Raw genomic sequence first — 284,721 nt, forward strand, 5'->3', positions numbered from 1 at the left:
GCGGCGCAGCGCCGCCGCTTTCGATATATCTGCGAAAAACCGCAAGAGGGTTAACACCCAACCCCCGCCCGGCGCGGATTAATTTAAGGTTTTTTGTATGACTGAAGCTGATGTCCACATGGTTTTCAAAGGGTAATATCGCTGCTTTGAGCTTTCCATGTTTCTTTCATGAAGCTTCCAGGCAGTCATTTTTTTGAAAATGACTGCTACCAGTCAATGGGAAAAAAAGAAAACTTTATCAATTATGGAGATATAGAATAGCAATGAAACGCCAAAGAGGAAGATCACAAGATCGTAGAATATCAACGAAGATAACACGGAAGGGGTGGCGTTGCAAAGCAACACCCCGAGAAAAATCTGATCTGATCTGATGTTTTTCAAATCCTGAATCCAAGAATGATACTCATTGTGCAAGGAGTATCATGATAATCCATTGAGGGGAGGTCACCCAACCCTAACTCATCATACCCAACCCATCCTGGGCTTATGCAAAGGTAGGTGAGGTGTTAGGGTTTGGGTGGGTGTAGGGTTGGGTTGTCAGGCTTGGTCAGGGTAAGTTTGGTTAAGTTAGGTTAGGTTGGATTAGGCTGAGCTTACTCAGATTTGCTAGGCAAGGTCAGGTAACTTCACTTCAATGAATTATAATGATACCTATTTGCTGCCAGACATGTGCATGGATCCGAGAAAATGGATCTGGGATCTGATCCCCCGAATACTGATCTCGGATCCGTCGGGACCATAGATCCAGCTCTGTAATTTATCGAGAGATCCATGGGGATCACAGATCCGAGTCTCATTTTTTGCTTGAGATCCAGTGAGATCATAGATCCTCACTTATTTTTTTGTTAAAACATATATAAAAAACTTGTTTCAAGTTTCAACTCACAAACGTTCTGTTTTAGTGATTTTATGTGATCGCACGTCATAATCCACAGTTTTGTGTCACTTATTGGCATAGAAACCCATTAAAACATGGTTTCAAATGTGGTACATGGTGGGATCCACTCAGATCATAGATCCATGTTCTTAATTTATCGTCAGATCATATGTCATAGATTCAAGATGTATTTTTCACACCAAATCCGGTGGGATCATAGATCCCAACCTGTACTTTGCTTCGACATCCACTGAGATCATAGATCCATTACTCGGATACATGCACATGTCTGTTTGCTGCACTTATTAACATTATTTTTGGGATCCCAAGTATTGAAAAACATGGAAAAGAGCAAATTTAATCTTGGAAAAATCTGGTGCTTTAGTGTTACAGTAATTTTCATCTTAACCCCACCATTCATTGCATTTGATGTGTTGTGTTTCATTGCAAAATGTTTGCTTGTTTTACATAGCATTTAATAAAGAAATTAAATCAACACAAATGAGACATTTACAAGTTGCAAGATCAAGGACATGCTGACTGGAAAACGTAATCATGGGCTCTGTCAATGGGGGGGGGGAGGAGTTGCAGGGGTTAAAGCCACCCAATAATTTTGCTTCTGCAATGCCAACCAATAGGTAGTGATGCATTTACGGATCCAACCCCCCAATCCTGAGAATGTGTCAGAGCGCCCAAGTGGAATGAATATATGCTGCTCAAAATGAACTTTTCATAAACAACAGTTGATCATAAAACAGTGACTTTTAACAAATTTCAAGGCTTTTGGGTCAGAACTTTAAAATGGCTTAAGATATTTTGCTCAAATGCCAACCAATTAGGTACCTATGCTTTAGTGCAGGGTACATAATAAGTGCCTACTGCCTAAGCTGGAACCTGAGATATACCTAAGCCAAAAGCAAAGAAGCTCCGGGTGGGGTTACTTTCAGAAGTGCTCATGAATCAAAGTTACCTGGCCTGTCAATACCCCTGGTTTTAAAGCAGCCCTGTTTTACAGTACAAAGTTTAAATATGTAAATAACATGTTAATGTGTAATGCCTGACACAATTTGTATGATAAAATCCAGGATTTCTTTGGTTGGCATTAACAGCAAAATAGGTACCAATACCTATAAACATCTTTGAGCCATATAAGATCAGGGCCCTGTTTCACCGGTGATAGCAGCACGCTGCTATCAAATTGCGCGAGCTGACGTAATGTGATGACGTCGTACTGCTGACGTAAGGGGCAATTCTGGCGCACGATTGCCGCAATATTGTTTTACGTCATCAACTAAATGGTCGAAGTTTAAGTCCAAATTTTCCTTAAACCCAACTTCTTTTAAATACATCATATTAAAAAATATATGTTACAAATAAATATACTATCATGACTGTGTAAACTCTTACTTTTAAGCACACACGTCACTTAATGCCGTGGCCAAGGTCGCGGCATTCGTACGCCAGAACTGCCCATCACGTCAACAGTATGGCGTCATGACATGACGTCAGCCGTGCTGCTATCACCAGTGAAACAGGGCCCAGACGTAGCTATATTATCTATGTTGATTTGCACTTGCCAAACTGATGATGTAAAGCAAAAGATGAAACATGAAAATTTCAATTCTGAATGCAAAATGTATTTTGATGAAAAAATGTACCAATAAGAATACCAGCCAACACTTCTACAAAGGCCCTGTTTCACGGGCACTAGCAACGCGCTGCAAACGCTTTTCACGAGCTGACGTCATATGGTCACGTGACACTAAGGGCGGTTTGTGTCATCCGTCAGCTCCTTCATAGCTGCGAATGGAACAGAGTTGCCGATACATTTGCATTCAAGGCGACAGCAACTCTGTTCCATTCGCAGCTATGAAGAAGCTCACGGATGACACAACCCGTCCTTAGTGTCACCCACGTGACCATTGACGTCAGCTCGCAAAAAGCGCTGCTAGGGCCCATGAAACAGGGCCCAGAATGCACAAGACCTGGACTTAGCTGTTAAAGAATTACATTCTTTTCTAAATAAATAGCCACTGTGTAATACCTTATTGTTATGTAACAAAAGGAAACAAATATGAACGCCTTATGAAACGAGAGGAAACATAAATATGAACGATTTTCTTCCAATATATTTGCATTGAACTCAGTGAAATATAGGTAATAAAAATGAGGGTGCATCGGAGAGGATATTGATATTCACGGCTTGGTCTCACCTTTATTATGCTAACTATGAACATTAATAGGGCATTTCCAGGCAAGGTGGGTCGGTCAATGCCATACCTACCTGACCAACTAAATAAAAACGAATTTCACCGAACTGTGCTTCGATAATGCAAAAACATAATTATAAAACCAAATGAAAACAAAACCTTACGGAGTTTGTTACTCAGCCTTGGGTCTCCTAACGCACAAAATTAATTGGACGCTGAACGAGGACTGTGACGTTTGCGCCTCTATATTCAATAAAGATGTGAACTTTCCCACACTTGTGTCCGTTATTATAAATTTATAGGTAGTACTATTTGTAAATAATAGTTTCAATGCTTAAAACTTCTCGTTAAACATAACTATCTCAACCCAGTTTTGTCAAACGTCACTGAAATCAAGGCCATACTGAAATAAGCAGCGAGTGCCCACTCCAGGCTCTACCGGTATCCGAAGAGCCTGGCGGTCTTCTCAGCTCAGTGTACGTATTGGGCGAATACGCCCCGGAAACGGTAGAGCATTTTTCTACCAGGAGACTCCACTCAATGCTTGCACGTGATTGGCTGCCGCTATTCCAATCGAAGCAACGTGATTGGCTGGCGGCATCTCCACTCGAAGCAACACGATCCAGCGCCACGGAGCGCCAAAGCTGGGGAACATTAGTGTTGCCAGCGGGGGAACTCCAAACGGGAAAGAGGGAAGGAGAAAGAAAAGATTTTGTAATACATTTCGGCCCAATGTAAGGCACTCATTCTCAACTACGAGCATCCAAGAGCTCACTGAGTCAATATCGTCGCCCTCCCTTAATTCCGTCGGGAGATATTCCACGCGAAAGCCATGGTTCCTTTCTTGTGATCGGGAGGTATCAATTGAAGTCTTTGATGATAGTTTCCTATGCTGGGGAATGGGCGTTGCAGTCTCTCCCTCGACCAATCAGAGGGCGGAACCGATCGACGATCTACCGGTTCCGAGTCTGGTGGAGCAGTGGACCTCTTATGAGCTTTAGCAAAAGGTGCTGGAGATGCCGGAGATGCGTATGCTCTACTGAAGCAAGATTCAGTCGTATCGGTAGAATGCATCCCGGAGCCAGCAAATGTAAACAAACGTTGGACAAAGCACGTGAGTCTGGCGAACATACGGCGCCAAGTGTAGGTCATTAATTTTTTTACATTAATGGCATGCATGGGCAGTGTTATGCTGAATATATTTATGTTGAAAGTCTTGAAAGTGGGTAGAGAAGAAGGTACCTTGTCAGTATCGATTTCTGTTTCAGTTTTGCATCGACATTGTTAGAGGTTCCAACGTATTTGATTGGTATCACCGGAGTTGTCATAATGATAAGGTTTGCATGGAGGATGTCAAATAAAAGGACATTACATTTTAGTCAAAATAAATGCATTGTTCATAGGTTTATTAATATGATTTAATTTTATTGAGAGCAAGCATTTTTGAAATAATTACACTGTTTAAGCTTAAAACAGTAGACGCCTAAAACATGGAAATTTTATATGAAGGCCCTCTGAAGCACCGTACTACTGTTGACAGAAAACAATGGGGAAAAGTCACAAAGCCTTTGGACAAGCCATCTGGGCCCAGCGCCTGAAAAAATTCGCACAACAAAAATGCTGGACGCCGGACATGGGCAGCAGGCCCGGTCCGAGACAGCCAAGGGCTGTCCTTGACCTGTATAACAAGGTGAGTTGGAGACATATTGAGCTTAGATCGCCTACCATCAATTGTTAACTTTCCGAAAAATCTACATTTTCTTAGTCTCTTATCTTAGTCTTCTTAGTCAGAGGTATACAGAGGTCTATGGTAATTGGTATGTATTATCATTAACATAATATATGATTGTATTTGTGTTTCAGGTCCAAAGATGCCCACGGCAGTGCGGCAGCCAGCAGCCGCTGACCTTCCGGGGGGTGGCTGCGCTGCAAAGAGGCTGTAACTGACTGGACTGCACAGTGTAAGAGCAGACAATTCATGGAGAACTTCTTGATGCCTAGTTCCCATATACTTGTGGTTTTAAATGACTTCTTTTTGGTACAGGGATGCAAACATACACCATAGAGTATGAGAAAGCCCTTATGAACTCATGTTCACATGTGTTTGATTAAATTATTTTTTTTTAAGAGAATCCTGCTCAATACGCATACCATAACAGTGCAGCCATTTTTCAGTGAGTAACTAGGTCTCATTCTTTTTCAGAGCCCCAGTCATCATGCACCATTCTTGCATCCTCACTAGAATGTCAGCTGTGACTGGGTGGTCCTATTTGATGCTTCTAATCACTATTTCTGACTAATTTATTTGCTTGGTGTTGGACATGTCGCTGTTTTGCTGTTTTGCTGTTGTTTTTTTTTGGGGGTGGTGGATGGCTTGGACAATAGCACAGTATAGTATTTTGAGTACATCTGTGGTGTCCTGGGCTGAGAGTTGTACCTATTACTTATAAAGGTGTGCTGTGTTGTTGCACAGGTCCCCAGGCTTAGTGCTGGTGCTTGCGAGCTAACACAACAGTGCAATGGTGTGGTGGCTGGTTAACTTATGTTCACAAGTTTGTTTTATCCCATTTATTGTTAACCTCACTGCTTTTCATGACATTTTTATTTCCTTGGTTTTGCAAATGCTTTGCTTGGGCTGCATACTTAGAGCATGATGGTCATGATGGTGGCTGAATTCAGTACGCTGAGCTGCATCCAACCCATGCTCTAGGACCCCCATGACAGGGCTGGGATCCAGCGGATCCGGCAATATGTTGAGTCCGGCCGTCTGGCGGAGCTGAGGCAGCGCCCCAACATCCAGCCCAATCTGCAGCTTGAGCGGCATGCTGCAGGCCAGGTAATTATAAACATAATATGTCATTGCCACCCAAACTGGCTGTTCACTTGTGTTGTTTGCTCTTAGAGTACCTCATTGTGTGGGCATTTCTTGTTCTTTGCTGCCAAAACATGATTACGGAGCGAACGAAGCGAGCGGAGTCTTTCGTAGATTAACGGAAATTTATGGGTATGAGCGGCCGGCCGGCCGGCCGTGCGGACGCTTTTGCGAGGCTTACATATATCTCAGCAACCACTTGACCGATTTACCTGCGGTAATTTTTGTAGGGTAGCTTCATTCCTTCTTCCAAGCAGACATGGGCATGGATCCCAGACAACCAATCACGAAAATCGAGATGGTCATTAGATGCATGTGGATGATCCCTTATGTAGGTGCCACGTGCAAAAAGAAGAGGTGTCAGTTTTGTAATAGTTGCAATACCGTAGCTTCGTGCAACTTTGGCCCACTTTTTTCGTTGAGCCTCAATAATTAAGTCATCTTTTATGTACAATGTTAAGCAACATGGTCTGGATAGAGGTCACCCCTTTTCCAGGCATGGGCCAAAGTTGCCCTTGGTGGCCAAAGTTGCACGAAACTACGGTATCTCGGTAACTACTCGGCCGATTGCGCTAAAAGTTGGCATGTAGGTAGGCACCCACTATGCAATGCATATCCATGTGCCAGAGTTGGGGTGCTGCTGCACGTGCGCACGTGCAGGGGTCGATTCCAGATCTCGAGAACGGCTGGACCGATGGCGCTCAAATTTGGTACGTGGTTAGGGACCGGTTAGTAGGGTGCCGTGCAAAAGTCAGTTGGGACCCATTTTGCACGTGCGCACGTGCAGGGTGCCGCTTCCAGATCTCGAGAACGGCTGGGCCGATTGTGCTCAAATTTGGCACATCGCTAGAGACCGGTTAGTAGGGTGCCGTGCACAACTCAGTTGGAGGTACCCCCTCGCAATTTCGCACGTGCAAGGCTCACCCTCTCGCTCGCTCCGTTAGTCGCCCCAAAAGGCGTTATACTGGTTATCTAATATCGCTTGGCAATGACACAATAGAAACCTGAAGGGTGGTCGAAAGCCTTCTGGAATAGGGTTAAGCTAAGCACTTTATCCTGTATCTCATTAATACTTAATTCTATTCTTTTCCAGGGACTACAGCCAGCGACCTCCACTTCCAGGCCTTCCTGATCGATGGTCTGGTTAGATGGAACGCGGATCGTCACCTGGCGGCGATCGGACAGGACAGCGCCCGCGAGGTCCGGTGCTACGGACGAGTACAGGGTGCTACGACGGCCGGATACGGGCAGCCGTCATCGACCTGTCGCAGAGGGTGCTCAAGAGGGACCTAGTCACCAGAAGCGAGCCTCTTCGATACACGGGTAAAAAGTCGCATGCTACAGTCACACAAATTATACAGTACAAAAACTGCCAACTAATGCCAATGATCGAATGCAGTTAAGTCCGCTAGCCTCCATTGAATTTGAACTTATGAAAAGGTTGCCGCTGCCGCGACAACCGATCAGCTAAAATTATTTACTACCTAATACCTATATACATAAAACGAACTTACGTACCAAGAGTCCAAGACGTGTCAAGTTGTCACAAGTCGTGAAACATAATGTTTCACACATGCTTCTGTTTACATTCAGGTGAGCTCGTCGGGGTCGCCTACCTGTACGGACAGGGCCGTAGGCTCGACGAGTACAGGGTGGGTGACCCCGACACGCAGCACGGCGAGGATGACGATGTTGGCGATGACCTCGACGAGGGATTCGAGGACGTCGAGGACATCTTCGTGACCGACGCGTACGATGGTCTCGAAATGCCAGTAAGTTAATTAAAGAGTACCGGAGGGTGTGTCGACAGAGGTGTTTTTCTCACAGATTCGCGTTAGACAAAGATATAAAGTGGCGCGAGCATGCCAAAACATTAGCCCTGCAGTTGGTTTTGCGTAATAGTGCGATTTGACGAGGCTCGTGCGGGTCGAAGTTACAGCGAAAAAGTCGCAGTCGACGGTGCTGCCACCTACATTGCCAATAACGGACACTATCATATCGTGATAATTGGGGTAGTTTCAAATGAGAAATGACTTCTATTTTTGTTCAAACTGCTTTAGAAGAAATGAAACAATTCGGAAACATACATTTTTCCCAAATATCGCGTTCCATTTTTTCCTGTTGAGTTGTTAGGAAAGTGGTAAATTTCAAGGTTGACGGCTAAAAAACGAAACAGGAGGAACAGAGCAGGAATCACGAAGACGTGTGCCGCGCCGATGCTGTAGCCTGTAGATAAGGGGTGAGCAACAGAACCAGCATACCTAACGATTTTGATTAGTGATAGATATTTTTCTCTAAATGAAAGACTATTAGTAACTCAGGCAAGCCCTCTAATATAGGTATCGACAGGGTTGCGGTAAAAGGTACAATCGATGGCACATTACAATTATTCTGAGTTGGGAAACAACACTCTTCAGATACCTACCATCAACAACCTCACTATCTCCTATATGGGAGCTATATCATCTGATTCCAGCGCCCTGAAAACAAACAGGTTATCACCAAATATCTCTGTATTAGCGCCTACCGATATATGCTGAATGACGCTATCAATACCCGACATTTGTAAAAGGTGATTCGCCACACAGACCGCCGGCGTCTGAGGGGTTGAATCAGTGAGCCAGATTGCCAGCGACTCACCGCTGAACTACCGGGCATAACAAAACGGACGATGCGACATGACTCAGAGATCATCACAGACGCGACGGTAAGCCGCCAACAGCTCCTCTGATGTTTGCTTTAAAAATGTTGGCCAAAATTTAAGATCGATGTAATCTAGTGCTAATATTTGGGTTTTCGGTTTTCTAATTCCCTCTATTTCGCGTATTGCTTGAAAATAGCTAGAAGGTTTCTTTTCACCGATAGCAAGTGATTTAGTTCAAAAGATTGGTGGTGCTGCTACTGGCAACATTATTGGCGCAATATAACCGTTCTTTAGTCACCGTGTCAATAATATTGACACAGTGAATGACCACCGACTCTCACTGAATGTATCTTCCTGTTCCGCAGGAAGCTGAGCTGTGACTGACTGGCCATTACGTGTCATCAGTTCGGCCAGTAGCGGCGGAATACCTTCAATTAAGAGGGGCACTGCCGACTTTTGGTCCCATATTCTTTCTATGCAACGCCCATAGGGCTAATGTTAAAATGCCAAAATCAAAGGGGGCACGGTGCCGCGGTGCCCTCCCCGTTCCGTCGCCTATGAGTTCGGCTTGACAAGGGAACCGCGAGGTGGCAGATAGCGATATTACGTATCTGAACGAGGGTTCCGCACGAGATTAGATGGCCTTCGGTTACATTTGTCGTTGCGTCTGTGATGATCTCTGAGTCATGTCGCATCGTCCGTTTTGTTATGCCCGGTAGTTCAGCGGTGAGTCGCTGGCAATCTGGCTCACTGATTCAACCCCTCAGACGCCGGCGGTCTGTGTGGCGAATCACCTTTTACAAATGTCAGGTATTGATAGCGTCATTCAGCATATGTCGGTAGGCGCTAATACAGAGATTTTTGGTGATAACCTGTTTGTTTTCAGGGCGCTGGAATCAGATGATATAGCTCCCATATAGGAGATAGTGAGGTTGTTGATGGTAGGTATCTGAATAGTGTTGTTTCCCAACTCAGAATAATTGTATTGTGCCATCGATTGTACCTTTTACCGCAACCCTGTTGATACCTATATTAGAAGGCTTGCCTGAGTTACTAATAGTCTTTCATTTAGAGAAAAATATCTATCACTAATCAAAATCGTTAGGTATGCTGGTTCTGTTGCTCACCCCTTATCTACAGGCTACAACATCGGCGCGGCACACGTCTTGGTGATTCCTGCTCTGTTCCTCCTGTTTCGTTTTTTAGCCGTCAACCTTGAAATTTACCACTTTCCTAACAACTCAACAGGAAAAAATGGAACGCGATATTTGGGAAAAATGTATGTTTCCGAATTGTTTTATTTCTTCTCAAGCAGTTTGAACAAAAATAGAAGTCATTTCTCATTTGAAACTACCCCAATTATCACGATATGATAGTGCCCGTTATTGGCAATGTAGGTGGCAGCACCGTCCACTGCGACTTTTTCGCTGTAACTTCGACCTGCCCGAGCCTCGTCAAATCGCATTTACGCAAAACCAACGGCAGGGCTAGTGTTTTGGCATGCTCGCGCCACTTTTTATCTTTGTCTAACGCGAATCTGCGACTATCGACACACCCACTACCCAAAACATAACAATATGATTAAAAATTAAAGCTAAATGCAACTACTTCAATTTTGCGATATACTGCACCCTTTGATGGATGTTATTTACCCTATTACTTTCTGCATCCCAAATGAAGCAAGCATATAACTTATTTCATAGGTGTACAGGTAACTTAGGATCGCGAAACATACTGAGCTCATGACTACATCGCTTGTGTTTCAGCTTCAGACGCCTCTCCCGGCCGCTCCCGTCGGAGTCCCCAGCCTCGCCGCCGCCGGACCTCAGGGACCCGCTACCGCCCGAGTCCCCAGCTCCGCCGACGCTGGGCCTCAGAGTCCCGCCGACGCTGGGCCTCAGAATCCCGCCGCCGGACCTCAGAGTCCCGCCGCCGCTGCAGCTCCGGGCTCCGCCGCCGCTGCAGCCGCAGCCGCCGTCGCTGGAGCTCCGGGCCCGGCCGCCGCTGCAGCTCCGGGGCCCGCTGCTGCTGCAGCCGCCGCAGCTGCACCTTCAGGACCGGGCTCCGCTACCGCTGCCGCTGCAGCCCCGCGGCCTGCTGCCGCTGCAGCTCCGGGGCCCGCTGCCGCTGCGGCTCGGGGGCCCGCTGCTGCTGCAGCCGCCACAGCTGCTGCTCCGGGGCCCGCTGCAGCCGCAGCCGCCGCAGCTGCAGCCTCGTGGCCCGCCGCCGCTAGAGCTCACAACCTCTCACGGGTAGGTAGTCAGCCTCGTTTGATCTAAGGACGGGACTTCTCAGTCATTCAGACCGTTTTGAGTCCAATCAAATAAAACCATTAAGCTCCCCAGGATTGGAAGTGATCACCTGCGACCTCAAAAGTTTCCATAGTTACACTTCCAGTAGCGATATGCAAATCAGCGTTAATTCAGACAGCTAATTGCTCGCTTACATAGTCCCGTGTGTTCCACCTCAAACGGATGAATGGTCCATCAGTTAGCTATACACCGGGCGCAAGCACATATTAATCATGCCAATCACCCTGAGCGCTAAATTCGCCCGTTCTACTTTCAGCATGGTAACCAGCCTCCACCGGCTCCTCCTGCCGTCGACGCTGCCAGCTGGTCACCAGCTGACGCACAGCCGGACCTGGAGGGACGCAGCTCACCCGGCCCTGGTGCAGTAGTGGCCGCCGCTCAGTCGCCCGCCATCCCACTGACGCCAGACTGGGCAGCCGAGGGTCTTCCGGAGGTGCGGCTGCTTCGAGTTGCTTCGACCTTTCTGTTTCACTCGGGATCTTTTTTTCTTCTTAATTATGAAATTAGGTATCTCGGCTGACACGAGTGTAAATGCACCCCGGCCCGGTCACACCAGTCTGCTATAAAAGGATAAATCGTCTGTTCTCAGCACGGCGTTTAGCTGCTGTCGGCTCCTCCGACTACCGCCGGAGCCCCTGGCCCGGTCCCTGCCGGCGTCCCGGGCACAGCCACCGCGCCACCCACCGTCGCTGGCTCCGCCACCACCTCAAGTTTCGGGAACCGCGACCCGGCTCGCCAGGTATGTTGTAACTTGTCTCACAATCAAATTGCTTTAACTGTAAGTGCACAAAATGCATGTTCTGATGTGTTCATGAAGGTGACATGCTCTTGTCAGACACCCTCGTTTTCCATGTATGTTTTAAGGACGTGACCGGCCCCGACCACCAGCCGGGGTACGCCGAGTGCCACCGCCTGGCGCAGGTGCTCGTCGGCCTAGACTGCTCGCGGGGGTATGTCGCCGACGAAGAGGCCGAGTCCATCGTCCACCTGTGGCACCAGCTATCCGCCGGCGACAGAGCCAAGGTGGCGGCCTCCCCGCGGTACCAGCACCGGCTGACGACTGGCCGGTTTAAACAGCCGAAGACCAGTCGGCTGTCTGGTGTCGTGCCGGGCGTGCACAGCGCACGGAGGTAAGGATCCCGCATTTTAAAATAGGACTATCATTGTAAGCGTTGTTCTCAAATGAAACACCATCGGGCAGAATAATTGGGGTTTGCACGCATATTATTGGAACTATTAAATTATGTCATATTTATTAAAAGGCAATAAAAGTGAGATATTGTCCATGCTGGTAGGATTTTGTACGCATGTTAGTCACAACCTGGACATGCTGATGTGATGAAAAAGAAATACGAAACGCGTCCACGTCATCACATAATTTAATTATTGATTTTCACGAAACACAACTTGCATACTGCTTGCCAGGGACCTTCAATTTGGAAGGTATGTCCAACGTGTGCTCCGTAGAATTTCGTAGAACACATGTGAAAGTGAACTTAATGATGGATTTCTATTTGACAGAGTCTCACTCAAGCGAGGAGCGGTTCCCGCGCAACGACCCGACTTGAACCGGCTCGCTGAGACGGTCGTCCGCCTGCTCTGCGAGCGGTACCGAAACCCCAGGCGCAGCGGAGGGTCGGTCCAGTCGCGCTGGGCGCAGATCCTGGCCCACCACTCCAGCCTGCGGGACATTCTCCTCAAATGTCCCGCAATCACCCAGCGGACTGGAGTCAACCTGGCGGCTCTGAACCAGCACACGCTCACGTCCTGGTGAGTTATATGTTCGCTCGATCCTGCAGATGCAGAGACTTGATAGAATGTCCAGTGTCCATCCTCTCATTAATAATGGTGTAAGATATGTTATAAAAATACTACCATCATATTCGCCCGTGTGCGGCTTTACTGCTGGGGGGGGGGGGGGGGCGGACCCGTTCATTACCTGATTTTGCTAAATTTATCAGCGAGTGTTAAAGCCAGAACAATACACGCATTCAGTGTTGTAACAATTACGTTTCACAATACTTCTGAGTATCAGAAAATTAAAATTGTTCGCACTGGGAAACCGGCGCGCATCTACCGCATGGTCTTCCTACTGAGGACGCCAATGCTGACGGGATACATCCAGACTCTGTCCCTAAATGCGCTGAACCGAGTTGGGATGAGGCGGTGAGATGCAAGTCGACATCCTGAGAGATCGGAGCGTCAAAAGAGGAGCTCTGGAATACAAGGACCCCAACGAACATTTCAATCAACAGTATAAAGTAAACCCCTCAATTTTTGTTTTTGTTTCGCCGCCAGGTTCAACGAGCACCAGAAGGAGACGGAGCGGAGAGCTCTTCTCCAGGGCGTGCAGCTGCCGCCAGCCCGTCCGATCGCCGCAGTCGCCCTGCCAGCACCGGCGCCGCGGCTGATGCAGGTGCAGGTGGTGCGGGTGGACTGTCGCCGCCCACCGCACCACTTCGTCCTGCCTGCCGACACGGTCGGACAGGCGCAGACCCGCCGTCGCCCGGCCGAGGACACCGGCCACGACACCGCCGCCAAGAGGCCCTACACGCGCCGGCAGCCCACCAACACCTGCGGCCAGTGCAAAGGCGCTCTGACGGCGGACACGGGGCACAGACGGGGGAAGGGCGGCCCAAGCCGAAACAAGGTTTTCTGTCCCGTTGCCAACCCTGATCTAACATACGATCAGTGGTTGGCAAAGTTCAAGTGAGGAGTATGTCTTGTACCTATGTATGTATGTCTTGTCTATGTTTTGTGTCCTGTATGCCTGGCAAGTCCAACGCCAGACACCGGCGGAACTGCTTCAGGGCCGCTCTCTCCGGCCGCAGCTCAGGCGCTGCGGCCCCCCCCCCCCCATGATCGCCGCTGGCGCCACCTTTCGGCGCCCCGCCGCCGTCGATGGGGAGAAAAATAAACCAGATCTGACTTCGGATGCCGTCATGGTGTTTGTGTGGCGTAGAACAACGACGATAATAGCGAGTTAAAACCGCCTGACACTGTTTCAGGGTTTGGCGTTTTTGTTCGTGAATGTTTGCTTGTTCCTTTGATACTTAGGTTTACGATTCCCTTCCTTCGTTTGTTTGTTTGGTCGTTAAACATTAAATATACCAGTGTATAATGCAGGCGTACTTCGTCCGGGTGAGGCATCGTAGTCCCTTCGTCCTCGCACCTAAGGTTCACGCTATTCAGGCATGCCAAAAACTTGACCTGTGTGTCTTCCAGGTAGGTATCACACATTCGTGCGCGGGTGGGTGCGTTGAATGCTAGTTAGATTATGCGACAGTGCAGCTAACAGCGACTTCGGACAGCTTCCACGGTCGCAGAACACGGCAGGCAAACTCACTTAAGGCACCGGCCATTCGCTCGAAGCCCGGGCGCCGTCGATTTTGTCGGATTCCACTGTATACCCAACGCATTTATCCTAAGCAATACAATTAATGGTGCAAAGTAGCTGCAGCACGGCATGGGTAGCTTTCATATTCTGTCAATTAACCCGCGCCGGGCCGGTGCTCCGCGACTTCCACGCCGGGCCGGGAGGGGGGGTCTGAACTCTGAACCCCCCCCCCCCGTCTAACTCGGCTCCTGGGCCACGTAGCGAGACGCAGTAAGCGGCATTCGAAAGAACGCCAAAAATAACACTTCGGTCATTTTTAGATCAGGTCAAAGCTCGGGGCCCTGTTTCACCGGTGATAGCAGCACGCTGCTATCACACGTGTCAAATTGGGTTTCCATGGAAACATCAACAAACCATGACGCCGTCAATCTGTGTGATGTCATCAAATATTGCTGCTAACATCTTTACGGCCGTGCGATCAGACAAATGTTATCAAACGCATTCAACGAGACAGCAACTCTGTTCCAAACGCAGCTCACGGATTACACGAAACGTCAGTAGTGTGACCTCATCACATTACGTCAGCTCGCGCGAAACCATTACGTCACCGGCGAAACAGGGCCCAGGTCGCCAGAGGCCATCAAAGGTAACATTTTGTCCATTTCAACAATTTTGGAAACTGCCAGCGGCTAACTTGGGAACCGATAGAGCTACAGCGGCGCGGAAAAGCGCATTCGATAGCTCTTTTAATGCTATTTTGCCATAATGTCCCCAGATTTGACCTCGGAAAAGCGCATTCGATAGCTCTTTTAACGCGATTTCGCAATAATGTCCTCAGATTTGACCTCAGGTCAACGGTTTAGCCTCCAGAGGGCAAGAACTCCAAAAATGGCGGTTTTATGAAAAACATTTTTCTGCAATAACTTTTGACTCAGGGAAAAGACGACATTTAATTTGCCAGCGCATCGTGTTCCCCTCGTCGAGACGCGTCGAAAGAATTATAATTTAACCTTGTAAGGTCATTTTGAAAATGTGACCTCAGGTCAAAGTCATGGCCTGACCGGAAAAGGTCATGTTGCATATCAGTCGATCCGTATCGTCGAGCTTAACACATCTGAGGTGTTCTCATCGCTCTAGCTGTCTCTATCAAAAGTTATTGTCAGAGAAAACTCCTGGGGGCCTGATATGACCTGATATGACCTCTGGGTCAAAAGGAGGGGTCACAGGTGCCATTTTTCGGTTCAGCTTGTCGAGTTTACCGGTAACACGATGTTTGAGAATGTTTGGAATGACGTTCGTCCAAAAAAGGCGCCTTTCAATTATCTCCCATTAACTTACCTGAAATGGAGAGGTCGCAAAATTGGCCTGACCTTAGGTCACCAATATCAAAATTCCGAGATATGCATTTTGTATACACTGTTACTATTATCAATCGCTGAAAGTTTCAAGGTGATCGTTTGGTCGTTACAGATATGACGAGGATTCTAACTTTTCTGAGGTGCTTGAGTTACCTGGGTCTGAAATTTTCACATGTGCGGAAAAGATGCATGAACAGGTGTACCAAAAATGGCGGCGCAGCGCCGCCGCTTTCGATATATCTGCGAAAAACCGCAAGAGGGTAACACCCAACCCCCGGCCCGGCGCGGATTAATTTAAGGTTATTTTTGTATGACTGAAGCTGATGTCCACATGGTTTTCAAAGGGTAAATATCGCTGCTTTGAAGCTTTCCATGTTTCTTTCATGAAGCTTTCCAGGCAGTCATTTTTGAAAATGACTGCTACCAGTCAATGGAGGAAAAAAAGAACAACTTATATCAATTATGGAGATATAGAAATAGCAAATGAACGCCAAAGAGGAAGATCACAAGAATCGATAGAATATCAGACGAAGATAATACGGAAGGGGTGGCGTTGCAAAGGCAACACCCCGAGAAAAATCTGATCTGATCTGATGTTTTTCAATATCCTGAATCCAAGAATGATACTCATTAGTGCAAGGAGTATCATGATAATCCATTGAGGGGAGGTCACCCAACCCTAACTCATCAGACCCAACCCATCCTGGGCTTATGCAAAGGTAGGTGAGGTGTTAGGTTTTGGGTGGGTGTAGGGTTGGGTTGTCAGGCTTGGTCAGGGTAAGTTTGGTTAAGTTAGGTTAGGTTGGATTAGGCTGAGCTTACTCAGATTTGCTAGGCAAGGTCAGGTAACTTCACTTCAATGAATTATAATGATACCTATTTGCTGCCAGACATGTGCATGGATCCGAGAAAATGGATCTGGGATCTGATCCCCCGAATACTGATCTCGGATCCGTCGGGACCATAGATCCAGCTCTGTAATTTATCGAGAGATCCATGGGGATCACAGATCCGAGTCTCATTTTTTGCTTGAGATCCAGTGAGATCATAGATCCTCACTTATTTTTTTGTTAAAACATATATAAAAAACTTGTTTCAAGTTTCAACTCACAAACGTTCTGTTTTAGTGATTTTATGTGATCGCACGTCATAATCCACAGTTTTGTGTCACTTATTGGCATAGAAACCCATTAAAACATGGTTTCAAATGTGGTACATGGTGGGATCCACTCAGATCATAGATCCATGTTCTTAATTTATCGTCAGATCATATGTCATAGATTCAAGATGTATTTTTCACACCGGATCCGGTGGGATCATAGATCCCAACCTGTACTTTGCTTCGACATCCACTGAGATCATAGATCCATTACTCGGATACATGCACATGTCTGTTTGCTGCACTTATTAACATTATTTTTGGGATCCCAAGTATTGAAAAACATGGAAAAGAGCAAATTTAATCTTGGAAAAATCTGGTGCTTTAGTGTTACAGTAATTTTCATCTTAACCCCACCATTCATTGCATTTGATGTGTTGTGTTTCATTGCAAAATGTTTGCTTGTTTTACATAGCATTTAATAAAGAAATTAAATCAACACAAATGAGACATTTACAAGTTGCAAGATCAAGGACATGCTGACTGGAAAACGTAATCATGGGCTCTGTCAATGGGGGGGGGGGGAGGAGTTGCAGGGGTTAAAGCCACCCAATAATTTTGCTTCTGCAATGCCAACCAATAGGTAGTGATGCATTTACGGATCCAACCCCCCAATCCTGAGAATGTGTCAGAGCGCCCAAGTGGAATGAATATATGCTGCTCAAAATGAACTTTTCATAAACAACAGTTGATCATAAAACAGTGACTTTTAACAAATTTCAAGGCTTTTGGGTCAGAACTTTAAAATGGCTTAAGATATTTTGCTCAAATGCCAACCAATTAGGTACCTATGCTTTAGTGCAGGGTACATAATAAGTGCCTACTGCCTAAGCTGGAACCTGAGATATACCTAAGCCAAAAGCAAAGAAGCTCCGGGTGGGGTTACTTTCAGAAGTGCTCATGAATCAAAGTTATCCTGGCCTGTCAATACCCCTGGTTTTAAAGCAGCCCTGTTTTACAGTACAAAGTTTAAATATGTAAATAACATGTTAATGTGTAATGCCTGACACAATTTGTATGATAAAATCCAGGATTTCTTTGGTTGGCATTAACAGCAAAATAGGTACCAATACCTATAAACATCTTTGAGCCATATAAGATCAGGGCCCTGTTTCACCGGTGATAGCAGCACGCTGCTATCAAATTGCGCGAGCTGACGTAATGTGATGACGTCGTACTGCTGACGTAAGGGGCAATTCTGGCGCACGATTGCCGCAATATTGTTTTACGTCATCAACTAAATGGTCGAAGTTTAAGTCCAAATTTTCCTTAAACCCAACTTCTTTTAAATACATCATATTAAAAAATATATGTTACAAATAAATATACTATCATGACTGTGTAAACTCTTACTTTTAAGCACACACGTCACTTAATGCCGTGGCCAAGGTCGCGGCATTCGTACGCCAGAACTGCCCATCACGTCAACAGTATGGCGTCATGACATGACGTCAGCCGTGCTGCTATCACCAGTGAAACAGGGCCCAGACGTAGCTATATTATCTATGTTGATTTGCACTTGCCAAACTGATGATGTAAAGCAAAAGATGAAACATGAAAATTTCAATTCTGAATGCAAAATGTATTTTGATGAAAAAATGTACCAATAAGAATACCAGCCAACACTTCTACAAAGGCCCTGTTTCACGGGCGCTAGCAACGCGCTGCAAACGCTTTTCACGAGCTGACGTCATATGGTCACGTGACACTAAGGGCGGTTTGTGTCATCCGTCAGCTCCTTCATAGCTGCGAATGGAACAGAGTTGCCGATACATTTGCATTCAAGGCGACAGCAACTCTGTTCCATTCGCAGCTATGAAGAAGCTCACGGATGACACAACCCGTCCTTAGTGTCACCCACGTGACCATTTGACGTCAGCTCGCAAAAAGCGCTGCTAGGGCCCATGAAACAGGGCCCAGAATGCACAAGACCTGGACTTAGCTGTTAAAGAATTACATTCTTTTCTAAATAAATAGCCACTGTGTAATACCTTATTGTTATGTAACAAAAGGAAACAAATATGAACGCCTTATGAAACGAGAGGAAACATAAATATGAACGATTTTCTTCCAATATATTTGCATTGAACTCAGTGAAATATAGGTAATAAAAATGAGGGTGCATCGGAGAGGATATTGATATTCACGGCTTGGTCTCACCTTTATTATGCTAACTATGAACATTAATAGGGCATTTCCAGGCAAGGTGGGTCGGTCAATGCCATACCTACCTGACCAACTAAATAAAAACGAATTTCACCGAACTGTGCTTCGATAATGCAAAAAACATAATTATAAAACCAAATGAAAACAAAACCTTACGGAGTTTGTTACTCAGCCTTGGGTCTCCTAACGCACAAAATTAATTGGACGCTGAACGAGGACTGTGACGTTTGCGCCTCTATATTCAATAAAGATGTGAACTTTCCCACACTTGTGTCCGTTATTATAAATTTATAGGTATGTACTATTTGTAAATAATAGTTTCAATGCTTAAAACTTCTCGTTAAACATAACTATCTCAACCCAGTTTTGTCAAACGTCACTGAAATCAAGGCCATACTGAAATAAGCAGCGAGTGCCCACTCCAGGCTCTACCGGTATCCGAAGAGCCTGGCGGTCTTCTCAGCTCAGTGTACGTATTGGGCGAATACGCCCCGGAAACGGTAGAGCATTTTTTCTACCAGGAGACTCCACTCAATGCTTGCACGTGATTGGCTGCCGCTATTCCAATCGAAGCAACGTGATTGGCTGGCGGCATCTCCACTCGAAGCAACACGATCCAGCGCCACGGAGCGCCACAGGGACTACGGAACCGGCGTGGGCGCCATTTTCTATTTAATATAGCTGTTTCCTACATTCTCACTCGAATAGTGAAGTTCTACATACCTCAATCAATATCGATTTATGCCTCCGGGTCCCGTTGCATCCGCCATTTCGTCCTCAAATGCGCGCGGTTGTGTGACACTCCGGACTTGATTTTTTTACGAATCCGGCCGCTCTACTCACGCCTGTCGCCGGGGGCGCGCGGCACGCGGCGGCACCGCGCGCTATCGCCCGGCTCGCCGGGGCCGCCACTCGCCAGTCGCCGTCGGACTTGGTGGGGTGTGGGCCGCGTCGAACGCTGCGGCGCTCCGCTCGCTAAGTTCAGCAGCCAGTTGGTGGTCGGCGGACCGGACGTAACAGATACAGGTGAGTTGCTGCTCGTAAGTGTGCTGAATCGCTTGTGAAATGCTTGCTTGCTAAGCTTTCAGGATCAATCTCCTTGGTTTGGACTTTCGGAAGGCTTTCAAAGCCGTTATGGACCCGATCTCTTGGTTCCCGGGCTGATCAAAGGTCTTATACATTTGAACTTCAATCATTTGCTGCTATCGCTATGACCATCCAGGGGCTCCGCCACAGGGGGGTACGCGGGGTCCGGACCCCTCAATAATTTACCTGGGGGGTACAGTCCCCCCCCCCAATAGTCCGAATAGGGTGTAAGGTGCCTAATTAGCGACCCCCTTAATTTGAACCGTCTTTGCTCACGCTCTATGGGTGCCGCTGTACGTACTACTGGCTTGATTTTCGGAGAGATCGGTCGTTTTTTTATTAAAATCCATTCATTTTCTGCCCCAATATCCATTAATTTATTTGCACTGAGCCACAGCATTTGAGCAAACCCTTGCAAAAACCGCTAATAGGGAACTCGTCCCGATTAGCGACCGGGAAGGGTCGCTAATAAGTCTATGGGTTTTCCCATAATAAAAATGGCAAAAAATGCGACGCCTTTAAAGTTGAAATATGATTCCAAAAAGGCAACCTAGGTATACGCAAAACACTCAATCGTCGGAACAGGAGCGTTTATCCAACACCATTATGAAGGTGAAAACTGATCACGTGATGCACCAAAGGCAAAAATAAGGCGAAAACCCACATTTTGCGGGCATCTCGCATGATATTCGAGGCATGCTCGGCACACAGAGGGGTCACAGGTGCATTTTTCCGATTCAGTGTGTTATGTTTACCTATGAAACGATGTTTGAGAGGGTTTTGAACATCATTCGTCCAAAAGAGGCGCATTTCAATTTTCTCCCATTGACTTTTAAAGGTAGACTGCCACCTTTTTTCCACAAAACGGTTTTCACTAGAGCTGAGCCACCTATGTCCCAGACTGAAGTCGGTTTTCCGAAATTCGAACCCGTTTGCGAGAAATCGGAGACCAAAGTTCAGTTTGATGCCATTTTTTTAGTCCAAGAAAACCGACATCTCTACTGTTTATCGATAAATTTGAAACACGAATTTTCTTATCTTTTGGTAAATATATGTCAAAACTTTGATTGTTTCGAGATCAGAGAAGAATTTTGAAGTGTCAAAATAAAAGTTAAACCTATATATTCAGTAGTTCATTTTTTCCAAAAAAGTGTGGGAAATGGGGTTTAACATGGGCGGCAGACCCATTCCAAATGAGCCATGATTTTTAAATGTTTTACGAACTTAAATGCAAAATAAATTAAACATGGCCAATTTCTTATGAAATCATATAGTAGTAAATCATAAAATACCTTACTTTTTCAAATAAAATGTAATAATCTTATGACCTTGAAGTCTAGTGATGTGTAAACATTGTCGCTAGACATTAACCGATTGATAATTGTATGATAATCAACAATTTTTTTCGCGATTCACGTGATGATACTTTGTCAGGTGAATTCTAAAATTTTGTTTTGTCCAGGGAATAAATCATAGGCCAATCTGAGAAAACTTTTTGAAGGTGGCAGTCTTCCTTTAATGGAGACTGGAGAGGTCGCAAAATTGACCTGACCTTAGGTCACCGATATCAAAATTCCGAGATATACATTTTGTGCATACTGTTATTCTTATCAATCGCTGAAAGTTTCAAGTCGATCGTTCAGTCGGTGTAGCTATGACGAGGATTGAAACTTTCTGAGGTGAGGTCACTTGACCTGACCTGGTGACCTGACCTTGAGAGTCCTGGGTCTGAAATTTTCACAACATGTGCGGAAAAGATGCTGGCCGCCGTTTTTGAGATATCTGCGAAAAACCGCAGGGGGGGGGGCTGTTCAAAACACCCCTCGGCCCGCGGCGCGGGTTAAGATACCACATTTTAAGAATCTTTATAGATCTATCTATCTATATATATATAATCTTTATATAGGAACAGCGTTATAGGAACAGTTATAGGAATAGACAAAAGTAAAAGTAATATCTCAAAAGTCAAAAACTGCAGGCTAAAATTTTTGGTGAAATTTGGAAGATACTAATTTTTGCTCTTCCGGAACTACGGTACATCACTTTTATGCCGGGTCGTTAAGTTTTTTGAAGGTGGGAGGGTCCCAAGCGTGAGGGTTATGGCGTAAATCCCGTCTACGGTCCAATCTAGATTAACCCAACCATCATTGAACAAATTTTCACGACGTTTTTTGGTTAAAAAAAGAAATTTATCCACGCGTTGACGGCTTTATTCATCATCGCACAATATGACTATACCTACAAAAATGTAACTTGTACTCGCGTCACCCCCTGGCACCTGGCCCTGCCAACTGTTCACCGTCTCCACCAACCATACAACTCGAAAGCTGTGGACCGGTAGGGTCGCGACCCCGGCAGCCGGTCAATCCCCATCCGTATACCACAGTGAAAAGGTGGCCGGACGGGTGCACTTCCCAACCGGAACTGGCCGGTTGCCGATTGGTGGTTAATGAGAGAGCGGGCAACCCATTAAGTCCGGGTCTGTGCCGGTCCTGTGTCCATCTTTTCCAGTGCGGTGGTCTTACGGGTCTGACTGACTGCACGTATGTCCGTATGACCAACTAACATGATGACCACATGAAGATCCGATTAGATTGTCGGACAGTTCGATCAAATCCGCTATATCTCCTCATCTCCTATCTTTGGATCTTTGCGACCGTCGTACAGTCCGATCACTGCTGGGTCACGACATGACTCTCTTCACCATGTAAGATATCTGTGATCTCCACAGCCGTCAGGTCGTCTCCGAAGAGTAACTGCTCTCGCTAAGCTACACCCAACATCGCTGGTCATGTGACCGGATGTTGCTCTCCGCGTTCATTCAACATTGCCAGGGGGCGGGGCAAAGACACCGTGGTTATGGTCTTGTAGGGGGGGGGGGGGGGAGGGCAGATCGACGACATCACGACACACCGTGTGAACTTGTTTGTCTGGGTGTATGTACGCGACAGACGGCGACACCCCCACGGGTATCGAGTACAGTGATGGGCCGACTCCCCCACTCCGTGCCCAGATTTGTATGGCACCGGTCACGCAAACAATCGCCACAATCGATGGCGGGCTGCAGCGCGCCGGCGGCCGCCGCAGTGATGGATGACCCGTCGACGACAGTGGCGCGCGCGCGACGGTTCTGGCGCGCCGCCGCGCCGCATCCGTCTGACGAGCGTGCTGTACCGGTCAGCCGTCTGACGGCGGCGGGTTGAAGACGGTGACAGAGATAGAGGTGCCAGTGGTGTCCGGTGCTGGGCTGGTGTTGGCCGGATGTGTGCTGGATCGCTCACTGTGTGCGAACAGCAATGGGTAGGTAGGTATCGCGGCCTTCTGGTTCCTAAACATGTTTAGGCGTAATTATAAATAATGGATAGGCATGGAGATTTTAAAATGCAGTCCTTCATTCGGAAATGCTGATTTAAAGTGAGTGTGATAAAACACGCTGTAAGGTATATAACTTTATGGATTTTACATCAGAACCGCAGAGGCCAAAACGTAATCGATTTTCGACTCATGACCTTGTGTTGGAACATTTAGGTGATTTACGAGCGACACCTAACAATGTGCACCTTCTTACCGTTTTTCAATATATAAATTGAGGCATTAAATTCGCTTTTGTGTCTGGTGAAATTGTGCTTTAGGTGTCGTACGTAACAAGCTGAAAATTTTGTACCTACCTAACCTAACGCTTCAGCATATATGGCACATATAGATATATGGCATTTTCAGTTTTTTTTTTACGTACCTCATCTTTCACTGAATCTAGGTATGCAATACCTATCACATTGCAATGTGAAAGACATGCCTTTCATATAACTCAGAATATCTATCGTTGATTTTATCAGTATTTGACTTGGTACGAAAGAGTGTCACAGGCCTCGAATTATTTCTTATTTGATGGATGAAATACCACAGCAGTATAGGGCTGCAAAACACTGCAATTATTGAACATTAATTACTGTACCACCATTACGAATAGTCGCTCGATGTTTGTTTATGACCCCATGTAATATGTATAATCGATTTGCGGATATACGAATACCACAAAAACACAGGGATTGACATTCGATACATTTGGACAGGCCTGAGCCATTCCTGTGTCTCCCATACGCCGCCCATCCCCGTGCCGCCCCGGCCACCGTATGCCGCCCCTGTCTCCCTGAGCCATTTCCGTGCCACTGCCGCCCTGGGCCAGTCCTGTGTCTCCCATACGCCGCCCATCCCCGTGCCGCCCCGGCCACCATATGCCGCTCCTGCCGCCCTGAGCCATCCCCGTGCCGCCCCGGCCACCATATGCCGCCATGTGTGCCGTCCCGGGACGTTCGCCGGGCCGGAGTCGGCAGCCGCCCGGGGCCGGTTCAACAACCCTGGACCGCCTCTGCTGGTGGAGCGCCGTCGTCAGCCGGCTCCGGAACGCCCGGCCGGCCGGCGGAGACGCGGAGAGACTTGGGACGGCTACAGAGCCTGTTCTGACTTCTGCTGCCGCGTAGCTGGGCCAAGAGGCGTGGACCAATGCCCGGGGGTGATGGCCGTTTGGGTGTTCTTTTACGTATATGGATCGGGATGGTTGGTTTTGGTCGCGATGTGCTACGAAATTATCGCTTGAAGTGGCAGATGTGTATGCAGTTCAAAGTTTGACAGTGAGTTTTTGGAAGCCACACGTTTTCTTGTGTTCTTTAATGGATAACTAGCAATGCGGAAGAAAACAATGACATCAGATTTAATATCATAATCCAAGTGCTCGTGAATGTTACGTAATGCATGGAATGTGGTACCTACGTAAAATAATGCTAAAAAGCATACATAATTTATATGCAAATGAGTCACCTAAAAGAACACTTGTCTTTGCCAAACCCTCTCTCGCGAAGGTCACCGTCCCGGGTGCCCCTGCGCGGTCGGCAGCGCGCGCGCCTGGCGTGACCTTGACCCTGGCTGCGGCCCGGGTGCGGCGCGCGGCACCCGTCCGACCGGCACGGCCCGTGCACGGGCGCCGGCACTGCGGGCTGAGTGCCATGACCGGGAGTGCTGTGGGCGTCGGGCACCCAAACTGTATGGGCTGTGGGCTGAGGGAGCATGATGATTGATTGGTGTGGGAGATTGGCAGATTTTTTTTCATTTTTTCTCTTTTCTTTTTCTCTTTTTTTTTCTAGATTGGCATGAACTTGGTATTATTTTCAGAGAACAAAGCCATCGGTGTTGTCGATTATGCTCATTGCTCAGCACTGTCATTGCCAATAGAAACACCGACTAACCGATTGTACAAATCCTATAGACGAAATTGATTGCCTTGTCGGCTCTGGCTATTGATGGTAAGAAACAGATTACCGGCTGCAGAACATTGCTTTTTAGCACATTCGATCTCTTTGATCTCCTCACGTCTCTGTTCGATCTGTATACCAATAGAAAGCTATTTGTCTGCTTGCATCATTAACTTCAATAAAAAATAAAAGTATTTGATAATATTCAATCTTTTTTTTTTTTTTTGCTTGCATAACAAGTATAAGGCATTTATTAAAAGACGTGCAACTCTTTCGCATGATCTTGGGATCTTGGGTACACTACCAAACTCAATTTTACTGAATGCGGCTCGTAAGAAAAGATGACCTGTTGTGATGGCAACCCTTTCCCATTGATTGGCTCGCTTGATCGATGCTTTACAACATCCATAAATCACATTTGTGTATGACGCTGTGCCTGCTTTTTACGATAATCATTGATTTAATCAACAACACTTGACCGAACCGAAATTTTATAGCGCTTACCGGGAATAGCTAAACGGTAAAGACCTTTCGTCTAGCGTGCATCTGACGATCGTTCTCTTCGTCGTTCATTTCAGCTTATTCACATCGGCCTGCTTTCCGTGACGGCGTCAGCATCGTTCGACCAGCCTGCCAGCGGCACGGACCAACCTACCCTAGCACCGCCCGGGGCGCCGAGGGCCAGTGCGAGTGACTGCTGACTGGTGTGGAACCCAGTGACCCCCGTGGACCCCCGTGGACCCAGTGATGGCGGTGTGTCGGCGGCGCTCGTTCGTCACCAAGCTGCTGGTGGCCGTGCCGGTGGCCTGGGTGGTCGTGCTGCTGGTCCTCATGGTGGAGCGCCGGGACGCGCGGCTGGACGACTCTCCACCTGCCGCTGCCGCGGTGCACCACCCGCCGCCGATCCGCAGCGCCAGGGAAGAGATTGAGAGCGTGCTCGGCCCGTCGCGCCGTCTGGTCCGCAGCCGGGTGGCCGAAAACGTGCCCTGGAGGGCTGCGGAAGCGGCTGCTGCCCCTCCCCCGGCGTCCGACGGTCCACACGCCGGCGAGCAGCGCGGCTTCCTGCTACCTCCGCAGGCGCCCGACGGCCCCGGAGAGCAGGGCAAGCCGGTCGTGCTGCCCAAGAACCTGACGGCCGAGCAGCAGAAGCTGGTGGATAAGGGCTGGAAGGATAACGCCTTCAACCAGTACGTCAGCGACATGATCTCGCCACACCGCACGCTGCCCGACGTCCGCGACGACAAGTAAGTACTCGGGGAGGCGTGGGTGGGCCCTTCATCAGGGTAGGAACAGGTGTGAAATGCCCGAGGAATGTCTGCAGCTCATTTCACCGTATCCAACGCAAACACGCCCGCTCAGCATGCCTTGCGTCAGGCGAGCACGGGGCAAACGGTCATGTTTTGATGTGGAAACACAGCTTATTCCGCTTTGAGTTGACATTAACTTAGGCGTCGGCTGCTGGAATACGCCCGCTCGTTTGAAAGCTGCATGACAACAAATTCGAAACAAGTAATCACCGCCAGCGCTGTTGCAAGCGTGACCGGGGTGGCGGCCCGGTTGACCCGTGCCGGGCCGCTTCGACATTTGTCTTCACTTTCCCTCGTTGGCCGGAAACCAGTCAGCATAGTTCTCTCCTGCCGCGAGGTCCGTCGGGGTCTCGGCTTCCCGCCCGCGGCACGGTGTTGGGCGTCACCTTTGACCCCGCTCTCCCCGCGCCGCGCCCCGCCCCTCTCTGCCCCGCCCGCCCCGCCGAGCCGGTCTCAGGCCAGCCAAGGTCGGTTTGCTGGAGCGTGGCTCGCTGCTCTGTGCCCATACGGGCAGGCAGGCTGAGAGATTGACCGACCACAAACATGCAGTCTTATCTGATGATCGGTCCGCGCGGCGCGGCGCAACTGTGGGAGGTCAGATGCAGGTGCGGGAGCCCGCTGGCAGTGACTGTTGGTTTGCTCTTGGCCTAGTGCGGGTCATGTTAGCGATACAGTGAGGTATCACAAGTATTTTTAACTGGTTCAGTGGTTATTGTGGCAACAATTACAACGATCATTACTTTGGCTGGTAGATTAACAGATAATCGGTGATAATCCACCCCACTACATGACATGGTGATCAGGAACTTCCACGACAATAATGGGCTGTTATCCGGGTGTTTTTTCGTCTTTTCACACAGATAGGTTTTTTCGTGACAGGCATCTTATCTAGAGGAAAGATTAAATGGCACCAAATCCATTTTTGCGCTATGTGGCCCAGATATTAGATTTTTTAGGGTGAGTTTTTTTTTATAACATAAAATTTGTCTCAAGAGAGCGAATCTTCCTGTCTACTGCTCTGCGGAGCGAGTGCTTGCGTCTTGACCCTACGAACAGGGATGTTTAAGAAGGGTGTGCCCTCACCATCGGGTGACCTCACTGGCCCGGACGCGCTCTGCATAGGATAGCAGCTCGGCAGTTTTTGCCGGCAGATCTGGACTGCCATACAAGGACGTCAGGGTTAGGCACTCAGAGTCAGTATGAGACATTGTTAAGATAAGCGAGGTAGTTTTATCTCTCAAATCTCACTCGATGTTTCCGATTGAATGGTGAAGCCATTCAATAACGAAGAAGTCCTGTTAAGCGAAACGTTTATCGACAGCTCACTTTGGCTACAACATGGCGATGCAGGGATTACGTATTGCGCCCTAGATAGGTGGCATTCGTATGGCCGTTGGCGTGATTTGGTCGTGATGCCCCTTAGTCAGTTATTCACAACATTGGCGCCGCAAGTCGATTGTTACCCGGGCTGCACGCCACGACACCCCGGTGATCATCGGAAAATGCTCATTGTGAGCCTACCCCAACAGTGGAGTCCGTTGTTTCCTTGCGTCGCTACCGGAAAGTCAGTCACTCGTCCAGCCTGTGCCGTGTTCACTGAGCTGGTTTCCGCCCCTTCGAAATTGGACTGCCGCCTAACAAGGCGTGTCTCGGGCGCTGTTTTCAGTTGTGCAGAAAGCTGTAGTGATTGCTGGAAGCGGGCTGGGTGGTCCCTTTCCCAACAGTTGTTAAGACAACACAATTCAAAGAGTTATTCATGCATCCTGCATTCAGGAAAATTGCCAGACCTGGCATCGACCAGCGCTTATCATTGATCCGCTCTTGGATTCGTTCCTTTCTGCCCTTCCTGATCAAGCACATGCTTGCTCATTTGAAACTGCGCAGCATCATATTCCGACACGTACTTACATGATCAGTTCTAAGCACGCCAGTAAGGCACTGACTCCTGCCCAAACTCTCTTCCCATAGCTGTCACATACCTTTACGTCACTCCATGATTGACTGACACCCTGTCAGACAGCGTTGCTTTCCCCTCCCAGGCACACCCTCCTCGGGACGTGTCTGGCTCCCAGACAGTTCGAGGCTGTGTCCCAGACAGCTCAGTGAGCGGGTTGCGGCTGAGTGAATGTCACTCTTCCTAGACACCTCCTTCGCCCTTCACCCCCCGAGGCGTGACGCCAACTGAATGGAACCGATCCTCGACGATAGGAATCTGCACGAGTCAGAATCTCCCGAGTGACACTCATGCCACGACTATATATGCGGCTGTGTTCAGAAAAAATGGGATGACTAAGCTGATGCTGTAATCACAGTCAGGTCGGCTTTGGAAATCCCAAATTGGTTGGTACTTGGTTACCTTACTGAGAGGTTTCGAAATCTAAATATTTGCTGTAAACGTCCAGAATAAAAATTGGACGGCCAGCATAGCTGACTTCTACATTCGCCACATCTGTTGAGGAAGAGTCACACACAGAATCGCAGCTGGTGACCTTACAAGGGACACCTGCCTGCCCTGGGCACTCATCGATACCCGCTTGGCACATCTGACCGTCTCGCTCTGCTGCCAACGTCCATTGTCTGTCCGTGGTCGGTCAGAAGGACGGACGTCCATGTCGATCATGACGGCCGAACGTCCTGTCTGAGCCGCTCTTGTGTTCCGTCTCTTTGTCGTTACGGATGAGTGAATAGTTTCGGCCGATATGCTGATATACCCAACTGCGATTTGTATCCCACAGAAAACGTGGGATCGACCTGTTTTTGCGCCGTTTGAATCAGGCACCATGACATAGTTCCGTTTGTTCGTCTGAAAATCTCTGATAATTTTTTGCGCTATCTTTGTCTGTCCTCTCACTCCTCCCAGTATCTCCGTCATCATTCATCGTCCATCTCGTCATGCGTGTCTCAAAAATCCCACGAAATCACACTGAACTGTCAAGTAAATCCTCTGCGCGGCACGGTACCGCCCACAGTATGGCCGGGTACGCGTGACCCGTCCCATGTCGACGGCCCGTTACGTCTGTCAGCCGGGGTTCCTTCGCCGGTCGGTCACCACATGGTGCTGGTGGTTACCGGCAACCATCAGCCTGCCAATCAGGGCCACGGGAGCGAACAGACACCGGCTGGGTGCCTACCGGCCGCCGTCTGTTGGAAAAATGGGTGTACCCGTGGTCACCACTTAGCGAGTTGTATGTGGACTGTGTGAAAATGCTGGTATATGGGTCACTGGGGTCACTGAGAAAGCTGAATCCGGCTCGGATCAAAGTATCCCCCGCAGACGATGACCCGGCGGTTTTAGGGATTCACTGCGGCAAAATGAAAATTCGCTTTAATTTATCCTTGGGTTTGTGCTGAGTTCATGCTCGGTACCGGTTGTAGGCAATCCACGGCACTGGTTCGTTTCCAAGCATTAGGTACAATCTGGTGTCAACGCCCCCGGTTTGTTGTTCGGCATATTTTCGGTAGCTAAGCCAGGCTGGATATGAATCCGATTTATGTTAACCTGGCGGGAGCCGCTTCTAAAGAAGGGCTCACCCACAGCTGTGTGCTTGTATATGACTGAAAGACCGCTGCTGGGTGCACATTTGCAAGCATATAATGGATTTGTGGACATTTACCGGTCCGCATTTTTGCTTTTCCACTTTCTATTCTTATTTTTATGTTGAGCATCTCTTTCATCCGAACACATACCATGCCTAACAAATATGTGATGGTTGCATACCGGTAGCCCTTACTTAATTCTGAACCATGCTTTTGATGGCGCAGTTTTATCGTCTAAGATGGTTGTTATAGTGAAGATAGTCGTGTAAAAGTTGCAAATGGTAGGCATGGACTGTCTGAAAATAGTACTTTTTATTAAAATATGTTGCTAACAATGTAGTATACATTGTCAACGTCCAACTAACCATATTCATTCATTCATTCATTCATTCATTGATTCATTCATTCATTCATTCATTCATATTCACGACTCACTCACTCACTCACTCACTCACTCACTCACCCACTCACTCACTCACTCACTCACTCACTCACTCACTCACTCACTCACTCACTCACTCACTCTTATCATATTTTCTAACTTCCTCTCTCCTTCTTCATCTTCCCCTCCCTCCCTCGTTGATTTTGCACCGAAACCATGCAGCCTGTTGTAGCCGATAACGTTCCCATAGCAGTGCTCGACCGCCCCACGGTGCAATCGACTGTCACGGAAACAAGGCATACAAAACATCCATACTCGCATAATGATCGTGTATCACGACACTGTCGGAAATAACATCGATTGGTTGGGCCAACCGGGCCTGTAACGGCGTCTTGAGGTGCAAAGGAACAACACCGAGCTTGCAGTTTTATATTCGGTTTGTTTAATTATGTTCCTAATTTGGTCACTGGCTGTGGTGGTGTGTGTTAGGCTGGGAATGTCCGTTAGCGATATTAATTAGTATAAGACTGCTTTTGTTTCTTTTTTCACTCAATGCTTGCCGATTTATGTTTCGCTGCCACTCGTTTTTAGACCTGGTGTCTTCTGTTCGTTTTTTTTTTCGCGTTGTTCGCAGAAAGCTTAATGATATCCAGCGTTGCGTGTGTTTTTTTTTGTGATAAATATTTTAGTTCCCAGGAATGCGGTGGGCCTTTGAGTGAGGCACATTTTGCCACCACTTTCCATTGGCTTGACAACATTCATTCATTTGCCTTCTATGTAGACTGGTAAAAAAGCATTTAGTTATTAAAAGCGCCAACACAGACCATCATCTCTCTTGCCATCTGCTACTTGGCTGACCTGTGTATTGTGTAATGCTTCCAAACGGGTACTTGTGTCCGTAAAGTGCCGACTTTTATGTTCAGACAGCTAATCTGCAGCGAAATTTCGACGCCGGCAGCCGCTGAGCGGGCGTGCTGGAGTGATGGCCTGGAGAATGGACTGGCTTCATCGCCGTCTCGTGGCGTCGGATTGGGGGGCTTCTTCGCCAACTTCGCGCCGGATCAAATGGCTTCACGGCTGACTGACTGCAGACTTGTCGGCTTCTGTAGTTAATCTGGCATTGTGTTATTGAAACTTCTTCTGCATGAATTGTGCCGGGTAATGATGTTTGACCTTGTTGTACAAATGGGTCTCAGTACTTAAAGGTAAAGAAACTGCCAAGTAATTTACCTCGAGCTGCTCACCGATCTACAATAATTTGGTTTATCTGTAGAATATGAAAGCAGCGGATAATTAAGATGCTCAAGTCTTGCATTGTCTGCACTGGCCTCGCTTATGACCCAGCCCGGTCGTTACTGAACCTGTTTTCACCGACATCGCAGTGTGAACATAACGGGCTGTCGTGTGACGCCGGTGACCCGGCAAGGGCCGGAGGTCACAGGTCAGGGGTCGCGGGTCGGGGCCACCCGTCGCCGGGGTCGTGTAACGGTGCCCGGTGTACTGCCGGTCGCCGCGGTGGCTGCAGTGTTCGGTGCGGCAAATGACGCTGATTCCCCCGGGCGTGCCTGACCCTCCGTGTCGCCACCTAATCTGACGGACGGTGCCCGGGGGCTGTCGGCGCGACGAGAACGACGAGCGCCGCGCCGCAACGGCGAATCTCTGCGCTGGATCTCGGCGAATCTCGGCGCTGGATCTCGGCGGTGGATTGCGGTATTAGATCTTTAGGAGGATCTCAGGTGGATTGTGCGGCGGTGGATCTTGATGGGAGATCCTAGAGATGGATCATTTGTGGAGAAACTCAACATATCGTAGTTGATGGCAAAAACGGGGAGTGTCGGGGCTTAGCATGTTTGTCCTGGAATTTTAGTCGCGGCTAAACGTCTCGACCATTCGAAATCATGAAATCAAGAAAGATGGTAATGGAAAATCGTTATTGCTCACCTGGATGACTTGCTCATACAATGTGACTCATGGGGACTGTTTTTATTCGTTATCTTGTTCTTGAACACAAGATCTCGGAGTGAAGCGGGATAGGGCTCCGGGAAAGATCTGAAATATGTCCGAGATGTTTTGATGCGTGGAACGAACGCAAGATAAACGACGACAAAGGATGCATCATGCATGGCATGAAACAATAGCATGTTTTGATGGGCATGGTGACTTGAAAATATTTACCAAATTGTTTGTGCAGCCCACGTAGGATGGTTTGACATCGTAGAATGATAAATGGTGAGATACTGAATCTCGATGCTCATGACTGAAACGAAAAACTGGGATAAAATGGCAGACTATTGGGTAACTTTAGGGTGAGTTTCGTGAGATCGTATGCAATGCACAATGGTAAGTTGTTCATTACAAGGTAAAGGTTTCATAAACACTTCAATGAAAATTAATTTCCCGTATTATGCGCACAACATTGAGAATCAGTTATTGGTCTGCTTATCACAGCCTTTTATCAGGGTAAAAATCACCGATATACTTGCACGATATATGACGTGTCATGATTGCCATTTGGAGGCTATTGACACAGCCACTGGACGGTTGGCCCGGCTGGTGCGCCGGCCTGACATTTCGCCTAACTAGCCCCCTATTGGTGACATATTGCCTGCCATAAGACAACGTTATTAGCTCGCCTGCTAAATAATGCGCATGCATCTGCTTCATTAGGCATAGTGCCTGGCCGAAGGAAATTAGCCTCCAGCTGGATGGCCCTCAAACAGCCCAAGAGCGGCGTCGGTTTCATTTCTACCCGCCTCCTCGCAACACGAGTGCCGGAGGCGACTGGCATAGTTGCTCCTTTATCCCTCCCGGAAAGTTTTACCAGCGGGCGGTATTCTTTGAAAGTGAGCCGTTAAACTGGAAGAGCGCTGGCGTTTCACTGCATGAGATACCGTCCCGAGACGGCCTTTGGTCTTGGTGATGCCTTTCGGCAGCCGAAAAGTCCTGTATTATCGCAGCGCGCCGGGAAGTTATGATCCATATCTGGGGTCGACTGGGCGGACGCGGCGGTCCGGGCGGCGACCTGGAGCTCGTGCCTTTCTTTCCCAGCTCCGTCTCTCACTGGATGTCATCGTTCACGGACTACTTCCACCCAATGGACCTGCGGGTCGTTATCGGTCCGCGAGATGTCGCCGAAATGGTCACCGGAATTCGACGGGAATTATCCGACGCGACGGCAGATCGTCGGCTTCCGTCGGCGAGATATGACGAACGACGCGCGACCGTCGTCGTTGGCGATGATCCCTGACGGTCTTGGCCGACGGCGAGCGACAGCGACCCGTTGGGACGGACCGGCGAATGGATGGAGGCTGTGGGCGAAACGGAGTGAGGGTGATTGAAAGGTGTCTGCAGATCAGACTTATGAGCAGTTGGTGATAGATCAAACGAACAATCGAAGTAGCAAACTAGTAATCGACGCGGACGCTGCATCTTGCTCGACGGACCAGCAAACGTCAGCTGCCGAAGGAGCAATCCGCTGTTGCCTGAGACGCTGTGGCGCCTGAGGTCATGGCCCCGGTCATGACCCGCTCGACGTCAACTGCAGAGGTCGTTGTTCCAGGCGATTCAACTGGAATCATCGCTGCTCATCACCGATTGAGTTCAGATGGGAGGCAGTTTTAGGGCGAAGTGTTCGATGATTGGGTGACGTCTTGAGATGTAACTGCGCGACTTAGACCCGTTTAGCTGCTGCTGCTTCGGGGATCATGAATTGTTGGTCATGTCTTAGACATTTTAGTATTTATTATTTGTTCTTTCTCTCATAATTATATTTGTTTTTAGATATCAACTTTTCAATCATATTGTAGTAGCATGTACCTAAAGTAGTCATCCAATGGAGTGCCACTCAACCTTTTGATGTGTAAACTCTGGATTGCCATTCAAAGGTCCAGAATCAAAAAGTCCAGCGAGTCGGACCAGTTGCCACGGTACGGGTGGTCTGACCCTGAGTCTGACTCACCCCTGACTCAGAATCAGTCGGCCAGTGTGGGCTCACCGCCGACCGGCCAGTGTGGGTTCACCATCGACTCCTCGGCACGGCTGGCAGAGCGGTCTGTTCTCTGACCGGATACCCCCTCCCCCTCCCCGGGGCACTTCCGGCCCGGTGCCGATGGCTTGGCCTTCCTGGCTCACCGCTGCGCGACTATTAGGTGCGCCACGATCGACCATTGTCCGGACAATGCGACTCGTCAGTAGAGTAGAGCAGACCAGAGCAGATCAGTCAGCATCTGGGGCTTTGTATAGCCGAGTTCTCCTTACCGGCTATGGGAATGGTGAATGGTCAAAGACATTGTGAAACACTAGCTACCTATCGGCTGAGAATTCGTGGCAGATAATTCTCACAGCGGCCGGAGACTTTCACTGTTATCGTTAACTTCTATATGCTTCTATCGAGAAATGGATATTCTGATGAATATTGACCGTTGATCGCTTTACGGCCATCACAGGGCTACCAATGGTCCGTCGACGTCGACAGGCCCATCGTCGACGTCGGCAGAACGGGCGTTCCGCGGCGGTAGAGCGATTCATCTGTCACCGACGGCCGTTGTTTGAGCTGGAGTCTGTCGTGACAGTCCGACATGCACACTAATATGTCAGTGTACAGTGTGCACGGCTGCAGTGTGCATCGTTGCAAAGCGTCCCTTTTCCGGGAGTTAAGAATTGATTATGATTGCGGGTCGGTTGGGGTGTGAGGCATTGTTTGAAGCTTGAACCAGTGCGGGCTCAGTCATGGCGTGAGAATAATTTTCGTGTTTTATGTTTGTGATTCTCTCGTTGTTTTTGCTTGGTTATCAGCTTTTGCGAGATTACTTCGTGTGCATTTCTCAGAGCCAGGTCTTTGTCAGCTGTCTAGCACCAGGATATATTAGCACTATCATGTTATCACGACTGTGCATGGGTTATCTCGACCTCACGGGCACACCCTTCTAACCTTGTCGAGCCCACCACCTCCTGCAGTACCGGGTCGTGCCATGTGGCGCCCCTACCATCCATGATTGATGCGTCCCGCAGCTGACGATGCTACAGCGTCTGCTGGAGAGCATCTCACCCACTCACATAAATCACACTCCACTGGCGCGTCCATTTCTCGGTCAACCAGCTGCGATCGCTAGCATCGCCAGCAGGGCCGTTAACCGGATTGGCGCGACGGCGCTGTAGGAACGACGCGCCTTACGAGCCACTGAGGAAGTATGAATTGTCCAACAGTTCGCTTTTCGGGGTGCGAGAGGCTTCGGAATGTGCGCGTGATGCCGACGCGGCTGAGTGAGGGTGAATTATGAGTTTGACCCCGGAGCGTCGTTTGATGATGAGTGGCCAGGGACTCGGTCAAAGCTGTCAGCAGGAAACGGTCCATCTGTCGCGGTCGACTCTGTCCGCTGTCAGTCCGAGCGACCGACTTCAGACAGAGATCTGACGTGCGGCTGCTTTTACTGTCCGCACGGGATGTGGCTGCGGCGAGTTTGGGCCGTCTGTCTGTCCATGCCGGCGACTCGCCGCGGTCACCAGCTATCTGTGTCGATATGCGCGGTCGAAATCGGTGCGTCATCCCCCCCCCCCGGCCCAGCTCCGCCCCTATGTCGCACACCGCTCACGCCCGCGGGCATGGGAGGGGGAGGGGGAGGGGAGGGGGAGAGGAGCGAACGACCGTGACGTCGTGTCGCGTCGTTACGTGGTGGTCTGTGTCACGTGACCAGTGACCACACTGACTGCGTGTATAGCCACTGAGCCGTGAAGGGTACCGGTCACTGCTGACTGTGTCATTGTTGTGGTATTCGCATTCACTTGATGAGCGGCTCAGCTGTTGGGCAAGGGAATGGTTATGGTTATGGTTTGGGTTGTAAGTGGTGCGGCCTTGGGTTATATGAGATCGATTGTGCTTACTGACACATTTCTTTTATATAAACAATAACTGTGAGTGCTTACTGCTTATGGCAGGTCTTTTCAGGTCACTTGTGCTCCCCAATTTTCCTCACAGTATCTTGCCACCATGTCGCGTCTTCATTTGTCACAGCTTCTTGTTATTATTCAAGACCCGCTCTGAGGACGTTGGGACAACAGGGAAGGTAATATGAATGGTCAACATGAAGAAGAAACACCGAAGATCAAAGACCGTCTCGCCGAAACTTTTTGTTAACTTCTCGCCGTATGTGTTTAAGTTTGCGAAGCTGTTCGAATTCGCCAGAACAATATACTTCCGCTAATCAGCATGGCTGCAGCCTGCAAGAGAATCATTATGCACTACTGCTTAATTGAAAATTAATTTTATACATCCTGGCTATGAGAAATGCAGTATGCATTTTTACTGTGAGCGAAGGCTTGTGCTTTCTGCGGCCATCACATAATAATCCGACGCTGGGAGAAGAGAAACTGCGCCTCATTTCGGCCGGCTATGCTGCGGTCTGTGGCTGCCGCTGCACCTGAGACCCGAGGGCGGACCGCTCCCCCTCCCCCTCCTGCAGCGTCGGCAGAAAAGCCCAGCAACAGGTCAGCCAGCCCAACTCTGCCGGGGCCGGCGCGTGGCGCACGGGCACACAAAGTTGCGCCGTAAAGTGAGACAAACGCGGCGCTCACAGGCGCTGAATGCGCCGTGCCGCGTATAGTTTTACGACGGAGTTTGTCACTTGTAAGCGGCGACGGTTGAGCCGAAGCGGCATCCGTATTTTTGTTTGCGGGCCGGTTTTCTGTCGTGTCGACTAGAGTTGCAAAATTTCCCTACCGCACTACCGGCATGCCGGTAATTTTTCACTACCGCAGGTTTTTTCGTGGTATCTGGCATGTCTTGCCGGTAGCATGCCGGTATTTTTGATTTTGCACAAAAAATTATCAGCATATGATTCAAACTTTGGACACTAAGAGGCTATTGAATTGTAATAAGTTGGACAATGGGTGGCTGCTGGGTGGGGCGGTTACTGAAATTGCCAAAATGTGGCATCTCATGTAGGGGTAAGCCAGAATCAAGAATACATGTTTTTCAGTATGCCGGTAATTTGGCGGTTATTTTGCTTGGGGCGTGGTAGCATGCCGGTATCCCAGAAAATGTTTGTGGGGCGGGGCGGTGCCGGTAGCAGCCCATTGGGAAAACTTTGCAACTCTAGTGTCGACCTCACCACAGGCACGTGGGGGATGAACTGGTGCGAGTTTAGCCGGGTTAGTGTTATAGAGACGTCCCGGTAGAAGTAAGTTCCTGAAAACAGTCGTCAATTCTTGGTGAAATGTGTTTAACGGAGGCAGCCAGTCGCAGTTATCCCAATGCCTTCAGTGCTTGCATATTCTCATAAACGCAAAGGATAATCGTGAGACGTGAACCACATACTGATGTGCATTACCATTTGCATTGTGGGTAAGCACACACGAAGTTTCGCGGGTCAAGTGCGTCTTTTGACTTTTGATATGGCATGTGCCGAGCAATGTTGACCGCCCTTGGCAGGTCAGGTGACGGCATTCCGTGCCCGGTCGCTCGCGACCGTGAATGCGACACTCTAGGCCGGATTTTTCGGTGTTATATCGTCAAATGACGAACACGACACGGACAGGAAACACCAGCTCTAGTCGTGCTCAGAGCAGAGCGGCTTATGGGCGCGGCCCGGCAACTCCAAACTCTGTGCAGCTAATAACTCTGAACTCAGCAGCTAATGGCTCCAAACTCGCTGTGAGTAATAAAACATGTCTGTGCTGGACGAATGATAAAAGTTTGTTGTCAGTTGCTGAGATATAGGTGAACGAGCTCCTGCCGTCAGTGCAGCTCGGAAAACCGGCTCGGCAAAACGAACATATGTTTTTTAGCCGGTAGATATCACACTTTTGTACTTAATTATAGACGCGGACTCAGAAGTTATTATAAATTTGTTTCATTGCATTGTAACTGCATTGGATTCCGCTTGAACATTGGATTTGTTGCGGGTGGTGAAATGTTTTTAACCGCTATGAGATTAGTGCATTAATTCCGCTACTAATATTTTTAAACCCATTATTAATTGCAGATTGGCTCATGTAAGCTCTCCATCACGAACCGTCGCGAAATGTCTTATCCTCCGTTTACCTTCTCACGTGTGTCTCCTTTTCTCACACGTCTATCCCCTATTCTCACCATACCTCCCGGATATCCCAGTCTCCGTGGCAGCACCGTTTCGGAAACCTCACCTGCTCTGCATCACTGCTATGGGCCCACGGCTGGCGCCGGGTGTGTCCGATTCCGGTACCACGCTGCCATCACGGCGGGAGGCCTTGTGCCGCTATCTTATCTCGGTCCCGTGGCGCACGACGTATCCGACGGACAGGCTGTATGAACTGTGAAGGGCACTGCCGGCTTGGGAAGCCACGGAGGAACGCCACTTGGGGCGGGAGCTCTGTAGTCTTGTCGGTCAGACTCTCAGAGGATGAGAAATTGGAAACTGTCTTTGCAGCTGCAGGGCGGCGTCTAATACAACTGAACAAATATTTGTTTATAATATTTGATGATTAGGTCGCTGGACCCCACTTAATTCGGTAATACCTACTTGTTTTCGATATGTTTATATTGACCATTTCACTTCTTCCCAATTGCTTCATAAGCGGCTCTGTGTCGCTGTAGGCCTGGCATTTCCGCTAGGCTGGTTGTCAGCGTCGGCACTTCTCTTCGTCTGCAACGATCGCTATCTTGCAAATGTTCAATGTAAACATCAATTAGTGTGACGTGTTTTGATTGGCTATCGGAGCTGGATAGTAAATAGCATACCAGAAGAACCGTATCGGTCACTTCCTTTGCATGAAAGACCCATTCTCTTTTGAATCAGCTATGCAGGCGCCGGTCTCCCGTTGACCAGTGACTACTCAATGAGATAGCGGACAGTTGCACTTGCTGAGGAGTCGGTCGGGCCTGCGACCACAGCCGCGCATACTCGGAACTCTGTGACCATTTGTGTATCCGGTCCTGCACAGCAGGCCAGTCGGGCTTTGAATTCCATCCGTGCGACCGCCGCCGCAGGCTAAGTGACGTCACAGGTCGGCTATCAGCTGACGGTGCTGGTGTCAGCTGACTGTGGTTGTGGACACTGGAGCTGCCAGATTGGTGACCGGAACGGACCCGAGACACCGGACTCCGTCGCAGAGGGGAGGGGAAGGGGAGGGCGCTGGGCAGTGTGCAGGTCGGGGAGGGGAGCTGCATCTCATTGCTGCGGTCTGCGAATGTTGCGTGCAACAAGCCGTCTGGAAATGAACAGAAACCAATAATAAAAAATGAAAATGTTAATTGGGCGCACATCTCATGATGAGTCAGCGTGGGTCAAAAAACGTCACGTTTTTATTCCGTTTGATTCCCTCCGCCCAGTTCCAAAAATGTTTTACTGGTTGAACGCATGCACTTCACATCTTGCTTCACATGCGACGAAACTTATGTCATCCTCGCGTTTATTGATAATGTCCGTTCACATTACGTTTATTTACTACACGACTCGCTCTGCTCCAGCCAGGGTGACTAAACCACATGGGAAATGACATCACTTCTGACGCGATGAGATTATTTATGTTGCAGGCGTCATTCAACAACACTGAGTATAAACTCAAAACACATCTGATCTCAAAACAAGTGACCTGACGGGAGTGACCCCAGGGCTGTAACCAACCTCTGTCCATTCTACCGGCCTATCCATGGAATAACGCGAGACCGATACAGCGCACACCGCCCACACAGTGCGGGGGTGGGAGTTGGGGGAGGGGAGGGGGTGACGTTTACCCGGGCGGCGGCTGCGCTGTTTGGTCACGTGATGGATCGGGGCGTAACGCGACCAGGGCAAACACCGCTGGACCGTGGGTAGGTGGGGTGGGGAGGGGTGGGTGTGGGGCTCGGTGCGGGTGATCAGGCTTCAGGCTATGTGGGGCAGGTCACATAAGGAGGCGGGCATTCAGGAGGGGGGCTGCCTTAACCCTCGCCGGCCGAAGGGGGGGCGGGTGCCGCCCCCCCCCCCCATAGGGTTTTTTCGCGATAGCTCCGAACACGCTGGCGATAGAGAGCTGAAACTTGGCATACCTGACCTTTGATCCAAGCCGGATCTTATGACATCAACCGCATTTTTGGGTCAGGTCAGGTCACTGACCTATGACGTCATAAGTGAACCTTTGCACGGTCTTCAGATGTCGCAACTTCGCAACGCCCTCACTGCCAGAGGAGATGTCACAGGGAAATGAAACTTGCAGGATCTAGTATCCATTATGAGTCCCACAACTTGTATATCTCGGATTTTTTCTAAAGGTCATATGAGGTCAGGTCATTTTCGTGACCTCACCATTATAAGTCAATGGGGAAAAATGAAAACTGCTATTCTGGCGCCGGGAACGATCTCCAACTATATCAAGCACACAGAATCGTGATTTGATGCACTCCTTGCAAGGTTAGATGCGTCACTTTTGCAATGTTGACCTTGCGTGACGTCATTTATGACGTCATCAAGGTCATATTAGTTTTTCGTCAATAACTCATGATCAAATTGAGCTAGCGAGTCGGGAAAGCCACCAATGGACTCAGGAAGGTCTGCCGAATCGAATGATATGCGACATGACCTCTTTCGACCAACTTCGTGACCTGGGGGTGCTGACCTGACCTTGACCTGAGGTCAACACCCCAAGTTGACCTGACCCGGACAAAAAGTATACCATTCGATGCGCCTGAGCGAGGTGAACACGATGCTGCCAAAATCGGCGCTCTGCGGCCATTTTTTGCGAAGTTATTCACCAAAAACTGAACCGTACCTTGGGGCGCTTGACCTGACCTCAGAGGTCACCGGTTGACCTAGGACCTTAAAATCGGGTACCAATCTCTGCGTCTCGTAACGGCGCACACGCTCGTTTTTTCCGCGACGCGCTAGCTCCACCAGGGGCGAAACGGCGAGGGGGGGGTCGTACCCGCCCCCCCCCCTCGGCCGGCGCGTATGTAGAAAACCAATAGGTCCGGCGAGGGTTAACCCTATTAGTGGCAGGCTCCTGGCTACCCCATATTAGTGGCAGGGGGGGGGGGCTGTTTACGACCCCCCTTGATATCTCGAGATCTAACCGGCCGATTTTCAAAATTCAAACGGCATTCGATTTGGCTCAACGAGATCTACATTTCTAAAAAAAATATAATTAAAAATGTCAATAGGGGGGTAGAGGGGGGTAAAAACGGGCAAATTGCAGATACATTTTAGACTGTTTATCACGGCCAGGTTTCTGAACCAATCTTAACGCAACTTTTGCCGATCGATAGAGAATGAACCAGGAATTCACATGGATCCTAAAAATATGCATTTTCAAAAATCATAGGCGGATACAGATCATTGAGATTGGGGGTACACAAAAAGTATAGTAAATAAGGTTTTTGTTGGTACTGTTTCTAAAAAGGGTGGCAATGGTCTTGTTATGTTACAATTTTCTAATGAGAGAACGACTAAAATTGTATTGGTCATGCATAGGCGGTGTCAGGGCACCTATGTTGGGAGGTAAAAAATAACCCCCCTTTTTGGACGCCTGGATCCGCCTATTATAGCAAAAACGTGTCAAAAGAGGATGCACAATAACTTGTATATGTTATCACATGATACCTTTCATTCACTGTTCGTAAAACTGGTGCAGCATCGTGATCTTCGCCCAAATGACTCGCTTCACGAATAGGACCCCCCAATTCCCAGTGCTCTGGAGCCGCCCCTGGTAAAGTTATGAACTTGAAATTTTCAGGGAATGTGCCCAATTTAGTTTTAGGAAAAGTCAGAAAATTTCAGCATCGTAGCTTCAGCGGTTTCGGAGATATTCTCGAAAAACCTGAGAGGTGGATAAAAACAACCCCCCCCCCCCCTGCCACTAATAGGGTTAAAAAAGGTGTTTATTGGGTCACTTGTGTGGTACAATTTGTTCCAGGATGTCGTGGGTGATTTTTTTTTTTTTTTGCCGTGGCTATACGGGCGTTGGGTAGTGGAAGCCGTGCGCTTATTTTTGCTCATCCACATTGTAGTCAGGCATGAAGCAAACTCGATCAAAACTTAGCATTTTATTAACCAATTAATTTGGGCAGCTTTATATGAGCTGTAAGTAGTTATGCATCGTCAAAAAATTAACGCAATGCTCATAGCTCTGCATTCCGATTCCACGAACATGTCAAGCTGTCACGTTTAATAAGGCACGGGTTCAGGTCTATCGTTGTGATCCGTTCGTGTGCACGACAAACATGACGCCCATAAATGCGTCTCTGACTATCGCCCACACCACGATTTATACTCACGATAAGGCCCGTCCATTTACGATGGCACCATATTGCTTCGCTGAATGCCGCTAGTCGGTATAGTGATGGCGACAGGACTGAAGCCAAAATGAGAGCATCGCGATTACACCGCAGCGTGTTGCATTCGTGGTGTACAGCTGTTGGCTGCATTTTGCTGCACTGAATAACAGGATGTCGGTGTGGAAGTTCTCTGCGCCGTGCCGATGAAGATCGACATGCATTGCATAGCTATTAGTGAGTGGTAATTGTTGTTCATGCTCTTTTGCAACGCCACCAAAGCTGTATAGATGTCGGCGGTCGGCCCGCCTAGCATGGGTCAGTAAGGACCAAGCGCTTTGAGTTGCAAGTGGTTGGGTCTGATTGGTCATTTATATGATAGCATGAAGAGGAAAACTGCAGATATCCGCTATGCAGACACATGCTCAAAGGAGGGTGCACTTCGGCTGACGGGTGTCCCGCAACTTTGCATTTCTGTCAAAGTCATCCGTCAATCGCCTCGCGATCTACCATCATTCGTCTAGAAATCACCCACGCTTCACTGTTCTCTGTGCCCCATCGATCGTCCATGCTCCACAGAGGCCACTGGTACGACGACATAAGTCACCGTCCCCGTATTTGACCCTTGCCAGTTTCTCCCTTTCTTTCTTCGCAGCGTGCAAAAGCGTGCTGAAGCGGTACCTATGGTTGCATGCCGACATGAACTGTTATCCGGACGTTCGCAATTTGAGCTCGACCTACGTTCTTTTCCTTTATGAAATGTAAAATCTTAGTTCAAAGGCAGTTGGGCACAAAGCATGTGTTAGGCCCGAGTTATGACAGGTCCTTTGGTGTGCAGCTATAAACTAGCAAATGTTAATTTAAGTCTAGCCTGAACTAGAAACCTGGTCCGGCTCTTGGAATAGTTGGAACTTGGATTAGTTCATTTTAGTCTGCCCTGAGACTGGACCGTAGGTCCGTTTTTTTTTTTTTTTTTGAATAGTTTGTAATCCACGGTTCAAGGTCCCGGTTCGCTGTGGGACGGTCACCCCAATGCCGGGTGCGCTGTGGCGAGGAGCTGAGGGTCGCTGTCCCCAAACGTCCGTCGCTGGGGAGCGGTGCAGCCTCACGGGCGTGGGTGGACGTCCGCTCCGTGACCGTGAGCCATGCACCGTCTCTGCCGGCTTCACGGCGTTCGTGCACGCAGACCGGTGCATTGTGCTGGACCGAACGCCCGAGGGGACGGCAGAGCTTCCACAGCTGAAAATGACGGGACATCGGATCGGACGTCTGCTAGTCTTCCGCGCATCTTATTCTTGGCTTCCCAATGTCTGACTCGCGTCAGCTCCCTCTATTCCATTTTGTTTTTCTTTCCTGTCGCCTCTCTCACTCCTCTCCTTTCTCTCTTTCTTCCTTACCCTCTCCCTCCCTGACTCACTCCCGAGCTTCTTTTTTCTTTTCTCCTTTTCTTATCTCGCTCATTTTTTTCCTCTCTTCAGGTGCATCCTTCAAGCATTCCAAGATGTTATAGGAATGCGCGATCCATTGAACACTGGTCCATCTGCCAGACTTCCACGGACTCCCAAAGACGAGCGGGCTAGCCTTGGCCTTGGTGCCCAGCCATCCGAAGGCTCATTAACCTGTTATCAAACCGGAGTTACAGGCGCTGCAAGGTTGACGTCATTCCGAACAGCACACGTGAATGCATTTGTGGAGTGCTGCACACAGCTCTTCACATTGTGCACTTTCGACCGCCACAGTTGTGAGATGTTTTGAACAAGCTTGCGAGCTTGTAGAATGTGGTTGACTATAACGTGATGGCATGGAACTGTTGGTAGATAAAATGTTAACGCATGGGATCATGACACTAGTCAGATGGAGTTTCGGCGCCGCTCGTGACGCACAGACGGATATGCGGCAGTGATGGCGCGGCTGTGCGTCTGGAACGTCACCCGTCCGTTCGCGCGGCATTACATGCGGCGATTCTGACGCAGCTCAGCTCGGCTGGACTGGCGCTGCGCGACTCGGGCCGGCGCGGCTTCGAGCCCGAAGGCCGCCGCCGATTGTGCGCTCCCCGAGTGGCCTTGGTTCCGCGCGAGCAGAACCGCGCTCAGTGAAGACACCGGCCGCTGCACTGGTTTGGGGTAGGTACGGCGCAACCGGGGACCATCGTTGGGGATGAAGAGTGATTGGTGGGGGTCAGAGTGAAAAGGATGAGCCAAGCTGGGCTTTCAATGAGATCTATTGATAGTGGGCGAAGATGAAAGGATAAAACTTGGCATTGAAAACTCCATTGTCATTCTCGCACTAATCTGCAAGCTGCTCGAAGTACTCGTATTTATCGCTACCACCTACGTGATGCCAATGGCCAATCATCCAGCCGCCTACCGCATCATTGTGTTATTCTGAGGTCGAATCCGTTCCCTGTGAGCCGTTCCTGGCGCCAGGGTCGGTAATGGCCGGCGGGTATGGGTCGACGGGTGGGCTTGGAAGGTCGCTCGGCGTCGCCGTCGGCAGGGAGAGCGTCGGAGTGATTGCGACAGTCGTCGGTAGCGTCTGCCGACGGCGCCCCAGGGAGACGCACCCAGACGATGAGGTGTTACGTCACTGGCCCGTCGTTGGCCGCAGGCAGGTGCAGTTTGTATGCACTTTATGGACGGGAAGGTACTTTCACTTCCGGGGGGCCGCTGCATATGTTTATTGTCATTCAGATCACTGCATCATGCATATGATACTTGTCGTTGCATATAATTCATTCTTTGATGCTAGTGTGCTGGTTGGATTTGTACGATTCAAGCAAACTGGTTCTTTGTCAGATTGTCAATAGGTTTTATCAGAGGCAGAGCATTTGCTACATTTCAATAGAGCGCTGCATCCGGGATACTTATTATAGGTCAATGGTTTCCGCACTGCTTACCGATTATCTGCCCGTTTAGCCAGTCGCCGGCATTCCGGGTTCCGCAGTCCTCTCTCTTGCGAATTCCGATTGGGTATGGTAAGAGCGATCGTATGCACGTAAACATTTAAACGCTGGACATGTCATTTTGCAATATGCTCTCCATATCCATGGTGGCTCCTCGACAGTCGCGTCTGTTACCGATTTGCAACTTTTTAATGAGACGATATTGAGCAAGTCCCTAGTGATGTGTTTGGTTGTACGTCTTAACCTCAACCACCTGCTGTTTATAGATGTCAAAACATGCTGACATTTGGCAATTACCCGCAATGATCGCTCTAATTATCTGATGATTTTTTTCGGTAATGTTTGATGACATCAACGACGTAGAGTCTTTAGTTGTTTTTTTTTTGTGGCCAGTCCAAAGGTGCGATCGATATACGAGTACATGTTCCGGGAACGATGTCAATGTTGACGGTTGTTAAGCATGCGGGATATCATTATCAAAGATGTCATGTTGCGGTCTCAGCACGACAATCTGAACTCTGTTCCGCTAAATCTGAATATGTATTCATTTCGCCCGACTAAAGGCCGCCCCACACTGGAACTCGCATGCGGGTTGTGGGTTTGCGGGTTTTGAGTTTGCGGGCATATTACTAATTCATAGAGTGATTAGACCGTTCCCTTATGGTAACTTCATGAACGCAGTGAAGCCGGTACACCTTCAGAAACTTACATATAGTCGCAATACCAGCGCAACGAACCAAAATTCGACTCCAACGAAAAACCCACAAACCTCGCAGAACTCGCAGACCTCGCAGCGAGGAAAATCGAAAGTTGACTCAAAATCAACTTTTGGAATGCGATGCAAGATGGCTCGCTAGCTAAAAACATGCAGACTGGCTTGTTACATGGTATTGTAGGTCACTCAGCTTGGATTGTATTATTTGATTCTGAAGAAACCCGAAAACCCAAAAACTCGCAACCCGCATGCGAGTTCCAGTGTGGGGCGGCCTTTACATACACGTTTCAGCGCCGAGTCGTCCCTCGCCGTGTTACAATATTCACCCACTGTGGTGAAGCTACATGCTAGCACACCCCACCAAATGCTGAAACGTCTCCCCATAGGACTGTTTCCGCCGCTATCGAAACGGTGACCCTCGGCAGCACTCTGCGTCGATTGCCGTGTCCACACGACGTGCCGTCGGGGTCGTTAGTGACCCGCCACGTCGCCTGCGGGCATGTTTGACCGGGGCGAGAGGTCAGCCCTTGGCAGCGCCCGGGTCGTTAGCTGGTCAAACATGGAGAGTGTATGGAGGGGCGCCATCAGCCCGGGTTTGGGGTCACACAGATATGGGTCTTGATTGTGCCCGATGGAGCTCGATATATGCTGGTATAGGGGTGAGTGTGCTCGGGACGGCCATAAGGAGTTCGGCATGTGTTTCGGTTGTCGTTTGATTCAGAGAATATAACTTCGGTTGTGTTTGGCATTTGTTTGTCCCATGTCAGCATCAACTGCCTCGTGGATGTTGGCCACGTTCTTTTTTGTCGTGCATCGCCGGTGGTCTTCGAAACTACCGTTCAATCGATCCAACAATAAATGATGGGTTATGCATAGTTCACTCTGTCTAACCGGCATGATAATGTGCCTTATTGCCTGATAAACAACTTGCCCATGCAATATTTGTAATGGGAAGTTAGCTCGTTTGATATTATTGATTCGGATCGGACATTGCCAATGTTGTTTTCCTTGTTTAGTGGGTGGCGCGTTGAACAACATTTGGCAGAGCGCAATCTATGTTCCAGATTAATTGTAAATCATTGCGATTGAAAAAAATCAAGCAATTATTGAGTGTAAAGTACTGGGTCATGCTTGGGTCTATGTGTTTTGGCAGCATTGAAAGTGGTATCCATTTTGTCCTGTTCAAATTACGCATTGTCCATTTTTTCCATAATTACATGCCAACATCCAGGCTAAGTTTGTGCAATGCTATTCGCAGTTTTACCATTAGGGTAAAGTCCAATGTAGCTAATAAACTTTTCAGTCTTGACATTTTATTTGGGCTTCTCGAGCCCGTTGGAACTACTCATGATAATTAATGTTTGCCTTTATGAAGAGTAACTTCGCCTTGGGAGTGACAACAGCGGCTTTTATCTTCATGAGATTCCTCATAGCTACTGCCCAGACCAACATACTTCCCTGACACATACGTGTATGTTTTTTTTTTAATTGAAGAGGTTTCTGGACGATGTCGTGTGTTCATTGCTCAATTACTCAGGGTTATACGATATCAATAACACAGTTGAATTAAATGAGTTATATGAACTTTCCAGCATGTTCAGATTTCAGATTTCTTTGGCTGAAATGAAACGGGACGCAGTGTCGGGGTACGTAGAGCCGGGTGGGTAGTATGGTAGCATCTGAGTGAGTGAATGAGCAGCGTGTTTTTGTGTGTGTTTTTATGTCATGTCCGTGTAAAAATAAATTTTCGATAGTAACGCTGCCGCTCTCCTCGCCTTGAGATATAGACGTCGATACGAATCCCGATAGCGGGCTAAGTGAACTCGCTCTCCACATTAGAGATCATTGTCTCTTTTGTGGTCGCGTTCTTTCAGTTGGCTTCGTCCAAATCGCCAGAAGAGCGCTTTGGACCGAACTTTGAATGGCGAGCAACTTTTGCTGTCAATAACCAAGAGCCTATCAATGGAATCCCATTCTCATCCAGTTATTTTTCGGAGATGTAATGTTCTAAACTGTGGCGTTTCTGAAGCTGCAGTAGACTGTGGGAGCGAATTAATGCATCGTGTCTTTCAATAATTTTGAACAACTGGCACAGCTCTGCTGCAACCATCTGTTTTAGTATAATCGAAAATGATTAATGATGTGGGGATTCGGGTATTGCTTTCCAGCTGTGTTGGCCTATATGTGTCACGTACGATGCTCATGCGATATGCAGTTTTTTTTTTTTGCTATCGTAGCTTATATAACTAAAGTATCGACTGTTGCCCAGCAATCAAGTGAATTCCATTCTTTTCGTCATATCTTATATACGAATAACGACGTCTATCAGAGTTTGTGGTTGCAGGTGTTGCTCATTAAAATTAAGCGGACTGTCCTGGTCCTCTACTGGTGTCGCATTTGTCTTATGCATATTTAATTGGTTTGGGGATGTTGCCATTTCCTTTCCGGAATGTAGGATAAAACACATCCTAGCTGTCCGTCGCTGTCTAGCTACATTTTTTAACACTTGTTATTAGAAATGACATTTTAAATTGATACATAATTCCAAGTATGAGTCGATGTCACGCACACAGTTGACATTCCTTCATTTATAGACATACTGGCGTTCGTAGGAAGGTACTCTTGTAATTCACTCTTCTGATGGTTTCGACCTTCAAATTTAGTATCTTCTTGTCCTTGTGACTCATGCTAATTTGATGTGTGCGATTCTCCTGTAGGTAAATGACTCTAAATACTTGCGACTCTAATGTCTACGGTTCTGATGTCCTCCCATGCCAACCGTTAAGGAAGGGGACGATCACGGGCCGATGCCACCGTCCTGGCGTGTGCACACTGCACAAACGACCCAGACGCATCACTGGCCTTGGCTCTATATCGGAGGCTGCTCGTAAATTTGAACAGACGGCATGCACTTTCGCCGTGACGTGCCGTGATGTGGTTAGAGTGACGGACGATTGGCTGCCCGGCATCCTGTCACGGTCCGGTGAAGTTACTCCACTTGTTCTGATCTAGATACGAGTTTAGCGGTGTATTTGTGGGATAAGTGGCTAGGGACTAGACATGATACTGACGATAGGAACATTGTCGACGGTAGTAGTAAAGATGACAACTGATATGCGTCTGCTGCAATATATCACTGCCGGGTACACAGGTTGTGATGATGTGGCTTCTGAACCCATCGCGAATAACCACATTAGATGCAAAGAACCAGGACTGGACTTTCCTGTGCCTTCATTCATTTGCACTCAAGTCCAATAGAATGAAATCGCTGGCCTGGTTGGTCGTGACCTATAGAGCCTTGGTCGTGACTCTGATAACCTACCTTGACGTCACGCACATTTTTGTCACGCCTGGACCGGACGTCCGCTGTCAGTTCTGTGCGCCCCGGCCGCGCACGCTTATTCAACCCATTTCGTGCCTCCCGTGACCCACCCCCGCCCCTCCCCTCCAGTCACACTCACAGTCACAGGGCGTGACCGACTGTGCGTGGCGCCGATTTCACGCTCTGTTTTCTATCTCTGTGAATATGCGGTCACGGACTGTTGGCTCCCTCCAAGCGGGACGTGAGAGCCGCTCTGATCTGGGCAGTGTGCGCAGTTTTTGTCCGGAGAGCCTGCTAGGATATCCGCTCTCGTGCGCCGCCGGCTGCGATTTCCCTGTCGATAGGGCACGGAATTGTTGGTCGTCGTGTCAGATGAATAGGGGGTGAGATGAGGGGGGGGGGGGTGAGCGGACAGAGGGTAGGAGACAGAGGGGGCAGGGTCAGCACTGGAAGATGGTTCGGCTCTCCATTATTATTTTATTTCCGGATGGTCAAGGCTAGGGTTTTGTGGTTGTCCTATCCTTTATCCCAAGTCGTCATTCACTTGTCGTCTGTTTGATGGAAATGGTCGCGTTAGATCGCGCCGGTGGGAAGCGGGGTGCGATCGGACGTCCTTCCGAGTATCACTGACGGCACCGTGTGGAAAGACGATACTCCAGGTATACCTACGGTCTACCTCACGCGCCCCTCGGCCAATGGACATGAGGCCTCACCCTTTCTTTTTGCAGCGAATAATGCCTGCCGGCGCAATCATTTTCTATGTTTGGAGGTTTGTCTATGCGTTAGCTCAGACCGGAGATTTCTCTGAGGATGACTTCGGAACAACACGGAACATGCTCGATGCTCAATGACAGACCACTTAACATCGATAGTCGACTCGGATCGATACCTGTCGTTGCGGACGCTTTCCTTGCCCTGTATCTTGATTTGTCGAATTGTTCAGACATTCGATGTGAGGTCTAACCATACCAGTTCTAGATGACGTTCGCGGTCCATAAAAGCTGAACATGGACCCAGGGTTCAGTGACCCCTTGTCACTTCAGTTGGATGTTTGTCCCGAGTGATGCGCTTGGACGTGTTTTGTTTGCCTAGAGTTTTTATCGCGTGTTTTTGGCTGTTAATGAGCTATTTTATGTTACATTTATGAGTGGTTGAAGATACGGCTGGCTGGATCAGCTATTTGTGTGTTGTAAAGGTTCTCTTCTTTGGGTAATGGCGTACGGGCCTAAAAAAAAAAAAAATGTAAAGTATGCTTTACAAAGGTTATATTATTATTCTTTTCTGTTACGCTTTACGGCAGCTTCCATTTGATTTTGCCTCCAACGAGGCTTCGATTTCCCTCATTAATTGCCCATTTCATACCGATCACCATCACTCAGACACCCACCTTCCATCTGTCCATGGCTGCACAGTGCTCAGTTCCACCTGTCCTATCTACTCCAGCGTTCCTCCGTGCCTTATTCCACGAACGGCGGCCCGGCCTCGTCGCCAGATGGGCCGAGCCGGGCCCGGCTGTCTCTCGTGGGTGCACAAATGGACGCCAGGTGACTCGCGCCGGCAGACATTTATCTAGTAGCGCGTTTGTGGATCATCTCCCGAGTGTAATCGTCATTCGCCGGGCTACTACTAAGGGAGGGCGATGATGGATGGTGTTTCTCCGTCGGATCCGGGGCAGTGGCCTTCTGGTCATGCCAGCGAAGATGCGAGGCCGATAGGAATGGCTAGGGGGGGGGGGATCCGGATGTCATAGAAGTGTTTTCGACCGATTGTCGTTACTCGGAATAGCTTCTAAACTTCGCATTTCCATGCTATCTTGCGTTCAGTGCGATAAAAACCTATCGCAAATCTGAACTTGTTTCTTACCACGCCAGAGCCAAAGTATCAACATGTGCATGAATCCATACCTTACACGACTAAGCTTCAGTATCTCCGTCCCGAGCATCCCGCAGGAATCATTTCACGTCTGACTGGGGCCAACTCCCAAGTACCCACATTTCACCGGCAATGTTTGCGCCGGATTAACTCTGGCCCATCCAGAAGCGCGCTGGCACGTGCTAAAGTAACACAGCGCGCCTCTGGGCCGCTCTGACCTCGGCATCACGATGTGGACCGACCCGCCACCACCGCTGCCGGGAGGTCATCATTTTCAACTGCAGACCGGGCGGCGGACGGCGCGGCGGGAGGCTCACAGCCATGCATACCACCTTATGAGCGGACTCTCCAGCTATAAAGACGTGGCGCTCCGTCAAAACTGGAGCTACTTATTTCCCAGAGGAGCCGTGGCCACATTATCAACTTTTTCGGTGCGGCAAAGTTGGTGCCCTTCTCTCTGCGGCGGCCAACTTGGCGCTTTGAGATGCGCCGCACATTGAGAAAATGTTGGGATGTGGGTGGATTACGTGGGCGGATGTTACGTTACCGCGGAATATCACTGTCCGTTTTAATTATGTCGTTGGTAATTATGGTACCATATTCGGATCACTTTACAATGATAATTATGCACCAGAAATCAGTGTTTTCGTTGATTTCGGGCAGTCTTGACCTACGGTTACACGCGCCGCCTCGCAGGGCTTTTGTCATTCTTCACCAAATGTATGGGTCCGTTCGATGCCCACGTAATCAATGTGTCATTTTGTTAGCCTGTTTTTTTCCCCGAGGTTTAGCTAAACATCAATGGACTGTCTCTGGTCGGATATCGGAAATATTACCGCATTGGTTTGATGCATGTTTCTATGGACAAAATCTGAGCTAGGTTTACGTCTTGGTCTGCACAATCATTTTGTAAATGTTAAGTCCGCGCTTACTATGCATTGTCGATTTTGTTTAAACTTGAATGATATAGTTGAGTATACATATTTCAATGAATCAAATTAATCAATCAGACTTTTAAAACATGAAAAATGTGATACAGAGAAACGATTAATTTCATAAACTGAACGCTCCTGTTTTCAACCTTGTTGAGTTCAGTTCCTTCGTCTGCCTGTTATTCGTAGTTAACGAATACAGCCTAAATTAAATATTTCTTATGTGTTGGGACTTTAATAAAGCTGTCATTCCAGAAGGCGGCTGTCATTTATCTTTGCTAACTTGTGGACGAAGAGCGAGTGTTCTAAACTGGCTGAGTGATAGCGAAGTTTGTTTTGAAAGAGACATTAAATATGTAGCGGCCTACGATACGACACCACATTTTGCAAGATCCCCTCTGTGGTGTCTACTGACACGGATTTTTTCACCACCTTAGATTTATGTTTCCTGTAGTGTACACAAGCTACTCGTAAAAGTGTTAAAACTAAGCAGCTATCTGTTTCGTTATTGTCAACGTTTTTGTGTTATGGATCAAAAGTATGCGTATGCATTCCATTATTAGGCTGCGCACTTCAACGTCAGTCGTCATTTAAACAAGAACATTGAATATGTTACTTGTATCATGCTCCTATCTAGCTTTTTGCATCTTGCCATATCAACTCCACAGACGTTTGAGCACTGTCCAGTGTCTATAGGTACTACCAGCATAAACCCTTTTTATATCGTCACCGATCGACATCATATTTTCTGCACTAAAAAGGCTCCGCCATTCCGTGAGTTATTGTCTACCTGAAACGTAATTTCAAGTCATTTATCGACTTCACGACCTTTCAGTGCCAACGTATAATGTTCATGACCCCCACGACCCATCCACAGCCTTTTGACCTCGCATTGTCTCACATTCCTTCGCAGCCTGCATCCCACGACCCCTTCACCAAAGCGACCCCATATGACCGCTCCTGGCCGACCCCACACTGACCCATCACCCCTCTTCTCTTCAGATGTCGCGAGAACCAGTACAGCGCCAAGCTGCCGGATACCGCCGTCATCATCTGCTTCCACAACGAGGCGTGGTCGGTACTGCTGCGAACCGTCCACTCTGTGCTCGATCGATCGCCCGAACACCTTCTCAAGCAGATCATCCTCGTGGATGATTTCTCCGACATGGGTAAGTAGTAAGAACCTACATCGGTAGCGCTGTGCTCCCATGTGTCTTTCGGGTAATATCAAGGACTTTGACCGAAGGTCCTGGTGAAGTGGCATCGTGAGTGTGTCATGAACTTGTGGTGCTGTGAAGACTAAGCACTGTGGTTTGTAGTGGTTGCATGTACGACAAGTTACCTACGGAGCTGTTGGCTTCAATATCGACATGGTGTAAATAGAGTGAATACCTTATGCTCATGTTATATGTTGCAAATTGATATAATTAAAACTAAATTGATATATTTCGATATTGCACCGTCATCAGAATAAGAATTCTTATTCTGATGACGGTGCAATATCGAAATATATCAATTTAGTTTTAATTATATCAATTTGCAACATATAACATGAGCATAAGGTTATTCACTCTATTTACATTATGAATCATGCTCAGAAATACCATAGCTTACCTCCTAGATATCGACATGATTTTACATAAGAAGATTGCGCCTCAATGCCCACTCTGGGTTTACTCGCCTCAGTCGTTCAGCCCCAAAGCCGAACTGTCGACTTCGAGCGCCTGCCTCGACGGACAGACGGAGCAGACGCCAGACGGTCGCTCGTACCCGCCTCCGTCCGTCTCGAGGCCCGCCTGTCGACGGTCACGGTCGGCCGATTCCGCTCCTGTTGGTCATGCTGTGAAGGGACCGATGCTTCGTCGAAGGACGAACGTGTCTGATGGGTCATCACACTGACCGCTCCGGTCACTGACGGACCCGGCGGTGACCTCGAGGTCATTGAGCCCCGATCGCGTGACATCCGGATGGTCCCCAATGAAAGGAGGATGGGTGCGTAAACCGGTTGGCGCTTGCAGCAGGACACTTCCTGATTGACGTGAATGCAGAGAAGAATCGTCTTCGGAATAGTTCGACAATATCTATTTCGGAAACTGGTCTGTTGAATATGCTCATGACAGATTTCATAGCATATACACGTACGTGATCAGTTAACTTAATGTTAAGATTTCATATTGCATTCCTCCTGATTTCATATTGCATTCATCCTGAGTCCTAAATGCATTCATATGTAGTTTTTAGAAGTTTCCTAACCTTTCACCACTGACAAATCGTCCGTGACTGTCTTATATCGTCATCCCCAGTGTAACAGCGTCGATACCGTGCGGGGATAATACCGACAAACTGAACCATCACGACTATGGAAAATGCAGTGTTCCAAGGCCCAGCCTACATTCTGCCTTCCACGACGACACGACTCATGCTCACGAAGCCAAACACTCAGAAACATTTGCACACACATTTGTGTCACCAGTCACGAGCTTTCTTAGCTTCAAACCATTTTTCCTCCGCCTGCTCTTCGGACGCCTTAACATTGCCTGTTGCGAAGCGACATTTGGGTGTCCCTCAGCCGGTCTGGTTATGGGTCACCATTGGTGCTGGTTTTTGTCAGCTGACCTCGGCATATTTATAACGATGGAAGTGAACTTGTGACTTGATAGACGGTTATGACCTTGGTAGGGCGAGGAGGGCTAGTATGCATAATGGGATACTGTATAGTTTTTAGCAAATACTCAAACCCCAAGATGTTTATCATTCGATAAAACTTGTTGCACTAAACCGGGGGCACGACTTAATCCTGAATTGGGACATCGGCGAACGAGCAGCCTGCAAACTAATCAGAATCAGATATCTGCGACAAAATGGTGGAAAAACAACGACAAGAAGCTGTCATGCTGGCACTAGTTTGTGCAGTGTCTCGACTGAATAGTCGGTACTTTCGAAATAGATAGCGGCATAATGTCTGTTAACCGACGCCTGAGAAACTGATAACAGGTCGGAATTCAACTTCAAAAGCAGGTATTGTGTGCTGTATGCATTCTGAATGCCTAAACTAAACATGCCGTGCTAGTTATCAACGTTTTATCGTTGGTCCTCGTCGAGAAGAAAGGAAGCGTTGTGGAATCACCCCATCCATCGTCAATATCTGAACGCTTTGAAACTGGTTAAACAAATGCCATGCACATTGTGAAATGTTGAGCGATGTCAAGTTGGATATGCTTATCAAATCTCAAATAGCTTCAAATTTCTGCTTCGCATATCAACATGTCTTTAGTTTAAGCATTTTCATGGTGAACAAGCAAGGCTTCCGTTGACAAAAGAAGGTAAACGTATCCAGCACGTCTCTTTAAAGACCGCCATATGAGAGCGCTGTGCTGGTCTGCGTTAGTAATCGTCTTCTCTTCGTCCCTGAGCGCTGCTGCTATTGTTACGGACCGCCGGTCGTCTTTGTGCACTCTCTGGGTCCATCAATAACCGGCGGCTCGCCGTGAGAAGAAACCAGGATGACCGGGAGAGGCGAGCTCCCTCCCTGGTCCGACCGCGCCCAGGTGCGCCCAGCTATCTGTCACAGAGCCTCGCTACAGCGCAGCGGTGACAGTGTCGGACCCGAAATCCCCGCGTGCCTGTCCTAATCTCGCGACACAGGTCTGACTTAGGACGCTGATTTAAGCCGAAAGCGGCCCCAAAATACCCGGCCCGACTGGCGTGCGTGACACTCGCTGGGACGGACGGTCGCGTGCCGCCGGCTCCGGGCCGTCGGGAGGGCCGGGAGGGGTCAATATTTTGGGGGGCGGCCGGGAGCCGAAGCGGTGTGTCGTCTCGGGCTTAATTCGTTCGTATTAGTACCGGCGGGAGCCTGGTGCCTGTTGTCTGGTCGATGCTGGTCGATGACCCTGCCTGCGAGTACCCCGCGGCGACAGGCACGACGGGACAAGTGCCTCCGAGGTGTAGCCTGATTTAGCATCCCTGCGGGGCATGTTCTGCCACCACATTGGTTCGTGGGTTAATCGGCTTCCGTGGCCTGTCCCCTCCCCCTGATCGGTTTAGCGGTCGTGATTAGGGCTTACGACCCGGCGTGATCCAGTGTTGACGCTGGGACCACGGGTTCAATTAGGAATTGTGGCCGGGTGCCGATGGAGTGTAATCAATTTTCGCACCCGCCTTTCTATTGCTTTATTCGACATAGATTCATGCAAGAGATTGTCAGTTCGTGAATTTATCTTGATGGCAAATGGGGCCTTTCGAATCACGCTGTTTCTTTTAGAACTGTATTTTCCGTGATTTTATTAATTCCGTGACATATGTTGCTAGCGTTGAGGTCGCTGCCAGTGATCTAGTCGTGAGCTGGGGTTTATTTGGCGTTTCGAGTCCGGTTGTGACGACATTTCGCCTGAATGGTCGCCGATTAGAGCTGCGGTATATCGGACCGCGTGCCCGGCTTATGACCGCCCCGCGACTGCGGTCGGTCTTCATTAGTGGGTGGCGAGAAGCGTCCCCAGGAGGCCGGCGCCGAGCCGAATGGCGTATTAGCCGCGCTGGCCGGCTCTCGAGGGGACTCTGCGGCCACTCCAGCCGGCTAGATGGGCTTCCGCTGATCCCCTGGGATCCGCGACTCCGACGGAAGGGGGAGAGCGGAGGAAGGTCCGTATTGTTCTGTCTTTGGAAATATGACGTCAGTCACTGGTGATGAACCGGGACGTGGCGACTGGGTCCGAAGTTTCAGTGGACTGGTGATTAGTGTTATGGGAGCTGAAGGTTATTTTGAACTCAAGATGCCTCGATTTCGCTGACCCAGATGAGGCTTGGAGTTTTGGATTGCCGAATCGAGAACAATGCCGTTTTCTGCGATTGTTTGTGCCCTGCAGTCTATTGTGTAGTGCCGCTCACTTTGCGGCAAATTTGTCGCTTTGGCGCTTAGGTGTGACGCTGCGCAGTTGTGCACCATTCGTGGTTGCCGGCTCAGTGGGTCCTGCACGATGTTGTTTATAGCGGAACCGTGCACGAGGCTGCAACTATTGCAACTCCATGTGATGCCTGCACTCGCTGCATTGTTTGCTTGCAGTGTGGGGGATGTGACTTTTTTGCGGTAACCAATATTGGCGTGAGAATTTACTACTGCCAAGGATTATGTGTCGTGTATTTTTGCCAAACGTTACTAGTGGAAAAGTAGTACCTAATTCAGGAGTTCGAATGCTCTTTCATTGATGGTGCGGAGAGCTATATCGCGGCTTTCGCTAGAAGTGGCCTTGTGTGGTCTTAGTTCGTCTTTGGTTCAATATGGCGTCATGCCATAAACCGATTAAGATATGCATTTTCATAAGGGCAGTTAAGCATGCTGTACCTAAATATGATGATTGATGTGATTGCTGTCATTATGACCATACTTACATAACAATGACTAAGTACTAGCAATATGGACATGCGCTTTGGCTGTAAAAAAATATGTAATGTTTTGTACTGACATGAAACATTCAAGAAAAGGCAAAAGGCATTACGATAAGTACGTCGATAAAACGTTTGACATCCTGCATGTCAGTTCTACCTTCAGATCGGTGTTTATTGGGTGCCTCCTTAGTCCCAAAACCATACCTACGGGTGTCCATACGGCATACCTCCATAGTGACATCAGCAGGTTCGCCAATACACGGCCGCAAATCTAAAAACCTCAAGCGGACCCGATTTTTGTTATTCTATCAGCTGTCGCTTGAGGTCAGGTGTTGTGGCGACGTGTGCGTGCCGAGTTGGACCCTCCATCGGGACTCCATCGGGGCACCTGTTTGGCCCGCGGTATAATAGGTTCACCTGTCAACTCGTCCGTCGGGGGGTCGGCATTGGTTGGTCGGAGGGTAGGAAGGTCTCATTAGCGCCTCCAGATAGTGCAGCTGCCACCCTGCGGTGAACGATTGGCGCCCTGGGCTGTCGCGTGCCACGCCGCCAACTCCTCGGAAGCGGGGCTCAGGAGGCCGCACGCCAAGGTGTTGACACCGTCTGGCGCGTCGATTGTAGTGGTGATTCCGCGGACAGCGCGGCTTTGCTGGCCGGTTTGTGTCGACGGCCTTGCCAAAAATCTGTTTGATCATTGTGTCGGGATTGGATCATCACCTGCATGCGATGTTGTAATGGGAGCCGGGTGGTTGGCGGTGACCCGTGTGTCTCTCTGTTTGTTCACATAGTTTGTATTCTAGCCTTGTCGCGTAGGGTCGGCGTCGGGTCATAAGTGGTCATAAATGGAGGTCCATGTGCCACACATGTGCGCGGCAGCAGGGACACGCCGGCCCGTATATCGGGCGGCCCGGCTGGACAGTGGAGAGCAGGGCGGGAGAGAGAGAGGACGGGTCGGTGTGCGCGTTGAGATGTAGGAAGGGTGAAGAAATACAGTCTACGATAGACGCAAAGTTTGAATGCCACAAGCTATTTCGGCATTTTTCTGACAAGTGGTGAGAAGATGCCGAGTGTCGAGGAGGAGACCAGTGACGCCGCGGGAAGAGCGGTGATGGAGGTGACTCCGGCGTTCGACGCCAGGACTATTCCGGAGTTCGACGGAACTGGAAACGTAGTGGAGTGGCTGGAGCAGGCTGCTCTCCTGTGCGAGCTGCGATCAGTGTCCTTGATGGCTGTGTTGCCGACTCGCCTGCGCGGCGGTGCTTTCGCGGTGTGGTCCCGAATGCCCGCAGCGACTCGTCATCAGCTGCCCAGCGTGAAGGCTAAGCTGCTGAGGGCCTTCGCCATGGACCCGTTCACCGCGCAGGCGGAAATGGCACGGCGTCGCCTTCATCCCGGAGAGACGGCGGATGTGTACTTAGCGGCGCTGCAGCAGCTCGCTGAGTTGATGGGAGGTCTGCCGGAGAGAGCTATCGCCATCACCTTCGTCAATGGGCTGCCGGAGGCTGCGCAAGCTGCGGTTCGGGACGGGCTCGGAGACGAGTTCACTCTCGAGTACGTCCTGGACCGAGCGAGAGCCGTACTGTCCAGGACAGCAGTCACGGCAGCGCCACCGGCGGCGGCAGCGGCGGCGGCGGGGGCGGCGGCGGCGGCGGCGGCGAGTGGGCCATCACGTGACATTTCAAGGTCAAGTCGCCGGCCGGCTCCGATCAGATGCTGGATATGTGGTCGCCCAGGTCATATCGCCCGGATGTGCCCAAACGGCTGCGGCGGGGGAGCTGCATCAGCGCCAGCACCTCCTCCGCCGTCCACCGAGCCGGCAGCAGAGCGCCGGTAATCCAGATACTGCTCGACGGGCGACCGTGTCACGCGCTGGTGGACACGGGCTGCGAGGAGACCGTGGTGTTCGCGGGTTGTGTCGATAAATGGGATCGATGTGAGACAAACTTGACCGCGGTGAATGGGAGTGTCGTGCGATGCTGCGGGAGTGCAGAGGTGCTGCTGGAGGCACAAGGCCGGCGGGCGGTGGTCCGTGCTGTGGTAGTGGCTGAAAGGTTGTTGGGTGTTGACGTGCTGTTGGGCATGACCGGGTTAGAGGCGCTGGGTGGTGTGTTTGTTAGTGGTGGAGAGGTGCGTTTTGGTGGTAAAGTGGTGACGGGGGAGCGTTCGGGGTGCGCCGGTATAAAGGCAGAATCGAGTGGTATGTCGGCAGCGGTGTCTCAGGGGCGTGGTCCAGTGGACAGACAAATCGAGACGGCTGATTTTGTGGCTAAGTTCAGCGACGGAAAGTGGACAGTTTGGTGGAGGTGGGCCGACGGAAAGGAGCCAAAACAACTCAAGAATACTGTGCCGCAATATCGCGTGCCGGCAGAGTCGCAGGAGCGGTTCGACGCAGAGTTACGGCTGTGGATCGAGGAAGGGTGGCTGCAACCGTACAATGAGCAGGAACACGGGCCGGTGCGTGGCCTAATTCCGCTCATGGCGGTCACCCAGGAAGCCAAGGACAAGGTCAGGCCGGTGCTCGACTACCGTGAACTGAATGAGCACCTGGTGGCTCATACGGCTGAAGCTGATGTGTGCCGCGACCAGCTCCGCAAGTGGCGGCAACACGGCGACGATGTGGCCGTCATCGACCTGAAGAAGGCGTTTCTGCAGCTGCACGTGGCCCAGGAGCTGTGGCCGTTTCAGACGGTAATCGTGGACGGCCAGCGACATTGTCTGACAAGGGTCGGATTTGGTCTCAGCGTTGCGAGCGGCATCATGCGAGCGGTAGTGCGGGAAGTTTTGGATCAAAGTCCAGAGATCGCAAAAGCAGTGCTCCCGTACGCTGACGACCTGCTCGTCAACGAGACGCTCATCTCTGCTGAGCGGGTGGCCGAACATTTTGCCGCATACGGGCTCTCGTGTAAGCCACCGGAACGGGTAGCGGATGAGGCCGGAGCCCGGATGCTGGGGCTCCGAGTGAGACGGCAGTCTGGCGGTGACGGCACACTGAGATGGTCTCGGGACAGCGTGACACCAGCTGAGCCACCCGAGGTGCTGACCAGGCGGTCAATCTTCGCCTGGGCGGGTCAGCTAACCTCACACGTGCCCGTCGCCGGGTGGCTGCGGCCGGCCGCCGCCTGGCTAAAAAGGGCGGCGAACAAGGTCACCAAAGATTGGGACTCACCGATCACTGACGATGACCTGCGCAAACAAGTCAGTGATGTGGCCCGGCGGCTGGCAGAGTGTGACCCGGCACGAGGACAGTGGTGCGTCTCAGGAGACTCGGTGACGGTGTGGACTGATGCCAGCTCCATCGCCCGCGGCGTAGTGCTAAGTGACCCCACCACGGGTGAGGTTATCGAAGACGCCGCGTGGCTCCGATCTGACAGTGACTCAGACATGCACATAAACCTATCGGAGCTGGATGCCGCGCTGAACGGTATGAATATGGCGGTGGCGTGGGGATTCAAGCGTGTGATCCTCCGCACAGACTCTGTCACTGTTCAGCGCTGGCTGACCGACGCTCTGACAGGCCGTGCCCGACTGAGAACGAAGGCACAGTCGGAAATGCTGGTTCGGCGGCGGGTGGCCGTTTTCAAGCAGCTCTCCAGCGAGTACGACCTCGTCGTGACAGTGGAGCTCGTGCCGTCGGCTGCCAACCGTGCAGACGAACTCACGAGAGTACCAAAAGAGTGGATCAGAACCGGAAGCGAGCAGGCGACAGGTGTGGTGGCGGCCGTCAGGACAGCTCGACCGGAGGACATAATGGCGGTGCATGAAAGTGTGGGCCACCAGGGAGTGCGGCGGACGTGGTGGTATGCGCGCCGAGAGCTGGGAAAGAGCGTGACGAAGTCGGCCGTTCGTCAGATCGTTAGATCTTGCCAGGTGTGTGCGTCGATCGACCCAGCCCCGTCGCGCTGGAAGCATGGTGCCTTGGCGGTCGAGCGCAACTGGGAGCGGCTGGCAATGGACGTAACCCATTTCCGCGGAAAACACTATCTCACCGTGATTGACTGTGGACCGTCGCGATACGCCATGTGGCGTGAGATCCGCCGCTCTGACGGGAGCGAGATCGTCAGACAACTCGAGGCTCTGTTTTTGGAGCGAGGAGCACCGGCCGAGCTTCTAATGGATAATGCGACCGAATTCAAGGGTCGCGAGCTGAAGGCGTTCGCGGTGCGGTGGGACGTCGAGCTGAGGTATCGCGCGGCCTATGAACCTGGTGGGAATGGCATCATCGAGCGCCACCACCGCACCATCAAAGTGATGGCCGCCCGTCAGGGATGCACCGTACCAGAAGCCGTGCACCGCTATAATGTCACGCCTAAGGACGGGCGTGATATTACCACGGCCCCGATACATGGTGCCTACCGTCAGGCTGGCAGAGACTTGTGCGTGCAGTCACAGGGAAACACAGCTGCTCCTCCTCACTCAAAACTTTTTTACCATCTCCTGGAGGATTCATTTTCACCAAACCCGCAAGATAAGAGTATATTGAAAGGGTACCTCGCTGCTACCATTATGTGCATGGTAACGGTACGTGGTTCAATTGAAGTTATTCGCCAGCAAAGAGTGTTATTACCATGTAAATATCAATATTACTCTCGCAATCCTAGACATGACGAAAACTCTTTCCTCCTGGGTATCGTGCCTCGTGTGCAGGTGGTCGTTTCATGCGTGGATCTTGTTTACCCTCGTGAAGATAATATTTGAAAGAGTATCAATCAGCCAATCAAAAACGAGATCGGCCGTTTAAAGGTTTAAGGCCGCGCGCGCGCATCTGTCAGTTTTCCGTCGTTGGTCTCCGAGGGAGGGTGTGAGCAGTGTCGGTGCGGCGCCACGTGGCCGTTGGTGATTGTGCTTGTGTGCTGTTCATCGCCTATTGAGCCTCTGCGGACATTTTATTGTAAGTACCGATGTGATAGAGCATTGCGTGCTGTTGAGTGGTGCTTGTTTGATCTGGCTAACATAACCCCGTGCACGGCCACGTGGCAGAGTGTTGTAAGTAGGTACATACATTTTGTTGTGATGCATTTTGTTGGCGACTTAGAAAAAGCCATGCACTGTAGTGATGCAGTTTAATTATCCCACGTAGACGGGCGACAATCCAGGAACGCTGCCGTTCACTTCAAATGTTGTGCGCTGTGCCTTATCCAATTCGAGGGAGCTTTATCATTATTTATATTCAAGTACTCATTTTAAGTGTTCATATTCAAGTTGCATTCAAGTTGTATCGTAATGTTAATTTACCGCGTGTGCATCGCTGAACGCTTTGTTCACTGAAAACTTTTTTCATTTCCTGAAGGGTAAACCCGCCATAGCATGGTATGCTTGACACACAGACGTTTTTACCACCCTCCAGATGGTCAATTTTACTCTTTCATGAAGAGTAAACTCGTCAGTGAGGGGTAACGGTACACACAGACGTTTTTTACCATCTTCTGTATGGTAAACTCTTTTGATTTACTTTCGTCTAGAGGGTAACATTTTCGAAGTTACACGCCGTGGAAGGGTAACTCTTTAACTGACCCTTCTCTAAAGAGAAGCATGCCATATACTCTGTGATTTACCCTCTTGCAGAGAGTATACCCTTTTGGCTTACCCTCAGTCAAATGGTAATGCTTACTCTTCCCCAAAGAGTTTACCCCTCAGAGGATGGTAGCTTGACACACAGACGCTTTTTAGCACCTTCCAGATGGTAAATTTTACTCTCTCATGGAGAGTTAACTCGTCAGGGAGGGGTAACGTGACACACAGACGTTTTTTTACCATCTTCTGTATGGTAATTTCTTTTGATTTACTCTCGTCTAGAAGGTAACATTTTCGAAGTAACACGCTGTGGAAGGGTAACTCTTTAACGTGACCCACCTCTTAAGAGTAGCATGCCATCTACTCTGTGATTTACTCTCTTACATAGAGTATATCCTTCTGGCTTACCCTTAGTCACATGGTGATGTTTACTCTTTCCTTTAGTGTAAACCCCCCAGAGGATGGTAACGGACCCACAGACGCTTTCTTCAGAAGCTTCGCGAAGCTTCTGATAACCGGAGTTAATCAACATGCTTCAAGAGCAACACTATATATTTGGCATTCCGTACAAACAATACGAGGGGTTCACCAGCCATGAACATTGTGAGACTCTCCACTTATTCATACGGAGTTATAACTCCGTATGAACATCGAATGAGACTCTCCACTTATTCATACGGAGTTATAACTCCGTTTGATTAAAAGGAGAGTCTCACAATGTTCATGGCTGGTGAACCCCTCGTATTGTTTGTACGGCATGCCAAATATATTGTTGCTCTTGAATCATGTTTTTAGTTGATGAACTCCGGTTAACAGAAGCTTCGCGAAGCTTCTGAAGAAAGCGTATGTGGATCCGTTACCATCCTCTGGGGGATTTACACTAAAGGAAAGAGTAAACATTACCATGTGACTAAGGGTAAGCCAGAAGGATATACTCTATGTAAGAGGGTAAAGCACAGAGTAGATGGCATGCTACTCTTTAGAGGAGGGTCACGTTTAAGAGTTACCCTTCCACAGCGTGTAACTTCGAAAAATGTTACCCTCTAGACGAGAGTAAATCAAAAGAGTTTACCATACAGAAGAAGGTAAAAAACGTCTGTGTGTCACGTTACCCCTCCCTGACGAGTTTACTCTCCATGAGAGAGTAAAATTCACCATTTGGAAGGTGGTAAAAAACGTCTGTGTGTCAAGCTACCATCCTCTAGCCCTCGCCCGTAAACGGCGATCTGCCACCTTCGCCCATGCAGGGGGGGGGGTTGGTGCGACCCCCCCCCTTGGCGTTTGAAAACGGAGCGTCGTAGAGCTTAGCGGAAAAGACCAACGGATTGCTCTCGCCGAGATCTCGCGATTGGTGGTATATTTTTTGGTCCTAGGTCAACATTTGACCTACTTTTGACCGGTCAAAGGTCAAATTTTCGGAAAAATAGACTTTTTTCAACTTTCCGCGGCGATTGCGGCAAAACGGTGGGAGATATCGACTTGAAACCTTCACTATCGTGTTCCTTGATCAATTCTCTATCGTTTGGTATGTATTTCGTTTCCCTAGCTCTAAAAATGGCGCGTTGGGAGCGCCGGAAGTCGGCAAGGTCACAGTCGGCGGCAGAAATTCGAAAAATCAAAATTTAAATTTTTGAAATCTGATTGTATTTTTGGATTTGAGAGGTCCATTTGCTCCCTATAGAAGCTAATATTGCTGCATATTCCCATTGAGGTGACAAGAATTAGCAAAATAGTGGTTCGGGCGCTTTTCAAAAATAGTACCGGACGCTGTTCCTCTTGTGACGTCATAGCTCCGTGACCTGACCTGACCCGGTCAAGTTTCTTATACCATATGATAGCCAATACTTGCCCCAACATGCATGGGAAGTTTCATCACGATCCATCAACCGATGTCCGTACCACCGGCAGGAAACCTCGGGCGTTGGCACTCAGTTTGTGAAAATCCGGCCGGAGGCTGTTCCCTTTGTGACGTCATAACTCCGTGACCTGACATGACCCGGTCAAATTTTTTTTATCAAAAGATGCGCAAGGTTTGCCCTATAAGGTACCCAAAATTTGGCGGCGCTGCGCGCCGCCGTTTTTGCACTATTTCCGAAAAGCCTCAGGGGGGGGGGGGTTGCACCAACCCCCCCCCCTACATGGGCGAGGGTTAAAGGGTAAACTCTTTGGGGAAGAGTAAGCATTACCATTTGACTGAGGGTAAGCCAGAAGGGTATACTCTCTGTAAGAGGGTAAATCACAGAGTAAATGGCATGTTACTCTTTAGAGGAGGGTCACGTTAAAGAGATACCCTTCCACAGAGCGTAACTTCCGAAATTGTTACCCTCTAGACGAGAGTAAATCAAAAGAGTTTACCATACAGAAGATGGTAAAAAACGTCTGGGTGTCATGTTACCCCTCCCTGACGAGTTTACTCTCCATGAAAGAGTAAAATTTACCATCTGGAAAGTGGTAAAAAACGTCTGTGTGTCAAGCTACCATGCTATGGCGGGCTTACCCCCCAGGAAATGGTAAAAAAGTTTTCAGTGACGGCCGGCCAGCCTGGTGTGTATCAGCCCGGTGATGCGGCGTGGGTCCGAAAACGGGGCGATCGGTGCACCGCCGTGTCAAAGGAGGGCACTGTCACCAAAGTCGTATCCGCTCAGACGATTGAAGTGGATGGAGTCCCATGGCACGTGCGGAACATTCGTCATCGTCTTGCCAACAACGGTGACGACGCAATGGCTGCTTCGACGGATGATGAGCAGGAAGAGGAGATCGCCTGTCCGGTTCCGACCGCCCATGTGCCGGGACAGCTGGCCATTGAGGCGCCGGCGGCGGTGGAGCCGTCAGAGCTGACCCCAGCTGTCGCGCCGACCGAGCAGACCGAGCCGGTCCCTCGAGCAGCAGCTGAGGCGGATGGCGGTGCCGGAACAGAGGAGCGGATCCATACAGTGAAAGTTGTAAAAACAGAAACTGAGGGATTGTCAAACGACCGTGTGAACGAAGGTAGAGCGCCAGCGGAAAGTGTAGATAATATCGATAGTTATAGTGACGTGCTAAGAAGGGGTTTGCGCTGCAGGCGTGCGCCGCAACTCTTCGGCGCTCCCATCCCCCATTAGTTAAATTGTAGTTAGATGTGTTCTTTAGGAACAGGGGGGAATGTGTCTCTCTGTTTGTTCACATAGTTTGTATTCTAGCCTTGTCGCGTAGGGTCGGCGTCGGGTCATAAAGTGGTCATAAATGGAGGTCCATGTGCCACACATGTGCGCGGCAGCAGGGACACGCCGGCCCGTATATCGGGCGGGCTGGACAGTGGAGAGCAGGGCGGGAGAGAGAGAGGACGGGTTGGTGTGCGCGTTGAGATGTAGGAAGGGTGAAGAAATACAGTCTACGATAGACGCAAAGTTTGAATGCCACAACCCGAAATGGAAGAGTTCCTTACGAATGCAATGCAATGCTACACAAATCATTCACTTTTTAGTTTGCTGTTGTGCATTTTAAGATTATATTGTGTGCCCTTGCCAAATATTGCATACATTCCCTTTCTCTCTGATCAAATGCAAATCATATTTCAATTGCTAAAGTTGCCTCTGTCTTCATCCTGTCTACTCAGCATTTAAATCGCCTCGTTTATATTTTCCCGACCACCAATCGCTGCCTCTCTACCCGACCTTTCCCAATCGCCACCGCCGTGTCGTCGTCGTCGCCGTCGCGGCGTGTCTCGTTAGAGGCTATCGTGTCGTCGATGTCGACGACGTCGAGGCGGAACCGTCGGCGGTGGAAGTGTGGTATCCCGAGGGCCGCCGCCACCGACGGGCTCGACGACGGTCCAAATTGACTGCCGACCGACTGGGGTCAGTGTGAGGGCCTGGAGAGTCCCAGAGGAGCTAACTGCTGCCGGGGCTGTTAGGATAGACGGCGTCTATAGTGCCTGGGGTTACCGGTTGAAAACTGTAGCCAAATGGCCGAGTAAGGGTAACAGGGACTGGCGGCTTTGAAATACGAGTTTGTTTTCCTTTTCAGGGGTTGTATTAACCCGCGCGGGGCTGGGGTCTCCAGCCGAACGCGCGGGGCTGAGGGGTGTAAATTTTACCCCCCTGTTATCTCCCGAACTAATGGTCCAATTTGAAAAAATTCAAACGCCAATCGAAAGATCTCATCACAAACAGCTAAAAACATGTACTTAATTTCAAGTTTGAGGTCAAGGTCAAGGTCAGGTCTAGGGTACAAATTGAAAGTTTCTACAGTATCGGCCTTGCACCGTAGTTGCCGAAGAATGGAGTCATGGACTGAGACTGATTGCCCAAAACGTGTTCTTAGGCTACCAAGACAATATTCCTTGCATACAATATCATTCAGAGGTCAAGGTCAAGGTCAGGTCAGGTCAGGTCAAGTGAGGTCAAATTTTGAAGTTGGTTGTTAAGGCCTAAAAAGGTGTCTACCTAATGCAGCTTTTCACGGCGAATCGAATGGTGCTATTTTTGTTTCCGTACGAGGTCTAGAACTTCCAAAAAAAATCATTTTTCAAAAAATTTGCTTGTCGTGACGTCATAAAATTTTGAATAACTCCCACATTTTTGAACCAATTTTTCTAAAAGTTGGTATGTAGGTGCACATATGCCACTTCTCTGACATATAATCCGGTTTTTTCGATACACGCAAATGTTTTGATTTTATAATTATTTTCTTTAAAAAATTCAGTTCTTTGAAAAAAATTGGGCCAAAATCAAAAAGTTTCAAAAAACCGAGATAGCCATTTGATAGACAAAGTAGAATCACGTATAACCTTTTTTGTTACGTCTTGATTCACTTAAAAATGAAGACGTTAGCGGCGTTTGAAATTTTGTCGTTTTTTAGGCGAAAATGGCGAACATGACGTCACTAAAACGTCATTTTCTCAAAAACTTTCCGAGGGATTTCGCTCAAATTTTCAGGAAACGTGTCAAATTGATGTAAGAAAAGGTACTAAAAGTTTGGCGGCGCTGCGCGCCGCCGTTTTTGAGATATTGCAAAAATTCGCGAGGGGGGTAAAATTTACCCCCCAGCCCCGCGCGGGTTAAGGAAATTGATAAAAGTTATAGAAGACATAATTGAACACCAGCTTTTACTTTATTTAATGGGAGCTTTCGAAAGCTATGCAGCTTTCTTCGTCAGCCTTGGTACAAAACACTAAAACAGATCCATATAAAATTGAACAATTACATTAGACACCACAAAAAGCAAAAATGGCGCATCTGGATATTTTTTGAAAAAATTCTCGCTGTTTCTCTTTGATCGCGCTACCATCAAGCACGTCACACAATAACAATACACGCACATGACAAAATACCACACATTTCAGTCTAACACACGGTAGACATTTGCGACTGGAAATTGATAAAAGTTGTCCTTCACATACGCTAGCTATTATTTTAGACTAAATATTCTTGGTAATAGCTATGTTGTGGCTCATTGAACAATAACCGTGATGATTTCCCCTGACCTTCCAAGGTGCTTTTTGTATTTGGACGTGACACAGGAGATAACGAACATAATGCTCAGGAACAAAGTGTTTACGGAGCGAGCGAAGCGAGCGGAGTCTTACGTAGAATAACGGAAATTTCTGAGTATGAGCGGCCGGCCGGCCGGCCGGCCGGCCGGCCGTGGTCACGATTCTGCGACGCTTATATCTCAGCAACCACTTGACCGATTTACACGCGGTAATTTTTGTAGGGTAGCTTCATTCCTTCTACCAACTATTGGACTATTCCCGATGCATGTGGGTGACCCCTTATGCACGTGCCACGTGCAAAACGAAGAGGTGTCACTTTTGTAATTGTTGCAATATCTCGGTAACTACTTGGCCGATTGCGCTGAAAGTTGGCATGTAGGTAGGCACCCACTAGGCAATGCACATCCATGTGCCAGAGTTGGGGTGCTGCTGCACGTGCGCACGTGCAGGGGTCGATTCCAGATCTCGAGAACGGCTGGACCGATGACGCTCAAATTTGGTACATGGTTAGGGACCGGTTAGTAGGGTGCCGTGCACAAGTCAGTTGGGACCCATTTTGCACGTGCGCACGTGCAGGGCGCCGCTTCCAGATCTCGAGAACGGCTGGGCCGATTGTGCTCAAATTTGGCACATCGCTAGAGACCGGTTAGTAGGGTGCCGTGCACAAGTCAGCTGGAGGTACCCCCTCGAAATTTCGCACGTGCAAGCAGGGCTGCGGAGTCGGAGTCGGAGTCGGAGTCGGAGTCGGTCGGAGTCGACAGTTGTGACTGGAGTCGGAGTCGGAGTCGGAGTCGATTTTAGAAACCCGAGCCGGAGTCGGAGTCGGAGTCACCGAAAATCTGTCGACTCCGCAGCCCTGCTAGGTCTGCGGAGTCGGAGTCGGGAGTTGGAGTCGGTCGGAGTCGACAATTCTGCCCGGAGTCGGAGTCGGAGTCGGAGCTGGTTTTTGAAAGCCGGAGTCGGAGTCGGAGTCGGAGTCGCCGAAAATCCATCGACTCCGCAGCCCTGCGTGCAAGGGTCACCCTCTCGCTCGCTCCGTTAGTCGCCCCAAAAGGCGTTATACTGGTATTATCATCACGTTTGTTCTAGTTACGGAGCGAGCGAAGCGAGCGTAGTCTTTCCTTAGATTAACGGAAATTTCTGAGTATGAGCGGCCGGCCGGCCGTGCGGACGCTTTTGCGAGGCTTATATCTCAGCAACCACTTGACCGATTTACACGCGGTAATTTTGTAGGGTAGCTTCATTCCTTCTACCAAGTATTGGACTATTCCCGATACATGTGGGTGACCCCTTTTGCACGTGCCACGTGCAAAACGAAGAGGTGTCAGTTTTGTAATTGTTGCAATATCTCGGTAACTACTCGGCCGATTGCGCTGAACGTTGGCATGTAGGTAGGCACCCACTAGGCACTGCATATCCATGTGCCAGAGTTGGGGTGCTGCTGCACGTGCGCACGTGCAGGGGTCGTTTCCAGATCTCGAGAACGGCTGGACCGATGGCACTCAAATTTGGTACGCGGTTAGGGACCAGTTAGTAGGGTGCCGTGCAAAAGTCAGTTGGGACCCATTTTGCACGTGCGCACGTGCAGGATGCCGCTTCCAGATCTCGAGAACGGCTGGGCCGATTGTGCTCAAATTTGGCACATCGCTAGAGACCGCTTAGTTGGGTGCCACAAGTCAGTTGGAGGTACCCCCTCGCAATTTCGCACGTGCAAGGCCCACCCTCTCGCTCGCTCCGTTAGTCGCCCCAAAAGGCGTTATACTGGTTATTTCTGATCCAGAACTTCTCCGTTATTGCTATTCCACTTAAAAGACGAATGTCTTATCACGTTTAATAAGATTCCATCGGACTTCCAAAATAACAACGAAGCTCATTACTCGTATGTATGCCGTACAGTATGCAATGTAGTGCATGTCTCATTCTGGATTTGTTTTCCCCGGATAACTGTATCTCAGATGAATTGCTAGTATTCGGGTATTACTCTTATCTAACCACGAATTTACGAGATAAAAATGTCTACATAAAAGTTTAATCCTAATTATCGCTGTTGGCATCGCCATGTCCTTCAAAAGGCGTGCCAGAGGGTGCTTAGTGACTCAATACCAGCAATGCTGCTCTGTGGTCAACAAGCAGCCTTATTTAACGCCAATCTCTGAAACCATCGCCGGCAAAAGGGTTTCATCCATTGGATGCCACCTGGGCTGCCGTGTGGAGAGTTTGTTGTGGAGCACATTCCTACATCAGCATTTTACCGACCAAATAAGACACACTGGAAATTCTGCAGCCTCAGCCCGGGTGTTATGGTTTGGTAGGGCCTTCCAAGGCTGTTCTTCTGCTCAGAATTGTGTGTGCACCACTTGCACCAGACAGCTTGTAGGATGCTTAAATCCTTGATCCGAAATTATCCTTTCCATTTTATACGACTGCTCTCGTTGCCGACGTTTCAAGGTATTCCTTGTTTGGTGCATATGTTATGTTTTTCCAATATTATTTCTGGCAATGCTACCTACTGGTGCAATTCATGCTGAGTTCATTGCAAAACTGACATTCGCAAGGTAAAGCTGCTTTAATTTATCGTTAATTGCCACCAACACATTTCTGCAACTCCATTTCCTTTTGCAGTAAAGTACGATGTGGTTGTGACAAGTTCACTTCGGTTTAGCGTTGAAATTCGTTCGATCTCCACTTATTGCCTCATTGGTTCACGCTTCGTCTACGGTGACTGGTGGCTCATAGTGTCGCCGTAATTTACGATGCCAATACCATAGAGAAAGACCGGCTGCTAGCCAGTAATGAGCGGAACAGAGCCCTGTATTTCTGCCGTGACAGATGTCTGACGATAAATCAGAACGAATTCGCAATTAAGACGCCAACCGGAAGTGTATAACTCATCATCCCAGTCGTGGGTTTGTGACTTAAATGGAAAAATCTGTTCACTTTCCAAAAGGATATGTAATTGAAAAGTGACGCTATTTTATGTATGCTCCCTTACTCGTTCCTGGTGTGGATGAAATGCAAGGAAAGCATTTTTGACCAGTTGATCCGATGCTTCGACAAAATTGGTTGATGTGGGCATTTCATGTTGCTGGCAATAGCGCCAGTGCCAGCAACTGGCTGGAGTGCGGCACAAAAATAAAGTGATGGTGGGTTACGTCAATAAGTAGCGCGGCCTTATGTAGATGCAGGGGCCAGGAACTGTATTCACGCCATAACTCTCAACAAATAAAGTGATGGTGGGTTATGTCAATAAGTAGCGCGGACTTATGTAGATGCAGGGGCCAGGGACTGTATTCACGCCATAACTCTCAACTCTTGTGTCGTGTTTTAAGAGCTCCATTCAGGTTTCACCATTTTATTTTCCCTAATCAGGTCATGCCCTCATCAATTCCCCAGCTATGAACTAATCTTTCGTTCATTCTGTCATATCGAAACCACTCGTAAATAATCCTCAGATCTCTTCATTCCACAGCACCACTACTGACCCTAATGTGTAAAACTGGCTCTCGGCGGCAAATACATACTCCGTGGACCGTTAGGATGGACTCGTCGAACCGGCAGTCTGGACGGCCGGGTTTGCGGCAATGCCGTGCTCGATCAGATACGAAAACCTGCAGCACGGAAGCCGGACGTTACCTCCACGGCACCGGAGCCCAGCGAACGGACCACCGACTCGCCCGCTCACCGTGAAATGACGCCACCGAGGTGCAGCGTGCCCGACTGCGCGCGCGGCCGCCGCAATTTTCGCACATTTTGTACGAGAAAACGGCTTGCTCGCGCCGGTGCGACGCCTTCTTCCGGCCGCAGAGAGTCGTGGTTGAAGTGAGTGCGACCTGGAACTCCTTCCCATGGAGCAGGGAGCGGTGGGTGGGAGCGCTCGCTCGCTCGAGGTGGGACGTGTTCACGGCTCGGAGCGCGCCTTCGGTGCAGCGGTGACGGCCCATCCCATCTCTGAGATGCCGTGGAGGAGGCCGGCGCTGATGCGGAGCGGAGACGGAGCCGTAAATGGCCTCTGGATGTGTCGCCGGGTGGCGGAGCGGCGGCTCAGAGTTAGTAACGGGCCAGCGGACGGGCGACGGAGCGAGCAGAGCCGCCGCCGCGGTCAACAACCGACCGCTGAGAGCGGACGGAGGAGCAGGGAACGCCGAGACATCGGCACACCTCCTGCCGCCAGCGCACAGTGGGCGATCTGGCCGGTGTAGCCTCGCGAAACCTATCGGCATTCATAACATCCATGTTTTTGAAGCTAGAACCACAATATTTAGGAGCAACCTTCTTGAATATCCAATGAGCATATGTTTTAAATAAGGACTATCTCTTATAGGATTTGTGCTCTGTGGCGAGCTTGCAATTTGCCTAATTGCTGCTCGAATAACGCATGAACACTTTTGAGGGTAGGTCGAAATTTATGACGGTATGAGCTGGGTAGGACATTGAAATAGTGTGTACCTCCGTAGAAAATTGCTTCCAAACCAATTTTTTTATTCAAACGATTATACCCTACCAATTTATACATATCATGAAACAGCGTAAATCTCGCCCGGCAAGGCCCCATTTCATAACGTGACTCAAGCAGCGGGTTTGGTTTTTGGTAAATAACTTCGCAAAAAATGGCCGCAGAACCACGATTTTGACATCTTCGTGTTCTCCTTGCTCAGGCGCGTCGAATGGTATACTTTTGTTCAGGTGAGACCACTGTAAGGTCAACCTGACCTTGACCTCGAGTCAAGGTCAGGTCAGAGGTCTTCAAATCACGAAGTTGGTCGAAGGAGGTCATATCGCATATCATTCGATTCGGCAGGTCTCCCGGAGTCCATTGGTGACCTTGTCGACTCTCTAGCTCAATTTGATCAGGAGTTATTGACGAAAAACTCGTATGACCCTAGTGACGTCATAAATGACGTCATGAAAGGTCAACAATGCAAAAATGCAGCATCAGATCTTGCAAGGAGTGCATGAAGTAACGATTCCATGTACTTGAGACAATTGAATATCATTCCTGGCGCCAACATAACAGTTTTCATATTTCCCCATTGACTTATAGGTGAGGTCACGTGACCAACCTGACTTTATGTGACATTTAGGAAAAACCTGAGATATACAAGTTGTAAGACCTCTGAAGGACAATAAGTCCTGCAAGTCTCACCTCCCTGTGAAAGTTACTCTGGCACTGAGAGCGTTGCAAGGTTGCGACATCTGAGGATCGTGCAGAGGTGCATGTATGACGTCATAGGTCAGTGACCTGACCTGACTTGAAAGTGCGATTGGTGTCAAAAGATCCAGCGTGCATCAAAGGTCAGGTATGCCAGGTTGCAGCTCTCTATTGCCTGGGTGTTTTGAGCTATCTCGAAAACACCCTTTGGGGCATTTACCACTTGTGCTCAAGTGCACCAAGCCACGGCCAACCCTTAGAAGAAAAAAGTGTCTGGATGCCAGGGCTGCAAGTGGCTGCAAATTTTCACTGGCTCCCCTAAAAGATAGTGTCTTAGTGCATGCGATACAGCATTATTTACAGTTCATCCTCGTAAAACTTTTTTTGCTGGGCTTGGTTAATTCAGTGAACGTTATGTTCAGTGGTAGAAAAAAAAATATAAAAAGTTAACCTAATTATAAGACATTTTGAACTGATTTTGTCTACTTGCTTTCTATGGCGGAATCGTCTAAACATCTAAATTTCACTTTCCATGCAAAATGGATGCTCAACACCTAGCAATTTCATCGCTCCGCAAAATATTCAAAGAGCGTAAAAATCGGCTGTGATTATCCCCCTTATGAAGTGTTACGGAACGCTGTCTTTAACGATACTTTTGTCTACGAAAAAATGTCTCCTGAGCCATGCAAATGCACTAATCGTAATCTTTGATGAATTTTCTGTCGACTAGTATGCGTTGTTTTCAAATTTTCGGAAAAAAGTGTCTTTGAGGTTTCGCGAGGCTAGACCGGCCCGATCGCCTACCGTGCAGCGGGGATCGTACACAGTGCGGGAATACGGACTGAGGCGATCGTACACAGTCCAGGAATACGGACTTTGTGCGGGCTGCGGCCTCTGACAGTTCTTGAAAACGGACTACCGTGATAGCACGCAGTTCGTGAATGCGGAATTTGTAGGAACTTGATGCAAGTCACGCCGACAGAGCAGGACGGGAATGCGTGATGAGTCGTTCCTGTTTGTGTTGGGAGACTCGGCGCGGGTGGCTGAGTGCTCCAGAGGACATCAATCTTTGGATGCACACAAAGGCGGAGTTGCAGCTGTGATGGGTGTGCAGCGTGTACTATGCAGTGTGCTCTGTGGCCTGTGCACATGCAAGGTCCAGATGGTATTATGTGGTACGGTGGATGGGTATAGATGACCTTGTTTTTGTGATGCGCACAGGTACGCGAACTGTTAGGCGATTGCTCGACTAATGTATGTATACGGGGACTGCGGTGTTGGCGGAGGAGATTGTTTTTCCCTGTTAAGAAGAATTGTGCCTTATTTGATGGGTGTGCTAGCTTCATGTTGTTGGAAACGGCCTTCGCCTGTCTCGCGACTCGCAGCTTTAACTCACAACTACTCTGTGCTCCCCCTCTATAGCTTTTGCATCTTTTGCAATCAAAGTGACGAAAATTTCAAATCGCCACAAGTTGCTGGCTATTGCAGATGTTTTGTAGGAAGGTCTCGGCCCTTAGCTTCAGGTGCCTACAAACTACTTTTGATTTATTCCGTTTCCATATTGTCATCACTTGGCATATAGCATTTCATAACCAAAGTATTCTGTCGGCCGCTTCATGTAACTTTCATTCATATTATTTTAATGCCTACCGGTGCACGCTCGCTTTGCATGCAGCATCCTGCACCGCTCTGCCGCTGCCAACAAGATGCTTCCTGCAATTGGGCTCTGACATTGCAACACCCATATCCTTAGCGCTTCACATTCACCCCTTGCGCATACCATGTGTAGTGGAGCGGTTGTCCCCGAGGCGGGCCCTCTTCTTCCGTAGTTAGCGCTGCGTTTGACGCCTCCGATTTGAAAGTGCGCGATTGGCGCCACAGTCTGTACGTCATAAGACTTGCAGATGACGTGGTGTAAGTCCGCTGTGGGCAGGTGCCGTCCCTTCACTGTGGCCTGGACTCGTCGCATACTGATAAAGCTGTTACGTTCGTTCCTCGTAGAGCTATTGGTTGCAGCGGGAGCTGATTGTAGTGATGTGTCATGAAGGTGAACAGTTGAACACCAAACCCTTTGACCGTCTCTTTGAGTAACACGGTGTCCGTGTTACCCAATCTTTCCTTGGCGGGTACGATATCATACTCCAATATTTCCTCTAACTGATGAGCGCTGTATGACGGATGTTTTCCTTTTCTGGGCTAAAAACAGATCATTTTCCTGTGTTGTCCTCTAGGATGTGTAAGGCTGGTGAACGGTTTTCTTTCCTGACAATCACTTTCCGTGCGCCGTTTCCTCAACCTAAATCGGTACGACCGTGGCAAGCATCTTCAGATAAGAATGTGGCCGGTAGCGTGCAATAGTTTTTGTCGTTTTCCGCAGCGCGCCTGACTGCTCACTGTTTTCCGTGAGCGGGCCGTGTGCCAGTCACGGCATGTTGACTTGGGGAGGATATTGGAGGACAGAAAAACTACTGGTGCTTAGCGCAGCCACTCGAGAGACTAGAGAGGGGGTGGGGAGGAGAAAGGAAGCCAACCGATCTCGGCCGATCAGCGGGCCCGTACCGACCACGCGTCGATTTGGATCGCATCCAGAGTCGGATGCTGCGGCCCGCCTTCTCCTGATTGTGTCTTCCTCACCCTCCCGTCTCCCCTCTCCCTTTGTGTTCGCGACATCTTCATAGCGACTGCACCTCCAGAAGCGACTGAGCTCCTCGGAAAGGGTTCACGATCTCGGTCCAAGCTCACGGTGGTGATGAAGTCGTGTTCAACTCCGGAGGCGCCTGGCGCTCATCACCGGACACACGCCTGGAAAACCGCCACTGGTGTGTCACGCGCTGCTGAAGGAAGTAAAAAGGGCCCGGGCTGACCGAGCTGCACTGCCTGGGGCGGTTTTTGTCACTGGAGCCGCGCGTCCGGCCGGCTGCGGTGTGTCTGGAAGGCCGGCCACGAGAACGGTGGGGCGGGGCGCTGAGCGAGGATGCAGATATCTGGGGGTGCCGCTCTGAAGTTTTTGTGGTCTCTGGTGGTGGTGGAAATGCCAGCTCTGGTCCAACCAGATACATACACAGTCCGCGTTACCATGCACGTTGTGTCAGGAAAAAGGTTCCTTGAGGAGTTAGCTCCAGCAGATTTATATGATAGCACTTGCAACTTGACTCAGAACTTCGGTTCAGGGCAGCTGATCGTGCGCTGCGTCAGAGGCGTTGCTCCCAAACCAATCCAGCTGTTTGTGGTTAGAGCTTAATTCATGCGTCAAATATGAGATAAGAAAAGGAAAGATGCCTCTCTCTGTCGCTTCTGAACGTTTTGGTTGCCGATCTCACCGCACCGTGGGTCGCCTCTCTCAAATCTATTCTCACAGGTGTGGGCCGTCAATCGCATTTGCCCCGGCACAGATGTGAGGAACGATGACAGGAGACAAGTGTGTGAGGAATCGTGTTCGTTCATAGTGTGCACTGCACTGTCAGCAATATGTACTGACGATTGGTCCGCGTTTCATGGTTCGCTTGGCAAACTGTATACACGCTCACGGCTGAGGATATGCAGACAAGTGAACCGCATTTTGCAATGCGTTACTTTTTAGGACAAGAGATGCACGTTTTATGGATCAGCATTAGGAATGCGGCTATGCTCTTTTCGCGTAACTTTCGCGTAAACTTTTTTACTTCTTTTGCGTGTACTTTTTCGCATAAACTGCGCAGCCCTCATTTACCTATTATCAGTTTAATATATTGCATCATCGTTCAAACTCAGCTCGCTTTATTTCGGTAGGCTCTCAACCGTGTATCGTGGATTACAAACATTGCACCTAACCTTTTGTCTGTCACAATGTCAGTGTCGCGAACAATGCCGCTCGACCGCCTCCAGCCCCTGCCTACCCCCGGGGTGTGTGGTGGGCGTTAATTTCCGCCGAGCCGGCTGCGTCGTGAACAATTCAGCACCAATCGCGGCCACGATGGCACCCATCAGACTGGGACGACCACAGGGACATACAGCTGCACCCAGTGGGGAGGGGAAAGAGGGAGGAGAGTTCGTGGGGAGGTGCAGGATGAGAATTGAGAGGTGGGGTGAGAACATAGCCATTGAAACAGCTTGCAGTATCTTTCGGCTGCCTTTGAAGAATTATAGGAAAGTGGTATCTTGGGTATCTTGTTACAGTGCTTTAGGTCGTTCGCCTCCATTCGGAGCATTTTTAAATCAAACCCGTTCGTTCAGTGGCCTTCAGCTGATGAAGATCAGAGGCTGATTGGGTTTTTGCGTGTCGCTGATGTGCCACTAATGATTGTCACTTTGGTCCAAACGTAATGTGTGGTAGCTGACCGTGACGATTCAGCATCTGGCGATAATGACTCATCTGAGGCGGGTGATGTGATGTGCTGAAGAAATTACATGCTTGGTTTGGTAGTATATGGATGGGGATCGAAATTCTGCTGGTACTTTCGTCCGCTAGTGAGGGAAATGACACATCAGTTCATGTGAATTGAGTTGGCTGTCTAAAGGCCTGGCTACACTATGCGTTTTCTGCGTGCGTTTTTGCAGGTTTGCGTGTTTTGCGTGATATCGTTCTAGGAAAAAAGTTATAAACAATATAATTTTTACTTTGGTTATATACAGAAGCCAATTTAACTCTTATGTAACTAAAATTTAAGGTGAAAAACATCACAAAAACGTAATATCGTTCTTTTTTTCTAGAACGATATCACGCAAAACACGCAAACACGCAAAAACGCACGAAGAAAACGCATAGTGTAGCCAGGCCTTAACACTATCTTATTATTGTAGCTATAGGCGCTTTGGTTGTCTGATATTTATCTACCCCTATGGGCATGTGCTATGCCCGTTGCTGCGGCAGGATAATCTAGAAATGATGAACGCCACTTTAAGAGTTTTTTTAAGCATTGCCATTTGCAACCTCCTGTTCCTTTTTACGATAGTGACCGCTCACTGTCGCCGTTTCGTGTCCAACCGCGATCCTATTGACGTGGCCGCGTTTTGGTCTCGCTCCACGAATGCGGGTGTCCTATCATGAAGATTGACCGAGTGCTCGTGATTGAACCGTCCACGGCCACAAAACGCCGTCACGAAACGCTATCACGAAACGACTCTGAAACGGGCACAGTTCATAATGCGGTCGGCGGCGAATCGCGTGTCTGGCGGGGCAGCAGTAACCTGTCCTGGCTACAACTGGGCGTTACTAAAGGGACCACTTCGCTCATTGATCACGGAAGATATGGGAGTTATACGGTTTAGCGGTAATATATTGTGTTGTCTATTTGAAGATTATCAGTCCAGGCATATTTATTTCACTACCTGCTCCTAATCTCAACTCAATAAGCAAGTATTTTGAAGAAAATGTCGTATATTGATATCCTTCGACAACGCTTAAATGTTGCTTGATACCTATAGGAGTTCGCCCAGATCGGGCCATACATACAGGCGTCACAGCCTAAAAAAAAAATCCCGTTGCCGTAAGCCTCATTAATGTGGGACCAACGTTTAGACATTTACCGCATAGTATATGTTAACCGCCAAAATTCCCATAAACGTCTCGAGCAAATGCAAATGCATACAGGGTTGGGCAGATAAATTGGGACAAAATACATATTTAAATTCAGAACGCCGTAGCTTAGAAATTTGTAAACATAGGCATTTCAAATTTGGATCATATATTGTCACACCAATTTTACACATTTATCACCAAATATGGTCACCGTGGTGCACCTGCATCAGTCCTTATCGGTGTCTGGACTGGCCGCACGCGCGGCGAGATCTCCCGTCTGAAATGGCTCGTAATTGTTGCCAACTGGCACTGCTGAGGCTCACTACAGTCACATGGGGACGTTCGTTAGACTCACCCGCAAAAACGCCCCAGCAACCAGAACTTGTGTGGGCTGAGGTTTAATGAGGAAGGGGGCATTTTCCCTTGGGTACAGTTTGCGGGATCCTCCGTTTCAGGAGATTTTGTAGTTAAATTACTGTATGCCGGGGAGCTGACTCCTCGAAGAGCATCACTCCATTCAGGATGTTGCCTTCTTCCATCTTGTTGATTCAAACTGCCGGAATAATGGTTAGGTACGCTGTAATGGCGAACCCCCTCCCGATTCCGTAAAATAAGGGGGCCTCACGTGACCGTCAGAGGTCACCGAGTGGAATGCCATCACCGATGTCTGCTGCATGCTTTTTGGAACGAAGATTACGTCTTCTGGGCTGGTTGCGATGTTACATGGTGTTTGCGGTTGTTCATATGTTCGGTAATGGGGATACCATCATCGAAAAAGACCTGCACGTGCTTGCTCGCTTCTCCAAGCCCTTCAATAGGAAACAATCTTTTCAACGTCACAGCTGCTTCAACATCCATGTTAACAGGTTGATATGCATCAATGCCTAAGAGTGCATGATTGAGGTACTGGGATATCGCTTTCTGATGGCGCGGCTACCTTCGTTGTAAGCTCGCGCCACTGTTTTCGCGAGGATCCTCTGATTTAACTGAATTTTGCCTTTTAGCCCCCCTGGAAAGCCGGGGGAGCGGCCGGTGTCAATGCAATAGGTATGTAAGGATGAGTCAATATCTTCTCTTCCTCCAACGTTTACGTCTGTTCGATACACACTACTTTCAGCCATTTGATGGAGCATAATTAGAGTATTGGCATGCATGTGCGCGCGAACTAAGTTGATAGTGGCTTGCTTAAGCCCACGTTCTGTGACCAGCCGACTCAAAATTACAACGCAACCTGCATAACATAGAAAAGTATTCATTAGCCTATATTTATGTTAAAAAATTATCTTAATAACTCAAAAAATTGTCGTTTTAGAGGACGTTGAAATTTGTCCCAATTTATCTGCCCACCCCTGTAGATGCTCGTCTGCGCCCGGCCAAAACGTCAAAGCCTGGGGTGTCGACTGCCGGGTGTTGCCTGTCAGGACCTGGGCCTCGTTTCATAACAGGAATTACTTACGGCGTTCCGTCAATTATGCCAGATTTGGCGTATTTGATGCCAATTCGGTTTCATAAAGCCGGAGACCGGAGTAATTCACGCCATCGAAATTACGGAGCTTCATTTACGGCAAATGCTCGAATCCGGACCAATTGATGCCATTTGGGTTTCATAAAACGTCGTAATTAACGCCAACTATTTTATCAAGTTCTTGATATCAGTGGTGTAAACTACGCACAAAAATGTTGCGTGAATTTGAATTAATGTGAAGATTCGAAGCTAATTTTTAATATATTTTATAATGTTGAGCCCGGTGAGGAAGAAAGAACAGCCAAAATGAGAAAAAGAAACTGCAAATCTTCTGTACCAGTCGCTTTTTGTGGCAGCTATCGGAATTTTGTTTATTCGCCGCGCCGCGCCACTTTCGTAGTAAGGCACTTCTGCTTAGCTGGCTTTCTGCTGTTTTCAATATATTGATTTAATAAAGGATGGTCAGCAAAATCGATTTTGTTTTTTTCATAAATAATTTTTACGATTTAAATTCAACATAATTGTTTTATAATTTCTTGTAAAAAAATAAGTGTTGACATGAAATTGTAATTTGTAGGACGCTTGATAAATTACGGTAACTACGCAAATGTGCTTAGTTACGGTGGTGTAAACAATTCCAGTTGTGGCTTTGTGAAACCGCTTCATTTGCGCTCCGTAGTTTGAAAGGGTGTGAATTACGGAAAGGTGTAAGTTACGGCAGAGTTTTATGAAACGAGGCCCTGGTGACCCTGTTACACTGACGACTCAGTTCACCCTCCGGACGTCTCGGCCCGACACAGAGCTCCAATCTCACTGAGTGTATCCGGTGTCGTGACCGATCTGACCCGTGTCTGATACCGAACACCGAACAATGGCCTCGTCCGTCCGCCGGTGACCCCTCCCCTCCCCCAGCTGTCTCGCCCCCACCCCCACCCCCGACGCCTGGCTTCCTGACGCTGTCTAGCGTCGAGTGACCGACCTGCTTAGTGCCCTCTGACCGAGGCTTTACCCCGAATCGTGTGACGCGTCCGTGAACGATCGCGCTCACCACTTCTCGGCGTGTCGACAGCCTTTGAGCGCGTGTCACACCGTGGCGGGATCAATCATCACGCGATGAAAAGGCGTCCGTGGTAGCCAAAGGTCTGCATGGTCCGTGGCGGGGTGGACAGGGGTCACGATGGGGTCAGCCCGCCCCGCCGCGTGCCTCGGGGCGGCGCGGTGTCGATGGGGACGGGGGAGGGGGAGGGGTATCAGTGACAGGCGCTGATAGCTACCGCTCATTGCGTGCAATGCTTAGGTGTGATTTAGGGTGGTCATTCGGCAATTGAGTGGGGCTGTACTGACCTGGTCGATGGTCATGGCTGATATATGGTACCGGTGATTACAGCAATATTTCTGGGGAGTGGGAGTTCAAACAGTGTTTCATGGCAGTTATTGAATTGTATGCCTACCACGATGATTGCTTGCCGTCATATCAATAACGTTTTTAGGCATTTTAGTTGCCTGTAACCTAAGCATGTCTTTCGAGGATGTTCTAAACATGTATTACATGCCACGTTCCACTTCCTATAGACCTGAATCTGTGGCATTCGCAATAAAATGCATTTTGCTGCATGTAAATACATCCTCAATTATATATTGGCCTGCCAATCTTGAGCCATTGGTAGATCCATCAATGTGTCAGGTTTCCTGACTGGACGTGCGCCGATTTTGGCGCGCCTTTAAATCTTCTCCGAGTGAAATAACTAAGAGCGAGAGCGGAATCCAAACGATACTCAATTTTTCAATCACAATAAATCGGCCGGGCACATGCCGTGGCTTCCTGAAGGCGGACGTAATTCAGCCGACATAGGTGATCAATGTTGCACCGATCCGCCATTGGCTAGTTTTGGACAGAACTATAGCTCACCGGTCCTAATGTAGTCGTCTGAGTGGGGCTAAAGCAGATGAAGTTTCGGGACTGGGAAATAAAGCTAATCTGCATATCCAGAAATAGGAGGATATTACTAAGCTTTATTTGATAAATCTTTTGTTTTTTGTTTTTTTTCATGTTTTTATATCGACGTTGAGGAATTACCACAGGTGCGAACGCTCCCTATTCGTTTTTCTTTATATGTGTTTGGCTCAATGCATCCACGTGCTGGCTCTATTTAATCAACGCATTACATAAAGTGGGTGCTGGGTACACCATTCCCTTTGCCGCTGTTAGGTTGCCTTGGTCCCTTTGACAAGCAAATCAATCTCGTCGTATCGGACGCCAAATAGACGGCGAGTCGTATTCGACCCTGCAACGTCCGACGAATCGTCGCAAGGATTTTACCAATTGCGTGCCGTGAGTTTTATTCTGTTGCCATCGTCGACTCTTCAGGTCACCATGGAGGCTGATGTAAATACGGCATGCGGAAGCACTTCCTGATATTCACCCCCTCATTTCCTAGTTGCATTGTCAGTGAATGAATGTCGAGATACGCCGCTGTAGGCTGCTTCTTACATCCTAAACAAAATAGCCGTTAGCACGTGATTGTCTAAAATTATTAACGATAAATTGACTTTGATCGGTGCGGTAAAAAATCATGCACTTTTCAGCCTAGACAAGTGGGTCATTTAATTATAGGTATGTATAAAAGCTATTCGGCGAAGGCTGGGGTTGCGCTGCTTTTTCGGATATGGATTGGTCGGCGTGATAATTGTTGTGTCCTCGTCTTCATAACATGGTTTTGGCTGGTGAGCCACTCATGGTGACGAGCTTGGCTGACAAGCACGGTGACTAACTAGCTTCAGTACCCTTCTTGCTGTTCGACCAAAAGCGCCTTTTCTTTGAATAAAAAATGCCTCTTTAGACTTATTCGCCTTTGGTTTTTACTTATCATTGCTTCTGGACCTGGATCTGAATCAATGCGGTGATCTGGATCTATAGCTCCCACCTCTCCTCAGCATTATTCCTGGACATATATCTCGGGATCTGATTGTATCCGTATCTCCCCCTGGGTCCTGAGCCCCCTGCTCTGTAGGGGGGGGGGGCTGGCTCAGCGGTTCGACCGTGCCGACTCTGCACACAGGTCGAAATCCGTCCATTGTGCCCGCGGGGCAATAGGTCCCGCGCTGACAATAGCCTCCAAAGACGATGACTGTGACCATATAGGTCGACTGGCCATTAGCTGGGGCGGCTAGACTTTGGTAAAGTTTTATATCATTGACCAACTTTTGGTCCATTCCTAACTTTTAGTCCATAGGTTTCATTTTGAGACGAATAAATATGAAATTTGTTTGGTGGGTTTGATGGGCAGCTCGAGGATAAAATGCAAATATAAAAACTTTTTTTTTTCATTGTCACATCTAACTTTACAGAACAAATATTTATTGTTTTTCGGTACCAAAGGCCTGTGTTTTTCCAACGCGAGGAGATGTTTTGGAAAGGAAAGTCCCAAAACACCTGTGGGTTGAGGGTTCTGGCCAAATGGCGTTATCCGGGCGCGCTATTTCTGTCGGCGCGTGGCATTGTTGTGGCTGTGTGGACTGACGCTGTACTGAGAGTGATGACACTAATCACGTCAGTTGATCCGCCGGTAACGTTCAACAATCCGTGATGAACATGAATAATGAATTATCTGGCGCTGCGGCTGGAGCTTTGATCCAGGGATGCCGGCCGTCCACAGAATAGCTTAGCTTTGATGACTAACTGGAGCATCAACTGTATGCATTAGACCCACGCGATCCTGATAACGGACAATTAAACACGGTAATCCGCTCATCGATTCAGTTTGAGCCCGAATAGCGGGCGCGATTTCTGGTTCAACGTTTTCCAACGTTTTCCAACGTTTTAGTTTCACCGTACGGCGTGTCAAACGATTTCGGAACGGAATAAATCACCGAGACAAAGTCGAGTTTATTCAACCACGTATTTCGGTGCATTTAATTTAGCCAGTGACTTGCCTCCACTTTGTTGGGTCACTGCGTCGCCAGGTTTTGTCTGTTTCCGTGCCAACGGCATGCGAACTTGCATAAACGGCAGGATATCACGCGAGGTTATTCCATTGCATATTTAGGTCTTCCTGCATAGTTCCACTCAATTATATCCATCTTTCCATGATTATTTCCTAGATGAGTGTCGTGCCTTTTGCACCTGGATACCTTTTGCACCTGGATATACGCAGATATTATGTCAACAACTCATTGTCTCCTTTTCAGTGGAACCTTATGGTGCGTCGTAAAGCATTCGGCCAACCAGGTGTTCCTCTATTAATGATCACCCTAAGGGCCGTACATGGGGACTGGATGGCGCAGAGATCGGGTCAGTGCTGGTCGTCGGACTTAAATCACCCATCCCAGTGCAGCTGTCACCGACAGTCATAACGTGAACCGCGCCTTAGTTAATATAATGACTGACTGGAGGGGCATAACGTGAACCGCGCCTTAGTTAATATAATGACTGACTGGAGGGGCGTTGGTCACCAAATCACCACCTGGTTAATAATGCTGCCACGTGCTGGTGATCGTGGTGATCCTGGCTGGTATGGGGTGGGGGAGGCTTGGGTGGGGCTTGGTGCGGTCCAAGGGGAGGGGCGCTGTAAGGAAACGAGGGCGGGCCAGGGAGGGGCACTGGATGTCAGCCAATGGTCGCACCGCATGGGCATTCAGTTCCGGTAGTGGGAATTAACAATTTAGAGGCGGAGTGAAATGAAATTGGTGTGAGTGATGTGGGCAATATCAATTATTTGGTTTGTTCTAGGAAAAAGCTTGTGTGATGGACAATATGTTTTCATTCTAAGACAGCACCAGTGAGCATTGAGCATACATATGTACTTAGCTACGCATATTTCCTGGGCCATCGTCTGAATTTTTTAAACACTCACTTTGATTATGGAACCGGACGGATGTAATCCGAAGGCGTCGGAATGTTGCGCGTTCGGTGGCATCCATCGTCTACACTATTTTTCAGACGGATGACTCTTGCCGCATTGTTCTGAAGTCACGGTTTCAAATGGACAGGACACGAGTCAACCACTGGGGGTGGGTGTAGGGCTCATCGCTGTAAACTGCTAAAATTGCACAGCCGTCAATATTCACGGCAATGACAGTTTCATTTCGTGATGCCGGCTTCCTTTGTGATCGCAATCATGCAATGGCTACTAGCGTGTCATCGTCTACAGTGACTTCTTTTTAGCATTACATTACTGCTGTTGACAATGCTGCTTTCATGTTATCGAGACGTCGAACCCAGGGCCTTCCGATTTACCCAGTGGCTCGGTACAGCTAGACTAGATATTGTCTTACGACGTTCTTTCATGAACGTTTTGTTGATGTTGGATATTTAACCTGCTATATGTTTCTCCAAAGGTATAATTTATATATCAAGTATAAACCTCCCTGAATATTTGAGCCGCGGGGGAGTATTCTTCAATACCATTGCGGTGTTGTGGCATCCCTAACCCCAGTCCCCCCACCTCCCCATCCCCTCCCCATCCCCCGCCTGATGCGTCGCTCAGTCATTTACGCTTGGCTCGTACGTCTCGGCACGTCTCTCAATGTAAACAGTGGGTGACTGGCGGTCGGCCGGCATTCGCAATGATCGCGTCATCACTGCAGACAGACTGGAAAACGGCATTGGGATGGTCGGTGGTTGATTGACCTATGCTGCCCGGTCGCGGGGAAAGGGGACGAATGAGCTAACTGTGATACCGATGCCGTATGTGATGCTACCTTGTATTCGATTGTGTATGTTTACTGTATGATGATTATGTGACCATTTATCCCAAAAGGATCGTTCTGTCATGAAACTTAGTCGTCAAGGCAGCACAACAAAATTATGAACTTCAGTCATTTTATTCTTGCTTTACACACTTTGTACTCGTTAAGCTATGCAACTTTTCAGCCAGGCCACCGCTCTTCACTGTCCCTTGCTCTGACCTCTGCTCCTCCCTCTTCCAGAGCACATCGGGAAGCCGCTGGAGGACTACATGGCCCAGTACCCCAAGGTGAAGGTGGTGCGCGCTCAGAAGAGGGAGGGTCTGATCCGGGCCCGTCTGTTGGGGGCTCGCCACGCCACGGCGGATGTGCTGACCTACCTGGACAGTCACTGCGAGTGCACAGAAGGTATGTAAAAATGGAGCATCAGGATAGATGGTGCGTACTGTGCTTCACGAATACCGTGGGTTTGATATTTTAGCACTGAAAGATGCTATGCAAGAATTGGCACCAGATGATTTGTTCAGTCTATAACCAGCAATCACCCATGCATTCTCTTTAGACGTACGTTTTTTTCCCCCTCCCCCCCCCCCTCCACTGTCTGTCGACACCGTTAGCCTCGTTACGGCCTGGGCGGGCCTCCCGTCGCGTGTGTTATCCTCAATGAACGGTGCTGTACCTGGCCCAACCGAGCCCCCACTGAGGCGCGTCGTTCGAGCTAAAGACCCCGCATTGTCCCCCGTCGGTCTCGACCACACCCGCCGACCGACACGACGCCCCACTGAATGCTAATGAGGTGTTGGATATAATGAAGGATCAGTGCCGGGGCTAGTCGGGGTGTGAGGTAGTTTAGGGCTGCTTTGAAGCTTTTCTGTGGGTGGTTTGTGCTGAAGGGGCTATTGTGGGCCAAGAGTGGGCTAAAGTGGGCTAGTGGGCTATAGGTGTTTAGGTGAGAATATTAAGTTAAGATAACACATAATTTTCCTCCCATATTTCATGTTTGCAAACAAGTGGTCATTAGATGGTAGATGGTTGGACATTCGCTATGGAAGCGAATAATTAAATAACAACATTTTTAGCGTATTCATTCGTGAATTTCTGCATCACCACAACCATATCTCTTAGGCTTTGTTTGTCCCGAGGATGTGTATTTATCATTCATTGGCTCCCCATCTGTCCAGCAGTTGATCTTCCATCCCGAACTACTGTCAGCTCTTTGATGATGACTTCTGAAAAGTTCCGGCACGACTTTCTAAAATTTCCGCTATCTTCTCCTCACGGAAAGTCTCCGTTTTCAATCAGCAGTGTTCCCCGCTATCCACAGGAGCACCGGTCGCTGCTTTATCAAACGTCAAACTTTATTGTTTTTACGCCGTCCAACTTCTAAACGTTTGTTTTGAAAGCATTAGGTGGCGGCCGCGGTGGCACACTGCGCCGGAAATGGATGTGGCCGGCGAACTGCGTCACATCTGTCTCCGCCACCGCGCCCCTCCCGGTGGAATAAAACGGCGGACCCGCGGCAACGGACTGCCTCTCCCTTCAGTTGCTTTGAGCTTTGGTCTTAGCCTCGTATCAATGGCTGTCTTCATTTCATCCCGCTAAATTTAACTCTCATTTCCTTAATAATTTCCATTCATAATTTCATTTTACACCCACTCTCTATAGTCCCTCTCGCGCTCGAACTCTCATTCCCGGCGACACACAATGCTCGCTGTCATATTTTTTCGTCTCTCCCCTCGAAGAGCGGAGATAAATGAAGCGCGAAGAGCGGTGAATAGTATCGCGATTGGAATTCCGGGACTCGCCGCGTGGCGACTTGACGCCTGTTTGATGGAAAAGGTATAACCTATCTGCGGCGAGTTGGGTGGTTTCGGCGCCACATGTGTACCGTTTGATGCAGAAGAGAGGTGCCACGTCGCACGCTGGTGAATGGAGGAGTGGGATGGCGATTGAGGATCACATGCAGACGTTTCGGTATTGATTTGTGCTGATGATACAGGTTTGCACATAAAAGGTGTCTCCGCTCGGGTTAAACGGTTGTCTTGCCACAGGTGTTTCTTTAAGCGTACGGGACATCTGTAACACTTACATGCCGGTTTTGACGTGTCATAGTGCAGGTGAACAGGCGAACAGTCAAAAAGACTTGTTGTGCTGTGAGTTTCATTTACATCGCTCGCATATGTTATGCGGTACAGTATACCTTCAGGCGCATACTGCAAAGACATCTAGCGGCAGCGGTACAACATAGGTTCGGAGATTGCGGTACAGCATAGCTTCAGGCGCACACCGTAGTGACATCTAGCGACAGCTATGTGACTAGATTTTTGTAGCAGTAGCTAAGTATCTGTAGAACCAACAGGAAGGGTACCGAGTTAGGGTTATCTGCAACATCAACTGCGGTATTTTATTGTCCGGCCATCCAACCGGCTTCTACTGGCACTGGTCATGGCTGATTATTCAAGTAATCCACCATGCATCCGCACAGATGGTCCCACTTATCCTAAGAGCTTCGGCGATCTCGTGCTTGGATGACACAATGTTATCCGACACATGACTTTTGTTTGACGTTGCTGGGCCATCACGCCCGTCCCGTTACGCTGCGGGGAAGGGTCTCTGGCCTTCCGGGGATGATTTATGCAGTGGCGGCTGATGTCGGGGCATGTTGGAGCCGTAAAATGTGCTCGTGGGAGTGAAATGACGCCGCGACAGAGAGGGAGACGTCGACTCGGTTCGGTGTCTCAGATGCAGTTCAGAGGCTGTGTTTGGATGACGTTGATACATGCGGATAAAGACGAACTTAAACACCGTCCATGATGCAACGGCCAATTGTCGCCTGACTAAGGTCAATGCAATCATGTTGTTCTTATTCGGATTGCGAGCGAAGAAATTTCATTTCCTAAATCCTATGCGTTCCTGTAACCATACTGGAACTGGCCTCTAAACGGATGTCACATGCATGACATTAGCCGTCGTACAAATTGAGTAGGTAGTGCGAATGTGGTGTTTGGATCTCTCTATCTATTAGGGTAGTGTGGGGTAATTTGAACATATTTTTACGTCTTCTCCGTTGTACCAAATTCCAGTTCAACCCTGGATGAAGAAAAACTGCTTCAGTAGCGCAAGTGTCACTTGCTTTCACCATGCAAGCCTCATTTTTGGACGAGCCGAGCATACCTTGAATAGCATAGCCTCACTTCTCCACCAAGTCACGGTGTGTTCAAATTGCCCCACCGTGGGGTAATTTGAACATACTGCCTTTAACCGGTCATAAAAACGATAGTCTCGCCAGCACCGATGTTGTTTGACCCATAAACAAATAGGCAGAACAATTCTAAACATACCTTCACTTGAAAAATCAACACAACAGCAAAAATAACAGTTGCAGAGTATCAATATCTGCACGCTGCACACCGGTCAGTTGACAGAATTCGCCCCTCTTCAATTAACAGAACGTCTATCATTTTTGTTCGATAAAAACTCTCCCAACCGTACTACATCTGTTAAAGTGGTGCCAATCGAAACCTGGACATTTGGAGTTCTGATTTTGTCCAATGTCCAATTCGGAATTGGTTGGACAAAGGTAGCAGACTGGACAACATTGGACGATGGCTTGCTACACTTCAGCGCTTTTTATAAAGTAACTAGAGGTACAGGTTTACGCGATAACTGTATGTTTTGATATGTATGATTAACTGATGCATTAGTTTGGGTGTAGAAACTTGCATTTTTATTGGTATTATTTGTGTAGAACTGGGTAACTGCTTTTAATTGAACTATAAAGTATGATGGTGATGCATGCGAGTTGTTCGAGCCCTTTGTAAGTTAGGATGTTACTCAATTCAACCCTACCCTACCCTACCCCTACCCCTAACCTACCCTACCCTACCCCTACCCTACCCCTACCCTACCCTACCCTACCCCTACCCTATCCTACCCCTACACTACCCTACCCTACCCTACCCTACTCTACCCTTCCCTACAATCCCCTACCCTACCCTACCCTACCCTACAATCCCCTACCCTACCCTACCCCTACACTATACTACCCTACCATACCCTACCCTTACACTACCCTACCCTACGCTACCCTACCCTACCCTACCCTACCTTACCCTACACTACCCTACCCTACCCCTACCCTACCCCACCCTACCTTTACCCTACCCCTACCGTACCGCTACCCTACCCCTACACCATCCCTACACTACCCTACCCTACCCACCCTACCCCTACCCTACCCTACCCTACCCTACCCCTACACTACCCTACCCTACCTTACCCTACCCCTACACTACCCTATACCCTACCCTACCCTACCCCTAGGTACCCCTAAACTACCCTACCCTACCCTTCCCTACCCTACCCTACCCTACCCTACCCCTACACTACCACCGACAGTCCAAGTTTCAGCTAAATCGGCCCAGAAACGGCTGAGATATTGCAAAATAAATTCATTGTATTTACTGGCGAATCCCCTTGGCGAGCGGTGCCTTGTGTCGGCCTTCGTTGTCAAAGGTCAATGACCTGCCGGCTCTGATTATTTCCAGTCAGTTTTAAGCGAACAACTGAGCCTACAGCACGAGCGTTTTGCTCGGCGCCGGCCGCGGCCCCACCACGTGCACACCGCTGAACCCACACCGTCGAAAATTTAATACGACAAATGAGTGCACGCGCTCGACTTGTAGCGAAAATTTCAGCCCCGTAGCCCTTACCGTTCCCGAGCAATAGCCTGTTTTTGCCGTTTTTAATGTTAACCCTATGGCGCACATGAGCACGCGCCACGGGCGCACCCCCGGCCGCATCGTGCCCAAAATTTAATACGACCTGTTGAATGACGTGACCCACTAGTCGTGAAAATTCCACCCTCCTGCGTCAATCGACGGCGCCGTAATAAGCCTTTTAGGGAGTAACCCCGACGGCGTGGGCGGCGGACTTTTTAGGATTTATAATATAGATCGTGCATAGCATTGATTGGCGAATGGAAAGCTTGTTAAGCTCTTAATATAATGAACTCTTTTCGGCTGGTAAAATTACATGATAAGCAATAAAAATGACGGTTTTGAGTGTTGATAGCTGCATAATTTTCGGACATATTTGGACAAATACACCTTTTTGCACTCAAAATAGGCATCTTTTCATTCAATTTCGGCGAATTGCATTCAATTTTAGCGATCTCTCTATTCGAAGCAAATGAGAGATCGCTAAAATTGAATGCAATTCGCCGAAATTGAATGAAAAGATGCCTATTTTGAGTGCAAAAAGGTGTAGTTGACTTTAACATTTTTGGACGGAAAATCAACAACAATGCCGGACATAAGACGGATATTAGACGTAAATTTTCTAAAACTGGCATCACTTATCTGCTACTGCCTTGGGTCGAAAATATTGGCAAAAAAAAAACCGGGAGCGTTGTTTTTTCGGAGCTATCCCTGTCTTCATTCAAATTCTCACACTATGTTCAAATTACCCCACGCTAAAAGTTATTTTGCCATTTTAAAAAACAGGGTTCAAAAGCAAATTTCTTGGATTGAAGGCACTGATTAGGTCATTATACAACAAAAGCCGTTGCGTATTAGGCGCTAGCAATGCAAGATTTTGCGCTGCAATGAAGTTGCAATGACGTGTTGTTAGGCGTTTTTCCTTGCGAAATTGATTTTTTACACTGTGCGTCAACATCTTCATTCCCTGAAACTTTAAACCCCGTTCATATGATAGCCCTTTTAGTAACGATAATTTCTCTCATTGGTCTTATTGTCATGCCACTTATGGATTTTCCGTAATTTTCTGTTATTCACACTATGTTCAAATTGCCCCACATGTTCAAATTACCCCACCCTACCCTAGCTAACATATCAACCTTTCCGTCATTGCCAGGCTGGCTGGAGCCGCTGTTGGACGAGATTGCCAAAAACCGTACTACAGTGGTGTGTCCCGTGATTGACGTCATCGATGACACGACGCTGGAGTATCACTACCAGAAGGCCTCGGGAACCTCGGTGGGCGGCTTCGACTGGAACCTGCAGGTCAGTCTGACTGGTAATAGTACCTTACCTTTTCAGGGAAATTGGCTAGTGATATGTGTGCAATGTGCAGTGTGTGTTGGGTGCTGGGTGTTGGATGTTGGGTGTTGGATGTTGGCCGTTGGGGGAGTGGGGCTAAGAAGATGAATCTTACAAAAGCTTGAATTGTGATAAGCGCTCTTTTTAAGATCCTAAGAAAAACCAATCACGATGCGAAAAAAACAGCATACGTCTCTGAAATCGGTGACGTCAACGGCAACTTCACACTTCTACCGCCTCAGCCGCCCGTTGTCTATGTGTTCCATCAGTTGAGTTGCAGTTTCACATCCCCCAGGGAGCTCATATAGCAGCGGTTCTCGGCAGGATTAGTGGGAATCGTTTCTCGCCCCGGCCTCGCGGGCTCAGAATGTAAATGAAGCCTTCTTTTATCCATCGGCGCCGCGCGCTGGTTTCATCTCGCCGAATGAGAGGTATTTTTGTTCTCAGACAGTCAATGAATGCAGAAAGACGAGATTGAGTTAAGCCACGCGGCGGAAAAGTGAACTGGAATTGAATAGCACCGCTCTGAACTGTGTAATTGATTAAATGTAGTCTCCGTAGCTGGGCCCCAACCGGTGTTTTCCTGCGGCTTCGGCCGGTATTGCGTTCCCGCGCGGGCTGCCTATGTTTGACGGTCCGCTCGGAAGCATACGAAGGTGGCCTTGTGTTTGGCTGTGAGGCAATTTGTCGGTTTTGAGATATTGCGATCGATCTGACTTAAATGTTTGTTGCCTTAACTTGTTTTGACCGAACCTTCGCCAACCAAGTGTCCAGCTGGCTGTAATTATTCACACGCTACCTCAGATATAACTACATACTCACAAATAAGTACCTACCTACCTTAGAAATTGTGTCGCTTGTTCAACGCACGGATCAAAATTGTTCAGAAGTGGTTTTACCAAAAATGACAGAAACGGTTTATTTTTGTGTCGATGAAACCATGACCCCAAAAAGAACAGTGGCAGAGTGTGAACGGTTGCAACATACTCATAGGTAGGCGTATTGGCTCATATATGTTTCGATGCAATGAATCCGTCAATGATCATAAATATTGTGCTGCACCTCTCATAGCTTGCAGGTTGCATGTTTTCCTTATTTATTGCTTGCTGAAAGGCGTTCGTTCTAACAAATCGGTCATATTTTGTGTATACTGTATGGAAAATGAGTTTGCCCTTGCGAGTACACTTCCTTACTTTGGTCTATCTGGTATGGTCACTGCTTATTACCACGACTCAACTTAACTCAAACCCACCGCCTGTTTTAGCCCGTCCACCCAACAACCGCGGCTGATTGATTGCCCAGCGAATTTCACGGACGGCGACTCTGTCAGGGAACCAAGGCTATCCCCGGGAACGTCCCACCCGGCACCGTGCCCTACCCTCAGGCTCAGACCCACCTCGTCCTATACCCACTGCACTGACATACCCCTATTACCCTATTCTATTCATTGATTAGGTTCAAAGACCAAAGCAGTAATCGCCGTGGCGATTACAGAGCAGTAATCGCCACGCACTCTGTATGTGGATCGCTCTTAAATGTAATGGGTGTTCGCAAAAATATGTCATGATTTCGTTACGCCATTATCGCCAGCTCAAATAAGCAAGGATCAAATGTCTTGCTGAAATGTGTTGCCCGGATATTCAAGTTTTGTTATACACATGTATCAGTGCCTCATGTCAAACCGGGCGCACCCCACACGCCATGTTTTCAATATGAACCCCTTTTCGGCGGATGCACGTGTCACCTAGAGATTACACATAAGGGTTCATTCGCACGCACGTGTTAGAAGTGATAACACGGACGGCCTTTGCAATCACTATCATCAGCCGAGACAGATTATTGGCTGTCTTCCTGTAGTCCTTGGACTTCAGATATCCCACAGGTAACGGCCGATGGGGTTGACACCAAGTGAGCGGTCGACCAGGGGGTAAGGGTCCTCCTGCTCAAGAAACGGGCCCTAGCATTTCGTTTAGGCACCGGAGTGCAATTTTCGAAGTGTGGACTTGAACCCATCCTACCTGTGCGCATGTCTGCAGCGTTTTGACCATTGTCTTGCCCCGAGTTGCCCCACATTTCTCGCTTAAACTTCTAGAGCACTCCCACGCAGCAGTTTTCAGCGGCAATGTTGGTGTTCCAATTTGAAGTCTTAAGAAGAAGGCCTCGCGGCACCATGAGCGTCTATCGCAAATCGAGCAATGACCTTCGGACTGTGGAGCTGGTGTTCTTACCTAGCCTTTGAGGGTGGCATATCTACCCAAACCGTTTGTTCTGGCCGTCGGCGCCTCCATGAAGGTGGATATGTGCTTCACTGGTTGACCGGGCGTGGCCGGTGAGCGGTGCTCAGAATTGATTTGGGTTTTTTATCCTCGAAGCAAAGTAAATTCTTAGCCCTTTTCTACCCTAAATAGCACCTATTGATTCCTGACCTTGTAGGGTATAATCCCCATGTCATTATCAATAATATAATGAGACATGTTGTACCGCACCCTGCATCTTGCGCGAGCTCGCAGATGGTCAGGGAAGGCATCTCGTTGACCAAATGGGTGATCTCTTTGTAGTTTAAATGACTATAAAAAAAATCTTTTTCTCGGCCTTTCAAGGATTCATTCGATTTTTAACGATCACTTTGGTAGTAAGTTGCATGTGCAGTAAAAAAAGATCGCCTTGCAAGGGGTGCAGCGGAGGCATCAAAGCATGCACCGAACTGTTGTAGCATGGAAACTACGGGCATCGAATCCAAGTATTTTTGGCGATATTTGTTTTTCGCTCTGTGCAAGGCAATATTTTTAATATTATAAATTAAAATGCATATGAAAGAAAACTTGAAAATGTCCTCTGTCAAATGGGCATAAATACGTGCACGTGCGTTCAAGCAATTTTTCCTACAAAGCGATTAGAATCATGACATATTTTCGCGAACACCCTGTACAATACAATACAATACAAAGCCGTAGTCTTTTCATCGGGATATGAAGAAAAAACTCATAATTATTTTAGCAGCGACGAATCGCCGATTGTCGCTTTCTGCAGATTTTAGCACCCCCGTGTTTGCGTTTGTCATTTTGTATGTTATAGACTCGTGGGTAGCCGTTCGAGGCAGAGCGCTACTCAAACTTGGTTGGGCTGCTAGAGGCGATGTAGCATTGCTATATGAACGGTCTGCGCTGTCGGATTTGTTTTGGCCACTGCTGTGCGGAGTTGGCATTGAATTCGCTTGCCCATCGGCCGTTTTTTTTTTTAATGTTGTGGTCGCCGCTGAATGGTGTTGCTATGGGTCTAATGGAGTTTGTTTGGGACCCTAACTTCCAAATGTACGGTAATGACTTTGTGTTGATGGTAGGTATGGGGCTTAGCAAATGCACTCTGCATGCTGAAATCAGCGAAGTCGTGATCAAAATTTACGTTTAATGACGTGTTTATTCGTGTCAGTGACGAGGTAAATTAAACAGCTTGAAACTTCCTTTTAGTCGACCTTTTCATGCGGAATGAACATTTGTGTGGATCTGGATTTTATCGACTGTGCAGTTACGGGCGGATTAGCGTGCCCAGAATGGATTCGTCTTTAAACACCAGCTGACTTGCTGCATTTGCTTGCAGTTCGGCTCATTGCCGCTGTCATTTGGCTAAATGCGTGCTCGAGTCTCTTCATAGGCATTTCTGGGAAAGTCGCAGGGCTCGACTGGTGACTACCGGCTCATCTTTACATTTAGTCTTATATTCATCAAAGAGTGATTGATAATTACAAAAAATAACCTAAACATAGCGATTTACATGACGCTATTTACAGAAAGGCGCTTAGTAAGGCATGTGTCTTTGTGTCTATTTAAAAGCGTTCTTTCACACATTTATGGTCATGTATTCGTTGCGGCGGGCTAGAGTTATTAGTTCTATAATTTGTGTCCGTCATTCAATAAAGCTGTCCAACTGAAGCGCATCGTCCTGAAGGTCTCCTTGGTTGACGATGCGCGGTGAAGCCAGTGAAAATCCCACGACATCGGGCTCATACCCTGTGATAGGTTCTAGTAATCTTGCCCTGTGAATGTGTTGTAAGGTGTTGGTAATGGGAACGAGTTGTGCCATATTTTTACTGAACTCTGATTTGTTTCGTGTGATATGCTATCACCAGTAAAACGCCTTTTGGGGCGACTAACGGAGCGAGCGAGAGGGTGGGCCTTGCACGTGCGAAATTGCGAGGGGGTACCTCCAACTGACTTGTGCACGGCACCCTACTAACCGGTCTCTAGCGATGTGCCAAATTTGGGCACAATCAGCCCAGCCGTTCTCGAGATCTGGAAGCGGCACCCTGCACGTGCGCACGTGCAAAATGGGTCCCAACTGACTTGTGCACGGCACGCTACTAACCGGTCCCTAACCGTGTACCAAATTTGAGCGCAATCGGTCCAGCCGTTCCCGAGATCTGGAAACGACCCCTGCACGTGCGCACGTGCAGCAGCACCCCAACTCTGGCACATGTATATGCAGTGCCTAGTGGGTGCCTACCTACATGCCAACTTTCAGCGCAATCGGCCAAGTAGTTACCGAGATATTGCAACAATTACAAAAGTGACACCTCTTCGTTTTGCACGTGGCACGTGCATAAGGGGTCACCCACATGCATCGGGAATAGTCCAATACTTGGTAGAAGGAATGAAGCTACCCTACAAAAATTACCGCGTGTAAATCGGTCAAGTGGTTGCTGAGATATAAGCCTCGCAAAAGCGTGACCACGGCCGGCCGGCCGGCCGGCCGGCCGGCCGGCCGGCCGCTCATACTCAGAAATTTCCGTTAATCTAAGGAAAGACTACGCTCGCTTCGCTCGCTCCGTAATTAGACATTATTACGTTCAGTGATACAGCAAAAGGCAAGCGGCGTTACCAATAATTGTCGGCCCCTGACTCCTGAGAAGGAATCATGGACATTTGCTGTGTACAATTAACATTTTTAATGCTTTGTGACCGATGTTTAAAACTTAAGTTATGTAATAAACCAACGATTTTTCGTGGCCATTTGTATATGTATATCGCTTTTTAGAGCTTCGATATATGCTGTAAAGCCGGTGGGGTATATTTAAGCGTCAATCCAGGTTTTCTTTATTTGCTGCCTGGTTTGTTGTTTCGAGGTCACATTTTGTAATGTTATGACTTCCCGTCCGTTCGCTTTGATTTTGTTGGCTCGGAACAAACATGATGTCGCCGCCTTGTTTGAGTACCGCTAGACACGCAGTCTAGGATAAAATCGCTTCCGTGGAACGAAAAACAAGAGCAAGCACGCCGTCTGAAGGAGTGATGCTCTTAGGATGAACTTCATTAAACGGGCTCTGAGAGTAAACGTATGTTACTGAAAAGGGATTAGCGACACCTATCACCGATTGACTGACCACCCGCCCATCTCCGCCTGTTGCAGTTCAACTGGCATGCCATCCCGGACCGGGAGAAGCGGCTGCACTCGCATCCCTCGGAGCCGGTGGCGTCCCCGACCATGGCTGGAGGTCTGTTTGCCATCGACAGGAAGTGGTTCGAGACTCTGGGCACCTACGACGAGGGCTTCGACATCTGGGGAGGCGAGAATCTCGAGCTGAGCTTCAAGGTGAGAACCTGCGAGAAGAGTATAGGTGAGACGGTGGGCTCGAGTGCGATATGCGTAGGTGAGAAAGTGGGCTGGAGTGCGAGTATGGGTGAGACGGTTGGCTTCAGTGTGAGCACAGGTGAGAGGGTTGGCTCGAGTGCGAGGAGTTAGGTGGGGGATGGGCTCGTAGGGATATTCGGTGGCCGGTCGCCGGTGTGATATTAGATCCAGGCGACTTCTGGCGATGGCTGATAAGAGTGAAATCAGAAATGACTATACTGAAAACCAGGGCTGCGGAGTCGATGGATTTTCGGCGACTCCGACTCCGACTCCGACTCTGGCTTTCAAAAACCAGCTCCGACTCCGACTCCGACTCCGGGCAGAATTGTCGACTCCGACCGACTCCAACTCCCGACTCCGACTCCGCAGACCTAGCAGGGCTGCGGAGTCGACAGATTTTCGGTGACTCCGACTCCGACTCCGGCTCGGGTTTCTAAAATCGACTCCGACTCCGACTCCGACTCCGGTCACAACTGTCGACTCTGACCGACTCCGACTCCGACTCCGACTCCGACTCCGCAGCCCTGCTGAAAACAGCCAGCTTGCAGCTGAAGGGTTAGCAAAACTTCAGTGACAGGCAATTTACGTTTTAGACGGCAGGTGAAATTGATATTCTTTCTACTTTCTCGGATAGGTGTAGGTTTCTTTCGCAGGCCGTCTTGAATTATCTTTATAATTGATACTGGTTTGACGTTTCTACCAAAGCCTGGCAGTCATACTTAGCCAATAGCCATCAATATTCGATATGCTATACTCCAACCGCAGTGCTGTGAAATACGAGTACGTCCAGTCGGTGCCTCTGCAGAGGGTGGACTTCTGCACCCGAGCAGGCCCAATAGGACTCAAAACACAAAGACTCGACGTCGGAACACTGTCTATTTTACTCGATTGTAATATGTGTTTATGATAATTTCACGTTCAACTCTAAACGGCGCATCACATTTTCACCCAGCCTCATAGAGAGCAGATAAAATTTGTCCTTCCTACTCTCTTTACTTTCTCTTTTACTTGTTGCTTACTTGTTTACTCTTGCTTGTGCGGCCTCAGGTCCCTCTTACTCTCCCACTCCCTCTCCACTCCATTCCGTTCACCAACTGTCCACGGGGCGCCTGTTCAGCACTGGCCCCGCTGAGTTCCAGCTTATACCGCCCGTGTTTGGCTTGATCAGCATCATTGGGCACTGCTGTGCCGCCTGAGCCGCAACTTTGGCTGAGAAGGTGTTACGGTGGATGAGGGGAGGGAAACAGGGCTACTGCTGCAGTCAATGCTGCAGAGGCTTTGTGAGATGCAGCTGCTGCCTGCTTGTTTTAGTCAAAAGTTCATTTTAGCCGGTACGTGGCATGGTGTAGTAAATAGGGAGTGATTTGCTCTTTGATTTAGTGAAGCGGACATGAACAATAATTACACTTACCGCATCGTCTTTTCATGGCCCAATTACGGTCATTGGGTGGCTTCTTTATGGACCTGTATGACCATTGTCGCGGGCTGACTGCTTTGATTGATGCGGCGAATGAGCGGCACTTACCCATGTTTGGGTGGAGAACTGGCACTGGGCTGACTTATGACGGTGTAATGACGTATGGTACGTGGTAGTTGAGTGTGCTGTGCTGTAGGCACAGGATAGAGACGGGCTGCAATGCCCACCGTCATGGTTTGGTCATGTGTTGGATAAGTGGGATTACACATCAGATGGGAAAGGCACTCTATTGTCTATACTTATAGCATATTTGGCAGCCACCTGTAGTGTAATGTGGAGTAATATAATTATTACGTGACGAAAAAAATGGTGCACGTGTAATGAAACTCCATTTGGGGAAAATGTTGGCGCAAGCAATATGATGGATACGTGGATAAGTAACACGTTGCCTCAACGATGACTTCTTTTCTAATTTGTCAGGTTTACCTGATTGTTGACTGACCATAACCCTGTTTGACCCGTCTCTCTCCTGTCAGACCCGTCTGACCCCATCTGACCCCCATCTGACCGTATCTGACCCTATCTGACCCTATCTGACCCCTATCTGACCCCATCTGACCCTGTCTGACCCCATCTAACCCCTTTCTGTCCCCATTCTGACCCGTGCGCCCTCCGCTAGACGTGGATGTGCGGCGGCCGTCTGGAGATCGTTCCCTGTAGCCACGTGGGCCACATCTTCAGGAAGCGCTCGCCGTACAAGTGGCGCTCCGGAGTGAACGTGCTGCGCCGAAACAGCGTGCGGCTGGCCGAGGTGTGGATGGACGACTACAAAAAGTACTACTACCAGCGGATAGGATACGATACGGTGAGTACATGGTGAGGTTTATATGCTTACAAAATTGAAAATTGAGTGGCGTCCGTGCAGTGGCGGAAGTGTGATAAAAGGTGTTGTATGGCTAACCCGAGTGTGTTTTAAAGGATGTGAATGAAATTGAAGACGTCTCTTTCGACTCATCTCATCGAGTATTTTCATCGATATGAGATCTAGATAACGGGTTTGATATGGTTCTTACTCCTATGCTTTTGGCTAAGTTTGTTGTTGTTCCCTACTCGCCCTTTTCGCTTTTCCCGATCGCTATTGAATCCGTCTCTCCGTCTGTCCTGCCGTAACACACCCCAACCCTCTATCTCTGACGGCAGGGTAACTACGGCGACGTCACGTCCCGGAAGGCCATCAGGGACAGGCTGGGCTGCAAGTCGTTCCGCTGGTTCCTCGACACCGTCTACCCGGAGCTCTTCATACCCGGAGAGGCGGTGGCCAGCGGAGAGGTAGGCCTTCTGCACTGGAGGGCGGCGCTTCAGGCGTGTGCCTGGAAAGTTACATCGGCGAGATAATTGATGGATATGATGGCATTCGAGTTGCATCTACATAGAACTAAAATTTGCTATATTAGTAGCTTCGATAAAAGCGAACATTGCTTTGTTGCGTTTGGTATTGCGAGGTTATTTTGTCCATTTACCTTGAATGCTGTTGTCTTTTTTCTGCCGTAATAAGTCGCAAGTCACGTTTACTGTTATGCTCCTCACATAAGTTTTGCTGCTGCTGTTTCCCGGAAGTAGGTCATTTTGTGCCGGCCGCTGCACTTTGCAGGCTACTTGTTTTGCGACTGCTCCTCAAGTCCCCATATCCAGCAGTAAAGACTTAATTAGTTTGACGATGCATCAGGCTGCTAAGCTTAGTTTTCCGGAAATGTGGGATTAATTTATTATATGCACCAGTAGAGGACTGATTAGTGACGTCATTACAATCATCACCCCCTCTCCTCCCAAAAAGTGTATGGAAATGTGACTAGCAGTTGTCTGTGATGGCTTGGGCTTGACATGTTGCATGGGATATAAGTGAACTGTATTTTGATTTGAAAGGAACACTCCAATATGGCATATCAGAGACTTCAATCCGATTGCAACGCTGAATGATGCAAGTTTACTTCGAGCTCAAACAAAATATGTCATGTTTGCAATCCACATGGAACATGGGCCCAATCTTACCAATGCCGTGAATAGGATTTGGCAGCACTGGCCGGAGTTTACGGCACTGATATCAATGATATCTTTTTTATTTACATCCAGCTAATCTTGTCCAATGATTTTGATAGCGTGAATGATTATGAATGTTGTCTGAAAGAATGAATAAGTGAATGCGGAATAGTTCTGAATGTTACCAAAAGCCGTGAAATGCGCATTCACGGCATTGGTAAGATTGGGCCATGGATCATCTTCAGAGTCTTACAATTGGACGTGTTCCTTTTGAATCTGCTTGTGGGGTCGTTGGTGCTTTGTGTTGTGCTCTGTGACATGAATGATCCTTTTTGTCAGACAGCTCTGTATTTTTACTGGCTGATCGCTAGTATCGATCGTATTTTGAGAAGCCGTGTTGCTATTTTGAGACGTCTTGGTTGCCACCCTGGCTGGATGATCCGAGTTTGGCCCCGTTCGAAGGGACGCCGGAGGTCACGCTCTCCCCCTCCCTTCCTCCCCTGCACGGTCCACGCTTTCGCCCCTCATATACTGTGACGTCTTTATATGACGTCATCGGTCGCTGCATGAAGTCCACCCGGAGGAAGGTGGCATCCACCTGGCATACGCTTATGTCTTGAGTGACAACCCCTCGCAAAAAGGGTACTTGTCCAACGCTTTCTGTTCGGAAAAGAGCAAACTTATTCTGTCTACGCTCGGCAGATCTTTCATGCTGGGTGTGCTACTCAACAGGCTGTCCGCTTTTACATTGAGCCTATTTTCTTCGTTTATAAACCTTACCGCTTCTCACGCTAAGTTTCTCGTTCCATAATCCATTTACTAACCACCTCCAGTTTTCCCCGCATGGCTCGCGATAGCGACCGTTTGGCTCCGAATTTAGAACGCTATCGCTGATCAGCTAGCTTGTCTGCATGCACGGTATGCGGTGAATTTGTAAACATGACATCCTTCAGCCAGACTGGTGAACGGTGAATCCCTGGAACTGTTAAACTCGCGTGATGGGTGCGCCTACCTAACTTTCCAGCTCAGTTTCTACGGCAGAGCCTTGTAGGACTACATACTTACATACAACGAAACAGGATATCGAGCTGGGGGTTTATACTGCCTTTCTTTCAAATGGGTATCATATCACATAAATTTGAATATATAGATAAGAGTGGCCGTTGCTCGGCGCTTTGCACTTAACGTCCAATTAGCGTCTTTGACGTCTTTCTATAGTAACATCAGCAGCAATTGCAGCGCTTGCTGGGTGAAGGCACATTACTACCAACACGCCTCTTGTACATAAACTCTGAGAGCTGGCGGGCATGCTCCCGAGGTCAGCGGCACACCCGGACCCCTGTCCTGAGCAGCGTGACCTCTGGCGTCCCCAGGTCCGTAACCTGGCGCTGGGTGGCAGCACGTGCCTGGACTCCGCGGCGCGGCGCCAGGACCTTCACAAACCTGTCGGTCTGTTCCCCTGTCACAACCAGGGTGGCAACCAGGTACGAGACTGCAGAAAATGTTCCGGCAGCCACCGCGACGCCAGCGACATCTACACAGAGCTCGGAAACTCAGTCAATCACGAACTATTCGGTATAAATGTTGCAGCAGTCGCGGTGGCTGTACCGTAAGGAGTGTGTTCTTACGCGAGGCGTTCATGATGCTCTTGCTAGGTGCGAAACTTGGCTACGGGCATATGCGTGGACTCTCCATGCGACCCCAAGGATATGTATAAGGCGGTGGGGACGTATCCGTGCCACAAACAAGGTGGAAATCAGGTACGTTTGCCGTGAACTTCAAGGTGTGGCAGGTACTTACCTAACTGATCATGCGATGATAGAGGACAATAAAGTAAGAATTATTTTATTGCAATCATTTTTGCGTTAACTGGTATTGCTGTTGAATTAATCGGCACATTTATGTTTTGCTGCAGTGCGTCCATGATATTCTGATTTTATCAAGCGCAAAGGCTAATTTTATCGTTGTTTTACTACTCGGAATACCTTTGTATCATTCACTTCTGAATGTGGCCTTAGCTCGCAATGCTCAAGTATACCTTACGCCACACTGACGGCCCTCCGTATCTCTCCGCGCTCCAGTTCTGGATGTTGAGTAAGGAGGGTGAGATCCGCCGTGACGAGGCCTGTATGGACTACTCTGGGTCAGAGGTGGTCCTCTACCCCTGTCACGGCTCCAAGGGCAACCAGTTCTGGACTTACGATCCCAAGGTGCGGAAGAAGCGACATTCGCTGAGGAGCTGTGTTTGGGATTTCGGGGCAGGGTGCCTCTAACTCCCGGGATCCAACGGAGCCTCCAGCTCCCAGGCGACTTGGGAGACTACTCGGCGATTTTAAGACGTTTAGATGTTGGTTGCATTCATACAGAACGGTGAATGATGTATTAGAAAACGGGGACTGATCAGGAATATACTTGAGGTTCATGATTTGGTAAAAGTGATTTGCAATAACAACGATGGAGAAACACATTGTTGATAATTGAGTTCCACATGATTTTCTCTGACCGTGGTGAATTCATCATGACCCCTTCGTCGACACACTGTAAAAAAAGTTTAGCACCATAGAGGTACTTTTCAATTGACTAATTTTCAGTACCCTAGCGGTGCTAAGCTAAGCATTTTATTCATACTTAACTGAGATCTAGTTTAGTATCAAGGTGCTAATATAAGTACCCATATTTGTTTAGCACCCGTGTACTAAATGTAGTACCCTACACCTGCTAGACCAATTTTCAGTACCCTAGCGGTGCTAAACTTTAAAAGGTGCTAAGAATAGCATGCAGTTAGTACCTTCCGTACTCACATATGAACCGTTTTAGCGCTATTGTTACCCAACGACAAGTAGAATAATGCTAACGAAAGCATTGGGGCTGAAAGAAGAATATCTATACTAGTTAAAGCTGCTGCATGAAAAGTTCGCAAAAACTGCTTTCTTTAGCAGCACATACTTTCACTAGTTACTGCAAAAAGGACTAATCAATTACCAAAAAGGAAATTGTGTAAGGCCGAAAAGACGTGCAAAAAAGGTTATATCCTAGATAAGTGATAACTACAAGTCTCAATGATTGTGTTTTGCATTCTGCAATATTCCCGTGTAAGTGCATCTTTCAAGCATCCAACACATTATAAAATTAAAAAATAATAATGAACATTTATTAACACTTCATATCATCTGCATGAAAAACAAATGTAAATATATACACAAACAAACGCACGGGAAATAACGAGAGGTCGCTCATATACCTGCACACTCGCAGTGACCGACGATTAACGCGAGATCGACTGGGGGAGGCGGGGGGGGGGTCGTTGAACCGACGTTCCGTTCATGGCCATAAGTTCGACCTCATCCACGACCAGACGGCGTTTAGTGATAGACGGAACCGGAGACCCCGTGTTGTTGTCGTAGTTGTCCTCCATTGTAAGTGGTAGTCGATGGAAGAACTGACCAGGCCCCATGCCTGGAGCAAAAAAAAAACTGGATCAGTTCCAAGATTTTTTTTCTGTTGGGAGCTATTTTCGCAAACAACACAACTTTCCTTCAGACCAAGAAGCGCGATTTGCCAAAGTCGGAATATGAAGCACTTACACAATATAAGATAATGTCAAAAGATACAACGTGTCAGACTCACCAAAGTCGATCAACGTCGGTGTCGGTGGCATGTGTCGGTGGCAAGTGCTCATGTACCACCCGGCCCCGGAGCACTTCACTTCACTTCACTGCACTGCTGCACTGCACTTCCCTCCACCTCACTGCCCCCCGGAGCAGGGGCACGCACTCCCATGCCACACACGACGGATTCCACCGATAATAGCTGATTTAAGCTATCATTCCAGAGCTATCACTCGGTGGCATGTGCCCGGAGCACTTCACTTCACTTCATTTCACTTAATATACCGGAGCACGTGCACACACTCCCACCACGACCAACGGACTCCACTAAAATGGCGCAACACGTGGCCGGAAACAGCTGGCACGCGCATGCGCATATCGCTCTGCGCCGTCAAAACGTGCTAAAAGGGCTGGTGATAAGATTCCCAGAGATTTGTAAAGCAGGGCTTAGCTACTTTCTTTGGCGCCAATTTCAAATTTGTTTCCTCTGTAAGCATGTCCGGTTCTATTGTGATACTAACGTAAGCACCATATTCAGCATTACCAACTTCTAAAACACTTAAAATGGTTCTAATTAGAAATCCAGCTTGAAAGAGCACTCACTGATGGACTGGGTACTAGCAGAAGTAGACGTTAAGCTCAGTAGAAGAATAGGTGATCTAAACTTATAATATTTGATGGGAATGTTAGCTATCATTAGCACAGTATTAGCACCATGCTTCTTTGTAAATACGTCGTAGGGTTCTTTTGACGCTAAAAGGTGCTACGAATAGCAGCCGTTAGTACCCCAAATGCTAAACTTTTTTTACAGTGCATGTTCCCATATCTCAACTATAACTAGCTGCATTACACTTTTGTCCCCAGACGCACTACATCCAGCACGGCTCGAGTAAGCGCTGTCTGGGCATCAGCGAAGACAAGAAGAAGCTCACCATGCAGGAGTGCTCGCCGCTCGACCAGCGGATACGCTGGACTTTCCAGAACTACGACCAGTCGAAACTGTCGTAACGTAACGGTCAGTGCACAGGTGTACTTTATTGCTGCCGTTGACTGCAAATCAGCTCTTACATGTGGCAGGCTGAACAGAACATTATGCATTAGTTTTCATATCAATGAAGATATCTAACCGCATTAACGTTTGTTATCAATCTTGGCTGATTTTTTTCAGATTCTGTCTTTCATCATTCCATGAGGCTTTGGTTCAAGCAGTGCCCTAGATATACCTTGTACCTTGTATATCTTGAGCTTTGCATTTACGAGATCATTTGCTCTTTTCCCACTATTCGTGCTATGCATCGTCGTTATTCGTGTTGCTTTTCCCATTGTATGTTTACCTTTTCCTTCTTCTCCGTTTTCAGTGTATTCACTATTTATTGGCGGAGTGGGGTACCAGTGGCTCCATGGCCACTTAAACTCAGCGAAGGACAGTATGGGCTCCGGCTTGCCCCGCGCCGGCCCCTGTGAGTGTGTGTGCGAGTGTATGGACGAGTATGCGTATGTGTCCTGTGTTACCAGTCATCTTCGAAGCCAGTCGCCAGTCTACGGGAAATGTGACAGCGTGGGGCCGACCAGTTCAGGAAGACTACGGTGAGTTACTCACACTTTTGTGTTATGCAGAGGGAAGTTTAGCTTGTAGCCTTAATCTATGAGAGGTACGCCCAATAAAACGATTATTTACTCGTGGTTATGCGTCATATCTTCACAGACGCTGGAAGCTGTTGCTTCAAAATAAGCATCGTCAATGCCTTTCGGCTACCTCCAATCTAAGGTCATTGTGTTTCACAGAGAAGCCTACTGATTCGTTCCTCTCCCTACAGATGGCACTGATGTGGCCACTCGCCTCGTGAGGCCTGTCCCCGACTACTGAAGCCAGCGCTGCCTCAGAAGACACCAGCGAGTGACGCTTTCACTACACAGTGACACTCGTTTCGGTGGCTGCACTGTTGTGCCCTAGAGCTGGTCGGAAGCTGTGGCCGTCTGAGACCCAGACTTGTTACCATAAAGCCTGGACTCTATGAGGATTGGACTCTGCCGGGCATGCAGTTATTCCGGACTCGGTGCGTTCGAAGGACTCATAGGTGATCAGGACGCAGAAAAGGTGCTTGCGTATTCGTGTGTTTGTGTGTTTGTGTTTGCGGGGCTGTTGGGAAGAAGTGTACTGTTTGTCATTCACTCAGCTGGCCTGAGGTTTGTTTGGCTTGGGTTTGTTGGTCGCGTTTTGGTAAACCGATCCAGCTGGGTCAGAAGGGATAGTTTGGGGTTTTCTGGGGTGACCTGAGGGTATGTCCAGTTGTCGCGAAGATGGTGTTGAGTGTTGGGACCTACAGAAGGCCAGCATATAGATATGGGTGAGCTCGTGCTGCCTCAGGGTAGAGTATGGGTCGGGGCTCAGCGGGAGGGTAGGAGAGAGGGACGGAGGGGCCGTTGGTCCGTGGACCGCGCGCTGTCTTTCATCACGGTATGTGTATGCAAGTCTGCGTGTGTGTGGCTGAGGACAAGACGGCGCGGTCACCACCTTTGACCGGGTCAAACCGGATCGAGCCGGTCGGAACCGGACCGCGCCCGTCAGGGGGCTCTGTCTCAGCTGTGATAGAAGGTTTCGGGCCCTCCGCATGGGCTCTCCGCTAGCAGCTGCGTCCGCTGCAGGGCGGCTCAACTCAGCTGCCGACCGTCAGGATCTATGAAATTATATCGCAAAGAGAGCGACTCGAAGTATTAGTTTTGTTTGTATTAGACAATTCGAGTAGGTTTCTACTCTTTCATTGTTACAAAAGAACTTTGTAAGGTATTGAAGTCATTTTTTTGTTGTTTTCTGTCTCATTTTCGATGCATGAATTGCTCTGTATTTGTAGCTACTCTATTGAGATTTGTCTGAAGACTATAAGAGACCGATGTCGGCTGTTTGAATATATCTGCATTCAGTACCTATCATATCGCAGTTAACGCAGGAGCCGTCAAATGCGAACATACCAAACCCCATATCAAGCGGTGCACGCATAGGATCCTCTGAGAGCATTCCATCGAAATGTGGTTTTGTAATTAGGGTTTTCTGAAATGTTCCCGAGTCGTGTACCTCGTCAACTTTAGAGACAATGCATTGTGTTTATTGTGCGTATCTGTAGGCCTGTTTAGAATACCGGAGCATATCTCAGTTGTGTAACCTCGCTGGTGGCTTGTTGAGCTGCCTTTTGGGGCGTGCTTTGTCCGAGCACCTGCATAGTTAGAGCTGGTGTTCTGCCTCGCCCGTGTTGTGGTTTGCGTTGGTCGTGACGCCTTTTATGATGCGTATAAACTGTGGAGATTTCTCCAGCTCATTATTGTGTTTCTCTTTTGGACAACGGGGTATCACTGTGGGGATGAATGACGGAGAATAAGAAGTAAAGAAAAAACAGCTTCTGAAATGCAGTTGGATCTGGTCTTATTGGTTACATAATCCAGTTATAAATAGCAACAAGATAACAGAGGTGTCTAATTAACGAACGTTTCACTTTTTCAGTAGTACGATGAAAATGTAAGCAGTTCTTTATGGGAAAGTTGCGAAACGTTGCAGAGCGGGGGCCTCCAGTTCAGAGTCACCGCTTAGACTGTACAAATAATATATTTCCCGCGTATGCGATACGTACTCTGGCGTCACCGCGGTTGGTGACCTGTGACGTCACCACTCGGTGACCAGTGACGTCACCGCCGGCGATGAGGTCGCTGAGAGGACGTCAGCGCCGGCGGTGACAGGTGACACGGCCCCTGACGGTGGCTGGACGACTGAGCGACCTCGGGCCAGAGGTACGTCTGGTAGCCACTCACGAGTCAACATACGGTGAAATGCGCAGGTTTGGCAACCGGCAGCACGGCAGAGAATGATACACACGAGCACAGCAATGAATAACTTCTAGCAAACGCACCCGCAAATGTCCGTGAAGCTGCGCGAGGCAGCAAGCCGAGGTCATACACTGTCTCTCGGTTGAGCGACGATCCGCATAGATGGCAGCACAGGTTTGTCTGCTCACTGGCGCTGCGGTTTGGCAAGTGGCACGCCGTCAGCTTGCTCAATGTCTCGCAACGTCCGGCGTTGCGAGGTCACGGCGCGACATGTACTTGTCGGGGCTTGGTCCCTCAGTGATCCGGATGATGGACGCGCCAGCGTGCATCATTGCTTGCTCACAGAGACAGCTTCACTCGAGGTCGCGACTGAACAGGCTCACACAAAGCGATCAGAGTGAGCAGCGAGCGACAACACATCATAACATCAGGGCTAGTGCCCGAGCCGCGCTGTGCCACGCCTTGTTGACCACCTGGTGAGGTCGGTCGGGTGACACTGGCGCCATCTGCAGCGCCCGTCCCTGTAAAGGGGGCGCCACCGGCGCGTTGCGGCGGGCCGCTCGAATCCGGCGGCTGACTAGCTCTCGGTTGCTGGTAGTCTAGCTATCCGGGGCTGTGTTATTTCACTCCGCCGCGGTGGCCGCGCGGCCGGCGAGGGCTACTCGTCTCGTCGTCGCTCACGTAACCGGTATTGTTATACATCTCTAGCAGCGAGAGCGGCGCCGACTTCGTGCGATGCGCGCGTCGGCCGCCGCTGGCCGACGCTGCGCTCTTGGAGGCACCCTTGGAGAGGCTGCTCTCGATGCTGTCCTCACCAGAGGTGCCCAGACCGAGGTCCTTGTCGAGCGCAGTCTGATCCACCTTAGGCAGCGAGGGCGGCGACTCCTCAGCTACGGTGAAGGCCCCGGTGGTAAGCCGGACCGACGAGTCCGTACGCGACGTTCGGCTGGACTGAGGCCGCGGGATGCGCAGAGGCGGCATTTCGCCAGCCTTGCCGTGCAGGGTGACAATCTGGCCGCCGCCGTTGACGTAGAACGTGCCGTCGGCGGTCGGCAGCGCCGCCAGCGAGCTCGGCTTCACCTCCGTGGGCTCGACGTGGATGTGGCCGCCGCCGCAGCAGTGGGAGCCGGGCCCGAAGAGCGAGAGCAGCACAGGCAGCAGGAAGATGCCGTGCACCATGCCGAAGAAGATCACCAGGAAGTTCGTCTTGAAAAACGTCACGAAGATGTAGGACGGCGCGAAGTACAGCGTGGCCACGCCGAGGATGGTAGAGAAGCCGCCCTGAAGGATCGGCAGGCCAAGAGCATGCAGGCACAGACGAACTCTCTCATCGGCCGTCTTCCCGTGCGCCGCCATGTATGCGTAGCTGATGTGGGCGGAAAAATCCACCGAGAAGCCGATGCACATGATGAGATTGATCATGGAGATGCTGTCCAGGTTGACGCCCCAGAGGGTCATGTAGCCGATGACGCCGATCTCGATGCTGAGGATGCTGAAGGCCACCCACAGCGAGCAGACGGGGTTCGGGATGAAGATGAGGGAGACGACGCACATGATGCCGGCGGCGATCGAGATGGACTGGATGGAGACGGTGCGCACCAGCACAAACTGTGGAGACAGAGAAGAAGAACGTTATGGCGGGCGGTGCAGATTACAGATGGAACCAGCTAGGCAGGGTTTCTGTTTAGAACCCGACAAGACTGAAGATTTGTCGAAACAGAAAGCTGGCAAAAGCTCTTCCAACTTCTGGGTGAACATAAATAACCGATCTCGACCTCGCCTCGGATCAGCACCATGAAGTTCCGATGTTGGAGCACCATTTACTGTTATTTTCTTCAACCTCCAGGCGCACCGTATGCATGAAGACGGTTCTGACGTTAAGCTTTTTAGACTTGAACTCAGCGCGTTGTCTATACCTACACCGGACATTTCCCGGGGTCCTGACCTGGTCGAAGAAGACGAAGAGCGGATGGAAGATGGAGCACTCGAGCTCGGATTCCTCGCAGATGCGGCGCAGCTCCAGCATCATGTCCTTGTCCTCGAGCGTGTTGTTGATGTGCCGCGTCTGGATGATGAAGCGACTGGCGACAATCTCTCCCTTCTCGTTGAAAGCCGTGTCGAGTGTGATGGGGCTGGAGCCGCCGAGGAACGCCTGCCGAACAGCAAACACTCTCGGTTAGCTGCGGATAAGACGGTGAATGATGGACGAAACGTCGTTGTGCATGCACGATTCGTCAATTTATGCGAGTTGTGGCATGATGACTTCAAGGCTCACCGATCGTCTCATCGCTTGCTTGCTTCATTCAAATTCAGAAGAGAATCAGGAAATGGCGCGCTTTGGGACCGCGCCTGACAGACTGGATGAGTAATGTGCCTTGTTTATGTGGCTCGTGAGAGTTTAGATGGAGATAAGCATGCCGGTAAGTTAGAGATAAGTCCGCTACAATACGACCCATCGCTGCGAGTGATCCTTAAAATGTCTGTCTACACGCGGGACAGTCTGGCCACGTGTCACGTGCCACCCACGACGGCTCGTGGCACGAATTCGGGATGTGTTGGGGGTCGGCTGATGGCAGGAGTTTCGGGATTTCCGCGGGCCACCGGCGAACATGCTAATGAGGTAGCTGGAGACGAGGACATCCAAGGACCGAGATGCCGTGCGAGATTGAGGGCACTTTAGAATGGCAAGGGGAACGGTAGTCGGTGCCAGGGCTCATTTAAGATAGAAGACGGTTTTATCTTTGCAAGAATGCTTATCAAGCGATTTTTTTACTTCAAAACTGCGCCTAAAATGCATGTAATCTGACGCGGCGCACGCACCACCACGTACCGTCTTGTATCCCTCCAGCCACAGCTCAGGCGTGCTGACGTTCATGTTGAGGATGGGCGCGCTCGTCTCCACGAAGCTGACCCAGTCCCGGAGCCACGACTCGGTGTAGAAGCGGCCCTCGATGTAGGTCGAGTTCTCGAATGTCTGCAACAGGTTCTCCACCTGACGCTGCACCTCCGGGTCGGAGTAGTCCATCTTGCCCTGCACGATCACCTGAAGGGAGAGACAAAAAAGCGGGGTTAGAGACTAGAATGCAGATGTCTAACTTCACGTTTGACTGGTCCCACTGGCAGTGATGCGTATTGCCTGGCCTATGGATGCTTTCTTCGAGTGCGATGCATCACGAACGAGCGAATATGTTACTTATCTGGCAGGGCGTACGGCAGAGTTTCCAAAGCAGGGAAGCACACATTTTCATACAGTACCGGATTGACCAGACGGCGAGATCCGGTCTCTCGCGGTGCCGTAAACGGACGAAGAAGTTGCACCGTAAAGGAATGTCTGACGTGATGTTTATTCTGGTAATTCACACCTCTATGCCAAAAGCTTCCTCATGCTAGACGCGGGACAAGACGTGCCCAGAAAACCAATATGCTTTGACTGGGAGATTCCCGCAAAACCTGATGCAAATTCGCACTAGCGAAGACTGTCGAACTCCATAGTAGGAGCGCGAGTGCCGTGACCTTTTCGATTCGTTGACAGGTGAATGAGGGCCGCGAGTTTTCTGAATGACGGGTCTCGCATGCCTGGTCTCTGGCTCTGTCTTTGGTCATTGCGAGGACATCTATGAAAAGTGAAACTGAGCAGCGAGTCCTGAATTTATTTCTGGCGTGCCGATAGCAACATGGGAGGCACTTTGGGGCCTATATACGGTCAGTTTCATGGAGACGAGTGGCGGTTATGAATAATGATGTGACTTTTAATAAGATGCTCAATATTGCACAATGCACATATGTTTATGCATATGCACACTTTCAATTTCAATTGTCATTGTTGCATGCGCTAATAAGTAATAGATAATACCAATAGGTAACTACCTAAGCGGTATCTAAACAAAAAAAAAAAAAACTAGTAAAAATGGACTGTTTAATTTGGTGTCTTGTCTAGGTGTACCGCCATGTTTATTGCTTATAGGCAACACTAACCTAGCAATTAGCATGTAACGCATATTAGCATGCTCATCTCATCTGGTCAGTTTTATCCTTCAATAAAGCTTACCATACCCTCGGACATGTATCCCTAACTATATGGATATTAAACCCCAGCCATTTTCACGCATTAGCGCGTCGGAACGTTACGAGCCGCGCCCTCAGAGCTGACAGCTATGGATGCCTACATCCGCGCCGACAAGGATGACCCAGACACACCACCCGTGCAGACGGTGGCGTGGCGGGGTACAACGTGAGCTGCATGACCCGTCTGGCCGGCCAGTGTCATCAATGACGCCCCTCGTTGAACGTCGCCGGTGCGGTCATCATACCCCTCCCCTTCACCGCACTCTACCGCTATCATGACAGCAACTGCATACGCTTAGGGCTCGGTCACAGGCGGGATTTTCCAGTCCGCTGACAGGCCGTCGCTATGCCCCGGGGCTCGGAGGAGCGTTAATGGCGCAGACAGTCCCTGGACGGCGCACCTGGCTGTTTGAATGGCAGGTGTGTCCAGGGAGTGCCACCGTGCGTATATTGATCGGTACTGTGACAGTCGAGCCAGCTGGGTTCAAACGACGGCGTGAGCAGTCTACATGACAGCTTTGTAAGTGGACTATTGACTGATAGATGAGGCAGTTTTCTTTACACCACACGACGCTAGGTTGCTAGGGTACTTCATCCGATTTGTTGTCTTCAACAGACTTCAAACAGTGCTCGAGGGACCGGCAGCACGATAGGTTATCCACCACCACTGATGGAGTGAGATGGGCTCAAACTACGGCACCTACTCACCTGGACTCTGTACGGATGCTCTCGGAAGTACAAGTCCTCGACGTCGTAGAACTGGACCGAGTAGGAGTCGTCCTTGGAGAGTCTGCGTCGCTCCAGACCCTCTCTGACCATGGTGCAGCCCCAGATGGCCACACCGAGGTACACCAGGAACACCATGATGACGAACGCTGTGGGGGACGGCAGGGTCAGTGACGGCAACGGCCGGATGAAGTGAAGTGCAGGGAATCGGTCAAAGAAGCTTGGAAGATGCTGACGTGCATAGGTCGATTTATAACGGTGATAAATACAGCCACTGGGTTGGGGGATTGGCTGTGGAAACATTGAATCAAGAGCGGCTGTTTGGATAATTTAAAAATAAAATAAAATATTTACGGCAACCAGTCGGAAGCTTTCACAAGTTTGTGTCACGAGTGCATCCAGCAAATGCATTCCGTTATTTTGTATGCAAAGGAAACCAGATCTACAGGTGTTGCATTGATGGCACGTCAGAGGACTTGTAAGATATTTTTCGTGTATTCAGGTGATTTTAAATTCAGATGTGCTTACTGAAACACCTGTAGCCACTATATACCGATAGACAAGGTCATCGGAGACGTTTTGAGCCTATATTTTTCGGAACTCGTCGGTTTATTCTAAGATGATCGGAAGCCTCGGCCCTCGTGCATCAAACAAAAATGACATTTACTGAGGACGAGCGCTGTGTTTTAATTTCTTCGATCAATTTTCAGCAATAATATTGCTCTTCACTGTACTTGGCTGAACATATGCATGTGTGAAGTGATCATGATCCTTTTGGTAAGCCAGTTAGGACGCGTACCTTTGATGGCCGGGATATTGAGGAGTTGAGCCACGCCGTCCCGGAAGAAGACCATGATGATGTGATCCTTATTGTCCTTCTCGTTCCATGGGTCTGACTTGGAGATTCCTCCGGAGCAGCAGAGCTGATACCAGCACCCTCTGTCCTCTGTAAATCGGATAAATGTAGACTGTTAATTGCGACATACAAGGACAGGTCACAGGTCGAGAAATACGTGACTACAACGTACCGTCAGTGTATTGCCTTCCCGAGTCAACAGGCGGGAAGACAGGAATTCAATTAACCTGTCTGAGCCAGTCGCTATGCTCGTATTCTCCGCCCCGTTGCACAACATCGACCACAACGGTGCACCCACACAGGCGAATGAACATGGTCGAGCAGTCCATGCAAAACGCCTGCACAACTTTCCATTGGTACATTGGTACCATTACCATCCCATTGGCACCCGGCTGGCCAGGTGACCCAATCCACCCACCCGGACACCGGGCTCATCGGCACGTGCCAGGATCGCGGCGACACTAAGGTCTCTCGGTGACGCGGCCGGACGTCCCGGGTGCCAGTTTTTGCGCTCACAGCTGCAAGAACCGGCGCTCGGTCGGCCGGCCACAGTGCAGCGGCGCAGCGCCCGTGACCTCGACTGCCACGGGCCAGGGTCGGCGAGCCGGGTCACCGGGCCGCCACCAGACACCTATCAGCCGAATCGCCCCTCCGTGCCCGATGGTAGCTCGTTTACGTGCGAGCAGACGACGCTGCGGGAATGCCGATCAAGAAACGGGTGCATGGAGTACAGGAATCGAGCAAGGGCGTGTGTGAAATATCCCGGAAACGAGGCTGAGAGTAGGAGTTTGGATGAATGAAGTACTTAAGTGGTTCTTATGAGCGTATGATCTTCTAAGGGTGTATGCAAAAGGCCGTAAGGGATAATTAGCGGAGATATGGTTAGAAAGTGTAGGTAGTGCCAGGAATCGACAGCTCTTTCGTTTCTTCCAAACGCTTAACGTTCATCCTATTACGAAACAATTGCTCGAATTGCATGTGCATAATGAATTAAATGAATGGTTTCCGGAACTTGCTCGAACTGAATAGAAATGGATCATTACCCGACTTCCTGTACGAAGAGATAGCTCAAGGATCTTTACCAATGTACGATCTCGTCGGATAGGCACTGCCTCGGGGGATGAGAGGGGAACATCATACCTACCGGAATTTATAACCACTTGTACAGGGTGGTCTTTGGCAGTCGCCCGTACGCACATCAAGGCCCTCATTTCTTAATATGCGTAGGCTTCGGTATCAATTCGTTATTTAAAGGTGGTACTTAATTATGTGGAAGGTGTCTCGCCATTATTCTGTGAACAATTACACGAGTGGGTATGTTCGGAGGGGCAGTCCATCATATGAAGGGATCCCTTTGTGCTTTGCACGTCCTGACGGGAGAAGCTGCAGCTAAATGATGCTGATGTATCACAGCGCTCACTTTGCATAGATTTATATTTGACAGTGGGTGCGGGTAAGTGGCATAATGGTGGGGCTGGGGAGGACGAACATGGAAAACGATGTAAGCTTTTCGCCAGCCTCCATCGTCCATCTATTGCGAGATGAACATAATCCCACAACAGCTTAATGGCTCTTTATTGTATAGCCAACATCGTGACGGCAAAAACTCGAGTCAGGTAAGCCGAGTAGAAGGAGGGTCACGGAGAATGAGAGAGCTCTGTACATTGGAGGATGACGGGTAGAACACATGCATGCTTCGGGGAAAAAGAATAGAAAAAGCAGAGGAATCAAAACTCAAATGATATGAAAATGCAACATAATTCTCGAGGTAAAAAGCGGGCATAACTATCATACCCGTCCCAAACTATCTAGCCCGTCCCGTTGCGACATATCCCTGCCTTTTGCCTGTCTCGGTGGTCCCTCCCTTCCCTTCTTCGCCCTGCCCCGTCCCCATCACCATCCCCGTGTCCCTTGGACCCTCACCTGACTGGGAGACGGGCAGCACGGGACGACAGGTCACTCCATGACGACCCTGTTCCTCCAGATAGCCGAACACGGCCATACAGCCGCCGAAGAACGTCACGTGCCACAGGTAGGTGAACACCACTGACATGCCTGTAACGGAACAGAGGGGGTTGCCATGGTTACCTGAGGTGTTTAACAGACGATTTCGTAATTTATTGACGTTATGATGGGTCAAAACGTCCGGATATTCGTAAGGTGATGCATGAGGATTTCTTGCCACGGACTTATTTGGCCGGCCGGGACTTCGCAGCAATGTTATCCAAATTGAGTTTTGCTGGCAAGTTGGCAGTCGCATTTACTACAAGCTGGCTTTTAACGGTAGCCTAAAATATCAAAGGATTGCCAAGGCGTGTTTTATTGACAACAAAATGCCTGCATATATGAGAGTTCCCGCTAATGGGCTATGACGTCAACTGGAAATCAATACTGCAACGGCGTGCAACGTACGAACAGCTGTTCATAATTTATTAAGCACACCCGGGCGGGCTTCTTCGTGCAGACAAACACGTCGGAACGACCAGCGTTCGTCCTGCCGTAGCAGCGATCCCTGAGGGTTCGAAGGCCTGTTGACAGCCGTATGTACCCCACGGCATCGTGTCAAGCCACAGTATCGATCGCCCTTGAGCGACGGCGAGCATTGAATGTGACATCAGAGACCGGAGAGGATATGACAGTCTGAGTCTGAGCGGCAAGCGACGGGCAAAGAAGCCGTGTCCCAGAGCGTCATTGCGTTACTCGGTGATCCACGGGTGTCCACGCGTCTGTCCACGGCTGTCCACGGCCCTCACACGGCCGACATATGGTCAGTGAACGCCTGTCCACAGCACAGACCTCCCTTCTCAGTTTCGCCACCCATGTGGTGCAAGCGCCGGCGGTGTTACCTCGAACGCCACTTCTTCGGACAGCTGCGCCTAATAAGACACTCCACAGGCGAGAATACACACATAATGACCGTCACTAATGTAGCCATTCATCAGGCTTCTGGCCACCGGAGGACCGCGCTGCAACTTGGGCTCGTGTTCTGTCGCCTATCAATTCTAGAGAGTGTGCGCGGGGACCACCGTCATGGCCACACTGCGATCGCGGTCGTTTCGATTCCAGAGCCAGCTGTCGCACTAGACCGGCCATCCGTCAGGTCCGTCCGCCGGTGGTCTGGTCAGGGACAGGACCGTCAGTTTGGTCCGAGAACTGGTCTGAGCGCCGCCGGTGAGGTCAGGCGGACTGGTGGGGGAGGGGGGTGAAGGTTTTCCAAGGATTGATGTAACTGTAATTTGGCTCCTGGTCGCCTTTATCTCTCAGCTGTTTGACGTCCACGGCCGAATGCTTAGTGTTTGGTCATTCAGTCCCGGTGTCCTTTGACTACTTTTTTTGTGTTATCAGTTGATCGTTTACTGTTCACCGTCTCCGTCTACTTTCGTCGTCTAGCGCCAACTGTCCATTAATCCGAAACGAATTAATTGTCTGCTGTCCGGTCCCAATAGGCTGAAAAACTTTATAACAACCTCTCACAACTAGCATGCCACATGGCGACATGATTGTCTGCAATGTTGGGTCGCCACCGCACCCTGTCATAAAAGGCGTCTTTAGCAGTGGGAACTGAACCTGAAACATTTCTAGCCATTCCTTGCGGTGCGGACGAATTTCTCTTTTAAAATAGATACTCTCCCACAAATCGGCCGTGACCTAGACAATAGCCGTTTTTACGACGGCCATCTGGTACACATTTGGTGCACATCTGGTACAGATTAGTGCAGATTTGGTCCAATCGGGTTCAGTGTGTCTCTTAGCAGCTATCAGCTAGGGGTGCACTAATTGCTTATATGCCTGCTTTGTCATATTATCAGAGAGCATCATCGATTAAAACACTGAAATGAATTCATAAAATGAAGATATTTGCTGTAAAAGAAATTAGGTGCAGATTTGGTCAAAGCAGGTGCATTCGCCGGATAGGCCGTCGTGAAAACGGCTAATACCAATCAACCATGTAGGCATTCAGGTTCAACCATGCCATGTGGGTTCATCCATCCAGGTAGCCCAATCTATGAAATGTCTCGGTTACACCCTGCCCCTTCCCGCGGCCTCCTGCGTTTGTCTCCCTAAGCCAGTCCTGTACTCGCTCCTGGCGCTCCCTCCCCGTTGCCAGGCGCGCTGCAATGACCCCAATCTGACCCCGTGCTGACCTCGCGCTGACCCGGCCCCTCCCGTTAGTAAGCGGGCCACCCCCAGGGGTCATGACCCGCCTGCCATTCATTCATGGGGACCCGAGCGCTGGCCTGAACTGTAGTGCCCCAAGCTGCGCGAGCTAAATCGAACGCCCTCTTACGCAATCCCACGGCGGTTGGACTCGATCTCAAGTGACCTTGACCTTCAGACAGGCCTGGGAATGGAGGGGGTCCGGGGAGGGGTACCCGGGAGGGGTGGGGTCAGACGGCCGGGCAATTTCGTGCAGAAGTGCTGCCCCACCCCACTGTCTGTGGCCGAGTGCTCGGACGAGCGATGGACAGCCCAGTCAAGGGCAGACACGTCGCAAGGGCCGACCGGTGCTCGGTCAAGCGTGGCAGACCTCAGCCCCGGTGGCATGATCGCCCTCCTAGTGGCGGACATGCAGGACTTCATTCTGAGGGAGTGACGAGCTATGGAACGTGGAAGCAGGGTGGCCAGAGCATTGTAACAGTTAGCGATGATATGCGAGAATTTTCAGGATAGCTCGAGACTGAATTTAGGTATCATGGGCCGACAAAAGAACTTTTTTCATCAAAGCAGTAAGTCGTGAAGCGTCGATCGAAGCAAGAAACGGCGGTAAACAAAACCCAAATTATGTTTAAGCAGCGCTGTTGCGTAAGCTTTCGACCAAAAAAGATACGAAGACGATACTACGGCGTTTGGTAGCGGTTTAACGTAAAAAAAAACCGCCGCATACTGGATTCCTTGCTCGCTTCGTGCACGTAGGTACCTACGTCGTGCAATTACGAGTACATCATCGGACAACGCAGCTCCTCGTACCGGTACGAAAAGCCGGAAAGCAGCAATGCCACTCAGAAACACAGTCTCGGCTGATGGATTTACGAAGATCAGTGCTCTGGCTTAGTCGGTCTAAGCTCCGAAGACGGGTTACGTTGGGGGCAATGTTCCTTCCTTGACCCGGTGGCAGACAGGGAGCCAAATCCTAACAGAGCGACGTCCGACTAACATCCTCGCTTGCATGATTCTGCGCTAGCCGTGACAGCCAGATTGGCTCACGAAGCGGTTTAGAGACGAAAACAGCCCACCGGGCCGTTCTCTGGACCCATCGCGGGAACTCCGGACTCCTGCCGACCAGGCTCAGAGGGACGGGGTAGGATGGGGAGGGAAGGAGGTTGAACCCTGCATTGCTGAGGTGAAGGATACAGGAAAGACGAAACGCTACGTCTCAGCCCCATCTGGCTTTCAGAGGTCATTGCCTACAGTATGATGACAGTATTGTTGTCGAGTTGGATTCAAGGCTTTTCTGTTTAATGTCAGTCAGACGATGACGAAACAGCGCGCGGCTCGTACACAATAAATGGAGAGGATTGACGCAGGAGGCGTGCCGGATGAATCCGGATGAAGGAAAGGGTCCTCCAGCGCTGGGCGCACCTCAAAACAAACGCTTAACGCCACTTCAGCAGCGATGACACAACATATCGGCGCGCTACTCGGATGATCCTCCCTGTTTCCAGGCTAGCACGACGCGTATTCGTCGAAAACAAAGCGGTTTTGTGACGTCAGGAGAGCAAAAAGTCGGTTTTCCCGCCGCTCACGGATCTCAAACGGCTGCATATGCAGCCGAGCACCACTCGTCATCTGCTCAAACATCGCTGATCGCCCCCGGCACCGCCATGCCCTCTGCGACCAGCACGGGGTGGTGGGAAGGAGACCCTCAGTGCTGGTCACGGCGGGGGAGGGAGCCAGCTCAGCACGGGCGACTGACCGCTACTGCCCTTGGAAATGCCCTCTGCAGGCTCACAGACCTCATAGGCGGACTGCACTCTGCTCTATACCGTTTTACTGCCCGGTTGATGAATGGGCTTTGAGCAGCGCAATAGAAGAGCAAGGAGATATTTGGGGTGATCCTTTTTGAAGAAACCGACGGAGAAATGTATCACCATTACCTTCATTTTGCCGAAGGTTGATTGGTTTTGGATCTTGCTCTAGCGTGTGATGACAGTAACCCGGTTGTGACATATGGTACCAGATGGTATTTCGTTCAAGTGACATCATAGACGGCAGGAACACTTACGTCATTCACTACGTTACACAGACGCCATCGGTGCCATTAAAGGAAAGATTTCATGCTCGCAAAGAGGGATTAACACCTGCAGCACTTGCCTCCCATGTGCTAAAAAGTCAGCTGTGTACATGCGTTATCGGCATCACCGTATAGATATCACTGATGCTCAGGAACGCTCCACGATTTGGCTATCTAACGTAACAAATCACGGTTGTCACTGAGAAGGACGACCAGAAATGGTTCTGATAATGGGACGGGAAGCTGCCCATGCCTGGTTGATGTAGTGCGGGAGATACGATCTTCTAAAGCAGGTCATCTAAAGCTTTTAAACTGGTTCCGAAGCAAAACATATCAAAATGTGTCGATAGAATATTGACCTGGTAATGAAACAGTCCTTCAATTAACTTTGAGGTTTCAAACTAAGTAACGTAAAATTAGTTCGAAGTCAATCGAAACCGTTTTAAGTGCAAGCATGGAATCCGACACCAAATGAGCCCAGAGCTACGGACGGAACGGAATGACTGAGGCTCTTATGAAACTCTCAGTTTCTTCGCTACAAAAAGTCTGAAACGCTTCGTTCCTTCGCACCAAGAGGTCTGAAACTCTCTGTTCCTTCGCACCGAGAGCTCCACATGCCTACCGCTCCCCGGGAGGCCGGATGGCCGTAATGCGCCCATTTACCCCCTGCTGGGTCCAGCACCCGACACCGCAGGAAGCCGCCACATCGGTGCAGAGGTCACAAATGTCTCTTTGCAGTCAGACAGACACGATTCTGCAGCGGACAGCCGCATCGGCTGCTGCCCAGACAATCAGACACGAGGGTCAACACACCCGCAGAGCATGCACAGACAGTGCCAAATCCTGCAGACAGGGCAGAATATAAATCGACGCTGTGGGAGCCAGACGTAATCGGTCAGGGTCAGACGGGGTCAGACAAGGCTAGACGGGGTCAGATGGGGTGAGACAGGGTCAGATGGAGTGAGACGGGGTCAGACGTGGTTAGTCGGGTCAAATAAACGGATACGGGGTCATACGAGGTCAGAAAGCCATAGACAAAAAGTAAACTTTGCACAGGCATAGGAAATGGCGTGCAATGCATGTGTAAATGAGCGTTGACGGAGCGTTGACGGACAGGATACTGATTCGACCGCTAGCCATGCGATTCGAACTGACCAGCCGCGCAGCCGGCGCTATAGGCCATGACACACATATGTAAATTAGTCTGACATCCTCAAGGACAGACGCATTTTAAGTGCAATGCCCAACGTAACAATGATATACAGCAAGCTGCTCAGACGGAAGAGAGGGAAGCTCATGAATTATATATGCTTAAACAGAATGGCGAAAGTGGCTGGTTTGACTACTGTTGCCGAAGCAGAATACCGAATCCATTTGCACCTATGTAAGGAAGTGTGGGACTGTTGTTAGTCCCCTGTTAACTGCCGTAAAGAACGACATCAATGCAGCACATTGAATACTTGCTAATAAATCTTCCAGATGCAGATGCAACAAACAACGGGAAGCATTGTTAGAAAAGTTCAGCAAGTTTCTTGCAGTCACTGATGTATGTAGACTCCAGATCCGAATGACCGATGGCTACGGTTCTGCCATTCAAAGAACTAAGAAGCATCGCAGAATCTAATTAGCATCCGTACCTATATCCACGATTCACCTCAACGTTTCTCCTTGAACCCACATCGGCTATAGCAAACTCCGATTTCACGTATAACTATCACTGGGGGAGGGAGGAGCATGGCGCGCGCCTGGGGGTGCAGTCTGTCTGAGCACCACTTTGGTATGTCCGGGTGCAGGCCAGACTGCGCCGTGGGTGCAGTCTGAGTATCGCGAAGGATATGCGAGCGATCAGACTGCGTCTTCAATCTATGTAGATATCGCGAATGGTAGTATGTCCGAGAGCGGAAACGTCTACGTCCCGCCTGCGGAAATGTGCGTATGAGAGCCACCCAACCGAACTAGACGCGTCAGACACGTAAGAGACGCAACAGGGTGACTCCAGGAAGTGGTTTCGCAGGTGCCGCGCAGAGCTTGCAATCTAAGGTTGGCGGTTGCAACTTGCAAGGTCGTGGCAATGCAGATCGGTTTGCTGCGTAATTAGGTCCTTCACGGTGACGTAATCACTCACACTAAGGCGTTAGGCGAGTCTAGGAAACTTTTTAGAGCAAATTTGGGTGTGTAGTCAATTGATGATATGGTATGTAAGCAATTGAGAGGCTGCCCAAGAGTAAAATGTTTTTATTTTATGCTGAATTTACCCAGGGAAAAAACCAGCAGTACAACTAGAGGATAATTCAACTGATGGGAAAATTATTCAACGTAATGTTATACACCACTGGTTACGAATATCGTCAGCTCATCTTCATCCTTCCTGGCTGAGCGTCCTAAATCACACTGCCTCGTACACACACGCCGCACAACAGACACTCAGCACCACTTCAAACGGAAAATGACGACTTTCTACACGAGGCAGAGCACAAACAACTCCGCAACTCAGCAGTCACTGCAGTCAGCCGGCAGTTTGGGGCTCACCTCACTGGTTACGATAACACGCACCTACCCGTCTACTATCGACAGGCCGTGTCGAAACTGCAAGGGCGAGTAACTTCACCAACGAAGTTGGTGAAGGCTTGTTCTTAGGCTGCGGTTGCGTGAAAACTGTGACCGCTAAGTGACGTCTAATTTTGGATGTCTGCCGGTAAGCAGTGTGTTGAAAGGTGGAGAAGAATATAAACGGAGCAAGAGGTAAAAAGAAAAGTAGAAGAGAGACTACTGAAAAGGAAAGAGATGAAAAGAAAGAGATCAAAAAGAAATACTAAAAAAGAAAATGGACAGAAAAATGGATGTAAATATGGACATAGACTAGCAAACAGCCGACAGAATGTCATATAGGTACTCACCGGTGTAGACGCAGAAGATCTGCACGCTGGGGAAGGGCGTGACGGCGCCCACCCAGAAGGAGAACATGTCGGTCAGGGAGGTGATGGTGATGGAGACAGCCGCCTCCTCGTAGGCGTGCGACAGCCTGACCGGCACCGGGTCCTGCAGACGCGTCCGGCGCCACGCCGCCAGCATCACGAACGTGTCGTCAATGCCGATACCTGCCAGGCGAGAGGTGGAGAGGTGGTTAGATATGGTTGGTTTTAAATAAAATAAGTATTTTGTACGATGTCTGCATTTGCAAGAAAATGCGCTGGGGTAAACGAATACCGAAGCTGTTGTTATGCTGCTCGCCCGTGGCTCAAAAACGAGTTCAACATAAAAAGAACTCGGATGTTGCGTTGTTACGTAACAATGCTTATTTTTGGTGTTTTCGGTGCAGAAGCACTCTACATACAATCTCTTATTACGCATCATTTTGCAATCAGCAGACAGAAAATAGCTAGTCCGACTGGTTTTCAGTATAATTACCCTTGTTTGTTTCGCAACGTATGAGCTAATAGGTACAGGCAGGGGAGATATTCGCTAACACATTACATAACGCGAAACTCAACAGTCATCCTGCGCGCACAAAATACCTACCTATCCGTAACTAATGCTGCAAAACATTGGAATTTACTTCTTTATACGCTAGCCAGCTGACAAGTAATCTAATCCTTGCGATTTATGTCCCTGCGCCAGGGTGCCTTTTTCGTATTTTTCGTATTATCGTGGATAATGTAAGGTTGAAAATAGTTGTGCTCGTGTCGAAGACGCTCTCTCGCAATTTTTCTTTCGAATTCGACAGTGGACAATGGACAAACGAACCCATTGATCACATTGTCTGAGGGTGTTGCGTCGCGACAGGCTCCTCTCCACTCCACAAATGCGCCCATTTTCTGTACCCTCACCACATCTGTACCGTTCTATGGCGGCCTGTCTGTCTCAGTAAGACAGGCACACGCGTGATTGCGCCTTTACCAGGCCGCGTTGTTGTGGGAGGCTCTGTCCTACCACAAGACCGCCGACTGATGGACAGATAATCCCTGCCAGACAGGCGGCGGCAAAACACTGCGCTGTACGGCACAGGGTAATTCCAGACAAGGCCGGTCACCCCTGTCGCTGGGCAGCACTGCAGTGGCCGCGCTGCCCGCGGTCTCTCATTGCTCGGCCAAGGACAGCAGGTTCAGTCCCAGGTGCTCCGATTCCGGAGATGACGCGTGTCTGAGCCGAGGAGCAGCTTCGGGGGCGGCGGTGGAGAGTGACTCAGCTTTCCGAGTCGTGACACGCTCGGTCATTGGTCGCAAACTCGTCAGGAGTTCGTAGTAAGCGGAGGGTCTCGGCGCCGGTTAGTGACGTGGTTGGAGATGGTGCTGCAGCGTTCCAGACGGAGTGACTCCGCGTCTGTGCAGCATGGTCTCGGCTGGCACCCCGCGAGGCGGGGAGGAGCTCAGGCGGCGGGGGAGAGACGGGGGCGCCATGGGACGACGCCTCGAAGGCCGGCCCTGCCGCATCAATGGCGCTCGCCGCTCGCCCCAGTGCGCCTGTCATGGCCGGGGTGCGACGGACGGCCGACGAGGTGGTCTAGGGTCGACGACCCGCCGCCTCCCCGGGCTGGCCAGACAGCGCCTCGGGCGCTCCCCCGGGCCGAGCCGCCCGGCGCTCACGCATGTGCGTGCCTCCAATCGGAATTTATGGCGTGAGGAGCGGTCGACGCACATTAAAAGTACAATGCGTTGGTTATAATTCCACGCACCTCCTAAACGCCTCAATTTATGAGCCGTCAGTTCATCATTTCGCCGAAGGGGAGTGGGCAGTAGACTGCTCGTCTGGGAGATGGGATGAATTATCAGGAAAGTTGCCAGAGGGGTCACAGGTAGGCGAGCGCTGAAATAGACTGCTGAAACGTGCCACATCACAGGGAAGTGGAGAAGAGCGCGCATGGAATAAAGTGGACCAGAGTATGGCTAATGCTGTCCATAAAAATAAAGTATGCGAATGCTTAAGTGTACCACCAGTGATGAGGGCGAATAATTCACAGCCGATGAAGCATGAGCGTCTGTTCTGCCAGGCATTAAGAGATATTTGACAAATTTCGCATAAAAAGAGACGATAAAATAAAACAAAACTAGTAAGGAGAAGGTCTAAACTCTAAACCCATGACATCTGCAACACGTATGCAAATATATGGTCTAGCACACATTTAACTTCAGCATCAATTACAAGGTAAATGTGATTGGCGATATCAAATTTCCTATTGCGTATCTCTTTTCATACCCCGACCTATAAATAGGCAAAGCTGCTAGTAATCGTTCCCATCTATACCACACCCTGGTCAAATTCTGGATAAAGCACTGCTGTCAACATTCCAGTGTTACGTGGAATCGTAAAGACAAATCGCAGGCTGCTTTATCGTATATTTGTTTAATTGCTGAGTTACATAAGGAGTTGCGATCGATTGCAAGTACAGTGTCTGCGATAAGCTGCGCAGGAAGGCTCACTAGTGTTTCGTTTACGTGATCGACGATATTGTCTGCACCAAAATGGACTCCCTTGTAAGAACCGGTAGCTATAATACCAAAATTGATAGCCTTATGATATTCCTCCTCGACTTTCCCACGTAGAAGTCCGAGAAAAGTTTAATATTCAAAGTTAACCGGAGCAGTTCATTAGTCTGAACTATTCAGGCTGAGCTACTTTACGGGGATATATAGTACGTGGCAATAAACTCGGATATGAGGTATCGCGACCTGATTATGAATCATGTAGCCGCTATACAGCCAGACAGCCTTCAAATAGAAACCATCTGCCTCCGGTCATAGCCAGACGCATAAAGCGGCCCTAATCCGACCTGATAGTAGGTAACCGGCCTGGGTAGACTGAGGCGCTCCTGGAAGGCAGTTTCGTCCGGCAGACGGCGCCGCGTTTCACAAGACGTGCTGCATTTCGGCACATGAACCCACCATGTCAGACAGGTTGGACGGTGTCTGGTGAAATGAGAAAGTGCTTTGACCCGACCTCGCATGTTGCTTTGACCCGGGTCGCTTGGTGACAGCGATGACAAATTGTTCGCCGGCGACCCGAGAAAATCGATTTGGATCACGTGCAGATGAAACGGTAAAATCCTAGTTTTATCATGTATGTGCGCCTATTACAGCGGCAATCATGAATCTTTATTCCTGACTGCCGCTATCCCCTCACCTAATTTCCATTGACATCTCCATCCAGCGCTGCCGGAGCATAGGGTTCAGTGTTCCGGGTAGTCTCTTGCGGCCGACTTCACTCGGTAATAATCCTTCATTTCATGCAGGAGCGCTCGGGGCGACCGTGACCGCCGGCGTGGGCCACAGATCACATGGACGGCTCTCATCAAGGGAACAGTGGTTACCGGGTCCGTATGTGTCCGATACGGGGGGATTATGTGTCCGTAAGTGGGACCGGAGGGTACACGGCGCGCCGGTCAATGACCACAGAATGCTCAAGAAGAGGGTTTGATTAATTGGCAGTACCCGTATATAACGATGCCCGATGGCAATATTGAACAGTTACTCAGAAGACTGATGACCGTGCAAGCATACCGTTTTCCATTGCTGCATTGGCTCAAGGCCTAAGCAAGAGCAAACACCTACTACAAAGTTCTGGTCAGCATACGTCATAACCGAGATGCGCAGTGGCTACCACTTAGTGGCACTGCGCACTGCGCGGGCTTTCCGAGGCCGGAGGGGCGAGTGAGAAGGGGACATCCTGCCCCTGCGGTGGCCCCGCGGCTGCGGCCCCTCTGCAAAGGGCAGCCGCCGTCCAACCGCCGACCGAAGCAGCCACGGTTAGATGACCCGTCAACGACCACTTGCTTTCAATGTCACTCGTGCCCTCCGGACTGAAAATGACCGTGCAGGGGCTCGTTCCGGTGCTTTGCCATCATCCTGCTGCCTAAGGCGAGCCCATTCCACGCTGCGAGAAAGTTGAGTGACCGGATGGATGTTAGTTTTTCGCACACGCATGCAGTACGCACATTCATGTTCACCTCGCTCGTGCACTGGCGAAGAGGGCATTGAGCTGACCGATGTGTGCACAGAGCACTGAAAACGTGACCCTGGCTGCCAGCCATTGGAACAGAGAGATGGAAGCCGGAAGAAGGCTGACATTCAAGGCTATCCGCCCATATGCCAGTGACCTGAGTTGTTTGTATTTCAACGAGCTCTTTTATGCCTAACTCAGAAAGCGAATCAAAACGCAAGAGAAGAATGCTAATGTATGCGTAACTGCTACTCCACAGAATAAGCAAGTGCGAACAGAGTTCACACAACCCTACCAACAAGCCACGCCTCCCTTTGAAAAAGCGGCTGCGAACGAACGTCGGTCCCAGATCCGGCGGAAATTCTGACTCATAAATATTCCGTAAACGCACAGAGTGCGGCGGGCACCTATTCACCAGGCTCACGGAGCGCCACGCATACCGTTCACAACACCCTTGTTCTCAGCCCTCTCACGTGCAGGGGTGCAGTGCAGTGCCGTCAGTGGCCTTGGCATCGTTGGGCTGTCCTGCCGCCGACTGGACAGTCCGCAGGAAGCATCTGCCTCCTTGCGATGCCGAGATGTCGCGGAAAGGATCTCCAAGTCTGCTGACTTTGAGAGACTCATCAGCGGCTTAGGATTCGTCTGGACTCGCGAAGTTGATATCCGAGTGAGACCATATGAATTTCCGAGCCAAACCACATTAATTTCCGGGCCAGCCCATTCGATTCGGTCGCACCTGGCGAGCTAGGACACTTCCTGTCCTGCTATCTGCAGTCCCTGTCGAGGCTGGTCCGGCCTGCCGGCAGGCTTCAACACCTGCTGTCCGGTCAGATCGGTCAGGGTCGAACCCGTCTCCTCTGTCAGACATGACCGCACCGACAGCCGGCCCCGGAGGCGCCGCGAATTTACATCCCTCATCGCGAACCATTGCAATGTGTCACGCGTGACGGCACCGGAAAGTGACGGCGCCAGCTGCAGACGTCACGTGCGGTGTGACGTGACCTTCTCACCAAGGTGGTGAGTCCGTCTTCTGCCAGCATGTTACATGACACCGGGAAACCTCCGCGGGAGTTTGTCACCTGCGGAGCTGCGATTTGCATCTCTGATTGGTCTCGCCTGCATGAAAACGACGCACCTGCCAGACCACAAGACGGTGGGAGTGGAATATGATCAGGGGCGTCGCCACGGGTCCCCAACTTGTACGGACACATTCTGTCAGCCGTAATACTCGTCAGATGCGTTAGCCCACGCGGATCCAGGGAGGGTGTTTTTCGTCCTCCCCTTCCCCCCTCCCCCCCCCCCCCCCACACACACATCTCGGACGATTAGTTGCGATAGCCCCCCAATGCCTAGTGGTTTCGGGAAAAATACAAACACATTTTTGATACCAACCTACATTAGGTCAAAGGGTTAGCGACATTAGGTCAAAGGTTAGCGACCACGAGCTGCGACTTTTTGCAGATTTCTTCACCAAAAAAGGTCCTAGACCTAAAGCAGTGGTACCAACACATTGGTCATGTCAAGACGCGTCGAATGAGATATAGGTTGTTTGAAAAGGTCAGTTTTATGTTGACCTCATGTGAACTCGAATGGCCTATGGTTGACGTTTACACATGATCAGTCTCATTTGCATGGGCGTCGCCACCACTACGGACACTACGGACAGTGTCCGTACAAGTTTTGGAAGGCCCGAAAACTTGTACGGAATGTCCGTACAAGTTTGGTCGACCACAAATGCAGTCTTCGCACATGTTTGAAGTAGCTTAAAGCTTATCAGACCTCTATTTGTGGTTAAAGTTACGATCCAAGGCCGCCCAAAAGTCAATGTCACGCAAAAGTAGGTATACAGGGTGTAACGAAATTATTCGTACATCTATTTTTTTATTTATTAGAACTCAGCCCGGCCGCGACCGCCAAAGCCGCGCTTTGCCAAGTGGTTAGGAGAGTTGTCAAGATAGCGACAAGGAAACGACAACAATCAATCTGCAGATTAACTTGTATTCTTGGCAAGGCAGATAATAAGAAGGCCCACATCATAACCCACCACTATCCAGTCCACCCTTTAACTTGGTTCTTCTGCCCATCAAACTGAAAAAGACAACGCAATGGACGGGAAAATAGCTAGCTTTGGCCTCACGCCAAGACACATCCACTGCACTGGTCGAAGGAAGACATGAGCGTTTGGTGGAGTGGGCAGCTATTCGCGCTGTATTGTCCTTTGAACCGTCAAAGCGGCCTTGTTGGCTGCCTGCAGTAACTCAAACGTGCCGGCCGTCACCGGCGTCAAACATCCGGCCAAGATCCAGATCTGAAACATGTTCAGCTTATGTGCGATGTTCCAGCTGTGCATTGTGTCACAGAAGACCACCTTCAGTGACGAGTATTACCGAAGCAGCATCCTGGCAAACAAATAATTAATTGGAGCCGCTCAACCGGACGGCACGGGAGGGCTCGATTTCTCAAAGCGCACTGATGTTTGATTCAAGCCACGCTGCCTTCGTGCAGGCTGGAGCGTTACATTAAAGTCCGTATAGGAGAATGAGAAGTGACGCCGAGAGAAGCTCTTATCCTTCTGGACTGACGGGCTACGACTTGGAAATAGTTGTCATCCTGATTTCATAGAGATCTTAACCCGCGCCCCACTGGGGTCTGTGTATAACACGCCCTACTGGGGGGGGGGGGGGGGCTATTCATAGCCCCCCCTCCTAACTCCGAAACTACTGGGCCGATCGTAAAAATTCAAACGGCGTCTGATAGCCCCGGAAAACTGTCGAGCGAAACTTAATTTCATTGACCTCGAGGTCACCGATGACGTCACAGGTCAGGTCAAAGTAAAAATTATTAGCACTTTGGCTTGTTCACATTTTGGGCTCTGGCCGCCGTCGTACAAGTCAGATCAGGCTCATTTTTGGTTTCCACACTCGTGAACAGATTCTCTAGATACCTTGAGGGTACCAAACTTGTACTTTGATTTTCAGGTCAGGGTCAGGTCATCACAGGTCACGAAAATATTATATCATGCGTCGGTCACGTGACACATGTTTTATGGTCCATTTAGGCCATAGATTTCGAATTTGATGTCGTCTGTGTCATTCGAGGTCATTTTGGGTCGAATTTAGCTTAGTTCAGGTCACTTTCAGGTCAAAAAAGGTCAAATTTTGAAGTTAGAATTTTTCAACAAAAAAGGTGTCTATTGGATGCAGTTTGAGCTCAGGAACACGATGGTGCCATTTATATTGGTGTACGATGTCAAATACGTACTGAAAAATTGATTTGAAAAATTAATAATTGTGAATTTTTTGCAAAAATGCGTATAACTTGGCCATTTTTGAAGATATTTAGCTAAAACTTGCTAGAGTTAGTCATAATCATGCGTTCTGTCACATATATTCCGGTTTTTTCGAAAAGTCAAAAACTTTTTGAAAAATAATATAAAAATATAAATTTTGAATATTGTTATATAAAATTTTCAAAATTTTCAAAAATTTTGAAAATCCGAGATAGCAGTTTGATAGCGCGGTCAATTCTGAGTCCTTTCATGCAAAGAAATTGGATCTAGCTTAAAAACTGAGCTCTTGGGAGCGATTGCCGTGGTTCAATGTTTTGCGTCGAAATCGGACGAACATGACGTCACTCTGACGTCATTTCCGGCCGACCTATGGTAGCTACGAAGTTCAAATTTTGACACAAGGTGTCAAATTGATGCAGCCGAAGGTACTGAAAGTTTGGCGTCGATCCGTCAAGCGGTTTGGAAGTTATTGCAGAAAAACGGGAGGGGGGGCTATAAATAGCCCCCCAGTGGGGCGCGGGTTAAGGATTTTTGTCCAGCGGGAGGTGAATAAGGGGACTCCCGTCACCAGGACCGCCCAACTGTATCTGGGCACATGCTAATACGGCGTCTGTCCACATCAAACCTACTGCTTGAAAACCCAGTAGCTGCAATGTTTCAGGCATTTGTAAATATGATCTTATGAAAGCTGGCGATATCTCCATCAAAAGGAAAACCCCAGGCTGTCTTGTTTCTTAATTACAGCGGGAAGAAACGTGACCGGATAATTTCGTTACACCCTGTATCCTTCTATAGGCTATTTTACTGATACGTCAGTCATATTACATTTAATTATGTCACTTTTGTCATCCTGAGGCTCTAAATAAATGCTTAGATCAAAAGGAATGACAAAATCGTGGCCAGTGACTTCAAATACAGCAAATGAGACTGATCATGTGTAAACGTCAACCATAGGCCATTCGAGTTCACATGAGGTCAACATAAAACTGACCTTTTCAAACAACCTATATCTCATTCGACGCGTCTTGACATGACCAATGTGTTGGTACCACTGCTTTAGGTCTAGGACCTTTTTTGGTGAAGAAATCTGCAAAAAGTCGCAGCTCGTGGTCGCTAACCTTTGACCTAATGTCGCTAACCCTTTGACCTAATGTAGGTTGGTATCAAAAATGTGTTTGTATTTTTCCCGAAACCACTAGGCATTGGGGGGCTATCGCAACTAATCGTCCGAGATGTGTGTGTGGGGGGGGGGGAGGGGGGAAGGGGAGGACGAAAAACACCCTCCCTGGATCCGCGTGGGCTAACGCATCTGACGAGTATTACGGCTGACAGAATGTGTCCGTACAAGTTGGGGACCCGTGGCGACGCCCCTGCTCATTTGCTGTATTTGAAGTCACTGGCCACGATTTTGTCATTCCTTTTGATCTAAGCATTTATTTAGAGCCTCAGGATGACAAAAGTGACATAATTAAATGTAATATGACTGACGTATCAGTAAAATAGCCTATAGAAGGATACAGGGTGTAACGAAATTATCCGGTCACGTTTCTTCCCGCTGTAATTAAGAAACAAGACAGCCTGGGGTTTTCCTTTTGATGGAGATATCGCCAGCTTTCATAAGATCATATTTACAAATGCCTGAAACATTGCAGCTACTGGGTTTTCAAGCAGTAGGTTTGATGTGGACAGACGCCGTATTAGCATGTGCCCAGATACAGTTGGGCGGTCCTGGTGACGGGAGTCCCCTTATTCACCTCCCGCTGGACAAAAATCCTTAACCCGCGCCCCACTGGGGGGCTATTTATAGCCCCCCCTCCCGTTTTTCTGCAATAACTTCCAAACCGCTTGACGGATCGACGCCAAACTTTCAGTACCTTCGGCTGCATCAATTTGACACCTTGTGTCAAAATTTGAACTTCGTAGCTACCATAGGTCGGCCGGAAATGACGTCAGAGTGACGTCATGTTCGTCCGATTTCGACGCAAAACATTGAACCACGGCAATCGCTCCCAAGAGCTCAGTTTTTAAGCTAGATCCAATTTCTTTGCATGAAAGGACTCAGAATTGACCGCGCTATCAAACTGCTATCTCGGATTTTCAAAATTTTTGAAAATTTTGAAAATTTTATATAACAATATTCAAAATTTATATTTTTATATTATTTTTCAAAAAGTTTTTGACTTTTCGAAAAAAAACCGGAATATATGTGACAGAACGCATGATTATGACTAACTCTAGCAAGTTTTAGCTAAATATCTTCAAAAATGGCCAAGTTATACGCATTTTTGCAAAAAATTCACAATTATTAATTTTTCAAATCAATTTTTCAGTACGTATTTGACATCGTACACCAATATAAATGGCACCATCGTGTTCCTGAGCTCAAACTGCATCCAATAGACACCTTTTTTGTTGAAAAATTCTAACTTCAAAATTTGACCTTTTTTGACCTGAAAGTGACCTGAACTAAGCTAAATTCGACCCAAAATGACCTCGAATGACACAGACGACATCAAATTCGAAATCTATGGCCTAAATGGACCATAAAACATGTGTCACGTGACCGACGCATGATATAATATTTTCGTGACCTGTGATGACCTGACCCTGACCTGAAAATCAAAGTACAAGTTTGGTACCCTCAAGGTATCTAGAGAATCTGTTCACGAGTGTGGAAACCAAAAATGAGCCTGATCTGACTTGTACGACGGCGGCCAGAGCCCAAAATGTGAACAAGCCAAAGTGCTAATAATTTTTACTTTGACCTGACCTGTGACGTCATCGGTGACCTCGAGGTCAATGAAATTAAGTTTCGCTCGACAGTTTTCCGGGGCTATCAGACGCCGTTTGAATTTTTACGATCGGCCCAGTAGTTTCGGAGTTAGGAGGGGGGGCTATGAATAGCCCCCCCCCCCCCCCCCCCCAGTAGGGCGTGTTATACACAGACCCCAGTGGGGCGCGGGTTAAGATCTCTATGAAATCAGGATGACAACTATTTCCAAGTCGTAGCCCGTCAGTCCAGAAGGATAAGAGCTTCTCTCGGCGTCACTTCTCATTCTCCTATACGGACTTTAATGTAACGCTCCAGCCTGCACGAAGGCAGCGTGGCTTGAATCAAACATCAGTGCGCTTTGAGAAATCGAGCCCTCCCGTGCCGTCCGGTTGAGCGGCTCCAATTAATTATTTGTTTGCCAGGATGCTGCTTCGGTAATACTCGTCACTGAAGGTGGTCTTCTGTGACACAATGCACAGCTGGAACATCGCACATAAGCTGAACATGTTTCAGATCTGGATCTTGGCCGGATGTTTGACGCCGGTGACGGCCGGCACGTTTGAGTTACTGCAGGCAGCCAACAAGGCCGCTTTGACGGTTCAAAGGACAATACAGCGCGAATAGCTGCCCACTCCACCAAACGCTCATGTCTTCCTTCGACCAGTGCAGTGGATGTGTCTTGGCGTGAGGCCAAAGCTAGCTATTTTCCCGTCCATTGCGTTGTCTTTTTCAGTTTGATGGGCAGAAGAACCAAGTTAAAGGGTGGACTGGATAGTGGTGGGTTATGATGTGGGCCTTCTTATTATCTGCCTTGCCAAGAATACAAGTTAATCTGCAGATTGATTGTTGTCGTTTCCTTGTCGCTATCTTGACAACTCTCCTAACCACTTGGCAAAGCGCGGCTTTGGCGGTCGCGGCCGGGCTGAGTTCTAATAAATAAAAAAATAGATGTACGAATAATTTCGTTACACCCTGTATACCTACTTTTGCGTGACATTGACTTTTGGGCGGCCTTGGATCGTAACTTTAACCACAAATAGAGGTCTGATAAGCTTTAAGCTACTTCAAACATGTGCGAAGACTGCATTTGTGGTCGACCAAACTTGTACGGACATTCCGTACAAGTTTTCGGGCCTTCCAAAACTTGTACGGACACTGTCCGTAGTGTCCGTAGTGGTGGCGACGCCCATGATTATATGATGGTGCATTTCCATCTCGGTGGCTGCGATCCCAGCTCCCCGGACGGTGACAGGTGAACGGTTCGTGACGAGGTTCCAATCAGGGAGTGGGCCGAACACTGATGGAGGAGCCGCGAGACAGACAGGTGGAGCTCTCCTGGGTCACGACCTCCCAGCTGATTAGGAGACTCGCCGCGTGACCTGTCACGCGGGTCACAGGTGTCACAGCGTGTCCTGAGAGCGGCACATCCGGCGCCCGAGGACTGGCTTTTTTTGTCAGCTGCCATTGTTTGTCTTTTGTGTAGTCTGTTATTGTGAGTTGCGACGGCTTTCCTCGCCTCGCAGTGTCTCACTCCCCCTCTCTAGCTTCTCTCTCTCTCTCTCTCTCTCTCTCTCTCTCTCTCTCTCTCTCTCTCTCTCTCTCTCTCTCTCTCTCTCTCTCTCTCTCTCTCTCTCTCTCTCTCTCTCTCTCTCTCTCTCTCTCTCTCTCTCTCTCTCTCTCTCTCTCTCTCTCTCTCTCTCTCTCTCTCTCTCTCTCTCTCTCTCTCTCTCTCCTCTCTCTCTCTCTCTCTCTCTCTCTCTCTCTCTCTCTCTCTCTCTCTCTCTCTCTCTCTCTCTCTCTCTCTCTCTCTCTCTCTCTCTCTCTCTCTCTCTCTCTCTCTCTCTCTCTCTCTCTCTCTCTCTCTCTCTCTCTCTCTCTCTCTCTCTCTCTCTCTCTCTCTCTCTCTCTCTCTCTCTCTCTCTCTCTCTCTCTCTCTCTCTCTCTCTCTCTCTCTCTCTCTCTCTCTCTCTCTCTCTCTCTCTCTCTCTCTCTCTCTCTCCTGTTTCCCGATTTCTGACTATCTCGATCTTCCGCTACAAGCCGCCTCTCTCCCATTGTCATTCCCTCCCTGATAGCGACGCTCCTATCTCGACTCCTCCTCCCTCTGCCGCGTCATCCCAGCCTCTGCTTTCTCCTGCGGCACCAGACGTGGCAGTTTTCGTAAACAAGCAGCCGACGGGAGTGAGGTCGCTCGCAGCTTGTAAGCAGGACGTGCCGGAGCGACGGAGCCCGGTGTGGGTAGGTAGCGCCACCTATGATAGATGGGCAGACGGAGAGCGTTGCAGATCTTGCAGCGTGCGTGCACGGGGCGGATGGAAGCGATCTTCATTCGAATGAAGGTGAAATTGGTCCATATTGAGAGCATGATGAAGTGAGACAGATTGAATGAATGGAAGGTTGAATGATTGGATGGGGCATTTACCAAGGAGCGCAAAAATTCCATCAACGATAGAGCGGCGATGGAGTGCTTCGGTAGGACCTACCAAGGCAATCACCTACCTACACTACGCATTTGTTTTATGACTCTGTTTTTGCTTACTTTACTGCGCAGCTTCAGCGAACGTCAAACTTGCATTGTCCCTCATTGATTGTCCTCAGTGCTGTCGGCACGCCAGGGTCGGGTCTGGGATGTGGGGTAGGTAGTCGGAGGGTCAGGAGGGCTCGGTTTGACCCGGAGCACGGATGTGAGGACGCCAGGGCTTGTGAGTTGCTGAGCCGGGCGCGCGCGCTAGACAGGCGACCCCCGGCCGCTCCCTTGTTTTTCTTCTCTCTTAACGGAAAAAAAGGCATTACACCTCGTGAAATCAGTGTGTGCGTGCTCATTATCATCAGACGCATCGCCGGACACCAACAGAAGAGCCGTAAGTTCTACCTGGCACCGGAAATAAGCAAGTTTCCAGGAATAATACGCATCATCGAATTGCGACGTTTCAAGCTAGACCCTGACAGAACGGTTAACCCACTTCAAGAAATAGACTAAATCCAAGTGTCTTCGTGTGCCGCAAATCACTGTCGAACCTTAAATGTGAAACAGGACTGCTTTTCTACATTTCTACGGGAAGTTCTGCACAATTTTTTGGGAACTACTTTCTTTCCGACGCATACTTCCGCGCGGAGTAGCAGCTCAAATCCGTCTCCCCTACCGGTAACCATGACAACCGGAGCCGCCGGAGGGAGGCCCAACGGTCAGGGGACGTCGCCCGGCTAAAGTCAACATGCCGGGCGCTCCCGGGGCGACGGGGACGCGCTCCCGCCGGCCCGCCCACCGCGGATGCCGTGGCGGGTGGCGAGTCCGCCGCGCCAAGGGGAGAGCGAGCGGTGACCAGCTGACCGCTCCGGACGCTGGGGAGCTACCCCGCCGTGTAGAGCGTCCACTCCGGCCGTCCGCTGACAACAGGACTCTGCGCCGTCCAACACGGCTGTCAACGGAGCAGACGCGGACGGCTGGGGTCCCGGCCCGCCCTCAAATGATCATCACTCATCTGAACATACGGTCGATGACTGCGAAATTGGAACAAATCAACGCTTTCCTGGAATCAAAACAGATTGATATTTTATGTCTGTCAGAAACATTTTTAACGGAAAGTATAAGAACGGACTTTCTAGTCTTTCCCGGCTATGCCGTCCTCCGGGCTGACCGAAGCAAGCCCAGGCGTGGTAGCTCAGTGCTACGAGGAGGTGGAGTTGCTATCATCTACCGTGACTCAATACAAATTTCGCTTTTGAAAATTCATAATACCGATCCGGTAACCGACGCACTCTGGCTGTCTGTCACCAGTCACGGTCGGTCTCTTGTTCTTGGCGTCATTTACCGGCCTCCAGACAGCTCCGTTACAGACTTCCTGGACTCCCTCAGAACTCAACTACAGGAAGCACTATCGAAAGGACAACCAGTGGTCCTGCTCGGGGACATGAACATCGATCTATCCACCAGAGATGGCGCTGGGGTAATAAGATATGAGCAGCTTCTGGCTGAGCTCAACCTCAATCAGCTGGTTAAAGAGCCAACACATCTGTTTCCACGTCCGTCAATTCTCGACCACATTATAACCAGTCTGCCAGATCTCCATGCAGCTGTCAGCGTATTAGACGACTCACTCAGTGATCATCAGCCGGTGACGTGTGTCGTGAAAATACCCAAACCGCGGAAAAAATCAAGGACTCTTCATACCAGGCGTTGGCACAAAACGGACTGGAACGCAGTTTGTCTGGATCTTTTGCTAGCGGACTGGAGTGAGATGTTAGAGACCGCTGATGTCAATAGCAAGCTTGAAAAATTCATGCGCGTCTGGAACGAGGTCATAGACCGGCACTGTCCCATGGAAAATGTACGCACAAATAGAAAACGTGGCTGTCCATGGCTCTCCAGTGAACTGCGTGACCTGATGACGAAGCGAGACCAGGCTAAAAAGGACTGGCTGAACCTCCGCACCGCAGATCGACACGTGACTTTCAGAAGACTTCACAACAGTGTTAAAAGCAAATTAGCACGTGCACGGAAAGATTTTCTATGTAACGAATTAATGCGCAAGAACTTCAGTGGCTTTTGGAAGAAGTTTAATCAGTATGTAAAAAACACGAGCGGCAACTGTCTAGATAGCAACCTTGATTCAAAACAGGCCGACATGTTTAATGCGTATTTTGCGAATGTAGGCTCTAACATTGCAGCAGAACTCTTACCTCGCAGACAGGATGACACGTATGTCGATCCCCAGATACGTCCCCCTGTGGTGTGTGCCACAAGCTTTGAGCTTCAGCCCGCTACTCTACCTGAGCTGTCAACAGCGGTGCGTCTGATGAGCAATTCGAAAGCTGTCGGACTGGATGGAGTCCCCATCCTGGCCATTCGTCGTTGTTTTGCTGTGATCGGTCCGCTGCTCCTTCATATCATTAACACTTCAATATCAAGCGGCATATTTCCAGAAAAGTGGAAAATAGCGTGTGTAGTTCCTTTACATAAGAATGGTGATCACAGTCGCGCTAGCAACTATCGTCCAATTTCACTTCTGCCAGTCATGTCGAAAATCGCTGAGCGTGTCGTGTGCACCCAATTAACCCACTATCTCAAAGAAAATGATTTACTAGGTAACAGCCAGTACGCTTACCGCAAGGGCCATTCAACGGAAGACGCCATCCTCGAGACCATTGCCTGGACTACTGATCAAATCGATAGGGGCCATATTGCTTCAATAACAGCAATAGACCTGAGCAAAGCGTTCGACAGCGTCAATCATGAAATTCTTTTGATGAAACTAGCGTGGCACGGCGTCCCATCACACTGGTTCAAAAGTTATCTGAGCGGTCGTGGTCAAATGGTTCGAGGTGGTTCTGAGGTTCTTCCCGTGAAATTCGGTGTCCCACAAGGATCAATCCTGGGACCTGTTCTCTTCAGTCTAGTCACAGCTGACCTACCAAATTGTATACCTCATGGCCGCGTTATATGCTATGCAGATGACACTCAGCTTTTGGACAGCTCGCCGACAGACAGCGAAAGTCTCATCCAGTTCAAAAGGCGTTTGGAATCTTCAATGGCCTCAGTGCAGACATGGTTCACTACCAACTCATTTAAAATGAACGTAGCCAAAACTGATTTCATTCTAATCGGCACATCATCAGCTTTGCAGAGAGTCTCTGATTTCAAACTTGACTTCTGTGAAAGTTCGCCTGAACCTTCAGACAACATTAAAGTATTGGGAGTGAAAATAGACCAAACGTTATCCTGGCAAAAACACATTACAGAAGTTTTACGACGCTGCTACTCTATTCTATCGTCCTTAAACAGGTTCCGGCGTCACTTTTCTGCTGAGGCTCTTATTCTGATTATCCAGGCACACGTCTTTTCCCAGATATTGTACTGCTTGCCAGTTTGGGGTGGGGCCTGCAAAAACCAAATATCTCGCGTTCAGAAAGTAATAAACTTCGCAGCCCGTGTAGTAACCGGAACACGCCGCCATGAGCACATCACACCCACCCTAAGTGCGCTTCAGTGGCCAACAATTGAAGAGCTCATCAAGGAGCGTGATTGTTTAAAAGTATTTCGCGCTTTGAATAACTGCGACGCCCCCAAAGCTCTAAAAAGGATGTTTCACCAAAGATCAGACATAACCACTCGAGTGACCCGCCTGGCATGTACCAATCGGCTCCACCTTCCAAAAGTGCGTCTGTCTATTACACAACGATCTTTCCCGTACCGAGCCGCAACTGAATGGAATCGACTTCCAATAGAAACTACACAAACAGCGTCAGAAAAAGAATTCAGGAAAAAACTTAGGTGCAAAAACGCGTGAACCATACCAGCTCACTTGCTCAGGGATAGTATCACGGATCGCGTATACTGTGTAATGTGTAGTGTGTACTCTGTGCCTTGCTGTGCGCCATGTAGTGTATGTTACCGTAAGTTGGCACCTTGCCGTGTACATCTGTGTGGAAATTTGTGTTTACATTACTGCCGTGTACAACTCTACCATGTTTAAAATGTCCTGAAAAACTGTGGGAACACGGACGGACATTTAATGTTAATACAATAATATGTACCTACGTAGATAAGCAAATAAGCTTCTGGACCATTTTCTTAGCTATGTACCTCAAAAAGAAGGCGCTTGCAGACCGCTCAAAGAATGCGCTCAATAAAAATGTTCTACGCTTACCACGACACATATCCTACCACCACAGTAAGTGCATCTAGCGATTTGGCTGCTGTCCAGCTCCAGACACCTAGCGCGCGGTGGCTGTCCAACTCTAGACCTGACAGATGGCCGGCAGACGTTTCGACACCCCAGCAGCGAGATGACGCCGAGCTCTGCACGCCACAGAGGCGCAGACACTCTTGGCTCGAAGCCGGTGAAAGGAAATCCTTACTCACATCAGCGCTGCGGCCAGCGCAGCGGCCAGGGACATTTGCCCCGTAGCCAAATTATTTGTCCCGTCAAATGTGCTCGAATGGGCAAGCAATGTGCAAGCTTGCATTTGACAGCGTCTGGAACGGAATCGAAGCCGTAGATAGATAAAAATCCCGTAAGGTATAATTTTGGAATTATGCCACTTATATCTTAATTCTTCGACGTTACACAACTTTTTAGAGGAGCCAATAAAACGCTTTTGGCACTGCAGCATGAGCTATTTAACTTCTGTGCTCTTAATGAAATACATCGTTAGATATAGGTAAGTGTCTGGCATGTTGTGGCTTTACAATTACTCGTGATGTATGACCCTTCACAAAGACAAACGGTCCGCCACCCTTCGATGCGGGACAAACGGACTAGATTTGGCACCCACCTTTCACAAGATCGCGCTCGTTTTGTCAAGGTTAATGTCAGTGCTATGCAACTCGGGGCATCAAGCAACGAGCGGAACGTGACACAACCATTTGGCACCTGCAGTGCAGCAGAACACACACCTGGGTACGGGCGTGCAGTGCACCTTTGCACCGAGCGGTGCCCAAGTCATCATTGTGCTTCATCGTGTTTCCTCTGCCTCAGATATCGGTCACAAAGAGCTTCCGAAGGACTCTGGTCTAACTACCACACCACAACGTCTGTGTTGCCACTAATTCCACCGTTACGCGCGGCTGACGGCGATAATTTGTTTACAATACTGGCCCGTGTTTCGGGACCGGCGCGTAGGGGACATCAGCGACGCACTGACTGCGTGAAATGACGCACCCGTGACGCAACAGATACGCACCAGTGACGCACCCGGGCACCCCAGTGACGTCATGGGCGGACCAGTGACGTCACCCCTGTGTTGACATGGCGAGAAGTGCCCGGTTCCAGTTCAGGGGTGCCAGTCACAATGGGAGCTACTTGTGACTGAGTGTCGGCCGATTTGTTGGGTTGCAGTGATCTCGAGTCAAACAAAAATGACGAGCAACTTGTTGAGGCGACTGGATACCTATTGTCAACGAACAGTGAAACTTCCTGGGCTACGAAAAAAAAAGAAACGACTCGTTCAGCATAACACGACTATTTTTAAGTTGTCTCGCACAATTGCCCGCTAAGCTTGTCGATCTGGTAAATGTGGAAAGCGATTCTAATCTCTGATCAATAAGAAAAAGATACGCTTTCTACGTGACATTTTCTTGCCCTATAAGCTCCAGTCAAACGAGCTGTTGCAGAATGCGTTGATCATCTGGACTGCAACCATGATTTCTCACGCCCCTAAACAAGTCATTACATTCGTTTTTATTTGTGTTCCCGGATAAGCTGTGATAAGCTGATAAAGTCATAATCTATATGAAAAATACCATCCCATAAAACAGTATCGAGTAGTGAACTCGATCCGAGAGCAACAGAAGTCATGTTCGAAACCACAAGTAATCTAGCTGTCCTAGTTGGAGCTTTCCACCTCTCATGCGCAATTTCTCGGCAAATGTCAGGGTTTCATTTGGCTATGTTTGAGACGAGGCGTGCTCCTCTGGGCCGACCATTGGCACGCCCCGTCCATTGTTGGCCCGTGAGAGGTCTACGGCGCAGAAGGGACCGTGCCTGGTCTCCTTTCAGGGACACTGCCTGGCCCGCGCCCAAATGAAAGTGTTGGACATCAGATAGATAGGAACGAGTGGAGGGACCTGTGAGAGAGAGAGAGACATGTGCGCCAAAAGACCAGCTTGTAGTTAAATATCTTGAGGAAAAGTGGGAGGAAACATGGGGGCTGAATAGTGTTTTAGCTATAAGAAAAGAATTCTTTGTAAGGTCACTTCACATAAATTGCAATCAGATCAAACCAGTATGGAACTAACTATACAAACACCGATCATACTTCTTGGTACGGAAATAGGTCCCCGGTTTAGTCACGGGTGTTACCTTGACGTCTGACCACAATTCACGCACTCCGTCGCGGTAAGCGAGCCTCCCCAATCACGCGTATCGAAATCGTGTACAACCTTCATTTGCCTGATGATATTGGGATCATTATGAGCGCCTAATCAAATGCCTGCGGCGACACCGCGGCTTGACCTCGCCACTCGGGCAGGTGGGCGGTGACCCCTGTGAAGATGACCTTCACCCGTCCAACAAATCTTCGCAACCAATCGTGCGCTCGCGGCTGCGTTCAACAATGCGCGCCTTCATCCTCTTCTTATGGTTTACGGGGCGCAGCATCTGAGCTCAGCGGTTGGCATCAACAATGCGAACCGTGGCGAGGAGAGGAGGTGAACGTTTCTCACAGCTGTCCATCTCATGTGGGTTGGCAAAAACATTCGGCGGGGCCCCCGGGGCGTGCCTCCATGATTGACAGTAGAGGAGGGGAGGTGAGGAGAGGGCAGGGATCTCCCAGCGGTGGCATGTCCGGACAGGGGAGTGGGTGGGGATTGGTGGCACACAAGCTCTATTATCAACAAGGTGACAAGTGAGGTGATGCGTCACAGTATGAGGTGATGTTGACACTTCATGGATCGCATCAACTACGTCGTTATGACGTCACAGTGACGTCACGTCACTGTGACGTTATCACGTCACTGACGTGATTTTCTAGGAGCCGCGGAAGGTTATGTCCAGGGAGAAGATTCACCTAGATATTCGCTGACATGAAGTTGAGGCCATATCAATAAAATGGGCCTATACAGGCGAATGGGTCAATACGAGCGAGAAAAAAAAACTGTCAAATGTTATCTAAACCGCCCGATATCAACCGATTTCAGCAGGCGCCCGGTCCACATCATAAACACCAAACCCGCCCGACAAACACGTGAACAGACGGACAGACCAACAAATCCACCGACAGATAGACAGACAGACCGACAGATGGGTGAATGCGCGCCCGCGGTCTGCGGCGGCGGCGGCGGCGGTGGTGGTGGGGTGCGGAGAAAGTGCCGTCTCGGTTCCGAAGGACGATGAGCACCTCCGAGGGCCGCGCCGGTGCGCCAGGACATCTTCCGGGTCACCCGGCGCTGACCACACCCTGGATCCCACGCGGCCGTCCAGTCCTCGGCCTGCGGCGGCGGCGGCGGCGGCTCCTGTGATCAGCGTCCGACGCGGCGGGCCGACCGGCACACTGACCCACTGAGGTGCGCCGCCGCCCCGGGCCGCCGCGCCGCGCCGCTCGAGTTGGGTAACCGCGCCGGGGAAATGGAGCTCTCTGCGTGTTGCAGAGGAGAGCGGTCCACCTGACGACGCGGGGCGACTTCAGAGCAGGGAGAGCTGCGAGTAGGTCACATTCGCGGGAAATTGGCCGCCGGCGCCGCCCACCCAGGTGTTAGCCGGATTAGCGGTTAGATGTAGTGGGCTGATTGCTCGTTTAGTAAGGGGGGGGGGCTGTGCCGGTTTCGCTAGTTCCGGTAGTATTTCGTGCTTGCTCTTTAACGATTTCATTTACTTTTCAAAACATAAGGTTCGTTGTGACATGCAGATGGCTGAATGGATGCCTCACGTTTAAGATGACATTATTTGGACAGTTAGAGCAGTTACTCTAGAAATAAGACCCTAAAGATATTCTTTCAAAGTCACAAATAAGCTTGAACAGCTCCAATTTACAGCCGGCTGATAGTGCTCCTCAGCAGTCCCAGCGTCCGGTGCTAGTCTTCTACACACAGCGAGCGCGTTGCAGTCGCCGGAGACTGCAGCGCCGCATAGGGCGCTATCCGGGGCTCATCTCCGCGCGGCGACCCGCAAGGCCGGTCCGCAAGCCTCGCGCCGCCCGTGCCACTTGCATCAGGGCCTGGCGTCGGCCCAGGACACGACGCACCAGCTGCTAGGTCGCTGAAAGTGAGAGGAACAGGCGGCACGTAGCCGCCCGCCGGCACCCAGAGACCGGGCGCCGCCACAGGACCCGTGAGAAGCGAGTTTCTCCTGCTGCACACAGGAGATATCTCGATCGGAACCAGAACGGCGCAGAGCTAGCAGTTGGGAAATGGTTACGCGACGTCTTGGAAATGTAACGTTTCAGGATTTGGTGTTACGCTTGCGGTTGGATTGTTTACTACCAGTCTCCAGCATTGAGAATGTGATCAAGGTTGTGTTACCACTGGTTTTGTGTCAAGATAGGTGTCACAACATGTACGAGTATGTGCCTATGTTCGTGCCAGTTGTTCGCCGTACAGCCTCAGACCGATATCTTAAGTGCCTGAGCTGGAATTCCAGGCATTAAGTGTACGTGATTTCATGAGTCGTTCGGGTCGGGTGCACAAGACCTTCAGACGGCGTTATTTACGGGTGCGACGAGACCCAGACAAACAACTTCGAGATAACGGTGGTATTTTCTTTGTTAAGAAGCACCGAATATTTTGCATACTAAGGATCTTGCACACAAACTATTGCCATATGTTTTCATAATTGAGGATTTATCGCTAATCAGACTCAAAATTATATAAAAAGCCGTCATGCGGCCCGACAAGAAATGATATTCATGAGTTTCGAAAAACCTAATAATCTTATTGCTTACACATTTAGTATCATTGTCTACTTAAGCTTACAGAGCCAGCTATGATGTAACTAACTAGAATAGCGCTAAGAAGTTGCGCACTTGTGAATACCAGGAGCAGGCATCAAAGTTAGGAAACGCTATTCTTATTCAACATAATCCTGATTATCACAGCTGGCACGTGCCTAAGCCAAGGTCAGATATTTGAAGCGGTGTGGCTCAATCGGCATCTACGGAGCATCGGCCGGCTACCAGCCCGACTGAACTTGTCGAGGATGGTCGGAGAGAGAGAGAGAGAGAGAGAGAGAGAGAGAGAGAGAGAGAGAGAGAGAGAGAGAGAGAGAGAGAGAGAGAGAGAGAGAGAGAGAGAGACGGGAGGGGAGAGAGAAAGATGGGCGGTCACTCCAGGAGGCAGGACCTAGCTGACCGATAGCTCCAGAGATGGATTAGCCCCTCCTACCGAGCTGAGCTGGCCTTGGCGGCAGGGTCATATCTCGGGGGCCAGGGCAGTCCTCCCCGTCTCCTCCCCACTCCCCTCCCCTCCCGCGCACACACAGACAATGGAACGCGGTTCACGGCGAAGGATATGCTAACTTTAGCCGCACTGCGGCATATTTGATTGGCGATTTATTGGCTTGCCGGCTTCCGAGGCTCCTTGTTAGTAGCCAGCACACAGTGAATTTCCAAACAGCGTGCGAATGTGTGCGACCTTACTCCGATGGGGCTATTGTGATATAAAGGCATGGGAAATGGGAAACCCTGACTTACAACACGCACAAAGGTAATATAATATTTGATTGTGGATAATATAATTATCCAGTCGGAGGTTTGATAAAGAAGTATCGGTGTTTCATCATCCAAGAGGCTGTTGTTCATGATGACTCGCGCAATAAATGATCACCCGCTACGTATGGCTCGGGCCAATTAACAAAGAGACCAGTGTTGATGCAAAACCACAAAGCAATTTCGCATAGCTGAGGTCGGCGACATGACAGTCCTCGAAGCCTCTGCCGGGTTCCCGCTTCCCTCACTGCCCCTGTGGTTACGGGGAGGGATAACGACCAGTCTCACCCTTCCCACCCAATCGGCCCCAATTACTTTCCCATGTCTGTATCTACCGCGACTGGGCAACAGCGGCTGCCAATGAACCGGTACTGAGCGGCCGCTCACGTGCCGACCCCCCCCCCCCCCTTAGCCTCTCACCCCCTCACCCAACACCAGCCCTCTACCCCCAGTGTTTAGCGGTCGACGAATCCCTTCCCCGGCTCGCACTGGCGAGAAAACAAGGCGGCGCCGGGCTGGCGACGGCCGGTGAAGATTGGTGGAGAGGGGAGCGAAGATCCGGTTCGAACCGGGTCCTGGAGGGGAGGGGGCAGCTGGAGGATATAACGCACTGAAATTGTTCGGTGTGAAGGGGAGGAGGGCGATTCATAGAAAACTGGCTCGTCTTATCAAATTCTGTTGAGAGTCTGATGATTCCCATTGAATTGACTCAACATTGATAAATCATAGCCACTTAATTCTCACCGCAGGCATAGTAATGCTCTGCTCTGCTTTCACCACCTAAAAACACAGTTATTATTGGAAACTTGGGGCTTCCTTTGTCTAATTATAATCCTAACTGGATACCAAAACGTCCATGCAGTAAACCGCAACGTCCGCGTAGTGAGCCACAACGTCCGTACAACTGAAGCGAGCCTCCGGTTCGGTCGGTTATAGGCCGCGGGCCGCGGACGGCACCGTTTTCAGCGGTCCGGTGCGACAAAAACTGGCGCACCGGAGGCGTCGTGTGGCGCAGCACACAAGGCTGGCCGCGCACTATCAGCCACATGACATTCATACAAGCTGAGAGTGCTGCTGTCCGCACAGGCAAGATAGCAGTCTTTTACTCGAGACAAAAAAAAAAGACTTCACAGAATGATGTTGAACGGATAGTTATGTATGGCTTACGGGTGACAAAAAAAAAGATCAGCCTAGCATAAATTTATAAGATTATGTAACATATTTCACTGCTGAGTTAAGTGAACAGCTGGAGGAAACCAACTGACCGCGTGAATGCATGTGATTTCCCAAATGTAAATGCCACTGGGTAAATGCCACAGTTTTCCCACACAATTGAATATATTGGCACCTTGGCCCAGTTGCGATTCTGAAAGTATTTGATTCATCGCAGAAGCACTCGAGGCGTTGTCGCATCGTCATATGTCTTCTGGTGATGTCCGTAAGGGGTTTCCCCTAATAAAAACGTCACAGCGGGACATAACATTGGCGCCATTTACTGCAGCTGCGTCACAGGAATTGAATATCGACACTGCACTGAAGGCACAGTGCTGCTTTAAATGAAGTATCACGCTTTTTAAATAGTTGCATGTGGCGCGGTTGGGAGTATGAGATACGTGTTATGCAAGGTGTGCTAATTAATGATAGAGTTCATTTGGAAAACACTGAGTTTTGCAGTGTGACTTATTCACATATTTTCTTATTTGCAGACAAAGACAGAAGACTCACGATGATACGATTTAGACACGAAACGTTTTAAAGCGTTGTGTAAATAAATAGTGAGCTAAACGTAAATATGGGATTGTTTATTCGTTTTGACCTTACAGCCTTCCTACCGGCTACCACGTAGTGGAGAATTGGTCGTGCACGACAGCGAAAGGGTATAAGTTACATAAGCACCTCTTTCACAGAAAGGAATGAATGAATAATTGATAAAGCTAAAGGGCGGTGTTAAAAATTATTCCTCAAGTCAATCTTCTTACGATAAGCACTTTGGTGCTGTCAATCAAGCATATAAACAATAAAGCTACGAAAATAAGCGATGGAAATGAACTGAGCCACATCAGCAGCACGTTGGTAAACAAACCATGAGGAGAAACTGAATCGCATTCCTGTAACGGGCTCCAGGATCGAGCTATTACCGAGCAATGTCAACAGGCTATGTGGGGCGACCCTGAACTCACTGTGGTGAGTGGCAAAAAGTTGTCTGTGTGCGGGCTTGAACCTGACCTAGCAGAGGTTGTTTCATCAGCGAGGCGGCTGCAAGAGGCCGCCGGCAGCGCGGCTAAAAACACCAGTGGGGACGTGCTGGGAAGCGTCGGGTCTCAGTTGATCCCCAGCGTGGTATGATTTTTATTTGAAAAGCAATGTTGCACATTGTTTTTGTCTGCATCTACGGGATTAGAACTAAGACAGCTTTGAAACTGGCTGAATTGTTTTTGGCTTGTGGCGCACTTTTCTGTGATCTTGCGTCTGATCAAATCAGTTTAATCGCACAGCTTAATAATAAGCTTAATCATCTGATTCAAAACCGGTCCAAATATGATACCTACTACTTGAACGAATGATTCCAATTCTACCTAATCTAACGTCATCAAAGTGTCATGAAACACATTACGGGAACTTCATGGTAGAAAACTCCCGATATTCGAACACCTAAAAAGACTTCACAAACCCACTATATCCGTAAACGGATGTTTCAGTAGTGACGTCATATCCTTACTTCCTCAGTAGATTTCCAGTGATTTCGCCTCCATGTTTGCTGCGATCAAACAAAATGACGTTCTCCCTGTGATTGTAACACATGGCCAGATTAAAATGTTAAATCCGACAGGTAAAACGCCATGTTTTACCCTAAGCCAAATCGTAAGTTCATGTTCGAGCATAACCACAACATACCATACACGTATCTAGCATGCCTGCTGGCGTGCAGTAGCCTCATGCAAACCGGGAAATTCTATGAATAGGAACGGCTTTTCGCGCAGTTCTATAAATAGCACGGCCAGTAATCATTGGACAAGGACTTACTACGAGTGGGTACAAACCGGTCTGAGTACCGTTCATTCCAAGGATCAGATCAGGAAAAATCCTGTCATTCGGTCATATTACATAATGTACTATGACTGAATGATAGTCCTGCACCAATAGCCAACGGTTGCTGCTAACGGGGTTTGACAGGTTCGAAATGTGCATTTAGCACATCTTTGCAGCAGCCTTTATCAGTCGGAGATGCACAGGAAAATGTCTAATATATTGAGCGCGCAATAAATTGAGTATATAGCTCAGCGGATATATTGGGTGTTGTGTGTACCTTTGGTACTGGGTATTCATCAGGTACGTACGGCGTGTAGCTCGGGATACCAAGCACTTATCGGGTACGCCGTGTACCTCGGGTACTCACCGAGCATGAGGAAGGGCGCCGCCAGGTTGATGCCGATGAAGGGCAGTCCGCAGTACATGAGCAGGCCGAACGCGGTGCCGGTGGCCAGGGTGGCGCTCACCACTCCGAGCAGACCGACCAGAGGCTTGGAGCGCACACAGTCACCCATCATGGACGTCACGATGCAGAACATGACCATGATGGCCACGGTGGCGAACATGAACGGCATGATGGAGATGGTGTTGTCCTCCAGCTCTGTCTGCAGAGTCTGAGAGCGGAACCGAGCGATCCGGATGTGCCTGAACGTGTGGATGTGCTCCTCGAGCACGCGCAGGACTTCGGTCTCCCATTGCAGCGAGCTGGGGGAGGAAGAAAGAGCGTTAGATTGGTTACATCATACGCTAATAAACGAGTAGCAACGAAAGGAAAGCATTATTTGTGCTGCATTGCTTATTGGTAGGTTACACAACGCCCCTAAGTATAAAGGTGAAAGGCGGCACCAGTGTCCTACCAAGGAAATTGCAGTTAGCTTTCCAGAATAAACCTGACATGGTCTGACCAATTCAGCACAAATAAAACGGCTCATCAGCAAAATTCTATCGCCACGAAGAATGTCGGCACCTGGTGCTTTGTTTAGTCACACGGTGATTGCTGAGACCTCACGGCAGTAACTACGTGGTCGTCACGGCTCGAAAGACCTTGCCGTGTGGAACTTTGCACCCGGACCTATACGAGGTGCTGAGCTGCACTAAGCCAGCGCCGAAGTGCTCGCGTCCCAGCACGGAGTTTTCATGTACCGTGTCGCAGTACACGGCCGTCCGTGATGCAGATGCAAAGTGGTGACGCGCGTACCCAGCCCGAGTGTTCGAGGCTGGGAAGCCCGGCGGCTAATGCTAGAGTGGGTGGTTCGCGTCTCATATGTAAAGTAGCAATGAGCTTATCGCGTACTCCCCAAGGTAGGCATGTCGAAGCAATATGGCCCTGATCCCCGACGCGACCACTAAGAATAAATGCACTTGGTTGGCTGACAATCCCGCCCAAAATCCTTATCTCAGGTCCTGAATGGGATCGTAAAACGTTCCGCCATTCATCACATCATGTTTCGACGCGAAGCTGTTCCCTTCATTAGCACAGAGTTCCCATGACCCATTCTCAGGACACCATTAATCTCCCGCTGTCTCTCATCCGCCCAGGAAGGTCTATCCCGCCCCCCACGAGCGTCGCGCGGCACCACAGCCGACGTGCCGGCGTTGTCCCGCGCCGGAGCCCTGTGTCCTGTCGTCTACCACGTCACAGGAACTAGGACTGCGGGTTGGTGGGTCCGCTACCTTGACACGGTATTCTGAGACGTGGGCGGCTCGGGCGCAGCGGGTCACGCCGGGAACCGGGCTAACGCAACGCATCCGGGAGGGGGCGGGGTCCTAATCAGAGGGCACACAACGGAGCCAGCGAGGGAAGGGAGGGAAATAGACGACGAAGGGGGAGAACGAGAGAAACAACACAAAGCGAGGAACCCGGAACGTGATCGTTAAACTCATCTTCCCAGGTTGGGGAATCCCCACCGAATTGTTGGGTTTTCCCGGACTGATGAATGACCGGTGCACGGACAGAGGGAGAGTGAGGGGATACCAAAAGAGGGAGTCTATTCATCAGCGAGAGCCGGATACGCGGCGGCCGCGGCGTGCGAGAGGCGTCTGTTGTGCTGCCTCCGGACGGTTGCCATGACGACAGACGAAAGTGAAACTCGCGGGCACCGACGACAGCCTGTGCGGTCACTCACATCCGTCCCGTTATATACTGAGATGGTGCAACGGCGTCGGCACTTGATGGTTATTTCGTCGCGTCGGGATAGCCCCTGCATCATCACACCTCCCGGGCACGCAGGAAACCGGATCTGATTTCGCCGGTGGGTCACCCCCGCCCCAGGTCACAGGGTCCACACCGGACACGGACTCAGACGCGGACACGGACACGGACACGTGTGAGTCCGGGTACCTGGTGATCGAAGAGAGACCTGGATGGCGCAACTGGCAGGGCTCCATCCGGCGCCGGCTGTCAGGTCAGGGTCCCGCTGCGTCCGGCCGCCGACGCGGGTCCGAGTTCCGCTGCGCTCTTTGATTCAACTCTCAGAGCCGTGCAGGCGGCGCAGCGGTGTAGCGAGGAGCGCAACGCGGCCCATTTGTAGACGACGAACGGTGGCCGAGAGTGCCTCTTTATAGGCAGCACGTGACAAAAAGCGCGTGTCGCGGATTCCAATGCGAGGGTCGCTAGCATTCCTTGCAATGCAACGCCTAAGAATGAGCTTCAACAGCGCACAATGCCTTGCGCGCGGTACGGGGTTTGGCTGTTTGTGAGGTATACTTAAGCAGGCGTTTGTTTATGTTAAATTATGATTGATGATCGGATCTCACACGCGTCTATCTACCGTTGTTGGCCAAGCGGATGAACTTTGTATTGCGATGTTTAAGGTACGAGTGCATATTTAATGACACGAAGAAGAGGATCTCTCTCTCTCTCTCTCTCTCTCCCTCTCTCTCTCTCTCTCTCTCTCTCTCTCTCTCTCTCTCTCTCTCTCTCTCTCTCTCTCTCTCTCCAGGTTTTAGAAATATTTCTTTTTATGAAATTCACGAATGTTGATCTGGAGCGTCGAGCTGGAGCGCCGAGCTGGATACGCATCGAATGTTGCTGAAGGCTGGTATCTATGGCAGTTTCTCATGCAGTCTGGACAGTGTCCAGGAGTCCTGAGCTGCGTCGCAGACTTTTTATATAATCCGCGCAATCGATGTTTACCACGAAGCGACCCTTTGAACTGTTCTTGATCGTGTTCACATACAGTCGTCATGGTGACGTACGACACTCGACCATATCACCATGGCAACGTGAATGGACAGCCTCGCAGCCGGCTGAGTTTCCGAAGCTGTTGAACTGGCTAACCGTCACGACTATCGAACCACTGTACTGAAATATAGACGAGGGATTATTGTGTCGAGCCGTGTTTCCCTGGGCCCAGTCTCACGTGGGGAGGGTTATGTAACGACTAGCTACCGGGCAGTCCAGGTTGGCACAGGCTAAATGTCACGCACCTGCCTGCAGTAAGAAAAAAGCTATGGACCGAACCAGACTGTGGTATATGATACCTATTTAGTGCCGGCTATGAGCTAAAACGCGAGTCCTATCCAACGGGAATTGGTTTAAACAGCTTAAACGACTTGGGCTGAAGGTTAGTGACGAAAAACGTCAAAGAACAGGTTTTTGTTGGAACTGCCTGCGATTATTAAATTCTTAACCCGCGCACCGACGGGGGTCTGCGCCAACTTCGCACCGGTTTTCCCGCTATTCGCCAAAAACCTCAGGGGGGGGGGGGCGGATATGCGCCCCCCCCCCCCCCCGTCGGTGCGCGGGTTAATATGCTTAATAGTGGAAAAGCTGATCGGATTAGGCTTATTACGCCAGTAAAGCGGCTGATGTCTCAATCGTCAATCGCTCGGGAAGGCCTTATTAGCTAGATGTAACATTACACGCAACTACCGCTTCTCCACAAAGTGTACCATCTCGCAGCAGGCAAAGCATTCCTGGTCATATAGTTGTAATTAAACACGTGAATTAATGTCACCGTGAACAAAATAAAAAACATTTATTCGTAAGAAAAAGCAAGTGAAAGTTGCAAGGGCAGATCAGAATGGGAGAAGTGCGCAAATTTCACTCCCGAATTATCATAGACAAACTCGGTAATTTTGAAAGAAACGCACGACGAACAAGACAACTAAGAACGTACACCGTTCATTGCATAAGCGCCATCATTAATTTTCTTTAACACCGCACGTGTGGATAAAATATTTAAGTCGCTTGATATGATAACTGAGAATGTAGCGCAGCGCATACATATTCTATTCTGTTTGATATCGTAGAACTATGTCACAGCTGGACCTGCTGAGTCAACCGACCGCTGGGCGCTGGCAGTGCAATTAGCGCTAAATTGGTGGAGTTGAACAGTCGATAAAAATGTGGAACGAGCAGTACACGACACCTTCTCTTGTTAGATTTTAGCGCAAGCCGTTTAGTCCAACATTTGAAGCTAACAAGATTTTATTTCATTTTGCTACTTGATGACATCAGCTATGCTTAATTAAACTTGAGCCTTAACCCGCGCCCCGCTGGGCTATTCAGCCATACGCGCCCTGCTGGGGGGGGGGGGGGCAGATTCTGCCCCCCCTGTCTAACTTCCGAACCGATGGTCGTAGAAAAACGGGGAAAACGGCAATCGAGAGCTCTCAACAAGGCGGATCTTAGGAGCCCAAATTTTTTTGCTTAAGTAGGTCAGAGGTCAGGTCAAGGTCAGGTCAAGGGTACAAAATGCAAGTTTCTACAGTATCGGCCTTGCACCGTAGTTGCCGAAGAATGGACTGAGACTGATTGCCCAAAACGTGTTCTTAGACTACCAAGACAATATTCGTTGCATGCAATGTCATTCAAAGGTCAAGGTCAAGGTCAGGTCAGGTCAGGTCAGGTCACCAAAAACAAAATATAGAAAAGGGCATGTGCGACACATGTTTTATGGGTCATTTTACTCATAGAATTCAATAGGCACACTCAATAAGTGATATGGACCACCTCTGGATGAATTTCAGGTCGAGGTCAGGTCAAGGTCAGGTCAAGTGAGGTCAAATTTTGAAGTTGGTAGTTAAGGCCTAAAAAGGTGTCTATCCGATGCAGTTTTTCACGGCGAATCGAATGGTGCTATTTTTGTTTCCGTACGAGGTGTAGAACTTCCAAAAAAGACATTTTTTAAATTTTTGTATGTCGTGACGTCATAAATTTTGAATAACTCCCACATTTTTGAAACGATTCTTCTAAAAATTGGTATGTAGGTGCACATAGACTACTTCTCTGACATATATTCCGGTTTTTTCGATACACTCAAAATTTTGGATTTTATCATTATTTTCCCAAAAAAGTCAGTTTTTTGAAAAAAAATTGGGCCAAAATCCAAAATTTTCAAAAAACCGAGATAGCCATTTGATGGACAAAGTAGAATCACGTATAACCTTTTTGTTACGTCTTGATTCCTTTAAAAATGAAGATTTTAGCTGCGTTTGAAATTTTGCCGTTTTTGAGGCGAAAATGGCGAACATGACGTCACAAAAACGTCAATTTCTCAAAAAAATTCCGACGGATTTCGCTCAAATTTTCAGGGAACGTGTCAAATTGATGTATGATAAGATACTGAAAGTTTGACGTCGCTGGCGTAACGCGTTTAGAAGTTATTGGCGAAATGCGGGAGGGGGGGGGCAGATTCTGCCTCCCCCCCCCCCAGCGGGGCGCGGGTTAAGCTTAAATGCAGACAAAGATCAACAGTCAATGTCCAACTAGAGTTAAACCATGGGTTGAAATATTAGGAAAGCTGGCGTTGGGCAAGGCTGGACAGGCAACATCTAAGCACTAAGCTTCTTTCCAGCATTTGACTTGCTTTACGTTCGGTCAATACTACGCCTTGCTGCCGGTCAAGTTTCGAAAGAACACGCGTTCGACAGATAAAAATCAGCCACGAGTAGTTGTGTTCCGCGCTTGTCGCTGTGTTGAGAGACGCGAGGAACTGATAAAATGCGTCACTCTGGTTAGGCCGCTTTCGGATCCAGCTGCAGGACCGCGCGGGCGCTTGTCTGTGTGAAGGGATTACTATAGGAACGTGAATGTCAACGCGCGTATCCACTGAACACTGATTTCGCCCACTTTCGCTTGTTGCCCGGTCTGGTTTCGCTTTCGGTGGTCGTCCTTGAAGGCAAATTTACAATGTTGCAGGATCGACAGGACGGAAACATTGGTAAGCAGGTGGCTGTCGGGAAACATGAACCAGTAGTTGACAGCTTCACCTTGGAAGATCAGCTGATGTATTCGTGAAGCAAGAGATGCAATACCGGTTCAGACGCATCATATTTGCCAACGTTTTAATTCCTTTTTATGGGCGACAGCATATAGGCAGCTCTGTCACTGGGTCAGGCTACAAAGGGCTCGGTTATTTTACGAGTATCACGCAACACGAAGCCTGGCTCTGAGTCATCTTTAGGCCAATTCAGTCATCCTCCCGAGCACCGGTCTGGCCGTAGTACGGCGGCCGGCCGGTGCGGGCCAGCCTACCTGCCAGGCGCCGCCCGCCCGCCGCCGGCGGGGACCTTGGCTCGGCCCGCCGCGTTGCGCCATATGGGGTGAATGTAAACGGTTCGCTTCACAGGCCCGGCCGCAAAACGGTACAGACGGATGCCAACTGACACACAGAGACAACTGCTCGGCTCCGGGTGCCATCGGTACAGCTCCAAGATATCCTATTAGTTTGCGAATCGAAAACCGGACGTTAGTTTTGCTGTCCTGCTACATTGATTGCATTTCGTTTCAAACCTTTGATTCTGCTGATTGATAGCTTTACTAGGGCGACTTTCACGGAATTCTGACTTGTATACCTGTGGCATTACTCACGTTTAAATATGGGTGTGATCTTGCTCCAATTCGAGAGCGTGGTAAACCAAAGACTACCACAAGCGACCTCCCCCTCCCCCTGCCCCCAACCACATCGCGTGACCACAGATTGGCACTGAGCCAATTGAACACCGAGCGTCGGACCAGGTGCTGCCCGCTCCATTATGTCTCTGACATGGCACCGCTGAGGACTTCAATCCTGTCACTAATCTACAGACCCATTACATTCCCTTCCCTCATCTCCATTGATCCGGGCCGAAACTCCCTGAATTCCCCGAAACCAGTCACGAATTCACAGTAAATGTCGTGATGACGATGCCGTGATTACTGATCACTATGGAATTCGGCACAATCTGATAATCTGGCTATAGCGACGGGGGCTTAGCGCTGCTTATGGGCTTAAGCATCGGCATATATACCCCAGCATATCACCCGGAAGCGTACAGTACAGAGACCTCATCAAGGCAGGTAATAAATTATTCAGAAGGCATGCACCATCCCAACAACCATTGAGAGGCCACAGCAACCACTGCTTGGTATTAACCTAGAACAAGATCTTGAGCCGAGCATCTGAAGGACTGTGGTTGCTAGGGACTGTCACGCATGACGTCTCCCCAAACGACAAACATGTGCGTGTTTGTCGGAGCTTGGGTCCGCTGTGTGGTAAATACCAGCTGTGCTGTTGTCCACCGCAACCGGAGAACAGTTACCTACGCCAGCCTAACGGCAGACTACGGTACGCGCTCCTGTTTCAAGATGGACGACGGGAAGTGCGGTTAGCTGACGGGAAATCCAAGAACGTTGGAAGTTTCATGAGAAGAGGCATGCCATCCTGCTTTATGTTCATTGAAAGCAACTGCAAGGACATTCGACAGACATGACCTGTATTGATTAGGCTTGAGCAGAGGTGTTGGACAAGATGTAGAGGACCAAATGACCTTAAAGGAAAAACGTTGATTACTAGTGCCATGACGAGCTGAAAGAACAAACGTTTTTGTGTATTGTGTAGATGTTAGCATAGTGCTTTACGGAAAGAAGTACTTACACATTGACGTCGAAGTCGGTGTGGTTGGACGCCCAGTAGAGCAGCTGGAGGGCCGGCACTTCTTGCAGATGTTCTCCGCTCACCACAGGCGATCCCAGAGACGCGGGGAACACAAAGATGTCATAGTTATCACTGAACCAGATCGGGTACGTCAGGTTGAGCTTCCCGCTCACAACATCGGGCACGTACGGTGCCAGCTTCACGATCGGGTTCCTCAGACACTTGCCCTCCCAGCGGGCGCACAGGTCCTCGAACGTCCAGTCGCGCTCGCCGTTACTGATTGTGACGTTGGACACGATGGAATCCAGGCGGACAATCTCGTCAAATACCTCCGGTCGTATGAGCGTTCCGTCGTCAGTGGCGGTGATGAGCAGGCGCACAAACTTCCCCAGATCGGTCATCCGGCTGGGGTTGAAGCGCGTGAAGTTATCCGGGAAGAACTCCTTGACGATGGCGCGCTCCTGCTTTGCGCGTCCGGTGACCGGCGAGAACAGGTACTCGGGGTCATCCTCGTAGTAGATGCGCTGCGACCCGGTGGCGGCCAGCAGCGTCAAGAAGAATGGGATGATGATGAAGTAGCTCGGGTGTTCGCCGACCTTGTGGCCGAGCTTTTTGAACCAGTTGGTCAGCAGCCTGTCCACGATCTTGAATTTGTCGCTGCACTTCATGGTGACGGCAGAGTGGGCCTCGAGCGCCTGCAGGACAGACAGGTGCAAGTCAGAACAGGCCGGAAGCTGGTGAGGACGGAGCTAGCATAGGCGGTGTTTAGGACTCATCAGAGAGCGAGGGCCAGAATAAACGGTTGGCTTTGCATTGTCATTAGTCTTTATATAATTAAGGCCTGATCATACCGTGCACGGGGAGCTTTTCATCAGAGGAAGATGGTTCATCTTGGCTACGTTACATGCATACCATGACTGGAATTAATTACCTACATGTGAGATTTGTAATGCACGCAGCATTGATCGAAAATGTTTCCGGGGTTCAACCGAACGAGTCGAAATACCACCAACTTCCCTCACTCAGCGTTTTACCCATCCATCAAACCACACTGCCAGCTGTGTAGGGTGCCGTTATGTGGGCGCGGCTACGTGTGTACGTCTCAGGAGCATCGTCTATCATCGCCCATTGGTGCCCGGGGGGGGGGGGGGGCAGCTGGGCGCGCCCAGGTGCTGACACCCAGCGGTGAAGGGCGCCATGAGAAATGGCCCTCCTGAACTGACAGCCACTCGTCTTACGCCGCCTCTCCGCCGACCTGGCGAGGCGGCGGCCCTCACCGACCCGTCGCCCTCGCGCCGTCTCACGACCGGCCCTCGTGCGAGGGCCGATCGCATCGAGACGGCGCCGGCGGCGGCGACCGGCGTACCCGACTAATGACCGGCCGGCCGGGCCGCCGGCTGCAGACGCCCGGTCGCCGATCGGGCCGCGCCGGCCCCGACTGGCCAAGGCCAGACTCGCTGTTCGGCCAGACCTTCGAGCCCTGTCCCCGCACCGCCGCCGCCGCCGCCGCCGCCGCAGCCGCCCGCCGCCCGCCGCCGCTTCAAGGTTCACCCACATCGCATGCACGTGCGTGGAATGCCAGATGTCGGATGCTGCGTGGCTCGCTGCAGGCGCCGCCCAAGGACTTCATCGTCCGGTGAGCCGAGAAAAGGACCTCCCTAGGCTCCCGCTGCACGGTTCTCGGAATAGCCCCGGGGCTGGTTTAGCCAACTTATTCCAAGTCTTATGGGCGTGCCTGCCCCGGGTGCCCTTCCTTCAAACTGCCAGCCTGCTGGGAGGTAATCACCCACGAGCTCAGGCGGCAATTAGCCAAGCACCACTGCTGCAAGAGGGCCAGACTGCGCGGCGCCAAGGGGGTGAAACTGGCGCTGCTGGAGCTCCCATGGTCGTTGCGTGCGTTCAACGCCAGCGCCGTCGCCGCTGCTGCGGGGATAGTATAGTGGCGCTACGCAGGATGCTATGGACATCGTGGAGCCTCCAACCTAATTTCGGCTTCTTTTCTCTACCACGAGCGTGACACAAACAGACAGGGTGGTCGGTGGGCCGTGAAGGGACTGCCCTCAGGCCGTTCGGGCCTCCCGTGCGTCACTGGCCGCCAGGCGGTCCCACAATCCGACCCACGGTGGTGGATGTGAGTCAGAGCGAAAGTCAGTCGACATGCCCCTGGGGTACAGCCAGCAGGATTGCCAGTATGTACCACATAATGCTTCATAACAACGCATGGAAAATCAAACTCACTGAGTGCTTTTCATCACAGCGCGAAGACCACTCGTGCCAAGAAAGACGTTCTCCGTTAAGCGAAAGGGAAGAGAAGGGGTCTGCTGCATACTGCACAGCTGATGCCTCAGCTACCCCTGAACATCATCCCGGTGGTCATCTGTCCCGCCACCTGGCCACCGAGTCGTGTTCTGAGAAAGTGCTCACTGCTCACGGTACCGGAACTGGATAGGCTGAAGGGCGACAGTGCTCGACGCACTCGGCCGAACAACTGGAACACTGGTCTGCCTCGATCGGCTTCTGTATTGTTCTCGTCATGGCGGCGCATCATGGACTGGCTCACATATGCTGTCGAATGTGCCAAGTGCCAAAACGAGTGCTTATTCTGGTAGTAAACGTACTTTTGTTGCCACATCATAGGTTCCTCCAAGCTCGTGGACGCTTCATCTGCTGTTCTTTCTACTTTACTTCTCTCTCTCTCTCTCTCTCTCTCTCTCTCTCTCTCTCTCTCTCTCTCTCTCTCTCTCTCTCTCTCTCTCTCTCTCTCTCTCTCTCTCTCTCTCTCTCTCTCTCTCTCTCTCTCTCTCTCTCTCTCTCTCTCTCTCTCTCTCTCTCTCTCTCTCTCTCTCTCTCTCTCTCTCTCTCTCTCTCTCTCTCTCTCTCTCTCTCTCTCTCTCTCTCTCTCTCTCTCTCTCTCTCTCTCTCTCTCTCTCTCTCTCTCTCTCTCTCTCTCTCTCTCTCTCTCTCTCTCTCTCTCTCTCTCTCTCTCTCTCTCTCTCTCTCTCTCTCTCTCTCTCTCTCTCTCTCTCTCTCTCTCTCTCTCTCTCTCTCTCTCTCTCTCTCTCTCTCTCTCTCTCTCTCTCTCTCTCTCTCTCTCTCTCTCTCTCTCTCTCTCTCTCTCTCTCTCTCTCTCTCTCTCTCTCTCTCTCTCTCTCTCTCTCTCTCTCTCTCTCTCTCTCTCTCTCTCTCTCTCTCTCTCTCTCTCTCTCTCTCTCTCTCTCTCTCTCTCTCTCTCTCTCTCTCTCTCTCTCTCTCTCTCTCTCTCTCTCTCTCTCTCTCTCTCTCTCTCTCTCTCTCTCTCTCTCTCTCTCTCTCTCTCTGTCTCTCTCTCTCTCTCTGTCTCTCTCCCTCTCTCTGTCTCTCTCCCTCTCTCTGTCTCTCTCCCTCTCTCTGTCTCTCTCTCTCTCTCTCTCTCTCTCTGTCTCTCTCTCTCTCTCTCTCTCTCTCTGTCTCTCTCTCTCTCTCTCTCTCTGTCTCTCTCCCTCTCTCTCTCTCTCGCCCCACGTGCCTCATACGAGCAATCTCGTAGCGTGGTCTGCCTCAGGGCAACGCTACCACCTGACGTAACACCTCTCCCCAGCCCTCACACTTTCTGACGTAACGGTCCACATACGCGTGTCGCTGTCGGGACTCACTCCCAACCAAGGCCCAGTTCAGATCCGACGCGTTGGTAGGACGCATACTGATCAGTTCTGACGCCAGCCTATCGGTTCGTCGTCTGACGGTCGGGGCGCAGTGTGAAACAGCGGCAGTGTTGAGCAACGTCCGGTGCGTATACGGTCGGGTGGCGATGATATAGAAAGGACCGGGGCGGGGAGGAGGGATGGTAGGTGGACGTGCAGGCACGATCGGCTTGTCCGGTGGCCCTCAGACCCCTCTTTGAAGACCCCTCGCAGAGTTCTTCCAGGCCTCCCCGGACCCCCGCACTTGCGGTTTGTCCACTGTTCGGTTGATCGACTCGCAGCCCTTTCGAGGTCACGGCTCCGGGATCAAGGGTGACATCGGAGGCCGGAGGCGCCTGGCGTGACGTGTCACGTGACCGATGCATCACGCCACGTGACCCTCGCCTGAGGCGGCCAGGATGCAGCTATTCGGTGTCACGTGACACCTGGTAAGGTGCCCCGTCGCCGTCCGATGCTGCCTGGCCTTGACATACCTGCAGGGTACGCCGGTGTTGTATCACCATCCGGTCCGTCACCGACGTCCGCTCAGGAGTTGGATGGGTTCCGGAAAATTGCCATTGTGCAATGTACCCTTTAGTAAGGTATTCGCGTGATGCATGTACCTCGTAAGTATTCATCTTAGGAAATCGACCTACGCACAGATACATATATTATGCATGCACACTTTTTACGTAACCGTTTGTTGAAATTCACTCTCAGTCGTAGGGGTTCGCCATGTCTGCGAAGAACAGGGACCACCCACCGCACCTACGCAGTCTTTGCCGTTATGCTCATGCCAAATCGAGACATATCTGCCCAGAACGATGGAGTGACATGGATTTCATATACCGTCTGCCTTTGGCCGATTGCGCAATGAAACCCGCGAAGCCACCAGCTGGCGTCATACGATCCGCAGTTCAGAGTCGTAGAAAAAAAAAACTAGCCAACCCATTCGGCTCATTTTGACATTGCTACGGACGGACGAATGCATCTTAGAATGATGCAGTCTAAGTTGATTTGTGTAAATTACAGGCTGTTCCCGACGGAAGTCAATACGTTTCCTGTCTAAAACTAATCTGCTGCAACCACTTGGATACATTGAAATCAATAGGGACATTGAGTGAGTTGTCAAACTTAATGGAGCCAGACGTGATCTGAGCAGTGATCACGTACTGAAGAAGACTCCCAAAGTTCGTTCACTGGCACCACTTCACTTGGTGAACAGTCATTGGTACCCACCTTCACTGTTCATTGGGCATTCAAGACAGAATACACCGGAGGCGATTTGGTTCCACCCCTCCCGCAGACACTCGAGGTGCGAACCGGAGCTGACAGCGTGCGTAAGCGAAATTCCGAGGAGAGAGTGTATCGAAAGGTGTGGGGGGAGGGGGTCCAGTCGTGACTTCCGAGATGTTGAGTAACTGTCTGGAGGGTGGGGGGGGGGGGGTCGCCGGAGGGGGTGGGGAACCGGGAACCGAGAGCACACGTGAGGGGGCAGTGACCGGCATTAAATGGCGACGATGACGGGTAGGTTTTATTCAATGGGACAGCAGGCTGCTGGACGCACGTCCGGTCATTGTCGCCACTGGAGAACGGAGATGTGAACGAAACGAAAGCACTCTTGACAGATACCGGTAATCCCGTTTTCACTTTCGCCTAACGCTGGACAATAGTTGGAGGAATGTTCCTAATTAAAACGGGGCGAATGTCACACGTTAACCCAGTAATTGTAAAGGTGTGGTTACAACTAACATGCGCCTGGGTCCTGTTCAAATAAGATTATCGACATGATTAAGACAACACAAAGAATGAAAAGGCATGGATATTATTGTATATGTGTGTAGTCGTTGACTTCTCCTCATCACTCATCAGTGTAGTCTATGGTGTAACATAAGCTAGATAAACTATATCTGAGCAGTACTTTACTTTGGCATAAACATGGGCTTCAGGCGATCGTAACCAGTCCTGTGAGAAAGATACCTATTGCAGCTGCATGAAAATGTTCCCTGTCGTAATCAAAACTAAAGGCCCTTGCAGGGCTGGTGCTTAAAATATTAAACACTTGCTCAACATTTAAATCGGTCTGTCGCAACAGCCTTCAAGGCTATGCAATGTAATGTTTGATCTCTGAGATAGACTTCATATCAAGGGGGAGGATTTATCCATTGCATTGCTGAAAACGAACGATTGTGAGCATATCATTTCCATGGTCACTAGACTCGGCGTATTTCATCCTCTAGTTCATTCTTAAATTAAATGCTTATATCTTATATTAAATGCCGTGCGCGGCTATGTGCGCACGTTAAACTTTGGACTCTAAATTCTGCCATAGAACTGGAATGGCGCGATCGGAGGGTAGAGGGCAGGGTCACCGCAACAAGCTTCGCTTAGCGGTGGCTCTGTCCTTGTGAATCCTTCCCATCAAAAGGTTCGAACCAAATTTATAATAAAAAATAATAATAATAAGTGCAGTCTCATCCGTTACTTTTACTCGCTAGGCTATCACAACTGAGAGCAATAAAGCCGACGGATAAAGTTGCCATTCACATGCTGGTTTTATTTTAACAGGGTTCTCCATGTCCATGTTTCCATTCCTCTTGAAATGAAGCGGTTCTCGAAATGCTGAAATGTATCGTCATGATCCGAACAGCACCTGCTCGGTGAAAGTGCAATGCATATTGGCTTTTATATCCTTTAATGTTAACAGCCGTAGCGTTGTGTATCTAAACGCCCATTCTGCTTGACTTGGAAAGCTCCGTTGCATACAATAAGATTGTTTAGCAAGAATTTATGAATTATGGAGTAAATGGATTTAGGTATAATCACTTATGATGACCTTTGTCAACGCTTGAACTGGTGGGGGTGCGAAACTATGAATAGACTCCCTCGTTTAGTTGACCAGTGGGTGCGCGCCAGGCTATCCTCGAATATCAGCTAAAAGACGCATACATCCGCGTGCGATGTAGAGCAAGCCTCATCCACCTGCTGGGAGCTTTGACACCCACGTTGGGCATATGCCAAAGATTTCTATGGCTGTACGGCGCTCGCCTATCATGGCAACACTAAAAAGCCTCAGTGAGGCGCGAGCGTTGACCCATGGCGGCGTAGTTATTTTGATCCAGCGCTCATGAAGCTGCGTAACGGTCCACAGCGTGGCGGCTGAAGAGAGTCTGTGAGAGGCCGACAATGGAGACAGTGACTGGCGCTTTCTCGACAAACCGTGCGCCTGCTGACGAATGCCTCTCGACTGGGTCACTGGGACTTGTGTTCTAAGGTCTGCAAAGCACGGCCGACGGCGGCTGAAACGAATTTTCGCATCCCGGCCATGGATATACCTACCTTACGAGATTTAGCCAGCGAGAAGCTCCCGACGGTCAACAGATAAATAACGGTCCTTCGTCCCGAAATTCGATATCTGTTATGTGCTTCATTCCAACTGGGTTTAGATGATATCCTGCACCTGAGGCCATTAGGGCCAGTGGGTCAACGCAACAACAAGTTCAACTTATAATCTGAGCACCACGCCTGCGCGTACGCATTTCTCGTGTTTCTCCAGATATGGGCCTGGATTATCAGATGTCCTGAGCTGTGGTGGCCCACTTACATCGGCTGATCTTGTTGTGGAAGCTGTGGGAGATATGAGTCCCTGGTAGTCGGTATAAGAGTCTGGGGGCACGAAATAGAGCAACATAACTTATCCATTGTGCGTCCAAAGTTTGGGAATGCGTTTTGTTTGATGCCATAACTTATGAGACTGGCCGTTCAAAATCAACGCCCTGCCAAATCTGATCTCTCGTACAACAAACAGACGAGGGAGGCCTTCGTGATTCGAGCGGCTGGACTCGCCTCTGCGCTGGTAATCAAATGCGCCCCATGAGGAGTTGTGAAATAGCGTCTGGTTGTGCACCTCTCTTACATGCGATGTCCCCAACACATGCGGCCTTGTCTCGGCGTGTAGGGCCGCGTGGCGCACGTGTATTTCATGCAATCGTTTCACTACATGACACTCTAAACGGTACTGGTGGCGGCTCTGTAAGATTGATGGCCACTCGCCGTGCAGAACGGGAACGGTCGCCGAAAGTCTGAACAAAGCTGTCGCCCAGCACCATCCTTTTGTCATCGCCATTTCTACGTCACTGGCGCCGACATTGCGTCCAGTGATTGGCTGTTTACGGTGTGAGCTCCAGTGACGTCAGCTGTGTCAGGACTGGGGCCGATTGGCAAACAGCTAGCCATGACGCAAGTGCTGATGCTCCAGTGATCCTTGGTGACTGGTGACGCCTCGTATCACCACTACACACCGCGCATCGTGACGTGACATATCATTGCCGGTACGCGTCACGTCCGACGTGCGTTACCGTCGAGACCGACGGCAGATAGAGCTCGACGCGGTGGGTGTGACAGACGGCCGAAAGGCGCGGCGGGAGTTGCGTAAGCGACGTTTGACCTTAGGTGGCGGTTGAGCGTGTGCGGCTGGTTCTGGGTGCCAGACCGGGCGCCTCGTCCCGCGGCGGTTGGTACCGGTGTGCCCACCACGCCCTGCGCTCGAGGTGTGGCCAGCGCCGCCCCAGGCCCGGCCAGCCGTGGGCACGGGCCGGCCAGGGCCAGCGCCGCCGACCGCTGACATAACTGACGCCGTTGCAACATGCAGTCCACACTCAGCCACCGGAACAGAGCTCGACTGGGAGCTGCGCGGCGCCCCTGGCTGCGGGGTCTGTCCTGTGTCACCGATTTAGAAAGCACCCGTCTTACTCTGGCGCCGCTCTGGAAGTCATGGCGATTTTAGCCAGTTGAATATATCACGAATGGCTCAAGGTGTTATCAGTAAAATATTCCCCTGACATTGTCCTTATTCAATCCTTCATGCCTCTCCCCAGTACCATCTCGGCAGCCTCCCCGCTCTCTGTTTCTTCCTCCGCCTCTGCGCCAACCAACGCCGAGACCCTGACCAACTTGAAGACGACACAACCAACCCGCGCCGTTTACACATGGCAGCAGCCGGTGCTCGATTCAAATTCAGCAAGGCCAGGGTCCACCCTCGTCAGATCGATCAGCCTCAGCCGCCGCCAAAACCCACAGCGCGGCGGGCGCGGCTGCGGCGCGCGAGCGCTGGCGGGCGGGCCTCACCGGCGGCAAGTTACTGACCTATTTACAGTCGGAGTCGCCGAGCGCGGCGCGCCGAGGCGGCTCAGCGGCGCGCGGGCCCGGAGACCATGCATGCTAAGTGGGCTACGAATAGACCGCCGGCCGGCATCGGCATAGGTAGCATGGAAATCTCTGGTGATACTGGATCCGAGCAGTTTACCGAGATCGTGGATTTGATCTTTGAAGATCGGGTAGCCCGTGCTTGGTGAACTTTGAAGGGCGTTTATGACGATCTGGGTTACAATGAGACCGGTGTTTTAGGGAGTGGGGTGGTTATGCACCCTACAGCCTCAGATGTTTGTAATCCGCTGCGAACCCCGCGACCCAGCGCCACAAAGGGCCATCAAATGCCGATGGCTCGGCGAACTGAGCACGGGGCAGGCTCCACGTGCCGGTCGAGCGGAGCCCGCTCGGGTGACCGTGGCCGCCGCACTGTCTGAGCTCGCCCGAGCGGGCCGCTCGTGCGACTCTCTGCCTGCCTCTACCTCACGAGCAGGCACGATTTCTCCTCTGCTCGGCGCAGCGCCGTGGTGCGGGTGGCCGCTCGCGACCGGTGGGGGCGGTAGCGCCGGTTCCCGGCGGCTTTCGGAGCGCTCTCGGCGCCGGCTGGCTCCGCGCCGTGGGCCCGTGACCCCTCTGCGGCGAGAGCGAAAGGCGGCCGACCGGTCAGCTCGGAGCCGTGCGCCGCCGCCGCCGTCCTGGCCGCCCGGTGCTGCGGTCCCCGCCAAGGTGACGGATTGCCCCACACGGCAGCGTAATTGGCCGGTCCGGAGCCCGGGCGTGACCGTGGCCGGATCGCCACATCTCAAGCCAGACAGCTGGACCGGTCGACCTAACTCCGGGCCGGAGCGCCGGCAGCTCAGAGGTCGACATGGCCGGCCAGTATGGAAATGTCGACAATTAATGCGACAGCAAACTGCTTCAGACCAGTTCACAGGCGGCTCATGGTATGTCAGGCAAAGCAAAATAGTAACGGTTCCATGCGGGGCGTAGAAATATCAGATTTCTGCCACAATCCAACATACACGTGAAGATCTAACTTAGAACCCTACCAACGAATGGCACCGTATTTAATGGCGGCCCAGTGGCCTCGATAATACCAGGGTCGAGAGCGCCGGACCGCTCCAGCCGAAATATGTGAGCCAACGGCGGCACCGGAGCGTAGCCGTGAATGGACCAGTGGGCAGGATCGCTGGAGCGGCACCTAAAAATCGTCCGTGGATTCACGCAGAAATCTAAGACTCAGTCGTTGGAGTCGGAGTCGCCTGGTGCGAGTCGGAGTCAGCGGGACCCGCCCTGCCGACTCCACAGGGCCTCAGGGGCTGCCCATGGCACACAGCCGGGAGAATTGCACGGCATGGCGGCGCCGCTCCCTCGTCAGTAGTTGTGCAAGCGAGTGATGAAAACGGCTCCTCCAGCTGCCCGTCGCTGGCCCCGCTCTCTCTCTCTCTCTCCCCGCGGTGGGACGAGCGGTCCGCGGCGCCGACCGACCCCACACCGTTATATCCCACCGCTCTGCGTGCTCAGAGGTCGACACCTACCTGTCTGCAGGTCCGGTCTGCTGCAGGCGCGGTCGGCAGAGGCGACACTCACTGCGCGGCACGTGCTGCCGTGATCGGCGCGACTCGACGAGTGAACGCCGTCGCCGCCGCTGCGCCGACCGCCTCGCGCGCCGACAGTCGCTCCGCCGCCGCCGCGCATGCGCCCAGAGGGTGCTGGAAGGAGGAGGAGCAGGAGGTGGAGGAGCAGGGGCAAGGTGGGGTTTCCGGGTCGGACCTCCGGCTACGAGAGAAGGATGTGTGAGTCACGTTCTATCAGGTCCCGCGATCAAAATTTCCAGGTATTTTGAATGTTCAACTTCTTGCGCAACAAAAGTAGGGGTGAGGGTCAAACTGGCCGAAATGGGGAGCCACTATACCTGAATAGGTATGTTTATTTTTTCTTGCTTACGTTTCGACATCCGTTGGTGTTTACTTCTAAGTTTATTTTTAGGTATTTACCTATATCTAGAAGGCTTACGAAATTGTACCGAGGACCCAGGTCAAATCCATAGAGCCTTTGAAAAGCACCATCTCCCATTTCTTGCGTATCACACTCTAACCAAGCTGCTTTGAGTATTGGTGACAAATTATCGATTAACTACTCATAAACCTACGTCAAAAGTGAAATGAGTGTAAACAGGTTGATTAAACCTAAATCGATATGATTTACACTCCAAGCATCAATTAACCAAAAATAGAATAAACTAAACGCCGGCAAGGAAATTGCGAACGTAAATATAAAAGCATTTAAGTTCCCCACGCGTAAATAGCTCATCCTTTGCATTAGTATCTCCGTTCCAAGTGGGAGCTCAGAAGAGATTTCAAGACGGTTCTAAGAAAGTGGTTCAACGCACTTCCCGATTAACCTATACCCAGTGCATTCCTGGCCTCACACGCAGCCATTTGAGGCTCACCTTTCTGGATTTACTGCTCTTTCTTGGACGTAATATGGTGTTTCAGCTTCGTTTTATAGCTAAATATAGCTCACGCCAATAGTGAGGAAAATGGTTCATGCTAGAAAAAGGTAATTAGATGGTGCTAATAGCACCCATTCGTCATGTATATGAAGGAAGATGACAGTGAGCTATACCTACTTGTAGCAATGTCGCGAGGGCATAGGTGCGTGACCGCAGCAATTAATATTTAACTGTCGAGATCCGGCTAAAAATTGACTAATTCGTTTTCCCCCATGTGCTCCCCCCCTCTCCCTTGGTGGAAAGAGCGAAAGCGTCGCCATCGGACTTCTAAAGTAAATCAACGGGCATCCTATAACTAGTTAGTTATCCACATTCACCTTAATCAACAGCCTCGGAGTTTGATCGTGGTTCTCAGTAAGTTTGCCTGAAGACCTGAAAAGGATAGCCTTAAATTTGCATGACCTAAAATCTATTATTTATGGTTTACCTTGTCTATAATCAAGTAAAGTGACCGTACTCTCATAATTAATGTCCAAAATTTGTAAGAAAAGGCCTGATAATTCTGAGGAGCTTTCGGGTTAAGCCTTCTGCAACTCGCTCCCACGAATTTTTTCTTACGAAATTTGGACATTTATTACGAGTGTACGGCTACTTTACTTGATTATACGTTTGAGCATGTCTCTCAAAACAGTGCTAAGAACAATTCAGATTTATGGTTTACAATCAAGTTGTCTTTAAAAGATGTTCCATGGCCCATGCATATAACCACGATGGTTTGCGAGTCGGCAACCAAAAAGCTGCCTCTCCCACAAACTATATAGGAATGTTGCACCAAAAATGGTTAACAATACACGTGGGACCTTTGTATCTTCCATAGCTAATCACCAAGCACCACCTATGACATGGAACACACGGTGACGGAGGCTATAGGGGACAACCAGGAAGTGTGCGTCTGCGCCGGGGCTCAGCACGGCGCAGGTGACACCGCCACCCGCCGTGCCTACGTGACCGGAGAGCGGGCACGACACTCTGCGCCCGATCCGCGGTCACCAGAGACTCTCCTCGCCTCGCCGACTCCTCACGAGCTCCGACAAAAACCTCCGGTACGGCTGCGCTGCCGAGGCGCCTCGACGCTGCATCCTTGGACCGGCCGCGCAGTGATAATGCCTGCAGTGATGACTGAACTGACGTGGCTGGTGACGTTGCACGGAGTTGTTACATCAACGTATGACTTGGAACAGCGACAGTACAGATATGGCAGGTTCGGTTAGTCGATAAGCTTTTTAACACATACAAGATGTTGCATGCATATTGCATAATAGGACCAGATTGGGACTGATAACCAGCTAATTGATGACACATTGTCAAACAAGAGGCAGTGAGGATCTTTCAACATGCTGTGTGAGTTTCTCGCCCGCAGCTTTTTCGATTCAGGCTATCACCAAGTATGTGTGTAACTTACGAGCTCATATGCTCGCAGGTGACATGAAAAAAAAATTCAAACTCACATAAATCACTGTCAAAATGAGTTTAGATTAATTGATACAGCATCATGAATTGCTGGTGTGTGATATATCTATGCTTTGCAACATGCGGGAAGTGCATTCCCTTAGAATTTAACACAAAGCGTAGACATTTTGGCTTCCACTCTGTGATTAAGGTAGGTACAGCCCACCGCTAAAGTAATGTAGGGTTTTACCAATCTCAACGATTGGCTTTTACTGCCGATTGTTTAATGCGGAGTGATCGAAAAGAAGATGTCAATAGCTAAAATTGCAGCTGCAAGGGTGACGATACATATAAGCTACATTCAAAGTTTCATTGTAGTCTGGCTAATCGTTCCTAAGCTTCAGAAGCAGAACATACCCATGACTGAAACCGCACATTACTTCTGCTGTGGACTGTACATAAGATTATGCAGCTTGCACTTAGGCACATATAGGTAACTGTTTTGAAATCAAACAAAAATGCCTACTTTTCTGCTTCAAATTTATCCCACCGTATAGGTACTTTAAGCATTTATTGTCGTTGGCGGCATCATGCTCAAAAGAAGTTTAATTTATTGAAGTCAAGCAGTGTGAGCTATAGCTTACCACAAAGCAGCAGTGCCATGGTTGCAACTTAGAAACCAGTATAACGCCTTTTGGGGCGACTAACGGAGCGAGCGAGAGGGTGGGCCTTGCACGTGCGAAATTTCGAGGAGTACCTCCAACTGACTTGTGCACGGCACCTTACTAACCGGTTTCTAGCGATGTGCCAAATTTGAGCACAATCGGCCCAGCCGTTCTCGAGATCTGGGAGCGGCACCCTGCACGTGCGCACGTGCAAAATGGGTCCCAACTGACTTGTGCACGGCACCCTACTAACTGCTCCGTAACCGTGTACCAAATTCGAGCGCAATCGGTCCAGCCGTTCTCGAGATCTGGAATCGACCCCTGCACGTGCGCACGTGCAGCAGCACCCCAACTCTGGCACATGGATATGCATTGCCTAGTGGGTGCCTACCTACATGCCAACTTTCAGCGCAATCGGCCCAGTAGTTACCGAGATATTGCAACTATTACAAAAGTGACACCTCTTCGTCTTGCACGTGGCACGTGCATAAGGGGTCACCCACATGCATCGGGAATAGTCCAATACTTGGTAGAAGGAATGAAGCTACCCTACAAAAATTACCGCATGCAAATCGGTCAAGTGGTTGCTGAGATATAGGCCTCGCAAAAGCGTGACCACGGCCGGCCGGCCGGCCGGCCGCTCATGCTCAGAAATTTCCGTTAAAGGAAGACTGCCACCTTCAAAAAGTTTTCTCAGATCGGCCCATGATTTTTTCCCTGGATAAAACGAAATTTTAGAATTCACCTGGCAAGCTATCATCACGTGAATCGCGTAAAAAAATTATCGATTATCATAAATTATCAATCGGATAATGTCTAGCGACAATGTTGACACATCACTAGACTTCAAGGTCATAAGATATGGAAGCGGGTTTTGTCGCCATAAACGGCGCGCATGTTACAATTGAAATATACAATGATCCTTGCTTTGGTTATGTATGTCGTGTTTACGCTTTTGGAATTGCCTGTTTTAATGAGTTATGTTATCTATATCTTAAAATATTCCAATTCTGATTCATCTGATAGGTATATATATACATGTATTTTGGCATGTGATATTAAAAGCTAGACTATTTCCAGGTTTATATGAATAGTGATAGACTAAGTTGAGACAAGTGCTATTTGGATAACAAATACCTATGGTATTGGAAAAATTGTCATGAATCTGATAGTGTTTCCATTCCAGCACCAATTTCCCAGTCTTCAAAGTGTGGCAGGGAGCTCAATCCGTGACAAGATGTTTGGGACAGTCAAAACATTGCCCCAAGCGGAATGCCGAGACCTGGGCAACCCAATTCCTTTCATGAGGGCCCCTCATAAATATGATGAAAATGATATAATGATGAAGTGCATCATTTAATAAGTATGAGAAGCGAAATGAATCAATGCTGTGACAAGCTTTCAACTTCTGCCCCAGATTTCCTTGCTTCTGCCCCAAAATTCCTCAAACCTGCCACAACCTGTGGTGTGTGCCCTGACAACATATTGTCAAGACCTGCCACGTTTTGCAGACTGGCCCATTTCTGTATGCCTACCTTCCAGGTGAAGATGCCTGGTGAGCGAGGGAGAGGACGAGGACGGGTGAGGAGAGGAGGTGGTCGAGGGGCAAGAAGAATTCTCAACTTTTCACCCACCGCCCAGCCCGAGCCCCAAAGGTAAATAACTGAATGTTTCTTACGATGCGATGTGAAAGTATGAAACAATTTTTTTAATATTTATTTAATTGCCATGTGTGGCCTAGCCTTTATCTAGGTTGCTAGCCAATATATATTTTAAGGTGATTATTGCAATTAAAATTATCATGTACCTACCTTGAAAAGTCAGGTACACTACAAGCAGAAATAATACAACCTAATCTAACCTTACCTAACCTTACCTAATGTAAGATAATCTCACCTGACTCATTGTGTGGTTTGGTGGAAGTTATAAATGTTTTGTGAAAAAAATATGGTTAGTACACAAAACATTTCCAAGGATGTGTTCTTTCTAATCATGTTTTAATTTTGTGAGTCTCTTCATTTTCTAAAGAGTGCAAAAGGAGGTATTCAACTCTGCTCATGATAATTCAAAAGGAATTCTTAAATACAATGCACCCATAAATCACTGATTTTCACTTTGTGGTTCATCAGAAAACACATTCAACATCATTGTCTTTCTATAATGAAAGATGGCACTAAAACATGAACCACTTTTCTTTCAGAAAAGTGGTGCTAGGTGAACTTGATACAGGTGAACTTATTACTTAATACTTAGGACACATGTCTTGACACAAGTCTTGATCTTATCGTGGGAGGCGGCTCGGGTTGGAGATACACGTACACTGGTTATTAGGGAGACCATTAGGTACCATTAATGATTTTACATTGCTGTGCGATACGAGGTTGTACCTAGTGATGTTGCGTCATTTGTGGACTTCCCCCCTGCGAGTTGTCTGGTCCTAGGATTTCATGCACATCTTCCTTCACTTCAAACTGGGATTTACCGGTGACGTGTTTTCTCTGTGTGCGCCAGGTGTACCAGTGGAAGCTCCTGCACCACGTCTTTAAGGACCACCTTGTGATGCTGAACCCGGTGCACCTTTCCCTACAAGTGCACCGTCTGTACGGCCACATTCGCATATGTATACAAACAGTTCGAGAATGACGTGTACAGCCCTCACTCTGTCGTCGCCAAGAAGATTATGGAGTCGTTTGGCCGTAGGAAGGCAGCTGCGGCGGCGGCCGCCACCGGACAGCCCATCAAAATCAACAACGAGATCACAATTCACAATCATCCCTCACACGGGCTCGGGCGGTGCGGCAAAGGGCTCGTCTCAGGCCAGCTCGACGCCGGTGAAGCGGCGGCGACCGGAGTCGGCGCCGGCTCCCGTGGAGCGTGAGTGCGAGCTGTGCGAGCATCGCGCGCTGCCGTGGTGCAGCCGCGGCCGCTGACGGAGCACTACCTGCGCCAGGCGCCTGCACCAGGGCCGGCCAGAGCTCGAGTTCACGCCGCTGATGCGCGACTCCAAGTGCGCCACCTTCGTCACAGAGGAGATCTGCGAGCAGCTGCGCCGGCGCGCCGCCGCCGAGGACTCCGACAGTGGGGTCGAGGTGGAGGTGAGCGACGCGAAGGACGGCGCGGCCGGCGGCGCCCCGTCCGCCTCCGGTGGCAGCGCGCTCAGCAAGCTCAACGAGGAGACTCACGCCTATTGCCGCGGCGCGGCCCCGCCGGCTGGTGACCGTCCGGAAACCCAAGCCGTTCATGGGTGACTGAGTGAAACGAATGGACGTGCATGTGCGTTTTTGTTCTGTGTATGCGTGCGTTTGGAAATGGCGTCTCTATGTGCGTGCTTGTTTTGTAGAAGCGCTAGCGGTGCCGACGGACCCAGCGATGGCGCGGAGGGCTTTGATGTACCGTGTGTCTTTGATGTTGATGCATTCTCGTGTTTTGTTGGTCGCGCGCCCAGCAGCACCGTGTACATAGCCGGGGGCGTTCCTGCTCGACGCCACGTTCTGTTCGTTGTATCTCAATGCCAGCTTTTTGCTCCAAGTCCCGCTCGTGGAACACGCGACTCGCTCGATTCAAATAATAAATATACACTTTATTTCTCTGACAACCTGATGTCCTCTCTCTCCTCTCTCCTCTCTCCATATAAAAAATACGGCCACGGTGAGTAGGTGCCGGCCGGCGTTAACTGCCTCCGGCCGGACGGTTCTCAGTTGATATGTGACAACAGTTAGGAATGTAACACCGCCATAGTACCCTCCATCACTGCCGGGCGCGGCGGTCCCCGCACACAGGACCGGCGGGGGGGGGGGGGTAGCGACCGCCGCCAGCTGCTGGCCGCCCATCAGCTGCAACACCAGCTGCTGCAGATGGACAAGCTGCTGGCGGTCCTCGTTTAGCGCGATCAGCTCCTGTTCGCGCGCCGCCGACACAGCGTTCACAGCGCCGCCGCCGATGAATTGCTGCAGCCGCGCGCGCAGCTCCTTTCGCTCTCTGATGAGACTGAGACTGAGCCAGCCAGAGCCAGAGTCGAGACTGAGCCAGCTGAGTCTTGACAGACCGGACAACACACAAGGCGCCAAAAACGAAGCAACATGATTGGTCGACACATCGAACCGTCTGTCACAGCGACTGTGCTTGGACCACGGCCATCCCGCAATAGTGACAAGACAAGGCATTATCCTGAACACGCGCAGAATCACGCCCAAAGTCAATCGACACACCAAGAAACGTAAAAACATGCAACGGAACGAGAACTAATTTATTGAAATTAATACACAACCCAACACTAGTCAGAAACGCAGCGATACCATTCAGCGTCCTTGGACATGAAAAGAAAATCATCTAAATACGCCAAACACCTGACGTTAAATCTCGACTCTACAAGTTCACTGAAAGCATCTGTTAGGTACTGCATCTCCGAAGGAGATGCAGTACCTAACTGCATCTCCTTCAGTACCTAATAATGCAGTACCTAATAATGGTACTGCATCTCTACCTAATAATGCAGGAGATGCAGTACCTAATAGGGCCCATTGGTAACAGAGAAAAGGTATAAGCACGTTTTACCATCATACAAAACACCAAAAGGACGTGTGGAACGTGCGCGAGAAATGTGATGAAATCCATCTTTTAAATCAATCTTGATACCGGTATAAACCCCAAAACGATAACTCTAACGCATCCCCAATAGACGGCAAAGAGCACGGCCGGCACGGCAAGAGGGGCGTAAGCACTGACAAATCGTATACCAGTCTGGCCACAGTCGCACTTTTTGGCACAGTAGCAGGCCAACTAAACAGCGACTCGCTCGCGACCGGTGCCGACGGCGATGAAGATTCGTCGTCACCAGCGTCCTCCCCAGGCGCGCTGCCGACGGGGCACGCCGCCACCGGCCCGCCAGCATCACCGTCGACCGATGATGTCTTCAAAGAAGAGCCGTTCCCCTCAGTGGCGGCAGCAGAAGAGACCGCAGGCGGCGGGGACCCGGAGCAGGGCACAGAGACGTTGCCCCCCGCCGCGCCTCAAACGCCGACCTAAGCCAGCTCCGCCGTCGGGTGAGCTCCGGAAATGATGATGGAGAATGATGGAAGGATGATGTCATGGAGCCGCGGATGCTGCTCCATGGCAGAAATCACCTCTGCAGCTGCGCCGTGCGGATGTTGGTGGCGAACGCCCCCTGGGCTCTGAGTCAGCTGGCTGGTGGCTTGCGCGCTCTGTGGGAGAGCAGGACAAGGTGTAAAATGCTGCTACGGGACACGTAAGCAGATGTAATACCTCTGCTCGAGCTACCACATGCAGATAAGACTAAAGTCTGTTCCATTTCAAGCCTGCAGCCGAAGTACCATGCTGTAAACAACACATGCTTTATGTGTGCATAGCTCCTACATTAACCCTCGCCCTGGCAGGACATTTTTCATAACACGGCCTGGCAGGGGGGGGGGGGTGATGCGACCCCCCTCGCGATTGGCTCCTATGGCACCTAGAAACACCAAATTTGGTAGGTAGGTGGGCCCCCTGGAGTTCTCGCCCCTGCGCAAATTTGGTTGCTCTAGGTCAATATTTAGGGGGGTTTTGGGGGGTATAAATGTAAAAATTTTGCTGCAGTATGCTCGAGGCACGTCCATGGTCAAAATAATAGATAAAGCCCAATTTGAATAATTCTAGCAGAAAGACACCAGAATCACCCCTCAAGCAAAAAAGAAAAGTTTGTCATAAATAGGTTGCCAGTTCTCACCTGCTTCCACTCCACCGCCGTTTACCAGCTCGCAGCTGATGTCCATGCGGTGTTGACACCAGCGGCGCAGGTGACGTCGCCGACCTCTCCGGCACCGGCAGAGTCGACGCCACGGCCGTCGCTGGATGGTCCAGTGCCGCGGATGGTCCAGCTGGTGACGGCGTCACGGCCGTCGCTGGATGGTCCAGGGCCGCGGATGGTTCAGCTGGTGACGGCGTCACGGCCGTCGCTGGATGGTCCAGTGCCGCGGATGGTCCAGCTGGTGACGGCGTCACGGCCGTCGCTGGATGGTCCAGTGCCGCGGATGGTCCAGCTGGTGACGGCGTCAGGGGTTCCGCGGAACTCGCAGGTGACGTCGCCGTCGCAGGTGACGTACCAAGGTTCTGAAATCACAGTGCAGAGAGAGGTTGGTGAACTACCAGAGTGTTTACCCGTGCCCTGCTGGGGGGGGGGGGGCGTGCCAATAATGTCTTTTTGTTCCAATGGGGCGGATTTGCAAGCCTTCGCCCCATCAAAAGACGGCACAATTACAAAACAACGCACAACGTCATAACGTCACAGCCCACAGGCACTCATCTCCATACTATTGACTGACGCACCACCCCAAGGTCACATGCACTTGGCCCATGCCGAAAAAAGATATTATAACATTAGAACACATTGTGTCACATTATAAGCGTCCTTCTCTTTGTCAGTGGCGCCCAGCTCTGCACCATATACCGCCCCATGGGTAAGCCGCCTCTCACTCAGACAAATAATAGAACCACCCCACCGGCACGCGATTACGCGTTCGAGCAAAATATGGCCGTCCGCACCAGCTGCTTTCGCGTCTAACACTACCGCTGGAATTCTCTCGGCCACGGAGCGCGCTTACCTTCGAGGGTACAGCCTCCGGCTGGAGGAAGCGATTTGGGGTGTAATCGCTTGATTTCTCAAATTCTTTGTAATAAAGCAGGTGGTTTCTCTGTGCATTTACATTTGTGCCACAATAAATGGCGACAGCCTACATAGGTTGTTACGAGCGAGCAAGCGAAGCGAAGTCTTTTCAATACTAGATGCAGGCAGCGCTCGTGCGTTGCCTTGGGCCAGAATTGGAGGGATGGTGCCGAGAGCATGCCGGGCCAGGGAAAAAACAATAAGTTAGGTCTTGGGGGTAGACTGAAAGATAACCGAGACCTTTTGAGACTGTAACGAACTGAAACGTCTAAAGAATTATTGAAAGCACGTGAAATTGATATGGAAATCTACCTACAGTATAGGATATGAATTCATTGCACGTGCAAAGTGAATGTCCCAAGCACCCCGGTTCATTCATTTTCATAACATAGTAGAGTGTGTCTAGTTCTAGCAGTGTGCCAATTTTGTGTCGATAGCTGAAAAATTCCCGAAGTCAGAGGACCCCTTGTCAAGAAAAGCTACAGTTCTCTCGCTCGTTCGGTCTTCGCCCAAAAGGCGTTTATCTGGTAAAATATAACCCTCATGATACTGCATTTCAAATACTGCAATGACGGTGGCGAGATCACATACCTGTGTAGTTTCCATTTTGCACCCTGCTTATGTTGGGGCTTGTAATCAAAGTGTTGCTTGCATGTCTTGACACAACAACGGTTTACCATGTTGCTGCTGTAAAAGAAAAGCTGTATTTGTCATTTAAAGTTGTTATACAATTAATATTAAGAGGTGCAGCATGACAGCTTTCAGCATGTCTGAAAAACGTGGCTGCCACGTTTTTCAGACTGAGTCAGGTCAACGGTCGCTGAATGGTGATTGACAAATACTAATTTTTATAACTATTTATAATTATAAGCATTCATATTTAAATTATTTATTCCTAGTTTGGTCATAGCCCTGCTCACTTCAACTGTTTATTGGTCGATCAATATTTGGATTTGCGCCTAGTAGTTTCCCAGTCTGCAAAGCATTGCAATTTTGACAAAAGCTTGTCGGTGCAGGCTTGTTCAGCTGGTGCTGATCTGATGCGGCGTGGTGCGGATTTGGCTGGTAGGGTGCAGATCTAGTGTAGCCCAGTGTCCCAAGATTTGGGTGGAAAGTGAAATCCTTGTGAAATTGAATAGTCCACTCGGTCCACTCTCACCTTTAATTTTCCAGGACAAGTTGCCCTCCCAACTTTAACAACTAAATCATCCGCATGTACATTTGCTGGCTGGCTTGTACCTACATTCAAATTCCATTAAATCATCGCAGCTCCCACATCCTGTAACATTCACATAGAAAATGGTGATCATGTTTTCATTCTTCTTTGTATCTTTCTGACTGGCAATTTTCCACTTTCAGTCCTCTTTGTAGTGAGGAATTTTACCCTCGAACACCCAAGCCAAAATATCCCTAATTTTGGGACACTGGTGTAGCACATTGCAGATTTGCTTGTTGATGGACATGACAGACCAGACAAGATATATGAGGAAAATTGAAAAACATTGCTGAAGCTGAAGCCATACTTTGCAGCCGTGCGCAGCCATGCTGCAAAGTATCGCTCGCATGTCGACGAAGGGCACTAGCCCAAGTTCACAATCCGCACCAACCCTTCAAAACCGGAAAATCCACCCCAATGTGGGCTGAGGGTAAAAGATCCGCACAGAACCCAAAAATGACCAGCAGTTGCACACTCATTTAAACCCAGGGGACACTGAATTACACATAAAAGCTCCAGCAATGTTTTTCTATTTGCCTCATCAATATCGTCTTGTCCGTCAAGTCCATCGTCAAGCCAAATCTGCACTGTGATCCACTAAATCCGCACACCAAGCGAAATCCGCACCACGCCGCAACAGCTGAACAAGCCCGCACCGACCAGATCTTGTCGAAATTGCCATACCTTGCAGACTGGCAGTTTCCAGCATGGGTAGTTTCCCCAAGTCAATTGTATAAATTTGAATTTTGGCATGCTCATCCTCAATTGCATGATTAGGTATTCACTATGCCAGCATTTGTATTTATAACTTCAAGTTCAAAAAAGAGATAATCGATCTTTTTCCAAAACTAAGTGCACACCCGTTACTTGTTACTTGAGAGATTCCGGCACCGTTGTATATCAACTTACCACGATGAAAACCATTAAATATTAGCGCACAGAGACCGTAGAAATGAGGCTCTCTCTATCGTCTGGAGGTTTCGAAAGATGCTCTCCAGAGATGGCGCTAGTAAATTTGGCTGACATGACGTCATGCTAAAAAGTGATGGATTTTGTGAGAGCAAATGTAATAAAAGTTGAAAATTTTGTACTTTTGCTTAATTAAGAAAAAATAAATATACAATTGTTCAAAACAGCGTTTTCCTCATTCATCCTTCATTGTTTTAGGAGGAATATAGACAGTTTAAATATTTTTTCTTGACCGCAATTCGCACACGCACTAAATTAAAAGCTGGAGTTTTGTGCGTTCGTAAATTGTGATTTGAGAAAATAAGTTGACAATTATCTTTTGCACTTTTGCTTTACAATCATTTTTCAATGCAGATGAATGCATAAATTATTCAAAAATAGGCATATCTTTGAAATATTATGATTTTCCACAAGCAAATTTTCCCAAAAACTTGAACTACTTACAACTGACGAACGCATCCAATAATCTGGATGTCTTAGGATGAGTTCGTCATTTTTTCCCAAGGAAATACGATACAGTTCAAGCTATTTTACCGATTTATTAGGGTACTTTTGCCAATGAATTAATAAATAAATGACAACAATTAATCTCATTATCAACCATACTCGGAAGCATTTTTTTCGCATAAGCGCGAACACATCCGCGCTTTCATGAAAAGTCACGCCTGTAGATGTCAGGACTGCTGCTTTATGTTTCGCAAGGTGGCGCAGCGCGCAGGGTACCGACTACCGAGGCTGAGGTCTCCAGACTCTCCACCACGATTTAACTTGGAAATGGCCGATGGGGAAGGTCTCACCCAAAAACGGACGCCCTTTTACACAGCTGCATAAAGAGAATGAATTATTGGCATAGCTGACCACACGTCCCCTCCCCCTCTCCGCCCCAGCTCAATAGGAAATATCGCCTATTTTCCTTAGTCAGTTATATTCTGACTAATTTCTCACTCTTCCCAGTAAACCTTAACATGCATGATGCAGATGTCCACTGCGTAAGTCGTGTGCTTCCGTATGTGTGCCAACTATATAGTGTTGCCTACACTCTACAGTACAGCCTACTGCTTCCCCATTGTCGTTATAATTGGTGATTCTCAGGTCAAAAGTTACACAGTGGTCTCAGAGAACAATCGTTTCAACAAATTAACGATTCAAACCATTGCATTCTACTTATATTCCGGTCAGTTCTGCTACTAAACGATTCCGGCAAAACACTCTTTAGGTTATGTATTAGCGAACCACCACACAAAATTCGCCCAATCAATGGTCAGTTATTACTGCTGGGCTGAACCGTCATACGCTATATAGCCTATTGCAGTCAATATTTTCAGAACGATACTGACTGACGAAACACAACGTATTCGCGGATTCGCACATACGTTGGCACCCAGGTGGCCTGTCAGCAGCCGCACAAATCCGCACAGCGCAGCCGGGATTTGACATTGAGATGGTACACCGTAAAGCATGCCTTTCCACACAGGCACAAGCACAGGGACACAAATTCTCAAAATCCAAACTTATTCCAATACTGGTCAATTGCGAATAGGCATAAAGTTTTGAGGTTTTCTCATGTTCATTCTTCTTTCACTAACACACGCGGCAGACTGCAGCAGCTGCAGAACATCTCACAGAGCTGCGCTGGATGCAGTCATGAGCTGGGACACGGTTTGTGACCAATGACCGATCGGGGGTGCCAGCCTCCTCCCGGCACGCGATGCACTGGCCGCCGCGCAGTCGATGTCGGGGCACCGCCGGCATTCGCCGACAGGGTTCCATCCGATTCGGTGTATTGGTGGCAGCCCGAACAGTGACCCACGCGAAGCTGGCGGACGTCGATGGCCGACGAGCGATGCCCTTCCGCGACCGGCGGTGGCAGTCGGTCCCACATCAAGAACAGATACCAGTCATGCGGTCAGTCGGCGACGGCGCTGTCGCGAGCCGATCTGATGGTCGCGCGGTGGGCGTCGCCGACGTCCACCGGGACCGTCGACTGGGGGAGCGCGGCCGCCTCTTGGCCGCCGCCTCTGGTCGGCGAGCTCGTTGCGCTGTGGGACGGCATCCACTGCAAGTCGTTCACTGTGAAGCGGTCGTTTGACCGGACCTGGCAGGCGGGGAAAGGGGGCCTCAGATGAAGTAAAACCATCCCTCAGGCCAGCTTGAACTGGCTCTCCACCTCACCATGTTAGATAAGCGGACACCCTCGTGATCATCGCAGCGATGATTGCCAATTGGTGTGTCATTATGGGAGAGGATGCCAGCCTCCTTTGCAAGATAGTCTGCCTTTAATATAGTGCAGCCCGACCCATTGCCTGTGGCGCAGACTGGGCTTGATAATGCAGTGCAGGACACACCAAACGTAAGCGGCCATCTGTACCCCCTGTGCAGTAGGGCTGACTCAAGAGCCCAGAGTTGCCCTCCCCCCACCATTCTGTGCACGTGATAACTGGATGGGACATGCCATGGTCAGCATCTGTTCAAAAGCTGCCCTAAGCATGTAAAGCTCCACTGGCATGCTCAAGCATGGTCACAGTCAGTTCTCACTTCTCAGTTGAACCTCCAATGGAAACCTATCACAAAGTAGAGATCAGGGCGCCTCTCACACTGCAGCACACTCAACGACTGAGGCACCATCTCATTCTCATCACTTGCAGGTGGTTCTTGCCAGGAGCAATGCCAGCCACGCACATCAGGTGATAACAGCAGTGTACAACTGCAATCTACAAGCATCCATGTTCTTTCTGGTTTTCTCCTGTTGAGATCCACTGCCATGCATGAACTTGATGGGCTTTTGTTGAGCTCCTCCCATGTGCAGACAGGTTTCTGCTGAAACAAAGCAAAGCAAATGTGATTAATAATGGCCCTGTTTCACCATCCAGACACTGTGTGCACTGGTAGCTACGGCATACCATAGCATCACTCAAATGACGTTGCATGTGATCTCTTAGTTTATGATCAATCGCGTTTGGAACAGAGTGAGAGGTTCTGAAAAACCGTACCAAGAACAGAGGTTTGAGTTCAAATACTGCTAGCATGCTGCTGGTGCTGGTACCGCAGCGTGCTAGCGTTCTGGGATGCTGTCATAGCTTAGCGTCACAGTGAAGTTTGTTGACACTGCCATGGAAACCCAATGCTCTGACACACGCAGCGCACTGCAGTGCTGAGCACTGCAGTGCGTGCTCTGCCGTGAAACACCACCCATGAACGTTGGTTGCATGACCAGGATGGAGCAGTGTGGCAGACAGTGATTTTAATTTTAATTGCACTTCCTAGAGATTAAAATGTTGTTGGTGAAATTGCTATTCATTATTCCTATAACCATTGTCTAAATTTCACATTTCAAGACAGCATCAGCATTGACATGTTATATAAAATAAGGTTTAGACTTCAGGTGGTCCCGGGTTCAGCTTAAGTAAAACAAGGGCAAAAAATTGTCAAAAAAAATATTTAAAAAAAATACCTGCCTTCATCAACACCTCATCTAATCTAACCTCATCCTCATCTAACAAGGCCCTAAAAGCAAAAACCGTTTGAATAACAATGTAATATTTTGCAACCGCTGCACCATTACTGTCACGTACGCTATCCCTAGATTAGTTGCTGGTAAGTAGTGGTTGTCGTCATCAACTCGTCATGCAGCAGCTGATTGGGATGGGCGGGGCCTATTTTTATCCAGGCGATAGAGAGAGCCAGAAATGAGGATGAAACCACTTTCAGCATCGCCTATGAATTAGCAATACATTTGACACGTGCCCCGAAAAAGTCTTCAATTTTATCGCGTCGTGTTTGAAACAGAGGTGGAAACATGCAGAACATGGTAGCAAACCAAAAATCCTTTACCACTTACCTTTGTCATAGGGTCTGCTCCCTTCACTAGTGTTGAAGAGATCGGACCTCAGGTCTTCCCTTTACCACTTCCCTTCAAGTAAAAAAAGCATTGTCTTCTACCACAAATTTGCTAATTAACAATTTATCGCCTTTGAATTGAATATGTGTGAATAAGAAAAGATAAATAAAACCCTGTTGACGAGTTTTTCCTTAAAATTTGTATAAAATGCTCTTAATTAAAATCGACAAAGTTTTTCCTTTCCCTGAAATCCTTCACAATGCTAAGAGATCGGCCTTTCTTCATGCTAGTATACTAGGAAACCTTCAACATTAATTTGCTAAATGTACGTCTTTGCTGTTGAAATTAATATTGGTATTACGAAATTTGTCACAACATTCAAGAAAAATAACAATGAATCTCTATGATGCCAAAATGTAATGAAAAGTGTCATACATGCTATCGTAGTGATGAGCATTTTCACCGGCGAAAAAGATGGCATCAAATGGAACTTTGGGAGGCGATTGCGCGTTACAGGGTGAGGATAACGGAAAATGGACTGGACATCTGTGGTGAGGGCGGGCACCTCTTACGAAAACCGGTAAGTAAAAAAAAGGTGACAGTCTACCTTTAATCTAAGGAAAGACTACGCTCGCTTCGCTCGCTCCGTAATGATCCTATATTAAACCTTGCATGCTGTTATATCCACTAATCAAAAGATTGCCTCATGAAAAACATTGAGAAACACGCTGAGCAGTGTAGGTAGGTACTCGTCCACGATGACTTGTAATGTTGTTGTGACGTTGAGCCCGACTTTGGTGTCGACATATGACTTGTAGTGTTGATGTGGTGACATTGAGCCCGACTTTGGTGTCGACATATGACTTGTAGTGTTGATGTGGTGACATTGAGCCCGACTTTGGTGTCGACATATGACTTGTTGTGTTGGTGAGGTGACATTGAGCCCGACTTTGGTGTCGACATATGACTTGTAGTCTTGATGTGGTGACATTGAGCCCGACTTTGGTGTCGACATATGACTTGTAGTGTTGGTGAGGTGACATTGAACCCGACTTTGGTGTCGACATATGACTTGTAATGTTGTGGTGACATTGAACCCGACTTTGGTGTCGACATATGACTTGTAGTGTTGTGGTGACACGACTTTGGTGTCGACATATAACTTGTAGTGTTGGTGAGGTGACATTGAACCCGACTTTGGTGTCGACATATGACTTGTAGTGTTTTTATGGTGACAATGAACCCGACTTTCGTGTACGAGGCCTCTGTAATGGCCTCCGTAATTTAGCAGAGTCACTGGGCCATGCACATACCGGGTGGCCCAGAAAAAAAACGTTCCCAACTTTAAATCAATATTTCTCAGAAAGTGATAAAGATACAACATTGAAACTTCGAATAGTCAATGCGGCACACATTTTCAGTAAATGGTATGATTTTCATGGTGTTCGGTAAACTACTGTTTAAACGGTTCGTGTTTCAAGCATGTCATGTAAAAATTACTTTTTTGCTCCGATGTTTACTAAAAATGTGAGTGAACGGGTCACTTTCACCCCGCGGCACCGCGGCCTAGAGCCATGACTTCTGCAGCTAGTCTCATTGATGGTTCGGGTCTCAGGATGACACATTCCCTCAGGCAACCATGATGGCTCTGTGCCAGTGGCATCGGAAGAAGTTTCCAGTTTTCTAGCCATCTTGTGGCTCAAATGCTTTCCTGGCTGACATTCCCGGGAAAAGGTAGCTTTCAACCAGTTTTTTTTTGTCATCTGCTGGCAATGTTGTTTTTTCATAAGCTATTCTGTGGTCTTCTGGCACAGGAACCAGTCTGCTTTAGTTTGTTTTCCTTATCCGGTCGATTTACTGTTTGATCTACTGAAAGGAGGGTAATCAGCACTAATCCATGCACCGTGCCACTCCTGCTCGAAACATGATTTGGTGTTGAAACGAATGACATCCATGAGCATCATTTTGGCTCAGTATTTGAATATTTGGCACATAAGTGAGACAAAAAAAATAAAATAAGAACTTGGGTGCTGGTTTCATTCACGTGCTCTATTTTTTATTCTTTTTTATAACATGAGACGTCTAACCCAATCATCACTATCGTTTGACATCGGCAAAAAAAGCAAAAACGTCTTGCTTAATTCAACTCAAGATTGCCAGCTTGAAAATGATGGTATAGTGTTATAATTTGGCATACCAATGCGCAAAGAAATGACGCAAACTTGATGAAAATTTTGGCTCGTTATTTGTACTCGAATTTGATATATAGGCCTCCAAAGTTCGGAACGTTTTTTCTGGGCCACCCGGTATGTTCAGCCTTACGCACTGGCACTGCCAATGTTTTTTATATAAACCCAAACGTCAGATTTTCTTTTTTACCTGTATGTACATTACAAATTACGAATTCCTGAAATAGGAGTTGCAAGTTCAATGCACTATGCATTGTGGCGACGTCATCATTTCTCTGAATACCATGTACGCACAAAAGCATTAAATACGCACTTTCTTTGGTCAACTGTTACATAACGGTAATCTGTTAAAAAATCTTCAATCCATCATAGACCAACGCATAATCCAAGCTTTAACATGTCGATTGAAGCGCACAACCCATCTTAGTCACATCTCTTTTCCAATTGAAACGCAGCTGAAAATATTTTTGAATTACATAACTCGATTAAATTTTCTTCTACTCTGCCCTCCAATTGTCCGCCAATACAGAAAAGGCAAGACCACAGTGAAAAGGCGCATTTGCTGATCAAATCGATCAATCCGACCTATGCGTAGTGCGCTGCGTCTCCCCGGATGGCATGTCTCGAGGAGCCCACGCAGCGAGCAATCATTCTCTGTCGGGGCTGGCCGGTACGTCAGGCGCTGACGGAGACAGTGCGGGTCAGCGACAGCGTTCTCTGCGCCCTCCTGGGCCGGGGTCAGCCACCTGACCGCTCCGTCACCGGGGCAGAGGAGGGCAGAGGAGGGGGAGGGACAGGTGGGAGGCAAACAGCGATGGGAAGATACCGGGGACCTGTGTACCTGTGCGCGTGATGCAATCCAACAGGCGTTCGGTCACAGAGTGATGAATGCTGAACTTCCTGCCCTCCGACACCGAATTCATTTCTTGCTACACATTTAGGTGACAAGGCTACGTACGAGCTCGATGGCATGGATGTTTTCCGAACTCCTTAGACATTCACAGGCGTCAACGAGAGCCGTGATGCACTGGATGATTGTTCAGGTTTGAGTAAAACTTCAAGGAAAAAGGTGTATCCATGAATGCTTAAGAATATTGCAAAATCGTATAAATCCAATTGCCTATAGTCCGCAAACAAGGGTTTCAGCGTTAAGAAATGTAATTACTTTTCAATAATATAACTATATTCTATATAAATTTATCAATAAAATAAAATAACTTTTTAATTCAAAACTAGTTTTTTTAATGAGACGTTGGTTTAAAGTTAGATATTACTTAGTATTCAACTATATGGTGCAAGCTGATCGTAAATCTCCCTACTTTCTGGGTAGCTTAGGTACAGCACGGTGCTTAAAATAAAGATTCTGTCGAAATGTGCATGTCCCACTCCCAACGCAAAGCCAGATTATATGCATTATGCTTTGCAGTTACGAAATTATGCTGGCACAGGCAGTAGGTAAACAAAAAGCTTAGGAAAAACACGCTGAAGTGAACGACGGCAAGATTATCTACAAACACTGCTGGCCGACATTAAGTTATTTACCGTTTTACGTTTAACATATCCTACCTATTTGCATGGTTTCCAGAGCCTCTGGCTTAACCCTCGCATGTGTAGGGGGGTCGGATGAACCCCCCCCCCATGGTTTTTCGCGAATAACTCGCGTAAAAAGCGGTCGATTGCGACGAAACTTTCAGTACCCTCACATTGATCAATTTTACACCTACCCTGAACATTTTATGACCCTGACCCCAATGACCTTTGACCTGTGACCTCTTTTCCGAGACCATGCTTGGCCGGAACCGCGATTCCGCTATATGTCGGCTCGCATTAGCCGCGCGTTTGCAAGCTTTTCGTGGTTTCAAACGTTCAAACACATGGGTGTCGTTTTGTATAGGCATGGTAGGGCCCGAGCCCTACCAATAATTTTGGAAATTTAACATTATGCCTATGGCGTTGCGTGGAAAGAATCGCTTTGAATTGGCAAAAATTTACATTAGAGCCCTACCAATAATTTTCGGAAAGTGTCGCCCCTGTTCAAACATGTGATTTGATGTTGCTCCCATGCATTAGGGTGGGTGTCAAGGTCACCTGAAGGTCAGGTCAGGTCATTGACCTTTGGTGACCTCGGTTTACTTTTTCGAGTTTTACATGTTTCTAGGCTAGTTTCTGGAGCTGAATTCGAATTTAGCAACCATTTGAACATTTACGAAGTAGTTTTGGTGACTTCGTAACATGTTACGAAGCTGTCAGAGGCGGTTGACACGTAATACGAATACCCGTCACGACGCCTACCTACTGGTTGACCTGACCTGACCTGACCCGACCTGGTCTAAATGCTTAAAGACGTCATCTGTGATCAAAACTAACACGATATTCGTGATCAGCACCCCGAAAACCCCCTTAGCAGCCACACTTTACGACTTTCTAACAGGTCCCGATTTTCCCGACCTTGGGTCATTGACCTGACCTGGAAGGTCAACCAATGACCTATAGGACCTTAAAATTGGGTATCATCGGCTTTCTCTCGTCACGGGCAACACGCTCGTTTTTTCCGCGAAGCTCTAGCTCAATCAGGGGCCAAACGGCAAGGGGGGGTCCAACCGACCCCCCCCCCCCCCCTACACATTTTCTTGTAGCGTCGTTCATAATTGCATTATTCCACATTTAGTAAATGTCTACATGTTTCGGGGTAACACCGACCGTTGGGTAACACCGCCCGAGCTCAGCAGGCAACGAAATTTTGCAGATTGCTGGACTATTAACCCTCGCCGGCACAGGCCATTTTGAGTCCTTCGACGGCACAAGGGGGGGGGGGGTTGGTACGACCCCCCCCTCGCGTTTGGCCCCTGATCGAGCTAGAGCTTCGCGGAAAAAACGAGCGTGTTGCCCGTCACGAGACGAAGCCGATGATACCCAATTTTAAGGTCCTAGATCATCGGGTGACCTTCCAGGTCAGGTCAATGACCCGAAAACCGGGAAAATCGGGACCTGTTAGAAAGTCGTAAAGTGTGGCTGCTGTGGTTTTCCGGGGTGCTGCTCACAAATATCGTATTAGTTTTGATCAGCGATGATGTCTTTAAGCATTTAGACCAGGTCGGGTCAGGTCAGGTCAGGTCAACCGGTAGGGGTTGTGACGGGTATTCGTAATGCGTGTCAACCGCCTCGGACAGCTTCGTAACCTGTTACGAAGGCACCAAAACTACTTTGTAACTGTTCAAATGGTTGCTAAATTCGAATTCAGCTCCAAAAACTAGCCTAGAAACATGTAAAACTCGAAAAAGTGAACCGAGGTCACCCGAGGTCACCAAAGGTCAATGACCTGACCTGACCTTCAGGTGACCTTGACACCAACCCTAATGCATGGGAGCAACATCAAATAACATGTTTGAACGTTTGAAACCACGAAAAGCTTGCAAACGCGCGGCTAATGCGAGCCGACATGCGCCGAACCGCGATTTCGCCCAAACATGGTCACAGAAAAGAGGTCACAGGTCAAAGGTCATTGGGGTCAGGGTCATGAAATTTTCAGCGTAGGTGTAAAATTGATCAATGCGAGGGTACTGAAAGTTTCGTCGCGATCGGCCGCTTTTTACGCGAATTATTCGCGAAAAACCTTAGGGGGGGTTGCATCACCCCCCCCCCCCCTGTGCCGGCGAGGGTTAAGTTGTTCTTGTCATCGTAAATTTTGAGGCGTTTTAGTATATTGATAAAATACAGTGGAAACGATTTTATTATATATCCCTGGTACAATATAGTACTCATTTATAGAACTAGACGACAGGTCCCAAAATTTCATTTTCTCGAAATTTTTCATTATCCTCTCAAAAGAAAACATAGCAACAACGTTCTTTCTTTATTTGAAATGCGCCACTCCTGGGTTAGGTGTCACAATGTGCTATTAAATACCAAATTTCCCAAGTAGGCGGTGTTACCCAAGTGCCTGCATTTTTCTAAAAAATCCTTCAATATGGCAGCACGACAAAAAAAAATTCGCTCGAGCAGGAGCACGTAGTACGTACCTAATGCTTGGATGAGTCCTAATTATGGCATAAAATGCTACTTCAGGACTTATGTCTGTCAAAAAAAGATAAGTTTACTTCTGCTTATTATGCTATAAAAAGTATAAAACGTATTCACGAAACGCAAAATAGTAATTTCTCGCAAATCACCTAAACCAATGCGGTACACTATACCCATACCTGCTAGCTTCTGTTGACGTTACGCTGCCAAAAGACAGTCAGCTGTCGCCCTATAGACCTTTTTATATTTCTGATATCGGGGTGGGCGGTGTTACCAAAAGGGCGGTGTTCCCCTATCTTCGCCTATTCAAGATTGATTAGCTAAGTCATTGATTGATAGTTTCTACTTATAGAAGAATACCTAGTGAGTGCTATGAAATCAAATATGACATTCTTTTATTAAGTATGGTGAATAACTGGGGATGAGTTATGCTGACGGAACTTTGGGCTTGGCAGGCATTGGATTCAAAGTGGCTGAGTGGTTATAAGTGGTTATATCCCTCAGATCCCTTGATGAAACATGCGTGGCGGATGCCACGTCTGGCACACATTTTACACGATAGTGACAGAACAGCAAGTAACAGCATGGGCGTGAGCGTCTTCGGCTTCGCACGAATGCAACATGTATCCTCCCTCAAGCTGATCCGAATCCAACTAATCGTGTGACACATCTCTGACCCGATTCTGCCTCCAAATCAGCGGATTGACCCGATCCGATTCAATCCGATACAACCGGAAGACCGTTCTGCCCCATTACACTGTCTGTATGGCGGTACAGCGAGGAGCAGTAGAGGCGAAACACCTTCAATTAAGGGGGGGGGGGGCACTGCCGACTTTTGGTCCCATTCTTTCCATGCAACGCCCATAGGGCTTATGTTAAAATGCCAAAATCAAAGGGGGGCACAGTGCCCCGGTGCCCTCCACGTTCCGCCGCCTATGACGAGGAGCACCCCAGGTCACCGCCCACACCGCGTCTCGGAGTCTCCTTGTCTCTCACAAGTCTCACATCCCATCAGATATTCGGCATCCGGGAGAGGTCACCGTCGCCGTGACCCGGACGACCTTTGACTGTGTTTAACGCTCAGAAGACACCAGCGGGGACTAAGGGGGACTGGGAGAGGATTCCCCGACGGAGGACATATGGGGGAGCCCGGCGTGGCGGGAGTTTTGGACAGTCCTGAGGTCACCTCGGGGTGGGAGTCACTCGGGAGGAGTCACATTGGGTCGGGCCGGTCACCTTGGGAAGATGGCATCAGTGAGAGGATAGAAGGCACTAAATGGGACTGGCCAGGATGTAGCGGGAATGGCCCGGGAGAGTAGGTACCTACATCAGTTGGGCAGATATGGCAGCTGCATTTATTCATGGAGCTGCCATATTCTTATCTCATCGCCGTAACAGTTCTGAGTTCTGACGGATACCTAGATGGACAAGCATGATAGCTGACCGAACGATGGACCCAAGTTGGACATATTTTGGACGAAAATTTAGATGATTACGAATTAATATTCGATGGCTCATAATTGAATGACAATGGTTTGAACTTTGAAGAGGCTTACCAAAATGCAGAAAATGATGAATTAGGTATGGAGCAAAATGGTTTCCGCCCACAAAAATATTGTTCACAAATCGCACCAACTGGCTCATCAGAAATTGGCGTCATATTAGGCACCTATATCGGCGTGCCCCGCGGTCACTCATCGAAATGGGGAAGGGGCGCTTCTGCTGTGGCGGTCCTAACTACTGGCTACTGCAACAGCTCACTGATATCCACTCTGGCTGAACTAACTGACTTCTGAGACAGTGTTCCATCGCCACCTGAAACTGTACCTATCCGAAACGCCGACTGACGTTTACTTTTACGCCACAAATAGGTAGGTACTGGTAGGTATTTAGGCATTCACTTGCCAACACGAGCGCATCAATTAACCAGCTAAAGATCGGGAAAGCTGCGTATGGGCTTTTCCTCAGTTACACTTCTCGGAACGCTAACGCTGAACGCTGCCCGTTCCCGCAGCCCAGCCCTCGTCCGTCGGGATGTCGCCTCACGTATTTCCGGTTACGTCCGCCCTCCCCCCCCCCCCATCACCGGACCTTGGAGCAGACGTACGCCTCAATCTCCTCTCCCAGACGCCGACAAAAGATCGGACGTGTCCCCCGCTGAAAAACGGCAGCGCCATACGCACGCACAGTGCGCTGCAGCGGGGTTTGCCGTCGGTCCGGAGGGGCGGATGGGTGATGAAAGAGCTCCCGCCAGGTCGACGCGACGCTCTGCGGTGTGCGACTCAGAGCGACCCTGACCCGAAGAGGACCCGGAGCGGAACGGACGCTGCAGAGACGGTACAGGGTAGCCGTCGGCCGCGGGATGCTGCCGGGGAGACGTCCACGCCACGAGCGGAAACGGAACCAGGAAACGGGCCATTGTTCTGTATACGCATTACGTATTCGCACGGTGTCACACGGCTCGGTCTCTCCAAGAGCCTGTCGACCGGGATGGGGCTGGTCTTGCAAGGTATCTTGAAGATGTGAAAAGTTGGCTAGAACATACCTATTTATCGCTATCCAAGAACAACTTGTCTTGTAAATTTGATGACTATCAACATTCAACGCCAAAATTGATTAAGACGGTAGCTTGAGGAAGAAACTTGGAATCGATGTCCGAAGCTAGGGTAACCAATTCATCAAGGAGAAATTGGGTTCGCGCACTGTCTGGTAGGTAATAATTACAGAGTAATAGTCGTTTTCAACTCACAATAGAACAACAACAAGCTTTTGCGTTGATATCCATGCGTCAGTCCTAACCAAACGAGAGAGATTAGTATTGAGTACCTAGTACCCCGTCCGCCTCTATTGAGTTAGAGATTTGCTGGAATGCATTCTTTTCACCAAACGCTTGATGCCTGTTTAGAAGATACCAGCAACTTATCACCCCAGTTGCCAGGCCAATGCGGTATTGATTTCTCCAATGATTCAATGTTCCCGATGGTGATTAGTCCGATAAGTCACATAGTTCACAACCATCAGCGAAAAAACTTAACAAAAGTGGTCACTATTGTGCGTCGACTTTGACAGAGCAATGGATCCCGTTTGAGTCAGGGCCTGGATCTCCTCGAGTCACGGGCTTGCATTTAACGAAATAAACAGCACAGAGGGACGATGGTTGACTTCCATTGCGGTCGAAACCACCACCACCAGTAACATTTTAAATGGTATTAGCAGTGCATAGCAAGTTATATCGATTATTCAAAGCTGTTTCTACACACCGGTATAAAATACTCCGCTTTAGGGTAAGACAAACGTACATTTGCATTCTATATTTGTAGACCCCAAAAGGTCAAACATTTTTCTTATTGTAAAGGAAAGTAGTTGGGCAAAAATCACACCAAACACTTCAGTACATATAATTTATCATGAAAAGCAACAAATGTTCCATAAAACGGTTTCCATTACGCGTCAACAACTACGCTTTGTGTCCAACGTACGCAAACAACGTAACGCACACCAAACATTATTTTGACCTTGAAGAATCACAGCCATCGATCATATACAAAACATCTTAAAATCATCATAAACAATCAATACGAATTAGCTGCCCAGGCGTATGAAAAGATTAAAACTGGGTAACAGGCTCATTGACTGCACATTTTCCACATGACATGACATGACTGACCCGGGATCAATCATAAAAAATGTCTACACCAGTCAGCATTCACTGCTGAGTAGACGGTGGTGTGAGGAGCTGGCCGGTAGTAGGTGATGCGGGCGACACGAGCTCAACGGGTGTCACCGGCAGCAGCGCCGCCACCTCTAATACCTCCAGTGCAGGGGGCGCCGCCGGGCCGGCCTCCAGCGCAGGGGGCGCTACAGGACAGGGCGCAGACAGCGGCACCGCCGGAACCACCGCCTCCGACCCGTCCGTCGGCCGTAACTCCACGTGCAGCTGCATGTGTGAGCGCACGTGCGACCTCTGCGAGAACCGCTTCTCACAAAGAGGACACGAAAACGGTCGCTCGCCTGTGTGCGAGCGCATGTGAACCTTCAGCTTGTGCTGCGTCGGGAAGCCCTTGTCGCAATGCTCACACCGCGCTGCCACCTCCCTGTTGTGAACGAATCGCACATGCCTCTCCAAGATCTGCTTCCTTTTAAATGCTGCGCCGCACGTGGTACACACGTGCGGCCTCTCCTCCTGGTGCGACAGTTTGTGGGCGTTCAACGCCGAGTTGCACGTGAACGTGGCGCCACACACCTCGCACACGCAGTCTCGCTCGGCGCTGTGCGCGGACGCCAGGTGACAGCGCAGGATCGAGTTATAAATGAAGCGCCGAGGACAGTGTGGACACGGGAAACGAGCCTCCACTGCGCCGTGACGAACCATGTGCTGCTGCATGGACGCCTTGGACGAGAACATGGCCGGGCACTGGTCACACGCGAACCGCTTGCCCTGGTGTTTATATATGTGCACATTGAGCGCATTGCGGGTCTTAAACGAACTATCGCAGCCCTCCTCCGGGCAGGTGAAGCGTCCCGCGCCGGCCGAGTGCGTGAGCGAGTGTTTGTTGTAGCGTTTCTGACCGAGGAACTCCTTACCGCAGACGGGACAGGTGATGGTTTTCAACCGCTCCGGGAAGTGCACGTAGCTGCGGTGAGTGGAGAGCGCCGGCTCCGTGCTGTAAACCTTGCCGCACAGCTCGCACGCCCACTTGTTGAAGTGGATACCCTGGTGTTGGCGCAGCGCAGGACGGGACGAGAAGCGCCGGTCACAGTGTGAGCACGCGTACGGCCGCGCGCCCGTGTGAGAGTTGACGTGGCCGTCGAGCGCGCGCCACGTGCGAAACTCCTTGCCACAGGTGGTACATTGTTTGCCGGAGGACCCCGAGCGGCGGATGGAGGGGTCGTCAGCCGTGGTGCTGCCGGTCGCCTCGTCGTCCGAGGCAGGCACAGTCTGCGAGAAAAGAGGGTCAGAAGATGTGAAAATGTAACAGACAATGCGGATATCATAAATCTGTGTCGACAAAAGGTCAATATCATCAAATGACAGGTTTATGAGGTGGTCATTCGGAATTAGAGCACACTGTACTAATTCTAAATCAATTTTAAACCGCTTTATCCAGTCTAGCGTGGGCTCAGACACATTGACAAGCTGCATCTGCCAGCTATTTCGAAAAAGCAAGGACAGCACCAGGCACGTATCGTGATGAATAAGAACAATGATTGAGGACAACCAACCTCAGAGATTTCCTCCGTCGTGTTCTCTTCTTTTTCACCGTGTGGAGGACTGACGGCACATTTATCGTTTTTGGAGTCCAGCTCATCATCTGAGAGCGCCGCGTTGGCCCCGTTCACTTTGTGACTGGTTAACTCCATATCAAGGCCAACAGACTGGAACAAAACACACCATGGTATTAAGTGCACTATTAATCAATGAGTTTTAGGGATTACATATGATGAAGAAAAAAAAAACAATGCAAAAGCAAAGAAAGGAAAGTGAGGATATGCTGAACACAGACAAAATTTCTGCAATTTACATATCTAACTTTAAATAAAAAAAAACTTTAAATATCATTCAAGCAAGTCACAGTACCTAATAACACGACGTTCATTAAGCTGGGCGAAGCTCAACTCAATTTGTACATTAAACTTTGTATCTAGCCTGGCGTGCAGCAGCCGACACGGCACACCGACCTGTCTCTTCTGAGCGCCCTGCCGGTGGCGGCGCCAGAACAGCCGCTGCGCCGTCTCCAGCTCTCGGCGGTGGCCATCGATGGCTCGCAGCAGCTCGGCACACGCGCGGCACAGCCACAAGGGCGCGCTGTCGGCACCGAGCAGGGTGGCGGCAGCACGGCAGGCCGCCTCATCGCCAGCAGACGCCTCGGCCACCTCTGCCGCGCATACCTCACACGCTGAGCCTTGTTCTGACATTGACACGACCTCCGAGACCCTCTCTGAAGCTGTCAGAACCTCTGACGGGTCGTGTGGTGTGACAGACTGGAGGCTGGCCATTTCACACAGCCCCAGCTAATGTTGTCACAGGAGATGCACCCTGATGAGGCTAAGAGCTGCCTGGCTGTAACAGGGATGAGAAAAACATTATCCGCAGTCACGTCAGCCACTGCTGGCCTGGCCAGTGCTGTCAGTTACTTATAACTCAGTTAAGTTAAGCCAGAAGGGGTCAAGAGGTTAGGGAAGGCATTACAATTATTGAAGATTGAGATTTTAATTTGCTTCCAAATTTCTAATGAAGATTAGGGCATCATTAATGCCTGACTTTTGTAATGAAACTCTTATGACACAACAAAACTTCTTGATGTAAAAACTTCCTTCAAGTACACCAACCAGACCTTTCAATTCAAACTTCAATTTAACCATGGTACCAGCCCAGGTACAGATTCTGGGTACCTATTAGATAGATTAATTACCTACATCAACTGCCAGGTCCAGAAAAGCAGTCTTGGATGCTGCAGGTTGCAGGGGAAGGGGTCATATCTTTTACAAGTTCCCAAGACTCCTTACCTAGATTCTGATCTTTATGAGCTGCTGTGCAAATTTACCAATTTTCCTTAATTTGAAATTAGCTGTTTAGTCTGTGTATTTTGTTCCCAAAACCTACATTTTTTATATCAGGCACTTTCAGGATCAGGGGAGATAATAGGCCCAAATGCTCCCTGGAGCAATAAGTGGATCCGTCAATCACTTTCAGTACATGTGCATGCTAATATCATATATATAGGTAACATTGCAACGGGTCATCAATGATCAAAATGTGTTGTTGATCTTCTTACTAGTGGTGCTAATCAAAACTTGGACCTTCAGAATTCTGATTTTGTCCAATATCAAATTCGGGGTTTGGAATTTGAATGAAGACAAGCAGGCTGCTTTGGACATTGGAAAATCACTTGCTACACCTTAGTATTTTTAAACAGTAATCATGTATAGCATTGATTGGTAAAAAGAAAGCTTGGTCATCAATTAACACTTTTGGACTGGTAAAAGAACATTCAATGTAAATTAGATGAGTTTTGAGTCATGTTAATTATTGTGTAGTTATCAAACAACTTTGGACAAATAGCTGGCTTGGATATCTTTGGACACACAGTTAACGGGAATGCTGGCCATTGAACACACAGACATTTTATGAAATGGGTAGTTCACAGCACTACCTACTATTCACAATTATTTCAAAATTAAAACGTCAGTTGGCCTTGCTGGTATCGGACATCAGTATTGCTTTACACATCATCATCCGCTATTTTATATGTGGCTGAAAAACTAGGGGGCAACTTCAGGCTGAGAAATAAAGCATTTTCGTGTCCATAATCATAATGGTAAGAGCACAGCCAAGCCCCATCATCGAGAGCGGTCAGCGGCGGGCACACAAGCCTTCCACAAAACAATGCTCACAGGACACAGATCAGTAGGCGGAACTATGGTCAAGCGTACCCATTTTCGGGAACGCATTATCGTTCCCATGTTTGGGAACGATAAACCCATATATGGGAACGCCATGTAGGCATTATTTAAAACACGATAAAGAACCGTTAAATGACGTCCAAAAAATATAAAACGATCGTGAACCGCCTGATATTTGTCTCAATATTGTTGGGAAAGAGTTTGATATTGTAAGGCCCATCCTAGTTTCAAATCGTTCCCCTATTTCTAAAGCAGTCCATCATCCGGGCCGCGAGCCCAAATTTGGGAACGCTCTCGTACACTGGCGCTGCAAGCGTTCCTTATTATGGGAACGGCGTACCCAAAATTGGGAACGATTTCACCGACGCCTTTCAGGGGCTCTTTTCATTAACAAACATTACGTCCAACGCCGCAAATTATTGTTAACGCAACAATCATCAGATGACCTTTCCGGCAAGACCGTCGCATGTTTCGCCCGGTCTTCTGCGCTTTTATTCCCGTCGATCTCGCAGCGGGCACGCCCCCCTCTGCAGGATTACGTAATTCACAACGCTCAGCGATGTTCAACAAGGTCTTCCATACCTATATCCACCGTCCGCGCCGAGGGTGGAGACATGTCAAGCACCTGTCCGTTTATCACCGATAGTTGACGAGCACAAGGAAGTATCCAAAAATGGGAACGCTGAATATGTTACACCCTCAAAACACCTAGTCCCAATGAAAATCTAGTTTTTTCCTTTCTTGATGAGTGTAAGTGGCAAAAGGCCTGGTAGGATGGGCACGAGGAATGATCGAAATCAGCATAAAAATTATAAATAAGCCACACAGAGCGACCTATATAAGAGAAATTCCCCCAAAACGATCACGCTTAGAAACACGGAAGACAAAAACCACGCTCATGACGCTCCTTATAAAACAGCTCTAAACAGCTAGCATCCAAATAAAATATGTCTTTCTGGGATGATAAAATACAGCTGAATAATTTTAAACCACTGAAACTGAGTTTACAACAGTAGTTCGGTAAAATCACTGACGTTCCATGCGGACGTGCGCCCCGACACCAAATGTCACCAATATTACCCCCGGACTGTCCGCGTGTTCGCTTGCATATGTCAGCATCTGGTGTCGCTAGTATGAAACTTCATAACCAGGCGAAAATTATTATACTTGACCTCAAAATGTAAAAAACGCTTCATTTTCCTTAAAATTGCAAGTTAAATGTAGTATAACCCATGTTTTCACCATTCCATCATTTCAAAAAATCATTAAAAATATCATTCGACGGTCAATTTCCTTGTGCAACGGTCAGATTAAAGATAATTTTATAGAGATTTAGTAGATACTTAAATTAGCGTGCACTTTTTTGAGACGTGATGCACTAATGAGTTTTAGTGGGCGAACGGCCGAAAAATTACCTTCCGTTCCCATAAATGGGAACGCCCGTTCCCATATTTGGGAACTCCGTTCCCAAAAATGGGAACGTTCCTATATTTGGGTACTCATGACCATAGTTCCGCCTACTGAGATGAATGAGACTTACGATGTTAATGTGGGCATTAGAAGTTTGAGCAGTTCAGGGAGGCAATTGAATTTATTTTCATGCCTATTTTGAGATAAAATAATTCAATTCAAATCACCCACATTATCCAAACCCAAGGCCGTATCCAAACAAAGGCAATAATCCAAACGCAATCCGCAATCGTGCTAAACTGCGCCAGAACTCGCCGCTGACGTTTGTTTACTAGTCAGCTGGACGTCTGTCAAACTAGCAGCGAGCAGCGAGCAGCGAGTCCAGCAGCGAGAAACGGGCCATCCCGATTTAGCTGAAATTTGGCTCACAGAGCCTTCTCAGCACGCTGATTCCGAAAATCATGGTCTCTAGGGTGGAAATATTGACCGTTCTCGAGATAGAACCCTCTAAAGTTCTTACCATCCATGACCGGGCCATCCCGATTTGGCTGAAAATTGGCTCACAGAGCCTTCTCAGCACGCTGATTCCGAAAATCATGGTCTCTAGGGTGGAAATATTGACCGTTCTCGAGATAGAACCCTCTAAAGTTCTCACCATCCATGACCGGGCCATCCCGATTTGGCTGAAAATTGGCTCACAGAGCCTTCTCAGCACGCTGATTCCGAAAATCATGGTCTCTAGGGTGGAAATATTGACCGTTCTCGAGATAGAACCCTCTAAAGTTCTTACCACCCATGACCGGGCCATCCCGATTTGGCTGAAAATTGGCTCACAGAGCCTTCTCAGCACGCTGATTCCGAAAATCATGGTCTCTAGGGTGGAAATATTGACCGTTCTCGAGAAAGAACTCTCTAAAGTTCTTACCATCCATGACCGGGCCATCCCGATTTGGCTGAAAATTGGCTCACAGAGCCTTCTCAGCACGCTGATTCCGAAAATCATGGTCTCTAGGGTGGAAATATTGACCGTTCTCGAGATAGAACCCTATAAAGTTCTTACCATCCATGACCGGGCCATCCCGATTTGGCTGAAAATTGGCTCACAGAGCCTTCTCAGCACGCTGATTCCGAAAATCATGGTCTCTAGGGTGGAAATATTAGCCGTTCTCGAGATAGAACCCTCTAAAGTTCTTACCACCCATGACCGGGCCATCCCGATTTGGCTGAAAATTGGCTCACAGAGCCTTCTCAGCACGCTGATTCCGAAAATCATGGTCTCTAGGGTGGAAATATTGACCGTTCTCGAGATAGAACCCTCACAGCGAGTCCAGCAGCGAGAAACGGGCCATCCCGATTTAGCTGAAATTTGGCTCACAGAGCTTTCTCAGCACGCTGATTCCGAAAATCATGGTCTCTAGGGTGGAAATATTGACCGTTCTCGAGATAGAACCCTCTAAAGTTCTTACCACCCATGACCGGGCCATCCTGATTTGGCTGAAAATTGGCTCACAGAGCCTTCTCAGCACGCTGACTCCGAAAATTATGGTCTCTAGGGTGGAAATATTGACCGTTCTCGAGATAGAACCCTCGCAGTGAGTCCAGCAGCGAGAAACGGGCCATCCCGATTTAGCTGAAATTTGGCTCACAGAGCCTTCTCAGCACGCTGATTCCGAAAATCATGGTCTCTAGGGTGGAAATATTGACCGTTCTCGAGATAGAACCCTCTAAAGTTCTTACCACCCATGACCGGGCCATCCCGATTTGGCTGAAAATTGGCACACAGAGCCTTCTCAGCACGCTGATTCCGAAAATCATGGTCTCTAGGGTGGAAATATTGACCGTTCTCGAGATAGAACCCTCTAAAGTTCTTACCATCCATGACCGGGCCATCCCGATTTGGCTGAAAATTGGCTCACAGAGCCTTCTCAGCACGCTGATTCCGAAAATCATGGTCTCTAGGGTGGAAATATTGACCGTTCTCGAGATAGAACCCTCTAAAGTTCTTACCACCCATGACCGGGCCATCCCGATTTGGCTGAAAATTGGCTCACAGAGCCTTCTCAGCACGCTGATTCCGAAAATCATGGTCTCTAGGGTGGAAATATAGACCGTTCTCGAGATAGAACCCTCTAAAGTTCTCACCATCCATGACCGGGCCATCCCGATTTGGCTGAAATTTGGCTCACAGAGCCTTCTCAGCACGCTGATTCCGAAAATCATGGTCTTTAGGGTGGAAATATTGACCGTTCTCGAGATAGAACCCTCTAAAGTTCTTACCATCCATGACCGGGCCATCCCGATTTGGCTGAAAATTGGCTCACAGAGCCTTCTCAGCACGCTGATTCCGAAAATCATGGTCTCTAGGGTGGAAATATTGACCGTTCTCGAGATAGAACCCTCTAAAGTTCTTACCATCATTGACCGGGCCATCCCGATTTGCCTGAAAATTGGCTCACAGAGCCTTCTCAGCACGCTGATTCCGAAAATCATGGTCTCTAGGGTGGAAATATTGACCGTTCTCGAGATAGAACCCTCTAAAGTTCTTACCATCCATGACCGGGCCATCCCGATTTGGCTGAAAATTGGCTCACAGAGCCTTCTCAGCACGCTGATTCCGAAAATCATGGTCTCTAGGGTGGAAATATTGACTGTTCTCGAGATAGAACCCTCTAAAGTTCTTACCATCCATGACCGGGCCATCCCGATTTGGCTGAAAATTGGCTCACAGAGCCTTCTCAGCACGCTGATTCCGAAAATCATGGTCTCTAGGGTGGAAATATTGACCGTTCTCGAGATAGAACCCTCTAAAGTTCTCACCATCCATGACCGGGCCATCCCGATTTGGCTGAAAATTGGCTCACAGAGCCTTCTCAGCACGCTGATTCCGAAAATCATGGTCTCTAGGGTGGAAATATTGACCGTTCTCGAGATAGAACCCTCTAAAGTTCTTACCACCCATGACCGGGCCATCCCGATTTGGCTGAAAATTGGCTCACAGAGCCTTCTCAGCACGCTGATTCCGAAAATCATGGTCTCTAGGGTGGAAATATTGACCGTTCTCGAGAAAGAACTCTCTAAAGTTCTTACCATCCATGACCGGGCCATCCCGATTTGGCTGAAAATTGTCTCACAGAGCCTTCTCAGCACGCTGATTCCGAAAATCATGGTCTCTAGGGTGGAAATATTGACCGTTCTCGAGATAGAACCCTATAAAGTTCTTACCATCCATGACCGGGCCATCCCGATTTGGCTGAAAATTGGCTCACAGAGCCTTCTCAGCACGCTGATTCCGAAAATCATGGTCTCTAGGGTGGAAATATTAACCGTTCTCGAGATAGAACCCTCTAAAGTTCTTACCACCCATGACCGGGCCATCCCGATTTGGCTGAAAATTGGCTCACAGAGCCTTCTCAGCACGCTGATTCCGAAAATCATGGTCTCTAGGGTGGAAATATAGACCGTTCTCGAGATAGAACCCTCTAAAGTTCTTACCATCCATGACCGGGCCATCCCGATTTGGCTGAAATTTGGCTCACAGAGCCTTCTCAGCACGCTGATTCCGAAAATCATGGTCTTTAGGGTGGAAATATTGACCGTTTTCGAGATAGAACCCTCTAAAGTTCTTACCATCCATGACCGGGCCATCCCGATTTGGCTGAAAATTGGCTCACAGAGCCTTCTGAGCACGCTGATTCCGAAAATCATGGTCTCTAGGGTGGAAATATTGACCGTTCTCGAGATAGAACCCTCTAAAGTTCTTACCATCAATGACCGGGCCATCCCGATTTGCCTGAAAATTGGCTCACAGAGCCTTCTCAGCACGCTGATTCCGAAAATCATGGTCTCTAGGGTGGAAATATTGACCGTTCTCGAGATAGAACCCTCTAAAGTTCTTACCATCCATGACCGGGCCATCCCGATTTGGCTGAAAATTGGCTCACAGAGCCTTCTCAGCACGCTGATTCCGAAAATCATGGTCTCTAGGGTGGAAATATTGACCGTTCTCGAGATAGAACCCTCTAAAGTTCCTACCACCCATGACCGGGCCATCCCTATTTGGCTGAAAATTGGTTCACAGAGCCTTCTCAGCACGGTGATTCCGAAAATCATGGTCTCAAGTGTGCAAATATTGACCGTTCTCGAGATAGAACCCTCTCAAGTTCTTACCACCCATGACCGGGCCATCCCGATTTGGCTGAAAATTGGCTCACAGAGCCTTCTCAGCACGCTGATTCCGAAAATCATGGTCTCTAGGGTGGAAATATTGACCGTTCTCGAGATAGAACCCTCGCAGCGAGTCCAGCAGCGAGAAACGGGCCATCCCGATTTAGCTGAAATTTGGCTCACAGAGCCTTCTCAGCACGCTGATTCCGAAAATCATGGTCTCTAGGATGGAAATATTGACCGTTCTCGAGATAGAACCCTCTATTGTTCTTACCACCCATGACCGGGCCATCCCGATTTGGCTGAAAATTGGCTCACAGAGCCTTCTCAGCACGCTGATTCCGAAAATCATGGTCTCTAGGGTGGAAATATTGACCGTTCTCGAGATAGAACCCTCACAGCGAGTCCAGCAGCGAGAAACGGGCCATCCCGATTTAGCTGAAATTTGGCTCACAGAGCTTTCTCAGCACGCTGATTCCGAAAATCATGGTCTCTAGGGTGGAAATATTGACCGTTCTCGAGATAGAACCCTCTAAAGTTCTTACCACCCATGACCGGGCCATCCTGATTTGGCTGAAAATTGGCTCACAGAGCCTTCTCAGCACGCTGACTCCGAAAATTATGGTCTCTAGGGTGGAAATATTGACCGTTCTCGAGATAGAACCCTCGCAGTGAGTCCAGCAGCGAGAAACGGGCCATCCCGATTTAGCTGAAATTTGGCTCACAGAGCCTTCTCAGCACGCTGATTCCGAAAATCATGGTCTCTAGGGTGGAAATATTGACCGTTCTCGAGATAGAACCCTCTAAAGTTCTTACCACCCATGACCGGGCCATCCCGATTTGGCTGAAAATTGGCACACAGAGCCTTCTCAGCACGCTGATTCCGAAAATCATGGTCTCTAGGGTGGAAATATTGACCGTTCTCGAGATAGAACCCTCTAAAGTTCTTACCATCCATGACCGGGCCATCCCGATTTGGCTGAAAATTGGCTCACAGAGCCTTCTCAGCACGCTGATTCCGAAAATCATGGTCTCTAGGGTGGAAATATTGACTGTTCTCGAGATAGAACCCTCTAAAGTTCTTACCATCCATGACCGGGCCATCCCGATTTGGCTGAAAATTGGCTCACAGAGCCTTCTCAGCACGCTGATTCCGAAAATCATGGTCTCTAGGGTGGAAATATTGACCGTTCTCGAGATAGAACCCTCTAAAGTTCTCACCATCCATGACCGGGCCATCCCGATTTGGCTGAAAATTGGCTCACAGAGCCTTCTCAGCACGCTGATTCCGAAAATCATGGTCTCTAGGGTGGAAATATTGACCGTTCTCGAGATAGAACCCTCTAAAGTTCTTACCACCCATGACCGGGCCATCCCGATTTGGCTGAAAATTGGCTCACAGAGCCTTCTCAGCACGCTGATTCCGAAAATCATGGTCTCTAGGGTGGAAATATTGACCGTTCTCGAGAAAGAACTCTCTAAAGTTCTTACCATCCATGACCGGGCCATCCCGATTTGGCTGAAAATTGTCTCACAGAGCCTTCTCAGCACGCTGATTCCGAAAATCATGGTCTCTAGGGTGGAAATATTGACCGTTCTCGAGATAGAACCCTATAAAGTTCTTACCATCCATGACCGGGCCATCCCGATTTGGCTGAAAATTGGCTCACAGAGCCTTCTCAGCACGCTGATTCCGAAAATCATGGTCTCTAGGGTGGAAATATTAACCGTTCTCGAGATAGAACCCTCTAAAGTTCTTACCACCCATGACCGGGCCATCCCGATTTGGCTGAAAATTGGCTCACAGAGCCTTCTCAGCACGCTGATTCCGAAAATCATGGTCTCTAGGGTGGAAATATAGACCGTTCTCGAGATAGAACCCTCTAAAGTTCTTACCATCCATGACCGGGCCATCCCGATTTGGCTGAAATTTGGCTCACAGAGCCTTCTCAGCACGCTGATTCCGAAAATCATGGTCTTTAGGGTGGAAATATTGACCGTTTTCGAGATAGAACCCTCTAAAGTTCTTACCATCCATGACCGGGCCATCCCGATTTGGCTGAAAATTGGCTCACAGAGCCTTCTGAGCACGCTGATTCCGAAAATCATGGTCTCTAGGGTGGAAATATTGACCGTTCTCGAGATAGAACCCTCTAAAGTTCTTACCATCAATGACCGGGCCATCCCGATTTGCCTGAAAATTGGCTCACAGAGCCTTCTCAGCACGCTGATTCCGAAAATCATGGTCTCTAGGGTGGAAATATTGACCGTTCTCGAGATAGAACCCTCTAAAGTTCTTACCATCCATGACCGGGCCATCCCGATTTGGCTGAAAATTGGCTCACAGAGCCTTCTCAGCACGCTGATTCCGAAAATCATGGTCTCTAGGGTGGAAATATTGACCGTTCTCGAGATAGAACCCTCTAAAGTTCCTACCACCCATGACCGGGCCATCCCTATTTGGCTGAAAATTGGTTCACAGAGCCTTCTCAGCACGGTGATTCCGAAAATCATGGTCTCAAGTGTGCAAATATTGACCGTTCTCGAGATAGAACCCTCTAAAGTTCTTACCACCCATGACCGGGCCATCCCGATTTGGCTGAAAATTGGCTCACAGAGCCTTCTCAGCACGCTGATTCCGAAAATCATGGTCTCTAGGGTGGAAATATTGACCGTTCTCGAGATAGAACCCTCGCAGCGAGTCCAGCAGCGAGAAACGGGCCATCCCGATTTAGCTGAAATTTGGCTCACAGAGCCTTCTCAGCACGCTGATTCCGAAAATCATGGTCTCTAGGATGGAAATATTGACCGTTCTCGAGATAGAACCCTCTATTGTTCTTACCACCCATGACCGGGCCATCCCGATTTGGCTGAAAATTGGCTCACAGAGCCTTCTCAGCACGCTGATTCCGAAAATCATGGTCTGGAGGGTGGAAATATTGACCGTTCTCGAGATAGAACCCTCGCAGCGAGTCCAGCAGCGAGAAACGGCCAACGGGCCATCCCGATTTAGCTGAAATTTAGCTCACAGAGCCTTCTCAGCACGCTGATTCCGAAAATCATGGTCTCTAGGGTGGAAATATTGACCGTTCTCGAGATAGAACCCCCTAAAGTTCTTACCACCCATGACCGGGCCATCCCGATTTTGCTTAAAATTGGCTCACAGAGCCTTCTCAGCACGCTGATTCCAAAAATCATGGTCTCTAGGGTGGAAATATTGAGGGTTCTATCTCGAGAACGGTCAATATTTCCACCCTAGAGACCATGATTTTCGGAATCAGCGTGCTGAGAAGGCTCTGTGAGCCAATTTTCAGCCAAATCGGGATGGCCCGGTCATGGATGGTAAGAACTTTAGAGGGTTCTATCTCGAGAACAGTCAATATTTCCACCCTAGAGACCATGATTTTCGGAATCAGCGTGCTGAGAAGGCTCTGTGAGCCAATTTTCAGCCAAATCGGGATGGCCCAGTCATGGATGGTAAGAACTTTAGAGGGTTCTATCTCGAGAACGGTCAATATTTCTACCCTAGAGACCATGATTTTCGGAATCAGCGTGCTGAGAAGGCTCTGTGAGCCAATTTTCAGCCAAATCGGGATGGCCCGGTCATGGGCGGTAAGAACTTTAGAGGGTTCTATCTCGAGAACGGTCAATATTTCCACCCTAGAGACCATGATTTTCGGAATCAGCGTGCTGAGAAGGCTCTGTGAGCCAAATTTCAGCTAAATCGGGATGGCCCGTTTCTCGCTGCTGGACTCGCTGCGAGGGTTCTATCTCGAGAACGGTCAATATTTCCACCCTAGAGACCATGATTTTCGGAATCAGCTTGCTGAGAAGGCTCTGTGAGCCAATTTTCAGCCAAATCGGGATGGCCCGGTCATGGGTGGTAAGAATTTTAGAGGGTTCTATCTCGAGAACGGTCAATATTTCCACCCTAGAGACCATGATTTTCGGAATCAGCGTGCTGAGAAGGCTCTGTGAGCCAAATTTCAGCTAAATCGGGATGGCCCGTTTCTCGCTGCTGGACTCGCTGCGAGGGTTCTATCTCGAGAACGGTCAATATTTCCACCCTAGAGACCATGATTTTCGGAATCAGCGTGCTGAGAAGGCTCTGTGAGCCAATTTTCAGCCAAATCGGGATGGCCCGGTCATGGATGGTAAGAACTTTAGAGGGTTCTATCTCGAGAACGGTCAATATTTCCACCCTTGAGACCATGATTTTCGGACTCACCATGCTGAGAAGGCTCTGTGAGCCAATTTTCAGCCAAATCGGGATGGCCCGGTCATAGATGGCAAGAACTTTAGAGGGTTCTATCTCGAGAACGGTCAATATGTCCACCCTTGAGACCATGATTTTCGGAATCACCGTGCTGAGAAGGCTCTGTGAGCCAAATTTCAGCGAAATCGGGATGGCCCGGTCATGGGTGTTAAGAACTTTAGAGGGTTGTATCTCGAGAACGGTCAATATTTCCACCCTTGAGACCATGATTTTCGGACTCACCGTGCTGAGAAGGCTCTGTGAGCCAATTTTCAGCCAAATCGGGATGGCCCGGTCATGGGTGGTAAGAACTTATGAGGGTTCTATCTCGAGAACGGTCAATATTTCCACCCTAGAGACCATGATTTTCGGAATCAGCGTGCTGAGAAGGCTCTGTGAGCCAATTTTCACCCAAATCGGGATGGCCCGGTCATGGGTGGTAAGAACTTTAGAGGGTTCTATCTCGAGAACGGTCAATATTTCCACCCTAGAGACCATGATTTTCGGAATCAGCGTGCTGAGAAGGCTCTGTGAGCCAATTTTCAGCCAAATCGGGATGGCCCGGTCATGGATGGTAAGAACTTTAGAGGGTTCTATCTCGAGAACGGTCAATATTTCCACCCTATAGACCATGATTTTCGGAATCAGCGTGCTGAGAAGGCTCTGTGAGCCAATTTTCAGCCAAATCGGGATGGCCCGGTCATAGATGGCAAGAACTTTAGAGGGTTCTATCTCGAGAACGGTCAATATTTCCACCCTTGAGACCATGATTTTCGGAATCACCGTGCTGAGAAGGCTCTGTGAGCCAAATTTCAGCTAAATCGGGATGGCCCGTTTCTCGCTGCTGGACTCGCTGCTCGCTGCTCGCTGCTAGTTTGACAGACGTGTCAGCTGGATGCACTGCTGGCTGACTTAGGCGGCGTTCGATGTCTCCCGGACGGCAAAGATTCTTTGCCGTCCGGCCAATCCCGTCCAAGGTCAGCGGGGGCTCGGCTGCGGTTATGAAACGTGATTGGCCGAACGGCGTAGAATCTTCGCCGTCCGAGAGACATCGAATGCGGGGCAAGGCCCTATATAGCTGGCTGACAACGGCATCATTACTTTGCTGCCATCTTTTTTAGTCATCTGACAAATTGCTGCTTATGGAGCAATTTGCAATAAATTTCCAATAAATATTTTCCAATAAATATTGGAAATGGGGTCGTTGAATTTATCGTATCCATTTGTATCTAAAACTTTGCAGACATTTCCTTGCATGACCTTCCATGACCCAGAAAGACAAAAAAGAATATTTTCTATGTTAAATTGTTCAAACAATTTTCTTCTTGCCTGCAAAATGCAAGTGAGGAGATGAGATTCCTTATAAAATCAAAAATTGCGTTTCCTAAACGAAATTGTGAGTCGTGACTCAGTCTGCGTTTTCCGTAGCTGATGCAACGATTCCCCGATACACCCTGCTTCGTTGCGTGTTTATGATTTTATTCGGTCTAGTTTGAGTTGTGACGCGTCGGCCCGCTCAGCTATCAACCCAATGTTTGATTACTGAGAGTTGGCGCGACACTAAACAAACAGTGTCGCACTATCAGTACCGGAACTTGCCAGTTGCTGCAACTGGTCGGAATATCCCACTGCACTGCCATTGAGTCAGATGCTTCCGCCCGCGGCCTCGCGGAGGCAATAATAAGCCCGGGCAGGTTGGCACTGCATCAGTTGACCTGCGCACGTTGCTGGGTTCGCTCCGCAGTCTGTGCCCCTCAGACGGAGACTATGAAGCCGTTTACAGTGAAGCTCCTGATGGGAGCTCTCCTGGTGGGTCTGGTCAGCTCCAGTCTGCCTCCCTCGGCCAGCTCGGAACCGGTACGTAGCGAGCTCCAGGTGGTTGAGCTCCTGAGTGATGTCCTGACCGACATCCACACCCGCCTGGTGGTCCTCCACGAGTCGCAGATGGAGCTGCAGCGGAAGCAGGACCGTCTGGCGGAGCAGATGGAGGCCCTCGGGCGGCAGTCTGTGCGGGGTGCTGGCGGAGAGTGCTGTCACTGCCCTCTGACAATACAGCGGAACTGAGCACTGCCCTCGCCCACTGTCTGCTTCAGGTTACCGGGACCGTGGCCGGCTCATCAGGTGACGGCAGATCGCCAGACGCCGCCAACTGTAAGTCAGCAGCACGCCACTGACGATGAGATAAGAATAAGATAATGTTTGATAGAATGGCACTGGAACCCCGTCTTTTGAAGTTATCGTTGCACATTCTACCTGTATACGTTAATAATTGAGGACATCCCATTCGACTTAGAGAGCTTAGCCTGTTCGTTTCTTTTTTCAATGCAGTTTCCGATGTACTATCAATGTTGTAAAACAGCGATCACTGAACGTTCCAAATGAGCCCTCATCTCACAAACCCCGGGCGGTGGCGCTGACCCGCCGATGTCGTATCCCCTCAGGCGGTATGCTCGGCCTGCCGTGTGGGAGTGACGCCGACTGCGCGCGCCTGGGCCTGTCGGCGGCCGCTGCCTGTAACCCTGTCGGCGTGTGCTCCTGTCGGCGCGGCTTTCGACAGGTGTCGGACACAGAGTGTCGGCCGCTCGCCGCGCTGGGCGACTGGTGCCGGGAGGACGCCGATTGTAAGGTCAGTCGACGTCCGTTCTTCTTTGCACGTGCGTGCGTGCGAGCGTTACATTTGGCATCACGATAGCTGATGCCCAAAATTACCTACTGTTGATTCTTACCAAATAAGTAATTATAATAGCTTGGGCTGGGCAATGGGCATGTGATGTGTGCTATACCTGATTTCATTTGCAACCGTTTGTTGATACCGAATTAGCTTGAATCGAATTATTTTACAAACTCGTCACGTCTCCGCCCATGACCATGCTCCTCGGCTGCTTTTATCTGCATGCGTTACTTTGACCCACAGACTCTGACATCTCATGGAGTTTGCCAAGACTACGTTTGCTCGTGTGCCGACGGATTCTGGAACTTCAACAACACAGAGTGCCGGCCCGGTAAGCTTTTATAAGAATAGCTTAGCGAAGAATCCGAACAATGGCAAGAACACACTTGTGCACTTTATGTTACCTATTGATTATAACCGTACCTAATATGTGTTATAGGCCACTCACAGAAACATCAAATCAAATACCTAAGCAGCACTCCATCCATCTGAAAATATTCGTACGGAACATAAGTAAACAGTGACTTTCAACGCCTTAATGTTCATTTATTGTGAATGCGTAAACGTTCATCATGATGCCGGTGCACATTGCAGCAGCCTTCGCTACAGTGTTGAATGTTCTGCAATCTGTATTGTTGATAATTACCTGCATTACCAATGCATATCATTCATCCTCATACAAAGGCCTTTTATTGCAACGAAATCCAGCACTAAAATTGTTTTCACGACGCATTATGATTTCAGTCGGAGCCGTGTACCTGCACAATGCGTGTGTGGGTGACCAGGACTGCTCGTCCGGAGGCCGCTGTGTCTCGGGGACCTGTCAGTGTCCCATCGTCAGACTCGGATACAGTGAGTGGAGGTTTACAGTTGGCTAATACCGTAGTGATGGACTAATGAGATGTTGTGGTCGCTCGTGGAGATCGTATTCAGGTGCGGGAAGACCCTGCATGATTTCCATTTTATTCTGTTTTGACCACCATTCATTGACATTTGTGACTAAAAAGAGTGCGTACAATTAAGAATTGAATGCAGCCAATTATAGGGTGCTTCAAGCCGATCATTTGGCCCGACACTGAGGTGTTATATTTGACCAAGTAGATATACCGAGTGCCTAACCCGAGTGTTGACAGTTGACGGACGCTAAGCTTACCCCAGAAATGAGCTGACCGCGGTACATACGTCGTTTCAGTCGAGTACCGGCTGGTCGGAGGCGGCTCGTGCAGCGATGGTTGGGTGGAACTCCGCCGCGGTGGACCCGATAACAAATGGGAGCACGTCTGTCCCGGTAACTGGGACTCCACGGACGCCAAGGTCGTCTGCAAGAGTCTCGGCTACGGGTAAGACATTTAAAAATTGATGTTGTGGTAAGAAAGCCGTTGAATGGTTGCTCGATCAAAAAATCGTATGATAGATGAGCTTGAGCACGTAAGAGCGTAGGTATAATGTTTGGCAGTCATATCGGACAAAAATGCTTACAGGCACTGTCATAAAAAAATATTGCCTTAGAGTGCGGCCGTAAAAAAAAAAACGGAATGAGTGTGCCTATGCGGGGCTACGATTAGGTATTTATTTCACAACTTAAGGTTGCAGTTGTTTTGTATGCACCAGCACGTAATAGTATTTAAGCCTCTAACATAAAATGGAGAGGCTCGTTTTTTTCATAAAAAAAAAATCGTTCGATCTAAAAATATGTTAACACGCGCAGTGGAAGGGGGGGCGGATTTCGCCCACCCCTCCTGTTTTTCGCCAATAACTCGCGCCGCAAACATGATATTAATGTGAAATTTTGGCTACCTGTCCAGAATTGAACTGCGGATCTTCTCGTGCAAGAAATAAAAAAATCGGGTCACAACTTTTCTAGTAATAGCGGTGTAAAGTCAAACATCCTGCCGCCGCGGCGGCGCGGCGGCGCGGCGGCCGGCGCTAGCCGTTACGCGCCGCCTGAATTGTAGACTGTGCCGGGGCGGGACGGTTCGGTCTTTACATCGCGCTCCTTACCGCTGATTATATTCGATTCGCGTCAATTTTTGTGAGAAGACTAAGAAATGTACAGGCAATCTTATGGTCAAAGAATTTTGAAAATCGGCCGGTAACAAATGAGTTATGAGTGTGTAAACACAAAATTGTGATTGCCGCGTTTCCCGCGTCCTCCGATCCCGCTTCAGCCAGCGACATCTTACGCTTAGCAGTCTTCTGTCATATTTATCGTTGGATTAACAAGAAATTCACCATACATACTCACAAATGTATGTTCTTTCGTAAAGTGAATAAAAAAAGAAAATCGGCCGGTAACTTTTTGAGTTATCGGCGTATAAACGCAAAAAAGTCGCTAATATGGCAGATTTGACCACTTTTGACCTTATTTGACCTTGAAGATATTGACTTAGGGTCATGAAATTCACACACAACAGAGTTCCCCTAGGCCCCCACCTACCCTCCAAATTTCGTCTTTCTAGCTCTAGTGGGAGCTGAGATCTTAGGGGGGGGGGCGACATCCGCCCCCCCTTCCACTGGGCGTAGTACTCGCAACCCTTCCACTGCGCGTGTTAAATATCAGTAAACTGTTCGACATTTAATCGCCCTTTGTTTTCAGGTCGTCCGGAAGGAGCCTGCGGTTGTCATACTACGGCGCCGGCAAACCCAACATCGCCGTGCAGGAGGTGCTGTGCACCGGCAGCGAACCCCACCTGCTGGCCTGCAAACACCGCGTCAACGTGCAGTGCAGCGGAAACGAGGTGGCCGGCGTCGTGTGCGAGCCCTAGCTGACGATCGAGCTGAATGTGATAAGACACCGTGTGTGCCCGATGTGCACCTCCTGCCCTTTCGAGAAGAGCTGGTGCACCCGCACGTGCGGCGTGCACGTAATCTATTTCTAATCAATCTGTCAAGCCCGATCGATGCCTTTGAATGCTCAAACGTGTATCCATTTATGCGATACAATGTAACTGAAAACGCGCACGATGTTGGCTGTTTTTAAAGATAATAAATTCGTTATTTTGTTGCTGTTGAATAATCTGATCGCCCAGGTGAGGTGCATGATAGTAGGTATAGTATTCATAAGCATTTTCTTTGCAACTAAATAATTGTATATGTTTAGTTATAGTGCTGAACGAATATTGCTTACCTTTCTCAGGAAAGGTTCGATGTTTCTGGCACGCCCTTCGTTTATCAACGTTTCATCAACGGGCTGGCTCCCCATCAATGATAAGCGATTTTGAAACAGGGATTAGATATACCTATAAATAAAATCCAGCACAAAATATTCATAGGCAGTATATTTGTGATATGCGGAAAACAAAGTCAACTCTAGAAATGTTACTGAATAATGCATCATCCTACAATTTAGAGCATTTCCCAGTGTGCAACGAGGACATCGCGTTACGACAGAGTGTCGAGCGAACACACAAAGTTCGTGTTATAGCAGAGTCACAAACTCTGATGCATCAATCCTACATTCCACATTAGGTACAGCATTCCCCGACCACTCAGTAGACCACTTCAGTAAGCAAGGTCGAATGGCCTAAGAAGCTGGTGAAGCCACATAGGCAGTAAACATGTTCACGCTGTGGAGACTGTTCCACACGATAGCGACAAACGGACGGTCTAGCGTGAACGAAGGTGGCACCGATGTAATTCCAGCCACCCCTCCGGCGCCGGCAGCCTCTGTGCCCTTCTCGTCCACCTCAATGACCACCTTGTGAAAGACCTTGTATTGTATTTGTATTGTATTGTATTTACATTTAAGAGCGATCCACATACAAAGTGCGTGGCGATTACTGCTCAGAATCCGTATCCGCGGTTGCTAATCTAATCATTCAAAACAGTTGCACATTCACTCACGTCAAAACTAGGACAAAACACTCTCAGGACAGCCTCATCGCTTTTACCCACCCCTATCCTATTGGTCAGCGACGATGTGCTGATTCATCGTCCACGATTGCGGCTTTAACAGCGCGGGCGAAGCGGGCGGGAGGCAGCTGCGACAGGTGAGGTGGCAGGCTGTTCAGCAGAGCTGCAGCTCGATAGCCAAACCGCCGCTTGCCCGTTTCCAGCCGTGGACGGGGAAGATGGAAGAAGTGATCTTGTCTGGATGGTCTCTCGCGGATAGCGCTATTAGCGACGAACAGGGCTGCTAGTTGCTCAGGTTCACGGCGCTGTATGACCTTGTGTGCGATGACAAGGGTGTGGAAATCGGACATACCGCGCGGGGACAACCACCCGAGTTTTGTTCGCAGGTCGGAGACATGGTCAAATTTACGGCGGCCGAAAATAACTCTAGCGGCGAAGTTAAGAATTTTTTGGAGTCGATCGAAATTTTTTTGGGACCCATTACCATAAACTTGTTGACGAGCAACTGTGAATCGGCCATGTTTCCAAGATCAGCCGTGCCACTAAACAGATGCTGGATTCCCAAGGCCTGGAGGGCGCTTAGCAAGCTGTATTCTGTCTCCAGTTTGAATCGCGGCATTGCAACGTACAGCCTTGTTTCTTGCAACTGGCTGAGGATGTTGGCAACATCCAGCGTATTCAGGGAATTGACCAAGCTCTGAACAGAAGCCATGGTCCGCGCAGCCGGTCTTAGAAGCACCATTTTATAATTGGAGTCGGTGTACGGAAGAGAGATGACGTCGTAACTAGCCTTGTCAACGTACGGCACCCTCATTTCCATATGCATCATGTCAACAGTCTTATTGCCAGATACAGTGAGAAACTGCGCTGGACGTGTGCTGTCCGCATAAAATTCTTCCTTCCAGTTACCCTTGAAATATAGAGCGCTCACGAGGACGAAGACTGCATCTGTAAGCGCCTCCGCATCCACCAGCCGGGGGATGAGGTTGTTGGTGGTGGCAGCCACCGCAGCGTTGATGGCCTGGGCGGCATCGGCAGGACCGGAGAAGGTGCTCACACTGGACGAGTAGTACGTGGACAGGACGGCGCTGTAGTTAGCCTTGACGCTAAAGCCGTCACGCAAGTAGAGTCCGTTGAAAACGTCACACGTGACGTTGCTGCTAGTGCTGCCAGATGTTAGTGACCCGATTGCAGACTGGTATGATGCAAGGAATGAGTCGTCAGTCACTCCAAGAGCAGACGATAGCTGTGAATCAAACATAATAGTTTACAACAACGAAGAGGCGCAATTTCTAAAGCTCATGAGCTGGACGTATCACGGTAGCAAGAAAACAGCCCAGTGTTCTTTCACACAGGTTTCAGGCAGACATGTGCATGGATCCGAGAAAATGGATCTGGGATCTGATCCCACGGATCCTGATCTCGGATCCGTCGGGATCATAGATCCAGCTCTTTAATTTATCGAGAGATCCGTAGGAATCATAGATCCGAGTCTAGTATTTTGCTTGAGATCCAGTGGGATCATAGATCCTCCTTTATTTTGGTCAACACAGAAATCCCAAAAGATCACTTGTTGCAAATAAAAAACGTACTTATTTTTATTTCGTGATTTTATGTGATGACACGTCATAATCCACAGTTTTATGGCACTTATTGACATAAAAACGCTTAGAAACCTGGTTTCAAATGTTGTGCATGGTGGGATCCACTCAGATCATAGATCCAGGATAATTTTTTTTCACGCCGGATTCGGTGGGATCATAGATCCGAACCTGCAATTTGCCTCGAGATCCGCTGAAATCATAGATCCATCACTCGGATCCATGCACATGTTGGTTTCAGGTCTGTATTTTTTCTCCGTCGTCACGGCTGTACCCCCCTACCCCAGTTTTTTCTCAATAGTCTCATTTTAAATAACGTATAATAAAAATGAAGACCTAAAATTATTTTACAACAAAACGATGCAGTTGCCGAATGCAGTGCAAGATGCAGTGCACTTACCTGAGTTCTAGTAGGTCCATCGGCAGCCAGCCAGGGCCTTGGTAACAACTGGATTTCCATTACGTCATGGGTGATGATGTCACACCACGGGTGACGTTTCACTGCTGCTGCTGCTGTCCACGGAGGGCAGCGTTTGTGAGTGGAAAACAGTAGCAACATTGTAAATGAAGGCAGTATTGGCGCTTATGCTACATATGAAATTTATAACAACATATTGATATTAGTGAATGTTTATTTTTGTTACTTTTCATAAACCCTCCATTTCAGGGTCTGCATGCAAAATTTCTGTTATTTTAGAGTCAAGCTATTGTACTGAGGGATTTATTTTGGCAATTTAGTCATTTGTTAGGTTATAAGGCTGCAGAAACTTTAAGTTGAGGTTGGTATCCACTATCCAGTTGCAGCTATAATTGTGTCATATTTTGTATCATTTTCTGAACATGTGAACACCTACATATATGAATTCAAATATTGTGATTGTAGAAAAGCAGTTACCCTCATATTGCAGCGGGGATTAGAACAATTAACCACACTTGTTATACAAAAAGCCTGTTTGCCATCAATTTTGGGAATTTAAATTGGGTATTGGTAAGGTAGATGTAGCACAAGCTGCCCGATGCATGAGAATGGGTCTTTCTAACCAAACCTTACCTAACCTGACCTACAAACTACAGCCTTAAACCTAAAATTTACAACCTACGACCTAGTCCTGCGGTATGGCATATCACAACAGCTTGTGCTACGTCTGCTACCATGACCCAACTTTGTGCCAATTCATACCAACTTGGGATGACAGTCACTGCAGATGTGTGCTGACCATGCAGGTCTTTGTTACAATTGCAATTTTATTGTGTTACAGGTTTCGGCGCTCTACAGCTGCGACCCGCCATGGCTGGGCCACCGCGGCGGCATCACCTTCAGGGTGGACCTGCCCGTGGCCACCCGCCGGTCGGACCCGCCTGCAGTCTGCAGGGAAGCTGCCCTGCAAGCCATTGCAGAGCTCCCGCACCCGGACGTCACTATCTGGTCGGACGGCTCGGCTCGCGGCGGACGGAACAGGGCGGCGCAGGCTCTGATCCAGTTCCACCACCTCAACAGAGAAGAGACTGTGCGCGCTCCTGCAGGGGCGGTCTGCTCCAGCCTAAGAGCAGAACTGACCGCCATGCGCGAGGCGTTCGCGGCTGTGGCCGGCCTGGAGGACGGGGAGTTGGCGTCGACCAAGTCGGTCCGCCTCCTCACCGACTCAAGGTCTGGGCTCCAACTACTCGGCCGCGGCCCAGCTAACCATACCATGGCCCTGGCTGCCGAGGTGTGGAGGCTGCTGAGTGCTGAGCATCATCGCCGAGAACGGCACCGAGACGGTGCTCCAGTGGGTGCCAGGCCATGCCGGGCTGGACGGCAACGAAACCGCCGACCGCCTGGCTGGCGAGGCCACGGCGGGCGACCAAGACAGCGCACCGATCGACCTGTCGAGTGCGCGGGCCGCCGTCACGCGCCATGTCCGGGAGCTGTCGCGACAGAGGGCAACCGCTGCCCACCCACACCCGGACCCCACGCCTGGCCACGACTCCCTGGCGCGCTGGGGTCAGTGACGCTGTCCCAGCTGAGGACCGGCACATCACCGCTGACCCGTGACACGCTCCACAAGATTGGCCCGGAAGCCGACGACGAATGCCCCGCGTGCGGGGAGCCCGACAGCGCGGCGCACCTACTGACCGATTGTCCGGCCTATGAGGTGGCCCGCCGCCGCCGCTGGGGTGTCGACCCTCGCCTGGTCGACGTCCTCGGCGGCCCGGCGACGAAGGTCGTCACCTTCATCGAGGATGTTGGGCGGACCGAGCCGCCGCTCGACCTGCCTGCGCCGCCGCCCCCCTGAGCGGGTTGGCGGTGGGATGCAGAAGAAGAAGAAGAAGCAACTGCCAGCGCGCCACGGCGGCGAAGCCGAGTTCCGCCGCTGGACCGCCCGCGCAATGGCCAGCACAGACAAGAGACAACCGAATCACAACACCTACAATTACGTTATTGTTATGGTATTGACATTGTTACAATTAACCGGACCCTGCTCTTTCGAGCGTGGATGCACGCTGAAATTGTCGCATAATTCCATGCAGCTTCCACCCTTCTGCAATACAAAGTTTGAATGCAAATTAGTCTTGCAATAGGTTTAGAACTTATGTGCAGATTGTCGATGCTGGTTGACTTGATGATTGGAATTGTGTTTATCTGTTTCATCTGTTTTGACTTAAATATATGGCCATGGACTATGGCCTACCTTGGGAAGTGTCTCTGATTTCAACAAAACATTTTTCATCAGGATACGCTGCAGGGTACATAGTACATACGTAGTGAAAATTTTGAGCATGTATGGGTGCTCATGTGGAGATGTAGACTGCGAATGAGACGGACTACGACGGTTTTTGAACCAATTAAATCTGATTGACAACATAATGTAGGACTTAAAACTGACTGTCAGAAGAATATTCACAGAATATTCACTTCACCCGGTACAACGAAAAGGGAAAGTCAGGGAACAGAGGTAGGGTACATCTCGAAGATCAATCAAATTGCAGGTGCCGATTGGTTATGGATCATCGCAGCTCAAGGTACTGCCTTGTGCTGCTTTATTGTTAACTGAAATTGCTTCCACCTTGTATTGAAAGAAGTCATTATGGAAGATTTTAAAAAGGTTCTTGAAAAATTTAAATACTTTGAATTCATATTTCTGCAGAATTATACACCCGTATCATTCTTTACATGTCAATATTTGTATATTATCTAGCATATAAGAAAATAGTGGCCTCAAGTTTCTAGAAAATGTCTGATTTTGCTCTCTGGGCCACTGCAGATCCCTAAAAAGTTAGGAGCCGTCTTCATTATTTAATGTATAAAACCAAATAAATTATCACTGCTTAAAAGTGGAAGAAATGACAAATGAAAAAACAAGTTTTCCTACAGCGTTGCAATCCAGATTTCAAGATAGTGATGGGCGCACTAGAAAGCAAGTAAAAGTACTCCACAAGGTAAAAGTAAGGAACAAGAATATCCTTATACTGTTTCAGAATTCGGTAACAAACATTTTTTATGTATTTTAAATACCCGAACGAATCGAATCCAGAATCAGTCTTGATGATATTATATGGTTTTTGTATGGTGTTGGTGGTACTTGAATGACCAAAGTCAGTACATGTCCATCACCTTTCGATATTTCCGTGGTGCTCGCTCCCATTTCATAGCTGCTCACGGTGTTTTCTGCTGACGTCATATGGTGCTGCTCCACTAGCGCCACCATACGGGGTCAGCTGGCGAATTATCCAGTTAATACCAGAGCCCGCCAGCCAGACCTGTGACATTTACCGGGGTTACATGAGCGATCCGTTCCAAATACGCACTACGCTAATGCGCATCAGCTCCCCACAAACGGATCTACGGCACCGGTTACATGAGACTAATTCGTTTTATCTACGTCAAACGGATCTTCTTTGGCTCACCCGGGCTGACTCCTCGACGGCCGGTAATTCGCATCACAAACGGAATAGGATTAGCGTACAGTCATGGCGCAGTTGTGGCATTTACCGGGACGACTGAGCTAAATTTTAAATACTTATATCATTTGATAGGCTCAAAAACATTTTAAATTAACATGAAATCAAAAAATGAAAACAAAGTTTTCTTGTTTTAAGTCAGTGGGCACTGATTCGCCATGCAGCGACAGCAGGGTGGTCAGAAAAAATTATCTATCAAAATATTTCATTCATTTTATTTCACATGCAAAGACTAAACCAAAATACCAACATTTTTTTCCTATTTTCTACGAGGCAGCCAATAAAAAAAATTGTTAGGTATTTTGCATTTTGACGCTTCCAGTCAGCAAAGAATAGTTCTTGTGAAATACGGCCCGAATCGTGTGCCTCGGACGTTTCGGTTACATGAGCGATCCGTTCCAAATACGCACTACGCTAATTCGCATCAGCTCCCCAAGAACGCATTCAGTGCACCGACTACATGAGCAAATTCGTATCAGTGACGTCAAACGGATCTAGTTTGGCTCTCGGCCCGATGCGCATTACAAACGGAATAGCATACAAATGTGGCGCACTTCCGTAGCAATAGAGGTGACTATATTAAAAATTTATTATCTTATGTCTTTTTTGCATTTAATCTGCTCAAAACATTCTCAATTAACTTAACAAAAAAAAAGTTGAACATAAAGTTGTCTTGCTTTGACTCATTGGGCAATTGCCTCTCTTGATTCGTCTGTAGTGCTGTCAGAAAAATGTTTCAACTGAAATTATGTGGATATTTACTATTTGGTTTTCACTATATTTATTGTTGAAAACTTGGCAAAATACCGACATATTTTTTTAATATTATTTCAAAAGAAGAAAATGAAAAAAATACCTATTATTTTGCATTTTAATGTTTCTTTTTGCGAAGAAATAGTTCCTGTAATACGTATCTTGGTCCTATTCGCTTCTAAGCCTCTTTCTCAGCGGATTTTGTTCGGACCGCCGATTCGTATTAGCAGGTGGATACATGAGTCGGTAGTACGCTCCTGATTCGCATTAGCGGTGAATCCGATCGTGATACGTATTTGCTTTGCTCATGTAACCGCGGATCGGATCGCCGATTCGTACTAGCAGGTGGCTACAATCAATCAATCAATCAATTTTATTTAACATCCCATCATATAGGGACAAAGCATATTGGCATGATACAATACAAGGTGTCTCACACAGTTACACAATACACATCATATTCATGTGACACAAAGACGTACAAACAGCTGTTCCATGCAGCCTGTTCAGCGCAAACCAGTAATCCCGCAAACTTTAACAGGAGTGCTACGATGACACTCGTTGGGGTAAGACAAGCATATGGATCATGGCCCAGGCGTCGCCATTGTTCTGGGCCAGTAGCCAGCGCAGTGAGTCGGCAATACCATCCACTCGTCTGGGAGCGCTAATCAGGTCTCGTGACACATGCCCCCCAGCAACTCTCAATAGTGTTTCATAGTTCATCCCACACAGTGAGAGCATGTGACTTACAAGTGAGCCTGGGCAGTGCAAACGGGTCGAATTGAGCGCAGTGTGAGCCAGATCACTTAACAAAACACGACGAAGGCGATGCTCCCCGCGAAACGCGTCCCTGAAAGTATTGAATAAAGCTCGACGGAGACCTTCCTGCACACTCGGAATCCGTAGTGCCGCCAGTAGAGCTGTATGGTGCGCTGTGCGAGGCAAACGCAAGGCCAACTTGATTGCAGTCGCCTGCCAAGAATCAAGACGTAATATGTCCTCTGACCTTAAAAAGCACACAGCGCATCCATAAAGCAGAGCTGGCGATACTACCATACGCCAAAGATAGGCCTTGTCCACTGCAGTCAAATACGAATTGAACATGCCGGCCGGCGTGAGGCCGAAGAAAGCACCTCTTCCCCGGCGCATTCTTGCGCTGATATGGCCTGTAGCCTGTAGCTGCGATTGAAGTTGTACACCCAGATGCTCTGTCTCTTGTCTAAGAGACAAGGTCTGACCACATACATGAGTCGGTAATGCGTTCCTAATTCGAATTAGCGGCTAAATACGTATTTACTGTGCTCATGTAACCCCGATAATTAGAGTGGATATGACGAATGGTGAAATCACGGTATATAGAGAACTAGGTAAAACCGGTTCGAAATTACAACACTAAGGTATTTTGACCACTATTTTCAGCTGACCTTTAAAGTCTAAAAAAGAGAACTAAGCAACACATTTCAATGAGTTTTATTATATGTATATATATTTTTGATTTATGATCAGACAGCACGCCATGTATGAATCTGTGAAGCATTAACGAAAATAAATTGTTGGCTATCTCCGCCATTTCAAAAATTATATATCTTAAAACGCAAAGCCCGTTCATGGACGAAATTAATTTTTCACAATCAAAATTTGAAATTGAAGGACAAAAAGTAATATCAAAGGCCGACATTCTTTCATTGAATTTCGAAATTATCATGGTTCTGAGCTGTTTAGCCTACCGGATCTGCCAATGCTCTACCATGAATATTCGAGTAATTTCAGTGATGTGGGGCTTCAATCATGGTCAATAAATATCAAAATTAAATTCTCTTTCAGATTATGTCAGTTTTGTTGCTTTTTAAGCATTGGAAACTGCATTTAGTTGATGTTGAATGCACCACCGCCATTGGTGTCCTTGGTCACCCTGTTCCACTAAATGTAATATTTTTCGAAAACTAGACTATGTCGGTGTCTAAAAAGTTTACCAAAATTTACAAAAATGGTAACGCTATTACCTATCAAAACGTTGAAGCGCTATGATGTTGGGAAATTTTAGAAATGTATTTACGAATCTCGAACTTATATTTTTTGGAACCGATTACTCCTGAACAAAAACATCTCTATTTGGTAAACTTGTTAGGCATATGCCCTTAAAATGTCTATATCAAAATGAAAATTCATTTTTCTTTAAAAGTCCGCATATTTCATTGCAGTTTCGAAGATGTAAGGTATATTTTTTGGCCTAGATTGAATGATCTTCCATTCTGCTGAAGGTAACACTATGACAATTAATGGAATATTACTAAAAAACAAGACAATGTCGGTGTCTGGTTCAACCTTAATAATTAACATAAAAGAATTCTCTATCTTTTGATATGAGTCATAAAACAAGATGAACTTGGGAAATTTACGAATTTCGGTATTGAAAACCGCAGACCACCCTCAGTTGTGCTTTGTCCACTGTACTGTAAATGCTGCTAATATACCTCTGTCGCTAGCAGACGCATGTCTTTGCATTCGATTGGTTGAACGGCATTTCGTTTGCTGATGGAGAACACCTTTGTTTTAATTTGTATTTTGTCATCGGTTATGTTATTTGTTTTGTCCAAGGCTATATAAACCAGGTAGAACGCTCCGGGAAAAAAGTTGGAAACAATAAATTAGTTGCGGCATTCCCTGATGACGCGAATGTGGGTCAGCGGCCGGCGGCCGGCGGCCGCTAACACTGTATGAGGATGAATGCACGGAACTTATGCTTGTTGGAGATTGCGCTAGGCAGTTAAATGTTAATGTTAGGATATGTTTCGAAAGTAAATTGAACGACGCTTCGAACGCCGTCATTGAATTTGCGATACGACCACTATTTGTTTAGTTAGAGCCGGCGAACTTTTACCTTCCGACCGCGCGGGGAGGCAATATGGTGCCACACTGACGGTTTTTACGACAGCTCAAAATTCTTTTGAGCTAAAGAGCTGAAATTTGACATGTCCAATCTTTTGATCAAGCTGGATCTTCTGGTACAAGTCGCATATTGATGGTACGTCAGGTTGTTGACCTATGTTGTCGTTCGTGAGCCTCTACACAGTCCAAAACAACGCAGTTTCTGAACACTCAGTGCCAAGAAATCCTTCACAGAAAGATGGCACTTGGCAGAAAGAATAGCTGACGGTTTCTTACCGTTCGTATGTGTCGTGTTTTCACAAGAGTTTAGTAAGGTCAGGTCCCTCACGTCACCTCCCCTCATAACTCAATAGGACTAGGTTTACTATCATCATAGAAGCGTTTAATCGCCGGAAATCTTAACCAATCCCACTGGACACTGGATCCATACCCACATGGGGCACTCCTGACTGGCCACTCCCTCTGAAATCCATAATAAGATTGGGCTGCGGCCATGGTTATTGGTTATGTATTAATGCTTTTCACTAACAGAAATACAACAACTTCAACCAGCACAGTGCACGCCGCCACAACAGTCCGACCCACGTCCCTGATATCGAATAGCACTCGCCGGATGCATATATGCGGAGCCAATCAGTCCGAATGTGACCTGCAGCTTACAATTGCTGTGTTGCATGGCGCATGGCACAGGACGATTCCTATAGCAGCTGTCGGCTGGAGTGGAGAAACAGCACGTTGCGACACACCGCGCCGGCGACAGAGCTCAGCAGGGCTGGTTGGAAGCTGGAGCCGGAGGTAAGGGCGGACGCAGGCGCCAGGCACAGACATTGCAGGACAAATAACAGGATGTCATTAATTAGGGATATAATTCAAGACAAATGATTCAAGACGGACTGAAATAATGCACATTTTGCTCACTTGGATACCAACTTCAAACTTGACGTTTATAACACCACGGAAACAAATGGCCACACTGGAAAGAAACAAAAGATGAGGTGTTTTTAACTCAAGGAAGTAAATAGAGGTTGCATATGATGGAACAGCCCGAAGTGCAGACTAGCCCATATTTTTGGTAATAACTATCAGTTGTCCTACTCCTCTTCTCCATTTATCAACTACTGGACACATCTGAAGCATCATATAATATAGATAGCACCAATGTCCATAACAAAAGCTTGCAAAGTAGTTTTATGAAGCCAAGGGAAATATCCCTACATCATGCATGTAAACTCTAAATTACACATGCATGACAAAGGAAGCTTATGTAAAGAGAAGAGTGGCAAAAGCATTTCATAGTTAACATTATTTAAAACTGCACACAGGGCAAACATAAAAAGCAGCAAGTGTGATGTTCTGTTATGCTAAGAAATAGTCCAAAACAAAATACATCTTTTCATGTTTGAACTGGTTGTTCTTCTATGCCACTTCATCCATATCTTGATTACAGATGGGCTGTTGCTGTAGGCTGATGAAGTGACACTTGATTGCCTTTGTGCGAGCTTCAGTTGCAGCCTCCTAGGTACTGCACTGGAAAGCAGATTGAATTGAATGCCTCTGAAAGATAGGAATACAGGCAAAGTTAGCTGTAGTAGTGTCAATGATAATAGACATGACATTTTTGTCCTTTGGCTTTGACACACATTTGTTGAAGTACAAAAAGGTACAAAATAAATTGGTTTGTTTCAAGACACGCACACTGCACAAAGCCGCACAGACATAACACAGGCACATGAAATTGGTACACATAAAACTTGATGATTAAAAAGGTCAAAATTGAAATAAAATTGAAAATAATTGAAATAAAAGTTCCAATCACAATCATTTGATTTAAAATGACTTGACATATGTCACAAGACGCAACGCTCCTATTCACTTAAGAAAAGTTTTATGCTTTCATTATCCTCCACATATCAACCAGCTTGATACCAGGCTGTGCAATAGTGTGTACATAACCCCATGTTGCCATTTTATTAGAGCAAGTAGGGTTACAACAACAATGCTAATGTCAAACCCACATCTCAACCCGTACTGCAGTTTCAATCACCCTACAAGCACATGCCTTCTGGCAGTTTGATAGGCAGAATGGTTATTCCTACTTTCTCCTCATATTTAACACATATTTCCTTTATACAGATACAGTTTAGACCTGGTTATGGCAAGCATTTTCGAAAAAAAGATATGATAAAAATCCAAGACAAAGGTCGAGAGAAACAACACCAACATAAAACACCGACTATGTAGAACTAATACTGTCAAATTCATAAAAATATATACATGAGTCGATCAGAAATTCACTGTAGATTTCGAAAATGGTGTCAAATGCCACTCAAATGCCCCCATTCGCATGTAACAAGCAATAAAACACTGACCTTCAATCCCGCGTGCCATTCTCCGTAGGCCACTGTGTAATAAATAACGCGTTCACTGATCGCAAAAAAATGAGACCCACATATGACGCGTTTGCTACCAGCCAATCAGCGCTCGAGATGCCGAACGCTGATTGGTGGAGAGGGCCGTCGTTAGCAGTTCATTACACGTTGTTTTCCTTGAACATGTGCGTGAGCGCTGATGCTGCTCACGGGTTGTTGCCATTTTTCGTAATGCTGAAGGCACGGGAGCGAACCCCCCTGCATTTTTCGTAATGCTGAAGGCACGGGAGCGAACCCCCCTGGTTTTGTCCATGGTTTTGTCTGTTACACTGAACTCTTTAATGGGGTCTGTTATTTGAATTGATTTTGTTAGGTAAAGATTGAAGGCACTGTGACTATAAATAATGGAAGGTAGGTGTTGGTTTGGTACCTTGTTTAAAAACTTTTTTTTCCTGAGATTTTGCCTGTGCGAACTGCGAGCACCAGGCTGGGTGATTTTGTGTTTTAGATCCTTTTCTGAATTCTGTGGTTCAGTTGAGAATGAGATTCAAATCAAAATAGGTAAAAGGTAACTAGGCCAAGGCCAAAGGTAGTTGATGTTTTGATTGATTTGTCTTGTAGTTGTGGTAATTATCCTACCAAGTATGCTTTGCCCCAACAGCCAGTTGACGTGACCGGTGATAGTGATAGCAGCACGCTGCTATTAGTTATTACATGTGTCAAATTAGGTTTCCATAGAGACATCAACAAGCCCCATTCACATTGCTCCAACACAACCACAAGTGTGACGTCAGCAGAATAGCAGCATGCTGCTATCACCGGTGAAACACCAGTACCCTGGTGACGGACTTGACGGGGTGTCAATAAAGCTGGAGTCACCTTCAGCGCTAGCCAGTAAATGTGTAGATAAAAGGAAGCTGAAATTTAAAAACAATCTAACCTTACCTAACCTTACCTATTGGCTATTAACATACTAACCTATACCCTACACCCTACCAACTGATGGTGACGCCAGCTTTACCATAAACCGTAGGTTGTAGTTTAGTAGGTAAGGTTAGGTCAGGTTAGATAATGCTTTGTTCTGTTAGACTAGGTAGGTATTTGATTAGAATTAAAAGCGAATTTTGTGTAAATGTCTCAAGAACTGGAGAGTGTAGCGACTTCACAAATGGGTGGCAGCATGTGAGATGCCTGCTATATGAATACCAGAAATCCTTCTCTATGCCTCAACCCCCTGTTCTGGGCTGGGCAGACACTTTCATCCCATGTGGGAAGCTCCCCTAGGAGCATACACAGAGCCAGGTGCAGTGTCAGGGGCTGGGTGCCCTGTCCACTGGATGGGCTCAGCCCCAACCCAATGACTTGTACCAGGGTGCTTGCCCATACCAATAGCTCCCCCTAATTCCTATCATTCCTCCAACTCTGTAGTCTTTTTGTGCCAAAACTTGAAAGAGCCCAACCCAACAAAACTTTAAATTGATTTTGTAACTTGTGGCATAGTACTTACTATTTTGCCAGTCTGGCAACATCCCATTACTGCCTTGACTGGCTTTCTTCTCTCTCAGGCTGATCCTGTGTCACAGAGCCACATAGATGAGCAGCTACCCATCGTAGGATGCACACTCAACCTCCTGCTAGTTTCTGAGCCAAGTCAGCTTGACAGAGGGGTGTGCTAATGCACAGCCATCTAGCCAGTAGCCCCTGCTGACTAACAGATGCTGGCTGGGACAGACGCTCATCAAAGGTGTGCCACACGACATAGGCATTCTCGTTCTGCATCAAGCCTCAAGGTGCCTCAGCCAAACGGCAGTGAGAAATAAGGGTTGGAATAAAAGAAGAGGACTGAGGAGAAAATCCATTTACCACAATTTTATCACTGTGGGCCATCGCGAATGCGTAGTGTAATATACCTCACCATGGAAATGCCAAAGCACACAGCTCAAGCCATGCTGCCATCCACATGACGTGCGGCCAGGTATCCATTATCAGACTAGATATGTGACATCTGAGTTTTATAACATAGCCATTTGCAATCTTTTGTGGCGATGGAACTGTCTTAGCATAAAAGACCGCCGTTGTGTACCGTGCCTGTGGCCAGCTTAGCCGTTTCCATTGTATGCTTTGTGGTTTTTTAGTTCTGAGCATGTTATCTTTCAACAGGCTCGTTGCTGTCGGCGGTTCTGAAGACAGCGGTTCGATCCAGCTGAAGGACGTCACCTGGCAGAAAGTTGCAGAGTGTGGTGGCCAGTATCAAGCCACATTGTCCAGAAACCATCACATTATCTCCAGGTCAGTAATTGTGTGAACCGGGGGGGGGGGGGGGCGCAGCTGCGCCTTGGTCACCACTGTGTCGAGTTGTGGACGCCTGGGCCACTGTGTCGAGTTGTGATAGGAAAATCCTGCAAAATTCCTCCCACTTCTCCGTAGGTCTCTGCTGCTTTAACACAGGTGTCCAGTCCGTGTCGGTGAGCTGCCAGTTGAACTGGTAGGGATCGACCCGCTGTAAGCGCCGGCGTTGAACCGTCGGGCCGGTCGCGCACGCCACCAAACCGCAGCCCCACGCGGGTAATAATCGGGTTTGGACTTCTTGGATGAGATGTTTATGCACAGGCTAATGTACTGTAATTATGACTGAGTGTGCGACAGAAGACGTTGTGACTATGAGTCATACTCGCCGTGGCTGGTATTTGATGACCGTCGTGACCTGTGACGGTCGCCGTGACTGCTGTGTGACGATCACCGTGACTGTAATGTGACGGTCGCCGTGGCTGGTACGTGATGTTCTCAGTAACTGTTTATATAACGGCCGTCGCGACTGAAAGGTGACGACGTGACGTGACGCGACTCGCTCTGTTACAGGTCACTAGTCGCCGGTGCTCGAGCTGATGGCGTCGTTCAAGGGCTCCACGCTGCCGCCGCCGCCGCGACCATCCGACTCCTGGGCCCTGTTTCACGGCAGCGTACTGCAGCGTGCTACGCAGCGCTGCTGTGTTAGTGCGGCGATTGAGACGAATTCGGCTCGACGCTCCAGCGTTGCGAAACACCCGTGTTTGGGGTTTGGTATTTTAACGGGCTCTCCGATGACGTCCCGCAATTTGTGTTATATAATTTGACGATTATGTCGTAGTCTCATTCTGTCTCGATATGCTAATAAATGATAAATGGGACGGAGGTTGGAAGTAAGGTGTGAGTGGCTGTAACCGGCAGGTTTTGGCGAGCGCGATATTAGTTATCGTGAGCGCGCCAGCTGCAATCAATCGCGCGCTTCTGGCGAGAAAATACTTGCTCTGGAACCTAGAAGTTTGTCGTGAAATCTATGTACCTTTGGATTGAATTATTAGAACATAATGTACTTTCGGTGTCCAGCACTGCAGCTCTGGAAACAGAAATATGGATGTTGGCTGTTTGATGTAGCAAGGGCTAACAATCCGCGTCAAGAATCAAAAGCTGTATGCAAATTAAAGTGAATATATTTCAATGAATTTTTTAATTTTGTGATACAAAACATAAATGTGTCAACTACTGATTACACCCGGCTGCAAACACTGTAACGCTTGCAATGCTGTACGGCAAATAGATAATATAGATTCTCTGGCGGCCAACTGGCGCGATCCGAGGCTGCTGACTGTTGTTGTATAGGACAACACGGCTGAATGGCTACGATCGAGAGTACGGAACGGTGCTGGTGACTGGCGGACCAGCGAAAACAGGAAAGGAGATGAATAGCTCTAGCTCCCGTCTGCGCGCGGAAGGGCGCTGATTGGCGTGGCTCGCAGACTCCATTGGCTCATCAGACTGTTGTTGGTCTTCCTCCTCCCCTCCCACAGGCGTAGCCAAAGCGAGCGGCCAGAGCGGCGCTAGGTGTCGCCCTCCCAGGGACCGGGCAGTGCAGCTGGACGTGCCGCGGATGGTCCGCTTCTGATCTCGGCACACTCGGAAGAGTGCGGCCGGACACTCCATGGAGTTGCATAGCGTCGATAGGCCGTATGGTGTCGCTGTCGTAATTATAAAAGCGTAAGTAGAAGGTTGAAGCAAGATATAGAATGTTTTTCTTTACATTTAATATCGCAAAGCACAGCTTTATGCGCTGGCTACGATATGTGCGCGTCGGTTGCGGCAGTAATCATCGAAGAAATATATGGTTTATGAACGTTTCTTGATCATAAAATGATAAAACATTGCAATGTTTGCCTGTTGTGAAGAAAACTCCCATACTGCCGCTCTATCGTCCGGAATTATTCGTGTTTGATTACGGCGATTCCGCCACTCTATCAGCTGATTTTTGTTTCCGAGTCACGTGACCAACCGGTGTCTCCCTGGGTGAAATGGCTTCATTCCGGCCTAGATTGGTTGTCAGCTGTTTCATGAGCGCGAGGTCCAAGCCGGAAGGAATTGCGCTGAATCCCTCTCCCAGTGCGGCGCAAATCAGCGCCAACCTAAGAGCTGATGAACATGAGGGCACATTGTTAAAAGAATCACAGCAACGTCAAACTTACAACTTACAAGAAAATAAAGATCCAGAATGCATATAGGCAATGCGAACGAATTTACTATCTGTTTTGTGACCTTATTCACCTGTATTATGTATATGCAATGCTACCAACGAGAAAAGTGCTTATCACTGCTTTGTCCATTAAAGGTCACGTACATACCTATAATGGTCATCGGTAGGTACTTAAATTTCGAAAATACCGGCGATAAATACCAGGTAGCGTCACGCAAGAATACTGAAGCGTTGTGAACTTTTTCGGGAGTAAAACAAGCATCAATTATCCGTACACTTACCTGGCATTGAGAACTTCATATGCAATGAAGTTCTCAATGGCATTGAGAACTTTATCTCGACAGAAAATGAACCACGCCGCACTCGCTGTCACCAAGAAGTGTTACGGTAGCTGGCCAGGTAAGCCGTCAAAGTGCAAAGTGATGGCGTGTCCTGCCCTGCACTGGTTTTTTCCTCTGTAGCTGCAACCACCACTGGGGTGCTTCTGCGGAGCGCAGTGTCGACAAGCACAGCTAAATAGCCGTCAAACGTCGCCATAGACACGGGGGTGTCGTCAGAATGTTGAGCGGGGTATAGCCGTAGTTGCATCGGTTTTACAGCGTTTTTTTAAACTTGCATATAATATGAAATACCAACGAAATAACGCTGATGTGTCGTGTGCTGTTACGTGCTATGATTAGTGATTACTGATCATTGCAACGTAATTTGATGTCATCACACCTTCACAAATATTTGTGTTCTATGAGCCGCCCGTGGATCGGGTTGATTGACGGAACAGTGAACTGTCCCGTCTAAAGGGTAGGCCTCACTGAGTCAACCGTTCTGCTGCAAGCCATTCTGAGAATGTTGGCGAGGCAGGTGACATGAAATGTCGCAGTAAACACATGTGACAATGTAAGCGGGGTGAACACTGAACATTGCCCGATGAGTCAGGCGACATTTCGCAAGCCTTCTGTTTGACCCATGGGCTAGTCTGTAGGTGTGTTTCAAAGGAACTTTTGTTTATCCTAATTCAAATAAGTAGGCATGCAATATTTAATATGCATTACAACGAACAGTTTTTTTTTTAAATCTGCTTGCAATGCGCATTTGATTCGTCTTTTTTCTCCTCTCATAACACAATATTTTCTTTTAGAGGGTCCTGATGTTCAGGGCTCATTTCGCTTATTATGCACCGTATATTTTAGCTCGAATGTCCTTTCCAGGCGTGCCCTTATAAATGTTATTGTTGGCTTGGAGCCTTGTGCCATAAGTCTATGGCCTGGAAAATTATCACTCGTTCCTTTTTAGCACCTGCCATTCAAAACAACCGACTAGCTAGGTACATGCTATAGGTAGAAGCCGTTTATTACACAGCTAAGCTCTTCGAAAATAGGTTTTCGAGCAATTTCAAATATGTTGATAGATTTTAAGCCGATGATCTTATCTCATGAACTCAAGTTACATAACAAAGTCTCCAAAGTCCAAACAGTCAAATCAATCAATAACAGCCCTATCATATTTATTTCCATAGAACATCGTGCTCAAGTCGTGATGCTTTCAAAGCTCGTCCGATGTTCGGAGAGGTTCACGGCGAGCCTACGTAGGCCGTGAACATGTTGACCATATGTCTCCAGTTCCACACGATGGCAAAGAACGGACGGTCCAGGATGAACGAGACCGGCAAGGAAACGGTATAAGCAACCACAGCACCCGCCCCTGCCGCCACGGTGCCCTCTTCATTGACTTCGATGACGACCTTGTGTACCACCTTCTCAACTTGCAGCTTCTCTGATGCCATATTGCTAAGATCAGCATCGGCGCTGAAGACTTGCTTGATTCCTAGGTTTGGGAAAACCTTCTCCAATTCGTCGTACTTTGTCTCTATCCTGAAGCGCGGCATCTTCACTTCAACGGAGGTTTCTCTCAGCTGATTTGCAATACTTTGGACGTCCATCTTGTCCAGGGAGTCCCTGAGAGCTTGGACTACCTCCATCGAGCGGTTCAGCGGCCTCAACAGCAGCATGCTGTAGTCGCAGTTGCTGTACTGGAGAGAAACGCAGTCGTACGAACTCGTCTTCATGTACGGTAGGTCACTTTTCAGCCTCATCATGTCAACCGTCTTTTCTCCAGAGGATGTGAGGAAGTTCCCTGGATCAGTCTTGTTGAACTTTTCATACCACTGCCCCTTGAAGTACAGGGCACTGACCAGAGCAAACGCAGCTCCTTCCAGTGAAGCCGGTGTGACCAGTTCAGGAATAAAGTTGTTGGTAGTGTTGGCTACCGCCGTGTTGATCGCATTGGCGCCTTCCTTTGCCGAGGAGAACTGCTCGACCTTCGATGAATAGTAGGCATCCAAAGTGCACACATAATTAGGTTTGATGCTGAATCCTTTCTTCGCGTAGATCCCGTTGAAAACTTTGGTGGTTGCGGAGCTTTGACCAAATTTCAGATCAGCGATGACGGACTGGTATCCCAAAAGGAACGCGTCTCCTTTTATTCCGAGGGCCGAAGTCATCTGTGAAAAGGAATGGACGGGTCACAACTAAATTTCAACTTTGTTTTCATTTGCCTGTTGTTTTGTCTTGGTAGGCAAACGTTAAAATTAGCCTTGTTTTCGACTAAAAGCTAGGTACACCAAGAACTATTGCTTCCGTATTAGGTAAAGAATTGCCTTCATTTAATATCCATGAAGTGTCACTTTATTGTAAATTAAGCGCTAAGTTTTGTTCAGGGTGCAATTTTGCACCATTCACAAACGCAGCCTTCTATAGCATCATGCACTACATTTTTCTTTTGATTCCTTTTCCTAACCAGTAAAGCGCCTTTTGGGCGAAGAACGAGCGAGCGAAAAAGCGAGCCCTGCACGTGCGGAAGGGCGAGAGGGTACTTCCAACGGGCTTGCGCAAAGCACCCTTCTAACCGGTCTCTAGTGAAATTTGAGCGCAATCCGCCCAGCCGTTCCTGAGATCTGGAAGCGGCATTCTGCACGTGCGCACGTGCAAACGGGGTCCAAACTGACTTTTGCACGGCACCCTACTAACTGGTCCCCAACCGTGTACCAAATTTGAGCGCAATCGGCCCAGCCGTTCTCGAGATCTGGAAGCGCCCCCTGCACGTGCGCACGTGCAGTAGCACCTTAACCGCAACACATGGGAATGCATTGCCTGGTGGGTGCCTACCTGTATGCCAAGTTTCAGCGAAATCGCCCCAGTAATTACCGAGTTATTAAAATGGGAACAAATTTGACACCTCTTATTGTTGTATTTTGCACGTGCACTGGGGGTGACCCACATGCATCGAGAGTATCCTATTTTTGGTAGAACGGATGCTGCTATCCTACAAAAATTACCGCAAGTCAATCGCCCAAGCGGCTGCTGAGATATGAGCCTCTCAAAATCACTACTTTTGCAAAACAGCTTGAACACCCTTGACTTTTCACGTGGCACGTGCCACGACGGTCACTGAGTTGTATCAAAAGTAGTCAATTACGGGGTAGAAGGGATGGGGCTACCCAGCAAAAAAGACCGCAGGCCAATCGGTCCAGCGGTTGCTGAGATGTAAGCCTCTCAAAAGCGTTACAGGCCGGGCCGGGCCGGGCCGCTCATACTGAGATTTTTTCCGTTATATTGACCAGTAAAACGCCTTTTTGGCGAAGAACGAGCGAGCGAGATAGTGAGCCCTGCACGTGCAGAAGGGCGGGAGGGTACTTCCAACGGGCTTGTGCAAAGCACCCTCCTAACCGGTCGCTAGCGGTGTACCAAATTTGAACGCAATCGGCCCAGCCGTTCCTGAGATCTGGAAGCGGCATTCTGCACGTGCGCACGTGCAAACGGGGTCCAAAATGACTTTTGCACGGCACCCTACTAACCGGTCCCCAACCGTGTACCAAATTTGAGCGCAATCGGCCCAGCCGTTCTCGAGATCTGGAAACGTCCCCCTGCACGTGCGCACGTGCAGTAGCACCCTAACCGCAACACATGGGAATGCATTGCCTGGTGGGTGCCTACCTGTATGCCAATTTTCAGCGAAATCGCCCCAGTAATTACCGAGTTACTGAAATGGGAACAAATTTGGCACCTCTTATTGTTGTATTTTGCACGTGCAGTGGGGGTCACTCACATAGATGAAGAGTATCCGACCTTTGGTAGAAGGGATGCAGCTACCCTATAAAAATGACCGCAAGACAATCGCTCAAGCCGCTGCTGAGATATGGGCCTCTCAAAATCATTACTTTTGCAAAACTGCTTGAACACCTTTGACTTTTCACGTGGCACGTGCCACGGCGGTCGCTGAGATGTATCAAAAGTAGTCAATTACGGAGTAGAAGGTATGGGGCTACCAAACAAAAAAGACCGCAGGCCATTCGGTCCAGCGGTTGCTGAGATATAAGCCTCTCAAAAGCGTTACAGGCCGGGCCGGGCCGGGCCGCTCATACTGAGATTTTTCCGTTATATTGAAAAGACTCACTTCGCTCGCTGCGCTCGCTCGCTCGTAAAAAGACTCACTTCGCTCGCTGCGCTCGCTCGCTCGTAATAATATTTTTGGTGGGCATACCAAAGCATGTAGGAATTAGGAATAGGCACGGTAGGAACATTTTGAAATAAAATCCAAGTCAGTCTCAGACGACTTAGGTACCAACCGTTTCTTTCTCACAAAATTCGATGGTTTGCCATCGAAATGCTCTAACCCATGCTGATTCCTATTCGCCACTTTCTTCAATCCATGCAAACCCAAGGAACCTTGGGAAAGTTAAGAAATCGATATTGCAGCATAATCCACGCATAGCCCCGAGGTTAACGTTGCACCCACTTGCTGATAGATGAAGGCTTTCACCCGAGCTCAGCAGTGACCGTCTTACCTCGTCTCTGGTGGTGCCGTTGGCTGCCAGCCACACCTGCGTCATCAGCGTGGACATGACGAACGGAGAGATGGCCTCGTTTTTACCAAGGTCGGTCGTCAGCCCCTTCAGCAGCTTCAGGTCCAGATCGCGGGGCACCAGGCCCGGCCCGAGCATCGGCGACAGAGTCGCCAGCATCCAGCTGAATCCTTCGTCAAGAACATCGATGTGTCATTGTTTTAAGTTTTTCTTCATTGTATACCTTACGTTCTTATACATTAAATGCCCATTTTATGTCCGTAAAGCACCTGTCATGGCGAAACAGTAAAGAGGCGTGAAATCTGCACAATGTTTTGACTTAACAGTTCATTAAATTCAATTGATATCTCAAATACACTACCCTTGAGCTTTTGGCAGTTGACAGATGACGGAGATAACAATCAATGAATGCATATCGCGGTGCACCGTGCGAGTGCTATTAAGAAACCCTCAACACAATACCTGTATGCGCATACATATCTTATACGCACCTGGTATGAAGCACGCGAAATCTGAAAAGGGATCAGACATCATCTATCCTATCCCTTCCGTTTGTTTTTAAAGTTGTCTAAGACGAAAAAACGGTCCTAAAGATATGAAGTTTTTAGATTTGAGCGGACTTTGGATATCTGTACCTACTCTAGATAATTGAATACATTACAGTTCTGATAATTGGTACTGTCCAACATGCAGATGCAGCCGTTTGCTTCCAGTTATGCCAACAATATATAAAAACTTACCTGGTATAAAGCACATCATGGTTGTTATATTGAAGATATTTACACTTTTGTCACTTTTTGCATTTAAAGTTCAAAATCAATATCAATGTGCAAAACTCTAGCAGCCCCGTCTTTGTACCTCTCCAGTAATGATTTAGGCCTGTTCTCAGGACAGAGTTCTTTCAACCACACATGGGGTACCTACATGGGTCAGCACGACCAGCTCGGTTAAATATGCCCGTGACGGGCAGCGGCGGTGCTGGCGGCACCTCTGGTCCGTCCATCGCAGGGGCATCACGGGCCAACACATGGGGCCTAGAGAGGGCAAACTGAGTGCACTGTTAGAACATCGCTCAATGTATGCTGAATTTATTATTCTCGCATGCGGGTGAGGATGAGTGTGGTGTTATTGAGGTGATGTTCTTTTCCGTCGTTTGTCGCCGCTGGAGACGTGACTAGCGATTTTTCACTAACACGGCTGTCAGTCATAGCCCGTGAAGAGGGGGTCGGTTGCTGATGCAAAATAGCAGCTGTGAACTGACATTTAGAGAACACTCGCGAACGATTGTTGCAAAACATGTAGGGGAAGATGGGGTAAGACGGACCAGCTAAGGTTTGAGGCCGCATATCTTGCTACACTGCTCTCGTAATTCATTATATTTATAGTCTTCGGAATCTTCGGAAAATTTAGTCTTTACACATATCAACAGAGGAAGGATTGATCCTTCCTCTGTTGATATGTGTAAAGACTAAATTTCAAATTAAAGACATCTAGGTGGTGGATGCTCTTAAAGAGGGACATGTCAAAAACTCAAACAAGAAAAAACGTGGGGTAAGACGGACCACCCAGCAGTGCCTGCTATCCGTTCATGTGTGTTACACTTCTGCTCTGTACTCTTGTAAGAAAAAGTAACCAGAATGGTAAGATAACAAAATGAGCCTTTATTCTTTACTCATGTGTGATGGAAGTGCAGCTAAAAGCTGGCAACATGTGTGTTGATTGTCGTTTGGCATGAATGCATGCTAACTGAGCGCTTGCATGCATGGCTCACATGCAACAAAGACTCCTTCCTGAAAAATTAGCTTACTTAAACTTGTGTCAATGTTTTGGAAAAGAACTTTCCATATGCAGGGTACAATGGACCACCACAGGGTAAGATGGACCACAGTGGTCCGTCTTGCCCCAAATCTAAATTCTGTCATTATCATAACGTATAGGTCAAATAGCCCAACATTGCAAAACCTTGCCTTTCCTAAAGTGTAACTATAACTAAGTTTATAACTTTGTTCTTCACAGTTAAGTGCAAAATAGAAACTAATCATGCAAGAAAGGCGCCGTAATTGAATCACCCGTAGACCTCTTATATTAGATCGGTTTGACGAAAAACAACATTTTTCTCAATAACTCAAAAGCTATGCATCCAAGCAGCATGAGCTCAAGGTGGCCATTGTTACGAAGGAAAACAAACATAGTGAGTGCATAAAGCAGTACCTAGATACCAGCAACGGTTCAGCCGGGAGGGCTGGTGGTCCGTCTTGCCCCGCTGGGCCGTCTTACCCCACCTTCCCCTACCTACACGGATATTTGTGCATGAGGTTTCGAAGAGAGTGAGACAGCGAGCGGATGTCGCCAGCTTTTCATCAGCGACATGCTGCCAGGTTTAGCTGTTTGGCCGCTTTGCAGACCTTTGTAAAACGTCAAAATTTAAGTATAAGTAGTTACTCTATCATTTTCAGTTTACTGTACGGCAAAGTAAAATGAATGTGACACCTGCTAGCGTTGAGAGAGTGCAGAAATATGTCGTCAATTTTGATATACAACGCATTCTAAAAAAAAACGGCCATGAGTTGCCCCATCCCTAACTATTCGTTGTATTCATTTTTGAGTGGTTTGTGAACATTTTACGCATGCTATGCCGCTAGCAATACCTACATAAGGTCGGCATTACATAATGCATTAGGTGTGTATTTACATACATTCTCCATAATGATACCTACATGTGAACATCTGCCATTTTCCAGCCATGAACTTATTTGCGATTTTATTTTGCCTCCTCTCTAAACAGAAACGCGTCATATTTCGGCTTCGTAGCGTAGGTGACATTGCGCAATACCCCGCCCTAATGTCAGTCCATCCCACAAACCACAGTTACCTGGGTCAACCTAGGTCAAGAAGCTGGAGCTGCGGGGTATCGATCCCCGTACCTCTCACATGCTAAGCGAGCGCTCTACCACTTGAGCTACAGCCCCCGATACGTATGTTTGTGTGGATCTCTGTGTGTGTGTCCGGTCCACCCTCAGCCAGTTCTGGACCACGCCCAGTGGGCCACTTTCACTTGGCGCGTCCTCGGTCCGGTCGGCCGTCCACTCGCCAGTGCCACCACGCCTGATAACATTCTGAGAACGAGCCCACATATCCCTGGCCACAGGCTTCAGAGCCATCCGTCTTTATCAACTATCAAGGCTGGGCAAATATGATTAGATTCATGTGACGTATCTAAGCGGCCTTGAATACTTACCTACCGAAAACAAAATGTTACGCATTCTCGACGTTCATTTGCAAGTATGGGCTGATCTTACGTTTAGCACACTTGAGAGAGAGAGAGAGAGAGAGAGAGAGAGAGAGAGAGAGAGAGAGAGAGAGAGAGAGAGAGAGAGGAGAGAGAGAGAGAGTCAGAGTCAGAGGGAATACTCAGATGGGGAAAGGGATGTGTATGGTGTTGTGATTCTCAATTCCCAAGTGGGACATGCCTCATAACCACTGCAGGTCGGATCGCAGCCTGTCGGCGGCTGGGGCCTCGGGCGCTCCGAGTCAGGCTGTTCACATCACATCAGCCTATCGGCAGTTTGACCTCTCTGCAGGGGTGTTACTTTACCGACAGAATCGTTTGACCAGCCGCTGGTCCCCGAGCTTCGCCGAGCTACTATGACAATTGACCGGTCCTGATCTAAAAGGGTCATAATTGAAATGACCTCATTCTAACACAAATACTTGCTCAATTTATGGGTAGGTACTAGGTATTATCTACATACATATGTGACAGGCACTCATGGCTGTCAGGAAATCTGAGAAACAAATCGGTCATACACTTGTGGGTTCAGCAAGGCACATTGCCTAGAAATTGTACTTGTTATGCATTTTGCATTTTATATTACGCTATTCAATCTTTTGATAGTGCGACTTTTTATTGTCAAACATAAGGCAAAAGAGCCCATTTGCTTGCTATCTTCATTTCATCATCACTTCGAACAATCAAAATTTTTCTCACACAATCTCACATTGCTTTAAAACAAATAACACAAGTCATCATGACTCATGAATCAACATCAATCCAAAAGTAATGAATACAAGGAAATGCTAAGGAAGAATGAAACACCTAAGCTCAAGTTTTCGGTCAGTGATCAAGAGAATTTAGTTTAAAAGGACACTAGGTATGTATATAGAGAGAGCTTATGGTCTCGACCTAAGTGGAATCAGCAAATCCCATTCGCAAGTTTTCCGCATCGAACGCCGTGTAAAACTTCTGCATGAACATTGTTCCGAGACTCACGTAGTTGTCGATGAATTGAGGTACCCCGACGAACCCGGAAATACACATCTCCGCACCTCCCTCGAGAGGGATGACAAACACATACTCAAGGGGGCTCATCTCCAGGGAACGGCCAGCGATCGTCATCTTCAAGGAGGGCAGCGTGCTGACGGAGGTGCAGTTGAGTGCGACCACGCCCGGCTGGCCGATGTCTATACCTCCAATCGCATCGTTGACCGTCTTGGCCATCTCCATCGACATGAAGAAGTAGGGGTTGAGGCTGTTGGCGTTGACCAGACAGTTGCCGGTGCAGAGGCTCGTCTCTCCGACGTCAAAGCTCTCCGTCATGACCACCCAGCCGTCGGGGTTCTGCAGGGTGGTCGCCCACACCAGCTCGCCGCTGTAGCGGGCGCTGTTGAGGCCGCCCAGAGACAGCTCCCCTCCGGCTCCGTCCCGGCCCAGCCAGAGGCCCACCAGACGCCGGCCGATCAGGTCCTGCGACTTCATCGTGTCCAGGATGGAGGGAACCCGGTCCGGCTGCAGCGAGAAGCCCAGCCCCAGCACGCCGTCGTTGGGCGCCTGCACGGAGTAGCTGTTCCAGACGGCTGTGGCCTCGCCGAACGTCTGGCCATGCACGGTGGCGCCAGCCACGCTGATGGAGTCCTTGGAGAGCACGCCGCTGGCGTTCTGTCCGTACGGCAGCTCGAACGGAGTGCCGTCAGCCTAAAAATGTAAAAGATTGCTTTGTCAGCTATGTTGTTGAATTCCAACAGGCTGCGTTATCGTGAAGAGTTTTGATTCAGTTTACAGTTACAAGGCTAAACAATAAAATTGGAGGCAAAGATGAGTTAGTAACTTTTCAGCACCTCTGTGGGTATGCGAACTCAGACTTCTGAAGGCCCAGAGCTCGGATTCATCCGTTTTCTCGCAAAATACGCCCTTAGTAACTAAGTGCTTTCAGCGCAGGGAGACTGACTGAAGTCATACAGCGCTCACCTCCTATGTAGAATACGACGTGATAGCTCTCCCTGTATAATGTATACGAGGGATGGAGCGATATGAGGGATAGTGATAGCTCACATCGTAAGCGGAGTACGAACGGATTTGGCTGCTCAACTTTACGAAGGACCAGGGCAGTCAGTAGCTCATCTCGTACGAAGCACGAACGGATCTTGCAGCCCACCGCGTATGAAACACAAACGCGTTTGGAAGCTCACCTATATGGGGCACGAATGTAGTTGGTAGCTCACCTCGTACGTGGAGGAGGCGGCGGAGTCGTAGCGGCGGTGTCCCGTGCAGAACGGGTCGCTGCAGTTGACCGATGGCACGTAGGTCAGCCGGCTACTGATGTCCACAGTGACGGTCATGGACTGATCGGGGGTGCCTATCCCGATCACACCCACAAACGACTGCTGGCCCTGGAAACGGGAGAGCGAGAGGGGGCATTGTGAGGTGTGATTGGGGTCTGAGATGTTCACCAAACAATTACTCTCATTCTTTACAACCATTTTCTAGTCACATCCTATACCCTCGAAAGGAAAGTTAACCTTTGGTGATTGAGCATCTGAGAATGACTTTAGCGTGAATTGCATATTAATTTAATCATGTAATATTATTTCTTCGATTACTTCACACTATTCGGAATATCACAGCGGTACGAGTTGAAGAAGAAATGGCCATTTCACAGTCAATTTCAGATTGCGAGGCAAGAGCTTACTACCATAGACATAAGTCATAAACTCACGTTGACAAGGACGTCTTTCAGCGGCAAAGAGATGACGCTATATCCAGTGGTGTCGGGCACGGCTGCCGCCTGCAGGGCGCCGAGACACGCCAGGGCCAGTAGAACACGCAGCATGGCGACTCTGTGAACGGAGCAGTAACGAGCGTGAGCTAGAGCTTACAACTATAGTTATGGTTTAATTAACGGACAAATTCACTCGATATCAAATCTGCTCAATGAAAAAGTCACCGATACTGATATGCATGTGGTATACGACATCGAATCACACGAATCAGATATACGAGAATAGCTTTCAAGAAAAGAGACCAACACTACTCTTTTCAACACCTACCTGTGAGTGTGTGTGTGTGTGTGTGTGTGCGCAGCTCCAAGAGCAGTCACCTTCACCACCCTCGGCGACGAACTGATGAGGACCGAGACCAGTGCGGCTCACTTATAACCCCCCTCCCCGGCGGACCCCTACTGATAGCGATGACACCACGATACAGCCCGTGCGGCGTGCGTGATGACGCGAGTGCAGAAGTGCCTCCCTGCACGGACCTGACGTCCGGCACTCGACCTGAGTGGCATCCACTCAGACAGACATACATCTCAAGACGGGTGTGCATTATCGCTTCTTCTCAAACCTGTCCGGACAAGTCACGCGCGGAGATAGAAGCCCTCCTCTCATCATCTAGCTGGGTTTGTGAATCATAGAGATAAGCCCATTGAATCTCTCGTCCGACGGCATGGTAGTCATACAACTAGCTTGGTAATGCAAATCTGGATACACATATAATTGCACACACATTTCGTCAGGTTGCTTTGTTGAGGTAGCGTTTGTTCCATAGTTCCGGATGGTCACTGGCACAAATACCTAGATATCAAAAGAATCACCTCGTTTTTATCTCAGCTGGCATCTGTTAACGCTCAAATGAAAGCTTGCAGAATATTCAGGCTGAAAATCGTCTCTTTACCTATAATCTGGATATTTTACCTGCAATATATTTATAACCTGAGGTTTGTTTCAGAAGAATAATGCTATCAATTTAGTCATGAGTGTATGATATTTATTATTTCCCAGACATATCTAAGCACGAAGGCCAGGGAAACACTAGGATACCGTTAGATTGTGTTTCTATCTCGATCTCTAGCAGCAATCGCCTAAAATAGCGCGTAAGTACTTATCATTCTATGATGTGACAACAAGTGTCGGTGGACATCCCTGTACGAGATATGGTGTAATATTATGTTGAGTTTGAGATCAGAAATCGGCATTTCCTTGAGTGAGAGCTATACGTAAGAGTTATCAGTGACGCGTTTGAAAACTTTGTCGGATTGGATTGATGGGTAGCCCTCTTGTCAAGTATGACGTCAAACGACATGGGGCGTTCCTCGTCAATAGGTAAATCGTCATATCGGTGTTTATGACTTAAATAAAACATTCCCGAGTAACTGTTAACATTTGGTTCAGAAAGAATAGCCATATATTTAATTCTATTAAAAGCATGCCTACTCAGTATAACTTTAACAACTTCACGCACCACCTATGTAGTTGACAGTCGTTTTTACTTACAGGGTGGAAAGTAATTACGCGAACATGTATTTTCTTACAATTTCGCCCGTCAGTGGAAATTTTGTATGAGCGCGGGCTGTTATGGAACATGACTGGTCGTGTTTGTTGTCGCCTCATCTAACAAAAGTGACCTTACTTTGAAAAATGACTTGGAAGGTCTACAACACCCCTCGGCTTCGAGTGGTGCTGACGCCATACGCTGCTCAAGACCAAAATGGGCAAAGAGCTCAATTTGAAGTTGCCAGGGAAAGCGTTTGTGATTATTTTGGCTGGATTGGTGCGGAAGGGACTCGGAACGGTCTCGGCACCAGCATTACTCAATTACACCTTTGGTTGAAGCATAATAAAACTTAAGAGGACTTAAAAAGCAAAGCCGTTGGCGGCAGTAAAACCTCGGCGAATTCAGGCGCCGAATGGGTGGTCACCATTTCCGCGACCAAACGACAACAGTCGACCCGAAAACAGGCGAAATGGTTTACTTTGGCCGGGTACCCGATCTAAGATATCACGATTCATACATAAATACGTGAAAATTCGAAAATCAAGCCGTACAAACAATCGAGATGGCCAAAATTCATGAATTAACAGCAGGATTGTCAATTTAAGTTTTCTAAAGACCGCCAAACCTGAACGGAGGAGGACAGGCAGCTGGCTTTGTGGTTGGGTGAGACATCTTCGAAGCTATTTCATCCGTCAAACCTGCAGAACAACGCGTTGGGGGCTGCTGATGCGTCCGACGTCCCGCCCGTCCCAACCTTCAAACATCCGGCAAAGGAACACACATCAGCGTGTTATGAGCGCCCGGATAGTGTCAGAATTGCATATAGTGACCAACAAGGCCACCAAAAATAAAGTATACAACTAGTGGAACATCCTTCCAGACGAGTCTCTTTATCTAATCCATCAATGCACCAAAAGGGGCAAAATGATTGAGCGCACTTTTGTCCCCGACGCAAAGAAACTTTTCTTCATGATTGATAAAGTCCTTCCTCTCACGGCCAAAACGACGCAAGACTGGTGCTTTGAGAACCCGTTCTTCTTCTGGGCATATAATGGTCAATCTGGGAATAGCCCAGACCTCAATTTGATCAAAAATATCCAGGCGACTCTTCAGGAGAGCGTCTAAGAGCTGCTAGTAGCCACCAACATCGATTGCCTCACCAGACAGCTCCAGGAGGCGTGGACTAAGCTTTGGCCAACAGTGCTTGACATGCTCATGTCAATTATGCCTGAACGCCTTTGTCAGTGTATCGCACATAAATAGGAATATATGAAAAGATGAAATTTTCATGTTACCGCCGCTTTTTCCATTGCTATAAGACGAAAAAGTATGTTCGCGTAATTACTTTCCACCCTGTACCTACGTACAGTGGATCTAGTAAGGATCTCCAGACGTTACTAGATGGCGTTGAGCCTCAGTCGAGTCCATGTCAAATTCAAGGGGAGGTCAGTACCGAGCTGGGCCCGATGGGGGGGGGGGGCGGTTGGCGAGGTCACGGTGCGGGTGACCTGTCAAACAGCCCCGGCTCGGTGGGGCACTGCCGCAGGCAAATGGCGCACTCCAGTGTTGTTCCATATTGCGGTGGTGGGCCGGGCGGCCGGTTAGCTTGGCTGCTTGGAGGAAAGGATGAGGCATGGGTTTGCTGTGGCCGGTTCATCTACTGTCTACTATGATGAACCCAAAGTAATGCAAATATGATGTTGGTAATGCAGCTGGCAATGGAATGCTAGCGAATGCTCCGAGCGCCCGAAGGATTAAGATTATTTATGTCTCCTGAAATTTTCATTGAATATAATTCAAGCACCAGAAATATCGTATCGTTTGCCAATTTTTTGACCGGCTGGCGTTTCTTGCGTAGAGCGCCCTTGGGCAAATAATTATCACGCAGGTGATTTATTTTTTGCTGGTAAGATTTAAGGTCAAATCAAGTCGCTGAGAGGAGATGAGGAAAAGCGGACGAATGCCACATTTTTGTGCATAAAGTCTCGATTAAAAAAAGCTTAAAATTATTATACGTGTAAGATAAAGAACAGTTAATAAAACAAGATCAGTTAATAAAAATATTTGACCCGAAATTGGCCTCTGTCTTCTCTGACCATGATTGCGTGTAAGACAGAGGTCCAACCGGGTTCAACCCGACCCAACATGGTTCGGCTCCCCCTTTTTTAATATAAATTTGGCCCGAACCTTTTGAATTAAAGGAATCATAAGGAAAGAGTCCCCGCTAAGCTGAGCTTGTTGCGTTGACCCTACCCTCTACCCTCCGATCAAGCAATTCCTGGTCTATGGCAGAAGTTAGAGTCCAAAGTTTAACGTGCGCACATAGCCGCGCACGGCCGATCCCCTCACTGACTTCGCCTGGCAGCGGCCTGCCACCAACCACAACCATGCCCGTCAGGAGCTCAAAAACGTAAAGCACACGTCGCGTTTCGAACCCGGACTTTTGCAACCGGGACGTGCGCTCTCACCACACGGAGTCCAACGCCCTACCGACCGAGCTACCGGGACGGACATTTACCTAGGGGCTTCGCCTCGTGACATTGACAGACGTCAGACACTTTGGCCTAACTATAGCCGTAGCACTGAGCAAGCTGCGCGGGGTGATAGGTGCTCGTAGCGCTTAGGTTGGGTAACCTGTGAGCTGAACGCGATGTCGTGAGTTCGAGCCCCACTCCCGGGAGCTTTTTTAAGTCGACAGAATTGTCGACTAAAAAAAAAAAACAGACCCGGGAGGGTCTGGTTTTATCTCACGAACACGAACCAAAACCTTTTCTTCTACTGCAACACAGACAAGCACGATGACATCTTTCGCCAACATCCATCCCCAAAAACCTCTCAAAAAAGTCAAAGTTATCGCTTTAAATGTCTAGCTAAGTTTCATTTTTAAAGAAAATATTTTTGGTCATTTTTCCGGAGCCATTTTAACTCTTTCTTTTCGGATTCTATTCGACCCGATAAAACTCATCAAAACTGAACGTGCCAAATGAAAAAAATACCCAACTCAAATAACATTTTAGAAAAGCCTAAGACTGTCATCATGCAAATATCGACTGAATAGTTGCATGCTATTAATGCGTCCTAGATTTCAATTATCATTGTTCAAGATTTTGGCTGGAACTGGCGCTGCCTCTCGCTTGTCCGTTTGTTTGAGATAATGATTCCCTTCAGTCGCATTCTTGCTGGTTCCACATGAACAGGATACCACCATACCGGAGTGAACGCACCCGCAACCATCATCCCCTCCCCTCAGCCTCGGCGCAGTGGCGGGCGGCCCTGGGCGGCCCACTCCCGGCGCTACGCACGCCCCATGCGCCGTGATACCGCGTCACTCCCCCTCCCCCTCCCTCCTTCCCCCACAATGACCGGTGACCTCACTTCCCTCGGGATTTGGACTCGCCCTACCCCGACCGTAGCGCCACGTGGTGGCTCTGGAGATCTTAAATAGACCCACTGTACAGTCAATAAATATGTGTTTTACAATACACTTCGAAAGTAAAAATTCAAAAACATTAAGTCCTAAAACAACACGAAGAATATAAAACGAGGAAGCACAATACGTATTCGTTGAAATTATTAGTTTTAAAAAGATACTCGATGCGACGTGATTTTGTGACACAGTACCATGGTGATAACTGTCAATTACCATCAACCACTTTGCGTGATGAGTGAAGATCGGAGAGGGAGGCAGAAGAAAAAGAGAGGAAGTGAGACAGAGAACAAGACAGGGTCACACAGACACGGGAATATGCTCCCTCTAGTTGCCACACAAACTGCTGTTTGATCTTGACACGAAAAGGATGTCAATTTCAAAGCGGGATTCAGAGTGACTTAACATTTTAAAACATCAGTATACCTAAAGCGTGTGAGCAAAGCACATCCTTCCTTCGTTACTAATCCTTGGCCGTACGGATCATCATCAGCGACTTGACGATCTTCTTTTCTCCCCAGTCGGGCCAGTACATGGCTCTGGGCCGGTACAGCCTCGACTCGTTCGGGGTGCCGTTCAGACTGACGCCCCTGCACCGGAGGTACCACCAGCCACCGCCGAGACGCAGGGCACAGTTGTTCTCCGTCGAGTCCTGGTCCTTGTCGTAAGTGGAAAACTTACAATCATAGTGCGTGGCGCTCATGGCGGCGCCGAGACCGCCCAGGGACGACTGGTAGCCGTCCACGGTCAGGGTGAAGCCCTGCTCCTCGGGGGCCAGCCGGAAGGTGTCGTACACGGCGTAGTCCCAGGCGCCGCTCTCGTCCTGCAGGGCGATGCGCAGCGCCTGCTCGCCGCCGCCCAGCTGTATGATCTCGCGAATGTTGCGCAGTCCGAGCCAGTGGTTGTCGGAGACGCTGCCGAACGTCCTCAGGTACTCGTTCCAGGAGCGGTTGAAGTTACCGCCGTTCTGGATAGCCAGATCTCTCGCCTGGATCACCGTCCAGCCGTGGCCGTCCTCGGCCATTTCGCAGCGCGCCCAGAACTCCCGGTGACCATCATCCTCGGTGGGGTGTCGCAGTAGACAGACGCCGCTCTCTTGGACACCGGCCGAGCGCACCTGGTCGCACGTCTGAAACCAGCACGGCTCGCCGGCGGCTCTCTCCAGACAGTGGCAGCTGCCGTCGGCACGCAGCCCGGCCGCGCACACGCACGTGTTGTCGTGGCAGACGGCGCCGGCGGTGACGCACTCGGAGAAGTGTGAGCAGAAGTCGCCCAGGTGGCTGCGGCCCATGCGCTCCCAGAACACACTGGAGATGGACGGCAGGTTCAGCTCCGCGTGACCACGCCGACGGCCCAGACGACACGTAATAGGGCTAGAGGTGATCTGCTCAGACGGGGTTCTGTCGCCATCCTCACCGATGTTTGATGCCAGCCTAACGACGCTGTTTTCAGAATCAACAACCTGAGGAAGGAAAGCGAAATAGTTGGTAAAAACTGCAAGTCACGGCATTTTTGAATAACGAGAGCCTTGAAACATATGTACCTACGATTATGATAGTTTCGTTACTTATGCAAAACATACAACATTTTTGTTTAATTTGTTTATATGTAAGTGCATAAGGGCTGCGGAAGCAAGTCACCCCAACCCCCAGTCACGTCTGGCGGAATCCAGCACCTCTTTGGTGATGCTGACGCTGAGGCAGTCGTGTCTGGCGAGGCAAGCCTGCTGGCAGGCGCACTCCGAGGCGGCGGTGAACTCGGCCAGAACCATAGAGGAAGGCAGCTGCGAGTGCACCGCTGGCTCGAACACACGCATCTTCATGATGGCGGCATCCACGGGGCCGTCGGTCGCCTGGCAGGAGGCGCGCTGTGAGGCCAGCAGCAGCAGGGCGACTCGGCCGGACCAGGCCAGGACCGCGGCCGTCCCGTCTGCGGCCATCACTGCCAGCCGGTGTTGGGCGAGGTTAAAGACAAAGTTACACAGTTTGGAGATCGGCGTCTAAAAAGCCTTAATAATAAATCGATTCAAAGTACATACTTCGAGTCCGCGACAATTACAATTTGCCCTCTTTTTATCTGGTTTATGCTTCGCAAAGCAAGTTTATAGAGGTTGTCATGAAAAGTTATTACATCGCGCTCTAACGTAGTAACAGATAACTTTTAAGGCAAAAGCTGCCCATTTCTCCCACAATTTGAGGTATTTACTTTCAGCTACACTCAGGTTCTGATTACCCACCTGGATGTATCTGATAATACACTTCACCCGGAGCTCTGGACGATGAAGTCTTAGCCCCAGCACACCCGTCCCTGTGCCCCAGACTGAGGCGAGTGAAGGGAGCGGCACTTCTGCACCTCTGCTGCGATCGCAAAGTAGAAACATTCCACAATGTAGCTAAAAGGTAGAGCTGTGTAATTTATAAGGTGGAATATCCTTCATTGTGTCACATTCTGATATCACCAGAGTCCGATACATATGCAATGTACAAATGACATGCATAGCGTCACATACGAACGTAAGGTCCTATCAGGTGCATTTTTAACAGCTGCCCCGTGTATTTCATTCGTTTGTTGTAATGACGTTATGGCAACGTCGTCTGTCGCAGTCTGTCCAGACAATCGAACTTCCAACGGCCGCCACTTCACTTCAATAATTTACCCAAGCAACGAAGGGGTCTTGAGCCGACCGCACCACACTGGGGTGGGGGTGGTGTGTGTGTGTGTGGGGGGGGGGGGGGTTGGATATGAGGCCATCGAGCTTACTCCGGAATCGTTCACGATTACGCCAATCAAAATCTCTCAGTAATATGCCAGCTAGCGTATATTTGATGCGTAAGGTATGTAGGACATTCCAAAAGTATCAGCCTGTAAGCTCAAAGTCAATATCTAATCAATATCGCTTTCAATAGCCGACAATCGGGTGCGAGAGCTCAGATTAAGTAGCGGGTTTCCTGCTCATTTGCTTTCGAAGCAGTAGCGGCGGAACATCTTCAATTAAGGGGGGGGGCACTGCCGACTTTTGGTCCCATTCTTTCCATGCAACGCCCATAGGGCTAATGTTAAAATACCAAAATCAAAGGGGGCACGGTGCCCCGGTGCCCTCCCTGTTCCGCCGCCTATGTTTCGAAGGTTCCCATCTGAGAAGGGAACGTAGGTATCAGGGCTATATAAAGTCGAATGAATGACAAAACCACCTGTGTTGTTGGCAATGGACGTCCTATCACCAGCATAGATAGGCACCTACTCATCAGTAGCGAAACACGAAGTGAAGACGCTGTGCTTGAAGTCCATGTAACAGCACTTCTTGTTTGTTTTTGTTTTGTTGGGTTAGGCCCTTTCGGTCTGACAAGACCATTTCAGAGCCGGAAGGATGATAGGAATTAGGGGGAGACATTGGTCTGGGCAGGCACCCTAGAGAGTCGCCGGGGCTGAGCCCGTCCAAATGGACAGGCCAACCAGCCCCCCAAGCACTCTCTGCACCCGGCTACGGGGTGCAGCTCCCTCGGGAGCAGCGGTGCCGCTCCAAGGGAGCAGCCCGCATGAGATAAAGTTGCCTGTCCAGCCCGGAGGAGGGTTGCGGCGTTGGGGAGAAGGATTTCAGTATCCTGAGGATAGAAGCACGGAACGGTGTGAACAGCACTTCACACAGCATCAACTGGTCGTTCCAGCCTAATAGGAGATCGCTCGTGAGTCGTGGGCCCGTGACCGTCACGCGAAACGAGCGCTCGCAGCGTCATCTATTTCGCCACCGTGTTCTCCGTGTGGTGGGAGCATCAAACAGCATGTTATATGGGACGAAGAGGTCTGGCTGACCCTTCGAGAATAAAAACGTGTAAATAATTAAGATGTTCAATGCTTTTTTATGAAGAAATAGTATGCCGTGCTTTAGCGACGAACATCTTGATGTATGTAGCTAGAATTTCAAATGACCTGTTCCTCGATAATTAATTGGAAATTCAATAAAAAGCAAATATTATATTGTCTGGCAAATTTTCGAACCACAGTTCATTCTCAAGCCACATAAAACAATTGACAATTGTCAATTGTTGTCAATTGTTTCATGTGGCTTGAGAATGAACGGTGGTTCGAAAATTTGCCAAACAATATAATATTTGCTTTTTAATGCATTTTCAATTAGGATTATCGAGGACAAGGTCATTTGAAATTCTAACTAAACATTTCAGTTTTATGCACTCATCACTACCAAAACGTACGCAAGCACGCGAAAAAAATGAACCCAAACGATTATGAGTGTGATTAGAACGTTACGGTAAAAATAAGGAGACCACACGACTGGATATCATGACTGGATTCACATGACTGGATATGTTACATCCTAATCAATAAAAAAAAAATTGTTAATATTTTTCGGTGTGATGTGTCTTGGCAGCCTACCTACTTGCTGAACGGAGCGAACTGCTGCCGAGAGGCAACAGCTTTCGTGGCAGAAGGGAAAACCAACAACAACACCTACCGAGAACCACGGAACCGCACTGGCTTGATGGCCAGCATGATGTGGTCGACGTCTGGAAACCCCAAAGCACAACAACCGCAACTAATGCACAGTGCACAGCAACCAAAGTCAATTTAGGACATATCAGGACTGAAACGGTGGCGATGACAATGACATTGGCCCAATGCCCCCATAAAGAATTATGGCTGCATAAAATAATGACACAGCAAAGAACCAGCAATCGCCTTTATTGAGTTGCTGTGCTAAGAGGGCTATAAGGTTCAAATCGCGCCACCGAAATGTCAAAAGTAAAAACATTTCACGCCATGCTGGCCTGTCACGCTGAGTGCACCACTGTGGTCTGTCATTTTTCCACGGACCACTGTGCAGCCGGTCGGGGTACAAACGACGTGTCAGTGACTGCTGGCGACATTTGCGCACCGCTCCACCTGTCGAGAGGACGCTCTACAGGCGCTGTGAACCTCTCTGAACCTCATCTCACTTGCTCGGCGTTCAGGAACCCCTGACTGCTACTTCAACGGCTCGAAATTGGCGATAAGTGACATCATGTTACCTTCAATTCATAACATCGGTACGTACAAAAAAAAAAAAAAAAAATAGCATACCGAACTGCATGTATAGGCTAGCCAAACCAAATAAGCATTAAAAATAGGGACGTTCCGACAAAATAATTAGTATCATTTTATTCGTGGTACCTAATGTTGGTTTTCTACATCCTACTTTGAATTTTCAGCTAGGGCAAAGCAGCGTTCTGTGCCTACATCTGTATTAATTTATTTTCATGAATTAGAATAGACCGTACTCCGTTTTCTTTTTTCAGTTCACATTTGGCTCATCGCCCTCCTGGCGTCCACCGGCGGCTGCTACGTCCAGCCCACCGGAGTGTTGAACGGCCTGGACCTGAAGCTGCTGAAGGCGGTGACCAGCGACCTCAGCGCCAACAGGCCCGTGTCCCCGTTCGTCATGTCCACCCTGCTCAGCCAGGTCTGGCTGGGCGCCAGAGGCGTCACCAGGAGCGAGGTAAGGGCGGACAGAGAGGGGGTAATATCGGACGGGGTGGGCAGGGCGCGTGACCACTAGCTGCAACATAGCATTGGTGAGAAAACAGCTAAATAAGTCCACCTAATACCGGTCCCGGTCCCGTAGCTCAGTCGGTAGAGCGTTGGACTCCACGTAGTGAGAGCACGCGTTCCCGGTTACAACAGTCCGGGTTCGAAGCGCGACGGGCGCTTGACGTTTATGGGCCTCCTGGCAGGTATGGTTGCAGTTAGTGGCAGGCCGTAGGCAGGTGACCGGCCGTGTGCAGCTATGTGCGCACGTTAAACTTTGGACTCTAAATTCTGCCACAGAACCGGAATTGCGTGATCGGAGGGTAGAGGGCAGGGTTAACGCAACAAGCTTCGCTTAGCGGGGCTTTGTCCTTGTAAATCCTTCTAATGAAAAAGTTCGGACGAAATTAATTTAGAAAAAAATAAAATAAATACAGTCCGATCGCTACCTGATACAGCCTTGGCTGCTCACTTGATATCTTTTTCGCTTCAGATGACTCCAGTGCTAGGCGTGAGGCCGAATGCGCCGGATTCGTTCCTGCCTTCCTACAAATCAGCCATCACCTACTTATCGACCACGTCTGCAAACGTCAACACATCAGTCTTCAATGGGATTTACGTGAAGGACGATACCACCGTTAAGCAGTCGTTTGCCGACAACCTGCAGACGTACTATGGAGCTGAGGTGAACCAGTTCTCCACAGCTAAGGAGGCTGCCGACGACATAAACGCCGCCGTAGCGCAAACAACCAACAACCTGATCAGGGACCTTGTCTCCAAGGATGGGTTGCGAGGCGTCAAAATGGTACTGGTTAGCGCTCTGTATTTCAAAGCTCTGTGGTTAGACCAATTTCCCGACATGAACACAAAACAAGAAGATTTTCTTACAAACAATGGAATTAAACAGGTGCCCATGATGAAATTAAAGCAGAAGTACAAGAACTATGTAAAAATCGCTGGTAAGTTTGACGCCATTTCGCTCCCATATCGCGATACTGATTACAGCATGGTGATTCTGAGACCCCTGAGTCGGAGCATGTCAGCCGTTCAGACAATGCTAAACTCGCTGGATTCAGTCGATCTCGCTCAGCTCACATCCCAGATGCAGTCGAAAGTATGTGACGTCCATATGCCTCGATTTGAGATGAAGGCTAAGTATGCTAACCTGAAAGGCGAGTTCCAATCGATGGGAATGAACAGAGTGTTTTCAAACATGGCCGATCTCAGCGGCATATCCACGGCATCTCTCAAGGTTGATCAGATCATTCTGGAAGTGTTCATGAACGTCACTGAAGTGGGAACGGAGGCCGCTGGAGCAGCCGCCATTACCATTGGTGTGACGAGTGTGATAATCCCCCCACCAACAGAGGTAGAGTTCATCCTTGATCGGCCATTCATTGCTGTTGTATGGAATTCCAAACACAAAATGAGTCTGTTTGAGGCTTATGTTGGCAACCCATAATCAAACGGCTTCATTGCTTGTCTGTCAAAGCCAAGAAGTGCGTACAGCGTGTCTACGAAATGTGTGGAAATAGGGACCTTTGTGATGGTCATTGGCACTACAGATGTAACTCTCAAGCCCCGGAGCATGATGCACTGAGGCTCCTGTTGGGAACGGAAGGTCGGCAAGACAATCCCTGCATTCTGTTACGGTGGCATATCGGTGGAATGTTTTGCTGTGAGTTACGTTGGCGCTCTTAAGCAGAATAAAGTTACACTGCAATGTACGCAAAACATTAGATGTGACCGCTCGTAATTTTGACAAGGTTTAAAAATACACTTAGAAGGAACGTTGAAAGTGTACAATGTATTTCCTGCGTTTTTATTTTTGCATTAGCCAGGCCATCTATTGATATTAAATATTTTACCTACTCTTGCTTTGCCTCCAGACCGAATGTAAAACCTGCCATCGTTGAAAGGGTGTAGAAATAGGTATGTGAATGATTTTGAGGTATACGTAGGTATTTATTGTATTCTAAAAAGTGGCGCCAACTCACCACACACTCTCTCTAAAGGTAATTCTAAGAACACATTCGCAGCTTTAAGTTTGTGAAATCATAAGAAACCAGTAATACGCCTTTTGGGCGAAGAACGAGCGAGCGAGATAGTGAGCCCTGCGGAAGGGCGAGAGGGTACTTCCAACGGGCTTGTGCAAAGCACCCTTCTAACCGGTCGCTAGCGGTGTGCCAAATTTGAATGCAATCGGCCCAGCCGTTCCTGAGATCTGGAAGCGGCATTCTGCACGTGCGCACGTGCAAACGAGGTCCAAAATGACTTTTGCACGGCACCCTACTAACCGGTCCCCAACCGTGTACCAAATTTGAGCGCAATCGGCCCAGCCGTTCTCGAGATCTGGAAACGCCCCCTGCACGTGCGCACGTGCAGTAGCACCCTAACCGCAACACATGGGAATTCATTGCCTGGTGGGTGCCTACCTGTATGCCAAGTTTCAGCGAAATCGCCCCAGTAATTACCGAATTACTGAAATGGGAACAAATTTGGCACCTCTTCTTTTTGTATTTTGCACGTGCAGTGGGGGTCACTCACATAGATCAAGAGTATCCGACCTTTGGTAGAAGGGGTGCAGCTACCCTATAAAACTTACCGCAAGACAATCGCTCAAGCCGCTGCTGAGATATGGGCCTCTCAAAATCATTACTTTTGCAAAACTGCTTGAACACCCTCGACTTTTCACGTGGCACGTGCCACGACGGTCACTGAGATGCATCAAAAGTAGTCAATTACGGGGTAGAAGGGATGGGGCTACCCAGCAAAAAAGACCGCAGGCCAATCGGTCCAGCGGTTGCTGAGATATAAGGCTCTCAAAAGCGTTACAGGCCGGGCCGGGCCGGGCCGCTCATACTGAAATTTTTCCGTTATATTGAAAAGACTTCGCTTCGCTCGCTGCGCTCGCTCGCTCGTAAAAACTGTCCGTTTTGTAAAGAAATGTCATTGGTAGACGGGTGCAATGTGGTCACAGATGTGACAGGTGACGGCCCTCATGGTTGCGTCAGTCACAGGACACCTGGGCAGGTCCGGGAGTGACGTGGTCCCGTGCCACGGCCCCACCACTATCACGGTGACAGCGTACTTTCAACTGTCACAGCACAAAAGTTTGAAATGTTTGTCGAACTGAGCTTTTGGCACAACACTCATGGGTCACGTATCACCAATGACAAAAATGTAAGCGACACGCAAAACTAGTCGACAGCCTAGCCAATCATTATTCAAAACATCATGCTTAGCATTAATACCCTGCGCTCGACACCCAACAACTTCTCTCTTGAAAATTGAAAATCAGCAAGGCAAAGCTCCTCACAAGGCCCCCGGTAAAAACACTTCTGAGCAGTAGGTACCTAAACACGAGCCATCTCTGGGGGTGGGCCAGAGTGTGAACCACAGCCGCCGCGCTGTGGGGACCGGAGAGCCTTCATTAGGGTTGTTCAAAAAAACCGAATTTTGGAAAAGTATATGGGCTCATGGCTCATGTGGTGCGGTATTCTTTTCTGAGTCCAATGATACCCTTTTTTTTCCGAAAAGTATTACTGCTAGGCGCTGCTCAAACGGCTTAAAGAGGACCATGTTACGCCCGCCGACCGGCCGGTGTCAATAAGGGCGAGAATTCGACGCCGCACGGCGGCAGCAGCGCCTTATCGGCACCGCGCGCCACGACATCTGCCGGGCGGCCGGCTGGGCGGTGGGAAGTTATAAGTGCGTGGTCTTATTGCACACGATCGGGGTGAGCTATCCCATGTTTTCGGGGCGGAAAGTTTCGGTGCAGTATCGGTGCGTCTGCCACGGTGGTCTGTGTCGATGGTATAGAAAATAACTCAAGCAGAGCTCAGAAAAGAATGAATGATTCCGGGTAGTTGCCTCGAAATAATCCGTTTCAAGAATACAGCTGCCTTCTTAACGTACTGTATCACTTGTTAATTCTTCAAAAAGCAAGCTCTGAGCAATAACAGACTTCTTTGCATTGCTGTTGACAATTTAAGTTGCTTTTGGACGGTGGCTCGCAGCCCCAATATGCTGCCGCGTAACTCTATTCCAACGACGAAACGGCAACTTAGCGAGAATCGAAAATTTAACGAAGTAGGTACAACAGGAGCTGGCAAGGCTCCTGCATTGGTCTATCCGTCATGAGTGACACACCGGGGTAATGTGTCACGTCAGGGCAGAGCTGTGTTCTATGCCGGGTCTGGATTCGGGTCTTGATCGGCATCGGTGGGCACGGCCGCCCTGGCCGGACTGCCGGCGTCGCTTATGCTCGAAGGATTGGATAAACGGCGCTTGATTTATATGAGTAGGTACTCCGGCTAATGTCTCTACTCATGTCTCACTTCGTCACACTGTCAGGGTGGCCACTCTGTCATTCCCAGACATGTTATGTTTTCTTTCGACCCGCTAATCTAAGTTACACCTGGCGTCGATTCTGTTGCCCCAGCATCTGACATCAACGTATCTGAATAATGACATTGGTGACGCATATGCTCGTCAAAGCCACCCCCAAACTTGGGCCGATGACTGTCGGGTCTCCTCCATATTCTGTCCTTGTGCATACTGCATTGCCAGCCCCTGCTGTACGTATATCGTGAATTTTCGATTCTCGCGAAGTTGCCGTTTCGCTGTTGGAATAGAGTTGCGCGGCAGCATATTGGGGGTGCGAGCCACCGTCAAAAACTAACGTAAATTGTCAACAGCAACGCAAAGAGGTGTGTTATTGCTCAGAGTTTGCTTTTTGAAGAATTAACAAGTGATACGGTACGTAAATAAGGCAGCTGTATTCTTGAAACGGATTGTTTCGAGGCAACTACCCGGAATCATTCATTCTTGTCTGAGCTCTGCTTGAGTTATTTTCTATACCATCGACACAGACCACCGTGGCAGACGCACCGATGCTACACTGAAACTTTCCGCCCCGAAAACATGGGATAGCTCACCCCGATCGTGTGCAATAAGACCACGCACTTATAACTTCCCACCGCCCAGCCGGCCGCCCGGCAGATGTCGTGGCGCGCGGTGCCGATAAGGCGCTGCCGCCGCCGTGCGGCGTCGAACTCTCGCCCTTATTGACACCGGTCGGTCGGCGGGCGTAACATGGTCCTCTTTAAGCCGTTTGAGGAGCCCCTAACAGTTAATACTTTTCAGTAAAAAGGGCATCATTGGTCTCAGAAAAGAATACCGCACCACATGAGCCATGAGCCCATATACTTTTCCAAAATTCGGTTTTTTTGAACAACCCTAGCCTTCATATCGTTTCGACAATGTTATCGGGTGTGGTGGCACCGTCGATTGGCGAGTGGACGGCCGACCGGACCGAGGACGCGCCGAGTGAAAGTGGCCCACTGGGCGTGGTCCCGAACTGGCTGAGGGTGGACCGGACACACCGACAGAGCTCCACACAGACATACACATCGGGGGCTGTAGCTCAAGTGGTAGAGCGCTCGCTTAGCATGTGAGAGGTACGGGGATCGATACCCGCAGCTCCAGCTTCTTGACCCAGGTTGACCCTGCGGCCGGCAAGTTTCATGGGCGCACACGGCACTTCAAAGGAACAAAAGGAGACATGAAAGGTACCTAACTAGTAACTACTCTTGGTAAGACACGGAACAAATATAGCAAGAACGTGTTTCGATTATTAAATCGTCATCAGCATGTTATCGGTACAATAAAAACAAGATACAACACACAAACAGTCAAGCTCGTCCCAGTCCAATCATCTCCTTCACAAGGTGATTGGAATGCGACGAGCTTGACTGTTTGTGTGTCATATCTCGTTTTCTTTGTACCGATATCATGCTGATGACGATTTAATAATCGAAACGCGTTCATGCTTTATTTGTTCCGTGCTTTACTACTTGTCTCTACCAATACCGAACTCCTCCTCTCGGCACCCGTCATGTTTCTCATAGTTCTGGCGGCTAAGCGCCGACGGTGCCGACCCAACACGAGGTCGCACCGCAATGGCGGCCCCAGCCGCGCTCCACCGGAAGGCTCCATGGGCGTCGTCAGGCAAATAACAAGGGGCGGTCGCAGCTGACTAAAACATCATGACATATATAATACCTATATGTTCCATAAATTCAAAGATGTCAATAGTAATCATGAGTAGGGTAGGCAACCGCACTGGATTGGTGGCCAGCAAGATATGGTCGACGTTTGGATATCCCAAAGTCCAACAACTGCAACTACTGCACACTGCACAGTGCATAACAACCATCGTCAGGTTAGGACGCCTCAGGACTGAAACGATGGCGTCGACATTGGTTCAATAAAAAATAAAAATATGGACGCATAAAATAGTGATACAGTAAATAGCCAGCAAGTGCCTTTCCTCAGGTGCCGTGCCAAACAGGGCTACGAAGTTCAAATCGCGCTACCGAAATGTCAAAAGTAAAAACATTTCACGCCATGCTGGCCTGTCACCCTGAGTGCACCACTGTGGTCTGTCATTTTTCCACGGACCACTGTGCAGCCGGTCGGGGTACAAACGACGTGTCAGTGACTGCTGGCGACATTTGCGCACCGCTCCACCTGTCGAGAGGACGCTCTACAGGCGCTGTGAACCTCTCTGAACATCAGCTCGGCGTTCAGGAACCCCTGACTGCTAGTTCAACAGCTCGAAATTGGCGATAAGTGACATCATGTTACCTTCAATTCATAATATCGGTACGTACAAAAATAATAGCATACTGAACTACATGTATACTGTATATGCTAGCCATACCTAATAAGCATTAACAATAGGGACGTTCCGACAAAATAATTAGTAATTTTAACATAATTTTCTTCGTGGTACCTAATGTTGGTTTTCTACATCCTACTTTGAATTTTCAGCTAGGGCAAAGCAGCATTCTGTGCCTACATCTGTCTCAATTTATTTTCATGAATTAGAATAGACCGTACTCAGTTTTCTTTTTCCAGTTCACATTTGGCTCATCGCCCTCCTGGCGTCCACCGGCGGCTGCTACGTCCAGCCCACCGGAGTGTTGAACGGCCTGGACCTGAAGCTGCTGAAGGCGGTGACCAGCGACCTCAGCACCAACAGGCCCGTGTCGCCGTTCGTCATGTCCACCCTGCTCAGCCAGGTCTGGCTGGGCGCCAGAGGCGTCACCAGGAGCGAGGTAAGGGCGCACAGAGAGAGCGCAATATCGGACGGGGTGGGCAGGGCGCGTAGCCACTAGCTGCAACATAACATTGATGAGACAGCTGAATAAGTCCACCTAATAGCGTATTTACAAATTGCAACCGAGCTCCGCCGTAGGGTATTTTATTTGCGCCGTAGTGTATTTCACTTGGGGGATTTTCTACCATACATCTGCCTGAGCTTAGGGTAATTACAATTTGTCGGCGACGTTCAAAAATGATGCACCTTTTTTCGCAGTATAGGATATCGCATGTGCATATTTCTGCCTTTTTGGGTGCGCTTTATCGGTTTTTCGTGAGTAACTCGCGTAAAAACCGTCCGATCGCGACGAAACTTTCAATACCCCCGATTTTATCAATTTTACACCTACAATGAAAATTTCATGACCCTGACCCAAATGACCTTTGACCTGTGACCTATTTCTCGAGACCATGTTTGGCCCGAATCGCGATTCGGCGTATGTCGGCTCGCATTAGCCGCGCGGTTGCAGTTTTCACGTGGTTTCAAGCGTTGAAACATGTGATATGATGCTGGTCCCATACATTAGGGTGGGTGTCAAGGTCATCTGAAGGTCAGGTCAGCTCAATGACCTTTGATGACCTCGGTTCACTTTTTCGAGTTTTACATGTTTCTAGGTTAGTTTTTGGAGCTGATTTCGAATTTAGCAACCATTTGAACATCACCGCGGGTGTAACGAAATTATCCAGACACCTTTCTTCCCGCTGTAAAAGCAAAACAATCTGGTACTTTTTCTTTTAACTGAGCTTGTAAGTTGTAGCCATCTTTCATAAAAACACAGTTTACTCACCTCGTTGGTTTCTGCATATCTTTGGAGTGGTTTCAAAGGACAGTCAGAGAGGAAATGAGGAACCCACAAAGTGGCGAATGTTCTGGAGCATTTCAGCCAATGGATTCTCCAGCACACTGGCTTTGATGCGGACCAACGCCGTCTAAACCTCTGCCTGCGGTTGAGCAGTGCTTATGGCGGGTGGCTCTTCATACACCTCCTGCTGAACAAGAGCCCACAGGTTTTCGATTGAATTGGGATCGCGACTTTTTCCAAGTCATAAGCGTTAGCCCAGAATGATTGAAGGTTCTATCGGCATCACTTCCCGTTCTTTTAGGGACTTTTAAGTAGCGCGCCGCCACGCATGAAGACAGCGTGGCTTGAATCAGGCATCAGTGCGCGTTCAGAAACCGTGCCCTCCTATGCCGTCTGGTTGAGCGCCTCCAATCATGCTCCACCACCTTCCCTGGAAAAGCTCCACCCTTGCCTATGGGGCAAAATATAAGGGACAAAAACATTACCTAATGAAATTCAGGCTGGAGCAAAAACATAGGTAATAGGTTATGTCAAATTAGAATGAAAGATTTAAATCAACCTGACCAGGCCTTACGGTCCGACCGGGTCCTAACCACCTTACTTCGCCTAACTTGACCCAGTTCAACCTAGCCTACCACAACACCTGCAGAGTGCAGAGGTACCTTCCTGGAAAAATGACGCCCAGGAAGATGACTGTCCAACTTATTGAAATACTACCATGATTACTTGTCAAAATGTGTGTCATCATGCTCTTGTTTGACAACTGATGTATAATAAATGTGATATTCAATACTTACTCCTGACTGTTGACTGTTGAGTTATCAAAATATTCAAATAATCAGGGTACAATCCTGTGCATAGTGCACACTAATCATGTTGTTTTTGTGTAGGCCCTCTGCACATTGTTGTGTGCACTTCTATGTGCACCTAAGTAAAAAAGTGACTGGTGGTACACTCGGGGGCAGATTGATGTTCCACCACTCCCTACACATCGGGCTCCCATGGCTCAGCACTGGCTGCTGCCAGTGGCAGCACTGGCAGCACTGGCAATGGCAGAAGTGCTGAGCAGTGCTGAGGGCAGGCAACACTGGCAGCAGCCAGTGCTGAGCCATGGGGGCCCGATGTGTAGGGAGTGGTGGAACATCAATCTGCCCCCGAGTGTACATGACAAAAGGTTGAGCAACTGTGAAGTTCATGCCCTTGGTCTTGCTGGTGCCAAATGCCTATAGCTAGGATCAGTGAGGGTTGTAGACATGCTACATACATTGTGCATTGAAGATATTGGCACAAAGTTCATCCGTAATTACTATGCTTAAAGGGACCCTCCCACCTTCAAAAAAGTTAATGAATTGGCATAAAAGTGATGTAGCGTGAATCACAAAGAGCGAAAATGAACATCTACCAAATTTTACCGGAAAATATTCAACCGTTTTTGAGATATAAGACTTTTATTTTTGTTTACTTTTTGGGAACTCCGCTGTTTCTATGACGTCACATAAAGGTTTTCTTTACGTCGGCATTTGGAAGCAATAATTTGGTATCAAAGTGCGACAAATATTGCGCGAATGATGCGTTTATCTCATCAAGGTCAATCATTATAGAGTTCAGTGAGGTCAATATATGATGGCCAACAAAGGATTCCAGGACAATTCTTCTTATGGCATTTTTTCGTATCGCAATTCTTCGTCTGCAAATCTTCGTCAGGGCATTTATTCGTATCGCATTACTTTGTCTCGCATCAGGGTATATGAAAACCGGCTCGCATTTCTTCTTCAACGCAAATATATGCAAGAGTAAGCATTGATGGACAAATAAATGCACTGACGAAGATTTGTAGACGAAGAAATGCGGACGAAAAATTGTGCTACGAAGAAATGTCATGCGAGGATTCGTTCGGGTACCATGACATTTATGTGATTTCAAAGTCAAGGTTCACAGCTGATCTGCTAAATCAAGCCAAGAATCCAAACTATCAAAAAACTATAAATATTTGTTTGTCTGTCACAGAGGTCTCAAGCAATATAAGGTTGACATATGTTGGATCAAAAATCTACTGCCACAACTCACATCTCCTGCCTTAGTTTATCATTGTTGTTTTAACTTGCTTTCAAGAGAAACAGAAGCCAGTATCTGATATCACTTCAGATGATTGTTTCAAGATCTGAGTTCAAATGGAAATAAAAGCAAGATCAAGATGAAACAGGGATTATTGCTGTTAAAGTAGTTTGGCCATGATACAACAAGCACATAAATCATTAGCCAAATCAAATACTGGTTGGTTTGTCAAGATGTTTGTTGTCTGTCGTCTGTCGAGCTGCTATGAACACTGAACGCTCTCACTAGAGAGTAGTTTAAGTTGAATGGTAGTGAGCTGTAATTAGACAAAGCAGCTATTCAGTGCTCACATCAAGCCAGGCTAGGAAATGGCATCAACTGTGGTGGGAGGAAGCAGGTTCGGCAGCCCTATGTTGTAAACTTCTGTTATGTCTTGTGTTTGATCAACTGATGTTTTCTGCTCTGTTTTGTGCAGTGATAGTAGCAGGTAACTGCATGCTTGTCAAATTATGTGAATAAACGAATTCATAACATTGCATTTTCTCTCCATGCAAGGAACAAGTAAGATGTTGTAGAAAATGTAATAGAGGGCTGCATTGCTGATTTCATGCACTTTATCAGAGCTTTATTTAGAATTGCTTTCCTGAAAGCTACACACAGGCCACAGCACTGAAATTCACAATGTCATAGCTTTTGGCAGAAAAAAAGAAAAGACTTGCCTAGGTAAAATTGGCTGAAAGTATGGCAGAGCAGGTCTTGATGCGTATGCCCATCCGTGTGCTTGCCGAAGCCGAACTGACTGCAACACATTAACTCTGACCCACCATGGTGGCTGGCATATCCTAAACTTTCACCACTCTAAACAAGACAACTTTCAGCCCTCAGCATTGTATTAAAACACTGTACATGGCAGTTGACACTCAAAATTTGTTTCAGTGCCATCCACGGACAACATCAGTCGCCATTCTCCAGGCCAGTAAAAACAGAATAGATAATAGCTTCAAACCCATGTAGTCAGAGTTACTAGGTCTGCACCTCAAAACAAAATCCAGGTGACATTCACCACGCCAGTAAAAAAAAAAAAAAAACAGGTAGGTACTTAGGTAACGTAACAGCTTCAAATCTGGTAACATGTTGGTCGGACTTAACACTGCCATATGTACATGGAATAATATGATACCAAACAATAGTGCAACCATTCTGGACAACAAAAGTGTATGATAAAACCAGTATAGCGCCTTTTGGGGCGACTAACGGAGCGAGCGAGCGGGTGAGTCTTGCACGTGCGAAATTTCGAGGGGGTACCTCCAACTGACTTGTGCAGGGCACCCTACTGACTGGTCTCTAGCGATGTGCCAAATTTGGGCACAATCGGCCCAGCCGTTCTCGAGATCTGGAAGCGGCACCCTGCACGTGCGCACGTGCAAAATGGGTCCCAACTGACTTGTGCACGGCACCCTAGTAACCGGTCCCTAACTGTGTACCAAATTTGAGCGCAATCGGTCGAGCCGTTCTCGAGATCTGGAAACGACCCCTGCACGTGCGCACGTGCAGCGGCACCCCAACTCTGGCACATGGATATGCAGTGCCTAGTGGGTGCCTACCTACATGCCAACTTTCAGCGCAATCGGCCAAGTAGTTACCGAAATATTGCAACAATTACAAAAGTGACACCTCTTCGTTTTGCACGTGGCACGTGCATAAGGGGTCACCCACATGCATCGGGAATAGTCCAATACTTGGTAGAAGGAATGAAGCTACCCTACAAAAATTACCGCATGTAAATCGGTCAAGTGGTTGCTGAGATATAAGCCTCGCAAAAGCGTCCGCACGGCCGGCCGGCCGGCCGGCCGGCCGGCCGGCCGGCCGCTCATACTCAGAAATTTCCGTTATTCTACGTAAGACTCCGCTCGCTTCGCTCGCTCCGTAATTAATTTAGAATACTTTGGCAGCATGATTTACGAGCACAGGCAGGTGTTACCTACCAGCCTTCTCAATGCTTGTAAAACCAACATTGTAGTTTTGATTTTACCTTACATGATAACACACTTGGCTGCAATGGCACATTTAATTTAACACTGTGAAAAGACCAGTTATAACCACTTCACAAGCACAATAGCACCTCATGCCGACATCCTTTTCCAAAGACAGTCAGCAGCGTCTTTCGTCAAAACTGGAAGATCAATCCCCTTTCAACTGTTAACATCAAAAATATTTCTTCATGGTGTGATCTCCTATGGAAACCTTGCGGGAAAAGAATTAATGTCAATTGTCAGCTCTTCAAATTTCTTTGGACTTAAACTTGCAGTACCATATCCAGTTTGCTTTGATATTTTGTTTTTCATTCCATGTTGAAGTTGAACACCAAGCTCCAGATATAGCAGGCAGCTTGATCATCTTCGGCCTTGGTATAATATCAGTCCAAGTTCCAGTGGTGGGTATCTTCTAATATTCAAATTAAAATGAAAAGCAATAGGCTTTCTCAGCGCCGACGACGGATTTCACGTTGATAAAAAAGGGAGCTCAAGGTCAGCAAAACTCGGGTTCAAGGAATGGCGGGCGTTGAAATGACTGCTGACGTCATCAACAAACCGCTAATGGTTAAGAGATAGGGACTAAGCTGGTCCCACCCTGCAAGTAAAGGGAAGAAATTTCTTGAACACCATAAAGCTGCGGGGGTTGCGACCAGGATAAATGGTGGTTTCTGAGCCTGGCCGCAAACTTGGCTATCTCAACTCAAAACTAATGTTAAGGTGGGATGGTCCCTTTAAAGGGACCCTCCCACCTTAACATTAGTTTTGAGTTGAGATAGCCAAATTGGTGGCCATGGCCTGAAAATACCGGTTTGGGCATTCACAACATCGAAAAATGCTTTAATTCGGAGATATGGAATTTCAACCTTGCAGTTTTCGGATTCTAAGGGGCTAATGCATTGGTATGCCCCCTTAGAATTTGTGACGTCAGCGGAGATCTAACGATTTTTAAATCTTTTACTAAAACGTTTGGCAGCACGCGGTGGTATATGCTGCTTTGCGCGCAACAAATGCCGCACTTTCAAATAAAGTCGCTAGGAACAGCGGAGATCCCAAAAAGTAAACAAAAGTAAAAGTCTAATATCTTGAAAACCGGTGAATATTTTTCGATGAAATTTGGTAGATATTCATCTTTGCTCTTTCTGAACCGAGCGACATCACTTTCATGCCAATTCATTAACTTTTTTGAAGGTGGGAGGGTCCCTTTAACACCTAATGCAAGAAGCGACATAAATGCCCAGATGATAAAGCTCTCGGGTCAACATCACACAAATTTATTGACATACTTTGCAGGTACATATTATTTACATTCATGGCAAATACTTTCAATTTGATTCAGAAACTAGTTGCTAGTAAGCTTGCATTTTTGTAGGCACAACAACGACCATATATTAAATCATAAAAAACCTCCTCATGGCATTCATCAATACCTTTCTACCGAACAAGTATCTTATACCTAGCTTCCATGCAATGATTCTAAAATTTGTCCGCAATCCATCTATATCTCAACTGGCACAATGAATTTCAAATACCCAAACAAAACCTATAACTGTACATAAGAAGAATGCAATACTACAAGAATTATGAATTTCTGAAGTTATTCTCACATGCTGAATGTTGAAACTCTACTTTTGTCGTCCATTTCCATGTTTGATTGAGCCTTCATATAGAACTGTTTCCGTTCTACAGTCACAAGCTTTCCCACAAATCTTGAATTTTTACACATCATCTTGAACCATGCTCCAGTCTTTCCAACAAAGCAATTTTGATTTGTTGCAACAGCTTCAGATCATGATATTGATATGCTTGAGGTTTGTTACACCATTTGTCAGACAAATCTTTACAAAATGTGTATCAATTCCCAAACTAAGTAATTGATCATATCAGTATTTGCAGTTTCCACACAATGTTTCATAATACTATTTTATGTTTATATAAAGAAACTCAAATAATCCACAAATTGTTATTGAAACACTCCCACTTCAAGAATTCACAGCAATAACAGTACAAGTTCAGAAGCAAACAAACATTGCGCCACATTTCGTATGAAACGCGCCATCGCCCTGAAGTTTCTACCACAGACGGTAGTTCAACCGTAGCCGTAGTGCGAAAACCCCTGCCCACCTTACCCCACGGCGGAGCTCGGTTGCAATTTGTAAATACGCCACCTAATAAGGTCTGACCGCTAACTGATACAGCCTTGGCAGCTCACTTGATATCTTTTTCGCTTCAGATGACTCCAGTGCTAGGCGTGAGGCCGAATGCGCCGGATTCGTTCCTGCCTTCCTACAAATCAGCCATCACCTACTTATCGACCACGTCTGCAAACGTCAACACATCAGTCTTCAATGGGATTTATGTGAAGGACGATACCACCGTTAAGCAGTCGTTTGCCGACAACCTGCAGACGTACTATGGAGCTGAGGTGAACAAGTTCTCCACAGCTAAGGAGGCTGCCGACGACATAAACGCCGCCGTAGCACAAACAACCAACAACCTGATCAGGGACCTTGTCTCCGAGGGTGGCTTACAAGGCGTCAAAATGATACTGGTTAGCGCGCTGTATTTCAAAGCTCTGTGGTTAGACCAATTTCCCGACATGAACACAAAACAAGAAGATTTTCTTACAAACAGTGGAATTAAACAGGTGCCCATGATGAAATTAAAGCAGAAGTACATGAACTATGTAAAAATCGCTGGTAAGTTTGACGCCATTTCGCTCCCATATCGCGATACTGATTACAGCATGGTGATTCTGAGACCCCTGAGTCGGAGCATGTCAGCCGTTCAGACAATGCTAAACTCGCTGGATTCAGTCGATCTCGCTCAGCTCACATCCCAGATGCAGTCGAAAGTATGTGACGTCCATATGCCTCGATTTGAGATGAAGGCTAAGTATGATAACCTGAAAGGCGAGTTCCAATCGATGGGAATGAACAGAGTGTTTTCAAACATGGCCGATCTCAGCGGCATATCCACGACATCTCTCAAGGTTGATAAGATCATTCTGGAAGTGTTCATGAACGTCACTGAAGTGGGAACGGAGGCCGCTGGAGCAGCCGCCATTACCATTGGTGTGACGAGTGTGATAATCCCCCCACCAACAGAGGTAGAGTTCATCCTTGATCGGCCATTCATTGCTGTTGTATGGAATTCCAAACACAAAATGAGTCTGTTTGAGGCTTATGTTGGCAACCCATAATCAAACGGCTTCATTGCTTGTCTGTCAAAGCCAAGAAGTGCGTACAGCGTGTCTACGAAATGTGTGGAAATAGGGACCTTTGTGATGGTCATTGGCACTACAGATGTAACTCTCAAGCCCCGAAGCATGATGCACTGCTAGGCTCCTGTTGGGAACGGAAGGTCAGCAAGACAATCCCTGCATTCTGTTACGGTGGCATATCGGAGGAATGTTTTGCTGTGAGTTACGTTGGCGCTCTTAAGCAGAATAAAGTTACACTGCAATGTACGCAAAACATTAGATGTGACCGCTCGTAATTTTGACAAGGTTTAAAAATACACTTAGAAGGAACGTTGAAAGTGTACAATGTATTTCCTGCGTTTTTATTTTTGCATTAGCCAGGCCATCTATTGATATTAAATATTTTACCTACTCTTGCTTTGCCTCCAGACCGAATGTAAAACCTGCCATCGTTGAAAGGGTGTAGAAATAGGTATGTGAATGATTTTGAGGTATACGTAGGTATTTATTGTATTCTAAAAAGTGGCGCCAACTCACCACACTCTCTCTCTCTCTCTAAAGGTAATTCTAAGAACACATTCGCAGCTTTAAGTTTGTCAAATCATAAGAAACCAGTAAAACGCCTTTTGGGCGAAGAACGAGCGAGCGAGATAGTGAGCCCTGCGGAAGGGCGAGAGGGTACTTCCAACGGGCTTGTGCAAAGCACCCTTCTAACCGGTCGCTAGCGGTGTGCCAAATTTGAATGCAATCGGCCCAGCCGTTCCTGAGATCTGGAAGCGGCATTCTGCACGTGCGCACGTGCAAACGAGGTCCAAAATGACTTTTGCACGGCACCCTACTAACCGGTCCCCAACCGTGTACCAAATTTGAGCGCAATCGGCCCAGCCGTTCTCGAGATCTGGAAACGCCCCCTGCACGTGCGCACGTGCAGTAGCACCCTAACCGCAACACATGGGAATTCATTGCCTGGTGGGTGCCTACCTGTATGCCAAGTTTCAGCGAAATCGCCCCAGTAATTACCGAATTACTGAAATGGGAACAAATTTGGCACCTCTTCTTTTTGTATTTTGCACGTGCAGTGGGGGTCACTCACATAGATCAAGAGTTTCCGACCTTTGGTAGAAGGGGTGCAGCTACCCTATAAAACTTACCGCACGACAATCGCTCAAGCCGCTGCTGAGATATGGGCCTCTCAAAATCATTACTTTTGCAAAACTGCTTGAAAACCTCGACTTTTCACGTGGCACGTGCCACGACGGTCACTGAGATGCATCAAAAGTAGTCAATTACGGGGTAGAAGGGATGGGGCTACCCAGCAAAAAAGACCGCAGGCCAATCGGTCCAGCGGTTGCTGAGATATAAGGCTCTCAAAAGCGTTACAGGCCGGGCCGGGCCGGGCCGCTCATACTGAGATTTTTCCGTTATATTGAAAAGACTTCGCTTCGCTCGCTGCGCTCGCTCGCTCGTAAAAACTGTCCGTTTTGTAAAGAAATGTCATTGGTAGACGGGTGCAATGTGGTCACAGATGTGACAGGTGACGGCCCTCATGGTTGCGTCAGTCACAGGACACCTGGGCAGGTCCGGGAGTGACGTGTTCCCGTGCCACGGCTCCACCACTATCACGGTGACAGCGTACTTTCAACTGTCACAGCACAAAAGTTTGAAATGTTTGTCGAACTGAGCTTTTGGCACAACACTCATGGGTCACGTACCACCAATGACAAAAATGTAAGCGACACGCAAAACTAGTCGACAGCCTAGCCAATCATTATTCAAAACATCATGCTTAGCATTAATACCCTGCGCTCGACACCCAAGAACTTCTCTCTTGAAAATTGAAAATCAGCAAGGCAAAGCTCCTCACAAGGCCCCCGGTAAAAACACTTCTGAGCAGTAGGTACCTAAACACGAGCCATCTCTGGGGGTGGGCCAGAGTGTGAACCACAGCCGCCGCGCTGTGGGGACCGGAGAGCCTTCATATCGTTTCGACAATGTTATCGGGTGTGGTGGCACCGTCGATTGGCGAGTGGACGGCCGACCGGACCGAGGACGCGCCGAGTGAAAGTGGCCCACTGGGCGTGGTCCCGAACTGGCTGAGGGTGGACCGGACACACCGACAGAGCTCCACACAGACATACACATCGGGGGCTGTAGCTCAAGTGGTAGAGCGCTCGCTTAGCATGTGAGAGGTACGGGGATCGATACCCCGCAGCTCCAGCTTCTTGACCCAGGTTGACCCTGCGGCCGGCAAGTTTCATGGGCGCACACGGCACTTCAAAGGAACAAAAGGAGACATGAAAGGTACCTAACTAGTAACTACTCTTGGTAAGACACGGAACAAATATAGCAAGAACGTGTTTCGATTATTAAATCGTCATCAGCATGTTATCGGTACAATAAAAACAAGATACAACACACAAACAGTCAAGCTCGTCCCAGTCCAATCATCTCCTTCACAAGGTGATTGGAATGCGACGAGCTTGACTGTTTGTGTGTCATATCTCGTTTTCTTTGTACCGATATCATGCTGATGACGATTTAATAATCGAAACGCGTTCATGCTTTATTTGTTCCGTGCTTTACTACTTGTCTCTACCAATACCGTAACTCCTCCTCTCGGCACCCGTCATGTTTCTCATAGTTCTGGCGGCTAAGCGCCGACGGTGCCGACCCAACACGAGGTCGCACCGCAATGGCGGCCCCAGCCGCGCTCCACCGGAAGGCTCCATGGGCGTCGTCAGGCAAATAACAAGGGGCGGTCGCAGCTGACTAAAACATCATGACATATATAATACCTATATGTTCCATAAATTCAAAGATGTCAATAGTAATCATGAGTAGGGTAGGCAACCGCACTGGATTGGTGGCCAGCAAGATATGGTCGACGTTTGGATATCCCAAAGCCCAATAACTGCAACTACTGCACACTGCACAGTGCATAACAACCATCGTCAGGTTAGGACGCCTCAGGACTGAAACGATGGCGTCGACATTGGTTCAATAAAAAATAAAAATATGGACGCATAAAATAGTGATACAGTAAATAGCCAGCAAGTGCCTTTCCTCAGGTGCCGTGCCAAACAGGGCTACGAAGTTCAAATCGCGCTACCGAAATGTCAAAAGTAAAAACATTTCACGCCATGCTGGCCTGTCACCCTGAGTGCACCACTGTGGTCTGTCATTTTTCCACGGACCACTGTGCAGCCGGTCGGGGTACAAACGACGTGTCAGTGACTGCTGGCGACATTTGCGCACCGCTCCACCTGTCGAGAGGACGCTCTACAGGCGCTGTGAACCTCTCTGAACATCAGCTCGGCGTTCAGGAACCCCTGACTGCTAGTTCAACAGCTCGAAATTGGCGATAAGTGACATCATGTTACCTTCAATTCATAATATCGGTACGTACAAAAATAATAGCATACTGAACTACATGTATACTGTATAGGTTAGCCATACCTAATAAGCATTAACAATAGGGACGTTCCGACAAAATAATTAGTAATTTTAACATAATTTTCTTCGTGGTACCTAATGTTGGTTTTCTACATCCTACTTTGAATTTTCAGCTAGGGCAAAGCAGCATTCTGTGCCTACATCTGTCTCAATTTATTTTCATGAATTAGAATAGACCGTACTCAGTTTTCTTTTTCCAGTTCACATTTGGCTCATCGCCCTCCTGGCGTCCACCGGCGGCTGCTACGTCCAGCCCACCGGAGTGTTGAACGGCCTGGACCTGAAGCTGCTGAAGGCGGTGACCAGCGACCTCAGCACCAACAGGCCCGTGTCGCCGTTCGTCATGTCCACCCTGCTCAGCCAGGTCTGGCTGGGCGCCAGAGGCGTCACCAGGAGCGAGGTAAGGGCGCACAGAGAGAGCGCAATATCGGACGGGGTGGGCAGGGCGCGTAGCCACTAGCTGCAACATAACATTGATGAGACAGCTGAATAAGTCCACCTAATAAGGTCTGCCCGCTAACTGATACAGCCTTGGCAGCTCACTTGATATCTTTTTCGCTTCAGATGACTCCAGTGCTAGGCGTGAGGCCGAATGCGCCGGATTCGTTCCTGCCTTCCTACAAATCAGCCATCACCTACTTATCGACCACGTCTGCAAGCGTCAACACATCAGTCTTCAATGGGATTTATGTGAAGGACGATACCACCGTTAAGCAGTCGTTTGCCGACAACCTGCAGACGTACTATGGAGCTGAGGTGAACAAGTTCTCCACAGCTAAGGAGGCTGCCGACGACATAAACGCCGCCGTAGCACAAACAACCAACAACCTGATCAGGGACCTTGTCTCCGAGGGTGGCTTACAAGGCGTCAAAATGATACTGGTTAGCGCGCTGTATTTCAAAGCTCTGTGGTTAGACCAATTTCCCGACATGAACACAAAACAAGAAGATTTTCTTACAAACAGTGGAATTAAACAGGTGCCCATGATGAAATTAAAGCAGAAGTACATGAACTATGTAAAGATCGCTGGTAAGTTTGACGCCATTTCGCTCCCATATCGCGACACTAATTACAGCATGGTGATTCTGAGACCCCTGAGTCGGAGCATGTCAGCCGTTCAGACAATGCTAAACTCGCTGGATTCAGTCGATCTCGCTCAGCTCACATCCCAGATGCAGTCGAAAGTATGTGACGTCCATATGCCTCGATTTGAGATGAAGGCTAAGTATGATAACCTGAAAGGCGACTTCCAATCGATGGGAATGAACAGAGTGTTTTCAAACATGGCCGATCTCAGCGGTATATCCACGACATCTCTCAAGGTTGATAAGATCATTCTGGAAGTGTTCATGAACGTCACTGAAGTGGGAACGGAGGCCGCCGGAGCAGGCGCCATTACCATTGTTGTGACAAGTGTTCCCCCACCAACAGAGGTGCAGTTTATCCTCGATCGGCCATTCGTTGCTGTTGTATGGAATTCCAAACACAAAATGAGCCTGTTTGAGGCTTATGTTGGCAACCCATAATCAAACGGCTTCATTGCTTGTCTGTCAAGGCCAAAAAATGCGTACAGCGTGTCTACGAAATGTGTGGAAATAGGCACCTTTGTGATGGTCATTGGCACGTAGATGTAACTCTCAAGCCCCGGAGCATGATGCACTGCTAGGCTCCTGTTGGGAACGGAAGGTCAGCAAGACAATCCCTGCATTCTGTTACGGTGGCATATCGGAGGAATGTTTTGCTGTGAGTTACGTTGGCGCTCTTAAGCAGAATAAAGTTACACTGCAATGTATGCAAAACATTAGATGTGACCGCTCGTAATTTTGTCAAGGGTTTCAAAATACACTTCGAAGGAACGTTGAAAATGTACAATGTATTTCCTGCGTTTTTATTTTTGCATCAGCCAGACCATCTATTGGTAGTAATTATTAAATATTTTACCTACTCTTGCTTTCCCTCCAGACCGAATGTAAAACGTGCCATCGTTGAAAGGGTGTAGAAATAGGTAGGTATGTGAATGATTTTGAGGTATGCGTAGGTATTTATTGTATTCTAAGAACTAAGAAGTGGCGCCAATTCACCACGCTCTCTCTAAAGGTAATTCTAAGAACACATTCGCAGCTTTAAGTTTGTGAAATCATAAGAAAAAAAAACTGTCCGTTTTGTAAAAAAAAGTCATTGGCAGTTGACGGGTAGACAGGTGCAGTGTGGTCAGAGGTGTGACAGGTGACGGCCCTCATGGTTGCGTCAGTCCCAGGACACCTGGGCAGGTCCGGGAGTGACGTGTCAGCTGTCAGGGCCCCACCACTATCACCGTGACAGCGTACCTACTTTCAACTGTCACAGGCCTAAAGTTTGAAATGTTTATCCAACTGAACTTTTGGCACAACACTCATGGGTCACGTACCACAAATGACAAAAATGTAAACGAGACACAAAACTAGTCGACAGCCTAGCCAATCATTATTCAAAACATCCTGCTTAGCATTAATACCCTGCGCTCGACTCCCAAGAACTTCTCTCTTGAAAAATGTAAATAAGCAAGGCAAGGGTCCCTACAAAGCCCCCGGCAAAAACACTTTTGAAGAAAGGCGGATTGATGTGCCCGACTATAATTATAAACATACATATACATGAAATCGAGTGATTATATCGCGTATTGATAAGAGCGATTTGATAATTTTCCCTCTTGTTTTCGAAAACATTATGACAGCTAAGGCTAGGAAATGCAAATTAGCAACTACGAGCCATCTCTGGGGGAGGATCAGAGTGTGAACCACAACCGCCGGCCCACGCTGTGGATTTTTTGTTTTGTTTTGTTGGGTTAGGCCCTTTCGGTCGACAAGACCATTGCAGAGCCGGAAGGATGATAGGATTTAGGGGGAGACATTGGTCTGGGCAGGCACCCTAGCGAGTCGCCGGGGCTGAGCCCGTCCAGAGGACAGGCCACCCAGCCCCAAGGCACTCACTGCACCCGGCCACGGGGTGCGCTCCCTCAGGAGCAGCGGTGCCACTCCAAGGGAGCAGCCCGCATGAGATAAAGTTGCCTGTCCAGCCCGGAGGGGGGTTGCGGCGTGGAGGAGAAGGATTTCAGTATCCTGAGGATAGAAGCATGGAAAGGTGACGCTGTGGAGACCGGAGAGCCTTTATATCGTTCCGACAATGTTATCGGGACTGGGTGGCACCGTCGACTGGCGAGTGGGCGGCCGAGGACGCGCCAGGTGAAAGTGACCCACTGGGCGTGGTCCCGAATTGGCTGAGGGTGGACCGGACACACCGACAGAGCTCCACACAGCTTAACGCATCGGGGGCTGTAGCTCAAGTGGTAGAGCGCTCGCTTAGCATGTGAGAGGTACGGGGATCGATACCCCGCAGCTCCAGCTTCTTGACCCAGGTCGATCCCTATTTGTCTGCCAATAGCGGCCAAGGAAAGGGTCCATGGAACAGGACCTCAGCACCAATGTCCTATCGCCAGACTTCACCAGCGAATAACGTCTCCAGCCTTACGTCTCAGGTTTCCAGCGACCGGTCGCTGGCCCGGCGCACACAGGGCCGATCGCCAGGTCTAGCACGACATGGGTAAAAAATCGAACTTTGTGGATGTGCAATGAAACCTATACCAATTTGTTCAAAAATGATCATACTGCATTGCTGTGGTCTTTGTTTTCCAACACAATGGCTATTTCATGGCGAAAACTCAGCTTAAACACGAACTCCGGAATCGTTTGGACCGAACTCGTCCCCCGCACTCTTCGACAACGTATCTTTGATCCACGAAAACAATCACAATTTGAGGAGGAATTCCACATTTATATACATCAGACGATAGCTACGGGTCTGCAGAACACACCTAACCACATGAAAATGGCGAACTCTTACTTGGTTATGATGTATTGGCACCGCAAAGATTTAAAGACGAAAATATAATTTCACATAATTCATGTCACACACAAATAGACTTTTAAAAAAAGTACCGCAGAGTACCGCTTCGAAAATCTCGCTACATGTCAATGATTCATTGCACTACAAGATCCGACAGTCATTTTTTGCGACTTTTTGCGACTTTGGATGTAGCAGCCAAACATCAACCCGCGCCGGACCGGTGCTCGGCGTCAAACGCGCCGGGCCGGGAGGTGTTGATTGAACACTCCCCTTCTAACTCGGCTCTTGGGCCACATAGCGACACGTAGTAAGTGGCATTCGAAAGAGCGCCCGAAATTCCAGATGGAGTAATTAGTCATTTCTAGGTCAGGTCAAAGGTCACGTCACCAGAGGTCATCAAAGGTAGAATGTTGCATTTATCAACATTTATCGAATGCCGGCTCTTACATCGGGGACCAATAGAGCTACATCGTCGCGGAAAAGTGCATTCAATTGTTCTTTTAGCGGTCTTTCTTAAATAAGCCCTCAGATTTGGCTTAACCCTCGCCCCTAGTGGTCTTTTTCCAGCCGCGAACGTATAGAAGGGGTCCGTTGGACCCCCCGCCGTTTCCTGATCGAGCTAGAGCTTCGCGGAAAAGACGAGCGTGTTGCCCGTGACAAGAGGAAGCTGATGATACCCAATTGTAAGGTCCTAGGTCATCGATTGACCTTCCAGGTCAGGTCAATGACCCAAAAGTCGGGAAAATTGGGACCTGTTAGAACGTCGTAAAGGGTGGCTACTATGGGTTTTTTTGGGTGCTGATCACGAATATAATATTATTTACGGTCATAGATGATGTCTTCATACATTTAGGCCAGGTCGGGTCAGGTCAGGTCAGGTCAACTAGTAAGGGTTTTGCCGGGTATTTGCAGTAGGTGGCAACCGCCTCTGACAGCTTTGTAACATGTTACGAAGGCACCAAAGCTACATAGTAAATGTTCAAATGGTTGCTAGATTCGAATTCAGCTCCAAAAACTAGCCTAGAGACATGTAAAACTCGAAAAAGTGAACCAAGGTCATCAAAGGTCAATGACCTTACCTGACCTTCTGGTGACCTTGACACCCATTCTAATGCATGGGAGCAACATAATATCCCATGTTTGAACGCTTTAAACCAAGAAAAGACTGCAAACCCGCGGCTAATGCGAGCCGACATACGCTGAATCGCGATTCCGGCCAAACATGGTCTCGAAAGAAGGTCACGGGTCAAAGATCATGAAGGTCAGGGTCATGAAATTTTCAGCTTAGCTGTAAAAGTAGTTATCGCGAGGGTACTGAAAGTTTCGTTGCGATCGGCCGCTTTTTACGTGAATTACTCGCGAAAAACCAAGGGTTCCGTTCGAAGATTCAGGCCCTGTCGCGCTAGAATGGCATATCGGCCCACTGTGCGGCGTCAGGTCGCGCAGCAAAGGCGGCCCCAGGCGAACGCCACCGGGAGGCAAACACATCGCCAGTAGCATGACGAGGGTTGACTGCGGACGCCCGTGACACACCTCTATAAAAGCACTTCAAATATGTAAAAGGTGACCAGCTGGTACGTTCGCGAGGAATGCCTACACGACACAATGTGAAACGACACAATGTGAACTGGGCGAAGCACCTCCACAAAATTATACGGAATTCGCGACAACAACCCCTCCACCGGGAACCACCACGTGGCAGTGAGGCATCAAAACCTACCGCTTAAAAGGACACAAGGTTAAATGATAAAGCGAGAATTAAGTGGAAGTACAAAGCCATGGGAGCGAGTGATATGTGACGCATTAAAGCGATGTGAGAAACATTTGCCCCTCCTCTTTTCCACATTAACATGACGGATGAGGTCTAGGAAAGGAATGCACCTATAACACTAAGCAGGATCAGTTTCCAGTCGCATTAGACAGTGTGGACTGTGGACACTCTTCCTTCCACCCTGAGAATAATGTCGGGAGTGGCCACACCACCGCGTCGATTGGCGAGTGGACGGCCGACCGGACCGAGGACGCGCCAGGTGAAAGTGGCCACTGGGCGTGGTCCCGAACTGGCTGAGGGTGGACCGGACACACCGACAGAGCTCCACACAGGTTCACACGTCGGGGGCTGTAGCTCAAGTGGTAGAGCGCTCGCTTAGCATGTGAGAGGTACGGGGATCGATACCCCGCAGCTCCAGCTTCTTGACCCAGGCTGACCCTTATTGGCCTACTGGTAGCAGCTGGAGAGCAGGTTTAAGCATCACGGGAGCGTATCCCACTCAACGTAAAGTTCAAACTCAACACCAAATTCACAATCTAGTGACGAAATCATGTGGAAGATAACTGTCCGCCTTGGCCACCCGTGCTTATTCTCATATTTCCGGCGGCCTGACCCAATACGAGGTCGCGCGCCGCGCGGCAAAGGCGGCCCCAGGCACGCCCCGCCGGGAGGTGGCATGGACGTCGTCTTGTGAGTGCGCAATGCGCATGAAAGTAGACAGTCGCAGCCGCCTAGCAACGAAGTCATGGCATATGCTACAATCAAGGATGTTAATTAGCAATAGCAATCACGAATAAGGATGGCTGTAGCTGAAATGTAACCTGGGAAAACCAATCCCAAATAATCCCACCCGAGACCTTTTTCGGACGCAAGTTATAAACATATCACTTGCAAAGGAATATTGTAGGCCTTTATGGAGGAGAGGACAGGCTATAAATGAGGGATATAAGGTAAGATGGAGCCATTCAAACTAGGTTTTCAACGCTGTTCCAAGCTGCATCATCGAGAAAGACCTTATAAAACAAAAACATATGGATGTTTGGTTAACGAATTTCCTTTGGCATTGGTGGACTTCAGTCACTTCTCTGTAGACATGACAAAAAAGTCGATCAGTTGTTAGTCAAGCTCCCCAGCATGCCCCGATAATGAGTAGTTCCTCTGAGAAGTCGTGGAACTTTCACTCGGAGGAGCGAGCCACACGGGCGCCATCTATTCGGTTCGACCCTGCAGCGCTGGACGTCACAGATGGAGCCGAGTCAAAACTGGCCTCGCAGCGCCGATAGTGGCACTCGGCGGAACCGAATGCCAGGTTTCATAGAAAGGATGCAAGCGGTGCCGTTTTTACACGTTTGGGGTCAAGCCAGAACATGTTTCAACTCGCTCCTCAAAGGAAAATTCAAGAGGAAAAAAGCCTAAATCTCATAAACGATTTCAGCCTGTGTGTTTTACGGATGCCAGTGATGAAGGCTATTATCATTTCGTGTGATTGTCTTGCAAATTGCAATGCAATATTGGATACGCCCATAACTCGAAGTTGATGAGAAAAATAAACGATCAGCTAGGGTAAATAAACAAGGGTAGCACCAAGGAAGAACCATATTATCCCTGCAGCCTGTACATACGAGTAAACGCCAAAAAACAACAGAACGGCGCATGTCTGTCGACCAGCTGAATGAGACGTCTACCGCGCCCGGCCAGACCGCATTGCATCAGCGGGCTTGGCCGCCCGGATGGCGTTGACCTCTGTGTGCTGAGATCTGTGTCATTTGCCGACGAAATGAACCAGCACCAATCTGGAACCAGATGGCTCGGTGGCCATGTGGGGGTTTCCAAAAAGTACGCGTAGTTGGAAATAGGAAGCAATCTGTAGATATTTCATATTTGTGTGCCACCAAGGAAAATTTGGTTTCTGATCCTTACATACCTAAATTCAAATAGGCGGTTGGGTTATGTGCGTCACGTTTAGGTATGAGGTAAGGGTCTAACCCACGAGTCGCCGCGCTGGGGGGGATAAAGTTGCCCCATTTACGTTTTGTGAGATATCTCCGAAACCTGATAAGATATAAAGTTGAAATTCGGTATAGCTTTAAATGAATATCTGGCCAATATTTAAGGAAATTTTGGTGGTTGTAGCATTGAAGATGACGTCACAGTGACGTCATAAAATTCTGCCATTTTCTCGTATATGTAGAGCGTGTCTGTTGTCACTGAGCATGAAACGCAACGGTAAATGAACCAAACAGCACCTGCTGTTCAGTTTCACCCTGACACATCTAAGTACCATTTTAACTGGTTTCTGGCCAGTTTTCTGACCTATATATTCGGTCGTATAATTCGGATATATCGTCAGGAATCAAACCTATGATTCGACTTCTGACATCACCGGTCACTGTGACGTCATTGCAAATGGGATCGATACCAAATATTGGTTAGCTATTCAGGAATATGTGTGCAAAGTTTCGCTTCATTATCTTTACGCATTGCGACGATATTGTCGTTGAAGTAAAGGGGGGGAGGGGTGCAACTAGTTGACCCCTTCCCCCCAGGTGCTGGCGGGTGGCGCGAAGGCCCAGCTGCCACCGGATTAAATTGTTTACTGTTCTAGGCTACTTTAAAGATGAAAAGGTCATAAAAAGGGCATAATTAAACGACAAGGGGTAAATGCGACATGAAATAAGATGGGAACCGCCAGCTGTTCATAACGTTTCACAAATGCTGCTCCAGCTCCGATCTCGGTCAGGTGATTGGTTGAGAGCTGCGCCAGCTCAGTCAGCTGATAATCAGCAGCTGATTGCTGAACACGAGCTGTCTCAGCAGACTCGGCAACACCCGACCCCGAGCTCCGCCAACAGCGCGCCTGACGTGTCACATTGGGCTAGTTGTCGACCACCAATAAGTTTTTAGTGTCTAAAATTATCATCTAATATCCATTATATTTCATTTGCCCATTAGCTCATCAAATTGCTGCTATCCCGTTTCTGGGTCCCGTGCCCCCTGGTTTTCACGGCCAGACGGCAGCCAGCCCCGTCTGTGTCGCCTCTGCCGGTCCGCTCGGAGGCATCTTAGCTTAGCCAGCGACGGGCCGAAGCTCGGCTAAATTGAATTCAAACTTGAGGAGGGCGTCTGGTGGCCCAAGGAGCCAGTGTTGACCCAGCCGGTCCGTCTCCCAACTGGTCTGTTTGGCGACAACACAGAGAAAGAGAGAGAGAGGGAGGGGATAGAGGGAGGGAAAGAGAGAGGGAGAGAGGGAGGGAAAGAGAGATGGAGAGAGAGAGGGAAAGAAAGAGAAAGGGAGAAACGGAAGACGGGGAGAGAGGGAGAGATGGAGGAAGAGAGGGAGATAAAGAGTAAGAAAGAGAAAAGAGAAAAAGAGGGTGGAGAGGAAGAGAAAGGAAGAAATATGATAAAACCAGATCGTGAGATCTACCATAGACAACGTGAATCAGATAAGAACTATGATGAGACTCATGTTATCTATGGAAATTCTGAACTTCCTTTTTGGAGCCACAATTCACTCTATCCTGTTATGGACACATTTAAGGTCATTAAAGAGCGTGACTACAGCGGTTTTGCCGGCCGCAATAGCGATTATCAAAAAAGTAATAGGCAATCGCAAACATCTTTTGAGCCACGGTTGTCCTAACCATTTTCAAAACATCTCTAAAAGAAGAGCAATGCATGGCTGACATGTCTTTCGCTTGGAGAGCACGTGTCACGTATAATGTAATTGAACCAGCCGATCGAATATTATTTTCCATCAGGAGAATTAACCGTATCCTGGCAGGCTGACCACTGACCAGACCCTGGCCAGGCCCCGATGACCGGCCGCCCACGCAGGTGACCTTTAAAGCCATAAGTTGACCTCAGAGGCTTCAGCCGACAGCGGGGAAGTCCGCGAGACACTGGCCGTCACCCGCCCGTGACAGCGACAGTTCAAACCCGTGTTTCTGCGCAGCCAAATTACATAACAGGTCAGCGCGCAACTACACACAACTGTCACTTCCTAATTCCTACAGTCATTTGAATGCACACCGAATCGTATTTTACGTGGAGAGTTCTCTATTCCACGTAGCTCCGCTTACTTTGCATCATCAAGCCTTCATTTCCACCAGGCCATCAAAACAACACCATTCGTCAGAAACAGTTTTATTAAAAGTCTCACCAAGCATCAGAATCACCATATAATACATAGTCGATCACCGACATTTCCACTGATCGGAGAGCGACTCGTGTCGTGTCCGCAGCCCGGTCTGACCGCGCGCCGACACCCGACACCCGATCTGACACCCGTCCGACCCTGACACCCAGCGTGACACCGACACCCTCAGCGTGACACTGACACCCTCAGCGGCGCGCAGTCGCAGAGAGCACTAGAGGTGGCAAAAGATGAAAATTTTGGGAACCAGACTCGAACCAGACCCGGCTGGACATTTCTGGAACCAGTCGGGCCCGGTCTTAGTTGGAATCGGAACCAGTTGGACCCGTTCCCCAAAAGTCAATTAATACAAACTACTTGTAGGTATCATTAGTTGCATCATGTAAAACAGCCTATTTCCCACTGGGAATACTCATGAGCTACTGTGTGCAAAGAAACATTCACTTCATTCACTTCATATTTTGCAATAATGTGTAGTGTGCAAGTTGTATAGTTTATGGTAGGACCCGGTTGGACCCGTCAGAAAATTTCCAGGAACCGGTCTGGACCCATATGGGTCCAGACTGGTTCTTTGGACCGGGTCCTCGGGTCCACATTTTGCCACCTCTAGAGAGCACATACTCGGCGCAGCAGCCAACAACCCAGACACAAGCGGCGCGACGACGGCGGTACGGGGCAGCCCGGCGCGCGGATGATATGAGAGCGGTCCAAGCCGGCGGCTTGAGCGGTGGTAAGGTGTGGTTCATGCCTCGAGTCGGTCATGGGAAAGTAAGTTGATACAGCTTTTTGGTTGCTGGTTCCAAAATGTTTAAACCATCCCTAACGTCATGTTCGGTTGTTTTAGCGACCTTTTATCGACATTCAATAAAATATTTCATATATTTTTATTCAAACTTCAACTGCAACTGTCGTGACGTTGGTAACACATAATACAGACGGTTTCTACTTCTCAGGATGCCGTCTGATAGCCCAATGTCCATGTCCATGGCGGGGAAGTCCCAAAAGGTCAAACTTTGTTCCTTGTGCTAGCCCAACGGCTGTAGCAATAACAGTTTAGCAAATTCGGACCATCTTGCCTAGTATAACGACATACACTGTCGTTTCACTGTTTAAATATGATCATAGCTGAGAGTTTTCAAGGGGAGAACGAATTCCAAACGGTTGAGATGATTCAGATCTGTGATTTGGATAACGGCTTAAATAGATAATCTCAGAAATTAACTTCACGTAACAAAGTGCGACTCTAGCATACCTTCGAGATCTCTATACATAAACTAGGCCAGTGTGAGAGCAAGAGGCCCAACAGCTATCAGCAGCTGATTATAGTAGCACTTGAAAAGATTTAGAGCCAGAGGGCTGGACGCCGAAAAAGCACCGATAAAACCAAAGATACTCATTTGTTGCGAAATGGGGTCAAATGTCTGCATTTGTGTCCGGCTGCATGTGTAGGTGCGTCCATGCATCATTCTACGTTTCTGGAATCAGCCACTTTCGATGCAGAAAAGGTCGTGGGTGGTAATCAATGAGGTAAAGCGACTCGATGATTTTCTTTTTGTGTGAAAATAAACTGACTTGGCGCCTTAATAATTATTAAGGCGCCAGTAATGCATCGCATGCTACACCATCGAATAAAATCTCCAATCAAACCCACAACCTTCCGAAGCGGAGTATATGACAAATGTGCACCTGCAAGCATGATAGAACAATGTAAGCACCGATCAACACACAAACAGCTGTCATTGAAAACATACCTCCTTGTGAGCAAATGAGCGCTTGTCTCACCACACTTTGCGCACCGCTAGCGTATAACCTAAGCACGCACCCACATCAACCAGTACAAACAGAACAGTCAGCAAGCGCCAAGTAATCCGCCTCAAGCCAAGGTGTCCGCATGACACAGTGTCGAGCCGGCGCATCCAGTGCCCGCGCCAGCGACGTCGCAAATCGCCCTCCCTCTACCTAGAATACCTTCCACGAGCAGCACGATCCGCCCTACTACATAGTCTACGCCACTCTCACTTCAGCCCGTACTAGTTCGTGCAGCAGCTCACACTGTGAAAATGATCGCGACCACAAGAGAACCCCTTGGCCGCGGACTGGCCCACACACATGAGTAACAAGTCAATGGATATCACAAGGTGGCGGATGTGTCATTTCTCACTGCAGAAGACAAGCGCACTCATGCCTCTTCGCATGCAGTCTCTCTTTCTCTTTCTCTCCGCGACATAGCTTATCAGCACTCTCTTGTACAGTCTGTCTTAAAAGTACCGCGCAAAGTGACGATGGATCCATCGAGCCTGACTGAGCAAGGGCCTGCTGAATTTGGGTCACTGAAGCAACTGACATCCTTATCCATTCCCTAGGTCAATTGGTCGGTGACTTTTAAATTAAAACAGGCCCTTTCTCGGTCAGGCTTGATGGATCCACCGCCACTTTGCGCGGTACTTTTAAGACAGACTGTACAAATGTTCCTCCTACTCGACACAAAGCACAGTGAATGCAAACACACACGCTCACATCGCTGAAGGCATCCTCGACAACCAGCACGTGGCGCACACGTGGGCGCACGTAGTACGTGCCACTCACGGCCACGCGTGATGCCCGCCGCGTGGGAGGTGTGCACACAAGAACGAAAACACGCTCTCCGGTGTAAAAGTGGCTGAAAATCGCGTGCGATCAGAGACATTTCGACACCGACCCAGATCGCAACTTTTTCAGCTGAGCAGACGCCACGAACGTGAGAAGAGCTCTCTCGCAGGAGCTCACCCCACAAGAGGTCCCTCCCATTATCCCCAGCATACACCTGACACGCTCCGTCTGTCCCTCTCCTGTCCGAGTGTCCGATCCATCAATAATATTCACTTCACACAGAGAAAGCGGGTCCCAACTCCAACACTGGCCCGTCTATGCGTGTGCGAATGTGAATGTCGGCTGGACCCTGGAGGAATCCGCCTCGGCGACCACCGTCCAGCCCGGCTTCGGCAGAGGCAGAGCCTAGCCCTCTACGGGCTGGCCTTGGGCCTGTCGTCGTCATCCTGGAAGATGTACGTCGACCAGTAGACCAGGTTGAAGAAGGCAAACACTAGCGGAAAGGTGATACGAGCGATCACGTCTATCCGCTTTGAGCGCGTCGGGAATCTGAGAAACAAGAATCGTCGGGTTAGACATGGGTCTGTAGCATTCTAAACGAAAATCACATGGTTAGTTTAGTTTATTTATGTCATCGTCGACGCTCAGCCCCATTTAAGGTCAACTCCAAGGATGAACCAGCATACAAGCATAAAACGCGTTCACATGCCATTGTAAATAAACTGCAACAAAAATATCAAATACAGTAAAATCGCTTTAGATACTACCGATCACAGTACTAACCGTTTGTTCATGCAATCGAGGTGCAAGTGCCAATGTGCAGTCTGCACTACACACATAACGTCTTGCATATCATGGTCTTCGCATAGACTAGGCGAGAGTGACCGATGACCATGCCAATCCATTGATAAACACATGCAGCAAACAATCATTCGGATCACACGAATATTTCTGCTCCCGAACAACGGCAACTGATATGGCACCCGCATACGTAGTAGGTACCCTGAGGCTAATGTTTTCTTTCCAGGCTGCGAACACGTGGAATAACAATAAGTCAGCTCCGATAATAAGGCAGCTGTAAAATGCATAAAAACAATACAGGCGGCTATACAAGCAGCGGCATGCGTTAGCTATATTTCAAGCAGCATTAGCTATCATATAACAAACAACATTTGTCATAACACAACAGCATAAACCTTATTATTCCTGTGCAAGGTCATCATCAGACGCGCGTTTTCCGAGAGAGATCTGTTTGGCACGCGTTGCCATTAGGCATTAGTCCATTAATCCAATAGTCTCATCATTCCATTAGGGCGGGCGGTTCCATGTCAGCCATCAATGCGAGCTTAGGCGGCGCCGCCTCTGGGATAACGGTGACAAATACGGGCGGCCGCGGACGATCGGCGGCGCGCCACTCGGCGAGCCGACGCACTCGTTGCGTCCCCCCCCCCCCCCACTGCGATTGATGCACCTCCCCCCCGGCGATGAATAGCGTGTCAATGGCAGGACGTTTGTCCAGATTAGGAACAGGGACAGCTATTTTTATGCATACTGCAGTGGAGTGAGATATATCACTGTTACAACAGGCATGCATTTTCACTGCACGGATGTCCAAATTGTCTCGTGTACCAATAAGACAGGTGCAGCGTTTCGAAGCTCATTATTGATGGGCCGCAATGCCAAAATTTAATCAAAGGACTCTCTACATAACACGCAATGCTCCTATCGGTTTGCAAAAAAAACCTAAATATCATGCTGTTTTCTGCGATAACTGATTAAAAACACACCGAAAAATGTTACTCCCGAGATACGACCCCACAAACTCGCATACGAGGTCGCCGTCATCTCTGACGGGGCACGTCATCGTATCGTTATCGGGACGTAACAACCCGGCGGCGACAACGGCGCGCGAGAAAAACACCTCCGCTGCCGGCCCACCTCATTATTGATCTGTCTCGGCCGGCCGCTCCGACCCGCCCGGTCGACAGCCGCGGTCAGCGTGTTCCCCCGGGGTTGGGCGGTGATACCGCCTCTGGCTACTGATTGACATGCGGTGACCGGTGATAGGGCCGACGGCGGCAGTGCGGGGGCGGCCCACACCCGCTGGTGTGCAGACGGAACCCCCACGGACAGCGGGGCATCGAGGGTAGCGGGGAGGAGCGGGGGTGTCGCAGCGCCGCGTGCGCACACAACGTGTCATCGACCATATATTGGTGCCGATTTCAGATAATTGGGAAACCGAAAAACGAAACCCATGTAAGCAAAAAGCATTAAATATGGCAAGAGACAGAAGAGAAGAGTACCGGAGTAGAGAGTACATACCAGATCCGAGTAACAGGATATGGTGGGTAGCTAAATTCTTCACAATTTGACAGTATTCGCGCATTTCAAACTAAATCACCACGTGAATAAGAAAACACAATGCGCCACGACAAACTCGGTCCAAAAGTAGACACACACGCCTTGCAAAAGAAGAATCCAATGCCCGAAATTCACCCACGAGATTCGTTCAGCTATTCATCGGGCGTGGTGCATCAATCCCACTTTTTTACCACCAGAGCCGGCCGTCCAAGAATAGCCGCCTCTCGCGTCAGTTTTGGGACGCCCATCGCATACAGTGTGCCTACGTTACGGCCGATCGGAGACTCATTGAAACCCCGCTCAGAGCGTGTGGTGACCGGAGCTGGCGGCGGCCGCGTCCGACCGACACCGCAGCGACAGATTGACGGGCCGCCGCCCACCGCCCAAAACCCTCCATCGGCCATCGCCCAAAAACCCTCTGCCCACCGCCCCAAACCCACCGGCAAACATCTACCGACCGTCTGCCGCCCACTGCTCTCTGCTGCACGGCCCAGCGTCCACCGTCCACCGCCCACCGTCCACCGCTCACCGCCCACCACGCGGTCGCCGACCACCGCCCAATCGCTCTCCGCTGTCCGCCCTCCGCCGGCGCAATGCACTGGACGTTCTAGGACAGTTATTTTCACCAAGTACATACGTACCTACCCGGGACCCGTGAAGTTCAGGAATGCCATGCCATGCCATGGTGAATTGATAGGGGATGAAATAAATTTCACATAACAAC

General features: G+C 48.8%; 13 protein-coding genes, 4 long non-coding RNA genes and 4 other non-coding genes across 38 annotated transcripts in view; 12 read left to right on the plus strand and 9 right to left on the minus strand.

The window, feature by feature from the left end:
- Positions 1–4,048: 4,048 nt before the first annotated feature.
- Positions 4,049–5,033, plus strand: LOC122367129. 2 transcript variants are annotated; one of them, XR_006254003.1, is made up of 3 exons: positions 4,049–4,201; positions 4,628–4,777; positions 4,951–5,033. It is a non-coding gene; the product is annotated as an uncharacterized LOC122367129 (long non-coding RNA). The 2 variants fall into 2 exon arrangements; XR_006254004.1 differs by lacking the exon at positions 4,049–4,201 and adding an exon at positions 4,241–4,332.
- A 2-nt stretch (positions 5,034–5,035) lies between these two features.
- LOC122367130 (skin secretory protein xP2-like) lies at positions 5,036–14,045 on the plus strand. 3 transcript variants are annotated; one of them, XR_006254005.1, is made up of 9 exons: positions 5,267–5,923; positions 7,053–7,282; positions 7,553–7,731; positions 10,370–10,855; positions 11,172–11,348; positions 11,505–11,654; positions 11,780–12,045; positions 12,437–12,685; positions 13,214–14,045. XR_006254005.1 is itself a non-coding variant. In XM_043339951.1 (6 exons), the coding sequence occupies exons 3-6, from the start codon at positions 7,108–7,110 to the stop codon at positions 11,433–11,435; spliced, it is 1,104 nt and encodes a 367-aa protein (XP_043195886.1). In that variant the 5' UTR covers positions 5,036–5,048; positions 5,291–5,923; positions 7,053–7,107; the 3' UTR covers positions 11,436–11,474. The 3 variants fall into 3 exon arrangements, 2 of the variants coding, with proteins under 2 accessions (XP_043195886.1, XP_043195887.1); XM_043339951.1 differs by lacking the exons at positions 11,505–11,654; positions 11,780–12,045; positions 12,437–12,685; positions 13,214–14,045 and adding an exon at positions 5,036–5,048 and having other exon boundaries at positions 5,291–5,923; positions 11,172–11,474; XM_043339952.1 differs by lacking the exons at positions 11,505–11,654; positions 11,780–12,045; positions 12,437–12,685; positions 13,214–14,045 and having other exon boundaries at positions 11,172–11,475.
- Positions 14,046–19,539: 5,494 nt separating this feature from the next.
- On the plus strand, positions 19,540–108,684 carry LOC122367122 (putative polypeptide N-acetylgalactosaminyltransferase 9). 2 transcript variants are annotated; one of them, XM_043339938.1, is made up of 13 exons: positions 19,540–19,961; positions 25,849–26,514; positions 53,462–53,628; positions 86,868–87,032; positions 92,499–92,647; positions 98,087–98,269; positions 100,405–100,590; positions 100,926–101,054; positions 103,136–103,246; positions 103,844–103,972; positions 106,235–106,385; positions 106,729–106,957; positions 107,188–108,684. In XM_043339938.1, the coding sequence occupies exons 2-11, from the start codon at positions 26,018–26,020 to the stop codon at positions 106,376–106,378; spliced, it is 1,860 nt and encodes a 619-aa protein (XP_043195873.1). In that variant the 5' UTR covers positions 19,540–19,961; positions 25,849–26,017; the 3' UTR covers positions 106,379–106,385; positions 106,729–106,957; positions 107,188–108,684. The 2 variants fall into 2 exon arrangements, with proteins under 2 accessions (XP_043195873.1, XP_043195874.1); XM_043339939.1 differs by lacking the exon at positions 103,136–103,246 and adding an exon at positions 103,418–103,522.
- An 87-nt stretch (positions 108,685–108,771) lies between these two features.
- On the minus strand, positions 108,772–167,610 carry LOC122367121 (patched domain-containing protein 3-like). Its single transcript, XM_043339937.1, has 10 exons — positions 167,436–167,610; positions 157,091–157,785; positions 149,596–149,933; positions 123,963–124,163; positions 116,757–116,888; positions 114,777–114,923; positions 113,960–114,126; positions 112,017–112,229; positions 111,132–111,338; positions 108,772–110,794 (listed from the first exon to the last, which is right to left on the minus strand). Exons 2-10 carry the CDS (start codon positions 157,756–157,758, stop codon positions 109,805–109,807), a joined length of 3,063 nt encoding a protein of 1,020 aa, XP_043195872.1. The 5' UTR covers positions 157,759–157,785; positions 167,436–167,610; the 3' UTR covers positions 108,772–109,804.
- A 3,792-nt stretch (positions 167,611–171,402) lies between these two features.
- Positions 171,403–174,061, plus strand: LOC122367127. Its single transcript, XR_006253997.1, has 3 exons — positions 171,403–171,492; positions 172,009–172,121; positions 172,978–174,061. It is a non-coding gene; the product is annotated as an uncharacterized LOC122367127 (long non-coding RNA).
- A 633-nt stretch (positions 174,062–174,694) lies between these two features.
- LOC122367128 lies at positions 174,695–183,225 on the minus strand. Of its 5 annotated transcripts, none has more exons than XR_006254000.1 (4): positions 183,148–183,225; positions 177,716–177,811; positions 176,189–176,571; positions 174,695–175,667 (listed from the first exon to the last, which is right to left on the minus strand). It is a non-coding gene; the product is annotated as an uncharacterized LOC122367128 (long non-coding RNA). The 5 variants fall into 5 exon arrangements; XR_006253998.1 differs by lacking the exon at positions 183,148–183,225 and adding an exon at positions 179,250–179,322; XR_006253999.1 differs by lacking the exon at positions 183,148–183,225 and adding an exon at positions 178,045–178,864.
- A 9,409-nt stretch (positions 183,226–192,634) lies between these two features.
- LOC122367124 (oocyte zinc finger protein XlCOF6-like) lies at positions 192,635–198,478 on the minus strand. 4 transcript variants are annotated; one of them, XM_043339942.1, is made up of 4 exons: positions 198,301–198,478; positions 195,036–195,417; positions 194,580–194,732; positions 192,635–194,295 (listed from the first exon to the last, which is right to left on the minus strand). In XM_043339942.1, exons 2-4 carry the CDS (start codon positions 195,351–195,353, stop codon positions 193,063–193,065), a joined length of 1,704 nt encoding a protein of 567 aa, XP_043195877.1. In that variant the 5' UTR covers positions 195,354–195,417; positions 198,301–198,478; the 3' UTR covers positions 192,635–193,062. The 4 variants fall into 4 exon arrangements, with proteins under 4 accessions (XP_043195877.1, XP_043195880.1, XP_043195876.1 ...); XM_043339945.1 differs by having other exon boundaries at positions 198,431–198,477; XM_043339941.1 differs by having other exon boundaries at positions 198,402–198,448.
- Positions 198,479–207,461: 8,983 nt separating this feature from the next.
- LOC122367126 (neurotrypsin-like) lies at positions 207,462–212,264 on the plus strand. Of its 3 annotated transcripts, none has more exons than XM_043339948.1 (8): positions 207,462–207,566; positions 208,334–208,446; positions 208,683–208,740; positions 209,031–209,215; positions 209,504–209,591; positions 210,005–210,112; positions 210,453–210,600; positions 211,857–212,264. In XM_043339948.1, the coding sequence occupies exons 2-8, from the start codon at positions 208,357–208,359 to the stop codon at positions 212,023–212,025; spliced, it is 846 nt and encodes a 281-aa protein (XP_043195883.1). In that variant the 5' UTR covers positions 207,462–207,566; positions 208,334–208,356; the 3' UTR covers positions 212,026–212,264. The 3 variants fall into 3 exon arrangements, with proteins under 3 accessions (XP_043195883.1, XP_043195882.1, XP_043195884.1); XM_043339947.1 differs by lacking the exon at positions 207,462–207,566 and adding an exon at positions 207,670–207,709 and having other exon boundaries at positions 208,176–208,446; XM_043339949.1 differs by lacking the exons at positions 207,462–207,566; positions 208,334–208,446 and adding an exon at positions 207,693–207,927.
- A 259-nt stretch (positions 212,265–212,523) lies between these two features.
- On the minus strand, positions 212,524–220,744 carry LOC122367125 (leukocyte elastase inhibitor-like). The gene is made up of 5 exons (XM_043339946.1): positions 220,729–220,744; positions 218,453–218,463; positions 215,114–215,147; positions 213,603–214,358; positions 212,524–212,969 (listed from the first exon to the last, which is right to left on the minus strand). Exons 2-5 carry the CDS (start codon positions 218,461–218,463, stop codon positions 212,784–212,786), a joined length of 987 nt encoding a protein of 328 aa, XP_043195881.1. The 5' UTR covers positions 220,729–220,744; the 3' UTR covers positions 212,524–212,783.
- A 4,182-nt stretch (positions 220,745–224,926) lies between these two features.
- Positions 224,927–228,258, plus strand: LOC122367132. The gene is made up of 3 exons (XR_006254006.1): positions 224,927–225,077; positions 226,827–226,955; positions 227,526–228,258. It is a non-coding gene; the product is annotated as an uncharacterized LOC122367132 (long non-coding RNA).
- A 2,241-nt stretch (positions 228,259–230,499) lies between these two features.
- LOC122367131 (leukocyte elastase inhibitor-like) lies at positions 230,500–234,995 on the minus strand. Of its 4 annotated transcripts, XM_043339953.1 has the most exons (4): positions 234,769–234,995; positions 234,520–234,540; positions 234,011–234,198; positions 230,500–231,667 (listed from the first exon to the last, which is right to left on the minus strand). In XM_043339953.1, exons 1-4 carry the CDS (start codon positions 234,785–234,787, stop codon positions 230,738–230,740), a joined length of 1,158 nt encoding a protein of 385 aa, XP_043195888.1. In that variant the 5' UTR covers positions 234,788–234,995; the 3' UTR covers positions 230,500–230,737. The 4 variants fall into 4 exon arrangements, with proteins under 4 accessions (XP_043195888.1, XP_043195889.1, XP_043195891.1 ...); XM_043339954.1 differs by lacking the exon at positions 234,520–234,540 and having other exon boundaries at positions 234,769–234,994; XM_043339956.1 differs by lacking the exons at positions 234,011–234,198; positions 234,520–234,540; positions 234,769–234,995 and adding an exon at positions 231,937–231,969.
- A 1,929-nt stretch (positions 234,996–236,924) lies between these two features.
- Trnaa-agc lies at positions 236,925–236,997 on the minus strand. The gene has a single exon. It is a non-coding gene; the product is annotated as a tRNA-Ala (tRNA).
- Positions 236,998–237,743: 746 nt separating this feature from the next.
- LOC122367115 (cathepsin D-like) lies at positions 237,744–240,426 on the minus strand. The gene is made up of 4 exons (XM_043339929.1): positions 240,353–240,426; positions 240,022–240,142; positions 239,528–239,695; positions 237,744–239,000 (listed from the first exon to the last, which is right to left on the minus strand). Exons 2-4 carry the CDS (start codon positions 240,133–240,135, stop codon positions 238,212–238,214), a joined length of 1,071 nt encoding a protein of 356 aa, XP_043195864.1. The 5' UTR covers positions 240,136–240,142; positions 240,353–240,426; the 3' UTR covers positions 237,744–238,211.
- Positions 240,427–245,467: 5,041 nt separating this feature from the next.
- On the minus strand, positions 245,468–246,820 carry LOC122367123 (angiopoietin-related protein 6-like). The gene is made up of 2 exons (XM_043339940.1): positions 246,680–246,820; positions 245,468–246,466 (listed from the first exon to the last, which is right to left on the minus strand). Exons 1-2 carry the CDS (start codon positions 246,818–246,820, stop codon positions 245,468–245,470), a joined length of 1,140 nt encoding a protein of 379 aa, XP_043195875.1.
- LOC122367119 (glutamate-gated chloride channel-like) overlaps positions 246,792–284,721 on the minus strand; it is a 61,520-nt gene continuing 23,590 nt past the window's right edge. The window contains exon 5 of one of the 2 annotated variants that reach the window (XM_043339934.1): positions 246,792–246,856. In XM_043339934.1, the coding sequence (XP_043195869.1) occupies positions 246,823–246,856 (34 nt within the window). In that variant the 3' untranslated portion in view covers positions 246,792–246,822. Of the gene's footprint in view, positions 246,857–279,030; positions 282,186–284,721 lie in introns of those variants that run through there. The other variant, XM_043339933.1, reaches the window with a different exon arrangement.
- LOC122367117 (serine protease inhibitor 2.1-like) lies at positions 249,836–252,327 on the plus strand. The gene is made up of 3 exons (XM_043339931.1): positions 249,836–250,046; positions 250,296–250,495; positions 251,018–252,327. The coding sequence occupies exons 1-3, from the start codon at positions 250,022–250,024 to the stop codon at positions 251,984–251,986; spliced, it is 1,194 nt and encodes a 397-aa protein (XP_043195866.1). The 5' UTR covers positions 249,836–250,021; the 3' UTR covers positions 251,987–252,327.
- On the plus strand, positions 256,977–266,137 carry LOC122367116 (serpin B6-like). Its single transcript, XM_043339930.1, has 3 exons — positions 256,977–257,193; positions 257,449–257,648; positions 264,816–266,137. The coding sequence occupies exons 1-3, from the start codon at positions 257,169–257,171 to the stop codon at positions 265,782–265,784; spliced, it is 1,194 nt and encodes a 397-aa protein (XP_043195865.1). The 5' UTR covers positions 256,977–257,168; the 3' UTR covers positions 265,785–266,137.
- Trnaa-agc lies at positions 267,929–268,001 on the plus strand. The gene has a single exon. It is a non-coding gene; the product is annotated as a tRNA-Ala (tRNA).
- On the plus strand, positions 268,985–271,114 carry LOC122367118 (serpin B6-like). Its single transcript, XM_043339932.1, has 3 exons — positions 268,985–269,182; positions 269,438–269,637; positions 269,802–271,114. Exons 1-3 carry the CDS (start codon positions 269,158–269,160, stop codon positions 270,762–270,764), a joined length of 1,188 nt encoding a protein of 395 aa, XP_043195867.1. The 5' UTR covers positions 268,985–269,157; the 3' UTR covers positions 270,765–271,114.
- Trnaa-agc lies at positions 272,546–272,618 on the plus strand. Its single transcript has one exon. It is a non-coding gene; the product is annotated as a tRNA-Ala (tRNA).
- Positions 275,236–275,308, plus strand: Trnaa-agc. The gene has a single exon. It is a non-coding gene; the product is annotated as a tRNA-Ala (tRNA).

Source organism: Amphibalanus amphitrite, unplaced genomic scaffold, assembly GCF_019059575.1.
Source record: "Amphibalanus amphitrite isolate SeventyFive unplaced genomic scaffold, NRLGWU_Aamphi_draft 000852F_arrow, whole genome shotgun sequence".
Lineage (NCBI taxonomy): Eukaryota > Metazoa > Arthropoda > Thecostraca > Balanomorpha > Balanidae > Amphibalanus > Amphibalanus amphitrite.

Excerpts from the sequence above, each read along its gene's own strand:
- LOC122367130 (XM_043339951.1), top strand. The coding sequence starts at position 7,108 with ATGGAACGCGGATCGTCACCTGGCGGCGATCGGACAGGACAGCGCCCG. Across the intron at positions 7,732-10,369 it reads ACGATGGTCTCGAAATGCCA|CTTCAGACGCCTCTCCCGGC; the intron begins GTAAGTTAATTA and ends CTTGTGTTTCAG. Across the intron at positions 10,856-11,171 it reads GAGCTCACAACCTCTCACGG|CATGGTAACCAGCCTCCACC; the intron begins GTAGGTAGTCAG and ends TTCTACTTTCAG.
- LOC122367122 (XM_043339938.1), top strand. The coding sequence starts at position 26,018 with ATGGCGGTGTGTCGGCGGCGCTCGTTCGTCACCAAGCTGCTGGTGGCC. Across the intron at positions 100,591-100,925 it reads AGCGGATAGGATACGATACG|GGTAACTACGGCGACGTCAC; the intron begins GTGAGTACATGG and ends CTCTGACGGCAG. Across the intron at positions 103,973-106,234 it reads TCTGGACTTACGATCCCAAG|ACGCACTACATCCAGCACGG; the intron begins GTGCGGAAGAAG and ends TTTTGTCCCCAG.
- LOC122367121 (XM_043339937.1), bottom strand. The coding sequence starts at position 157,758 with ATGAAGTGCAGCGACAAATTCAAGATCGTGGACAGGCTGCTGACCAAC. Across the intron at positions 114,924-116,756 it reads GCTGCCCGTCTCCCAGTCAG|AGGACAGAGGGTGCTGGTAT; the intron begins GTGAGGGTCCAA and ends TCCGATTTACAG. Across the intron at positions 111,339-112,016 it reads GGCTGGAGGGATACAAGACG|GCGTTCCTCGGCGGCTCCAG; the intron begins GTACGTGGTGGT and ends GCTGTTCGGCAG.
- LOC122367124 (XM_043339942.1), bottom strand. The coding sequence starts at position 195,353 with ATGGCCAGCCTCCAGTCTGTCACACCACACGACCCGTCAGAGGTTCTG. Across the intron at positions 194,733-195,035 it reads AGGGCGCTCAGAAGAGACAG|TCTGTTGGCCTTGATATGGA; the intron begins GTCGGTGTGCCG and ends GTTTTGTTCCAG. Across the intron at positions 194,296-194,579 it reads CGACGGAGGAAATCTCTGAG|ACTGTGCCTGCCTCGGACGA; the intron begins GTTGGTTGTCCT and ends CTTTTCTCGCAG.
- LOC122367126 (XM_043339948.1), top strand. The coding sequence starts at position 208,357 with ATGAAGCCGTTTACAGTGAAGCTCCTGATGGGAGCTCTCCTGGTGGGT. Across the intron at positions 209,216-209,503 it reads GGGAGGACGCCGATTGTAAG|ACTCTGACATCTCATGGAGT; the intron begins GTCAGTCGACGT and ends TTTGACCCACAG. Across the intron at positions 210,113-210,452 it reads CATCGTCAGACTCGGATACA|TCGAGTACCGGCTGGTCGGA; the intron begins GTGAGTGGAGGT and ends ACGTCGTTTCAG.
- LOC122367125 (XM_043339946.1), bottom strand. Across the intron at positions 214,359-215,113 it reads ATGGACCTACTAGAACTCAG|CTATCGTCTGCTCTTGGAGT; the intron begins GTAAGTGCACTG and ends TTTGATTCACAG. Across the intron at positions 212,970-213,602 it reads CACAGTTGCTCGTCAACAAG|GTCTTTCACAAGGTGGTCAT; the intron begins TTTATGGTAATG and ends ATACAATACAAG.
- LOC122367131 (XM_043339953.1), bottom strand. Across the intron at positions 234,199-234,519 it reads TTTCGCGTGCTTCATACCAG|GATTCAGCTGGATGCTGGCG; the intron begins GTGCGTATAAGA and ends TTCTTGACGAAG. Across the intron at positions 231,668-234,010 it reads ACGGCACCACCAGAGACGAG|ATGACTTCGGCCCTCGGAAT; the intron begins GTAAGACGGTCA and ends TCCTTTTCACAG.
- LOC122367115 (XM_043339929.1), bottom strand. The coding sequence starts at position 240,135 with ATGCTGCGTGTTCTACTGGCCCTGGCGTGTCTCGGCGCCCTGCAGGCG. Across the intron at positions 239,696-240,021 it reads TGAAAGACGTCCTTGTCAAC|GGCCAGCAGTCGTTTGTGGG; the intron begins GTGAGTTTATGA and ends TCCCGTTTCCAG. Across the intron at positions 239,001-239,527 it reads CCGCCTCCTCCACGTACGAG|GCTGACGGCACTCCGTTCGA; the intron begins GTGAGCTACCAA and ends TTACATTTTTAG.
- LOC122367123 (XM_043339940.1), bottom strand. The coding sequence starts at position 246,820 with ATGCGTGTGTTCGAGCCAGCGGTGCACTCGCAGCTGCCTTCCTCTATG. Across the intron at positions 246,467-246,679 it reads GCGTCAGCATCACCAAAGAG|GTTGTTGATTCTGAAAACAG; the intron begins GTGCTGGATTCC and ends TTCCTTCCTCAG.
- LOC122367117 (XM_043339931.1), top strand. The coding sequence starts at position 250,022 with ATGTTACCTTCAATTCATAACATCG. Across the intron at positions 250,047-250,295 it reads ACCTTCAATTCATAACATCG|TTCACATTTGGCTCATCGCC; the intron begins GTACGTACAAAA and ends TTCTTTTTTCAG. Across the intron at positions 250,496-251,017 it reads GAGGCGTCACCAGGAGCGAG|ATGACTCCAGTGCTAGGCGT; the intron begins GTAAGGGCGGAC and ends TTTTCGCTTCAG.
- LOC122367116 (XM_043339930.1), top strand. The coding sequence starts at position 257,169 with ATGTTACCTTCAATTCATAATATCG. Across the intron at positions 257,194-257,448 it reads ACCTTCAATTCATAATATCG|TTCACATTTGGCTCATCGCC; the intron begins GTACGTACAAAA and ends TTCTTTTTCCAG. Across the intron at positions 257,649-264,815 it reads GAGGCGTCACCAGGAGCGAG|ATGACTCCAGTGCTAGGCGT; the intron begins GTAAGGGCGCAC and ends TTTTCGCTTCAG.
- LOC122367118 (XM_043339932.1), top strand. The coding sequence starts at position 269,158 with ATGTTACCTTCAATTCATAATATCG. Across the intron at positions 269,183-269,437 it reads ACCTTCAATTCATAATATCG|TTCACATTTGGCTCATCGCC; the intron begins GTACGTACAAAA and ends TTCTTTTTCCAG. Across the intron at positions 269,638-269,801 it reads GAGGCGTCACCAGGAGCGAG|ATGACTCCAGTGCTAGGCGT; the intron begins GTAAGGGCGCAC and ends TTTTCGCTTCAG.